The sequence below is a fragment of the Dasypus novemcinctus genome, chromosome 16, assembly GCF_030445035.2.
Source record: "Dasypus novemcinctus isolate mDasNov1 chromosome 16, mDasNov1.1.hap2, whole genome shotgun sequence".
NCBI classification, from domain to species: Eukaryota; Metazoa; Chordata; class Mammalia; order Cingulata; family Dasypodidae; genus Dasypus; species Dasypus novemcinctus.
The window spans coordinates 72,201,724-72,490,081 of NC_080688.1; positions in this window are offsets into that span (position 1 = coordinate 72,201,724).

Sequence of the window (288,358 nt, forward strand, 5' to 3'; positions counted from 1 at the left end):
AAATTTAGTGTATAATGCAAGGTTCATTCTGAGATAGGCTAAAAATGTCAATAATAGAAATCCATAAAATACATACTCTGAAATTATTGTGCAATTACTATACATTACAGAAATTCTTGACTCTGTTTGGAACATTACAATGTATCTCAAACACTGAATTTTAATCTGCTTAAATGTATTAAATAAATGACTGCCTTTTGTTTTTGAATGATGTAGCCACAAAGAAAACCTTGAGTATAGTAAATAATCCTTCACAACTCAAAATAATATTAACACCCATTACTGTATATGCAGGGTACCATGATGTCCCTATTTGGGTAATTATGAAGTATATGCATCTGTTAAATACATTCTTATTCATCTATACAAACATTTTTACAGTTTTATTTTATTATATGGTATGCAAAGCACTACCACTCATTTGATTCTTTTCTTTTTAAAAGATTTATTTTTTATTTATTTCTCTCCCCTTTCCCCCTTCCCCACCCTAGTTGTCTGCTCTCTGTGTCTATTCGCTGTGTGTTCTTCTGTGTCCACTCGCTTGCATTCTCGGTGGCACTGGGAAGCTGTGACTGTTTTTGCTGTGTCATCTTGCTGCATCAGCTTTGCATGTGTGCGGCATCACTCCTGGACAGGCTGCACTTTTTTCGAGCAGGGTGGCTCTCCTTGGGCACACTCCTTGTGCATGGGGCTCCCCTACACAGGGACACTCTTGCATGGCATGGCACTCTTTGTGTGCATCAGCACTGCCCTTGGGCCAGCTCATCACATGGGCCAGGAGGCCCTGGGTTTGAACCCTGGACCTCCTATGTGGTAGGCAGATACTCTATCCATTGAGCCAAATCTGCTTCCCTCATTTGACTCTTAAAAAGTAAAAAAAGCATGTCTCCCCCATTTTAAATAGTTGAAAACAGGGTCAGTCAACAGTCTCAATTTCCCATTCTTGTCATTCCTCCTTCATGGGATTTATTAGTCTAATCATAACCTTTGGAGACTGCACTGTCCCCCAAATCTTTCTTGTGGTCAATTGGACTTTATACCCTTATTCTCCGTCTCATCACACGATGTTGATTTGCTCCCTACCCCTGGAGTTTAGCTGATTTAGGAGCACAGCCCCCTTGCAGTCCCCTTTCCCTAACCTTTGTATCACACATCCTCTTTCCCCAAGTCCTTTAATTTCTCTGTCCAGTGGATATCCTCTTTGTAGTGTTGAACTTAGAGGCTGTCTATTGGATCAGCTCCTTAAATCTATTCATTCATGCTCTTATCAGCACATTTTTGAGCACCCATCCTATTCAAGCTACCCTGTGAAGTACTGAGCAGGAAGATATAGCACAAGATAAGATTCTTATCCCCCAGAAGTGAAAGTCCTGCAGGGAGATGGGATGTGGGTAAAAATTACGTCTTAAGGTTGGGTATGATAAAAGTTACAGGGGTAGTCTAGGCAATACAATAAAGGAGGCTTTGTGCATTTCCAGATGAGAAGAAGAGGAAATGCATCAAAGAGATGGTGGCATTTGAACTAGGCTTTGAGGCACAGAGAGGATTTTGATAGGTGCAAATAGTGGGGGTGAGGGATAACCAGAAGTTTCGAGATGGATGAGAATGGCAAGGAAATAAGGCAACAACGGGGTGAGAAGCTGGAAAGACAGTGGCAAGATTGGAGAACGCTTGAAGACCAGACAAGAGTTCAGGGAGCACAGTGAGAAGGGGATGGGATTTAGAATAAAAAGTTCTAGGCTTTAACTACGATTCAGCCCCTAAGCAGCTGTGTGAGCTTCATCTCATCTATAAAGGAAGTTGTGAGGGCAAAATGAGAATAAGGTTTGTGAAAATATCTGGGAAGTAGTTGGCACAAGGTAAACATTCAATAAAAATCAGTAAAATGCAGGAGAAGAGTGAGAAATTAGGTAGGAAAGACAGGCTGAGATTATGTTTTGGAGAACCTCGCTTATCAGGCTAAGGAGTCTTAGTGGGGAACTGCTGATAAAGAGACTTTATGACCATGGCAATGTCAGAGGCATGCAAGATAATTAGCAGGAGTAGAATTTGGAAGGAGGACTGTTACCTGGATGATGATAATTGACCACCTTTTTTTTTTTTTTTTTTTTTTTAATTTTTTTATTTTTTATTGACTTTGTAATAATATTACATTAAAAATATATATGTGAGGTCCCATTCAACCCCACCCCCCCACCCCCCTTCTCCCCCCCCCCCAACAACACTCGTTCCCATCATCATGACACATCCATTGGATTTGGTAAGTACATCTTTGGGCACCTCTGCACCTCATATACATTGGTTCACATCATGGCCCATACTCTCCTCTATTGCATCAAGTAGGCCCTGTGAGGATTTACAATATCCGGTGATTACCTCTGAAGCACCATCCAGGGCAGCTCCATGTCCCGAAGACGCCTCCACCTCTCATCTCTTCCTGCCTTTCCCCATACCCTTTGTCCATTATGTCCACTTTTCCCAATCCAATGCCACCTCTTCTATGTGGACACTGGATTGGTTGTGTCCATTGCACCTTTATGTCAAGAGGAGGCTCAGATTCCACCTGGATGCTGGATGCAATCCTCCCATTTTCAGTTGTAATCACTCTAGGCTCCATGGTGTGGTGGTTGTCCTTCTTCACCTCCATCTTAGCTGAGTGTGGTAAGTCCAATAAATCAGATTGTAGGTGCTGGAGTCTGTTGAGGCTCAGGATCTGGCTATCACATTGTCAGTCCAGAGATTCAAATCCCCTAAATATATCTTAAACCCCAACATTAACTGCACCTCCAGCACATTAGCATGAAAGTCTTATGAAGGGAGATCCCATCTGAGTCCAGATTCATCACACATAAACACCATTTCCAAAGAGGGGCCATCTGCCCTGGTAGTTAACCCCATCGGCCATGACCATAACTCCCATGGGTCTCTTTAGCCCTCAAAGGAGCCAATATCTGGGGGTTGTATCTGCTTTATCTGTCTCTCTGACTCTGCTCAGTTGTGCATGAGGGCAAACCTTCTGCCAGCCTCCAGACTCTTTTTTAGAAACTCGTAGCCATATAAACTCATTTCTCCTTTCCATTTCCCCCTTACTTTAGGTCAAACAGCATTTTAAAGTCATGGTATTTTATGTAGACATGGATATTCTGCTGATCCGCATTGAACCTTCCGTATAAGGTATTGACCACCTTTGAAAGTATAAAGACCTGAATGGTTTTGGTGAAAGTGGGAATGGAAAGAAGGGACAGATACCTAAAGAGACTATAATAGAAGAGTCAAGAAAACTTGGTGAGTGTCAGGATTCTTCCTAGATCTGCTTTTGTCTGTGGCTGAGGGTGGGAAGTTGAAGGGGTCTGGTGATAAGAACTGAACCCATGACAAACATTTGTTGAGGAGCAACTATGTGCCAGGGATAGTCCTAAGCACCTCTGGTGTACTCTCTCATTGAATCCTCCCAACAGTCCAAGGAGATGGCTACTAGTATGGTTCCCATTTACAGACGAGGACACAGGGGCTTACAGAGGTTAAGGATGCTGTCCAAGTTTACAAAGAGAGCTATTGGCAGAGTTGGATTTAAACCTGTGTTTGCCTGAATTTAAAGGCCATGCTTTTGAAGCAGGCTGGTAAGATAGGGAATCAATAGATGGGTCTGGAATCTGGAAAGAAGTCCATGTGGACATCAATAACCCCCAAGATGGCTGCTGGAAGACCCTCCCCAAGATTCTGCCACTCAGAAGAAGACTTCCTCCAGAAGCCAGAAGAAGCCCTGGATATTCCCCAAAGACTTTATCATTTGACCCTCACGAGGAATTGATGGGTGGGGTAATCAATCAAAACAGCAAACAGCTGGAACTGCTCCCCTGCCTTTAGCAAAGCAGGCACAAGGCCTGAATTCTCTCCTGCCTTTTACCCCTGTCCCTGCCCTCTGCACCCTGCTTTCACTGTTTTTCCTCTGCCGTGATGGCCACGGAAGTAAAGCCTGGGCGTTTATAATCTATAATGGGGACTTGCGGAGTGTAAAGCAGCCTGCTTTATCACTTTTCAGCCTGTCCTCTCTACCTGGGGCCCACGATCTGTTATTTTCTCCCATTTCTCTTCCCTCACTACCTTAATAAATTAATGGCCTAACTCACCCGATGTGCTCTTGAAATGCATTTCTGCAGCATAGTCAAGAACCTAGACAAAATCCGGTAATGCTCTTAACCATTACACTACTTCCAACTTCAAAACCAAGGTAATGGCATTAAATAATGACACTTGGGGAAGCGGATGTGGCTCAACTGATAGAGCTTCTGCCCACCATACAGGAGGACCTGGGTTCGATCCCTGAGGCCTCCTGGTGAAAAAGAAGAAGACAGGGCGAGCCCATGTGGCAAGCCAGTGCCCGCGTGGTGAGCCAGTGCCTGCGTGGTGAGCCAGTGCCCCACGCAAGTGAGTCATGCACAAAAATGATGACATATCCAAAGGGAGACAAGGGGAGAGTCAAGGTGAGGTGCAGCGGAAACCAGGAAGTGAGGTGGCACAGCCGACAGGGAACCTCTCTCCACATCAGAGGTCTCCAGGATCAAATCCCTGTGAATCCTAGAGGAGAGAGAATGAGAAGAGAGGACACATGGACAGCGGGAACAGCAGGGAGGGAGAAGGGGAAAAGGGGAAAATCAATCAATCAATCAATCTTTAAATGATAACACTTGCATTTGCTGACTATAGACCATGTCATGCTTTATAAATTTGGGGGGCTAAAGGTCACCCTTCCTCTACTTCCAGAGTTCAGGATGAGAAAGAACACATCTGAGAACTATTATCAAAAAGTGGGCCAATGATATTGACTTTTTAATGTACCAAGTAACACCCATAATACAGTAAATGCAGGCCTATCTCCCACACCAAATCTAAACTTTGAGGTCTGCCCTGATTCATGGGTCAGCAAGAAAAGAAAGCTTTCTTCCAAAGCCCACTTTCATGCTGGGGGAATGAAGTGGGGAGTCATTTTCTCTGCTCCTCCTGGAGGGGTCAACTGGGCAGTCCTGAGTGAATGGGCTGAGACATTTCTCCCTACAGGAAAAACCCAGGCAGACCTCAAAGGAAGGAACGCTGTCCGTTTTTGAAGAACATTCAGGAGCTCAGTAAGTGGGTTCAGCCTCCAGTGGAAGATTGTTATAGGTCAATCTGCAGGGGCCCGGGTGGGGTGGGGCAGGGTGGTGAAGTCTTTTTTTTTTTTTTTTTAAGATAAATAGATCACACAAAACGCTGTGTTAAAAAACATAAGAGGTTCCCATATACCCCTCCCCCCTCACATCAGCATCCCCTTTCATCAGTGAGGCACATTCATTGCATTTGGTGAATACACACTGGAGCACTGACACACCACATGGACCATAGTTTACATTGTAGTCCACACTATGCCCCAGTCCATCCAGTGGGTTATGGTAGGATAAACAATGTTCTGCATCTGTCTCTGCATTATCGTTCAGGACAACTCCAAGTCCCAAATATGCCCCATATCACATCTCTTCCTCCCTCTCCCTGCCCTCAGCAACTCCCGTGGCCACCGTCTCCACATCAATGATACAATTTCTTCCATTGCTAGAGTCACAACAGTTCTATAGTAGATATCAGCAAAACCACTCCAATCCATATTATATTCCTCCATCTTGTGGACCCTGGGATGGTGATGTCCACTCCACCTCTAAATCGAGAGGGGGCTTAGATTCCACATGGCTGATGGATGCGATTTTCCTGCTTGCAGTTGTAGACACTCTTGGTTCCCTGGTGTGGTGGTTGACCATTCTCACCTCCCTGTCAGCTGATCTGGGTAAGTCCAATGAACCGGAGAGTAGGTGCTGCAACACCGCTGAGGCTCAGGGCCCAGCTGGCACATGGACAGTCCAGGGATTCAAGTCTTCTGAGCATATACAAACCCCAGCGCCAATCAGTTTCAGTAAAAGTGACAGAAGAGACATGTATAGAGAGGTCACATCTGAGTCCAACTCCATCACAATCAGGAGCACAAATTCCAAAGTAGGGCCCACTGGGAAGGCACTGGACTCCAGAGCCATCTGGATTTGTATTGAAACTCAACCTGATGAGTACCTTATCCCCTTATCTCCTTCTAGAACACAGGACTGGCTTACCCTGCCAGGATCAGAGCCATACCCCCTCCTGTGAAAAGGAATGAAACACTGGAAATGTTTATTCTTCAACTGCCCCTCAGCAACATGTCCCATGGACCCTTCCTCTCTGAGACTTGAGAAAGGGACAAGTGTTCTTCTAACATATATATAGTATGACAACTCCTTCAACAACCCTGCCAGGAAGGTATTTTATAATCATTTTCCCTTAAACTGATAGAGAAATTGAAGTTCAAAGAATTTAAGTCATTTGCCCAAGGTACGGAGAAAGCAGGAAATCCAAACTGGGTGTGTATGGTGCCAAGCTCACATGCTTTCCCTAACCCTGTTGTGTCTGTGTTTGCTCTAACCTTCACAACAACCTGGAAGACATTGTTATTCCCATTTTACAGATGAAGAAACATGTTCATTCAGGGTATATAATTTACTCAAGGACAGGCCAGTAATGAAGAATAAAGCCAGAGTTTCAAAGTGAATCTGTTGTACTTCAGGCCTGTGGATTTTCCACTTACACAATGCTTTTTTTTGTTACATTGATAATAACGTCTTGGACATATTTAAAATAACCCAATAGTTTAAAGTGTTTGTTTATATATTATATACATATAATCTCCCATTTTAAATGATATTAACTTTTATTATGTGACTTTTTTAGTGGTTATTTGAGAAAAAATATGGACTGTTTACTTTGCACAAACAATTTAGAAAGGATGCTAGCCTTCTACTTTAATTTTATAAGCTCCATTGCCATAGAATCATATTATTGGTAGGAGCCTTGGGAATGATTCTTTGGTTTGCCTTGCTGAACTTAAATGAAATGTATTCAAACTAGTTCACATAATTGCCCTTTTCTTGACAGATATGGTTTAAGTTGCTGCAATGAGGACATATGTTTCATAAAGTAAGATCTATAGTTGAGAGCAGGCTACTTTTATATAGGCTAGTGCTACAGCAACTTTTACAAAAGATAGAGCTAAATAACTAAAATGATCTCTGTGAGTAATTAAACCCCTCTGAATACACCTGGTGCTCAGTTTTAATAACCAATTCACCCACCATCCTGATTGTGAAGTCCTGGTGAAGGGAAATATTTAGGTAAGTTCTGTCAGAGGCTCCTTATACTCATTTTCCTCCACGTGTCATATTTTTATGGCATCACAGCCTTATTCTAACCATAACTTTTTGACTCTCAAGACATTTCCTTTCAGCAAGGGGGAATTACCATTTACTGAAGATTAAGTTAACTGAAAATTAAATTAACTTTAGATGAAGTAAAGTAACTTACGCATGATAATGTAGAATAAGCACAAGAAGTCAGAGGTTTTTCAACACACAGGGAGATAAAAATTTCTTCTTGGTATGTTTTATTTTATATGGTATTCATGCTAAAAAGTCTGCACTGACATGAAGAAAGTTCATATAATGTAAGGGAAAAAACAGTCATTATTACATGATGTATTCCCAAGGAAAAATGCCAGATAATTTCATTCTTTGTAGTATCAAAAATTTTCCACGAGACAATTCATTGATTGAAGCGATTGTCTTTGTAAACGTGGGCTTAAGGAGGAAAAGTACTCTGTTGGCTCCCTGACAAAAATTTCTTAGTAGAAATGAAGACTTTCTCTGTCTCTCTCTGATAAATTACCTATGTTCATATGCTAATGGCCAAGGCCAAGGTGACAAGGTTAGAGATGCCAAGAAGAAAAGTGTGGAATAAAGACAAGAATCCAATTTCCCGTGGCATGGCAGGGGACTCCCTGGGGCATAGTATGTAGAGGGTCTTGTGATATGTGGGCATCCACAGTCAGGCCTCTGCTTTCACATCTTTTCCTCTGAAAAGGAAGGACTGCTTTCTTTTCCACTAGCACTAAGAATCTATCTCCTATTAGGGACAGAGAATTTGGCACATAAATTAGACTAAAACCTGTAGGATCTGTCAGTGGTCACATCATGACTGTAAACTTGGAGTCTTCTTCACCTGAATGACAACTTTTCTGACAAAACAAGGAGAAACTTATAACACTGTATCAGTTTCAGGAGAGCCCAAGGTCAAGTGCCTGTTGGCTTATGGGCTGGTTCTGCCTCCACTGCCATTGAACAGCTGTGTGTCCTCAGGGAAGTCACTTAACCTGCCCAAGCTTAATTTTCCTCACATGTATAAAGACAAACTTAGAGACTAACTGATTTCTAAAATCCCTTTTTTTCCCAACAGACCTATATTTCCAACTGTAAATCCCCGAGTGGGAGAAGATATAAGAAATCATGGGTCAGATAATGTAAAGGAATCTGAATAAATAAGGGAATTAGAGAGTAATATGAGGAATTCTGCTTTCATTCAATACGAAGTAATGGGGACCAGGCTTACCCTCCCACACAAAAGAACTAAAAAATAGGCAAAATAAATGAAATAATGACTTTCAAGACATGTAGATATCAGGCAATGGCCAGGGAGGCCTCTGAGATGCAGACACAGACCAGGTGAGCCCTATAATTGCTCAAGGTTATTGCCTTGAGAAAGTTGCCAGGGCACAGTGCAGGCCAATGCAGTAGAAGAGTTCATTAGTAAATGTGGGAGCCTGGGGAAGCCAGTGTGGTTGGAATTTACAGGACAGAATACAGGAGAAGAGAGAGTTGCACAGAGAGACAGAACTCTGAGGATCCACAAAAGACCTCTTGAATCTTGGGCTGAGTTCTGATCCGTGCATGCATGTGAGGAAACTACCTGAGGTTAGGGGAAAACCTGGAAGAGATGAAAGGGAACTAGCCTCAGGCTTGACGAAGTGTGGTTTAGTTACTGTTCCCAAGGACCAGACTGGAAAACCTCATAACTCCTAGGGCACTTGGTGAGTAATGAGACAAAAATCAGCCTGAAAACAAATGCCTCTATGATTCCACCTAACAAAGCTGGCAAGTAAGACTCAAAGATCAAACTGTTTTCAAGCAACTAAACTGTGTACCAAAACAAAGCTCAAGAATTTTTATAGGAATCAAATAATATTCAGCACCCAATAACATAGAATTTGCAATGAATAGCATGTAATAAAAATTTACAAAGAAGCAAAAGAAAAAAAGACACCATCATGAAGAGAAAAATCAATCACTTGAAACTGAACAAGAAATGACACCAATGATAAAATTAGTAGACAAGAACTTTAAACACATCCATGCTGTGTAGCAATGCTCCAAAATGTACTTATCAAATGCAATGAATATACCACACTAATGCAAGAAGTTGTCAATGTGGGAGGAGTGGGGAGTGTGGGGAGTGGGGTATATGGGAAACTCTTATATTTTTTAATGTAAAATTTTGTGTGATCTATGTATCATTAAAAAAAAGATAATAAAAAATGAAAAAACCAAACACCCAACTCTATTCCATATGTTTTAAAAGCTGAAGAGACACTGAAGATATTAAATAGAGGCATTGAGGACTTTTTTTTAAAAAGACCTGAATCAACAGAGATGAAAACTAGAATGTCTAAATGAAAAATTCACTGGTTGTGATAATAGCAGGCTAAATAGCAGAGAAAATATTAATTTGAAGATGTAGCAATAGAAACTGTCCAAAATTAAACACAGAGACCAAAAGATAAGGGGGGGTGTGGGGCTAAAAAATGAAAAAAGCATCAGGAAGTTTCAGCTGGAGGGAGACACAACTTAATTGGAGACAGGGAGGAAGAAAAATTATTTGAATAATGAAAGGCTGAAACTTTTCCATATTTGATGAAAACTACAAGATTCACAGGTCCAAAAATTTCAATGAAGCCCAATCAGAAGAAACATGAAAAAATGATACCAAGGCACAGCATAATCAAATGGTTTCTACCAGTGATAACAAGATACTTTTAAAAACAGTCTTAGGAAAAAGCAAAGTTATGTAAAGAGAAATAAAGATTAGGATGATGATAGATTTCACATCAGAAATAATTTGTCCGAGAAGACAGGGGAGCAACATCTTTAAAGTACTAAAGAAAAAACAACTGTCAACCTAGAATTCTATATCCAGCAAGAATATTTTTCAAAAATGAGGGCAAAATAAATATTTTTTTCCAGATACACAAAGGCTGAAATAATTCATCTGCAGCAGGCACACACTATAAGAAATATTAAAGGATGTCCTTCAGGCAGAAGGGAAATGATACCAGATGGAAATCTGGCTCAACATAAAGAATAAAGATGACTGGAAATGTTAACTATGTAATTAATTATAAAATGCCTTTTTTCTTATTATTTAAATCTCTTTTTAAAAGAGAATTAACTGATTAAAGGAAAAATATTAGCAATTTTAATTAATTTAATAAAAAAGGCATAATTAGTATTATGAGTTTTATAACATAAATATAAATAAAAGGCATGACCATAATAGCACAAAGACCTGAAAGAGAGAAGTAGAAGTATATTGCTGTGAATTTCTTTTACTGTATGGTAGAAGACAGATTTTGATAAGATAAAGATGTATTCTAAAACTAATGCAAGTAGCAAAGAGTTATAGCTTAGAAGCTAACAAATGAGATTTCAAAAATCACAAAAAAATGTTCAGTTAATTCAGAAGAAGATGGCTGAAGTGGAAAAAAGAGCAAATGAGAATACTATACAATTAGCCCAACATTTGAACATTATCATATAAAAATTCACAGGTAAATATAAATGGTCTAGACATCACAATTAAAAGATATTTTCAGATTAGATTAAGAAGCAAAACTCAATTATATGTTGCCCATGAGAAACCCATTTTAAAAATATAGACATAAATAGGTTAAAAGTAAGAGGACGAGGGAAGCAGACGTGGCTCAACTGCTAGAGCATCTGTCTACCTTATGGAGGGTCAGGGCTCCATCCCCAGGGCCTCCTGACCCGTGTGGTGAGCTGGCCCACCCACAGTGCTGATTTGGGCAAGGAGTGCCATGCTACGCAGCAGCGCCCTCGCATAAGGGTGCCCCATCTGCAAGGAGTGTACCCTGGAAGGGGAGCTGCCCTGCGTGAAAAAAGCACAGCCTGCCCAGAAGTGGCGCTGCACACATGGAGAGCTGATGGAGCAAAATGATGCAACAGAAAAAGTGATGCATTTTCCCAGTGCCATCAGATAATGCAAGCGGATGCAGAAGAACACACAGCAAATGGACACAGAGAGCAGACAATGGGGGGGGGGAGGGTGAGAAATAAATTAATCTTTAAAAAAAGTAAAAGGATCATAAGAAATATACTAGACTAACACTAATTAATAGAAGAATGGAATGTCTATATTAGTGTCTAAGAAAGCAGATTTCAGAGCAAAGATATTATGGCTAAAAGTGTCATTTCATAGTGATAAAGGGGTTAATTCATAAAGAAAATATAATGATTCATACATTTATGCTCTTAATAAAAGAGTTTGAAGTTAAATGAAGCTAAAGCTGATAAGTTTTAACTGCAAGGAGAAATAGACAAATTCACAATTAGAGTAGAAGTTTACAACCCTTGCCTCTCAACAATTGTCAGGACAAGCAAACATAAAATCAGTAAGATTTACAGACGTCTTAGCCAACTTGACCTAATTGACCTTTATAGAACACTTCAGCCAACAACATTAGAATACACATTCTTTTCAAATACACACAGGGAATTTAACAAGATAGATCATATGCTGGACTATTTTTAAAACTCTCCCTACATACGCAGGGGTGTCCCCTGCCCTGCGTAGGGGAGCCCCATGCACAAGGAGTGTACCCTGTAAGGAGAGCTGCCCAGCGGGAAAGAAAGTGCAGCCTGCCCAGGAATGGCGCCGCACACACGGAGAGCTGACACAAGATGACGCAACAAAAAGAAACACAGATTCCTGGCACTGCTGATAAGGATAGAAGCGGTCACAGAAGAACACCACAAATGGACACAGAGAGCAGACACCTGGGGAGTGGGGTGGGGCGGGGGGGGGGGGGGGGCGGGGAGGGAAGAGAAAGAAATAAAAAAAAATCTTTAAAAAAAAAAAGGACTCAAGTCATGCAAAATATGTTCTTTGACCACAACAGAAATGAACTAGAAACCAATATAATATCCAAGACAATTCTAAAAAATTACCAAATATTTGGAAACTAAATAACATGCTTCTACAGAACCTATGGGTTGAAGAAGAAATCAAAGGGAAATTAGAAAGTATTTTGAAGTGAATGAAAATGAAAGCACTACTTAGCAAATTTGGTGTAATGTTTCTAAAGCAGTATGAAGAAATTTTTGACACTAAATGCCTATGTTAGAAAGGAGGAAAGGTAACAAATCAATGACTTTAGCTTCCAACTTAAAGTGGAAGAAGAAGAGCAAATTAAACCCAGAGTAGACAGAAGAAAGGAATAATAAACAGCAGAATAGAAATCAATGAAATAGAAAGCAGAAGAGCAATTGACAAAATCATTGAAACCAGAAACTGGCTGTATGAGAAGACCAATAAAATGGGTAAACTTCTAGCCAGAATAATCAGGAAAAAAAAAAAAAGACATAAGTTATCAATATTAGGAAAGAGGGAGGCGACATAACTCTAAGTCTAACAGAGATTAAAATGATTCTGGGGTCATTGACTCTGACCACAGCCACCAACAGAAACAGCTTCAGGGAGGTAGAACGTTTTGAGTTGGGTCTTGAACAGCAAGCAAAATGCCGACAGGAGAAAGTGGGGTTGGGCTGGAATACCACCTGCTGGAAGATCAGCGAGCTCAAAGACAAGGAGCTCAAAGAAAAACGACTTGTTAGAGTAAGAGGAATGTCCCACGTGACCCAGGGAAGGAGATAAATGTGGTTTTTATTCAGGGTTTTTAATTAATACAATAGAGGATTGCCTTATAGTTCATGAACAAATCTCAAATTAGGATACAATAAAGCACATCAGTCAGGGTTCGATTGCAAAATATGAACCGCTCCAGATAACTTACACAGAAAGGGCATCAGGGTACTTTGAAAGCTGTTGGGAGGAGAATCTGGAAGAACTAGTCTACTAGTTCAAGGTGGGAATTGGGAGGTAAGACAGCTTAAGTGCATATTCATTTTAAGATTCAGAAGGAACTCTAGAAGTTTTCGATGCCTCCGTTTTCCCAGGACTGATACATAGTAGGCATTCATTCATGAATAAATGAATAAACATACATGAAGGTCAATATTTTCTAAAAGTGCTGATATACCAGTTAATAACAATTTCTTTTTTAAATCTCTCAAGAGCTTTGTACAGTGATTCACATATAGTAGGCAACTCAGGAATATTTGTTGAATGAATGTCATGAGAAAGCAAATTATTCGGATATTTGTTACAGTAATTTCAAATAAATCAGATCAAACGCTGCTTTTTAAAAAAGGATGATTTGTATCTAACTGTGCAGACCTGCCAAGTGTATTCATTGACAGGATGCTGTTTATATAATAGTATTTCATGATAAAAGTGGAACTCCTTGCTTTTTTTTTTTCAGGGAAAAAGTCTTTTAAATCATTGAATGTTGATGTCTGCTTGTTTAAGAAATGTGCCTGAACACATTTGATCTTTTTATCTTTTTCAGGTTGGGTTGCTGCCTCAACATAGACACAGAAATGGAGGAAAACACTTGGCTAATAACATCCTAACTCCCCTTAATGTTTTTGTTTACTCCAGCCTTGCATGACCAGCAGCAGGATAATTGTGTTAAGTTTGGATAAAATAGTTCTCATCACACAGACCCCCAGCAGGGCACAGGAAGTTAGTTTAACTAAACTGTATCTATTTCAGAATAGAAATACACTTGCCAAAATAAAAAGAGAGAGAATCTTTTTCACATGTAAGAATCTGGCTGGGATAAGGGGCAAGAGGACATGGCTGATGGCTCAGTTGATAGAAGGAGGATGTAGTAACTTGAAATTCCTTATTATTCAGGGATTTTGAGAGTCCTTTTAATTGTCAGATGAAAATGTTCCTTTAGAAGCAGTATATAAATACATGTGTGTACATATATTTAACCAGTAATTGAAAATTGATTTTTAACATTTATTTTTTTCATAACTTAACAGTCACCCTTTAAAAAATTTTTTCTCTCTTTTCCCCCTCCTTGTTGTTTGAACTTGCTGTCTGCTCTCTGTTCATCGTCTTCTTCTTCTTCTTTTTTTTAGGAGGCACTAGGAACAGAAACCAGGTCCTCCTGTGTGGCGGGGAGACACCCAATCACTTGAGCCACCTCAGCTCCCTGCTTGTTGTGTGTCTCATTGTGTTTCCTCACTGTTTCTCTTTGTTGTGTCTTCTCTCTGTGTCATCTCCCTGTGTCATCTTGGTTTGTTGTCTTGTTGTGTCAGTTTGCTATCTTGCTTGTCTTCTTTAGGAGGCACCAGAAACTGAACGTGGGACCTCCCAGGTGGTAGGCAGGTGTGCAGCTGCTTGAACCATATCTGCTTCCCTAAATATTTATTTTTGAAGTGATTTTTTTGTGGTGTCAGGAAAAAAATTTCAATGTCCATTTGGAGGAGCTTAATCTCTAAATACCCTAGAATGGCATCAAAAACAGTCATTAAACTAGGGATCAAAGTGAAACTATATCAAATGATGTATTCTGGCTTTCCCCCACTTTCCCAGAGGGATTCTCAAAATAGTATAAAATGAGGTTGGCTTGATGTGCTTCCACCTCCCCCATATGTCCCAATCTTCTCCATCATTGAATTAAAAAATATCTACTTGCAGATGAATCATTAATTCCATAAGGAGTTTTCTTCTGTTTGCCTGCACAGGTAACATTTTGTTTTGCAAGTGTCAGAGCCACTTAGTATTTTGGGCTTGGCTTTTCTTAGAATAAACTATATAGCTCATAAACATGAGCAACACTTCGGTTGTTTGTTCCAATTTGTTTTCCTTTTTTGAATCTATGCCATTCAATCTTTGCTGCATCTTTCACCCTGACAAGCTGGGCCAATTAGGTACCTCTGAAGGTACAGATTCGATACCCCAGTCTGATTGTGGGTTGGTATTTAGCTTCTAATCTAGCTCTGAACATAACTTCTTTATTAAACAATTTGATAAATTGGGATCAGACATGAAGGCTACGGAACCGAGTTTCTAATTAAGGAATTTTAAATGCTGTATGTCCTCCTCTCTTCCCTAGAACCATGAATTCATGCAGGGAACTGACCAATGTGCCAACTTTTCAGTCAACTTTGGGGCTTCTGTGTCACTCATCTTTCATAAAGGAAAGCCGCTATTATCTGTGTGCTATTTTCATTAGGAATACAGTGAGAACATCTTCATTAGAAACGGAGAGTGCGCTTGATGTGCTCTGTTGTGATAATGAGGGGAAGAGTGTGAACGAGAAGATAAGAGGAGCAAGTATTTAACTGGAAGCATTCCACCTGGCTTCTGCTTCATTTTATTTAATTGGATGAGGAACATTTTCTGCCTGTGAAAACAGCCAAATATCCCAGATTGGGAATCAAGAAGCCAGGATTTGAGGACATCGTCGAGAGCAATATTTCATGTGCCTCTTTCTCCTCATCATTGGTGGCTCGGTGACCTCAACTTCTAAAAGTGCACAGGGATTACACTTAGGACATTGAGAAATTGCAAGAAAGATGCCTTTTAGGTGGAAAAGGTACTATTTTGAACAAAATTGTGGACTAGAGAAATTCTATTTCCAAGCCTTTTCAGGTTGCATCCCTGTATTTTTCTTCTACTTCAGCACCTCGAGGCTTTATATCTATGTCCTATCTATAAACTTAACTATCCTGTATCCTATCCCTTCCAATCTGTGCTAAGTAATGTTATAAATTAGTTGGCTTGTTAGATTTAGCAGGTAAAAAGGTAGGATGTCCACTTCAATTGGAATATCAGACAAAACGCACTGTCAGTTTAAGTGTGTCCAGTGCAATATTTGGGACATACTTATACTAAAAATGTATATGTAGTTTGCCTGTGACTCAAATTTAACTGGAGGGTGTCCTGTATTTTATCTGACAATCCTGTAAATTTGTGGTGTGTAAATTTAATTTTTAAGCATCTTAGAGTTCAGCAAAGGTGACTTTGGTGGGTGGAGGAGGTGGGGGAACGTGTAGGAGGGGTAAGAAGAGGATGCAGCACTTGTCCTCCCCCCACTGGACTAGAGGAGCCTGCTCTCATCTTCTTTATGCACTGGCATTAGGTATTTGAGTTCATTTGATACAGTGTTTTGTCGTTAACAAAAGAAGCCTGCAAACCAGTGTTGTTCGAGTTAACCTCTGTTTGCCTCTCCAGATCAACGCTCTATCTTTGTCCATCCTGCTTTGGCCCCTTGGAGACTGATTATACATCCATGAGCTCGCTTGCCCTCTGGCTTCTGGAGAACTGGCAGGAGATTGACGGCAAGTCGTAAAGTGCGGCTGAGGTATTTACTCCCTTTGGAAAATTAAGGCATTTGACATTTTTTTTTGGTCAAAAAGGAATTCTTTCAGCTGCATGTAATGGGAAACCCAACCAACTGTGGCTTTTGCAAACAAAAATGTCTTTTTCCTACATACTAAAAGTCTGGAAATAGGCATCTGTTAGCAGTGTGTTTCAATGGCTCAGTGATACGAGACCAGTGTCTCTGATATTGCTTTGCTAATTCCCTCATGGTTATAAGATGGCTGCCAAAGTTCCAGGCGTTATGTTCATGTTCAAGGAAGAAAGTAGTAAGGAACGGGTGCAGGCTGAAATGTCTCTGACCCTTTATCAGGAAAACCCAAGATTTCCTCAAAGGGTCCCTGTAGACTTCACTTATGCTTCATTAGTTAGAAGTTTGTTATATACACTAGTTATATAGCCTGGTTGTAAAGGATGCTGAGAATACAAATATTTATCTTTTCCAGGCTCTTTAGAGTGCAACAGAAAAGGTAGCTGGGAATGATGCTGGTTTAACCAACTTACAGTGTCCTAGGGGAATTTTTTTTGACAAGGGAATTTCAAAGAAATCAATGCCTAAATCCAAAGAAATAGCTTTTAGTAGAATAACTTATGGATGCTCTAACCAGCTTGTGAAGAAGTGTGTAAGATGAGAGCAGCTCATCATTGTCTCTTAATTTATATTGTCTGTCTCCATCTACTTTTTAACTTTGGCCAGAATTTGAAAGGCAGAACAATCTCACTGGATTAAGGCCCTGGTCAAATTGTATTGTAAACTCTTCCATATGCCCTTTACAATTCCACTCTTTTTTTCTTTTGTATATATTTCCTGAATACAGAGGCAAAATCTGACTAGAAAGAGCATAAGAACATGGAAAAGAACATGGGCCTAGAAAATGACTCATCTTTTTTTTTTTTGGCATTGCCATAAAGAAGCTGTGTTTTGAGATAGTTTTGCTTTTCTGAGCCTCTCTTTCTTATCTGTAAAAGCAGTGCTATATCCGGCTAGATGATCGTTTTGTTCAACAAATATTTATTGAGCATCTACTATGAACCATACCCTGTTCCAGGCACCAGGTGATGATACAGACATGGAGCTTATATTCTTCTGGGCAAAATAACAAAATAAACAAATGATAAAAGATATCAACCAGTGATCAGTTCTATATATTTAAAAAAAAAATACAGTGATGTGAGATTAAGTGCCCAAGTGCCTATTTCAGATACTGTGGTCCAGGCAGGTTTCTCTGAGGAGGCAACTTTAAACTGAGATCTGAATGTCAAGAAGGAGCCAGTCCTTCTTTAAGGGTGGTATTCTCTGTATGGGGTTTGTATCATTTTTGTAAGTTTGAGAGTATTTAAAAACAAAAAAGCTAAGAAAAAGAAAGCAAGGGAAGGTATTGGCTTTGACCATCGCTCTGTTTTGCATGACTATATTTCCCATTATCTAGAAATGCAAATTTTCACTAATGTTATTACAGTGGGTGTTATATAAAAATTAAAATATAAATACCATCATGTTCTGGGATAATTGGGATCGCTTCTCTGCACAGGCTTAATGTAAAGGGGGCCCCTTGTGCCTTTGGTGGCGATGAAGTGAGCGTGACAGGTTGAGAATTTGCCCTGGATGAGCGCTAGCGGTGGGTGCCGTACCCCTGATGGGGTTACAGAGAGTCCCTGGCTGCTCCCACCCCTCCCAGATCTAGCAGCCATGGCACAGTTATTGTGCTGATAACCCTCCAGAGAAACTGGAATCCATGCGCTCCCACTCATCGTGGTACTAGTTGGCTTACTACCCGCTGCTCAGCTGTTCCTGTGTCCCCCCTCCTTTTAAAACCCTGGGATGATCCCAGCCATGGGTTCCCTGATGTCAGTTTGTAAGTTAGCACTTGTCTGTGCCTGGCACAGGTTTCTGAGGATGTGTGCACCAGCCTGCAGCAAAACAGGAAACTGAGGCCAGGGAAATCGTTTTTTATAAAGCTAAATTTATGCAATTTAAAATATCTTTTTTCTTCTTTCAAGTGAATGCCTTTCCTAATTTTTGAAGTCAAATGAACTTTTAGTGTTATGATGCAACACAAATGGTATTTTGTTTGGGAAAAATATATTATAGGTAATTTTATATGAGAAGTACCATTTTTCCAGTGGAATTTTACAGGGCCCTGAAATCTAAGGGCCTGGGAGCCGTGGACTTGATTGAATCCCACGTCATTCCTGGCTTGCAAGGCCTTGTCTTATGTCTCCTCTTGGGAACCCCACAAAGACTAACACATACTCTTATGACCTGCGTGTTAATGGGATGGAAAATATGTATGTGGGAGGAGAATTGTTTTTGATGTTTCAGGAAGCTCTGCTACCTGTTCAGTTGGCAGAAAAGGCAACACCATTTCTAATTCCTGCTTGGATATATTTTTGAGCATTTTCTCTTTGTATCTTCTACTTTCCTTAACTTCTGAAAGTTTATTTAATATGGAAATGAAGTATAGAAGTAGCTTAGACGTAGGTTTTGCTGTAATGAAGAACATGTGAGGCTCCTGCCCCCCACCCCCCATTTTTCTTGACAGTATTTCATAAGAGAGTGGGTGGATGAATGGATGTGGTCTTACCTAGGCTTTCTTGACAAATAAGCTAAGAGATATTTTCCCCCATTGCTTTCTTTCTCCTGTATTCATCCCTTTACTAAGCACTAACTGAATACTGAATCCTGCCTTGAGGGCCTTGAAGACATAGTGAGAGATGCACATAAATAATCAAATGATCTAAGGACACTGCCTTAGAGGAGAGATGTGGACAAGGTGCAGAGTGGGGAGGTCCATTACTTCTGCCTGGAAAAGTCAGAGAGAAGATAAAAGGGAAATCTAGTGAATTTCCCCTTCTTTATGACCATTATTAGAGAGCTAGAACTCTCCCACTGCCCAAATGTCTCTGGCATCAGGATTTGGGATTAATATCATGGAAGTATGGGTCAGAGAACTTGGGTTTGAAGCTAGATCCACAGAGCTCCAATTGTGTGGCTTCTAAGGGCAGGCTGTTTAAGTTTTCTGTGCTCATTTATAAACCAGAGATTTACACTTTTATCTCTTTCTTCCTTCCGTCTTCATTTCTTTTACTGATGGCCTTCAGAAAACCTTGTATCACACAGTTTTAGGCAAAGAACGTGCATAGTTGAATGAGATCTAGCTTACCATGCAAATGAGATATATGTTGAAAAATAGATAAATTACAATACAGCCTATGGATGCTATTTTAGAGGAATGCCTGTTTCACGACTTTACTGGAAGACAGCAAGGAAATCCTTGTGAAAGTATTTTTGAAAAGGCACAAAGCAAGGGATGAGGTAGTGGCTGTAAGAAAGGAGCTGGGTCAAGGCAGACATGGGGGCTTGAGGACCAGGATGTTGACCTTCTGGAGTCCCACTGAGAGTATGCAAGTACTTTAAGAAAATCAGGGTCATTGAGAAGCCATTTCAGTACTTACAGAAGGCTTCTGACATTTTCAAATTTTTTTGATAAATTTAAGTTGGTGCAGAGGAAAATTAGCTTTAGCATTTAGAAGGATGTATTTTGCTTATTATTATCAAACCTACAAAGTCCAAAGAATTGTCAACAGTAAAGTTATTTTCACATTTTCCCTGGAAAGCTATGCTCTTTCTTCAATTCACAAAGATGTAATGCAGCCATAGCTGTGTTCCCCATATGCCAATCCATCTTCTCTGTGCTGACTTTTGATTGAACACATCTTTAAACAAATACCATCACTGATGCTATGAAATTCTCTCCAAGAGCTGTTGCCATTCACAACTAAAAATAATATGGTCTGGTGATGGTGATATTTTCTCCTACAGACACAAGTGGGGCTAAATTCTAGGCCCTAAATTCTCAGGTTTAAGGTTTTAGGCAGAGTTGGCTTTATATTCCCACAAACAGGAAAAAGGCGAGTTTGAAAGTAGACAAAGCATGGTTCACTTCTTGTAGTGTGCTCCCTTTGAGGATATCCTACCTCTTTTTAGTTCTTTGCACACCTTGAGGACTCACTGGAACATATCAGGGACCAAGGTGTTCACTCGTTTTGTCCAACCGATGATTTATCTATCACCTGTCTTTTCAGACTCTCAGCTCTCAGCCTCGTTAGGAGGTCTGAGGAAATGTCTGGACAGGGAGGGAGTCTGAAAGCCTTGGGTAGAGTTGTGCCCCTCATTTCATTTTCTGATTTAATCTAAGCCACTTTTTGAACTGTCTAAGCCTCACTTTCTTTCATTATCAGCAGACATAGTCTTACGTCTTGCTCATGCACAGGCTTTTTGTAAAGCCCAAAATGAGATAATTTGTGGAGCAACATGTTTGAAAAGTATATAAAGTATTACACAAATTTTCACTTTATAAATAGAATGTTTAGTCATACTCCTTTCATGATTATACCCCATAATGCAGATGCACACGTGGACATGCAGATGCTCGTCATATCTACCCTGCCCCATCTGAATATAAAATGGTAAGAGACCTGGAGAACAAGCATGCCAAGGGTGTGTTCATAATGCAATAAGATTTCCTAACCTTCTAGGTAGGAAACTGGGTTCTCTATTGAGTGATCCATGTCCCCATTTGGATGGGAAATGGGAAAAATGCTTGATCTGCTATTCCATGTTATACTAGATGGTTGCTCAGTGTTAACCCCAGATTTTGTGGACTAGTCTAGTCAAATAAGGAAGAGTTCAGAACAGCCAGTAGAGACATTAACCTTTTCTTTCCTGGGGCTCTTCCCATCACCCTCAGCCTTGATGTACCCAGATACATAAACTTTGAAAACCCAAGCCCGATACAAACAAATAAATTTCTAGTACCTTTCCTTTCTAGTGTATGCACTCTATATTGCTCCAAGAAGGCTCTTTCTAAATGTCCATCTGACATGACACTCCCTCACTGGTAATCTCTGTAGTTCACCAAAGCTTTTGCTGTAAATTGCAAATCCCTGAGCTTGGTGCATGAAACTCCTTGTTCTCTGGGGTTACCACCTTCCTATACTTGGGGTCTTCAATTCCTCTGCACCCTAGGCCTCAACCAGGCAGAGCCACCTGCTAAAATTAAAATGAACAACCAGTTTCATGCAGCAACACCTCTGGAATGCCTCCTTCTGTTTTGCATATCCTTCCCCCAATGAAATGGCAATTTTTCTTGGAATCTCAGCACAAGTCACTTGTGTTAATACTTTGAGAAGACTTCCCTGACTCAAAATAATATAAATGTTCCTCTTTTGTGCTTCCATAATGATCTAGACATAACATTTATTTAATATCTATTACTTTACACTCCAAGTTTTAAAAATCTGATGGGCCTACTTGACTGGCCTTCTTGAAGGCAAGGTCTGTGAGTGTTTTGTATTTGTTTGTATGCCCCACACCTTGACTGATACCTAGGAGGTTTCCTGTCATTGATTGGATGATGAATGAATAAATGTAAACTTTTCGAATGAGCGTTCAACATCTTCATATTTTTCCATTACGTGGCTTTCCCATGTTTTCTCTGCCCCAACTAACAGTGAAGTGCACCAAACAGGCCTCAGCAAATGGTTTTTAAATAACAAATGAGTAAGACTCTTTTGCAGCTTTTGGTAACAGTGCACAGTGTCGTAGTCATCTGGCCTGTCTCCTACCACATCTGTCTTCATTGGGAATTAGTTCCCTTCCCTGTTGACTACCCCAAAGAGCTCCATTTGCACCTTGAGTGGCTGGTGGTCCCTTAACTTGAGAGTCTAGAGAACGTGGCTCTGTTTTCAGCCATGACATTGACTTGGGCCTTGGCCTTAAGCAACTCCTACCACCTCTTCTAAACGAGGGTAGAGATGGTTTCTTATAGATGTTATGATGATTAATGAGGTAATGTCTGCAAAGCACCCTGGAAGAAAGTACTATTCTAAAAACTGTTGTGATAAAATTGTTCTCATCAGCCTTACCCATCAAGATCCAGGCAAGATGGGAAAGTAGGAGAGCTGCTGGAACAGTTGAATTTGAGGAACCTGAGGTTCTGTTCTGAGCACCACTGATTACTGATCCTGTGCCATGGGTTCTCCCTCTGCTTCCATCTCTTCCTTCTTCAAAAGGTTTCAATAAAAGGCTCCTTACCGAGAATCAGAATGGAATGTGGAAAATTAATGAATTCGTTTTTGTAAAGTGGATGAGTCTTTGGATAAAAAGCTTTGTAAAGCTGCAAGACATTATTTCAATCCCAGGTTGCCATCTTTTTCTTTCTTTCAAAAGAATATTCACTGAGCTTATCACTTTCTCAGGATTTAAAAAAAATTATCCTTAACTCATTCTTTTTTATATACAGTTGTACACTTCAATTGAACTGCTTTGGTTCCCTCCTGAGAAGTTACTGTTTGAAATTTCTCACTGTCATTTTTTTTTTCTGTTTGTTTGCTTATAAACCAGTAATTCAACTGCCTTTGGACAACAGTCAGTCTAAATTTTTTTTAATGAGGCATTATTTTTATAAGCCATAGTCCTTTTGAAATATGTTTATTTATTAATTTATAAATGGCTCCCACTACACATTGCACCTGTGTGACATATATTAATTAGAATAATAAGGCAATGAGAAGTGAATAGGCTGTTTGTACCTTTGATTTCAGTGTAGCTCCAAGTAAACATAATGCTTAGTGTTTGAGAATTGGATTGTCGATCACAACTTAGAAGGACATGGTGGATTAATAACCATCCATATTAGAAATGAGTTTATATGGCTACGAGTTTCTAAAAAAGAGTCTGGAGGCTGGCAGAAGGTTTGCCCTCATGCACAACTGAGCAGAGTCAGAGAGACAGATAAAGCAGATACAACCCCCAGATATTGGTTCCTTTGAGGGCTAAAGAGACCCATGGGAGTTATGGCCATGGCCGATGGGGTTAACTACCAGGGCAGATGGCCCCTCTTTGGAAATGGTGTTTATGTGTGATGAATCTGGACTCAGATGGGATCTCCCTTCATAAGACTTCCATGCTAATGTGCTGGAGGTGCAGTTAATGTTGGGGTTTAAGATATATTTAGGGGATTTGAATCTCTGGACTGACAATGTGATAGCCAGATCCTGAGCCTCAACAGACTCCAGCACCTACAATCTGATTTATTGGACTTACCACACTCAGCTAAGATGGAGGTGAAGAAGGACAACCACCACACCATGGAGCCTAGAGTGATTACAACTGAAAATGGGAGGATTGCATCCAGCATCCAGGTGGAATCTGAGCCTCCTCTTGACATAAAGGTGCAATGGACACAACCAATCCAGTGTCCACATAGAAGAGGTGGCATTGGATTGGGAAAAGGGGACATAATGGACAAAGGGTATGGGGAAAGGCAGGAAGAGATGAGAGGTGGAGGCGTCTTCGGGACATGGAGCTGCCCTGGATGGTGCTTCAGAGGTAATCACCGGACATTGTAAATCCTCACAGGGCCTACTTGATGGAATAGAGGAGAGTATGGGCCATGATGTGAACCAATGTATATGAGGTGCAGAGGTGCCCAAAGATGTACTTACCAAATCCAATGGATATGTCATGATGATGGGAACGAGTGTTGTTGGGGGGGGGGAGAGGGGGGGTGGGGGGGTGGGGTTGAATGGGACCTCACATATATATTTTTAATGTAATATTATTACAAAGTCAATAAAAAATAAAAAAATTAAAAAAAAAAAATAACCATCCATATTAACTTGTGCCTAGGAAGATTTTATAATTTTATTGGCTAAATATCATTCAGAGTTTATATCATTAGTTTTAAAAGAAATAATATTAAATCAATTATAATAAATAATATATATAAATAGTATATAATCCTGAGTACCAAATTTTTTCCTTGTAATTGAAGCATTCAAAAGACAAGATCTGGCCATATAACAGCAAGCATATTTACTAATTCAGAATTTTGAGGATTTTAGCAAACAGAAATAATTGAGTGCTTATTTTGTGTCTGGCACTATAGGATTAGGCTATGCACTAGAAGTTTGCCAGATAATTCCTGCATCTAGACTTCAGCATTGCAATGGAAAGATGAGGACAATAAAGGCAGCATTTTGTACCATGCTGACAATGGGCTCTACATCAGCTTGAAAGACAAGGAAAGGATTAATTGTCCTGAAATTGCCTAATGAAATGTCGTCATTGTTTGAAGGTAAACACCACTTCATTCCAGTAGACACAGACTTCTAAATTTACAAGAAAAAGATTGCTATTTTTAAAGATAAAATTATATCTCTAACTCTGAATATAATCAATGTACTATTGTTTATCTCCCCTGAACCCATCATTTTCCAGAAGACAAAACTGAAATATTGAAATATTGGGAGGTCAAGTGATTCTGCTAGGTCACATGACTAGTTAGTAATAGAACTAGGACCCAAATATCCTAGTCTATTATACTATTGGTATAGTAATACCAATAATAATAAGTTTCAGATGGAAATAGCCAGCCAATAGCTCATACTCATGAGATAATGGTGTTATGCAGTGGAGAGATAGAGACCAGACACTGGATTAAGAGCAGATAAGCTGGTTCCATTAGGAAATAATTATTTGTTCCTAGCAATGGTATCTACCTTTTCAGTTTTCTCTATTTTTTTTTTTCAAGAATTTTACTGGTTAACCTCTGTCTTACTTCTTAGCTCTGGGATGCTCTGATTTTATGAATGAAATTAAGCCAGAAAATCGATATCACATAAGGTCACATGTAATTCTTGTCTACTATCTACTATTAATACATATTTTTAAAAATACAGTAGTAGTAAAGCCTGATAGAAGCCAAAGAGTTTAATGTCCCTGGAGCTGAGTTCTCCTTTCCAGAAGCACACAGTATTTTATTATAGAATTTGGTTATAAGCATGTTATCAGAAATCACACTCATGATTTGTAGGAGTTTCCAGAAGTACTAACTAATACCCAGTAACTTTTAGGTGCAAGATACCATGCTGGAGACTGGACTCCAAAGGAAAACTATTATGTTTACCCAATTTGAGCATATCCAATAACATTAACAGCACGTTCATGATGATCCCATCTTGGATGTTCTCACATCATCAAGCCCTTGTATTTTAGAACTGGAAGGGACTTTCATGGTCTCCCACTCTACATCATTCCTTTTACAGTGGAAGAAACTGAAGCCTTTTATCTGATAACTCATCTTTACTCCTAGCAGAATGTATATAATATGCATAATATATAAGAAATATATTTCACAGTGACAATATTAAAAAAGGGAGATAAAGTGTTTTCTCCCTAGTCCACTCAACTGTAGCTCATGTTCGATACAGGTCTTTGTTTTTGGTGTCTTTTTTCAGATGGTGTCTTATCTCCTTGTAGCTGCCATTATGATGAAAATCATGGCTAACCGAGGAAAATACGTAGAGGTTACTAATCTGTTTTGTTGCAAGAAATCAAGGAAAATTGTTTTTTAGAGGTGTCATCAAATACCTTCCTTAAAAGAAATAACATTAAAAAATGCTGGTGGTCTTAACATACATATTGGCTGAAAAGGGTTCTGTTTGGAATATTTATTTAGTGTAATTGGGCCACCGATGTGCTCAAACTGCACTCTTAAGTGCAAAGAAGGTATAATGTCTGCATTTTCCATAAAGTGAATTGCTTTCTCCTTAAGAACCCATACCCCAGTGGGGTCTCAGGAAACATGGACTTGGAAAATAACAGTAGCCTGGTGTCTTCTGGTTTTAGGCCATTCAAAGTTCAACGCCTCTATTCCTCTTTAAAATACTCTCTAAACTTGATCTCTCTGAGAAATGGACAGACTTTCAGAGGTCTGCCCCTCTCATTCATCTCTTCTCAAAGATAGCATTGGTAGAGAGGTACCAGGGCAAGGGAGGGGCAGGCGCTTTCCCTTTCTTGTTTTGGAGTGGCTGGCCTACGGACAAGTTTGGAGTGGCCTGAACTGGTTTGAGCTGACTCCTTGGGATTGGGTGGGCACCTGATGCTGGAGATAGTGGCCTCAGTCGTTTGCATCTGGTTTTTGCATTCCCTGCAGCATCTGGGCTCTGAGGCCAAGCACAGGCAGGTTGTCTACCATTTTCTGTCCCTCTGCGCTGCTTCATTGCAACAAAGGAGCTTCTGTTTTTCACACAATCTGCCTCAGGGACATCTAGCCAAGCCTCCTCCTGCCATCATCTCTGTGTTTAATGAATTGCCAGTCCAAAGCTGAAATGCTTCCAGAAGACTCCAAACTGTATCCACCAGTCCTGATATTTTCAGGCTCCTTCTTACCTGTTTTCATGTGTCTATAGCCATCTCCCCACCTCAAGGCTTGACCTTGAGTGATGTGGGACATCACTTCTTTTACTTCTTCTTTCTGTCATTTGACTTCTTAAGCCATAGCCATCGCCTTCCGATTTTATTCTTATGGCTAAACCCTAATGGTAAACTAGTGTGCAGGGAGACAAACCAAGCCTCCAACCAAGGAACACCAATTACATACAGGGTACTTCCAAGCCAATATGCTTCCTTTGCCCTTTTATAGAACCATACATAGCTCCTTTCTTTTCTCTCTTCCCCCCACCCATCTCATTCCCCACCCCCCTTTTCTAGTAACTTTCCTCTCCCTTTCCCCCTCCTTTCTACCTCTTCCTTTTCCTTCTCCTTCCTTTCCTCCTCCTCCTCCTTCTTGCTGTCTCTCTGTCTGCTCAGAATATATGCGCAAATCAGTTTACATTTTTAATCTCAGTTTCTCTACCTTATAAGGAGGGAAAGTAAAAATTCAATCCTTTTTTATATTACTCTGGAATCATAGGAATAAATAGTGCTTATAGATGATCTTGAACAGCTTAGATAAAATTAATCATACAAGTATTGTTACTATTGCTGAAAGTATCTGACTTTGAAAAAGTTGAGGGTCAGTGGATGACCATCATATAAAGTATACATCTAGAAGACAGATGAGTTGTGTTCTGACCTGAAATTCTAAGACCAAGAGGGAAAAGAAGAGCCAAGTACATGTGCAAAATTATTCTTTAGGGAATGTACAAAGATAAATTTATGTTCAATATCTGAAAAGTTTATCAATCAGTTCATGAGATCTTCTCTCAAATATATCTTAAAACTTTTTATTACTATAAAACATACATATAGAAATGTGCCCTAATGAATTTTCTTAATTGATATCCATGTAACCAGCACTGAAATCAGGAAATCATTATTAGTATCTCAGAGGCTACTGCCTGACTCCCTTGTAAGTGCCACTCCCCAAAGAAAACATTACCCTTCTTTATAACAAACATTTGTTTTGTCTGTTTTTGAACTTCACATGAATAGAACCATTCAATATGTGTTCTTCTGTGCCTGTCTTTTGCTCATTATCTTGTTTGTGAGCAAAGCAAGTAGACTTGCTATGAGTAGCTATAACTCATTCATTCTCATTGCTGTGTAGTTTGAGTTGTCCAAGTTTTGGGTTCCTATGAATAATGCTGCTATAAACACTCATGTATTCTTTTGGGGAATGCATGTACTCATTTCCAAAGATACTTCTATGGTTTTGGAAGCCAAGGAAGAAGTTTGCACTAGGAATATAAAAGTGGTATGTGTCATTGGAAAAGAGATTGGTAAGGAGATAGTGCAAAGGATTTAGGTCAAAGCCATGGCAAAATTTGAAAGTCAAGCCTCTGAGAAAATAGTTACCAGTAGATACAATTCCTTATTGCATTTAAAGTAACAGGGTGACAGCAGTCCTCTGAAGTCCATTCTTCCTTTCCGTTTACCCTAGTGACTTACCTTCAGCTTTCGCCTTAGGAACTGTCTGGTTTCACCTTTCTTCATCTCTGATATTTGCTCCCACAGAGCCATATCTTTGCCCAGTGATCTCCTCAGACTCTGTTACTCAGTATCTTTCAAGGAAGTGAAGAATAATTTTTTTATTAGTGAAATTTTAGGCAGGATCTTGCCTAAAATGCATGGATGTGGAACATTTGTTATAATTCGTAAAGGCACATTTTTATAGTTGCACTATTAGCTATAGTCCATGGTTTAATTTAGGGTTCACTGTGTAGTACAGTTCCATGGATTTAAAAAAAATTATTCTAGTACCATGCTTGCAACCTAAAATTTCTTCCTTTTTAAAAACTACTTTCAAATATATAATTCAATGCTGTTAATTAAGTTCACAATGTTGTGCTTCCATCACAATAATTCATTACCAAAACTCTTCCAACATCCCAAATAGAAACTTTATTTTAAGCCTTAGTTCCCTATACCCTACCCTCACCCACCCCATCCCCTGGTAACTTATATTCTAGATTCTGACTCTATGAATTTGCTTATTCTAATTATGTCATACTAATGAAAGCATATAATCTTTGTCTCTTTGTGTCTGGCTTATTTCACTCAGCATGATGTCTTAAAGGTTTATCCATGTGTCACATATATCTGAACTTCATTCCTTTTTACAGCTGTACAATATTCCATTGTATATATATCATTTTGTTTACGCATTCATTGATTGATGGACACTTGGGCTGTTTTCATCTTTTGGCAATTGTGAATAATGCTACAGTGGACATATATGTGCAAATATCTGAGTCCCTACTTTCAATTCTTTTGGGTATATACCTAGAAGTGGATTTGCTGGGTCATATGGTAATTCTATACTTAACTTTCTGAGGAAGTGCCAACCTGTCTTCCACAGTGGCTGCACCATTTTATATTCCCACTAGTAACAAATGAGTGTTCCTATTTCTCCATATCTTCCCCAACACTTGTAATTTTCCATTTTTAAATAATAGCTATTCCAGTGGATGTGAAATGGTATTTCATTGTGCTTTTGATTTATGTTTCTCTAATGATATAGAGCATCTTTTTATGTGCTTTCTGTCCAATTGTATGTCTTCTTTGGAGAAATATCTACTTAAGGCTTTTGCTCATTTTAAAATTGGGTTGTTGGTTTTTCTGCTGTTGAGTTGAAGGACCTCTTTACTCTGGATATTAAATCCTTATTGAATATGTGGTTTTCAGATGTTTTCTCCTAGAGTATACGTTGTCGATTTGCTCTTATGATAAAGTCCTTTGATGAGGTCCCATCTATCTAATTTTTTCTTTTGCTGCTTGTGCTTTGAATAAAAAGTCTAAGACACCATTGCCTAACACAAGGTCCTGAAGATGTTTCCCTATGTTTTCTTCAAGGAATTTTATAGTTCTCATTGTTATACTTAGATGTTTGATCCATTGTGGGTTGATTTTTATGGACGGTGTGAGGTCGGGGGTCCACCTTCATTCTTTTAGTAAATAGAGGTCACTTTTCCAGCTACAGTTGTTGAAGAAACTATTCTTTCTCAATTGAGTGGTCATTGTTCCTTTGTCAAAAATGAGTTGGTCATAAATTTGAGAGTTGATTTCTGAGCTCTCAAATCCAGAGTCTACATATCTGTCCTTGTGCTAGGACAATGCTGTTTTAATTACTGTGGCTTTGTAATAAGTGTTAAGATGGGGAAATGTAAGCTTGTAAGTAGCTGATGATATGACAGATTTTCTTGAATGTCAGCCCTCATTTCAGGAAGGGCCGCCCAAGGTGGATGCAGAGAGTAGGTTTTCCCAGGTTTTTCTAGGACCGGGCTTGTGCTTGCTTAGGAGTTCCCTTGTTTACAGAGTTTGAATCCCAGGAGACAGACACCCCTCTCCCAGAGGTTCTGCTGAGAGACTTAAAGCAAGTCAGTCTTTGTGTCAGGTCATCTGCTTCAACTGTTTCTTACACTGCTTTGTAGTCTCAAGCGTCTTTTACCTGGTGGGCACATTCTGGGAGGGGTTGGGAGTTTCCCGAGTCCTCCATGGATTTTTATGTCCCTTTCTGGAACCACCAAGATACACAAAGGGCCAGAGCCCACTAAAGCCTGCCATAAGAGCAGGGTACTAGTAACTGCTGTGCAGAGAGCGCAGTAAATGTACTGGTATTTACTATAATCTATCAGTCTCTTTCTCCTGCTCTTACTTGACGTGGATGCTATGGTGTTCTACTGGACTCTGGAGTTTTGAAATAGTTGATTCAGATGTTTCCTGCAGATTTAATAGCTGTTCTTGTGAAGGGACTGATTCCAGGAACTTCCTACTCTGTCATCTTCCCACCGTCCCCTGCACATGTGATCATGTGCCTCTTCAGGTCCAAAGTGTTGTTGAAGTCCTTGCAGCAGAAAGTGCATGGTGCCTCTTTACCTGGCTATGGCACTTGACAAAGTGCTAAAGGCAGAAGCCCTTGCTGCTGAGGTGACAGCTGTGAACATCCGAGGTCACTGCATGTACCTGTGGTGAACTTGATTTTCAACCTGGAGATGGGTTGCCACTTTGCTGCCTGGTGACACCAGTGCCCTTGGCACCGCTGTGTTCAGGGGCTTTGCACTTGGGCTGCACAGAGACAAGCTGCTCTCAGCCTGGCAGGACTGCTCTCTGCACTGCTGCTGCTCCCGCCCACACCACAGCAGTCCTTGGAGGACTACAAGAGCAGGTGACCCAGGTGACCCAGGTCCACTGCAGGGGGAGGGGCCGCAAAGAACACTTCTGAAACTAATCCCTGCTCACAAGCGATGGTGGGAAACCAACCCTACAGGGGTGCTTCTCAGGTAACACTGGAGCATTTAAAATATATGTATATATAAATTTTGATTAACTTTTAAATTCTATAAGTATTTTTTTCTTTTTTTATTCCTTACCAAAGTAATCAATGCTGATTATAAAAATTCAAACAGTACAGAAACATATAAGGTAAAAAATAAGGTTCCATGTAATTTCCATGATACACCTACATCCCCTGATGTGTACTGTATCAGATTATTTTCTATGTGGGTTCTAACTTTTTGTTATTACTATTTGAGCAAAACGGTTATATACTACATAGGTACTGTTCTGTAACTTGTTTTGTTTGCTATCTTTCCCATGTAACTGCTATCTTTCCCATGTAAATAAATCTTTAATGATCATTTAAGAATCATGCTTTGATATGCTGATCTTTATTATCTAATTCTAAATGGCAGAAATTTTGGAATAAGTAGCAGGGTAGCATAGCAACATGTTTCTTTTTCTACTTTGGTAGTCAATTTGCTGACAGAACCAAACTAGTGATTAGTGCTTACTCTGGAGCCAGAAGACTTAGGGTTGATTCACAGCTCCATTATATCTTAGCGCTATGACCTTGGGTAAGTGACTTAATGTCTTTGGCCTCAGTTTCCTGGCCTATAAAGTAGACATAATGCATAATAATATTTACCCCAGAAGGTGGTTGTTATGAAAAGAGCTACAAAATGAAGGCTGTTATCATTGTCTATTAACTTCTCACAGTGATCTTTATCATTTTCAGATTCTCTTGCTGGCCAGGAATGCGGCTCTGTTAGCAACACAGTATATTGCATGAGAGGCAGGACATGATAATGCTAAGGAAGTCAGACGCTGAAATAAGATTGGAAACTTCTTGATTCTTCCTTCTCACATCTTTGTGACCTTGAGAAAGTTACTTATTCTACTTGTCCTCCCATTTTCTCACCAGTAAAATGGGATAATGGTTTCTGTATCAGAAAATTATTGAGAGAATAGGACATAATCATTTAGAACTGTGCTGTTCAATATGGAAGCCACTAGCACAATGCTGCTATGAGCACTGGAAACGGGGCTAGTCTAAACTGACATCTGCTCTAAGTGTAAAATACACATCAGATTTTGAAGACTTAGTAAGAGAAAGGTATGTAAAAACCTCATTAATAATTTTTATTGATTACTTGCTGAAAAGATATGTTGGATACTTTGTGTTAAATAAAATACAGTATTAGATTTAATTTCTTTATTTCTTTTTTTAAAAAATGTGGCTACTAGTAGATTTTTAATTTCTTATGTGACTCCCATTTGTGGGTTGCATTATATTACTATTGCACAGTGACAATCTAGCAAGCACTCAGAATTGGTCAGCTATTATTTTAGGGCACCTCTCTCTTCCAGGTAAACAAAAAAAAAAAATTACTGTTTTTACATACTTCTTTATGGCTCAGGTGTCACTCTGATGACATAAGAAAAAATCATGGTATCATAACTGTATTAGAGGTGAGAGCTCTGTTCATTTCGAGGGGAAGAATTGTCCTGAATTTTCTCATTGATAGAAATGCTTTTGGTGTGAGAAATCAAGGTTTTTCTCCAACAGTGGACTGAGTAATGGTTGCAAACTAATTACAGCAAGCATATTGCACTTTGCTTTGCAGTAACAGCTTTCTACCAGCTGTTTCCTTTAGCAGTTGTTCTTTTCAAGTAGGTACCAATGCTGCTGGAAGTGTGGGCTGCCAGAAAGCAATTTCAATTCTTTGCTTCAAATTGAAATCTGTATTTATATATATATATATATTTTATTTTTTTCTTAAGGGCCTTTCAAAATCTATATAGCTCTAAGGCAAATTTCACACACCCTTTCTGGTCCTTTTTTCAGAAAAATATCTTTTGAAAATTATACACCAAATGATACAAAATCTCAAGTTTAATTAAGCTTTAGCAAAAATATCCTTTAACCATTACATTTGTTTCTTGTTTATTCCCTCATAGCCTGCAACTCTTCTGAAGTACACTTTCAATGAGAGATTCAATAGAGCCATTTAGAGTAGTCATTACTGTAGATTAAATAACTATTCCCATCTGGCTCATGAAATATAGAATCTGTATTTCTCCCTGGATAATAAATACAGTAAGTAACTACTTACCATCCCTTAGACCATCATTTTTGTCTGGGCTGGAAGATTTTTCTTTATTAGTTATCAATGAAGTCTTTCCATTAAAGCTTTTCTTGCAAAGAAACATGTCCTGCAAGCTCATGTCTATAGAGAAAAACATTTTGCTGGTGCCTGTGACCACAGCAGGGCTTCAAATGTGTGATGGTGATTATCGACAAAGGTGGCATTTACTGAGCACTTACTTCCTGGTAGGCGTAAAAGCATAGGGATGATGTCAAATGACTTGAACATGTCATCTCCTGTAAATCTTTTTCCAAAACACTTTGAAAGGCATTACCCCTTAGAATCTAGGAAAGTGAGATTCAGAGTACCATACTTTAGTAACAGGCTAAACCAAGATTCTAATCTAGTATTTTCTGATTGCAGGTCCCGTGATCCTTACTCTAAACCAGGAGCTCTAAAAAGATGTGAGCACTTCAGGGGCTGTGCCTGATGACAAACTGGGGTGCGGGAATGTTAAAACTTTTACTTAGATATGCTTTTCTTATCTTTTAGAAATTTCTATGTGTCTGTTTTACAATGTATATGATCAATAAAACAGTACATTACAAAATATCTGTAAAAATATACAGGTATTGGGAAATCCATGCTCAAAAATTAATTTTTCTGGTAAGTTTTTCACTATTAAAAAATTGCCCCATATTTTACCACAGCGTTGGAGAAACTAGTGTGTATTGCCATTGCCACTCAAAAGCTCGAACATGAGAGATGTATGATGACAAAGCATATTATTCAATATTAAAAACTTTTTAATTGCCAGAAGAGTATTCCCTTAAAGCATTCTTCATCCTTATCTTTACTACAACTGAAGCAAAGCTCCACATTCAAGTGCTCCTTTCCCTGGGTGTGAAGGGATTTTTTTCTCCCCTTTATTCTTCAGTGAAAAGTTGCTGTGGCCACTTCACCACTGTGGTCTGTTTCAGCTACCTATTCTCAGCTTGCTTCATTGCTATCCTCATTTCAGGAACTCTGAGGTAAATAGCAGCCCATGACACACTGTTTCCACAGCCATGCTGGCGCCAACTAATGCAGAGAAGGTTGAGGTGTCTCACTGCAGGGCTCTAATTACCCCTATGCAGCTAACACAAAGCTCTTTCTCCTGGACAAACAGTCTTCCCTGAAAGTTGGTAGCTGCTGAGAGGAATAACTAGAGGGAACTGTAATGTAGAAAAGCCTGGATTCTCAGTATGACTATCCCAAGAAACCAAGGGAAAAGTTAAGTTTTCCTGTCTTAAGATTCTCATGATTTTCTGAGGGCAAGAGGAGAGGAGAGAGAGGGCTCTGTCTTCATTCCTTCCCAGTGCGCCCATCCACACTTCTTTAGGAAAAACCCATCTCAGGCCATGGGCATGGTCTCACCTCTTCTCACTTCAGATAAATGTAAGCCACAGTGGTGCAAGTCCACAAGTCCTAAAATAAGGGCTCGAATAGAACATGCACAGGGGAATTAACATGAGAGTGGTTCCTTAAACATCCTTCTGTGAAAACGAGGCAAACATCTGTGCCTGCCCTTCTTCCTGTGTCATTTTGATCTCCCATAAGGAACCTTGTGCAGAGCACAGTTGTGCCCGCACACATGCTCCTCCAAAAGACAGACAAGAATTCTCCAAGATGGTGGCACTTCAATTCATATTAAGGAAGAAAAGCATTGTTACAAAGATTGTCCTTGCTACCAGAAATAGCATTTTACATTGTTTTACAAAAAGAGTTTTGGTCCTCATTTTTTCTTCCTACGCTGCTTGATAACAGTGACTGTACCATTCATTTGGAATTTTTCCTATTCCACCTAGTCTTAAAGTTATTACGCACTTATATATCCATCATCTCCCCAAGAGAGAGATTATACAGAGACGTGCAAGCCGATGTATATTGGCAAAGAGTTCCCTGGAACCGCAGGGCCTAGCCCAGGGATTTGCATGAGATGGGCATTCAAAAGAGGTTTCTGGGTTACAGTAAAGTCCGGTTCTCAGTTTGCATAGAGCTCATCCAGAGGAAGAGAGCTCCGAGGGTGGTGTCATATTTGGAAGAAAATGCAAAATAACAGAAGAGAGTAGCATAAGACAAAACATTATTTCCAGCGAATGCTTATCCTAAGTCCTCTTCTCCTCTGGGCTTCTGCAGGAAACACGCTGCAGGCTTTCATTTCATGTCAGTAATGATGGATGCTGCTGCTTCCTCCGCCCTAAAGATTTTGTCGTGGGTTTTTTAGGGACCACTGGGAACAGGGCACAGGAGCTGGCTCACAGGAAACTAGCATTAGGGACTAAGGCCCAGACCTGGACCAGAGGGTAAGAGCAAAGACTAGAGCACTTGGTGGGTTATTTATTTATTTTTAAGATTAAAAAAAAAATTATTTCTCTCCCCTCCCTCCATTGTTTGCTCTCTGTGTCCATTTACTGTGTATTCTTCTGTGTCTGTTTGTATTCTCATTAGGCGGCTCCAGAAACCGATCCTGGGACCTTCCGGAGTGGGAGAGAGATGATCATTCTTTTGTGCTACCTCAGCTCCCTGGTCTGCTGTGTCTCTTATTCTCTCTCCTCTGTGTCTTTTTTTGTTGGGTAATCTTGCTGTGCCAGCTCTCCACATGGGCCAGCACTCCTGCGTGGGGCAGCACTCCGTGTTGGCCAGCACTCCGCGTGGGCCAGCTGCCACACAGGCCAGCTGCCACACAGGCCAGCTTACCTTCACCAGTAGGCCCTGTGCATCGAACTCTGGACCTCCTATATGGTAGATGGGAGCCCAATTGCTTGAGCCACATCTGTTTTCCTTGGTGGATTATTACAGGGACTCCATCTGTGCCAGAATTTGCTATTCAGGGTATTTATGATAGACATTGGGCATGTGGCCAATGGCTCTAAACACTGGTTAACTGTCAAACCAGGTGAAATGAGGTTTCCAAACCTTTTCAAGATTCTCATCTGGAAGAGGTAGAAGATGGACTGTGGTTAATAGGGTAGATATGTGAATGCTCTTGCATGCACTATAACAAATGTAAAAAACTAAGACAGGGTGTTAATAATCAGGTGGGTTGGGGGAAAATATGCCAAATGTAAGATGTGAGCCATAGTTAGTAATATCTTGATGATCCTCTTTCACAGTTGGTAACAATTGTTTCACAACAATGCAAGGTGTTGGTGGCGAGGTGATGAATGGGAGCCCTGTATGATGATACATGTTTGTTTTTGCAAGTTCACAACTTTTACTCTACATTTTTTGTTTATGTAGGTTCATGTATGAATGTTATAGTTTAATAAAGTTTTATTTATTTTTTTAAGATTCTCATCTGGAATAGGTGCAAGTCAATCAAAGTTTTGCCCGAATTCACCTGCTGGAGAAGCGGATGTGAGGCTGGGTGCAGGAGTGGGCACTGCTGACCTTGATTACAGGTGTGGAGGAGCGGCAGTATGAGGGCATTGCGCCAGCAGCTTCAGGGCATGGGAAGCCAAGACATGGGCGAAAGCATCAAGGTCCCTAAAGGGCTGAGGGAGGCAGGGAGGTTATTCCTGTGAAGAGGGGGCATCTGGCATCAAACAGGTTGGGAGGCAGAGCCAGAGGAGAGGCACTGAGGCTGGGGGGGGGGGCGGTTATCAGAGAACTTTTCGCAGGCCACGAAGGACTGCTTCTGCAGGGGGTCCACGTTGCTGAGCCGGATCAGGTGACCTGACAGACTCAGACCCTTCCTGAGGAGATGAGTGGATACAACGCTAATTATTCTCAAGGCCTTTCAGCTCCTTTTTAAAGCCAGGAGGTCTGCTTAAGAGAAGATGTGGATGCGGCTAACGATTTGAGCCGGTGAAGGGTATCAGCCAGGGTGGAAGCAGAGGATTTTAGAACTGGAAAACATGTTTGTTTGTTTTTTTTTTTTTGGCAGTGGTTCTCAATCCCCTGGAGGGTTTGTAAGACACAGATTCCTGGGCTCCACCCTTAGAGTTTTTAATTTAGTACGTCTTTCTAACAAGCTGCCAGGTGATGCTGATGATACTGGTCCAGGAAACACTCTTTGAGAACTACTACTTTAGAGGAATTTCTTTTCAAGCCTGTTGCACACTAGAATCACCTGGGAAGCTTAAAAAACAACAACAACAACAAAAAAAACCCACGCCAAAGCTGCATTCCAGACAAATTAATCCTGAATGATGGGGGGTGGGACCCTGGCATCAGAATTTTTTAAAGCTTCCCAGGTAATTCCAACACAGCCCGGTTGAGATCAAGTTGTTCAGATTTCTTCATCTGTGTCTTGGTTCAGTGGGAAATGATTGTCGTGTCTGCTCTAGGGATGGGGACTATTAGACTGTATATTACTTATTGCCATCCCTTATCTACATTCTCATTTTATAGTTGAGGAAATTGAGACATGATTTTACAATAATAATTTCTCTATGATGGGGGTAAGACTTAAGGGCTCTTTAATGGTCTGGGGAGGCTAAACACGCTGGAGCTAAGACTTGTCAGAAGTTTGGCTAAGAAATGTTAAGGCTGACTGGGGCACCAATAATGATGGAATGGCTAATCCTGCCTCTTTCAAGTGTAAAAGGTGAAATGGTGAGAATTGGTTCCAGGTATTAATTCAAACTACAATTGGATAGAAACATTTGTTAATACTATGTGATGCAACTTCATTTAAGGGCAGGAATTCTGTGCATGTTTAACTTCTCTGTGGGTTTGTGTGTGGGCATGTGTGTATGCAGGTGTGTGTGTGTCTGTGTGGGAGTGATGTCACAGCGGGGATGAGCTATTGCCTTGTGGAGGAGTAATATGTGAAAGAACAATAACAACCAGTCTTGGTTGTTAATCAAATAAGGACTAGTTGAATATTGGCAAGTAGCATGTATTGTAAAGAGGAAATATCACGAAGTTTAGTATCAATATCATAAAGTTGTTGTCTCTGTGTGAGGTAGAAACAGATACCATCCCTACACACCATAATTATTAAAGGTGAGGAGAAAACCCTCACCATTTACCAGCATTGCAGGGTCATGTAATAGGCTTTACCAAGTACGATCACTCCCAATTATAGTGGGTGCAGGGGGTGGGGGTGGGTGGGAGTTATTTGGGATACTTGCTTTTGCTGCTGGTGTTTTTCAATTTTATTTTCCTTTACTGGAAGCAAAAAGCTCAAGAGTTAGGTAGTCATGCAAAACAAACCCAAACAAACAAACAAAAACACAGAAGGAAAAATTAATAGAGCATAGGAACAAAATGTATTTTCTTAAGAGGTGTAATATGGGGTCATTTTCGTGACTTGGAACTGTCCTGAATGACATTACGATGACAGATACAGGCCATTATATATCCTGCCATAATCTACAGAATTGTGTGGGAGAGAGTGTAAACGACAGTGTACATTATAATCCATGCTGTGCGGCAATGCTGCAAATGTGTTCATCAATTGCAATGAATGTACCACACTATTTCTTTTTTTAAATTTAATTCCCCCCCCCCCCCCCCAGTTGTCTGTTCTCGGTGTCTATTTGCTGCATCTTGTTTCTTTGTCCGCTTCTGTTGTCGTCAGCGCACGGGAAGTGTGGGCGGCGCCATTCCTGGGCAGGCTGCACTTTGTTTTGCGCTGGGCGGCTCTCCTTACCGGGCGCACTCCTTGCGCGTGGGGCTCCCCCACGCGGGGGACACCCCTGTGTGGCAGGGCACTCCTTGCGCGCATCAGCACTGCGCATGGGCCAGCTCCACACGGGTCAAGGAGGCCCGGGGCTTGAACCGCGGACCTCCCATATGGTAGACGGACGCCCTAACCACTGGGCCAAGTCTGTTTCCCTGTACCACACTATTGAAAGTAGTTATTAATGTGGGAAAGGGTGGGAGGTGTGGGGAGTTGGAAATCCCTTTTTTCTGTGTAACATTTTATGTAATCTAAGTATCTTTCAAAAAAATAAAAAATACATTAAAAGAAAAAAAAAGTATTTTCTTCTTGAATGGGTGCCACATTCATACTTGACTCCCCCCACCCCCGAGCATTCCGCCACCCCCTTCCTTCCCAAGAGCACCCACTTTCTTCCAGCTGTCCGTGCTCCTGCCCCACCTGGTTCTGAGAGCCCATCTGGGTCACTGCCCCCCCTTTCGCCCCCCCGCTAGTGGCGTATGTAGGCGTGGGTGTATGATGAAAGGCTGGGAAAGATTTCTTCAGGATTTACAAGAGCCGGACAGGAAGCCGTGCCCCCCTCTTCCCTGGCTGTGGTCTCGGTTCTGCAGTCAGCTTCTTGCGCCTCTGAGTGGTGCTTCTTTGAGGACAAATGCAGAAGGGAAAGTTGCTGCTGCTGCGCCACCCAATTAACTGCCCCTCGATGCCTCTTGTACAGACAACGAATGTCCTTGTCTAAATCAGTCCAATTAGGGCTTCTCGTTCCTTGCTGCTGAAGGCGCATCACCAGACACATTTGGTTTCCTGAGCATGCTTGTGAGAGGCAAGCCCTTTTAAACATTTTCCAAGATGGAAAGATATCACAGAAAAGCCAATCTATCAAATCGCCATGCTGCTTTATAATTCTTTATAGAACCTGCTCTTCAAATTAAAAATAGCTTCCCATTGCACATTTTATTTTTATTTTTATTTCCATTTAGCGTAATCTTAGCAATTATCTTGACAGATTTAAGGTAAAGTACTTCATTCATGTAATAAAACTTGATTGACAGTTTTAATGTGTGGAAGAGGTTAAGATGTGACTTTAGCATTAATAGGCTTTTAAGCTCTACATAATACAAGCCAAACATATATTTAGAAAAATGGATCCAAATCCATGAAACTCTCCCTTAATATTATTAATAAAAATGTCTCCAAATTTAGACTTAGTTGCTGTTATTTCTTTTTAAATAAACTTTGAGATGTCATTTATATGCCAAAAAAATGCACTCATTGTAAATGTACGGTTTGATAAGTTTGGACAAATATATACATATGTATTTGTGTAACCACAAACCCCAATTAATCACGTCAGAAAATTCCTTTTTGCTCTTTTGAGGTCAATGTATTAGTTTGATTGGTACTATAAAGTCATATAATAAAACAGAAGGACTCTGCTGCATCTGGCTTATTTCACTCATAAGTTTTTTGAGATTTATCCATGTTGGTGAGTGTATCATTCATTTGTCCCTCTCTCTTGCTGAATAATATATGAATATATTACAGTTAACTTATTTATTCTGTTGAAATACATGGGTTGTTTCTACTGCTTGACTATTATGGACAAAATTGCTGTATATTGATGTACAAGTCTTTTGGGGACATATTTTTTTTCTCTTTTGTGGAATATCTAGGTCATATGCTAAGACTGTTCAACTTTTTAAGAAACTGCCAAACTCTTTTCCAAAGGGATCACATTGCTTTATGTTCCCATCAGCAGCGTATGAGTTCTGATTTTATCATATTGCCATCAGCATTTGGTCAGCCTTTTGGATTTTAGCCATTCTAGTGTGTGTGACATGATATCTCACTGTATTTTTTTTAAATTTTTTTAAAAAAATATTTTTAATTTTAAAGTATTCATAACACAAAAATAATTTTAACCATTTTAAATGGACAATTCTTTGACATTAAATACTTTGACAATACCGTGTAACTTTCACCATCATCAGTTTCAGACTATTTTCATCACCCCAAACAAAAACTCATACTCATTTAGTAATGACACCCCCTACCTCACCCTACTCCTATTAACCACTATTTTGCTTCCTACCTCTATGAATTTACTTATTCGATGTATTTCATGTAAGACATAATATTTGTCCTTTTATGCCTGGCATATTTCATTCTACATGATGTCTTCAAGGCTCATTCATGTTACAGCATGAATGGGGTACAGTATATCCCATTGTATGGATATACCACATTTTGTTTTTCTATTTATTCACCTGTTGATGAACACATGGGTTTCTTCTGCCTTTGGGCTATTGTGAAAAATGCTGCAATGAACATTGGTCTACAAATATCTGAATGAGTCCCTGGTTTCAATTTTGGGGGGTATATACTTAGGAGTAGAATTGCCAGGTCCTCACTGTGGTTTTAATTTCTCTTTCTCTGATGACCAATGATATTGTGCATCTTTATCTTTAATTTTCTTATTCACCATTCAAATACCATCTTTTAAAAGTCTTTGTTCAACTACTTTGCCTTCTAGAAAATAGAAATGTTTTCTTAACACTGAGTTGTAACAGTTTTTTCATGAATTTTGGATACAAATCCCTTGTCAGTTATATGGATTCAAATATTTTCTCCCAATCTGTGTCTTTTGTTTTATTTCTTTTCTTTTTTTTTTCCTTCACTTTAAAAAAATTTTTTAAAAGATACTTTGATTACATAAATGTTACAGAGAATATATAGGGGATTCCCACATGCCCCACTCCCCACACCTCCCACATTTTCCCACATTAGCAACATCTTTCATCAGTATGGTACATTCATTGCAATTGATAAACACATTTTGGAGCATTGCCACTAAGCATGGATTATAATTTACATTGTAGTTTAACTCTTTCCCATTCGACTCTGTAGGTTATGGCCAGATATATAATGGTCTTTATCGTTGTTGTAATGTCATTCAGGATGATTCCCAAGTCCCAAAAATGCCCCCCTGTTTCACCTATTTTTCCCTCTCCCTAATTCCAGAACATTCATGGGTCACTGCCTCCACAACAATGGTATTTCTTCCATTGCTAGAATCACAAGAAGTCTATAGTTGAATATTGGTAAGTTTATTTTAGTCCATAGCTCATTTCCCAATCCTCAGGATTCTAGGATGGTGATGCCCACTCCACCATTAATTGAGGGGGGGCTTCCATCACATACATCCGATGGATAGGACTCTCTTGCTTGCAGTTGTAGACACTCGCGGTTTCTTGGTATGTTGTTTGTCCATCCTCTCCTCCCTGTTAGTTGTCCTGGGTGAGTCTATGGTATTTATTTTCTTCATGGTGTCTTTTTTTTTTTTAATATATTTTTTATTTTTAAAAGATACTTAGATCACATAAAAAGTTACATAAAAAAATATAAGGGATTCCCATATGCCCCACTCCCTACAACTCCCACACTTCCCCACTTTAGCAGCTTCTTTCATTACTGTGGTGCATTCATTGCAATTGATGAACACATTTTAGAACATTGACACTAGTCATGGACTAATTTCCATTGTGGTTTATATTCTCTCCCACTCAAGTCTGTAGGTTATGGCTCTCTATATAATGGCCCATATCTGTTGTTGCAGTGCCACTCAGGATAATTCCAAGTCCTAAAATTGCCCCCTTATTACACCTCTTTGTCCCTCTCCTTGAGTTCAGGGTCTTTATGGTGATTTCTGAAGAGCAGAAAGTTTACATTTTGATGAGCCCAATGTATCAATTTTTTAAAACAATAGTGCCATTTGTGTTTTGTCTAAGAAATCTTTACCTACTACAAAGTCATCAAAAATTTTTCCTAGAGGTTTTCTAGTTTAATTTTTATGCCTAGGTCTATAATCCATTTCAGATTAAATTTTGCATGTGCGATAAGGCAAGGTTGTAGGTTCATTGTTTTCTCTAAGAATTGTTTCATCCTTATTTGTTGAAAATTCTATCCTTTATCGATTGACTTATGTTGCCATCTTTGTCAAAAACAAATTGACAATTGATGTGTGTGTCTCTTTCTGATCTCTCTATTTGATTTCACTTATATTGCCATGATTAGACTTAGTACTTATGGTAAATTCTTTTTTTTTTTTTTTTTAAAGATTTATTTATTTATTTTAATTCCTCCCCCTCCCCTGGTTGTCTGTTCTTGGTGTCTATTTGCTGCGTCTTGTTTCTTTGTCCACTTCTGTTGTCGTCAGTGGCACGGGAAGTGTGGGCGGCGCCATTCCTGGGCAGGCTGCACTTTCTTTTCACGCTGGGCGGCTCTCCTCACGGGCGCACTCCTTGCGCGTGGGGCTCCCCCACGCGGGGGACACCCTTGCGTGGCACGGCACTCCTTGCGCGCATCAGCACTGCGCATGGCCAGCTCCACACGGGTCGAGGAGGCCCGGGGTTTGAACCGCGGACCTCCCATATGGTAGACGGACGCCCTAACCACTGGGCCAAAGTCCGTTTCCCTATGGTAAATTCTTCAATCAGATAATTCAAGTTGTTCAAATTTTGTTTTGCTTTTTCAAAATCATTTTGGCTATTCTAGGCTGCGGTCACCCCTCGGGCTGAAGTGTGGTTTGCTGGCCTGGTGAGGGGCGGCGGCCACGGTAGGCCTATTCCAAACCGCTGCCCCCATAATAGGGTGGTTGGTCGGGCCCACCGCCACCCCTGAAGGAAGCTCGGCATGGGCGCAGAGTGCCCTCGGGTCTCCCCTTCTTGGCAGCCATGCTTCCGCGGCCGCCCCTCCTCCCGGATGGCGCCACACGATGCCTTGTGGGGTGGCACCCTTCTTCTTCTTTCTCCCTGCGCAGGCGCAGGGCGGAAAAATCCAGTCTGCCCTTTTCCCTCCCCCCAACAGCAGCAACAGCCAGGCGTGGGCGGAAAAATCCAGTCTGCCCTTTTCCCTCCCCCCACAGCAGCAACAGCCAGGCGTGGGCGGGAAACTCCAGTCTGCCCTCTACCCCAGCAACAGCAGCCACCAATCACTAAACCCTGCCACTTCCCCCAGCAACAGCAACAGCCAATCCCTAATCACCACCCCTCCCCCGTCCAGTACCGCCCACTGACCTTTCGCCGGCAACCAATCAGAACAGGGCGTGGCTTCGACCAATCAGCCTTCCCCAGCCCCTATAAAACTGTTGCCTCTCCCTCAATAAAGTGGACTTGCGTGTTTACCTTGTCTCCGCGGTAGTTCTTCTGCCGTGCACCCTCCAGTCCTGAGAGCCCCCGACAAGGGCCTGGCCTCCCTTGTCCCCAGTTCGTCGCCTGCTTCTCCGGGCGACCCCCTTGTCGCCGGCTTCGCTGGGCATCCCCGTCAGCCGAACCGTGCAACCCCTGTGAGACCGACCCCTCGTCTGCTGCCGGACCGACCCCTCATCCCAAGTGGGACCAACCCCTCGTCCCAAGTGGGACCGACCCCTCGTCCCAAGCTGGACCGACCCCTTGTCCGCAGCCAGACCCCACCTCTACCGACCGAGCAAACCGTCGCACTAGGCTCTAAGCATTTCTACTTAAGTCATAGAAGCATCTTGTCAAGATTTTAATAAATGCCTGCTGAAAATTTGCTGGGGAATTCATTAATTCATTAAATCTACACAATGTGGAAGGAACTGACATCTTAACAATACTGAGTCTTCTAATCAATAGACAGTGTATTTCTCCATTTATTTAAACCCTCTTTTAATTTCTCTCATCAATATTTTTGTACTTTGCAATGTATAGATTTATATATCTTTCATTAAATTTATTCCTAAGTACATTATGGGTTTTGATGCTATTGTAAGAATATTTTCTAATTATTTTTCCTTTTGTATCCTATAACCTTGCTAAACTGACATTTTAATATGAAAATCTTTAAACAAAAAGAAAAGTCAAAATCAAGCTATAGTAATACCCACGTTCCTACCACCTATATGCTATAATTAGTATTTTGCTATATTTTATTTATCACATATCTATTCTTCTATCAGTCTTATTTGTCTCAATTTTTTATGTTATTCAAGTAGATTGCAGACATCAATATAATTCACTTCAAACAATTAAGCATGTATATCATTAACTGAAATTAAATAACTCTTCATGGTTTCTTTGTTTTAGGTAAATCTATCTACAGTGAGGTACAAAACTCTTAAGTGAACCATTTGATGCCTTTTGACAAAGGCATAATACCTGTCTTTTCTCATATCCCTTTAAAGTTAATCTCAGACCCCTAGAGGCAACTTCATTTCTCCACCCCTCCCCCTTTTTTTGCTATAGAGTAGGTTGGTCTGTTTTAGAACTTTATATAGATAGACTCTCGTAGTATGTACTTTTTGGGGGAAGATTTCTTTCAATCAGTATAAATATAATGCTTTTGAATTTCATCCTTGTTGCTGCATATATCCTTTTTTAAAAAATTGCCAATAGGGAAGAAGCTGTGGCTCAATCAGTTGGGCTCCCGTCTACCAAGTGGGAGTCGCTGGGTTCATGTCCCAGGGCCTCCTTGTGAGGGCAAGCTGGTCCGTGCACCACAGAGAGCTGAAGCAGCAAAATGACACAACAAAGGGAGACAAGCAGACACAGAAAAATGCACAGCGAATGGACACAGAGAATAGACAGCAAAAAACAAGCTGCCATGGGGGAGGGAATAAAAAAAAAAAGATAAATCTTTAAAAAAAAATTGCTATGGGAAGCAATATGGGACTTGGCCCAATGGTTAGGGCGTCCGTCTACCCCATGGGAGGTCTGCAGTTCAAACTCCGGGCCTCCTTGACCCGTGTGGAGCTGGCCTATGAGCAGTGCTGATGCGCGCAAGGAGTGCCCTGCCACGCAGGGGTGTCCCCCGCGTAGGGGAGCCCCACGCACAAGGAGTGCGCCCCGTAAGGAGAGCCGCCCAGTGCGAAAGAAAGTGCAGCCTGCCCAAGAATGGCACCGCACACATGGAGAGCTGACACAACAAGATGACGCAACAAAAAGAAACACAGATTCCGGTGCTGCTGACAACAACAGAAGCAGACAAAGAAGACGCAGCAAATAGACACAGAAACAGACAACCGGGGCAGGGGGTGGGGGGGAAGGGGAGAGAAAAAAATAAAAAAAATTGCTAGTAGTATTCTATTATGTGAATGTACTACAGTTCATTTACCCATTCTCCTATTAATGGACATTTATACTATTTGAAACTTTTGTAGCTTCTGAATAAAACTATGAACATTCTTTGACAAATCTTTTGTGGAATATGCTCTCACATCTTTTGGGCAAATACCTAGGCCTGAAATTGCTGGAATAGGTATACGCTCAGTTGTCTGAGAAATGGCCAGGCCCATTTACCAAAGTGGTTTTAAAATATTCTGTACTTTCACCAATAGTGCACAGAATTAGAGGTTGTTCCATATCCTTGCCAGCATTTGGTGTTGTCATTCTTCAGTTTCAGTGATTTCAGTGAGTGTATATTAGTAAACACTTTAATTTCATTTCCCCAATGGCTCTTGATGTTAAGTACCTTCATGTGCATTTTTTCTTCTTTGTGAAATGTCCGTTCAAACCTTTCACTAATTTTTAAACAATTGTTTGTTGTCTTCTGTTATTGCATTGTGAAAATTCTTATATACCCTGGATACTGATATTTTGGCAGAAATATGTTTTTCAAATAGTTTTCTCTCAGTTTTTGGCTTGCCTATTCTTTTCTTTTCTTTTTCTTTTTTTAAATTATGTCTTCAAAAAAGTTTTAGGCCACAGTAAAGTCACGTATAGAATACAGGAAAATCCCATATACCCAACATCAAACCCTTTTCCCCCTTGATCTTTTTACATGTGGATGTTACATTTGCTGCAGCTGATGTACAGATATTGAAACATAGCTACCAACCATGGTTTCATTATGGTTTACATTTTAGTCTGTACACTTTTATTTTTGGTTACATTATGGTTTACATTTTAGAGTATTCACCTTTATAAATTTTTGGTGATATTTAACATGGCCTGTATCCATCAGTTCAGGATTATGCAGAACACTTTCATTGTCGCCCAGTTACCCCCTTCCAAGCTATTCTAATCCTCTCTCCCCCTTCCCTGAGGGCCCACAGTGACAACCAAGCTTCACTGCTTGAAGGACAAGATTTATAGATACTTGCAACAACGGTGAGGGCTTGACACCCTAGTCTGTCCTCCGCCATTGGGAGCTACCCGTGCTCTCTAGAGATACCCTCCCCTCTGAGAACATCAGGCCTCCCCAGGATGGGGGCATAACACCTTCCCACTCATTGTATGGCTCTCCATGGACTGATACAACACACTATGTCATGATGAGCACTCACACACTCCCTATAAGCTGGCCCAGGTGCACCCTGTACCAGATGCCCCCTTCCCCCATCACACACCTTAAACCAGTAACCCTTCCTTATTAAATTTTCTAAAGAGTTTTCTCAACATTATAATTTCAGCCATACACTTGACAATCTCCTGTGTTCACTTGTTCCCCCAAACCCTCCCCCTCAGTTCCTTGAACCATCTGACCCATCTCCCCAACCCAGGCACCCCCAAACCTGCAAAGCCCAACCCAATAATATCGCTATGCCTGTTATTTTCTTAATGACATTTTTTGATAAGTAGAATTTAAAGATTTTTGATGGGGAAGAGGAGATGGCTCAACCAATAGAGCATCCGCCTACCACATAGGAGGTCCAGGGTTCAAACCAAGGCCTCCCGACCCGTGTGATGAGCTGGCCCTTGCACAGTGCTGATGTGCGCAAGGAGTGCCCTGCCATGCAGGGGTGTCCCCCGTGTAGGGGAGCCTGATGCGCAAGGAGTGTGCCCTGTAAGGAGAGCTGACCCATCTGAAAAAAGTGTAGCCTGCCCAGGAGTGGCACCTCACACATGGAGAAATGACGCAGCAAGATGACGTAATAAAAAGAGACACAGATTCCTGGTTCTGCTGACAAGAATCCAGACGGACACAGAAGAACACACACAGTGAATGGGCACAGAGAGCAGACAAGGAGATGGGGAGAAATAAATAAAAAATAAATCTTAAAAAAAAATAAAGATTTTTGATGGCCTGATTTATCAATTTTTTTGTGTCATATATTTTTAAAATTTAATTAATTAATTAATTAATTTCTCTCCCCTTCCTCCGCACACCGGTTGTCTGTTCTCTGTGTCTATTTGCTGCATCTTCTTCTTTGTCCACTTCTGTTGTCAGCGGCATGGGAATCTGTGTTTCTTTTTGTTGCATCATCTTGCTGCATCAGCTCTCCATGTGTGCAGTGCCATTCCTGGTCAGGCTGCACTTTCTTTCGTGCTGGGCGGCTCTCCTTACGGGGCGCACTCCTTGCACGTGGGGCTCCCCTATGCAGGAGACACCCTTGTATGGCACGGCACTCCTTGCGTGCATCAGCACTGCGCATGGGCCAGCTCTACACGGGTCAAGGAGGCCCGGGGTTTGAACCACAGACCTCTCATGTGGTAGACGGACACCCTAACCACTGGGCCAAGTCCACTTCCCCATATTTCTTATTATTAGTGTTTTTTTCTGAAGAACCTTTGTCAATTTCACACAAAAAAATTCTGTGTTTTCTTCTGGAAGTTTATAACTTTAGTTTTTATGTTTAGGTTTATGACACATCTCTAATTAATTTTTGTATCAAGTATGAGATAGGGGTTGAATTTTTTCCCATATAGATATACATTTATTTGAGCATCATTATTGAAAAGTCTTCCATGTCCCCACTGATATTTTTTGTCCACCTTTTTCCTCAATTACTGAGAGAGAGAGGTGTTAAGGTCTCAACTATGATGGTACTTTCATTTATATTCCACTTTAATTCTGTCTACTTTTGCATCATCAATTTTGAAGTTCTATAAAGTGCATGCAAATTTAGGAGTTTTATAAATGTCTGATGATTTTTCCCATTTTTCCTTATGTGTCACCTTTACTTTTAGATTGTTTGGCTTGCAATATATTATCTAATGTTAATATAGCCACACTGGCTTCCTTATGGTTACTGTTGGCACATATACCTTTTCATCCTTTGCTTTCAACCCATTTGTCATTTGTGACTTTGTATTTAAAGGGTGTCTCTTGTAGACAGCTAGAGCTGGGTCCTGCATTTTTATTCAGTCTGAAAATCTCTTTCAGTTGGATTTTTAAAATAGTTAATTATTTGTTTGCCATCTTGTTTACTTTCCTTATTCCTTCTTTTTGTTCTTCTCTTGCTTCTTCTGTTTTCTTTTGGGCTAATACAATTTTTGCATCCTATTTTTATTTTCTCTATTGGATTCTTAGCTATGTGTTTAAAAGTTTAGTTAGTACTGTGAAGCAAACAATATACATCCTTACATTACAAAATCTATTTACCATCAATATTGTCCCACTTTCTCCTTCCCACTACACAGCTGACACTTCTACTTCCCAATCCTTGTTTCTCACTTCTCTTTTTCCACTTGCTTCTACTTACTTCACATCTCAACTTCATACTACCCACTTCTCAAAAGAAATAATGTTAACACATTATGATTCCATTTACCTGTCTTTCTTATCTTTTGTATTCTTGTTAACATATATTACTTCAACTTCTAAACCTCACCATATAACATTATTAGTTTTGCTTTAGTCGGTTGTCTTTTAAGGAAATTGCTAGAAGAAAATAAGACTTTTGTATTTATCTACTTAGTTGCAATTTCTAATGCTCTTTTTCCCTTCCTATATATCCATATTTCCATCAGCTATTATTTCCATTCAGCTGGAAAAATATCTTATAGAATTTCTTATAGAGCAGTTCTGCTGGCAACAAATTCTTAGTTTGCATTTATCTGAGACTATACCTATTTCACCATTATTTTTTTTTGTAGGTACTGGAGATTGAACCCAGGACCTCATACATGTGACCACTCTCATTTTTGAAGAATATTTTCACTTGCTATACAATTCCAGATTGTGACTTTTTTTTTTTAAGCTCTTTCAAGATGTCATTGTTTTTGATGAAGTGTTCTCATCATTCTTACACATATTCCTCTGTATGTAGTGTGTCTTTTTTCCCTCCGACTTCTTTCATAACTGTCCTTTTATTTTTGATATTCATAAATTTTCCATTATATAGCTATACGTGCTTTTCATTGTACATGTAAAGCTTAGAATTGACTTCTTGAATCAACAATTTAATGTTCATCAATTTTGAGAAAATATTTGCCATTATTTCTTCAAATATTCTTTCTACCGCATTCTCATTCTCCTCTCCTTCTGGGATTCCTATTGAGTGCATTTTAGACTGTTTGGTATTACCCCACAGGTCTCAAAGACTCTGTTCGTGTTTCCTTTAACTTTTGTCTCTCTCTTCTTAAGACTGAATAATTTCTATTAGTATCTTCAAGTTCACCTAGTCTTCTATCACTTCCAGTCTTCTGTTAAGGCCATCCAGTGAATTTTATCACTCCACTTATTGCATCTTTTTGGATTTAGAATTCCATTTATTTATCTTTTTATATATAATTTACATAGAGACACACTCAGATATTAAGTACATCATAAGATCAGTTTTCATGAATGTACCTCAAGGTTCAGAATATTTCCAAATTCCAGATTTATCTCCATATCCCAATCAATCCCCTTCCTCTTCCTCCAGAGTAGTATCCATAAATCATTTTGGCTTATTCTAGATCATATAAATGGGATCATGCAACACAGATTTTTGTGTCTAGATCTTTTCACTCAACCTAACATTTTTGAAATATATCTCTATTGTTGCATGTTATTTCATCTCTTTTTATTGTTGAATTTATTTGTTGAATTTATTGTTGAATTTTCCTCCTTAGGAATATTTCAGTTTGTTTATCTATTCTCCTGTTGAGAGACACCTGGGTTGTTTCTTTCTCTTTTTTTCCCTATGAATAAAGCCTCTACCATTTTTGTACAAGTCTTCTTGTGGATGTATATCTTAAGTTAGACTTTCTGAACTATATGGTAGAATAATGTTTAATTATTAAATTAAGATCTTTTTTAGATAATTGTAGTTTTGAAAAATAATATTTAGGATTCTATGTGATCTTTATTGAGTTTCCCCAGTGATAACATCTTTTAAAACTACAGTATGGCATCACAGCTAGAATATTGACATTAATACCATTAAGATACAAACAGTCCATCAACAAAAGGACCTCTCAGTAGCTCTTTTATTGTCACACCGACCCTCCTTCCTGCCCAACCCCTATCTCTAACTCCTGGCAATCACTAATCTGTTCTCCATTTCTGTATGTTATATAAATTTCAAGATTGTTGTATAAATTGAATCACATTTCCTAGAGATTCATCCAAGTTGTTGAATGCATCAATAGTTGGCTCCTTTTTAAGTGCTCAGTAGTCTTCTATATGTTTAACATTTTTTTAAACAAATCAATTTTATTGATACATATTAATAAAGCATACAAATCATCCAAAGTATATAATCAATGGTATTTGGTATAATCACATAGTTGTACATTCATCACTTCAGTCATTATTAGAGCATTTTCATAGTTTCAATAATAATAATAAACAAAAAACAGACAAACAAGAAAAATTCCTCACCTCTCAATCTCTCTATGCTTCCCCCACTGTACATAGCTGCTGTTTCTGTCTATTCTGTACAAAGTGTACAATCAATGACCTCTAGCACAAACATGATGTTGTACACCCATCATCCCCAAAATTCTAGAACAATTTCACTGCTCCAAAAAGAAAGACTCCACAACCCCCAGCATTTCTTCCTCAGACCTACATAACTACTAATCTAATTTCATCTTTATAAATTGATTTATATTTATATTTTATATAAATGGAATCATGCAATATGTGGTACTCTGTATCTGGTCTCCTTCCCTTAGTATAATGTGTGTGTGTGTGTTTTTTTTTTTGGTCTGATATTAACATTTAAAAAAAAATTTATTTCATTTCTTAAAAGATTTATTTATTTATATCTCTCCCCTTCCCCCCTCACCCTGGTTGTCTGTTCTCTGTGTCTATTTGCTGCGTCTTCTTTGTCCGCTTCTGTTGTTGTCAGTGGCACAGGAGTCTGTGTTTCTTTTTGTTGTGTCATCTTGTTGTGTCAGTTCTCCATGTGTGCGGCGCCAGTCCTGGGCAAGCTGCACTTTCTTTTGTGCTGGGTGGCTCTTCTTACGGGGTGCACTCCTTGTGCGTGGGGCTCCCCTATGAGGGGGACACCCCTGCATGGCATGGCACTCTTTGCAGGCATCAGTGCTGCACATGGGCCAGCTCTACACGGGTCAAGGAGGCCCGGGGTTTGAACCGTGGACCTCCTATGTGGTAGACGGACGCCCTAACCACTGGGCCAAGTCCGCCGCCTGATATTAACATTTCGTAGTATAATATTAACTTATATTTATTCAGTTTCAAAGAAAAAGTTATTATATGTTTAACTTTTAAAAGAAACTAACAGTTTTCTAAAGCAGTTGTACCATTTTACATTTTCATCATCCATTGCTGCTTTTCCATAGTTTCTATTTCTTCAGAGATATTCCTTTTTCATTCACTCTTTAAAATCACATTTTTCTTTAAATGTTGGGACATATTTTATTTTCATTCTTTGAACATATTTATAATAGCTGCTTTAACATGTTTATCTGATAGGGCAAAAATCGGTCACATCAGGTTTGGTTTCTGTGGATAAATTTTCTTGTCTTAACTGTGGGTCACATGTTCCTGTGCCTTTGAATATCTAGTGTTTTTGATTGTATTCCGGACATTGTACGTGATAGTTGAAATACTGATTTCTGTTTTCTACTTCTGAAAAGTGATGGTTTTTGTTCTAGTATCAATATCAATTACTGATTGATCACTCTGCATTTGCCTAATCTTAGTTTTACATTTTGGTAGTTTTGAGCTTGGGAAGTCCAAGATGTTTTCCAAGCTCCTATTGCTTGGTGAGGCACTCTTTCTTTTGTGGATTTTTTAGGACCTATTTTGCAGGGGTGGAGGGGTACCTACTTAGCAGATAGTATTTACTCCTGTGGTTCAAAGCTTTTTGGTATGCAATTCGATGCCAAAGTAGATAACATGATGTTAAAGAGATCTTTCCTCTCTGAGTGGGCAGTAAATCCAAATTCCCTGGTACTTTTCCAGTTCTAATGTGTCTGTTCTGTTCTGAGCTCTACAGCAGCTGCTCTCTGGTAAGCCTTGAGTAGCTGCACCCTATAGTCAGGGCCAAGGACTTGTCGGGGACCTAAACAGACTTCTGGAGCCCTCACTTGGCCCATTGCCCTTCTTTCTGGTGCTGTTACCTTGCAAATTTCAGCCACTTAAGCTGTGCCACACTCTGATCGCCGCCCCCTCATTTCAGAGGGAACCCTAGGCCTTTCTGTCCACCAACTCTCTGGAAATTGTTCCCTCACAGAGGACAGTATCCGTTGTGGGGCTCACCTTGTCAGTTGCCCAACTCTGAAGGATCAAAACGTTGCCTGTTTTCTATTGCCTTGTATATTTGTCTAGTTTTGTGGTGATTGGCTGTGGGAGGGCTAGTACGGCACCAGTTATTTCAATATGACTGGAAGTGAATGCTTAGAGTTCACATTTTTAAGTAGTCTAGTTAATATCTATGAGTGCATCGATTTTTTTTTGACAGAATCCAAATTGCATGTTGAAGGACAGCCCTTAGCATGCAATTTTGATTCATAGACTTTAAAATTTAAGAGTTAAAATGAAACTTAACAATCATTGATTCAAACTTACTCCTATAATGAATGAAGAAACAGGTCCAGAGAGATTAAGTGATTTACTCAAGGCTGCACAGGTTGCTTGAGATTTAAAGTGCCTGCTCACAGAGGCAATAAATACCATAAAACTGTATTGTGGTAATGAGTTGAAGTTGCCTTCTCTGTACTATTTAGGAAAAAATGAAAGGATTCCACCACTAAGCATATTAAGAGTATAAAGACTGTAAAAGGAGTATGTATCCTGGCTAAAGTGTTTTTGAAATCTCTTTAGTTACACCCATTTAAATAAAACATCAACTATACTAATTACAAAATATTCAGATGGACCAATCAAAAAGTCCCTAATGGGAAAAGCTGTAAGAAATAAAACAAGCTTCTTCAAATGTGGAATTCTGCTTTTGTCCATTGCCTTCCCTCCAAAAAGGAGTAAATACTATATTTGACACCTTCTGAGTTTGACATAAACTAAAATCTATATCTTTATATAAATTTGTATTTCAATTTTAGCCATCTGTTTAAAAAAGCACATTGGTGTTAACACAAAATTTACTTTTTAAACTAGTATATATGTCTAAAACTTAGTGTCCTGGTTCCCATTTTGATGCTTGTTTTATTAAACAGTCTTGTAGAAGACTGCTGAATCTATCAGTAGGCCCTACTTTAGATGTGCTTTTAGTAGCATGGTATCTACTGTGGCATATACGTGCTCTGCAGCATAATGTAAAAAGAAAAGAATGTGAATTTGAACATTTTCTTAAAAGGTCACCCATAGTTTACCTGCCATAATTTTAAAAGTCTTGAGAAATTGAGAATTGCACAGCAAGCCATTGTGTGCAAAGGACTAGATGTTCTTTCAAGAAATGAAGAATCTAATAATAAACAGAGTGAGCATGGCAAAAATAATTAGAAAATGCAATGGAAAACAAATTCTATTTGATAATAATAAAACATTATTAGTCTAGGAAAATGGAAATATATAGACCCTTTATGAAGAAGGCAACTTTACTGAAGGACATTTATTAAAAAAAAAGAAAAGAGAAAAGAAAAAAGAACAAATATTCATAGATGAGAAGGTTTAGTACTGTAACAATGCTAGTTCCTTGACAGTCAATTTTTAGGTTTAATATAACTCAGAAAAAATTAAAATGGAATTTTTTGAACTTTAACATTGTCCAAAATTAAAAGACAATTGACATTATTAAAATAAGTTAAAAATTTGGAGAAAAATTGTACATTATATTTGACAAACAACTAAAGTTTTAAAAATCCAATCTTTGCAAATCTTGAAGGAAAATATGAATAATACAATTTAAAAAATTGTCAAAGAGCATGTATAAGCAATTAACAAAGTGACTAATAAAAATATTTAAATATCTTCTGCCTCACAAACCAAAATAGACCAATTAAATAATAATGCAATTTCAAATTTCAAATACCAATTTAGTAAAGATGAAAACAAACAAAAGATAATACTCAATGTTGGCAAAGGGTTGAGTAAATGAGTACTTTCATTCTTTTTGCCAGGAGTGAAATTCAGTTTGACAAAGTGCCAGTAAACCAGCTTATTCCCTTCAATGCAATAATGAAACTTTAGAAGTTTATGTTAAATAAATAATCAGAAATATTTGCAAAGATTTCAACACAAGTGTGTTCACAACAGACTTATTTATGATAATGAAACTTTGAGAATTTTAAAATAAGGTAATTTCTTTATACAACTGGATATAGTTATACAGTGGAATACTGGAGAGCCCTTAAAGTCATTTAAAAATATTTAATGGAATTAGAAAATGAGACTGATAAAATTCTTTAATCAGTATTGCAAATTTTATTTAAAAAATATAAAAATTATAGGGCAGTGGGTATAGCTCAGTGTTTGAGTGCCTTCTTACCATATATGAGGTCCTGGGTTCAATTCCCAGTGCTTCCTAAAAAACAAACAAACAAAAAAGAACAAAAAACTAAGTATGCAATAGACATACGCTCCAAAGAAAAATACCAAAATATTAACTGATTTTAACTGTAGTTAATCTTAAAAGCATGTTTACGGGTTTCTTTTTTGTTGCTGGTTATAATTGTTCGTACTTTCCAAATTTTCCACAAAGATCATATTAATTTTGTAATCATTACTTTTTGTGGAAAGAAGAGTGAATTGATAAAAATATGTATATATAACACAAATAACCCAACTTGCCCCATGCTTTCCATTGTCAGCTTGGAGTATTTTGAAATTATAGGAAGATAATTTCTTTCCTATTCATATATACAGATCTCATTTTTTCCCTTCTCATTCTAAAAACTATAAGCTCTCTTTGAAACTGAAAACTTTTATCACTTTTTATGTGGATGTAGCTAGATTTTTTAAAAAGGACTTTTGTGATTAAGTTATATAGAAATACTAGATCTGAAAGTTTAGCTATGATGTATTATGCATTCAATAACTCCATCTAATAAATTATTTACTGTCCATTTAAACAATCGAGACAATAATACTTACCTCATGGTTATAAAGATTAAATCCAGTAGCACAAATAGAGTGTGTAGGACAGAGCAGAATGTAGAGCTAGCTCTTACTGGCTTCCTGTTGCCTTTGGATCAGATCTCAAATTTTAGCGCAACCCTGAATAATCTGATCTCTTTCAGCCCACTTTCCTAAAGGAGCCACTCTGTCCTTCTTACTAGGCATATTCCTACTTGTTCTTCAGATATCACCTGAGATAATTTTCTTGATCCTCAGGGTTATGTTAGGCTCCGGTTACATACAACCATAGCATCCTGAACTTCCCAACATCCATTACTTTTATAATTACTTATTTGTTCAATGTTTGTCTTTCTTTCCTGCCTTTCCTGACGGTAAGCCAAGGTGGAGGAAGTGGGATCAATTATGCCTTATTCATTGCTTTATACCTGGTCCTGGGAACCCTGCTTTTTGCATAATAGGTGCTCAGTAAATACTGAGTTGAATGAATCAATGCGTGATATCCTTCTAACTCAGAAAAGTAATACATGAAGGCTGATTTCCTCTAATTAAATGAGGTATTTAATTAGGAAACAGCTTTGTGGCACATGTAACAACCTGCTGTTGTATTGGAGAGAATGTAGACAGAAGTTGCCCTGACGGTGAGGGTGGGACCTAGGGCCAGAAGAGAGGACAGGATGGCGAGGCCAGAGGCAGGGGAGGCACAGTGGCCTCTGCAGGTAACCAGGACTCAACCCATTGGGCTCTCCTGCCCTGCTGGTTTCTGGCCAGCAGAGTTTGTGTCTGGGGAGGTCCTGCGGCTGAAGCCGCCACCCCTGCCTGGATTTGGGAACCTGTTTCCATCACTTGGGGGACATTAGCAAATTACTTGATACCACTAGAAAAAATAAATTCTGGAAAACTTTTCAGATGATTTCCTGAAATAACAGTTTGTTGAAGGAAAGCCACCTAAATCATTTTGATTAGAAATTGACATTGAGTATCTAATCAGAGAAGGTGATTAAATATCTTTTCCCCCTTTCCAACTATATATTCATATAATTTGGGATTCTTAGTGCTGGATAACATTAAATCTAAGAAAAAGAATTGAACTGTGATGTAGAACCTCATCTTTGTTGTAAACCATAAGTCATAAAGCCAAATAACTTATTTTTCTTTATTATTTTTTTCCTAAATATTTATTTATTTATTTCTATCCCCCTGCCCCAGTTGTCTGCTCTCTGTGTCCATCGCTGTGTGTTCTTCTGTGACCGCTTCTATCCTTATCAGCAGCACTGGGAATCTGTGTTTCTTTCTGTTGCATCATCCTGTTGTGTCAACTCTCTGTGTGTGCGGCGCCATTCTTGGGCAGGCTGTACTTTCTTTTGTGCTGGGCATCTCTCCTTACGGGGCACACTCCTTGCGTGTGGGGCTCCCCTACGCGGGGGACACCCCTGCATGGCAGGGCACTCCTTGCACACATCAGCACTGCACACGGGCCAGCTCCACATGGGTCAAGGATGTCTGGGGTTTGAACCGCGGACCTCCCATGTGGTAGGCGGACACCCTATCCATTGGCCAAGTCCGTTTCCCTCTATAATATATTAACTGATCCTACACCATTCCATTTGCACACTGAGGAACTTAATTTCCGAATACACATTTTTAGAGTTGACTGCATTTTAAGAAAAATTTTTATTTTATAATTTATTTTTATGTTTCAGTTTAAAAGCTAGACAAGAATGTTTTAATTGTATTTATGTATGTCCAAAAATAAATACAAATTACACTTCTACTTATAGCATGTAATACTGGCTTTCAATTTACAAAACTGTTAAAAATTTCCTTTTAAAATAAAAGTACTTAAGTAAAGCAAATGAATAAGAAAATATTAGGTGGAGATGGTACGCTGATAAAATTTTGAAGTTGGTATATAATTAAATATTTTAGAAAACTTGGATTACTGTAAAGTACTATACAACAGGATTTAGGAAAATAGTGTGACTAGTTCTTCATAGCACAAAAGGCTTCCTCTTGGCTTGTGAAAGTGTATGAGGATAGTTTATAACTCAAGAGCACATAATTACTATGGTGGCTTGGAGCTATGTACCCCACAAAAACATGTTCTTAAATTTAATTCATTCCTGTGGCTGTGATTAAGGATCCTTGATGAAGTTAGTTCAGTTGGGGTGTGGCCCAGCTGACTCAGGATGGCTCTTAATCCTATTACTGAAGGTCTTGAAGGGGAGGCCACAGACAGAGGAAGCCACAGGGAGCAGCCAGAAGCTGGAGGTCAACAGTCCTGGGAAGAGAAAGGAGGAGCCTGGAGAGGCCGCCCTGTGCATTGCCATGCCACAGAAAAGCCAAGAACCAAGGCTCGCCAGCAGCCAGCCCCAGAACGCCACCGTCCTTTGGGGGAAAGCATCACCTTGATGATGCCTTGGTTTTGAATTTCTCCTAACCTCAAAACTGTAAGCCAACAAATTCCCATTTTTAAGCCAGCTGCTTGTATTGTATCTGTTTCAGAAGCCAGGAAAATAAAACATAAACTTCTTATGTATATCATGGGCAAGTGCCTCTTCCAACTGTAAGATCTGATACTACAGAGGCAGGGGAGTAAAATGTACCCTCTCTCCCCCCAACAAACCCAGACACTTAAATATAGAGACTATCCTATGTTCCCACCTAATTGTTTAATTTGTTATATTAACATTGTTAGAGAATTTAAGGTATCACAAAGCAATTGTATACGTAACAACTGGGCAGGTACTGAAGAGTTGTAGATGGTCATTTTGATAAAATGTTATCTTTAAGTGTCAGGCTCTTGAATCTTTATTCAAATATTGACCTTACCATCTAATAGCTCTGTGACTTGGGGCAAAGGACTTAAACTTTTAAAGTTAAATTTCTTAATTTATAAAATGGGGATAATAGTAGTTACTGTGAGAGTAAGCTAGATAGCATCTTGGTGATTACTATTAATAACAATGCAAAAACTATGTATTTTATAAAATAGAAATAGACACATATAGATTCTGGCCACCTTTCCTTTTTTCTTTCTGCTTAATCCCAACTTCCCTAAACCCTCCCTGGTTTCTGTGTTCCTCTTGGTATTTTATTCCTGTTTCTTTCCTTAGTTTAGGATAGTATTTTATCAGTAAAAGAAATCTCATGGTAAATTTCAAATGCAAAAATCCTCTTTAAAAGTGAACTTATATCCACCAAATTTATCTTTTATGCAAACCTGTTTTTCATAAACTATTTTCCCTAAAACATGATCTGTGTATAACTCCAAATGTTTTATTTGTAATAAATACTATATATATATATATATATAATTTTTTCCTTTGAGGAAAAATGATTTTAATAATCATGTACATTAGACTCCTTTTCCCCATCAATTTCATAACCTTATATCTGATGCTAGTGTTTGAAAATCCTAAAATTTCTTCTGTATTTATATTCTTCATTTGAATCAAGCAAGGTGTGATTTTTTTCCTTCTTTATTTTTTTTTAAAATGTTACATTAAAAAAATATGAGGTCCCCATATACCTCCCACTCCCCTCACCCCACTCCTCCCACATCAACAACCTCTTTCATCATCATGGCACATTCATTGCATTTGGTGAATACATTTTGGAGCACTGCTGCACCACATGGATAGTGGTTTACATCGTAGTTTACACTCTCCCCTAATCCACCCAGTGAGCCATGGCAGGACATACAATGTCCAGCATCTGTCCCTGCAGTACCACCCAGGACAACTCCAAGTCTTGAAAATGCACCCACATCATATCTCTTCTTCCTTCTCCCTACCTTCAGCAGCTACCGTGGCCACTTTCTCCAAATCAATGCTACAATTTCTTCTATTACTAATCACATTAGTTCTGTAGTAGAATATCAGTAAGTCCACTCTAATCCATACTCTATTCCTCAAGCCTGTGGACCCTGGGATGGTTATGTCCACTCCCCCTCTATATCAAGAGAGGGCTTAGATTCCACATGGATGGTGGATGCAATTCTCCTGCTTGCAGTCATAGGCACTCTTGGCTCCCTGGTGTGGTGGCTGACCTTCTTCACCTCCTTATTAGCTGGCCAGGGTAAGTCCAATAAACCAGACAGTAGGATTTGCAAGTCTGTTGAAGCTCAGGGCCTTGTTGTCACATGGACAGTCCAGATATTCAGGTCTCCTGAGTATATACCAACCCCAGGGCCAACCACAGATTGGTAAAAGTGACAGAAGAGGTATGTGTAGGTCATATCTGAGTCCAACTCCATCATACTCAGGAACACAAATTCCAAAGTAGGACCAACTGACATGGCACTGAACTCCAGAGCCATCTGCCATGACCATAGAACCTGTGGGTCTCTGTAACCCTCAGGAGAACCAGTACCTGGGCTTCTATCTACTTTGACTGTCTCTGAGACCCTGCTGAGGCATGTGTAAGCATTACCCCTCTGATGACCTCCTGACTCTTTTTTGGAGATTCTTAGCCATATAAACTCATTTGTTCTTTCCATTTCCCCCTTTTATCTAAAATCATAAAGCAGTTTTTAACACCTGATATTACATGCAGGCTGAGATATACTGCTGGTCTGAGTTGACCCTTTTATTCAAGGTCTTTTTCTAGTTACATCATCAGCTGTGCTTGGTAGTAATCCCTTGGCACCAGGGAGGCTCATCCCTGGGAGTTATGTCCCATGCTGAGGGGGAAGTAATGCATTTACATGCTGAGTTTGGCTTAGAGAGTGGCCACATTTTAGCAACATGGAGGCTCTGAGGAAGTAACTTGTAGGTACCCTGCAGCTCTAGGTCTAGTTCATATTTCAGGTGCACAGGCTCATAATCATAGCCATCAGTATCAAGGGCTCATTGTTGGACCATCTGTCTTTATTGGTCTTTGCCATTGCACTTGGGGGATTGTTGCTATTCCATTGGGGAAAACTTTTGTGAAGACAAACTTAGTAAGTTGAAAAAAAAAAAAAAGAAAGGATGTAGACAATGAGGAAGAAATGGAAGAAATTGCCTTGCCACTGTACATACAGGGCAACACCTATAGCAATGATGAAAGGCAAAAACGTCAAAAACAAAGCTTTTTCATTTTTTCATTTTTTGATACCCCAATTTATTTTTACTTTATTTAATTTTTCTAAATTAGTTTGCATTCTATATCTAACCTTTAAACCCATCACTATATTCCATTTTACTATTAATGGAAAATGGCAATATATTAGGCTTCATTTTTAAAGAAGTTTCAGACCACAGAGAGGGTCAAATATGGCAGGGGAGGAACACTGGTGTGGGGTGTTATTGATAGGGGGCACATGGTTGGGAGGGAGTTCTCCAGGGCATGTATACAGGGTACATAAAAATGTTTGGATATTTTTATAGTGATTTCAGTTAAAAATGACAACTGATGCAGTGCTGAGCTCTTAGCCAGGGGAGCTCTATCACATTCTGCAAGGTGTGATTTTAAGAAGTGCTGACTCTTGGTGTGGCCCTTTCTTTAAGAAAGGCAGCGTTAAGATTATCCACAGATTGTATTTTTTCCCTTCCCCTCCCAGGTCATTTTCCAGTGGAATAAGGGAGTCATCATGGAAAACTCCCATACAGCAACAGTGAACAACGTCAAAGACAACCACCAATGGTGACCAAGCCACCAGTGACTAGGTGACTTTCCATTTATGATAAGGACGAGTAGTATCCTCAGGTATAAGCAGTACATGTTGTAACATATGAACCAGGAGCTCGGTTTTAAATCCAAGGCAATTTTGACTCACTTAAAGTGCAAAATCTGAATAGTAATCCTCACAGCCTGATGACAGATGACACACATCCAGTTATACTTCTATATGAAATTCTCATGTGAGGAATCTTTAAAAAATCACTAGAATTTCCCTACAATTTCCAGGTATTTTCTTTTCCATGGAGCACACAGATGCTATTTTGTTTTTCTTGGACAAAAAGGATATGCAGTGAGAATGTGCATGCTCCCTTTGTTTCTATGCCCTGGCTATTTTAATGATTGGAAGTTTAGTCAGAATTGTTAAGGATATGTTTGTTCTGAAAATCTGCAGGAATAAAAGGGAGAGGTGTTACACACAAAGCTAGAGGAGTTGGTAAAATACATCCAACCCCAAATTTTAAAAAGTATTACCTTCCTTCCATGCTCGCTGCCCCCCCCACCTCCATCTCAAATAAACAGCCTCCAAAATTGACAACCCTTATCTACGCTCTCAAGGGACTGTAGGAGTTTGAAAACTCAGGTCATCTAAAAGAAAACACATCTTAAAGAACAAGCTGTTTCTTTCAATTGAACAACAACGCAGTAGCAAACAATAACTCGCAATTATAGCAAAGGTAATGCCAGGAGCATATGACCTCACCCTCATTGTGATTTTCCCTCAGGACTTTCTGGAAGGGTCCAGAAAAGAGATTTCCTGAACAGCTGCACTGTGTTCTTCAGAAAATCCCATCATATTGCTACCGTCCCCTTCCTTCATGGAGGGACCAGTATCGGAAGGGGAACAATCCTGTGAGTGTGTCCTCTCCAGCAATCACAAAACTGTGACTGCAGATTTCAGAGGAATGTATTCCAACCACAGCAAACCCCAACTGTGAGGACTGAGAAAAATCTTTGGATTTTTAAAAGGGAAGCTTCAGTTCATAAAAGCAGCAACGCTATCTGCTTACAAAGTAGGCCAGCTTTCCAGTGTTTTCAGTTCCTGGCATGTTACTTACTCTCCCCTGTAGCAGTTACCTACTGGTCACCTGGTTGCTCTGGTTTCAGTGGTAGGTCTGTGCTGATTTGGATGGTCTAGGAGTGTAGTTTGAGAAAGGACAATTTTTAGCTCCTGAAAAGCTGTAACCATTACTAGGAATCAGATCAATTCCTTCCTTTTTCTGAGGTGATTGTTCATTGGGGCAATTGTGGCTGAGAAATGGAAGATGGTTATTTCTGATCAGCCCTGGGAATCTGAGAAACATCTGGACTCTTGGGTAGTCTTGAGCTTCCTGCTCCAGGGCTTTTGATACTGTGATGGACAAGGTGAGGATGTCTACCCTTCTGGGAGTGGCCCACAGGCAGGTTTTACAATTGGTCCCAGTCTTTCTAAATAGGGGGTTCCTGTGAATACTCTTTCAGGAAATAGATACACATATTTCCTAGGACAATGATAACCCTTCTTGCAGGGAAATCAAGCCTCATCACCCTCAATAGCTCCATTTCACAATGTGTGACTGTATGAACTGGCCTGGGGGCTGTAGTTTAGTTTCCCAAGAGAGCAGACACTGAGATGAAAATTACTGCACAGGAATTTATCAGAGACTGCTTTTGTGATCAACTCGTAGACAGAAGAGGAAGGAAGTAGGATTTAGAAGGAGAAGTTGAGTTGTGAGGCAATCTCTAGTATAGGCCCTAGCTGATCCTATGGGGAGTTCTGAGAATAGGAAGTCTTTTCAGAGTTTCCCACACTGGGGCAAAGGGCCAGGTGTTCATACCCCATGTCAATTGGTCCTTCAGTGTGGGCTTCCCTTGGATGAGGTATAAGCTTGGGCTAGGCAATTTTCTTCAGCAGATGCTTATGTATAAGAACTGAGAGTTGAGAGATATAGACTGGAGGCACTCTCAGCATCTGGGGTACTAAATACTTCATTCCTGAAGGGATGTCTGAGTGGAATATTATAGTGCCTACCATAATGCCTTGTATCTTGAAGGCCATTTCCACACACGGTTCTTTCTGGACTGAGTGAACATATAGAGCAGTGCTGTCCCCAGAAATTTCAGAGATGATGGAAATGTGTGCTGTACTGTGCAATACGTAGCCAGGAGCCAGGTAGTTATTCTACACTTGAAATGTGGCTATTGCTGGCAAGGAACTGAAAATTTTATTTTATTTAATTTCAAGTAATTTAATTTTAAAATATTTACATATAGTTCATATATCACAAAATTTACCCCTTTGAAGTATACAGGTCAATGGTTATTAGTATAGTCACCAAATTGTACCAAATTGTGTACCCATTATTACAGTCTAATTCCAGAACATTTTCATCACTTAAAAAGAAACTGCAGACCTATTATCAGTGAATCTCTATTCTCCACTCCCTTTAGTACTGAGCAGCCACTAATTTACTCTACCTCTATGGGTTTGACTGGCCTCATAGAATGAGTTGAGAAGTGTTCCCTCCTCTTCTATTTTTAAAGAAGAGTTTGTAAAGGATTGGTTTTAATTCTTCAAATGCTTGATGGAATTCACCAGTGAAGAAATCTAGCCCTGGGATTTTCTTTATGGTAAATTTTTTGATTACTAGTGCAATCAAGTTATAGGTCTATTCAAATTTTCTTATTGGGTCAGTTTTAGTAATTTGTGTTTTTCTAGGAATTTGTCCATTTCTTCTTTTTTTTTTATTTTAAAGATTTATTTATTTATTTCTCTCCCTTCCTTCCTCCTCACCCCTCCTCCCCCAGTTGTCTGCTCTCTGTGTCCATTCGCTGTATGTTCTTCTGTGACCGCTTCTATCCTTATCAGCGACAGCAGGAATCTGTGTTTCTTTTTGTTGCATCAGCTCTCCGTGTGTGTGGCACCATTTTTGGGCAGGCTACACTTTCTTTCACGCTGGGCAGTTCTCCTTACAGGACGCACTCCTTGTGCGTGGGGCTCCCCTACGCGGGGGACACCCCTGCGTGGCAGGGCACTCCTTATGCACATCAGCACTGTGCATGGGCCAGCTCCACACGGGTCAAGGAGGCCCAGGGTTTGAACCGTGGACTTCCCATGTGGTAGGCAGACACCCTATTCATTGGGCCAAGTCTGCTTCCCTGTCCATTTCTTCTTGATTATCTCATTTGTTGACATCCAGTTGTTCATAGTTTTTCCTTATAATCGTTTTATTTCTGTGAGGTTGATAATACATTCCTTCTTTCATTCCTGATTTGAGTATTTTGAGTCTTTTCTATTTTTCTTGGTCAGTTTAAAAGTTTGTCAAACCTGTTGTTCTTTTTAAGGAATCAACAGATGGCTTCATTGATTTTCTCTCTTTTTAAACTCTCTGTTTCATTAATTTTTTTCTCTAGCCTTTATTATTTCTTTCTTCCTGCTTCTTGGGCTTAGTTTGATCATATAGTTTCCTGAGTTGGAAGGTTAAGTATTGATTTGCTATCTTTCTTCTTTTTTAATATAGGCATTTACAGCAACACATTTCTCTCTGAGCTGTGCTTCAGCTGTATTCCATATGATTTCATATGTTGAATCTTTATTTTCATTTGTCAAAATATTTTCTGATTTCCCTTTTGATTATTTTTTGACACATTGCTTATTTAGGAGTGCATGATTTAATTTCTACATATTTCTGTATTTCCAAAATTGTCTTCTGTTATTGTACTCAAATTCCATTTTATTGTGATCTAAGAGCATACTTTGTAAGATTTCAATCTTTTACATATATTGAAACTTGTTTTGTGCCCTAAAATGTGGTCTAAATCAGAGAATGTTCCATGTGCATTTGAGAAGAATGTGTTTTCTGCAGTTGTTGGGTGGTGTGTTCTATAGTTGTTCCTTAGGTCTAGTTGTTTTTTTTTGTTTGTTTGTTTAAAGATTGATTGATTTTTCTCCCCTTCCCCCCTCCCCCCCCCCCAGTTGTCTGTTCTCTGTGTCTATCTGCTGCGTGTTCTTCTTTGTCTGCTTCTGTTGTTGTCTGCGGCACAGGAATCTGTGTTTCTTCTTGTTGCATCATCTTGTTGTGTCAGCTCTCTGTGTGTGCAGCACCATTTCAGGGCAGGCTGAACATTCTTTCATGCTGGGTGGCTCTCCTTATGGGGCGCACTCCTTGCGCATGGGGCTCCTCTATGCTGGGGACACCCCTTGTGTGGCACAGCACTCCTTGCGCGCATCAGCACTGCGCATGGGCCAGCTCCACACGGGTCAAGGAGGCCTGGGGTTTGAACCGCAGACCTCCCATGTGGTAGATGGACACACTAACTGCTGGGCCAAGTCCGCTTCCTCTAGTTGTTTTACAGTGTCATTCAAGTCTTCTATTTCCTTGATGATCTTCTAATTGTTTTATCTATAGTCAAAAGTCAGATATTAAAGTCTCAAATTATATTTAGTGAAATGTCAGTTTCTCCCTTCCATTCTGTCTGTTTTGACTTTATATAGTGTGGGGTTCTGTTGTTTGGTACATATATGTTTATAATTATAATTTCTTCTGGTCATTATAAAATGCCATTTGTCTGCAGTAGAAAATTTTGTCTGATGTTACTATAGCCACTCCAGCTCTTTTTTGTTACTGTTTTCTTGGGTATCATTTTCCATCATTGTACTTTTAATCTATTTATGTCTTTGAATTTAGGGCATGTCTTTTTTAGATAACATATAATTGGATTATGTTTTTATCCATTCTGTAGAGTGTTTAATCCATTTATATTTGGTACATTTGGTGCAATTGATAACAAGTTAGGATTTATGTCTTCCATTTTGCCATTTCTTCTCTATGGGCTTATATATTTTTTGTTTTTCTATTCCTTCATTACTGCCTTTTTTGTGTGTTAAGTAGATATATTGTAGTATACCATTTTAATTTCCTTGTCATTTCTTTAACTACAATTTAAGAAATTATTTTCTTAGTAGTTTCCATGGGGATTACAATTAACATCTTAATTGATAACAATCTGGATTAATAGCTACTTAATGACAATAATATACAAAAATTTTGCTTCTATATAGCTCTGTTCTCTCCTCCTCCTTTGTGTTATTATTGTCATTCAAATTGCACCTTTAGCACCTACTCTCCAGTTCATTGGACTCATGCAAGACAGCTAACAAGGAGGTGAGGAAGGACAACCACCACACCAAGGAACCAAGAGAGTCTACAACTGCAAGCAGTAGAGTCCCATCCATCAGCCATGTGTGATTGAAGCCCCCTCTCAGTTACAAGGTGGAGTGGGCATCTCCATCCCAGAGTCCTCAGGATTGGGGAATAAAATATGGACTAGTGTGGACTTACTGGTATTCTACTATAGAACTGTTGTGACTCTACCAGTGGAAGAAATTATATCATTGATGTGAAGACAGTGGCCATGGGAGTTGCTGAAGGCAGGGAGAGGGAAAAAGAGGTATAATATGGGGACATTTTCGGGACTTGGAGTTGTCCTGAGTGATATTGCAGGGACAGATATAGGACAATATATATCTTGCCATAACCTACTGAATGGGCTGGGAGAGAGTGTAAACTACAACCCATGTTGTGTACCAGTGCTCCAAAATGTATTCATCAATTGCAATGAATGTGCCACACTAATGAAAGAAGTTGTTGATATGGGAAAAGTGGAAGGTGTGGGGAGTGGGACATACGGGAATTCCCTGTATTTTTTTAATGTAACATTTTGTGTGATCTATGTATCTTTTTAAAATAAATAAAAAATGCATTAAAAAATCAAATAAAGTGTACCTTTACACATTACATGTCCATCAGTATAGATTTATGATTACTGCTTTATGTAACTGTCTTTTAAATCAGATAGGAGAAGAAAGATTTACAAGCAAAAAATACATTAATACTGGGAAGTGGCTGTGGCTCAATTATCTACCATGTGGGAGGCCCTGGGTGTGCATCCCGGGCCTCCTTGTGAAGGCAGGCTCTCCACATACTGTGGAGTGCTACCTGGCCCGCAGGCGCCATGGAGAGCCAACTCAGCAAGGTGACGCAACAAAAAAGGGAGACAAGCAAAACATGGAGGAATGCACAGCGAATGGACACAGAGAGCAGACAGCAAGCAAGCTGCAAGGGGGGAGGGGAAATAAATAAATACAGACATGGAGGAACGCATAGTGAATGGACACAGAGAGCAGACAGCACACAAAAGAAGCCACAAGGGGGGCAGGATTAAAAAAAATAGGCTGTGTATCTTCAGGCATAACTACTGATAAAGTCATTTAATATTTCATAACATACATTTGAAAAATACATACATTATATATATTAATACTGTCTTTTACATTTACATATGTAGTTACTTTTACTCCAGAACTTCTTTTTATCCTTGTGGATTTAACTTACTGTGTAGTGTCTTTACATTTTGCCCCAAGGACTCCCTTTAGTATTTCTTGTAGGGAAGTTCTGCTAACAAAGAATGTTTCAGTTTTTGTTTGTCTGGAAATGCCTTTCTCCTTCATTTTTGAAGGCTAGTGTCTCTGACTATGAAATTCATAGTTGGTGGTCTTTTTCTTCCAGCACTTTAAATATGTCTGTACATGTCTCATAATATTTTGTTGAAAATGACATTTAAAATAATATGATATGGCAATTCTGGAAGTCAGATATCCCCCCTTTCCAGGGTTTGATTTTACTGTTTGTTGTTGTTGCTCTTTATTTAATGATTTTTCTGAAATAGTTCTTTATTTTTTGTTGCTGTGGCCACTGATTCTGCTCTGTTAGCTTAGTGGACAGCTAATGCTTGTACAGAGAATCCATACATGCCTGGGGACAGGAAGTCTCCTGGTCTCTTTACATGGGCCCTATAAACAGGTTGAGACATGCCTTCTCACACGCAGGCAGACAGTTTACAATTCTGCCTTAACCTGTATTTCCTGATTATATAGAACCTCAAGGTCAGCAAGTGGTGAGAGGTGAGGGTTTTCTCAAGTCTTTCCTGGGTTTGCACACAGTCCTGGACATGCGTATTACTTCTAGATTACCAGGAATATATCAGAGCTTTGCAAAGCATTGTATGAGCATCTTATTCCTCAGTTTTTCCTTTTGCATTTTTGGTCAGCTTCTTGTTTGCCCCCACTGTTACTTCTATCTTAGGCGGCTGCAATACTAAACAGTCACTGCTGATTATTTCCAATGTTCCCTGCAAGTTCTGAGTCAAAGGTCAAATAAAGAGCTTGACAAATAAAGACAAGTCCTGCAAGACAGGTCAAAAGATGAAAATGCTCTGGCAATAGTGTTTTCAGAGAGTTCCAAATGTTTTCTTCCCCCTACAGTTGCAACAATGTTGGTCGTTTCAAAGCTACTATAGTTGTGAAGATGCTGGTTTTCAGAGTTGCTTCACGGCTAAGGATAGAGGGATGGGAACAGGACAAGATAAAATGCTGCAGAGCTAGTTGTTCTAACCAAGAGTCAGCATTTTTCTTGATAAATGCCCATCAGATTATTGCAAGTATTTGGCTACTTTCTACACTTCTGAAAATGTTGGTTTTGAAAGTATTTTCCAGTGTTCTTAGTGTTTTTAAGGAGGAGTAGATGTTCAGAGGTCCTTACTCTGTCATTCCTGTGATGTCAATCCATGTGACTAATAGCTACCATATAGTCCAGTGCAGATTTAGATCCTTTGATGAAGTCTTGGCCTCTAGAGTTGGCTTAAGTGGATAGGACTTAAAGAGAGAGCTATCAAACCTCAAAAGTATTCAAGTTAAATTTCCATTGATCTCCACATTACAGAGCACCTCATTCTTCCTCCCAAAGAATAGCAGGAGCACTAAGCAGGTAATGGAGGGACTAATGGCCTTTGGCTATAAGTTGGTGTCTACAGACTAGCAGAGAACGTCAGCTTTGGCTCACAGAGCAAACACCCTTGCTAGTTGGGGTGTGGTCTCTGGCCATTGATCTGGGCTTTCTCATACCCAGGAAACCAGAAAGGCTGCCCTAATCATGGTCTAAATCACCTCTTTGTTAATGAACTACATGTTTGGGATTACTAAGGGAGATAGAGTGGAGACCTGTGGAGTGTGCAGGCTATGGAATTGGTAGAAGCTGTGAGTGCTATTGGTGGAGGCACCAAACGAAGTACAGGATATGGATTTTCCAGACAATAGAAGCATCATGGATTGAGAACAAGTAGAGGACCTATGAGCAAGAGTCACTGGTAAAGCCAACTCCTTAATTTAACTCAATGTGAGGTGGTTTCATCTTCCCACCAGAGTAGGTAACCAGGACCATGTTTACTCACTTGAGAATATACTGGGGTTGGATGGGCTTCCACCATTGGGCTTTCAGGGCCTGGTGCACAATGTTGCCATAATTGATTATGGTTTGATACATACGCAAGTGCTCACTCTCCTCATTTCCACATGAAAAAGCATGACTCTTGGTAGATGGGCATGGGGTACTTTGGGGGGACAATGCAAGGTAAGGTTAGCCTGTTTCTCTAATACTAGTGGGACAAGGGTATTTCTAGACTGGCTGTGGTACTCTAGGCCTGGTCCCCATGCCCTAAATAGCCACTTCTCCAAGGTGCAAAGGATTCTGCAAAGGATGAGGAATCTGCTCTGGGAGCAACAGCAGGAGGTGGTCTAGAGAAACTGGCTGCTTGTGTTTCTTTACCCCACTCAGTCTCTGAGTTTATATCCCAGGGCACTGGGTTGTGTGGCCACTGGGAGAAAGGCTGTAGGACCCCAGGCCTCCAGGATGATTCCCTGTCCTGGTTGAGGCCTGGACAACTTATAGATCTGTGGCTGCACAACTTATAGATCTGTGGCTGCAGCTGGAATTGGGTTGGTGTGTAAAGTTGAAAGTTAGATAGTAATTGAAGGTGAATTTGATCAGCTCAAGCAGGGCATCCAGAGATGCTTTCAAAATGAAGCCAGAAGCAGAAAGCTGAGTATGAGAGCCAGGGACATAAAGTAGAACCTTGATTTATCCTTGGCATGGTTGACATTTACTGAGCTTGGCTACTGTGTTAGGCAATGTTCTATGTTCTACACAGATATTAACTCGTTCAAGTCTCACAACAACTTTACGATGTAGGTAGAATTGTTCTCAGTTTTATAGATGGGGAAACTGAGGCAGAGCTGGTAGATGGTGAAGCCAGGATACTAACCAGTCTAGGTCCATAGTCTGATCTCCTTTTCTCTCTTTTAAAACTTGCCGGATTAACCATTTTTGAGTGTATAATTCAGTGACATTAATACATTAATTAATACAATTAATACAATATTGTGCAACCTACAATCACTACCAGCCATTACCAAAACTTTTCTATCACCCCAAGCAGAAACTTTGTACCCATTAAGCAATATCTGCCCATTCCCCTCCAGCTGGCCCCTGGTAATCGCTAATCTACTATCTGTCTCTAGAATTTGCTTGTTCTAGATATTCCATATAAATTGAATCATACAGTATTTGTCCTATTGTGTCTGGCTTATTTCACTCTACCTAATGTTCTCAAGGTTCATCCATGTTGTAGCATGTATCAGAATTTTGTTCTTTTCATGGCTGAATAGTATACCATTATTTGCATACACCACATTTTGTTTATCCGTTAATATTTTGATGGACACTTGGGTAGTTTCCATCTTTTTGGCTCTGTGAATGATGCTACTGTGAACAGTCACATGCAAGTATCTGTTTGTCTCCTGCTTTCAGTTCTTTTGGGTATATACATAAGAGTGGAATTGCTATTAGTTGTATGTTTAACTTTTTGAGGGACCTCCAGAATGCTTTCCATAGAGGCTGCATCATTTTACATAACCTATTCTCATGGCCTCTGACCTATATATTGCCCCTCCTGGTAAAGGGAATCTTGTCCATGGCTTTCATGCACTCTAATCAGGGTAATAATGGATGGACTCAGTCAGGGATGGAGAGGGTTGACAGTACCTGCAAAAAACAATGTGCAGAAATAGAACAGCTGGGGTGGGACTAGGGCAGGATGGGGTGATTGGGTACTAGAAGAAATAGGATCTCATGGTCCTAGGAAGGAGGAGAACCAGGGTGTAAGTGAAGGGATTAACTGTAGTAAGGAGGTGAAGGGACAGGAACTTCAATGAGAGGGAATGAAAATGAGTCTTGATGTCTCTTAAGGACTCATATTATATGTTTCTTTCACTTAAGTATCAATCACTTCCATCTGTTTAGCTCTTCTTGATAAATTCTGGAGTCAGGCATGCCTGGGTTTGGACAGGGTTCTAGCAAAACTTAACAAGATTCAGTGTCTTCATCTGTAAAATGTGATGAATATTGAATGGAATATTTTCTTTAAAATGTCCAGCACTGTACCCAGATCTTCTGAGACCTGGAATGAATGTCCATTTCCTCTCTTCAGTTCTCCCTCTGCCATCCCCTGTCCTACTACCTGCATATAATAGATATCTGATAAATATTTAATTATTGACTAAATTAAATCTAATCCTATATAAACATGCACAGTCCTGAAGGCTCTATTAAGGAAACTAAGCAAATTAATCTATTCACAAGTGTCCCATCATCACCTTCCATCCTGGAGCAACTGGTAAGTAGTGCATCAGAGACCAAATTAAGCCTTGTGTTGACAGACACACTGTCTGCACAAACTTCAGCAGCAGTGTCAGCACCAAACACCCAAGATGGCAATTAGCATGGAGAACAAACAATTCCAAGAAAAGGTGTCCTTAAAAGTGGTGAAGAGCCAAGTAAACAAGTAAATGGATATAAACGAATCAATCACTCAATCACCACTGATACCTTGCACTGTCCTGGGGATATTATCTGCTGGATGCAGCTGTGGAAAGGCGATGTCAAGACCTGCTTTGGATTCGTTGGCCTGTCTCAGATCCTTTCTCTAGTCTTAAGAAAAATCATTTCACCTCCTTTTTGCCCTCAGTTCCATAAATAACAGCTCACCCTTATTGAACACATAAGATGTGTCAGATATTGTTTGATTTTAACAATAGCCCTACAAGGTAGGTCCTCCTAATTATTCCATTAGCTTATGGGAGGAAACTGAGTCGAAGAGAGGTTAAGTAACTTGCCCAAAGCTGGGACTCAAATCAGGAAAACTTGACTCCAGAGTTCCTGTATATATACACTGAGCTTTCCTCTTTCATCCTACAAGAAGGATGATGAAAGATTTCACAAAATGAGTGAAGCAAATGTGTTATTGAATATTTGGAAATATGTTCAGATTCTTTACTTTTCCAGGTTAACCAGTGTTACAGTTGTAATATGTTAGGTGAAGAATAACTTCAAATGCCTATAACTGAAAGCAAGGTCTTGGTGTATTTCAGTCTGTTAGATGAAGTGACTTAGTATTTCCTCAATGCTGTCTTGAAAATTATGAGTCAGGGGTTCATTATGACCATGCATTGCTCATCTCGGGTTGGCAGGCACCCAGAACAGTTTTATATAGTCTCACAAGGCGAGACACTAATGGAGCCAGTCCTCCAACCACCCAGGAGAACACGAAAGCTCCAAGACTAGGTACAGCACCCCTGCACACCTGCATGCCATCAGTGAAGTCATTAAGTGAGCAGACAAGAACAGCCTGCCATCATGTCTGCTTATTGTCACTGCTGAAGAGGTACTGACAGTGTTGAGACAGGCTGTCACTGGAGGAAGCTGGGCCCGAATCAACAACCAACAGAACATCCACCCGATGAAACCTGTACCTCCAGGCACTACTCAAAACAAAATATATGGAGGACATATGTGCATGGACAGTTCACCTCCCTTCCTACTCAGACACAGGGATCTGGGGTATGTGCAAACATATAAAATATTTCATGGTTGCATTGGTGAAGAAATGACTACTGAACGGAATTAAAGCTCGGAATGTAAGTGGATTCTGTCACTATTTCCCAGCCTAATAATTGACTCCTACCCCTCTCCTACCCACACATCAAACAGGAAACACAAAGAAACCACATTATAGCCTTGTTGGAAGAGCAGCCAATCTCTTGTCATTAAGAATATATTAAGAATTCACAGCATTTTTGGAGGAGGCCAAGTCTTACTCTCAGAAAGATTACATTAATTATGTGGACATATTTTTTTTTTTAAGAATTAATCCTAAATGGAACACCAAGATTTTAGAATGAACACTCTTAGTGACATAAGCAACATAGTAGATCATGGAATTGTAATGAGAAATATGAGTTTACACCATCTGAGAATTCAAGTGATGTGGAAGAAATAAGGAAAATATATAATTCATTTCAATAGCTGGGCAAAGTGAGAGAAGTGGAGACTCTGTGTGTGTGTGCATGCATATGGTGTGCCTAAAATTTGTTCCAAGTTTGCTTGGAGTCCCAATTGCTTAACGGGATCCAGATTGGGTCAGGCTGTTCCAGGTCTCATGGAAAACGGGTACCTCCTCCATTGTTTGGAGTTAGACTCTGCCAGTGGTGGTGGGAAAATTTTAAACATAATTGCACTATCGAGATGCACAGTGAGTGAGTCATAGACCTGGACCAGCATGGCTTGAGATGATAGAATCAGAGAGGTAGGTCATAAATCACCAGCTGGGTTAGAGTGTTAGCTGTGATGCAGAATGAGCCGGTGGCCCTGGATACGACAATAACCCTGCAGGGGTGATGGATGAGCCAGACTGACATCAGAACAGGTGGGAATATTACAGGGGAATATTAAGAAGCTTGCTGAAAGATCTTCAGCAATTAAAGTCCATGGAAAAGGTTTAATCCAAATCAAAAAAGACATTGTGGACGGGAGATATATTTCCATTTGATCAATTTAAAAAGGCAGGCTGTACTTGTACTGATAACCTCAAACTCTACCTAATAGATGCATGAGATGTAGTGTATTATTAGAATTAAAACATGAGCTTTGCTTTTCCCCAAATAATTGGATGACTAGGAGACTACTCTCTAAATTCTAGTCAATTGCTCTATATCACTGCCATTCATAGAGCTGTTATTGATCTTAATCTTTTAGAGAAGAACAAGGATTAATTATGTTGATATAATCTCTTTAATGTCTAGGGTTGGGTGAGTCAAAATGTGAGGGTAAATGGAACCTGAGGCCACAGAGGGTGGTATCCTGTAACTTCATCCTGATTAACCTCCTCGCTCCCTTCCCCTCCCTTCCTCCCTCTTTTCCTCTCTCCTTTCCTTCTGTTCCCTCCTCTCTGCAGTTTCCTCTCAATTTTATTCAGTCTTCTACTCCTTTTCCTTCCATGCTGTCCCCTCTTCCCCTAACTTCTGGCAGCCTGACTGGCTCCCATAGGCATCAATTTGTGTCTCTGGTATCACTCAAGGCTGCAGTTACAGCTGAGCTGCTTATGGTCCTGAATCTCCTCATGTAGAGACTCACCTGCCTCTGAGACTAGAAAGTTGTACTTTCAGCATTGCTGATCATCAGAGATGAGTTTAAGGAAGGATGTGAGTTTACCAAATCCAGACCATAGAGGAGCTCACATGCAGTGGTGGTGAAATATTAAAATAGTAAAAAGCTGAGCTGCAAAGTTAAGAAAAATGTTTAATAGATTCACACAGGGTATGTCCCGGGGCTGATGATTTTCTTCCTGTAATACAAAATCTACTTCCTGCACAAACTGAGTCTGAAAGTGACTTTTTCCCACAAAAATAAAAACAGAATATAAGAGAGCCTTCTTATCTCTTCTGTGGTTGTCAGGGCATCTTAAAGAAGGGGAAAGCACAGAAGCAGATGACTACACCAATAAGAACTCCAATCAGAAAGGGAGAGGTAGAAAAAAGCTGCAATATCTTCAAACAGGAGAATTATGAAGAACTGATGTCAGACTTAGAGCAGAGTAGGTATTGGAAGAAGTCAACTCTTTCAATGCTCTTGATAAAGGTGGTACTTGTATGTAAACATTGGGCAATTGTATAGCAGAGAATACAATGCAATGTAATACACTCCAGTGAAAAAGAATCTGATAGTGGAAATAACATCCTAGCATGGACCAGTGGATGACACAAAAGAATGTGGGGCACATAGAAGAACCCAACTGAGACAGAGGAAGAGAAATCCAGGTTCTGAACAGGACAGTACTGATTCTCTAGTAGTTGTTGCTAACTCCTGGATTATATGAAATTAGAAATTGATATTAAAATCCCAATCTGGGTCTTTAGTGGTTTTCTGTTCATAATTATGCTAAGATAATTCCAGAACAGATCTTCTCAAACTTGGCTATACTTTAGAAATATGCAAGGAACTTTAAAAAAAAAAAAACTGGGTGCTTGGAATCAGGCATCTAAAATGTGGGAGTGTGACCTGGCCTTCAATATTTTTTAAAATTTCCCAGGTGAGTGACAATCCGCAAGATGGTGGCAGAGTAAGGAGCTTCTAGACTAGGTTCACACTATAGGGTGGTTAGTAATCACCCAGAGCTATCTAAAGCACCTGTTTGGGGGCTCAGGAGACCAAGAGAGCATCCTGCAAAATCTTTGAAGGAATGGAAGGAGGAGACTGCCCATCTGCAGAGAAGATTCATTAGTAGAGCTCTCCATGCCATGGAGGCTGGTGCCCATCCTCCATTGGAGGCACGAGTTGATTCAGGAGCTATTCTGTGGCTGGAATTTGCAGCTCCACTTCCCAAAAATGGGAGTAAATTCAGTGGGCTAAAGTATAACCCTGAGAATAGCTAAAGTTTGTACCTGTCCCAGTCAGAAAGAGACCAGTAGCCACCATTTTTACTCTGCCCCTGGCACAAGGGAAGCTGGGAAGATTGAAAATCACAGTGCAGGTAGGGACTGGCTTCTTTCCATCCAGATCAGATGCAGCTCTAGCCTAAGCCCCGGCCCCCCTCTAGCAGGGAAGAATCTGATGGGCCCTGCCCCAGCCTCTCTGGGTAACTGCAGGTACATATAGCTAGCACAGACTGAATAGTCAGAAGTCTACCTGGGCAACTGTGGTCATTTTGTATCTGCATGGCATAAATTGCTGCCCATACCCACAGCTCCATCCCTGCCCAGGGAGGGAAGAAAGGGACATGAAGCTTCATCAGTCTCTCTGCACAACTACAGTCTAGGCCTGCCCAACTTGGATTATTTAAACACAGCTGTGGCTCTGTCCCTACCCCTGGCAAAACAGAAAGTTGGGAGAAGCTTCATTGGTGCCTGGGGCAATGAGGGAAGCTTGAGACTCCACAGTTTATAGCACCAACTACATCCTTGGCTCCTACTACACAACCAGCAAGGGAAAAAGGGCAAGAAATCCTTAAAGAAAGAAACTGCACCCAGAATAAATACTCTAGTAAGCCAGATGCCAAGACAGCAACAAAAAATTACAAGCCAACCAAGAAACAGGAAGATATGGCCCAGTTAAAAGAACAAGATAAGCCTCCAGATAACATAAAGGAGTTAAGATAACCAATCATAGATGTTCAAACAAATCTCCTTAATGAATTCAATGAAATGGCTAAAGAGATTAAGGATATTAAGAAACATTGGAGGTGGAGGACTTGGCCCAGTGGTTAGGGCATCTGTCTACCACATGGGAGGTCTGCCGTTCAAGCTCCGGGCCTCCTTGACCAGTGTGCAGCTGGCCTATGCGCAGTGCTAATGCATGCAAGGAGTGCTGTGCCACGTAAGGGTGTCCCCTGCATAGGGGAGCCCCACACACAAGGAGGGCGCACCGTAAAGAGAGTTGCCCAGCATGAAAGAAAGTGCAGCCTGCCCAGGAATGGCACTGCACACATGGAGAGCTGACGCAGCAAGGTGACACAACAAAAAGAAACACAGATTCCCATGCCTCTCGCAACAAGAGAAGTGGACAAAGAAGACAAAGCAAATAGATACAGAGAACAGACAACCAGGGTAGGGGGGGAAAGGGGAGAGAAATAAATGAATAAATAAATCTTAAAAAAAAAAAAAAGAAACATTAGGATGAGCACAAAAAAAATTTGAAAGCATGCATAGAAAAATAGCAGATCTTATGGGAATGAAAGGTACAATAAATGAAATAAAAAATACACTGAAATCATAAAATAGCAGATTTGAGAAGACAGAGAAAAAGATTGGTGAGCTTGAAGAAATGACCTCTGAAAGTGAATATTCAAATGGCCTTTGAAAGCGAACATCCTTCAGATGAAGGAAAGAATGAAAAAAATTGAACAAGATCTCAGGGAACTAAACGACAGCAAGAGATGTGCACACATATGTGTCATGGGTGTCCCAGAAGGAGAAGAGAAGGGAAAAGGGGCAGAAGGAATATTTGAAGAAATAATGGTAGAAAATTTCCCAACCCTATTGAAGGACATAGATATCCATGGCCAAGAAGCACAGCATACTCCCATCTGAAAAAATCTGAGAAGACCTGATTTTTGTCAAGTGTCAAAGACAAAGAGAGAATTTTGAGAGCAGCAAGAGAAAAACAATGCATAACATATAAAGGATACCCAATAAGATTAAGTTCTGATTTCTCATCAGAAACCATGGAGGCAAGAAGACAGTGGTATGATATATTTAAGATACTGCAAGAGAAAAACTTGTAGCCGAGAATCTTATATCTGGCAAGATTGTCTTTAAAAAAACTGAGAGAGTTTGTAACAAAGAGACTGGCTTTGCAGGACATACTAAGTGGTATGTAACAGCCTGAAAAGAAAAGACAGAAGAGAGAGTTCTGAAAGAGAGACTAGAAATAAAGATAATATCAAAAAAGTAACTACAAGTGTAAAAGTGTGGTGAAAACAAAATATGAAAGGTAAAACCCAAATATTCAGGAATAAATCAAAGCTGTAAAGCACCTGTATTTTTAAAAAACTACAATTCACTGTTAAAAGAAATTTTAAAAAGACATAAATAATTGGAAGAACATTCCATGCTCACAGATTGGAAGACTGAATTTCATTAATACACCAATTATACTCAAATTGATATACAGATTCAATGTAATCCCAATAAAAATTGCTCCAGCATTTTTTAAATACATGGAAAACATGATTATCAAATTTATTTGTAAGGGTAAGTGGTCCTAAATAGCCAGAAACAATTTAAAAATGGAGGACTCTCACTTCTGGAATTTAAATCATATTACTAACTACAGTGGTAAAAACAGCATGGTGCTGGCATAAAGGCAGACACATTAACCAATGGAACCATAATGATGATTCAGAAACTGACCTTCATTTCTATGGTCAAGTGAATTTTGACTTCCCTGTCAAATGCACCACGCTCGAGCCAAACAGTCCATTCAACAAATGGTGCTGAGAAAACTGGATATCCATAGCCAAAAGAAATCAAGAGGACCACTATCTCACACTTTATACAAAAATAAACTCAAAATGGATCAAAAACCTAAATAAAAAAGCAAGACCATAAAGCTTCTAGACAAAAAGGTAGGAAAATATCTTCAAGACCTGGTGGTAGGTGGTGGACTCTTAAAGGAGATAAGGGGAGGACTGAGATGGACTACTGATTTTTAATTTACATAGAAGTTTTAATTAGCTTTACTGTAAAAGTGTGGAAATGTACAGAGTTAATGGTAACACATTATAGTGCGTAACAGCTGGTTTATAAATGGGAATGTGGCTGAAAAGGGTAGTCGATTCATGTAAATGCCAACTGACAGAAAGCTAGAGAATAATCTAGGGACTGAATAGCACAGTTAACCCAGAGGTGAATGACAATTGTGGTTGATGGTACAGATACAAGAATGTCCTTTGTGAGCTAGAGCAGATATGTGTCATTGCAGGGTGGTGAGAATGTGGAGAAGCATGGGAAAAATACAATTGGAGTGATCTATGGACTGTATTTAACAGTAATTATGTAATATTCATGCATCTATGCATGTACCATGTTGATAATGGGGAAGTATGGAAAAGGTGTGCCAAATGTACGCTATGGACCTGGTAATAATCTGATGATATTATCTCACACTCTGTTACAAATATTCCACCTCGGTGTGATGTGTTGACAGAGGGGTGTTGTTTGTGAATTCTGCACATGTGCATGATGGTTTTGTAAATTTACAACTTCTGTCATAAAAATGTATTTTAAAAATAATAATAGGGTGGGTTGGGAGGAAAATATACCAAACGTAAGATAAGGACTATAGTTAGTAGTAAGATTTTGACAATATTCTTTCATAATTTGTAACAAATGTCTCACAGCAATGCACAGTGTTGGTGGAGGGTTGATGGATGGGACCTCTGTATAATGTTACGCATGCTTGCTTTTTAAGTTCACAACTTTATTATATGCTTATTGTTTATGCACATTTGTGTATAAATGATATAAAAATTAATAATAATAGGGTGGGTTGGGGGAAAAATATTTTGGTTAGTAGTAAAATTTGAGGATGCTCTTTAATCATTAGTTAAAAATGTTTCATAACAATGCAAGTTATTGGTGGTAGGATGAGGTCTGAGAGCCCTGTATGATGTTATGTATGTTTGTTTTGTAAGTTCACAACTATTCCTAAAAACTTTTTGTTTATGTGTGTTTATGTATGAGCGATATACTTCAATAAATTAAAAAAAAATTCCCAGGTGAATATGTCAGGCTTGAGAACACTGCTCTAGAATAAAGAGTATTTCTTTTTTATTCCAAATGTGGGTTCAGACATTTTCGACCAAATTCTCTTGTTTTCATGAAGTAACGAGTTGAATAAACTGGTCATTTGAGATACTGAAGAAAAATAAGGATATGCTGGGAAGTCTGGGAAATATGTATACTCTAGTTTACTCTTGGTAATTCACATTAAGGGTTCTGAGAATTCCTGCAACAAAAGTAATTCTACCTAATTGAGTACTTCTCAACTCTTTCCCCCCCTTTTTGAGTAATATATGTTAATGTCATGTAGAATTAGTATTTCTTGAAAATTACTTATGGAAAATCTACTTTAAAGGGTGTATGTAAGTACAGAAAGGATGGACTCCACTGAGTATTGCAATCAAGATTCTGGGTTCCAGAATGGGCAGGCCAGAGAAACCCTATAGCTTAAAAACACTTGCTCAGCTGGTTTGTTCATATGGTGATTTAGTTTGGGCTGTTAGGGGTTGAATCCTAGCTCCGTCACTTATTAGATGTGTGTTCTTGGACAATTTACAAAAATCTCAATATGTTTCAGTTCCCTCATCTGTAAAATGGAGGAAATAAGGTTTTAAGTATTGAATTTTTAGAAAAACATAAAAAGTATTCAATGAACATTCACCAGTATTAAAACTTGTAAAGCACTCTAAAATATTATTATAATATTTCCAATTTCCTGTTAGATACTATTATGCCAATTATGTCGCACTGACACCTCAATTGCAACAAGATTAAGAAACTTTCTGTTTGTCATTGATTTTCTTATTTTTTCCTCTAGTACCATCATTCTCATGGTCACTTAATATGAAAACCTCCCTGCCATTTTTAAATTCTTCTCATTACTTGCAGTTCAGATTTAATCTGATTTTTGCCTTCTTGATTTTGTCGAAATTTCTTTAAACATGGAGTATTGGGATAGTCTAGTTGATTTTTTCCCGCCACCAAGATGTACAGCAAATAAATCTAAGAAACATATCTTTTTGAAGATATTATTTTCCCCTAATGTTTTCTTATTGTCAACCTGAGTAATTAATTATGCTAAGGTTGGTTGAGTATCCAATGTGTTCCAAGTTCCAAACCAGGCATTGAGGGTACAAGGGCAATAAGACAAGCTTTGGTCCTCAATGACTTTCCAGAGCTGTGAGTAGATAAGTAAATGATTGTGATACATTGTACGATGGTGAAATTTTGAAACATGCTATGGGAATGTGGGTAAAGATGGATGAGAAAGTGTGTGTGTGCACACACATAATAAATTTTCCCTGGGGAAGGAAGACTTCACAGAGACATCATTTAGTTGAATGTTTACCTACTAGATCTGGTCCGGGTGAATGGGAGTGATCGGTAAACCTGGATTTGTTTCTCCTTTCCATTTGATTCCCAACCTATCCTGTTTAACTTAGCTCTCAGTGCTTTCCCCACATGAATCCAGCACTGTTTGACTCTCTATTTTCCAAACATGCCATGCTTGCATCAAACATTGCTCAGTCTCTTCCCTGCTGATAATGCCCCTTTCCTTCAACTGCATCTCTGCCTTTCATTTTATTCAAATCACATTTGTTGAGCCCCCACTAGCATTTGTATACATGTTTTGTGTATTGAGATGCTCCTCAAGGTAGGATTAATGGTAATGAAGGCTGGCAATACCTGACAAACTCCTACCCATCTATGCCAATGAAGCGTTGTGTTTGGTCATCAGACTAAAAAATTATGGCTGAAAGAAGACGTCATTTTTTTCCTCTCGAATAAAAAGAAATCCAAAAGTTGACATTCTCCCATAGAGATGGTAGCCCCACAATGTCAACAGCACCTTGGCTCATTCTAGTTCTTTATCTTCAGTCCTAAAGGAAACACTTTCTTATCATGCTTACAAGATGCCTGCCATAGTTTCAGCCATCTTGCCTGAGTTTCCATGTATAAAGAAAGGAGAAGGGAAAAAGGGCAAAAGGAGCCCACCAGCTGAGACAATTCCCTTTAAAGGACTTCATGAGAAGCTTTATTTTATTTTATTTTATTTTATTTTATCATGGCACATTCATTGCATTTGGTGAATACATCTCTGAGCATCTCTGCACCTCATGGTCAATGGTCTACATCGTAGCCCACACTCTCCCATGTTCCATCCAGCGGGCCATGGGAGGACCTACAATGTCTGGTAATTGTCCCTGCAGCACCACCCAGGACAACTCCAAGTCCCGAAAATGCCTCCACATCTCATCTCTTCCTCCCATTCCCCACACCCAGCAGCCACCATGGCCACTTTTTCCACACCAATGCCACATTTTCTTTGATTACTAACCACAATAGTTCATGAATAGAATATCAGTAAGTCCACTCTAATCCATATTCTATTCCTCCATCTTGTGGACCTTGGATTGGTTGTGTCCATTCCACATCTATATCAAGAGGGGGCTTAGATTCCACATGGATGCTGGATGCAATCCTCCTGCTTTCAGTTGTAAGCACTCTTGGCTCCATGGTGTGGTGGTTGACATTTTTCAACTCCATGTTAGCTGAGTGGGGTAAGTCCAATAAACCAGAGTGTAGGAGCTGAAGTCTGTTGAGGCTCAGGACCTGGCTATCATATGGTCAGTCCAGAGATTCAGATCCCCTGGGTATATCTTAAACCCCAGCACCAACTACAATTCTGGTAAAGTAACAGGAAAGGCTTATAAAAAGAGATCACATCTGAGTCCAGCTCCATCACACAGAAACACCAACTCCAAAGAAGGGCCAACTGACATGGCACTGAACTCCATCTGCCATGACCATAGAACCTATGGGTCTCTGTAGCCCTCAGAAGAACCAGTACCTGGGGTTGTATCTACTTTATCTGTCTCTGGGACTCTGCTCAGGTGTGCATAAGGGCAACCCCTCTGATAACCTCCCAGCTCTTTTTTAGAGACTCACAGCCATATAAACTCATTTGTCTTTTCCATTTCCCCCTTGATTTAGGTCAAAAAGCATTTTTAACTGCTGTTATTATATGTAGACAGAGATATTCTGCTGGTCCAAGTTGAAACTTTTATTCAGGTCATTTTCTAGTTACATCATCAGCTGGTACTTGGTATTGATCCCTCGGCACCAGGGAGGCTCATCCCTAGGGGTCATGTCCCACGCTGGGGGGAAGGCAACATATTTACATGCTGAGTTTGGCTTTGAGACTGGCCACATTTGAGCAACACAGAGGCTCTCAGGAGGTAACTCTTAGGCACACTGCTGCTCTAGGCCTTGTTCTTATTTCAGGTGCACAGGCTCACAAGCATAGCCATTAGTATCAGGGGTTCATTGTTGGATCTTCATTCTTTTTTGGTCTTTGCCATTGTACTTGGGGGATTGTTGCTGTTCCTTTAGGGACTGTGATAGAGCTCCCCTGGCTAGAATCTCAGCACTCCCTCAGTTGTTGTTTTTAACTGTTTCCACTATGAAAATATCCAAACATTTTTATGTACCCTGGATATATGCCCTGTAGAACTCCCTGCCAACCATGTGTCCTCTGTTAATAACATCCCACACTAGTATTCCTCCACTGCCCTTGTTGAACCTCTCCGTGATCCAAAGCTTCCTGAAAAGTGAAGCCCAATATATTGCCAGGTTCCCTTAACAGTAAAATGGAATATAGCAATGAGCTTAAAGTTTAGATAGAGAATACATATTAATTTGGAAAAATTCTACATCCTATCTTTTTCTTTTCTTTTTTCTAATTATTAAGCTTATCTTCACAAGAGTCTTAGATCACAGTAATTCATATATACAATATACAGTACTCCCACATATCCAACATAAAACCTTTTCCCTTCCACAGCAATAATCTTTTAACATATTCATATCATATTTACTGAAACTGAGGTACAGATACTGAGACAATAGCTTTCAAACAAGGTAACATTTGTGTTTATATTGTAGTTTATATTTTAGACGATACAATTTTCTAAATTTTTAGTTATCTTATGTTTTACATTATGATTTACATTTTAGCCTATCAGCCCCTATATATTTTTGGTATAATTTTACATGTCTTATATCCATCCTTGCATACTCTTGTGAAACACTTCTATTGCCCACACAGTTACATTGGTTCCATCTATTCAATACTTATTTCCCCCTCCCCTTAGGGCACACAGTGACAGTCAATCTTCATTTCTTGAAGAGCCATGTTCAGGGATACTTGCAACAGTGTTGAGGGCTTGACACGCTCAACTGCCCTAATGCCCTGGGAGCCATCATTTCTCTTGAGAGATACAGTTCCCTCTATTTGATGGCCTCAGTCCTCCCCAGGATGTGGGTATACCTTCACTCTCATTATATGGGTTGCTACCCAATGATATAACCCACTCTGGCACAATGAGCATTCACATATTCCCTAGGAGTCTGTCCTATGTCAGATTATCCCCTTTAAGTATCTTAAACAGGTAACTTTCCTTATTGTATTTTTGAGGTTTTCTCAGCATTATACCCTCAACAAACACCTGACAATCTCCTATGTTCGTATGTTGCCCCACTCTCCCCCCAATTTCTTGGGTAATATTACCCGTCCTTCCATCCCTAGCCCCCTTCAAGCCCGCAAAGCCCCACCCAAAGGTAACCCTATGCCCCCATTTTATCCCTTCTATGTACACATACTTACCTCCAGCTTATCATAGATTTCACCCTTCATGAGAAGCTTTAAGCCAAGTATCAGAATTGGTGTTAGGCCCAGGCTTCACAGGACCTGTTCTGGCTTTCCTCTGCCTGAGCCTTCCCCACTGAGAATTCTTTAATCCACTGGGAAAAAAAACAACTACCTATCAAAAACCTGCCCATTTCTTCTAGACAAAGCTCCAGGTGCCCTGGAATTCTTGCCCAAGTAGCCCCAAGGCTGTTTCTAAGTCTGTGTAGATCTCTTTCATGGGTCTGTTCTCCTGTGGGCAGAATGTGGCACTGGTGTGCTTACCCAAAGTCTTAAGAGTTGGCCAAGGCAAGGCTGTATGTAGCAGGAGGGTGGGCAGGCACGTGGATGAGTTTAGATGTGAGGGCTGGAATGTCCATGTGCATGTGCTTGAGTCCCCTGGCTGTGTGAGTTGGAGCAGAGGCTAGAAAGAGAAAGGAAGCAGACCACCTGAACTGACTGTCTCTCTGGTTTGGGACTTGGAAAGAGACCAGGTATTCTAGGCCTGCCAGATGTTATGAATGCATATTGGTCAAGGTAGGAGTACAGAAGCTATTTTGCTAACCTGACTTATAAACTTTATATATTTAAACATGTAAGTATATGGGCTACAATTTGTAGCCTTGTGCCTGACCCCCAAATGTTAGGGGCAAGCTTGCACATACTCATTTCCATTTACAACTCCTTGTCCACCACATTTGTAGGTGTGTGTGTGTGGGGGGGTTAGGAAATGTAATTAATTTTCTCTCCCTCATATCTCTCTTTTGAAGCTAGAAGATGGGCAGAATGGTAGTGGATAGACAGCCAGCAGTCTCTGCCACATGTGTTTATAAGCGAGTTTGGATGAACAGATCTCCTAGTAATATCCAGAAAGGATTGGTATTTCCCTATCATAATAAATGACAAATATGGAAATGGAGACTTGATTGATCAAATGGGTAGATAATTCTTAGCATACAGGGCTTTTGCAGCAGACCTTGCATTAAGAATAAAGGCAGTATCCTTTGGAAAAAAGTAATATCCTTAAAAAATTTTCTGTAGAAGGTGTGAGGTTATGTGGAAAGCAGAAGGGACTGATGGCATTGTGTCCTTTGGCGGGCTAGCCCAGAACACTCCAGCAACCACACTTAAAGTGCTCTGATGGCAGTCTCCAAGTGATCAAGAAAGGAATTCAGGATGAGAAAAACAAATTGTGGATTAGGAAGATGCAGCACAGGCAGGAAACCCGATCTAAAATGGAGCTTTGATAACTTAGCTGAGAAGGTACTTGGATGTCAAAAATTCTTGTTTCATCGGTACAAGTTAGTCATGAGCAAAGTATTTTAAAAATAAAGGCTATAATGATCCAAGAGGGAGTATTTAATCTGGTTTTGGATAGTTAGCATGTAATAATTTTCCTCCTGTCTGTTGATCCCTTGGGTAATGGATGTTAACAAAAACAACCCCAAAAGATATATAATCTGCAAACATCAGTAATTAATGTTTGTGATCTGTGAACACAGTGTTAGGATTGACTGAAAAGAACACATTTTTAAAAGACGCTTCCTGTGCATGTGATTCTTTAATAGTAATGTTCGACGTAAGAAAGACAATCTCTCTTTGTTCTTCTCTGGTGAGAAAAACAGAAATGCAAAGTGTCAGTAGAGGCACGGGTATTGGATAAGCAGAAAAGCTGAATGTCTGGAGTAAAGATGTGTTTCTTGCATGAATAACTTCCTAAAAATCTGCTGAAGAAGTGATTTTTGCATCAAGCTGAAACCCCAAACCAGTATCATTTTAATTTGCCAAGCACCTGTGAAGGAATACAGCTGCAAGGCCATGGGAAAACAATAGGAACTGTGACAGTTCATTAATATAAACCAGCAACTAGATTTATTTGGAAAAGTCATTGATATAGAATTACCCTGGAGGACGCAATGGCATTCCTGAAGCAGGCCAGCAAGCAGCTAACTAAGGTTATAGATGTGTGCACATCATTGGACACTGAACAGTAATTTGGTAACTATTACAATTTATTGTGTATGTCAACCAGAATAACAAATGTGTAAAGAGCCATGATTGCTTCAGGAAAGTTTAGGTTTGTGTTTTATTCAGTTCTTTGGCTTTTCGCTTGCAAGTTTATTTTGCTCTAGAAAATCAAGATAACAGTGTGGGTTCTGTGATGATTTTTCATGTGTATATGCATAGAAGAAAATATGAAAGTACATATTCATGTCTAACAACTCTGAGCTTTAACATAATGCTGACAAAAAGCTAAAGAAGTTGTTTATTGCAATCAAATCATCACGTCCTGTGTTGGCAGTGACCACAAATATTTCAGGTATGGTAACTCATAAGCAATCTGGCTTGTATAAAATGAAAGGTATCAACAGAGCTGAAGAGAAATGGATCAGCTAACCCCTCACTTTTATTGCAAACAGTAAAATGTAACCCTAGAAAATTGGAGGAAAGCAAGACTCTTCTTTCATATACATAAGCATCTGGGAAAATCTCAGTGCCTGGCACAAATGCAATAAGCCTGTCCACTGAAACTTGTTCCCAGCTATGAGACAGGCAACCTTACTTGAGTGGGGCAAAGGAAAAAAAGGTCCTCCTCTTTAAATGCAAAAGAAAACTCAACAATCCTCCAGCTGATTTTCTTAGTTGGTTTTCTTAATCCTTTCACTAGCAGTAGTTAGAATCCCTGGTACTGTTATCATCATTGGAAATTAACCTGAACTACTGATTGTAAAGAGTTTAATTTTATAGTAGTTGCTATAAAAGTCATTGATATAGATTTTTATAACAGCTGGTTTGGTAGGGGGATTCTATCCAGGACATCATAGCAATGTGGTCAACTACTGGGACCATTTTTACTAACCTCATGTAAAAGTGGTCATGGTACAGTGAGGCTGGAAAAGTATATGGGGATTGACAATAATCTATAGCTGAGATGTAGGAGTTTATAGATGAATAGCATCTCCCTAAGCTTCTAAAGTATTTTCTTCATTTTTAAAAGATACTAAAGTCTTTTTTTGCTTTGAGGGAGTAAAAAATTTCAGGAAAGATCTGATTTGAAATGGTAAAACCTGATATTTGGGGGGAATCCATTAAGAATCTATTTAAATGTACAAATGTAAAGGATGGCTTATTTGAAATTTCAGGAATTGAAGACATATCAAATTATTTGTGCTACATGGTTCTTAATTTTAGCATGACTTTCATCCCTTTTTCAAATCCTCTGATTCTAAAAGAATTTCTGAGTTGTTTGACGCTGCAAAGTACATTCTATGATGGGAGAATGTCCAAGGACTGCTTCTCATTTTGTTATATTCTCTAATGGCACTGCTCGAAAACACAACCTTCCAAACAAAAGCTGGAATTTTTGTTTGTTTGGTGGGTTTTCATATCATGTTTGAAAAGCTTTCTGAAAATATGAAGTAATTATAAAATTCTCCAGGTTCCCCTGTAACAATTGTGCTAAAACACTCAAAAGAGAGGCAAAAAGCATAATAAATAAGTGAAAGATGTTGAATTTTCAATAAGGCTGCAGCTACCAAATCATTTCTGGGTCTTCAAAACAACTAGACACGGCTCAGATGTGAAATGTAGCAACTGCCATAGTTTTTGCTAGCTCAGTTTCATACCTTTTGCTTGGGGCAAAGAACATGCTCGCCTCAAGTGTGAAAATGCAAGTCCAGTACAACAAATTCCTCCTCAGAGTAGTTGCAGACAAGTATTTTGAGGGAAGAAAACAGAGGTTGAAACCTAGAAACCAAATTTGGTGTACGGACATTTTCTATTTAGATTTTACCTATACTTATACATGAGTTGGCAACATTTAACAAGTTGGGATTTTCACTTAACAAATTGAATTTCCAGCTTTTCTTGGAAAATTAGAAGACAGGATGCCTGAGCTCAACATCCCCTGTTGCAATGATCAAGTGGAGGGGTGCCTCGGGTAGGAACACAGCTCTTCATCCCTCCAAGTGATACTCCAAGTGATTCTAGGTATTTGCACATGCTACAGAGACAGGGATAATCAGCAGGGTCTATTCCAAACCTCACGTCTGCAAAGATGACCCAGAGCCCTGAGCAAGAACAGCTACATAATTTGTGGGGCCCAGTGCAAAAGGAAGATGGAGATCCCCTTGCTCAAAAATTATTAAGAATTTCAAGATGGCAACAACAGCATGAAACCAAGTGCAGGGCCCTTCTCAGCATGGGTTCCTGTGTGACTGCAGGAGTCCCAGGCTTGTGAAGCTGCTGTGGCCTCAGGAATAGCTCTGATTCAGGGGCTGATTACCTGGGGATTCACGCTGACAACTCAAGAAACTGGGGCGAGTGGTTTTCCTGAAAGATAAATAATTGTAAACGAAAGTGAATTCTGGAAGGACTCATAGCCAAGATGACATGACAATGAGCAAATAAATTGTCACAGCATTAAAGTGAAAAAAAGAGATATTTTAAGGCTTTTTCTTGTGTGTGTAGAATGTCTTAAAAATTAATTAAAAATAGAAGTTTTTAAAATTGTAAAAGTAGTACATATGTATGGTGAAAATTAAAACAACATGAAACATACAATACCTCTGTGTTTTAGAGCTTCAGATTCACTTCCCAGGAGCAATCACAGTTCCTTCTTAGATAGAGACATCCATGTCGCATATCATTTCTCACATATCCTTCTAGAAATTTTCTCTAGAAAAATGTATTTAACACAAATGGAACCATTCCATATTTAGCACCTGAACCTTAAAAAAAATAATTTAATGTAAATAAATTTAATGTAACTTGGAGAGTACATAAAATTACCTTTCTCAGAACCACTGCAAACTATTCCATTTCTTGGATACATAAATTTCTTGAACCAAATCTGAGAAGATGAACATTTTATTGTTTCCATTATTTTGTTTGTTGGTTTGCTATTCTACCTACCTACTGTTAAAATAAATATGTCCCTGCCTCATCTTGCTGTCCCCTTAGATCTTCTCATGGCCTTCTTTTCCCATGCTCAGGGCCCTGTTTAAATGCCACCTCCTCAGAGTAAATCAACCTCTGTCTTTTTTCTTCTTTATTCATTTCATAGCAGTTTTCACTATCAGAAATGATTCGACATTGTTTGTTTAAGTTACATGAGGGCAAGGTTTTGTCTGCCATGGTCACCACTGCACCGATAATGGTGGCACTTGTGGTTTGTCACACACAGGGATGTAGGACATACTTGTTTAATAAATGAGTAAATCCTTACATACACTTTTTCCTGTAGGATAGAGTCATAAAAGTGGAAAGATAACATCAAAGGCTATGTGCATTTAAGTTTTTGCTAGATAGTGGACAATTTCTTGATCAAAGCTTGTACTCGTTTTATCCTTGCGTTGACATTTCTGTTTTCCTCTCACTCAAGCCAACATTGTTTTTAGAAATACTTTTAATTCCCTTTCTTTGCATTTCTTTGAGTATGGCATACATTAACGTGCAGTGCTGGTTTTCTGTTGTTTGGGAGGAGAGGCAAAAGAAGGATACAGAAAAGCCCGGTAAAATGACCTGCTTCCTTGCTACAAAATCCTCCATGAGCAGCGGCCCCTGCCTCGGTTTCAGGGCCTTCCACCTCTGCTGTGGTGCCCCCCATGCTGGAGGGTTCATGCCCCTTCTCTGCACATCAACCCCCTTCCTTCCTTCAAGAACCCACTCAGAGGCCACTTTCCCCAAGTCTCCCTTTCTCCCCCCAACCCACTCCCCACCTCACCCAGTCAAAAATCACCGCCCTGGCTCAGGGCTCCCACGGATTATTGCCAGTGACCTTTTCACACGGCCATCCCTCCTGTGTGTAGGGAGAATGTCGTATCTGTAATTCCTCCACACTTGCAATGTGTCTTCAAAGGAGGATTTAATATGGCATTTTCCAGGCCAAGGAATACTTTCTCCCTTCAGAGTCTGGCAAACTACCACGTCCCAACTCCTCACTCCCCAGGGAGTGCTGCCCTCCTGAGCAGACCCTTTGATTGCTCCAAGCCTTTGAGCCTTAGAGATAAGCACGAACCAATACAGTAGCAGGGTCAGCCCTGCGGAGCGGGGGCCCTCCAGCCCTCCCAGGAATGAGGAGTCAGTTGTAAACCCACCTGGGGTTTCTCCAGTACTTTATCTGTATCACCCATAACTCCTCAACCTATGCGCAAACGAAACCACAGGGCCTTTATCAGGAGTTGTAATTCCTTACATCTTTCTTATCACCTAAGATTACTCAATTCTACCAGAGCTTTCAGGAATCTGTGTGGAGGATAAGAAGACCCTGGTAGCAAGTGGTCTTATCACTCTCACAGCCCTTGAGCGCTGGGGGGGCCCCTTCCTTCTATCCCAGTTTTCTTCCTGATCCTCTTACAATCTTTCAGAACGGCCTGGTTTTTAACCTGGCTTAGACTTTGGGAAACATCTCGCCCCAAATTTCTAAGCCATTATGCCTGAAGCAAGGACATAGTAACAACTGAGATTCAGTAAATATTTCCTTTGTTGCAGATTTTGAGAAAGATGCTACTACCATTTCATAAATGAGGAAGATGAGGTTCAAAGCAGAGAAACAGTTCTTCCAAAGTCACTCAGCTATTAAGTGTTAGAGTAGAATTTGAAGCCCAGTCTACAATAGACTCAGAAGTCTAACATAAGAAACAGTAGAGTCTAGTGGTTAGGATGCTGAAACTGGGCTACCAGAGCCTGAATCTTGACCCTGCTTTTTACTATTAATAGCTGTGTGACCTTGGGCAAGTTACTTAACTTCTCTGTACCTCAGTTCCTCATCTGTAAAATGGGATTAATGAAACCTATTTCATGGAAATGGGAAAGTAAAATAAGAATACATATAATTTTTATATTATATACGTATTTGTATATATACATATACATATGCATGTATAAAAAACAACAACAACAATTCCACATTTGGATCAGTGCCTGGCCTAAAAACTACTCTATAAAAAAAGCTATTACTAATTTTCTTTCCTTTATAATTGCTGTCCCTCTGAAACAAAGTAAGAGTAGTTGAAGCAATCATCCAGATGATTCAAAAAAGTAAACACATAGAGGAGAGAGGTATAAGACAAGAGAACAGTGTTCGGTTGGTGGGTTGCCTTATTGTTTGCTATCTCTTTTCTCCTTCCCTTTCCTGAAAGTATATCTATTTCCATTTTTGCTGGATAATAGAGGACTATCCTTTGATTTTCCACCCTAAACTGCTCTTGTACATTGAACATTATAACACACATCATTGTAATTGCTTAGTTGTTCATGGACTTTGTACCTCCCTCTCACATGTGTGTATGTACACACGCATAGAGGCATACATAGACACACTCATACTTAAACACACACACACCTTTTGTTGGCTTCTGAGTCCAGGCTGTTCCATTCCCATGAAAGAATTTTTTTTTTTTGGTGAGAGGAATCAAGTCCTCATTTGTTATCGCAGGTGCAGTAGCTTACCTTTCATGAAGTTAAATATTTGTCTCACTCACAAACTCCTACACTCAGGTTTGGAAAGGATCATAAAAGTCACCTGGTCCAACCACCCTTCTGATGATTGAATGGCCTCTTACGATTTCTTGGCTAGATGGTGGCACACGCCTATATTTGAACATTCCCAGTGACACTAGCTCTCAAGGTAGCCAATTCCCTTCTTGTCATCTTGTTAGAGTATAGTCAAAGGCTACACTGATGCTAATTCTTCCAAGCTAATAGGGAATCCTTTTTATATTCTGCTTTAAGACCATTTTGATGACAAAAGCCATTTGTAGCATGTTTGATAGAGTTCCTATCTCTAGAAAAAGCACTTAAAAATTATAAGAATATAACAAACATTCCACTAGGGAAAATTAGCATGATCTATACATAAGTCATTTATATAAGAAGAAATACCAAAGGCTAAAAAGTATGTTTAAGATATTCACCATCATAGTAATCAAAGAGTTGCTAAAAAAAAGCAACAATAATAAATCTTTTGTTCACTCAGCAACAATAAGTCTTTTGTTAGCTCTCAGACTGGTAAAGATAAAAAGCTCTGACAATACCCAGTATTGATGATGAAGGTGTGAATGGGGCAAAGGGCACAGAGCTGGGGATTGTGTAAACTGGTAAAAAAAAAAAAAATGCAAAAAGAGACAATGTAGCAAAATGGATCAATGTTAAAATTGTTCCCACTTGTAGGAATTTATCTAGGGGTATTTTATTTTCAGTTGTTCCTGTATCAAAATCCTGGAAACAATCTAAATAGTTTACTAATCATGGTAGAATTATACAAAGGTATACTGTAAAGCTGTTTAAAAGGATTATGTGTATATATATTTATTAACAAGGAAAAATATCCAAGATATATATTTGAACAAAAAGTCACATTATAAAATAGAATGAATAGTAGGGTTTCATTTACATAAAATGTTCATATGTAAATATATCTTAATTCCTAAACTCAAGTCTGAAAGTAATAATCATTTCTTTATATGTATCTGTGTATATCTATTTTAAATGAGCTTTATTGAGATATAATTCACATATCATAAAATTTACCTTTTTAAAATGTCCAATTCATTGATTTCTTAATAATTCACAGAGTTGTGCAATCAGCACTACCATTGCTACCATCTAACATTAGAACATTTTCTAAATCATCCCCCAAAGAAAGCCTGGAACCATTAGCAGTAACTGTTCACCCCACTATCCCCAGTTCCTGGCTATCACTATTCTACTTTCTGACTCTGGAGTTATCTATTTTGGACATTTCATATCAATGAAGTCTTATAATATGTGTCCTCTTGTGACAGCCTTTTATCACTTAGCAGAGTGTTTTCTAGTTTCCTCCATGTTGTAACACGTTAGCAGAACTTTCTTTCAGTGCCGAAAAACATTCCATTATATGGATATACAACATTTTGCTTATCCATTCATCTGTCGATGGGCATTTGTATTGTTTCCCATTTTGGAGTGCCATTACTAATAATGCTGCTGTGAAAAATAACATACAAATTTTTGCATGGATTTATGTTTACATTTCTCTTGAGTATATATTTAAAAGTGAAAAAGTTGGGTCCAATAGAAACTCTATGCTTGACAATTTGAGGGACTGTCAAGCTGCTTTCCAAAGTGGCTTGCTATTTTACATTCTCACCAGCAATGACTGAGGGTACCAAGTTCTCCACTTCCCCACCAACACATCTTTTTGATGACAAGATTAAAATTATAGCACTATATATATTAAAATGAACACAAGTCCAACTCTAAGCCTCTATCCCTGCATGGGAATGAAATTCAAATTTTGTAATTCTTGGGCCCCCTTTTCCACAGAGTTGTGCCAAGATGACAGCATCAGAGAGGTTGGTTTAGGAGAGAGTTGACAAAGGAGAGAAGGCTGGAAACACGTTAGAGGGGACTAGAGAAGAAGGCCCAAGGTTTCCCTTTTGATTGTAGGTCAAAATGCCCCAAATCAATTTGCTTAAATGATCAAATTGCTTGTTTCTGTATGCAAGGCCACTGAAACAAATACCTTGCAATGGGTTGGCTTAACAGGAATTTATTGGCTCACAATTTTCCCAGACTAGCAGGTGGACTTCCTCCTGAAATCTGTTTTGGCTAGCTGGCAATCCTTGGGTTACTTGGCTTTCCTGTCAATATAAATTCACTTTAAAAATGAAAACAACAGGTAAACATTCAAAACAGCATCTCCTAGTACCTTTCCTTGAGGAGACTGAGTAGGAGAAATTAGAAAATAGTAAGAGTGACAGAAGAGCTGGGAGCATCAGCTTCCTGCCCTTTCCTAGACTTGACCCAGGAGGTGGCAATGGATGAGACCTCCTGTGGGCTCGCTTGTGAAGGGTTTAGGAAATCAGCAAACTTCAGTCCACCCCTGCCCCTCCCTCCCAATACCCCTAAGTCTCGAGTAGGAGTGTTGTGGTCAGAACACTGCAGTCCTGTTGTCGGCTCACGGTGTCCCAGCTGCAGGGCCCAGTCCTCTGGGAAGTGCCAGTAGTGTTGTGAAGCAGTTCGGGCCCAGCATCACTGCTTTACGTCTTGTCTCTGTGATGTTGTCCAGCACGGCCATACCCAGTGGTCCCCTTCCAACCCAGCTTCTATATGCCATCTCCTCTCTGAACTTCTTCCACCGAATACCGTGGCTCTCCTCTTGCTTCCTCGTGGCCCAGACTGCTCCCAGGAAACCTTCCATCAGCTCCAACCCCCTGCGCAGCGCCTTACCTTACCTCCTCCACAAGGCTGTCACTTTTCATTAATACTTATCTGTCCTTAGATGCTGGCCTTGTAAAAAAAAATTAGATTAACATGAACAATCAATCACAAAAGATTGAGGATTGTTGCTGATATCGTATATATAAAAAGCAGCTCTTATGCCTCCTTTACTCATGCTCTTTGCCCCTTCATCAAGAGTTTAAGAGAAAATGCCTTCACTGAAGAAGTGAACCTCTAACAGCAGGAATCACAGGGTTGAGACAGTTGATCTGGAAAGAAATTTTCATGTAAGGGTGATGTTAAAAGATCTGTTTTATCTAAAATGTATCCCCAAGTCTCCTACAGTATCAGGAACTCTATAATCTGGCAAATAGTTCCTTTAATGAGAAGGGATATTGGGTGATATTGGTCCTGGAACCAGGATCAGAATCAAAGGGATGGCTGCTTAAACAGAGTTCTGGAGGACGCCTCTAGACTTTCTGAGGCAGGAGATCTAGGATGGGAACCCAGAATGTGCTTTTTGGACAATTTCCCAGTTGATGCTGATACTACTGGTCAGGGAACCCGTTCTGCAGTGGAAAGAACAGTGGCCTGGCCACTAGGAGACAGGGGTCTAGTCCTGGCGTGGTCTCACAAATACATTGTGAGATCGTGAGCAAGTTTCTTAATTTCCTGGGAATCTGTCTTCTTATCTGTTTAAAAAAAAAAAAAAAAAAAAAGTTGCCTGGACCGTCTCCGTCTCTCCAGTTCAGATTCCTTCCAATGCAAATTCGAATGGGATCCCACCACGGCCGTCCCTCCCGCCCTGGGCAGGCTGGGGCCGGGGGTGGGGGCTGGCGTCCCGGCCGCCCGTCGCCGGCCACGTCTCGTCTCTGCGGTGACCCTCGCGTCCTTCAGAGGCCGCTGCCGCCCTGGCTGCGGGGCGCCCGCGGCCTGCTCCCGGGGCCGGCGGGCGGTGGCAGGCCGAGGCGAGCCCCGCGCCGTGCGCTCCCCGCTCGCCAGCCCGCCGCGCGCACGCAGTGGCTCGCGGGCGACGCGGGCCGAGACCCGCAGCGGGGGCCGCGGGGCGCGTGGGGACCCCGCGGGCCTGCCCTTCGGCTGGGAGCCGCGGCATTCGCGCCCCGCGGAGCCTCTGTCCGGAGGCGGAGAGGAACAGGGAGCGGGCAACTTGGAAACAGAGATCTGAAAAACGACAAAACCCGAAGGGGACAGAGAACGCCCTCCTGACCAAGAAGTTGCTGCTGCGTATTGTCCATCGGGTTGAAATGCCCGCGGAGACAACTCTTACCTTAGAAACGGCACTTGAGAATATTTTGTTTTGGATTTATGGTCTTCATTCTGAGGTTTACATTAATGGGGGGGAGACCCTTCTTTAAGGAAAAAATAAGACAAAAATAACAAATCTAGTGGCAGGTATTGGACCTTGGAAAGGACCCCAGCAAGGGAGAGACTTGGCAGCTCAAGTTCCATGCGCTTCGGGGTCAATCCACCTCGGCACCCACATATTGGTTCCTTTTGTTCATTCAGCCTCAGACGTTTATTGAGCATCTACCAGATGCCAGACTCTGCTGCTGCAGATCCAGGTATCCTTGCCACCTGGAACGGCCAGGCCCCTAGGAAAGAGAAGGCTGCAGGACTGGCGTGAAAGTGGCGGAAAGGAGAGAATTTTGAACTAAAGAAGGCGGTGGAGGCGGAGCGAAGAAGGAGGAAGAGGAAGGGCAAATTGGAGAACAGAATAGGATTAAAAAGTGTTTCTCAAGCACTCTTGCCTGGGATCTATGCTAAGAAGTGTATTTCTGCACAGTGACACCGTTAATACACATCCCACAGCCCACATGTAAATAAGTGAAACACAAGTTTCATCAGCAATACTCACCTTTTGTGATGCTCTCTGTATTTTCTTTGTAATATCGATTCATTTATATTACACCTTTAAAAACCATTTTCATTTAAGGAAACGCTGGTTGGGGCCAGCTGAATTGATCCCCCTCCCCACCCCACCCCCGCTCCCACTCCCGCTTAACACCAGCAGGAACAGGGTTATTCGCACTTGCGAAAGGACTGCCTGGTACTGAAGCGGTACCGCTACCGTCAGGGAAGAGCACGTAAGGGATGCCAAGGCAGGAATTCACGTTCGCAGAGGGCAAGCGATGTGCCGAGGGCAAGAGCTGAGGCACAGGGTGGACACATGGTTCTAAGAGCCCGCAGGTTTGCTATTGTGTACAGAAAACATACAGGTAATTGGTGGAACATTTTACTTTCTAGCCACATATTTTAGGATTGCGAAGAAAAAGCCAAAAGGTGTAAGGAGCAGATCAGGATCAGAAACACCAGCAGGACTAGGTGATAAGAAAGTGACATGCAGAGGAGTAAAGTGTGCCAAGAAATACGTTTTTAAAAGGGCTTTCTTCAAGTTCAGGAAAAAAGTGAGGGAAGGAAAAATGATTGTTTCTTAAAAAGAAAACGGGAATGTAAAAGATATGATGGAAATCATGAGAGAGAGAGAGAAAGAGGAAGAAAGCGGAGTCCAAAGCAGAGAAGTTAAGTATTGTTGCAGGAAGACATTGGTTCTAATTCCAAATTTCTGCCAACTACTGATAATTGGCATAGGTCAGTCACCCTCTGTGCAGTGTTTTCTTTTATTGACTAAATGGTGGCTTTATGTAGAGTAACTTGGGGGAGAGTCTCGGTTCCTGAGCAGCAGGCTAGTGTGCTTCCAGAGGAGCATAAAAAAGATCGGAGAACTTATGGATGAGGGTGAAGAATGAAAACAAAAAATAACCCAATATGCAAAAACGTAGAAAGTTTACAAATTCAAGGAAAAAATTAAAGAAAGCATTAAAATCATTCAGAAAGGAAGGCTAAGGGAAGATTCCCATTTCCTTTCTTTTCTTCTCTCTCCTTCATTTTTCTTCCCCCCTTCTTCCCTCTCTCCGTTTTACTCCGTCCTTTTTCTTTTTCCCTGTCTGCCTCCCTTCCTTTTATCCACACAAAGCCCCCCTCATCTGCCAGCCAAAACGCCCACACTTAGAGTTCAGGAGCCCAGTGTTGACCTGAAGAGGGGGGCACATTTGCCCAGTGACAATGAGTGACACAAACTGAGGGGCACAGGTTTCTAGAAGGTGGAAGCCCTCCTTGCTGATAACTGAAAGATAGGCTGGCTATGGATAGCCGAAAAAGCATGGACAGAAAATCTAACTGAAAAGGAAGGAGAAAGGGTGAGGAAGCAATTCAGTTTTGAAGGTTGGTGATGACCCAGCTTGACATAACACATCATCTAAGATGGGAAGTAGTAGTTTACACCAAAAGAAAAACTGCAGCCAGTTCTTGTTTGCATTGGCTTCAGAATGTAGTGAAGAGACTTTGAGGAATTTTGAGCAGGGTCTTGAAAGCTTTGCCTTCCCTTAAGGAGTTGAATTTGAAAGGGAGCAGAGTGTATAATGGACTGGAGAAGCACAAAACAGTCTGGGAGCTCACAGAGTAAGGTAATAAACTGCACTAATGGTCTTAAGAGCAAAGGACTTACCTCTGAAAAATTCTAGATTGAAGAGGTGATGGGATTGAGGACAAAACAGAAGATAATAAAACTTTAAAAATTATGACCTTTCCCAAACTGAGAGAAATTTCCCTTAAAATGTAATAAGCTTGGTATGACTAGGTATGCAAACTAGAGTGGTTATGGTTTTCAACTTGCTTTCTAGAAATATCCTTAATAGCTCTTTTGCTAGTTTTCCTCCTAAAATTTTCAATATCATGTTGTTTTTCCTGTTGGTTGAATTATTTTTTCCTTACTATTTTAACATTAAGTCAGAACAACTTCCCAGAGTTTATTAACTGAGCTAAGTACTATGAAGGTTAACTTAAATGAAGCCTGGACTCTTTATTTCTTACATAATTGAGTAAAAGAAAATACAACCAAGGACAAAACCCTCTTGTTTCATCAGATTAGTTGTAGTCTTTAAGTTAAAGTATCTTCTTAGTTTGCATTTTTTTTAATCTTACTCAAGTCCACAAATATATCCTAAAATATGTGACCATGCCAAAATGACATCCCCATGAACTTTCATTCCATTGTTCCTTTGATTAATTACCGTTCTTTAAATATGAGCTTTGGATTTACTTGCTTTTTTCTTCTTTTTATTTAATTAATTAATTAAAAATTAATTAAAAATTAATTAATTTAATTATCAATGTTACAAGTTACTCTGTTAACACAAAGTAATAACTACAATAATGAGTCTGCTTTATACAGTGGTTAAACTCTCTTATTTTTTGTTCATTCCTCAATCTTGAGGGATTTGGGGTATTGTCCACTCTTCTTCAGCCTGAGAAGGGACTTTTAGATATAATGGGACAGAGGAAAGGAACTGTTTTGCTTGCAGTTGAAGTTACTTCTTGCTTTGGGGATGGGACTGGTCCATCATCATCATTTAGTTAGTTGTCCAGGGCAAGCCTGAAGAACTGGAGAGTAGGAGCTGGCTGCAACTATGCTGGATTTCAGAGCTCAACCCGAACAATCTGAAGATTTAAGTCTCTGAGAAATGTATTTAAGAGGTAAATTGAAAATTATACATTTGGGAAGCAGACTTGGCCCAGTGGTTAGGACGTCCGTCTACCACATGGGAGGTCTGCGGTTCAAACCCCGGGCCTCCTTGACCCGTGTGGAGCTGGCCCATGCGCTGTGTTGATGCGCGCAAGGAGTGCCCTGCCACGCAGGGGTGTCCCCCGCGTAGGGGAGCCCCACGCTCAAGGAGTGCACCCCGTAAGGAGAGCCGCCCAGCATGAAATGAAAGTGCAGCCTGCCCAGGAATGGTGCCGCCCATACTTCCTGTGCCGCTAATGACAGCAGAAGTGGACAAAGAAACAAGACGCAGCAAATAGACACAGAGAACAGACAATCGGGGGAGGGGGGAAAATTAAAAAAATAAATCTTTAAAAAAATTATACATTCAATTAAAAGGAGTAGAATAATCATGATTAGAGGAATTATAAATAACTATGTTCTTTTGGGGAAATAGATTTTCTTTATCAGGCCTACCAAGGTAGTGTTGATTTCATGAGGAATGCCCATGGTGTCTGGCTGTCCTTAGCCTTGGGAACCTTTGTTTGGGGCTTTATTTACTGTGGCAGTTTGTGAAATATGCCTGAGATCTGCATAAGCATAACCTCTGGAATGACCTCCTGACTTTGATATCTCTTAGCCATAAAAACTCTTTTTCATTTAATATTTCCCCCTTTTGGTGAAAATCTTTTTCCAAATGGGTTGCTGATTAGCACTTGGTAATAATCCCTTGGTGCCAGGAGGCTCATTCCCAGGAGTCGTGTTCCACATTGGGGGGAAGGTCATGAGTTTATTTGCAGAGTTTGGCTTAGAGAGAGGCCACATTTAAGTAACAAGGGGTATTGCAGGAGGTAACTTTTAGGCATTGATTATAATTAGGCTTAGTTTCATTATTACAGGAATAAGGTTCATAAGTACAAGCATTAAGATTGAGGCGTATTGACCTGGTTTCTTTTATTAGGCAACACTTATATATTCCAGAGGGTTAAATAAATTTTTTTTCATCTTATTTGAGGAAGAAGCAGGATTTCCCCAGGAGTGACATTTAATATTGTGTTAGCTATTGTGTAGGCCTCTATCTATCCAGAAAACATACCTATGACAACAAAAATACATTTATATCCCATAGAAATATGCTTCAGGTACGTTTTTCCCTCATATACACCCCACTATCAGTACCCAGTACTAGTGTTTTAACTTTGTTGTAGCTCCTGAAAGAACTTTCTTGTACTTGTAGATTTACTGGCTTTTAGTGAACCTATGTTAGCTCCCAGTGATCACTTCTTCTTTTCTAAGTTCATTCACGTTGTCTAATCATAATTCATTATAAAATCTTAATGAAGATAAGCATTAAACTCACTGTTCTGTAATTCCTGAAATGTGTCTTTTTTCTTTCCCCCTTCTTTTTTGGAAAGACAGTGTTTCCTTACATTTTTCTATTCCCTCTCCCCCTATCCATTATTTTTTAAAGACTGTTGATATTGGTTTTGTGACCATACCTGCAAGTGCTTTGAGCATCCAGGGATGTAATTTGTTTGGGCTTAGAGATCAGAATACACTCAACATGGTTAGCTGCTATCATTACTCCCAGCTTTTGTATTCCTCTTCTTTCTTAATAAAATTTATTCTGTCTTTTGAAGGTTGGTGATGATTACCCTGTGGTGAACAGATAGTAAAGTCGAAGTTAGGCAGTATTGCTCTTATTATACCCTTTTATCCAGTGATAGTATTTAAGCTAACAACTGTATGGCAGAGGAATGAGCAATCAGAATGGATGCTGATGGAAAGCTTTTGGGAGGCCTACAAAGGTGCTTATTACAGGAAATCATAGTTTCTAATTCCAAATGACTGTCAAGCATTGATGATGGGGGTACTTTTATCCCATTGGGAATCTCAGGGGCCTTAAGCCTTTCTTGTGCACCTACCTACCATTGTGATATTGCCCTGTAATGAATTCCACAATAAGAAGGGGAAACTATTTGGGCTCTGACTTATCTTTTACTATATTTACTTTGATTCTACAACTAGAATGTTAACTCCTTGAAAACAGGCACTTTCTTGTACGAGTTATCATCTTAACTTATAGAAAGTGGTGTTTATTACTTATGAGGAACATGCCCATAAAATTTTGACTAAATTATCCCTTAAAGAAAAAAAAATACATATATATATATATAAAAGGGCGCTGGGGTTCTTTTGCCTAAATATTTTCTTCATATAGGAGTAGGTTTTAATCATTACCTTTCCTTCCATTTCCCCAATACAAACAAATTCCCCCAAACCATCTCTCAGTTTCTCCTTGGCCAAACACTGCTCTGAGTTCAAGTGGAAGGCCAGTATCATATCTCTATTATTTCTCTGGAAACTTGGGTAGGGGAGAAGTCTGGATTTCAAAGCCACAATTAATAATCTTTGGTGGACATTTAATTCTTAGGAAGGTTTACAAATACGTTCAGATGCAAGCATAAAACTGGAGCTTGACTGAAAGATATGGGATCAGAGAAGCCAAGTGGAAGTGGGAAAACCCCTCCAAATGAGAGGCTTTGGTGGGTGTGTCTTTACATTTGTCTTGAAGAGAGGAAGGTTTTAATGGGCCCTGCATCTCAGGTCGGCAGGCTCAGTGGACTGATGAGGCTCTGAATGGTGTACATTGTGCCAGCAGTAAGACACCTGCTAGTTAAAGTTCCAGCGATGTCCCAAGTCACATTACAAATACATTCCTGGGGAATTTCATTGAACTGCTTTTAAAGCAGTTTATGTTCACTGCTGTAATGGGTAAACTAGGTATTTTGACACATTGCAAAAGAATGTTTTAGAAAAGAGAAACATGCCTAGTGAAAACAGACAAATGATTGAGGGGCATTTCATTGTAGCCGAACTCAGTGTTGATGTAGGTGTTTAAACAGCCAGTTCCCAGCTCGCTATTTAAATATCTACATACTGAATTAGTTATTCACCAGGGGGAGATGTAGAAGAGAAGCAAAAATGATACAATTAAGTTACAAATATAGGAGATACAGTCCAAAATATCCCAACTGTCCTCTTTTTCTTCTTTAACGAGTGTCATTATATTTTGATGTGTTTAATAATACAGCAGAGGTTAAATGAAACATGAAAAAGGGATGTACATTAAAATTGAGATAACTCTTCCTTCAGTGAAGTGGAACCCAGCAGATGTAGCAGCACACTGTAATTGCTGCCTGTTTCCTGTCAGTCTGATTAAGTTGCATTGTCCCAGCTCCAAGTGTAAGAATCAGTGGCTTCCCATAGGGCACAGCATGGGATGGCGGCTGAAGCAGTGGCATAACTACGTGCACCTCCTGCTTCTCCTGGTAATAGTGTAGACATACAATATACATTGATGACATATAAAATCAATAGGCTGTGTAGTGTTTTAGGAACACACTATAATCCATCTTCTCAAAGTTATATCCCAGGAAAGCAAAATAAACAATAATGCCCTGAAATTTGCGACTCAGTGGACCAATCCGCTACCTCCAGAGCCAACCACTGGAATGTTTACATTTAAAGAAACACACAGGTTTAAATTTAATATAAACTTGACCAGATCTGAGCTCTTCCTACTACTTCTATTTCTTTCCTCACCCCAATTGTATACTGTGGTTTCTGAACTGATCACTCAATTGACAACTATTTATTGGGCACAAATTGGAAGTCCACCATTGTGCTTGGATTTGTAGGGGATAGATACCAGACAGTTTATGATCCACTTGGGGAGGAAAAACCAACATAACATGAAACAATTAGAGAACTATTAAGAGATACACTGTGTGAGCAAGAGTTCAGGAAAGGGACAGCTGGGTGTAGCCTGGAGTAGCAGGAAAAGGTTTTCATGTGGATGGAACATGAAATAGACCTTGAAAGAGAGGTAGGGTTTAAATAAATGGAGGGGAAGTGGGAATGCATCATAAGCCGTGAAATCATGGTGACCAAAAATATCACGGTAGAAATGAGCTTGGGAGACCTTGACAAGCAGGAGTGGGTAATATGGGAATAGTGATTTATTTTGTGGGTATCCCCAGGAAAGGCACTAGCCTGCAGTGATCTTCCATGTTCTATAAATACAAATAAAATAATGATAGTTATCTACAGGAGCTCTCACACTGAGTATCAGTGAGAAAGTCTTCGATGTGCATTTTCTTTAACTTAACAAAAGTTAAGGTGATTATAGACATGGTTGAAGAGTGGGAAAAAAATCATCAGTTGATTTGGATATTTGGTCTACATGAAATGATTTGATTAATTTTTTTTCTGACTATGTTAGAGAGATGTGTAGCTCTCACGTGAAAATAGCCAAGACAGATATATGGGAAGTAAATCAAAATATGCTGTAGTATGTTGGGTGTAAACAATCTGGACTCCTTGCCTAAAAGGGGCTATAAGGACATTGTCTAGCCCTCAAGGCGCTTACTTAATAATCTTTAAGAGAGATGAGAACTACATATAAATAATTCTAATACCATGTCCATAAAACTAAGGGGACTATGTCTAAGGAAACTCAGAGGAGAAAGAGATGACTTACAGCTGCTGGCAGCCAGCGCGTATCATTTCTTATATTAAGTTTGACTCAAGTTTGACTTCAAGTTCATGACCTTAGGCATTAAGTTTCAGTTAAGGGCCCTATAACCAATTCCTGAATGTCAACAGAGATTTGATTTAATAACTCAAAATCTGTTGAGACAATTTCTAAACCTGCAAAAAAAAAAAAAAGAAAGAAAAAAGTATCAGTTATTCAATCAATTGTTTGATACATATAAACCCTTGCAATAAACTTTGGACTAATAATGGTCCTTTATTTGTCCAAAAGGGGAACACTTCCTTTGACCTGTTATAGGTATAAGTTGACTGAATTAAGATTGAATTAACTGGATTCAGTCTATTTGTAGACTATTTGCATAGCAGCTATTTGTATAACAGCTCAGATAGAAAGCAAGCAAGCTCTTTCAGATATTCTTAAAGACTGTAACTTGTTTCCCTGGTCTCATTGTTTCCCCAGTTCCTCCTCCACCTGTGTGACTGGAGAAATCATGAGGCTCCTTCAATAATTTCCAACCATTGTTTATTCCAACCAATAATTTCCAACTCTCAGGAGAATTCACTTGTACTTATGAATGTACTACCACCGGCTTCCAGGTGGCATCTGTGTTTTTCCCCCTTCGTAGGCTTTTGGGCCTGGTCTTGGGGATTCTCTGTCTTCAGCATGCTGCTCAGAAGTGAGCCCAGGTGGCATTGGCCAGCATCTCCTGCTACAAGGAGTTCATCCCTGGGGCATTGTCTGCCCCGTCTTGTGCAGTTCAGTTCTCCCATTGAAGACCAACATTTTCCTCCCCTCCAAAACACCAGCTCTGCACAAGGCTGATTTAGAATTTTCGTTAGCTGTGTGATTCCTCAGGCGTGTGGCATAAATCCTTGATGGGAATGGTGGAACAAAGGACAACACCATCAACTATTTTTGAAATAGTTCTTCCCCTCAGATAACAACCCTATTCTTTGGACCAAGGTGGTGTGGCTCCATGCTTTATTCTGTCGGATGTGTTTTCCTCAGTGATACCTTGATCCTTCTTAAAAATAGACATATGGAATAGCATACTCTACTGCCCATACAAATCATACCTACTGTTTTCCACACAATGCTAGCATCTTACATTAAGTAGAGAACATTTATTAGGCAAGTCTTCCTATTTGGCAGTCAATTTACTTGCCAAAGAGGAAAACATAAAAGCACAATAAGAGGTAATGATGCTCATTTTAGATGCATATTTTAGAAAATGTGGTGTTTCATATAAATGAATGCTGCTGATAAACAGAAACATTTCGCCATTTAAAATATGTGGTGGGAACTTTTATCTAGCTTCACACATCTTTTCATTACCCATTAAAATACATTGAACATTATTTTATTCGTTATGGATAATTTTATATTATTTTTGTGACTATCTTACAACAAGGTACACTCCATTGTACCACTTAAAAGGCTTGGATGATGTGGGGGTATTGGAAACATTGAATAAAAAATGATTGTAATAGATTGGGAACATAATCTTGAAGAACTTAGATATCTTAGACTCTGGAAAACAAATTTTAAAAATGTAAACAAAGATGATCTCTTGGTCAAACTTTCTACTAGAAGGAGCATTACTGAGTGGGGAAAAGGGGAGGGAACTCAAAAGAAAAATTATGATTTTAAGATCAAAAGTGTTTCAAATGATGAAAAGTTGAGATCATTCAAAGACAGACCTGGGGTTATTCCAAGTTCAGCCTTTGGAGTCCTAAACAATGGGATTACAACCTGGCTTTGACAGCTCCTTGTGAGGTAACCTTAGTGCAGGGCTCCTCACTGTTCGGCACTGTTGACATTTTGCACCAGATACTGGCTCTGGGGAAACTGTATTTCATGCTTGGGCTCTATCCACTAGAGGCCAGTAACGCCTGCCCCTGAGTTTGACAATCGTTGACTGCCTCCTGACATTGCCAAATGTCTCTTTTGGGACAAAATGACTTGGTTGAGAACCACTGATTTAGGCAGATTATTAAATATTAGAAAAAAAAATAAAAAAGAAATGGAATTCTTCTACAACAATCATGCTCTCAACATGAGCAAACATTGTTGTCAGGGAAATAACACTGAGAATTTGTAGAGTCACCCAAACAGTTTAAATCATTTCAGGTTTTCTTACAAATTAAGGAAATTCACAAGAAATCTCCAAACCATCTAGGAATCTTTGAGAAATGACAAAGAATGTGAAAGGGGAATTCTGCGAACTGTGGAATGGCAGAATTGATGAATTTTCCTGGCAAAATTACATAGCATATCATTAAACAGACGGCTAAATTTAGAAAAGAAGGTATGATTGTAGGATATAGGATGGGCATGCAAGAACTCAGCAAGGCATACAAACTAGTTTCCTCTTTCTTTCTCTTTCTTTCTTTTCTCTCCCCCCTTCCCTCCCTCCCCTTCTCTCTCTCTTCCTTCCCTCCCTTCTTTCCTTCCTTCCTTCTCTCTTTCTTTCTCTTTCTCTCTCTTTTGGATATATTACCAGTTTGGGTAGATCAGGAGACTTTAACAAATCTAGTTTGTTTTTACTTTAGCAAGACATTTGGTAGATTGTCTTCTGAGAACGTTGGTGGAAAATATATAAAAAAATAAAATGGTATGTTTAGGAGAATTCAGTTAGTTGATTAATTACGTCCAGTAGGTCTTAATTAATGAGCTAACATGGAAGAATAAAAATTAAATTGGGCCAAAGAAGGCATGCCTATCAAATTTCCATATGGGATAAAATTATGAGGGATAGCTATTCTTTAGAAAATTAAATAAAAATTCTAAAGCGTTTCACATGTAAAAGAATTACAAAGACATGCATCTCCACAGCCATCAAGGACCCAGGCTCCTTAAACCTTTCTTCTCGGCCATCTTTTCCTTCCATTCTCAAATTGTTTCATGGTCCAAGATGGCTGCTGGAGCTTCAACAAAACGTTCTAGGCAGAGGGAAGAGAGACAGAAAAAGGAAAAATGGGTTCACTTCCCAGCTTCTAAAATGTCCTTTAAAACCCTTCCTAGACATTCCCACAAACGTCCACTTGTAACTTTTGCACTTGAGCTTCATCATTTAGCTGCAGAAAAGCTGGAAAATGTAATTTTTTAAAAACTATGCACTTTGCTCTCATTACCAAAAATATACGGACAGATAAACAATAAACATCAACATCTTGAATGGCTAAAATACAACAGAACTAACAAAGTGAAATTTAACAAGATCAATAAATCATCTTGATTTTATAGTAAAATTAGAGAATTACAACAAATCTCACTTTTAATATTGGTATAAAAGTTTGCTATATAAAATACTAGCAAATTTAATCCACTAATATAATAAAGGATTATTATGTGTTAGAGTAGGGATTCTTTTGAAAAATGCAAAGGTGGCTTAACAATCTAAGTACAAGTTACCACTCCCCCACTCAAGGCCCTGATGCGTTGGTTCCCATTCTTCAAAATTATAAGCAATGCTGCAATGAACCTGCAGTTAATATTGTGATCAACTTCTTTATGCATCTTTTGGGACAATTCATAGTTATAATTCCTGAAGATGGAATTGGTAGGTCAAAGTGCAGGCACCTTTTACATTTTATAAAATCTGCCCATTTGCCTGCCAAAAAGACAGTGTTGATTCACAGGCTTGCAGCAGGGTGTGTGAGTGCCTGCTTCTCCGAAACTTTGCCTGGTATGGCTGTTAACGTGATTTTTTAAAAAAACTTTGATGAAAAGGTAGTGAAAGAAAGTAATAGTTTGCTGTGGTTTTAGTTGGTATTTCTTTATAAGGAAGGTTATCATCTTTTCAAATGCCTCTTGGCTATTTTTCCTTCTTTCATATATTGCATTGTTTTGCCCTCCCTCCTTTTTCATCTTCCTCTTGTTGATTTGGAAAAATACTTTATATATTGGGTATATTATCCCAAATTTATTCATCTTTTAGCATTGATTTTAGTGTCTTTTTATATATGGAAGTTTAAAAAATTTTAAATTTATTCCATTTTTTTTTCTTTTCTTTATGGCTTCTAACCTTAGAGTGATGCTTTGAAAAAGTCTTCCCTGCGATCAAATTAGAATATCTTTTCATATTTTTCTTCTATTATCATTTTTCCTTTTTAAAGAGATTTAAATGCTTAATCAACTTGAGTTTTGACTTTACAAGTATATAAGGTAGGTATATAATATTTCCCCCCATTTCGATATTCAGGTATTGTCCTCAGATTTTTCTGAAGTGCTATCTTATTATTAAGATTTAATTGTTAAGATTTAATAATCTTATTATTAGGATTCTATAATAAACTAGTAGGACCTTTATGAAGAAAATTATAAAACTTAACTGAAAGACAAAAGTAAAACTTTGATAAATGCAGAGTTATACCATATTTCTAAATTGGAAGGATCACTGTTACAAAGGTTGCCATTCCTCCCAAATTAATGTATAGATTTAATGCCACTCCAAAGCCCCAAGAGAACATTTTTTGAACTTGACAAAATGATTTGAAAGAGGTACCTTGAAAAGAGACTGAAAGGGGTAACCAACCACAGAGAATTGGGAAAAGAAATATTATGAAGGGCGCTTTTATCTACGGGATACTGAAATGCATTATAAAGGTAGAATAAACAAAATAGCAAGGTGATCTGTGTAAGAAGACACAGTTAAATTAGACAGAATAAACTGGACACAATAAAAAGCTAAGAATTGGATTCTTATAATTAGTGATTAATAAAAGAGCAATTCAAACCAGTGAGGAAAATACACATTATTTTAAATAAATGGTTAAATAGTATAAACAAGTTATCTGGGTAAAAAAAATAGTTACATCTTTATGCCATACTCATGGGTTACATAGAGAACTAAATAATATCACAATCCAGCTTAAGAAATAAATCTTTATCTTCCATTTATATGAAATGCCCAGAACAGGAAAATCTATAGGGACAGAAAGTAGATTAGTGCTTGCCACGGGCTGGGGGGAAGGGGACTGCTATTGGCTATGGGTTTCCATTTGGGATGATGAAAAAATGTTCTGGAATTAGCTAGTGGTGGTGGTTGTACAACTATTGTGAACCCACTAAAAACCACTGAATCCTTCACTTTAAAATGGTGAACTTTGTCATATGAATTGTACTTCAATAAAAGAAATTTTTAAAAAGTAAAAGAAACAATAATTCATACAGTTGAAACCCTTTGTTCCTACCTCACCTAATGCCTTCACCTTCCTCATATCCAGAGGTAATAGTGATATCTGTAATTATATAAATGGGGCATTATTTAATTACAGACTTCCAAGATCTCCAAGATTGAGACAATTGGTTAAATAAATTATTAGCAAAGTAAGTATTGACATCTGAAATACTGAATAGTGAAATATCATTTATTAATGAATTAAAATATTATTTTTATTATTATACATATAATACATACTCATTATTTGACATTTAGAAAGAGTCTCTAAACTATAAAATTACCGATAATCCCACCAACCCAGTGTAATCATTATTGCTTTTTTTGTAGTGGCTGTTCTGCTTCCAATCTTTTTGTAGAGATAAAATTACATATTACTTCGAAAAACAAAATCATCCTGTTTTATAATTTGCTTTTTCTCTTAGCAATTCATCAATAAAGCTTTCTCTCTTATGAAATATTTTTTAAAAAGTTTAACAGTTACTTACTATTCCACCATATGAATGAATATTTACTCTATTTTTTGATGTTTTATCTTATTCCAATTTTTCATTAGTATAAATGAAGCTGTAATTAACTTCTTTGCAACTAAATCTTTGCTACACAACAATAATTATTTATTAGGATAAATTCCTAGTAGTTGTATTGTTCCATTTACAATTCTGAACAAAAGCAATCTTTCTTTAGGAGACTATTTAGTGACCTAATATATTGCTAAAATAAAAAGCAGACTACAAAATAGTATATATCGTATGTTCATAAATGTTAAAAGATGTATACAAAGTGAAAGGGCTGGAAAGAAATGCAGATTATCAAAATGTTCACAGAGAGTATCTCTGGGAAGATAGTGGGTTACTTTTATTTTCTTCTTTATGCTTTTATCAGTTGTTCAGATTTTTTATAATAAACATATTTCCTACATTAATCGTATCTCAGTAATCGGAATCAAAATAATCATTTTTAAATAAATGAATAAATATTGAATAAAATTGCACAAATACAGATTTGGGGAATGATAGCTTAACTATTTTTGTGTCAGTGAACCACAAACTTAAGGTCAGTAAGATATTGAAGATGTTTAAAAATAAAATGTGCCATTATGTTGTCTAGATCAAAGTGAAATAACAGTCCTTCCACAGTCTAAGTCTGTAGGACTACAAATGACACACTGTATTCTGCAGAGGTAATATGGTGTGTTCAGATAAGTGGTGCCAGGTTGTTGAAGGGGGTTGGAAGCTGGTACAAATTATTGAGCCAAGCCATTCAGAACAGCACCAGGGACTGATTATGTTATATAGCAATACAAATCCACCATTGCTGAGAATGCCTGAAATAACGTGCGGTGGTGTTTTGGTTTTGTTTTTAAATTAGGGCTCTAACCCCTTCTTGGCAGTTTTCTCTTTTGAGAACTCTGAACTCCTGTTGAAGGAAGAATGGTAAACGCACGCTGAATCGAGGCCAGCATCTAATTCTGAGGGAATCAGGGAATGGAGCTTGCAGACTTTCAAGGGGATGACTAGAAAAAGGCAGGTGTCTATACCATGGTTGCATTTGACATGCTCTTTTGGAACAGGCACTGGGAGAGGGCTCAAGGCCTGGAAAGATCAGGTATGTTTTCAGGGCAAAGCAGGAGTCCCTTCCTATAGTCACACCAGGAAACTCTAAGGTTTCCATGCCACAAAAGATACTGATACTCATGGCCCTGCCTAATGTCATTGTTATAACTAGAATGAGCAAGAAATGTAAATTATCTGTGTATATTTTTACTAAATTTGTATTTTGGGTTGCCATTCTGCCTAGTGACAGAAAACTTAATCTGGTTAGTTCTCTGTTAATTGGATCACTTCAGTATTTTTTCACCCACTTGGGGTCGATTCTCAGACACTTTGGGGCTCTGTTCTCTTCTCCCCTGCCCTGTGGTAAGGACCTGCCTGGTTCGGCCAGGTCTTCTTCCTGGGACAGAGTCCTGCCCTGTTGGCAGCCTCGCAATTGGTATCTTGCTCTTGTTTATTTTTCAGGCTCTGGAGCCAGAGTTATCCCCGGAATCCCTCACTCCTTGTTCCACCTGCTGGATTAGATACCCAGGCGATTATTCTGCTCTGGTTGCTCATCCAAAATCAGACAGTTGGCCAAATCCCCCAGCAAGCACCTCATCCCAGATGGCAGATCCTGGCTGCATCATGATGCCCTGGCCCTCCTGCCTTTTCTGGGTGGGCTTGAGAGAATTAGGTCTTTCTTTAAAGCAACAATTGGCCTTGTGCTGTCTTACACAAGAGGAAAGCATTGGTGTTTTGTATTATACTGGTTAAAACCATAAAATCTGATTTCCTTCCTTCCTAGAAAGTAGAACGACAGAATTGCATGAAGAATTTGATAGAAGTAACATTTCTTTATCAGCTTCTCCTGAAGTGAATTAAATTACTTTAAAGCAAAGGAAAGGTAGACTGTAAAAGTGGGACATCCCTCTGGTATTGTTATCGTGTAAAAAAAAATCCAGAAATATTAATACATGCAAAACAGAGTTGCTTCAAAAGTGTAGCAAATACCAGATTTTTAAAGGAGTAGACAAACTATGGGAACAGATATATGAACCAAAGACTTACTAAGTTTATCAACTTTTCAAATAAGCTGAAAAAAAAAAAAAGACTGGTAGATGTGGTTGTGTCATATTAAGAAAGGGTGAGCTGACCAGAACTGTATCTCAAAGAACAGTGACAAAAGGAAAACAAAGGAAATCAATAATACTATTTAATATGAATTTAAGTGCATTCAGTAGCATTTGATAACAGAATATTAGAGAGAGAAAGAGAGAGAGATTCTGAAAAAGCTCCTGCCCATAATAAAGGCATAACTAATGTTTGTTAAATGAACGCAGAGGGATTAGTTTAAATTCCAAGTGTTCCAATCGGAACTTTCAGACAAGTCCCCCCTTAAGCAGGTCAAGTTCAAGCAAACAGATCTTTCTTTGAAAAGGAGGCCCTTCTTTGTGGATAGGAACCTCTTAGGTTGCATCTACGAGGCTAGTCCTCAGCTGGGATGCACTTACCTGGCCAAACCTGATGTTTCGACCAGCATCTTGTCTGATTGGCTGGTTCCAATGTGTGTCCTGGCTGTTGCATCCATGTGTGTACTATGAGTAGCAAACCTACATCTTTATCTACCAAAAGATGTCTCTGATGTAGGAAATACCAAAAATCCATGGGGAAGGGATGGGATGTTGAACTGATGGTATTGGAAAAATTATCTAGCTATGTGGCGTGATGCAAAACAAATTAAATTTCAGAAGCACTAAAGAGTTAAATGTAAAAAAAGAAAAAAAATCCATTCTAAAAATGCAAGAAGAAAATGTAAGTGAATATCTGATTTTTTGCAGAACATTAAGGAAGACATCATCAAGAAATGCTCAAGAAACTCATCTAAATACAAATTTTAAATTGTGTATGTCAAAAAGCATGAACAAAACTAAAAAGCAGAGAGTACAATGGAAAAATACATTTGCCACAATTATGACAAAGGGCTTATGGAAAGAGTTTATATGAATAGATTAAAAAAGCATACAGATCCCAATAGAAGCATGGGCAGAGGGCATTAATAGATAATTCACAAAAGAGGTAATGGCTAATGAACATATGAAAAACAGTATTCCCAAATAAATACAAACAACACAACCAAGCTTTTTTTTAAGCTTTTGAATTAGAAAAGGTGTTTTTTTTCTTTTTTTTTTGGTGCAGCGATATTAGTCGCTGATAGACTATATGAGAACAGCACTCTTCATACATTTGCTAGGACTGAAATTTGCTATAGCTTCCAACACTTAATTTGGCATTATATTTCAAATCTTAGAAAAAGATTTATATGTATGGCTCTATTAGTTCTAATGATTGAAGTCTATCTTACGGAATAATCTTGAACTCAAGGAGTTTTGAACACTGAATTTCTTTTTTAGCATAATTTACAATAGCTAAAATTGGAACCCACAACTATTAAACAAAATAGAGAATTACGAACCACTGGTATCATGTAAAATTAGACAATCATTAAAAGTGATGTTAGAAGTAATTTTTAATGACATGGGGAAAAGTATAAAAAGCTGAATGCAAAACTTTATACATAATAGACTCATATCAAGGTTAAAAAAGGAATGCAAGGAAATCACTAAAATACTAAAAGTAGTTAACTTTGATTGTGGGCAAAAGTATATTCTCATTTTCTCCTTGATAGTTTATTCTTTATTTGATTCTTATACCAAGTTGTCTACAATGGGCATGTTTTGCTTTTGTAGTCAGAAAAAAACATTATTTTAAAAGAAAATCTCTAGAATTAATCTTGCTAATCTTGCTTACCCTGGTAAAAAGCACCACAGGAAAACATTTTGATAAAGTGTTTTGTAGGACTTTTTAGAGGCAGAATTCCATAATTCTATTCAATCACAAGGTCAAGATTAACTATTTTTTGGAAGTAGTAAATAATAATTAGGAAAAAATTGGGTGTATTTAGTTTTAAAAAATGTTTAAAATACCTCTTTTTAAAAAAATACTCTGAAGGAAAATAAAAACTCACAAGCAGCTCATAGTTTAAGAAAGAACACAAACATCTTATTTTACCCCATCAGTAATAGTTTAAAAATTACACAGGGGCATTTTGCTTCAGCTCTTTATTTCTCACAGTTTCTGAAAATATTCTTGTTTTATCTAAAGATCAAGAAAATTTATGACATGGTAACAACTTGCCCTGTGCCTTCCATCATCATTCTTCTCCACCTTCCCAGACCCTCACTACTTGTTTTTATAGTTGTCTGCCCTTGCAAGCGAGTTGTATTAGATTCACCCACTAGCGAGAACCTATCTTTCCCTAGATTCAGCCCCAGGCAAAATTGGAACTAAAGTTTGTAGCTATTCTCTTCTCTAGTCCAGCTTCTGGTGCATCCCACTTCTCAAAATCTGTTCTCACATGCTTTAATTACTCAAGCTAACACTACTGTTTTTGAGCTCCTACTGTACACCAGACATTGTGCTTCACCCAAATGATTTTATTTTGTCCTCACATTAACCTGCAAAGGTTAATTTGCCTAGTTTCATAGATGAGGATGTTGAAGCCCAGAGAGGTTAAGAAAATTGCTTGTGGTCACACAGGTACCCACTGGCACAATTCAAATTCACAGCCTGGTCAGTCTGATTCGAAAGCTATTTTGTGCCTATTAAACAATATCATATGGATGGTTTGCCTATTTTCCAACTAAAATTCAAATTGTCCTCAAATTTGAAACAGTCTGAAGCTTTTCAGATTTCTTTAAAAAAATCTCCCTAAGAATACGGACATCTGCATAATTATATCGAGTATCCACCAATTTAAACAGTACATTACTAAATGAATTTGGGCGCCATTCACTTTTCTCAAATTGTCACACCTTTCTCAAAACCACACAATCGGTAACAAGAAAATTCACCTCTTTCTGTGGGCTTAACGTTATTTCTCCACTAATCTAAGGATCCTCCCAGAAGGTAATTAATTTCCAAGCTTCCCTCTGTAACTAATCGAGATTTTAAAACATTAATTCTCAAGGACTTGCTTTTTTTCTACCACCTAATCAATTCTAATTCTGCTTCTAACTAGCTATATGCCCTCTGACAATTTACCTTGGGCGCGAGCTACAGATTTCTCATCTGTAAAAGGTGGATTAAAAACAGCACCCACCCCCTGGGTGATGGGAGGGATTAAATGAGATATTCAAATAAAGTTGTTGATTCCTGGCGGAGGGGAACTCAGTAGCTCCTTATTCCACTCCTCCCCTCCCTTTCCTTTCCAGATTGGCACTTTTTCTATTTAAAGGTCCCCGTGTCCTCCCTATGGTTTTCTTTTTCTTGTCCTCCAGAACAATGATTGATTCCTGTTCCTTCATTCTTTTGTAGGAACAGACCTTGCTGTCTGATCACGGACCTGTGGCGACTTCTCAGTTCCTTCTCACGTTAGTGAAAAGGCCTAACAGGGTTTGGGTAAAAGCAGTAACAGATCCCCTTTCTGTCTCTCTTTCTGCTTACTTTCTCCTCCCCCTCCCCCCAAACCCCAGGCAGACAAACAATACCCCAAAAGATATCAACTAAACGATCCCCCTTCAGTGGTCAAAGAAAGAATATTTGTGAAGAGGGTAGTTTGAAAGTAAGTAAGAAAGATAAAGGCTGTCCCTAACCAAGTTCCTATCACCCTTCTTGGCCAGCAGGCTTTCTGTCGCAAGGCCCTTCTCTGCACTCGGCGGCGACCCGAGGGCCTGGAGCACCTGGCCCAGGCACCTGTGAAAACGTGGCCAATGCGTAACATCTTCTTTAACTCACGGAAATCTTCAGTGTGAACATGATATGCGCTGAGGAATGGACCATTTCCCACCCAGTAATAATGGAATCTTGGTTATAAGAAAATCTTTTTGATGGTTAAAACCAAAGAATTTGTAGGTTACAATCCTACAGCTGGAAAGACCCGAAGAACCCACTCGATACCCTAGAGCATCAGGAATAAGAATTCGGTGTTCAGGAAACTTCGCACACTCTCCTGCTACTACAGCCGCTGATTTAGGAACTGCCAGGAGCCCTGCAAGTGTGATCATTTGTGTGTGTGTGTGTTTAATTGCTCACGGCCCCAGACAGTTGGTGCTTAAGTGTCTGCGATTTAAAGTTGGCCATATCTTCCTCGGGCTGTCTTCCGTCTACCGACGCCCCCCAGGACATCTCCCTAAATAATCCCGCCGTGCAGACTGACGGCCCCCTCCTCGGGGATTTAACCCGGGATGAACGCGAGCAGCGCCGCCGCCGCGCCGCGGCTCGCCTGTCGCTCTGCGCAGGTCAGATGGCGCAGTCGGGGCGGCCGGCGCGCGGGGCACAGTCCTGCTAAGCGCCAGCGGGCACAGGGGCCGTTGCCTGCCGCCAGCGTCGCGGGGCTCGGCCCCTGCGCTCACGTGTGCGTCCCAGGCATTTTCAACTGGGACGCGCGCGCCCTGTGCGCAGTAAGTGCACCTCTTGTCCCGGTGCGCCCGGACCGCGGCGGCGGCGGCGGCGGGCTCTGCGCTTGGCCCCGCGCGGGCCCCCAGGCCCCCGGGCCCCGGCCCCTGTGCGCCGCGTGCGTCCCGAGCGCCCCGCGGTCTCCTCCAGCGACGCTTCCTCCGCGCGGGGCCCAGCGAGGCGGGCTCCCCCGCGCGCCCCGCCGCTGTCGAGCTCGCCGCGCCGCGCGGGCTTCCTGCGGTGCCGCCGCCCGGGCCCGCAGCTGCCTCTCCCGCCGGCTCGCAGCCGCGGGAGCAGAGAAGGCTCCTCGGCTGGCCCCGAGGCTCTCCCGTGGGTTCGGCCGCCTCCCGCCCCTGGAGGAATCCGCCTTCGACGAGACGAGATCCTGTACCCAGCCTTGCATGTCCCCGGGGTGGTTACCTCCATTTTCATTTATTCTCCATTCCCTTAGGTCCTTCTCATTTCGCTACAGATTTGCCGGGGATTCCAAGTTGAAATTTGGAAGAGAGAGGGGAAAAAAAAAGAAAAAGGTTACGCCTGTTCTTAAAAGGAGGGCAAGGTGGAGATGGCAAACCGGGTAATGCTTGTGTTTTTAACCGGAGAGCAGTCATTTAACTGTGTGACTCAGGCTTTTTCTCTTTGAACTTGAACTACTTTGTCTATAAAATGATATTTTTAAAAAATTATATCCCGTCTCCCTTTAGATAGGAAGTTGGTCGGATGGCTTTGTGAAGTATTCTCCGGAGCTAGGGCCTATGATTTTGTGATCTGTAGATTTGAACTTTCAAAGATATTTTGTCTTTAAAGGAGTGAGGGGAGAGCATTATTTGTGACTCAAGCCTCAGGCACAGGAGCTTTTGTCTCTCCCTCTCACCAGCTGGGGCAAGCGTGGGGTCTCCACACTCTGCATGTCAGTCAGACACACAATCACAAATATGTGGATTATCCAGTGGATTAGGATTCTTTGTGTCACTGGCCTCACTGATATTGATAATATAGAGTTAATTATATATTTTGAGTATCTTCTCCTTGCCCCAGATTTTTAGTCTTGTACAGAGAAAATAAAAGCAACTAGTGCTCTTTATTAAAATACAGAAAAATCAATCCCACCAATAAATGTGGAAAACCAAGGACCCATTCCTTCCCCGGGACAACAACTCTCCATTACCCTTCATGGTCAAAATTGGAGTACTCAAAATATTCTGTTTCAAATTCAAGGGAGGTGGAAACTCTCTTTTCTTTTTGAGAGTGATAGGGGACATCTCAAGGACACCCGCTCATGTCCTTTCAGTCTAGGCCTTTTATCCGGCAGCGTCTTCAAGCCAGCTGAGTTGGCTGGGTGCTGGCTTTCGGTGCCCAATGTGAGGACCGTCGTGCAGAGTCTTCAAAAAAGAATCCAGAGTATTTTTACAGAATGAATCACCTTTGTTTACATTAGTGAGTCATTTCATGTATATTGCTGTTTTTGACCCACCCTTTCTGGAGGAGACAGAGCCAACCTTCTAAGCGAGGGGGAGAAAAAGAAGGGAAATGTGTGAGCTCCCCCTGCTGCTCTTCTGTATTCAGGCCGACAAGAGGAGCTGCGAGGAGAGCGTGTCTACACAAGCTTCAGTAAAAAGGAATGAGGAGTGGGGGATGGGGAGTGGGGTATATGGGAACCTCTTATATTTTTTTAATGTAACATTTTGTGAGCTCTGTGTATCTTTTTAAAAAAAGGTAATAAAAAATAAAATGAAAAGAAATGATCTGAATTTCTTCCTTTAAAAAGACCAGTTTCCTTGCTGGTGGGCAGATCGTTTCGGATGGTGATCTCCAGGCTCTTGGCTTGACTTCTTTATGTCACCTTACCAGGGTCGACCAGATTTGTTGGTGAACGTCATTTCTGTCCGGAGTCGGAGGAGGCGTTCTTCCCGTGTCAGGCCATGTGGTTACAAAGCAAAATTTGAAGTGGGGATTTGGCAGCTGCGCGGTGGATGGGATTACCCTTGGAATTAAACTGGATTTTTTTTTTTTTTCGGTCCAGAATCATTCTCTTTGTTAACCTAGTTATTCATTTGACTGGGTAATTTTCACAGACTTTCCTTTGTGTAGATATTACAAAGATATCATGAGGCCCTAAAATAAGCCAGCTTGACCACTGTTACAGACCATCTCGCCTATCCCAGTAATAGCCTCTATTCATAATGGGCTCTTTAACATTAGGGATCCGGGACCTCTGCTGGTTCTGGACATCTCTGAAGGCTGTGGGGGAAAGCCCATGCCGCCGCCCAGGTATATCCAGTACAGGGGCTTCAGCGATCAATCTACATGCATCGATTAGCCCTGCCCTTGGTCCACGCTGTAGGGGAAATGAAAGATGGGTGACACCGAATCCCTTCCTAGACCTGGTCAAATCAGTTATGAGCCAAACCCTAGGGCTCCTTATGAGAGTTTAAATGAATGGGTCAACATCGTCATTGTTCTTTCACCTTCCAAGTTAATGCAAAACTTTTGTTTCATTGCTTTTTGTGTCCTTGGTTGCCAAGGAATCACAGGAAGTCAGCAGTGGAACAGAAGAGCTCTGTCTTCCTGTGGCTGCTGGTATACTCCTTCCATGCTGAACTTAACACGAAAAGCTGAAGTCCTCTCATGAGACTACCGGTTTTATGAATCTAGTTCATAATTTCTGTTTTTTGTTTCTCCCAACGCACCAGGCTCCTTCCCTGTACCTGCTGGGCCATGCCATTCCCCCAGCCTTCTCGGCATGGGCAGGACGCCCCTCTTTCCTGACAGTTCTTGCCTGCCTGCACAGATCGCTCCCATCTCGAATGCTTTTTGCACTTCTTATCGTTTATACTATGCAAGGAGCTCTTCTTACAGAAAGCCCCACACTCTTATTTGTGGGTTATGTGTGGCTGTGTTTCCTCTCTCTGAACTGGACGCTCCATGAAGAAAGGTTAATGGCTTTTGTTTCTTCTATATCTTCACGTTACCGAAGTGTGCTAATATCTTCATGTAATTCTCTGTTTAATGAGTAAATTGAAATAATAATCCTGAGGGATATTTTCATCTCAAAATTTTAATAAATCACTTCTCCTCAATGAAAAATTATCAAATTAAGAAGCAATTTCCAGGATTTGTATTTATGTATTACGTGTGCTTTGCCTCTCCCCAGATATTTTAAGTTGGGCCTAAAATACTATAAGGACTAGACAAGGCTATTAATTCTCCCCCCCCCCCCCCAGACTCTAAAATTGTATAGTTGCTAGGCTGGATTTTCAACAATGGGGAGGTTTTTTTGTTGTTTTTGTTTGTTTGTTTGTTTGAAGACAAAAGGTGTACTTAACATTATATTGTTAAGGAAAAAACTGAACAACTACATCACAGATTAAAAATTTCAGAAATATTTTTGCATCTTCTTTTCATCTCACATACACATATAAACACACACATACACATGCACTCACACACGCACGAGAACTGTACTGGCAGTGAACATGGGTTGTTTAATGTATAGCTATTCAACTGTCATATAAAGTGAAATCTATATTTTCTCTCCCTATATGACTATATATTTAACATCTCTATGCATATGTGTGTGCATACATATGTATATGTTATACAGACACACTCCACATTATTATTTCAAAGGGGATTTTGCTCCTTCTGGCTACCAGCAATAACTAGTCAATATTTACACTCTTGAGTATCGATGATGTCGTGCATACACAGGAAAGCTGTGGAAAACATCTCCATTTTCAAACAGAGTTTTAATTATTTGTAAAGACTTCAATTGTTCACTATCTAATGCCATGGATTGGTCCTCACAGTGTGAAGTGCAACTGTCCAGAACACCCACGGTATTATAAATAGGCTTCTAAAGCCGGGTTGATTGATGTTTGGCATAAAATGCTATTCCTCTGAGCACATATATTCCTTCTGTTCACCATTTTCATATGAAAATACTAGGGCTGATTTTTTATTTAAATCTCCAATTTACGCAGGGTTTAGACTGCTAAATGCTTAAAGCCTTTTTCAGACCTTTTTTCCGTCTTCTGTTAGGTAGGTAACTAAATCTTTTGCTTCAACACAAATAAGAATTAGAGAGTTAGCAGATTCCTGTGGGGGAGAGAAAGAGTTTATTAATTATATTGAGAATCAAATAATATGCTTCTTTGACACTAATGTTCCATCCTTCTCCACCCCAGCTATCCTATGGGACAACTTTAAAGCCTTTATCAGGGTCTAGATTACAGCATTTATGGTACCTTAGAAGAAGGAATTTAATGAATGGCATTTTGAGCTGAAAAGACTATCTGAGATGTTTAAAGATTTACGCTGCAACATTGAAACAAGTTTTTTTCAAAGTACATCCCAGGGATTGTAATATAAAACATCAAAACAAAATAAGCACAATAATGTACCTTTTCATGAGTTTTAATAAATTGTTAATACTGATGAAATGTAAATTTTTCCTTCACAACCCTTATCTGCCTTTGACAGAGTCACACAGAAAACTTTGAGTACCTGTTTAAAGCAATTTGCAAGATATTGTAGAGATTCTCAGCAATAAAGAATGAAAAGTGATCTTAAAAATTTTATATAGACAGTGTTAAACCCAAGGGCCTTATCTGGGTTCAACTGGTTTTGGTGAGTGTTTATATTGGTGCCTTTATCAAGAGTCCATATTTATTTTATAAGTTCTGTATTAGAAACAAATTCTACTTAAATGTGATTCTGAAACTACCATTACCTGGTAGGTGGATAGCAGTAATTGCTTTATTTCCTGAGTAGTCATTATATACAGACACTGTGGTAGGCATATTTCATATATTATTGCATTGGGCCCATATAACTGCTCTATTGAGGAGGTTATGATATTACCACATTTTAAAGATGAGAAATTTGAATCATAGCTAAAGTAATTTACCCAAAGTTATTTGACTAGTAAATAGTGAAGGTTGGACATGAACCCCAGCAGTTTGCCTCTACTATCCACTAACCCAGGAGTCAGCAAACGTTTTCTGTAAAGGCCCAGATAGCAAATATTTTAGGCTTTACAGGCCATAGTCTCTGTTTTAACTATTTGACTGCTTTATTTTACAAAAACAACCATAGATAATAGGAAAATGAATTTCATGGCTCTGTTCTAATAAAACTTTATTTTAATAAAAAGCAGGTGAAGGGCCTGATTTGCCCTGTGCACCATAGTTTCCTGATCCCTGCACTGTCTTACTCTGTCTACCTCATCAGTGCAAAGAAAACCTACTAAATGAAGGCCTCAGAGATTATCTCCTACCTTGGCACTTGTCCCTGCATACCTCAAAATACTTGAATCACTGCTGTGGGAGGCCAGGAGGCTCCACTTAAAATGCACTTTAGGGCTGGGGTTTGCATGGACTCATAGTCTTCATTATTATTGCACTGTGCATTACAAGTACTATGGTTGAGTTGGCTTCCAACTCTGCCTGAATTTCTGGTGGCCTGAAGGCCAATTAACCCCATCCATGAGACAACCTAACCTCATTCTCTAAGGATTGTTAGATCCCTGATTTTCTCTTACTATAGATCCTGTTATATTTAATTAGACTTTTAACCAATTCTCTTGGATCTGTGTTGCTGTTCTGGTAAGTTGCTGGTTTTCCAGTCCCCTTAAGCCTGAAGATGTGTCTTACCTTTCAACTCTCTAGACCAGATAACCTAAGGACAAGGTTCTACCCACCATTGGCAGACTTCTCTGGTGCCTGCTGCTCTTCCAGAATTCTATGTTCATCTGCTCCTTGATTCTCCATTACTATGAGTTTGTTTGTGACCATGTGTTAGAAGTTAGTTACAATCTCTCCTTTGCCAGTGCCAGACCCATTGCCCTCCCCTTTACGTGCTGTATTCACCAGGACAAATAGGACCTCTTAGCCACTGAAACTTACCACTTGCTGCCTGCCCACTCCAGTGGGCAGATGTAGGTGTATTCCTCCTTAGATGGCTGTCCAATGGCAGATAATTGACCCATGCTTGGCCATGGGGCCAGGGATAGTAACATGGGATGCGGAACAGAAAATAAACTCTTCTACTCTACAACTTTGCCTAAAGTAAGACTTTTAGTTGCTTTCATACTCAAAAACTAAGTAATATGACCATAAGAGTATAGTTATTGTGAAAAAAGATGATCACGATTGTTTCTTTTATTCTTCTGAATAGCTAGATAATGGAAATACAATCTTGGCCTGATTGGCAAAATTATAGATGCAATTGGGTGAAAGAAAACCCAAAATGATAGTTTATAATTTAGAAGAACCAAGATTCAATCTCATATGTCATATGGCTAGCAATGTTTCCTTTTCTTGTCCCATTAAAACATTTTTTTAAACTCAAGTACTTAAATCTCAGTGATGATTTTTGGATTAAAGAGCAAAGTGGAATTTTTAACCAGGAGGAAAATTCTCTGGTATTGGATTTAATCCTTGAAATCCATCAAATTTTTTTTTTAAAAAGTCCTTTAAACCATCCTGAGATAAAAGGGCTCTTTGAGTTCAAAGCCAAAGAAGTAATCCTCTGTCTTGTGTATAACCAAAAAGAATAGTTGTAAGCAGGGATCTCTGCTCCTAAGCGGAATATCATTGCAATGTGAACATAAAGCTAACACATAAGAGACAATTAGAAAATCTAAACTGTATGGTACACATAGTTTATCAGAGTAGAGAATGATGACTGTGCACTGGTCATCAGAGGAATTTTTAAAGTAATTTACCCAAAGTTGGATTTGAATCTGTTGATATCAAAAAGCCACCGATGGTTTTGAGTGGAGAACAACCTGACTGTGAGTTCTTTGAGTATAGATACATCTTAATCTTTTCAGTAGCTCAAGCACTAGGTGCACATCCAGGCACACAGTAGATGCTAAAGAAAAACATCTTTAGTGCATATATGGAGTTTTAGGAAGATTAGTGCATGCTATAGACTACGTGTTGGAGAGCTAGGAATCAGGAAAAAGAGATGGTAATCCCTTTAATGACCAGATTTGTGTCTAGGTTTCTGTTGCCATGCAGGACTGATAACAGCTATGAGAACTAGATAAGCCCTTGGGATATATTCCATTAATTCAACAAATTAGTCCTGGACATCAATTAGTTATTCGAACTCTTTCAATACTCCGAATACATGGACTCCAAACTTAATGCAAAGAGAGAGATATCCTTTCTTGAGTGAAACGAAGGAATTATTGTAAGGCCTGCTTTCCAGGGAAGCAGCATAGCGGAAAAACTCGTGGGCTTGGGAGTCAGACAGATCACAATGAGCAATTTGGCCACACAAATTGTTTGTATGCTACAAACTGGGCGACCTCTGTTAATGGCATTGTTCTGTGCCTCAGTTCTGTAACTTGAAATATAGGGAAAATGATGTCTGTCCAGATGGACTGTGGTGAGGATTAGCATCAATAAAACATAGTACAGATTTTGGCACAGGATAGACCATTCATAGATTGCCTATTTCATTTTCCTTTCTTCCCCTGTAGAGTTAATTGAATGATGGCCTGGGTGTGGATAAAACTGGGGGGTCCTGGAGGCCCAGGGCTGTTGGGTACTATGCACTGGTGATGTGGCCGCCGTCAGTGTGGAGGTCAAATTGGTAGCCCTGAGCCTGAAGGGACTGTGGGGGTGAATGCAGAGAGAAAAGCTGCGAGCACTGAATTAACCTTGTGGAATACCCATAGTGAGGGCTCAAGAGGAAAAAGAAAGCCAGTGAAGAAGTCAGTGTTAACAGGAAAATCAGACATTTTAAGTGCAATAAAAGGAAAAGAGAGTTTCATAATTGTTGGGCAATAAAATAATATAAATAATATATATATATATGTGCTTTAGATTTTACAAAATTATATCATTGTACACTGGTATGTTAACCAGTAAAAAACGGATCCTCATGCAAAGCTTAAAGTGAGTCAGCTGTGTTCAACTAAAGAAGGAGTTCCTTTTCTTCCTCATGCAAGCAAGAGGGGTGAGCTGCTTTAATCAAGGAGAAACATATTGGTGAAAAGGAGGGCAGGTTTTTCTTTTTTCTCTTTTTTTCCTGCAGTGGTGGGAACACACGTACCAAAGAATCGAAAGCTAATGCCTCCATATGGTAAGGAGGGATTTCTGAAGCCCTAGTCTTTTCTGTAGGAGCTTCCATTCAATGGCCAAGAGTCTGTTCTCCTAGGCACAGGAGATGGAAGATTTCCCCAAAGTTTAAGTAGAAGCTGGAGCCCACAGTCTCCCTTCATACTGCTGGCTTCTCCCTTTATTTTCTCTTCTAACATGCTTCACCAGAGAACTTTGCCCTGGGGTGCAGTAGTTGTACTGAGAAATGTTGTTGCAGCAGCTCTCAGGGTCCTTGGGTACACTATACATTGGTTCATCCTTGGTTGGTGTGGCTTCACCCTGGAGACACTTGGGTAGGCTCCTTTCAGCCCAGGGGCTCTAGTATAGCACACTGGGGCATCTGCTGTGTTTGCCACTGCCCACATGTGATCCATCTGTTCTCCACTGTGAGTAACCGTGTGACCCAGAAACCAGTGCTTCAGAGACACAAAGGAAAGTGAGGATTGAGAGAAGTACCCTGGAGTTGCCAGGGGGAAAGCAGTTGGTAACCTCTAAGAGCCTCTTTTCAGTCCAGTAGTGAGAATGGAAGCCAGGTTACAATATTATGAAAAGAATGTGTAAGGAGAAAGTGTTGACTGTGCAGGAAACTCAGAAATGAAAGTATGGAAAGAAACCGAAGTAGAACCTTTAGCGGCATCACGGCTCTGTCTCCTGGCAGACTGGGCCAGGGGCCCTGACACACTAGCATTTCCTCTGTCTCTCATTTAATACAGTGTGTTACTTAGCACTTTATGGTAAAAAGGTTGAGAGATTATGTTTCAAAGTATATTAATTAACTTGCTTTTCTGCCCCTGAGGTAACTGAATTTCTTTCCATGTCTCCTGAAGACATTTTCCTGCTCTCTGCAACCCTCTTCCCTCCCCACAGCCTCCATCCCAGGACTTAACAGCTAGCTGTGAATCACCCAAAACAAGGGCTGAAAATATTTGAAAATCCCCTGGTTTTAGTGTAGGACAGAAGGATTTGCACTCATGTTTGTTGAACAAGTTTTTCTGCCTTCAGAGAGGAATCTAATTCAGACACTAGAGTAAAGATTCCCATGGGCAGGTTTAGAGAAGGAGAAAGTACCACAAAGAATGAAGAGCAGAAGATGAGTAACTGCAGGTCTCCTCCAGGGAAGGCACTCTCTGTGCCCCATGCCAGTGAGCTATATGGAAGCTCATTAGCACCCAGTTGTCCTCATTGCCAAATGGGGAGCATCATCTTCGGGCAGCACTCACTATGTTGCTCTGGAGCTAGGTTTGAGTATTCCCCAAGACCCTACCCAGGCCTCATCATACCTAAAACAGGTGGTGGGACCCAAGGTGGTGACAGGAAGAGAAGGAAGCCTCTGCTCCTTTCCAATGTGTCCTTAGGTAGAACTAGATTGAAGTTTTCCATGGAACAAGGAAAGTGGTGGAATATACTATCTTGTTATGTAAGTATGTCTTCCCCACTATAATGGGATGTCCTTGAGGGCAAGAATCATCTCTCTTTTACCTTTGCACACATAAGCCCTATATTTGGCCAAAGGGGTGCTGATGCAAAGTACCAGAAATCTCTTGTCTTTTATAAAGGGTATTTATTTGGGGTAGAAGCTTACAGTTACAAGGCCCTAAAGAGCCCAACTCAAGGTACTATAAGAGGTACTTGCTCACCCAAAGTCATTTGCCATGTGTTGGAGCAAGATGTTGGGCGATGTCGTGCGGATTCAGCTTTCCTTCTTCCTTCCAGGGCTCCATGGTCCCAGCTTCCTCTGATCTCAGCTGCAGGCTGGCATAGGGCTCATCTCTATCCCCAGAGCTCATTTCTTTTTGGGCTCTGCTCTCTTCACAAGGTCGATAGACTATCAGGCTTATCTTTCTTCCCGGGGCCTCTACTGTGTCAAATGGAGCCTTCTCTTTTCTCACATGTCTGCTTCTCTGTGTGTCTACCTCTACGTGAGAGTGTTTTATCAGCCCACCAAGGGGATGGGGACTCATCCCTGCATGCCCTATTGATGTGGTTGAATCAAAGCCCTAATCTTAACATAATTTAATCAAACACATCTTAGCTGAATCTAATACAGTCAAAGGGTATCACTCCCAGAGGAACAGACCAGTTTACCAACATAATCAAATACCTTTTTTGGAATTCATAAATAATATCAAACTGCCACAACCGCTGAACAGTACCTGGCATAGTGTTTAATTAATGTTTGTTGAATAAATAAATGAGTGAAAGGTTGATTGATGAATAAATAAAAGTGAAAATGTTTATTGGTAGAAAGCAGAAGAAGCCAAAGAGAGAGAGAGAGAAAGACTGAGAATGTTAGAGGAGGAGAGGATGATTATTTGAACAGAGCAGAGATGCGCCTGGGGAAGGACAGTGGTTCGTATACAGGTTGAGGAATAGATCCAAGCTCTTCTGGAGCCTGAAGAAAAAGATGAGATATAGGTGCCAAATCTCTGATATGCTGGAGTGAGGAAAAAAGTCCTTTAATTGCCGTAGTTAGCACTAAATTTATCTTCTTCATAGTTTCACTTCTGATCACAACACATGTCTAGGAGAGTTGACAGGTAAAGAAATAATCCAGATAGTTTGAGAGTCTATAACTGATAAAGGCACAGGGTTCTATTTTTAGTCTTTCTGGTACTCATATTTAGAAAAGCATGTCACTGTCATCATCAGAGGATTCTCTTTATGACCGAGGACAGAATTCTCCTGTCAGAGTATGTTTCAAGTGCCAGATATAATTGTGTGATCTTATACTTCCAGTTTCACGTTTATTCGCTGATTTTCCACTTTGGTTCATTTCTTCCCTCATTTAGAGACATGTCCTGAGCTCCTGTTATGTGGAGGCGCTATGTGGGCACTGAAGATAAAAAGATGGACACTGAGTGGCTCCTCTCAAAGGAGTTCTCAGTCTCGGGGGAGACAGACATTTCAATGTCAATTCAATTGATGAATCAATGGTTGATTTTTTAAAAAAAGATTTATTTATTTATTTAATCCCTCCCCTCCCCCGGTTGTCTGTTCTCTGTGTCTATTTGCTGTGTCTTGTTTCTTTGTCCGCTTCTGTTGTCGTCAGCAGCACGGAAAGTGTGGGCGGCGCCATTCCTGGGCAGGCTGCACTTTCTTTCGCGCTGGGCGCCTCTCCTTATGGGGTGCACTCCTTGCGCGTGGGGCTCCCCTATGCGGGGGCACTCCTGCGTGGCAGGGCACTCCTTGTGCGCATCAGCACTGCGCATGGGCCAGCTCCACACGGGTCAAGGAGGCCCGGGATTTGAACCGCGGACCTCCCATGTGGTAGACGGACGCCCTAACCACTGGGCCAAGTCTGTTTCCCTGAGTCGTAGCATTTCTGATGCCTCCTTCCCTGTCCTAGCACATCTCAACCCAAACCAGAGGACTGACTGCCTGCTCCCCACCCAGGTTGCTCCCAGCCTGGAACCTGTATCCAGAAAGCAGGACTCTAACAAGGATTGGAGCCCTCAAGCTCTGCTTGGTTCTTCCCAGCCCCATTCCCAGGAGCTTAGGTCTTGCCTTCTCCTCAGCTTATTAGAACTTCCAGGTCCACACTGTGGTTGCTCTCCTTCATCTGCTAGCATGCTCAGACCTTGTTTTTTGATTTGGCCTCTACCTCAATACCACTTTGTTCCAAATGTTGCCCAATCCAAGTATGATCTTGCCATGACCTTTGGATATTGGCTCTGGACTACCTGACTATGCTCATTTAGGATTGCTCTTGGCATTGAGGCCAGGTTCTCCCCTCCCTTCTCATTGCAGCTCTCTCCTCCTTCATGCAATCCCTTTTTTTGGGGTGAAACAGCTTGCCTCAGGCCAAGGTCTGTCCAAGCTATCCCCTTCTCTGTCCTGTCACTATTTCTTGTGAGTACCTCTTTTGCCAGATCAGCTTCCTTTGGAGGGCATTTCAACTTCTGTGGTCCTGATCCAGGCACTGGGGAAGGCTGGGCCTATACCAGGGGCCCATGAACAGATTTCACTGTGGAGACTAGAGGAAAGCTGCTGAGATAAGGAGGGACGTATTACCCATTGTTCTAGCTTGATTGTGTCACCCCAAAAGATATGTTCAAGTCCTATACCCCTGTACCTGTGAATGGAGCCTTATTTGGAAACAGGTTTTTTGCAGATGTAATTAGTTAAGGTGAGTTCATATGGGATTAGGACAAGCCCTAATCCTAGATGACTGGGGTTCATATAAGAAGAAGGAAGTTTGGGCACAGAGAAACAGACACTCAGCTGGGATGATCAAGTGAAGGTGGAGGCAGAACTTGGATGCTGCTGCTACAAAGCCAGGCCTGTGAGAGCATACATTTCTGCTGTTCTAAGCTACCCAAGCCTGGTGCCTGAAGCCTCAGCAGCCCTAGGAATTAGTTAGCCCATCTATGAGCTCTACCATGTGGAAGTCAAGTGCTCTCATGTACACGTCAAGTGAAACTGTGAAACTGTGGATTAGATCGCTTGATGATATAGCTCTAGATTGATGTATAGTTAGTGGGAGGACTAGAAACCAAAATCAGTGTTTCTCAGCCTCTTATTTGAATCCCTAAGTCATGTCAGTAAACGTTGACATAAACTTTTTGGTGTGAGAGGACATTTCATTTGGAATATGATGAGGTTTAAGAAAAATTATTCTTTACCTAAGAATTATTCTTACTCCTCCCTAATGTAAGTAAGCTTTGGAATTACGTTTGTTCTTAAACTAATTTGCCAATTTGCCTCACAATACTGTAGTTCTGTATACAAGAATAACTGTTTAAAATATGTAAAGACAACACTACAACAAAAACCAACTTCAAACTGTTATATTTTGGAGGCAAGTGAGCTGTTTCAAAATGAGTCCTGCGATCTTAATTTCAAGCCTTCCAGCCTGTTAAAAAGTAAGTATATTTTTAAAAAGTAGGCAAAAATAACTTCTTTATTGTAAACAGAATATCAGTGAAAATTCAAAATTTGGAGTTGATGGAAAAAAATAATTGTGAATCACCAGTTTGTCAGACGTCAACATCAACTCAAAACAAATTTGGGTGAGCTTCTCCATAGGTTTCGGGGAGCTGGAGTAGTGGAAATGGTGCAATCAGAGGACGAGTGGGGAACAGCAGGCGTGGATGTGGCCGCAGTTTGGAAAAAATGGCATCTCGCGACTAAAACAAGCTTCCCACGTGAGCCCGCAAGCATTAGGTTGGTGACTTTCCTGATACCCAGGAGATGCTTGCACTAGGAATAAATTTCTATGTTGAAGCATTTGACAAGCCTCAGTTCCTGATGTCTCACACTCAAGCCTTACTTTATAGTCACATCTGTTAGTTTAAAGCATTTTTAGTTTATTGAAGAAGGCTTCACAAAGAAAAAACAGATGATGAAAATCTCATCTGTCAAAACTGTTATTAAAACCAGTAACAGTGTGAAATTTTGTTTAAATTGAAAGCATCATTTATTTTTATCAAACATTTTATAAACAATCACATTTGAGAAAGATTTGGGGGACCTGGAGAGCCCTCAACAAAATGCAACTCATTATGTTGCTTTGTTTAATGTGCGCCTCAGAGAGAGGCTGGGGCTGCTTCCCTCCTACTTGGTGTGAGACCCGGGCTCCCCGACCTTCGGGAGCCTGAGTGCGTGTGAGACAGGAGGAACCCAGGAAAGGAGGCAGTTTTGTGGTGGCAGACAAGGCAGGCGCCTTACTTGCCCTTTTCTGATGGATTAGCTGGGGCCACACGGCCTGCACCTTGAAGTCCCTGAGAGGGCCTGGAAAAAAGAAAGGAAAGGAAGAAAGGGCATTCGTGGAAAGATGGAACAAGGCTTGCCTTCTTTCCATCAGTGCAGACAGTTGATTTCATGCTCAGAGCTGCTACCTATATCAAAGGATGTTTCACAGCCAGAAGGAGTAAAAGACACCCTTTTACTCCGCGCCGAGAAACAAGATGAACATCAAGTCCATTTAGGCAGGACTTCATTCAGTCCAGATGTTTGGCAATGCGGAGACAAAACATCCGACACTTGGCCGTTGTATAGACTCAACCTTGGAACATAGAAAAGATCCAGTTTCACATTCCTAACTGTGTCTCATGCTCCTTTGACTGTCTGGTATTAGCAGTTTTGAAAAAGAAAACGTGTGGAAGGAAAGAACAATGTAAATCTGAAGTATGTGTCCGAAGAGTGACTTTCCTTTCTCCAGGCGACTCTGTACTTAATTTTGTTGCGTATGGAGATCTTCCCCTGGGAGCTGGCAAACGCGTCCCCCAGGGTAGGGGATCGGGGACTGGAACAGGGATACCTAGTGTTAAGGGACTTTCCAGTCCCCAGCTTCCACCTGCAGTCTAGCGGCCTAAGCACGGGCCTCCTTCTCTCTTCCTACCTCCGCATTCTCAATCCCCCCTTCTCCCATTTGTATAAGGAAAACTAAGTCTTACTCAGCCCGGACCTCGCTTTGGAGTGTTGTCAGGGTTCAAGAAACTCCAGCACACCAAGCGAATAGGCTTCGAAGCCTATTAAAATCCAGGCCTCCAACTGGGTCGCCTCACCTCTGTTTTGCATGATTTCAAAGAGGAGAAGGTGGAAATTCCAGGTTTACTTAAAAAATATTAAAATTACATTTTATAGAAGAAAGACCATATTTTAGTGTTAAATTAGCATTTATATTTTCTTCAAATTTATTCAGGGTCATGGGAAAAAAGCATTTTCATTAAATTTTGCCAAATGATTATATACTATAAACCTCTATTTTATTTTTTAACATAAGCACAAATTATCTGCTCGCTATTAACCTCTACTCTTTTCATTATTTATTTTTGCCATGTGCTTATTATAGAAATGTCTTGTAGATGCCACTCTTAAAAATTCATTTAGCAATACTAATTAATGTACCTTTTGTAACCCTTGAACTTCCTGTGGCCCAATCTTCTTTTTTCCCTATTGATTCACTTTGAATCCCACATCATTCTAGCAATAAGTTATATTCATCCATCGAAATATAAACTAATTGGAAGACAAAGCCCTTTCTTTCTCATTAAAAGATTCCTTTCCAATAAAAATTTATTTGTTATATTCATATGGATTAACAACTATGATACTTCAATCCAGAAGAAAATTTTGATAATAGAGTCTATCACGGAAGTCACATGAAATAAAAGCAATTCAAACTTTTCAATTTATATGCATATTTTTGTTACAATGAAATATGACCAAGTGATCAGTAAAAGACTTTCTAACATAAAGTATACTTTATTAAGATAAAATTCCATGGGAATGATAGAATGGAAATAAACGATAAAGGGAAAAATGAAATATAATTTCTAGCCATTAAATAAGCATTTGTTCATGTAATTGTAAATGTATAATGCAGATATTAAATTACTATATTATCAGTTGTGGTTCTAGTGAGAATCAGATGGTACACTCTAGTGAGAGAAACTGACCAGAGTTTGATAAAAGACAATTTATAAAGGTGTGGGGAATGTTAATTGAAATCTACTTAGGAGTCGAGGGGGCAGCAAAGCACTGAGTATAAGGGGAGTGAACAGTCCCCAGGTCCTGGATAAGGTAGCTTGGAGTTGTGGCCTTTGGTAGGGGAAGCAACCAACCCTTGTTCAAGAAGGAAAGAATCCAGGAGGACTAATACCTTGATCTTATTCTCCTTCTGTCCTCAAGTGTGCGGTCTGTGCATCCCATTGGTCAAACCCAACTTGTAGAAATGGAGGCAAACTTCAACAATGCCCTTCAGATAGCGTTCAACATGTGTGCATCATATACAAAAATTGAATTTAAAAATACTGAGATTTTATTGACTATTACCTGCTTCAAGTTAGAAAATAGCATTAGACTCTTATCTAATATGTGCAGTGTATATCTGATACTTTAGTTTTAGCATCTCAAATTATAAGGATTCAATTATTTTCTCAGAAAATTCTCATGATTCTCTCAATCTCATTATGAAAAACACTTTCCACACACTTTGCCTAAAATTACCTTTTCTTCATTTTAATTATGCAACTCCAAATCACTTTTCCTCATTAGTATTTGATAATTATAAGAAGCAAATATAAAAGGAGGAAATTCATGAGAACTCCAGTCACCCATTTCCCTTTTTTTATTTTGTAGAATTGACTTCATTGAGATGAAGTGTATTTAATTTCAATTCCTTGAATGACCACATTCATGATTTGTGTTCATTTTTATTTCAGGCTAATTTATTTCAAATTTGATTCAATATACATAATTATTCCTAAAGCATACATTCGATGACTACATTCCTAGGGAAGGAGAGAGAAAGGACTTAACGTTCATTTTGTGTTTACTTTTGACTCTACTGGTTTTTGGCACTTGACATATGTTAAATTCAATTCTTACTACAATCCTAAGAAGCCAGAATTGTTATTCCCAGAATTACTGTTCTCATTCCCCATCCCCCTCCAAGATGGCTCCCTCATCTGGTCTACTCATTGTCTGCTCATTGTGTCTGCTCGTTGTCTCTGCTTGTCTTCTTTAGGAGGCACTAGGACCTGAACCTGGGACCTCCCATGTGGGAGGTGGGTGCCTAATTACTTGAGCCACATCTACTCTCTGCTTGTTATGTCTGCTTATTCACCAGCTCATTGTGTCAGCTTGTTGTGTAGATTCACCTTCTTTAGGAGGCACCAGGAATTGAACACAGGACCTCCCACATGGGAGGTGGGCACTCAACTGCTTGAGCCACATCTGCTCCTCTCTTCTCATTTTTAAAGATTAAAAACTCATGTCTATGCAACTGGAAAAAGACATTGAATAAAAGGGGGAAATGGTAAAGACAAATGAGTTTATATGGTTAAGAGACTTCAAAATGAGCTGGGAGGTCATCAGAGAGGTAATGCTTATGCATATCTCAGCAGGATCTCATAGACAGCCAAAGTAGATACTACTCCCAAATAGTGGGAGCTCCTGAGGGCTCCGGAGACACCCAGGTCCTATGGTCATGGCAGATAGCTCTGGAGTTTTGTGCTTTGCCAGCAGGCCCTACTTTGGAGTTTGTGTTCCCAAGCATGAGAGAGTTGGACTCAGATGTGACTTCTCTACATAAAGCTCTTCTTTTTTTTTTTAAAGATTTATTTTTTAAATTTATTTCTCTCCCCTTCCCCCCACCCAGTTGTCTGCTCTCTGTGTCCATTCACTGTGTGTTCTTCTGTGACCACTTCTATCCTGATTAGCGGCACCAGGAATCTGTGTTTTGTTTTGTTTCGTCATCTTGTGTCAGCTCTCTGTGTGTGCAGTGCCATTCTCGGGCAGGCTGCACTTTCTTTCACACTGGGTGGCTCTCCTTACAGGGTGCACTTCTTGCGAGTGGGGCTCCCCTACATGGGGGACACCCCTGCATGGCATGGCACTCCTTGCATGCATCAGCACTACGCATGAGCCATCTTCACACGGGTCAAGGAGGCCCAGGATTTGAACTGAGGACCTCCCATGTGGTAGGCGGACGCCCTATCCATTGGGCTAAGTCTGCTTCCCTACATGCCTCTTCTGTCCCTTTTATTGAACCTGTAGTTGTGCTGGAGCTGGTAGGTTTATGGCCAAGAGACTTGAATCTCTGGGCTGTCCATATGCCAGCTGGGCCCTGAACCTCAGCAGAGTTGTAAGGCCTGCTCTCTAGTTCATTGGGCTCACCCAGGACAGATAACAAGAAGGTGAGGATGGATAACCACCACACCAAAGAACCAAGAGAGTCTACAACTGCAAGCAAGAGAGTCCCATCCATCAGCCAAATGGGATCAAAGTCCCCTCTCAATTAGAGGTGGAGTGGGCATCACCATACCAGAATCCTCAGGATTGGGGAATAAAATATGGATTAGAGGGGACTTAACTGGTATTCTATTATAGACTTATTGTGATTCTAGCAATGGAAGAAATTAGATCATTGATGGGGAGACAGTGCCCCTGGAGTTACTGAAGGCAGGGAGAGGAAAAAAGAGGTGTAATATGCAGGCATTTTCAGGACTTGGAATTGTCCTAAATGACATTGCAAAGGCCATTACAGGACATTATATATCCTGCCATAACTGACAGAATGGAGTGGGAGAGAGTGTAAACTATAATGCAAACTATAATCCATGCTGTGTAGCAATGCTCCAAAATGTGTTCATCAATTGCAATGGATGTACCACACTAATGAAAGAAGTTGATGTGGGGGAAAGTGGGAGGTGTGGGGAGTGGGGCATATGGGAATCTATGTAACATTTTATATAATCTAGGTATCTTTTAAAAATAAACAAATATTTATTTTAAAAAGAACATAGTATCTAATAAAAGAAAACAGAGCAATAAAAAACAAACAAACAAACAAAAAACCTCATGGCTAGAGACCAACCTGTCAAAATTAATTAGGAAAAGGTAGAGCCAGAATTTAAACAAAACCATCCTTTAATTTTTTAAAAAAGATACTATATGAAATATTGTCACGCAAAAATTTTGCAAAAATCTCACAAGAGGTTAGAAAGTTATTTTTTACAAAATATATTGGTTTATCTGTGGCATGGGTGACAAATGCTCTCCTTTGTCACACATGCCACATGTCCTCTCCCTGTTCCTGTCCCTGTCCCTCTCCCTCTCTCCAAGACAGTGATAAAGAAATCTTAAATGCGTGGTGAGGTTAAAGTAAGTAAAATCCATCTGTGCATTTCCCATCACCCACAAGTGTCCTGGGTGACAATAATGGAGAATGTGATCATGTTCATTTCCACTCCTAGCGGTTTGGTTTCATCTAACATGCCACAGGTTTCCCCAGGAGTCTTGCTTAATTGAGTTGTAAGTTGTCCCTTTTGGAATTATTAAAACTCAAAGTATCCCAATGAGAGACTGTAAATTGTGTGTGATGAAATTAAGTTTGGTATTGTTGCTACTTTAAGAAGGATGCTGTTACAAATATGAGAGTGTGTAGAACACATTGGAAACTGCTCTGGAAACTCAAGTTAATTATGTGGACTTGGTCAAGTCACCTAACCAGTTCTTGGTCTTTGTTTTTTCAGGTATAAAATAAAGTTGTTGAGCAACAACATCATTAGTGGAACATTTTGTAACTTTTTTACCCTAAAGGGAAAAAGTAATGGAAAAAAATATAAATGATACAAAAGGAAATACAATAAAAAAACAATTCTCCCATTCCAGCCTCCTAGACCTGCTTCTTAGATGCAGCTTCTATTAGTAGATTTTGTGCATGTTGACACGTTTTTCTAGGTGTATCCAGTCAGGTATGTGGGTACATATGTGTGTATATGCAGTTTTTACTTTTTAAATCCAAATGGGAGTATACTATACTCGCTGTTTAGCTGCAATTTTAAAAATGACATGAATTTTGGAGATTTTTCCATAAATTGATATAGAAATCTGTCTCGTTATTTTTAATCATTGCATAATAGTTCATTGCATGGATATGACATAATTTATTTGATCAATTTTCTATTGATGGATATTTAACTTTATCATCATGAACATACTGTACATATGATATTCACTGTACCTATATATGCAAATACATTTTCAGAATGAATTATTAGAATAAATTACTGGTCCCAGTTAATTTTAAAAATAATTTTAGGATACTGCAAAACTGAATTTTTAGTGTAAAGATCTCTTTTGGGAAAATTATACATATTTATAACTTCAAGCAATAAAGATGAATAAAGAGGAAAAAACAAAAATAATTCCAATTCACCACCATCTAGAAATCACCAATTAAAAAATTAAGTAAAGATTATAATAGACATTGTTGCAGTTTGATATGGTTATGAGTTCCAAAAATAGATATTAGATTATGTTTGTAATCTGGTCTGTACCTGGGTGTGATTTAGTTATGAATGGGGCTTTGATTGGGCCACATCTTTAGGGCATTAAGTCTCCACCCCTTAGTGGGTGGGGACTCACAGATAAAAGGCATGGCAAAGGACAGAGTTGAGGGTTTTTGATGTTAGAGTTTGATGCTGAAGCCTTAAACTGGATTCCAGGAAGAGAGGAACCCTGAAACCAGAGAGAAGCAAGACCCTGGAAGAGAGGAACCCAGGAAGCCTGAACCCAGGCAGACGTCAGCAACCATCTTGCTCCAACACGTGAAAATAGACTTTGGTGAGGGAAGTAACTTATGCTTTATGGCCTGGTATCTGTAAAGTTCCTACCCTTGATAAAAACCAACCAGTTTCTGGTATTTTGCATCAGCACCCCTTTGGCTGACTAATACAGACATCTATTAATACTTACGTAGAAAGAAGACCACATAGATAAAATAATTTCATAAAAAGGAGACATGTATATAGGCTGATTTCAAAAGTATATTACTTTTATTTTTTACTTGACTTAACAGAATAAAAAGAAACCAAACTAAAAGTGAAGGAATCTCTGAATCTGGGTAAATATTTTATCGCCAGAGAAGATACTAGTTTCTTACGTTCCCTCTAAAATTAAAAGGGAAGGTTTCAAAAATTTTGAGGGTGGAATCAGTACGCATGTATTAAACTATGTGTTCCACATTTGGGAAGGATTATGAATTGACTTCTTGTGATTCAAAATGAAGAAATCGTCATTCTTACACAATATTCCACTTTGCATCCCCCCATCTCCAGTGTGTCATTAATTTTTATTTTTTCTTTTATCAACATCTATAACTTTACAGTCTAGTCTGCAATACTTATTCCCTCAGTTTTTGAGTTGCATTTCTCTATTTTATGGATTCAGGACTCATTACATATTTTATAGCCATGGTTTTTCTGTTTTTGAGTCCTTTATTTTGATTTATTTCTTGGTTACTTGGATTTAATTGATATTACTTGTTTTCTTCAAGGAGGCAGATTGCCATTTTTCTGGGTGCTTGAATGCTTGAGAATATGATTCAGATTTTGTACTGAAGGGATAAATTGGCCAGGTATAATATGCTTGGGTCCCAATTTCTCTTAGAAGTTTTTAGTAACTTCTCCCTCTTCTAGAGAGAGTTGCTTATGGAAATTGTCCCTTTCACCCCACATTTGTGCTATGTGGATGTCTAAAGATTAATTTTTCACCCTAAACTTTCAAAATGCATTTGAATATGTCTTGATGTAATTTTTTTCTACATAAAAATTTCCTGGAATATTTTACTTATTTATGATCTGGGAGTTTATTTCTTCCTGCATTTCAAGGAATTTTTTCTTATATTCTATTTTAGAATACTTTTTTCTGATTTATTTTTCTAGCCCAATATTAATTAGTTCATGTTGAATGTTTTTTTTTCTATCTTTAATATCTACTTTTAATCTTTGCCTTTTCCTCTGCTGTTTATCTGCTATTTTCCCTATCAGCAATTTAATTTTCGGCATGTATATTCCTTCTCTTGCTGTTTCTAATATTTCTATTAAACCTGTAATAATGTGTTTTGGTTCTCAATTTATTTTCTCAACATGGTAAGCTGTCTTTACATTTTATTTTGGACATTTTATCAACTTTTATTTCTGAGCCCTTACTTAAATGAATGCATATTATTATTATTAGGTTCTCTTCTTCCTTTCATTTTTTTATTTTCCCCCTGCATGGGATTTTTAAAAAATTCCCCCCCACCCCCAACGGTTCCCTTGTCTGTTTGCTTGTTGTTTTTTGCTCGTTGCCTGTTTGTTTTTTCTTTAGGAGTCATCAGGAACCGAATCTGGGACCTCCCATATGGGAGGTGGGTGCTCAACTGCTGTAGCCACATCTGCTACCCCCATGTGGGGTTTTAAATCTCTCTTTTATTAAATTTAAATAACCAATTCATAACCACTTAATAGAGAGGGTGGCTGCTTCTTCCACTGCTGAGGTTTTGCAGGGGAGTGTTGGGGTCTCTCTTTTCAAGGATTTGTTGCTACCGCTTTCCCAGGCTGCTTTCCCACCCCTCGTACGCTTTTGTCTATATTGAGGCATGTTCATGGCATTTTTAAAGAATTTGTCTTCTTTTTTCGCCAGCTCCATTTCTGGGCAGTAAAATTATGGCGCTGAGCCATGATGAGCAGCATCAACTTCTTTTATTTCTATAATTGACCATAATACTTTGAAAATAATGGTGTTGAGTGGATACTCCTTTCCTTGAATATTTGTTGCTGATACATTCTTTTTTTTAAACTTTGTTTTGAGGGTGGTTGTTGCTCAGCCTATTAGAAATGTCAGATGTGGGATGATGCTTTCATCTGGTACCACTTTTTACATCCATCTTGTGTTGGAAGATATTCCCCAAAAGTAGACCGGACAGTCCACCAATAGAGACAGTGTAAAATCAAACTGCCAAACTTTTTGATCTTTGCCAAATAGACATGTAAAAAATGTTATTTGATATTTTAATGCAAAGTTCCTTACTTATGAGTGAGTTCAGGTGGAATCTCATTTACTTAATGATTTGTAACAGTTCTTTGTCATTCATGGGTAAAAGCTTTTGCAAGTATTTTTCCCAGTTTGTCATTATTTTTTGGCTTTGATTGTGATGTTTTCATTTGTGTTAATTGCTATTCTTATGCATTCAAATAACACTTTCCCTCGTATTTCTGCATTTCTAGTGATTTGCTTAGAAAGGCCTTCCTCACTCCTGGATTTAAAAAAAAAGTTTGCTACAGCTGAAAAAAATATCTTGGTCCTTTGCATACACCACACCTACCAAATCTGAATCCAAGGGCAAGGGGCTTAGCATGTGTATTAAAGCTTTCCCTGGTTGAGAATTACTGGACCTGAATGCCTTTATCATCCCTTCCAAATATGACATGCTTATGACTTTAAATGAGCCTTCACATGCTGCCCTGGATGGTGCTTCAGAGGTAATCACCGGACATTGTAAATCCTCACAGGGCCTACATGATGGAATAGAGGAGAGTATGGGCCATGATGTGAACCAATGTATATGAGGTGCAGAGGTGCCCAAAGATGTACTTACCAAATCCAATGGATGTGTCATGATGATGGGAACGAGTGTTGTTGGGGGGGGGGAGAGGGGGGGTGGGGGGGTGGGGTTGAATGGGACCTCACATATATATTTTTAATGTAATATTATTACAAAGTCAATAAAAAAAAAAAATAAATGAGCCTTCACAAATAAGAAAGTGACAAATATTTTGTGAGGATAAAAAACACACCAAAGAAATTAATTTTTTAAAAAGTCATGTTCGGGAGCAGGTGTAGCTCAGTGGTTGAGCAACTGCTTCTCATGAATGAGGTCCCGAGTTCAATCCCTGGTACCTCCTCAACTTAAATTAAAAAGAAAAAACTTTATGCTCCCAGTTCAGGACTTCAAAACATATAGAAATTTATGAAGTACAATTTATTCCTATCATTTAGAGAAAAATGGTGAAATAGAAAGATCTTTCTTGGTGGAGGACTTTATTGAATTTAGAAAAAGGAGAGGATAGTCACTCTTTTAACCGAAGAACAAATACTCTTTCATGATATTAATAAACAATTGGAGAATAGCATGAAGCAAGAAGGGGTTATTGCAGGACTGATCAAAGGAACTAGAAAGGGTAGAAGGACAAAAATGAATACTTAGTATAGCATTATTGTCAGTTATTTCAGAAACACATTTTTCAAAGAAAAAATTTAACTTGTTTAAATTGTTACAGAAATTGTGCCATTCCATAAATCTGAAGTGTTTCCATTAGCATCTCCCTTCATTATCAAGGATGCTTCATAAACAGAATATCTTTTCTGTTCAAAGTGATAAGGTAGAGAGCATGTAGCTGAATGAAGTTATCCAAGTGGCAGAACATTCGCATATAAAATAATTTATAGTTTGCCATAAATGTTGTTAACTCTGGGACCTGTACAATGCTGAGTTATGAATTCAGTCCTTGTTAATGTTTCCTTTGCAATATGTGGTGGGAAACAGCTATTAAAAATACTAGCGTCACTATTTATTCAAAGGTTCCACATCACCAGAATAAATTGCCTGAGAGGAAACATCTTGTTCATAATGATTTGGAATACAGAGCTTAAAGTTTCATGCACTAAATGTTTTGCTTTATAATAAGGAAGCATTCATAATATATGTGTGATATTTCTTCGTGCTAAAGATATAGCTGAATGTTTCATGAATGAGCTATTGTGCATTTGATTTTGTAATAAACAGTTAACACTCGTGTAGTCGACTTGATGCAAGCAGAATGTTTGCTTAGTTTTAGCAAAGAGAACTACTGTAAATAATTCATTAGGTGTAATTTGACTTGGTATTTTGCCTGGCCTCTGAGGTATGTGGACCTACTGTTTTATGTTTTTTGTTTGTTTGTTTGTTTTTCTGTGGGACTTTGCTCTCTTCTTCAAGCAGCAGTTCCTTTTGGTTTGACTCGGGGGTTAATTTGAAGTTCAGAAGATCACCTGATGAAAATGTATGTGACAGATCAGAGAGAATCTTGTGCCTCCTTTTTAACATGCTCTCTAAGGCCTTCAGAGGTGCCACCTGCCACCTCCTTTGAGAATGACAATGAGAAGGGAGACAGGTAGGGGGGTTGAATTCAAATATCACCCATTGGTTTCTCTTCTTCAGTGGCAAAGATCTTTGCCTCTGACTTTCCCCTCCAGCAATACAAACGTAATCAGGCGAGAGGGTTAAAGCAAGATAAAAAATGCAAAGATCTAGTGACTTGGGGACGTTGGAACGTGGCATAAGATTAGGTGTGCATTGCTAATTTGGATTATGACACCTAGGGCCATCCCTAGGAGGTGTGTAGTGCTCTATTTTAGTTTCCCAGGTGCTAAAAAATATCATGCAATTGGTTGACTTAAACCAGGGGTTCTTAACCTTTTTTTGTTCCACGGGCCCCTTTGACAGGTGAAAACCACGGACCCGTTACCATGTCCACACAATACTGTGTATTATTTAATAAATAGATCATACCTGAACCAACATATCCCCACAAGAATAATGTTTTTTGTTTTTTTAATTTATACTCAAGCTCACGGACCCCTTGTTAAGAACCCCTGGTAAACAGTGGGAACTTAATGGCTCCATTTTGAGGCTAGAAGTCCAAAACTGAGGCGTCAGCAAGGCCATGCTTTCTCCCTGAAGGTGGTGGTACTATGTATGGGGCTAGCTACCAGCCACCCTCGGGTCCTTGGCTTTTCTATCCAGCTCGTGGCAATGCGCCTTGGCTCATCTTCTCCTTTCCTCTTCTGGGTCCCGCGGACTTCGAACCTCTTGTGTGGTTTTCTGTCCATCTGAATTCCATTCTGCTGAAAAAGGACTCCAGTAACAGGGATTAGAGCCCGACCTGACTGTCTTTAATCCTGCCGATCAGCCACTTGAGTTAAAGTGTTGACTACACCGTAACTAAAACACCATCTTCAAAAGGCCCTATTTTTAATGGGTTCACACCTGCAGGAATAGATAAAGATTCAGAACATGATTTTCTCTGGGGTACATAATTTAGCCTACTGCTAAATTATGCCCCTTTTCCCAGCAATCATTGTGAAGGCAATATCAGAGGCCAAAGAATATCAGGACCAGTTTGAAGGGAAAGTGGAGGGCAAGGTGAGGGGAAAGTCCAACCATCTTTCTAAGAGATGTTGGGGGCTTTTAAGAATGTAAGTAAACGTATTTCCATTTTTAGTGATTGGGCAAACTATAGTTAGATTCTTGGTTATTTTTTTTCATTAATTTGTTATTGATATTTCTTTAAAATGCAGCAAAACAAACTTTTATTTTAAAATTGACTAGAGATAGAGATATCCCGTTCACTCATTGTAGTTTGAGTCAACAGAATTTTTTTTTACTTCAAGGATGAGATGTGTGAAAAAGTTTTTTGACAGAGTGATTACCTTGCCCTATTCTTCCTCCCCTTACCCCCACCCCACCCCATCCACACTACCAAGAAGGAAAAATAGTCCCCAAGGCTGCAAGAAGGAAACTGAGTCATATATACTCTTAACTCAAAGAAGGAAAACCAGTTGTTTAGAAAGGCATCTATATCGAGATCAGTAAAACTTTAAAATTTTAAGGGAAGGGTGCATAAACCCTTCCTTATCCGCCTTTGTGTGTCTGAGGTACAGCAGGGGTATTAAAAAATGTTTCCTCAATGGGCACCCTGTAGATATGATTGAATTTAAAAAAAAAAAAACCTCTGTACTGGAAGAAGGATTTGTGCGTTCTGGCCTTGGCTGTACACCAATTAGCTGATGAACTTGGACCCTTTCCCCTTCAGTTTCCTCATGTACAAGTGGATGGAGCTGGTTAGGAGTGATCCTAAATTCCTTTCCAGCTGTAATCTCCTGTTGCTCAGGCTGAGGATGTCCTCAGTTGCATCCTGAGCCTATCAGGAATGGGCGAGAGTGGAGCCATAAGAATCTGGTGGAAGAAAGCTGTGCTCCTTGCAACGTGAACAAAGAAGCCTTCTCTCCACCTGGGGGTGAGCCTGCTGAGGAGCAAGCATTCTGAAGGGGTGGGGGAAGTCTGGAGAAAGGGCTAGTTCATCAGCTCTGGCTTTTCCATCATCAGTTAGTAGGTCATCTCTGGTGTCTGCTAAGTTGCAGACTTTAGGGAGCACAGGGCTTTGATGCACCCTGGAAGGTAAATGGTTATCTCAGTTACACCCACAGACTCTGTATGAGCTTCAATATGAGCATCAAAACACTATCATGGTGATGTTCCAGCATGTATGTCATATCACATTATAGCACACCGCAAAGGTTTCATAGAGTGATCCCTGGGAGCTTTTACTCTCTTTCATTGCCTTGGAGATATGGATTTCAAGCATGTCCATCTGTAGACCACTTCAGCTTGCACCCTTTTTCTCTTCCCCACACCATAAATGGCAAAATCATATACCACCCCTCACTCTTGATTCCTAATTACTAGAACAAGAGCCAAACCAACCAGTCAGACCAAGCTCAAATTCATTGGGTAAACAGGAAGAAAAGGATGTTTTAGATGAGAGACCAAAGAAGAATGCAACAGGTAAATCATCACTTTATATCAGGAACCAAAATCTAGGCCCTGGCATATTACAAACACCAAGAGTTCAACAGTTCCTGAGTTATGTGGAGGCCCCCTTGGGATCACACTTTTGAGAACTTGCTCCTCTAGGCATGCTATTTCCAGACAGGGTCATCCGCAGCTCTGTATTTTTTTTTTCCTCTTCCAGTAGCCAGGAACTTGGGTTCTGAACCAGTTCAGAGGTTCACACACCTCTTTCTGAGTCACTGCTTTCTAAGACAACACTCGGATTTTCCTTGGACCATGTCCATTCAGGCATTGACCAGGATTGAACCTTTTTAGCTTGTAAGACCTGACAGTTTCATAGCCAAAGGTGGGTGGAGAGGCAGTTCATCAAAGTTCAAATCATGATAAGAGATCCGGCATGAAATGGGAGGCTGGATTTACCATAAAGGGAGGTATTATTTTGGGAAAGGTTGGCATGTTTATGATTCTTGAGGTTATGTGAGCTCAGTTTTTCCCCTTAAACATCTGCCACAGGTGCTGGGGAAACACTGCTTGTATTTTTGTATGAACATGGTGTAAATAATGTACACTTTCAATAAACCTTTAAAACTGAAACAGATGCCATTCGGGGCTTAAAAACAACTTGTGACTTCCCGTCAGGCAAGGCCGAGACGACCTTATCACGATTCTCCATTTTAAAATGTTGCCCCTCCTCCTCCCTTCCCCTTTTGTCCGCAGTCCTGTAAAGTTCATAGCTCTTGGCTCTGGTTTTCACAAATGCATGGCAATAGTTTTAAGAAATAAATAAGCCGCTCGTCTTAGATTCTGGGAGGAGGTGCTGAAGCTGGAGCATGTTACCACCGTCCCGCTAAAATACTCCTTTGTTGTATGAGTTTTAAATCTTTTTAAATTCTGGTACTCAGAGGGCCTTTTAAAAATGTGTTTGATGGTCTGTCTTGTTATTATGTGTTGTAAACCATAACAGCTAGGAGTTTATCTTCTAAATTCTTCTATGATTCCTGAAGATTTGACCTTGGGTGAGGAAACAATCTGAAAAGCCTATGCAGGTAATAACTATTAAGTTTGGGTTTTTCGACATTTACACAGGTTTTCTTTCTTAACTGCACAGGGTTTTCTTTTGACAATCCGCATAGACTTGAGGCTGAGCAAGGGTTTCTTTTCATGTAGCAGCAGGCGCTTCTCACATCCTGGGAGCAGCTTGATGGCATCCAAGAGATCTGTTCTTTCTTTTAATAAAAAAGAATGTGGTTTACCTCTTTAAAGATTTTATTTCTAAAGATAAAGTGTGAAATGATGGAAAGAAATAATCCAGAAAACCAGGAACACTTTGGCACATCGTGAATTTTTTGTGTAGAGGACCTTAATAGGTGTGAGATTAAGTAATTGAGTCAAAGCTAATTTACTCAGATCCCCAGTTCACTCTGATCAAGCTCTCTGGTCCTAAATGTTGTATAAGTCCACTTAGATGTATTATCAAGAACATGCCAATTCATAGAGACAAAAAGTAGATCAGAAGTTACCAGGGGCTGACAGGTGTTAGGGAGGGGGGATTTGTTGCTTAATGGGTCTAGACTTTCTGCTTGGGTTGTTGAAAAAATTTTGGTAATGGATGGTGCTAACAGTAGTGCAGCAGTGCAAATGTAATTAATGAACTGTACACTTGCAAGTGTTTAAAATGGGAAATTTTATGTTATGTATATGTTACTATCGTAATTTTTTTTTTTTTTTGAGGGAAAATGTGGTACTTAAAAAAAAATGTTCTGGTTCTCATGATTGGGCACAGTGGTTCTCAACTGGGGTGATTTTTTTTCCCCTGGAGAACATTTGGCAATGTCTGGAGATATTTTTGCTATTACAACTGGGAGGGTGGGGGAGAGGCATGTGCTACTGGCATCTAGTGGGTGGAGGCCAGGCACGCTGCTAAAATTCAGCAATACACAGGACAGCCCCCCACAACAAAGAATTATCTTGCCAAAATGTCAGGAGTGCCAAGACTGATAAACAGTGGGGAAAACAGTGACCGTGGAGTCAACATAGAATTGAGGGCAAGGGCTAAAGAGGACTTAAGAGATCAACTTGAAGACTGCAATCTTCACATGACCATCCTGGCTCATCAATGTGGTAGACCAGGAGACCTGGTCCAGAGAGTACCAGACCCCGGAGGCATCTCTCCCACTTGCCAAGCAATCTCAACTAGGCAGGACCTGACATCTGTGAAGGATATTTGTATAAGTCTCTGGGCATTTTTACTACCTCCCTTCCTTAATCAGTTTTTTGTTCTTGCTGTTATTTATGTTATAAGAAGATACAAGCTAATGGTAATGATTTAAATAACACAGAAGTGTCAAAATAAGAGTCTCCTCTCCCTCTTCAACCCTATCCGTACTTTGCCAATATAATATTATTCAAGTGTCTGTTCACAAGAGTGTTTTACTTCCCACTGCTCCCAACTGCATTGCATTACTCTGATTTTTTTTTATATTTAAAAATCCTACTTTTCTAGCATAAATCATATAATTATAATTTTTGAAGGTTGTATGTATTATTATAATTTACTCAATCATTCCTCTCTTCTATGGACCAATATGCCTGTAGTTTCTAGCTTTTTGCTATTACAAACAGTGCAGCAATAACTCTCTTGATTCATACAGTTTCAAGACTTTGTTTTGTTTTTTCTGCCATGTTCCTAAATGGGAAGATTGAAACAAAGGTTATGCGTTTTTTATTTTTTTATTTTTTTATTTTTTTATTTTTTATTGACTTTGTAATAATATTACATTAAAAATATATATGTGAGGTCCCATTCAACCCCACCCCCCCACCCCCCCCACTCCCCCCCCCCCCAACAACACTCGTTCCCATCATCATGACACATCCACTGGATTTGGTAAGTACATCTTTGGGCACCTCTGCACCTCATATACATTGGTTCACATCATGGCCCATACTCTCCTCTATTCCATCAAGTGGGCCCTGTGAGGATTTACAATGTCCGGTGATTACCTCTGAAGCACCATCCAGGGCAGCTCCATGTCCCGAAGACGCCTCCACCTCTCATCTCTTCCTGCCTTTCCCCATACCCTTTGTCCATTATGTCCACTTTTCCCAATCCAATGCCACCTCTTCTATGTGGACATTGGATTGGTTGTGTCCATTGCACCTCTATGTCAAGAGGAGGCTCAGATTCCACCTGGATGCTGGATGCAATTCTCCCATTTTCAGTTGTAATCACTCTAGGCTCCATGGTGTGGTGGTTGTCCTTCTTCACCTCCATCTTAGCTGAGTGTGGTAAGTCCAATAAATCAGATTGTAGGTGCTGGAGTCTGTTGAGGCTCAGGATCTGGCTATCACATTGTCAGTCCAGAGATTCAAATCCCCTAAATATATCTTAAACCCCAACATTAACTGCACCTCCAGCACATTAGCATGAAAGTCTTATGAAGGGAGATCCCATCTGAGTCCAGATTCATCACACATAAACACCATTTCCAAAGAGAGGCCATCTGCCCTGGTAGTTAACCCCATCGGCCATGACCATAACTCCCATGGGTCTTTTTAGCCCTCAAAGGAACCAATATCTGGGGGTTGTATCTACTTTATCTGTCTCTCTGACTCTGCTCAGTTGTGCATGAGGGCAAACCTTCTGCCAGCCTCCAGACTCTTTTTTAGAAACTCGTAGCCATATAAACTCATTTCTCCTTTCCATTTCCCCCTTACTTTAGGTCAAACAGCATTTTAAAGTCATGGTATTTTATGTAGACATGGATATTCTGCTGATCCGCATTGAACCTTCCGTATAAGGTCATTTTCCAGTTGCATCATCAGTTGGTAGTTGATAGTGGTCCCTCGTTGCCAGGGAGGCTCATCCCCGGGTGTCATGTCCCGCGCTGGGGGGAAGAGGTTATGCGTTTTTAAACTCTAAAAATTAATGCTCTATTTCTTTAGCAGTTGTAGTGATGGAACACCAATAGGATATAGTGCCCATTTCCTCATAATTTTGCAGTTAAAATTGATAGAAATAGCATCTAATATATATTTTCATATAATATTCTTCTCTTTAGTAGTTGTCTTGGCATTTCTTTTTCATTAAGTTGACAATTGATGTTTTCTCCAGTTTTTATAATTTAGTGAATTTTCTTTTCCCTACTGATCTGTAAGAGTTCTTTTTATATCAGTGATACTAATGCTATATCTGTTATATACTTCACGCATATTTTCCTCAGCCTGTTGCTTTAACTTTTAACTTCACCTATTATGCCTTTTATTTGAAAGTTAATATCTGTGCCTCTTTTCTTTCATAGTGTCTAAGTTTTGTGTCCAATTTTAAAAGCCCAATCCATCCTAACATTATAAAATTGCCAACTATAGTTTCTTATATTATTTGTGCATACATGTGTGTTTATCTGTATAGTAAAACAGGTATCACTTTAATCCAGACTTTATTTTTTAGATATGAAATGAAGGCCTAATTCCATTTTCTTTGAAAAAACAGAATGTGATTTTTATCAGGTACTAAATTCCCATAATCCTGGTGTTTGTTTTCTGTGTACTCAATTCTGTTATGTTGCTTATTTTTCACCTGTGCCACTGCCATACTGTTTTGACTCTTGTAGCTTTATAAGTTTTGATAGCTAATAAGGCAAATTGTTCTTATTTTAAAAATTGTGTGTTCTTTCCCCCAAATTTCATGCATTCTGCTGGTGTTTAAGTGGGATTTTTTTTTGCCATAACCTTTTCTAACTTATTGTTGGTGTTCAGAAAAGATGGTTCATTTTAAAATTTTGATCTTTTATTTGATAGTCTAATTGAACTTTCTTATTTGTTTTAATATTTTTCTATTCCTTCTCTTGGATTTTTCAGATATCTTTGATACCATATTGTCCACAAATAATAAAAATTTGTCTTTTCAATTCCATATTTATATAATTTATCTTATTATCTTATTGTATTGACTAATGCTTAATTGAACAAGGTTCCATGATAGGTAATGATAGTAGGCGTTTTTATTTTTTTCTGGAGCTGGAATGTGTCTGAAGTTTACTATAAAGCATATTGGTAGCTAAAATTTCTGACAGATAACCTTCTTCAAGTCAAGGAAGTTTTCTTCTACTCTAGAAAAAATATCAAAATTTTCGGGTAATACATCAGCATAGGTAGAGATAATTTATTTTTATCTTCAATTTATTAAGGTGCTAAATTGCATTTTAATTTTCTTACTTTTGAACATCCTCAGGTTCCTGAAATAAACCTTATGTAGCCATGTTGTTTTGTGTTTTATTATCTTAACTGGATTCAGTTTAATAATATGCTTTCAGGACTTTTTACATTTATATTCATGACAGAGATTGATGCAGAGTTTCCTTTCCTGTGCTCTAATTTTGGTATTTGGGTTCTGCTGCCCTTATCATCATATGAGTTAGAAAACTGATTTTTTTCTTTGTTAATATCTTAAGTAATAGAAATTATGTGCTTCCTGAAGAATCAATAAAGCTTACCACAGGGAAGAATTGATCTTCGACCAAATTTTCAATATCTTTTTGGTTATTGATCTTGCCAAGTTTTTGTTAACTTTTCTTGACTTGATCTTGAGTATTTGCTTTGTTTTAGAAAATGATCCATTTCAACTACATTTACAAGTATACTGGTAAGCCATATATACTGTTCTCTTGGTTGTAAATTTTTCATATATATAGCTAAATCCTCCCAATTTCTAATGTTATTTGTTTTTTCTTTTTTTTCTTGAACATATTTGCCATAAGTTAGTCTCTCTTTAAGTAATAAACTTTTGCTTTTATTGACCAATTAAACTGTTTTCTATTTTATATCTATTAAATATATCCACATGGGGTTCTACTTAATTTTGTGGGAATGCTCTTTCATTGTCTTTAGCTTTTAAAATTATGTGCTTAGCTCCCTTGTTTTCAATCTTTACTTTCTTTCTGTGAAATCCCAAATCAGTAGCACATTGGTAATACTCCTAAATTTTGATATGTAGTGCTCTTAGTGTTATTACTTTATAAGTAGTCTGTAATAATCATTTATGAATTTCCTTTTAATTCAAAACCAATTTAGAAGGTATTTTAAAATTTCCAGTGGATAGATTCTCCTTTGGTCATTTTTTGTTGTTAATGTTTAGTTTTATAGCATTGTGGCTGTAGAATAAGGTTTGCATGATTTCTACCACTAAAAAATCTTTTGAGAATATTTTGTGATCTAATATGTCACCAATGCCAATGACGTAATGCTTTGTGGACATTTGAAAAGAATGTTTATTTTGCTGCTTTTGTTATAAATTTCTTCTCAGATATTTATTGAACCAAGCATGTTAATTACACTATCCAAATACTCATTATTTGAATCTAATTCTATCAATTCTGAGAATAGTAGCAGAATTTCCCATTATGATAGAAGATCCGTCAATTTCTTTTTTTTGAAGATTTATTTATTTATTTTTCTCCCCTTCCCCTCCCCCCCGCCCATTTGTCTGCTCTCTGTGTCCATTCGCTGTGTGTTCTTCTGTGACTGCTTATATCCTTATCAGTGGCACCAGGAATCTGTGTTTTTTTTTGTTGTGTCATCTTGCTATGTCAGCTCTCCATGTGTGCGGCACCATTCCTGGGCGCTGCACTTTCTTTCGCGCTGGGCAGCTCTCCTAATGGGGTGCACTCCTTGCATGTGGGGTTCCCCTATGCAGGGGACACCCCTGCGTGGCAGGGCACTCCTTGCGCGAATGAGCACTGCGCATGGTCCAGCTCCACACAGGTCAGGGAGGTTTGAACCATTGACCTCCCATGTAGTAGGTGGATGCCCTATCCATTGGGCCAAGTCCGCTTCCCTGTCAATTTCTTTTGGGATTTTAAGCAGCTTTATTTTCCTCCGGCCCCTGCCCTGCTGGGGTTTTTTTTCCTTCTTTTTTTGCTGTCTTTGTCCTTTTGCTGTGTGATCCTCTGTATCTATTTCTCTTTTTTGTTTTCTCTTCTCATCTTTCTCCTCTAGGATTCACCAGGATTTGATCCTCTGATGTAGAGAGAGTTTCCCTATCAATTGTGCCACCTCAGTTCCTGGTCTCTGCTGAGCTTCGCTTTGACTCTCACGTTCGTCTCTCTTTTGTTACATCATCTTGCTGCATGACTCACTTGTGCAGGCACTGGACACTATGTGGGCACTCGGCTCACCAGTCAGGCATTCGCATGGGCACTCGGCTTACTGCGTGGGCACTGGCTCACCATGCAGGCATGCTTTCTCTTCTTTTTCGCCAAGAGGTCCCAGGTATTGAACCTGGGTCCTCCTATATGGTAGGCAGAGGCCTTATCACTTGATCCACATCTGCTTCCCTCAAGCAGTTTTTTAAAAACATAGTTTGAGAGTTGCATGTTAGATGCACTCAGTTTATATCTTCTTTATCCCCTTTTTGTCTTATTTAATGTTTCTTGACTTGGCTATATTATATTGCCACTCCTGGTTTATTTTATTAACTTTTGTCTACTGTACCTTTGTCCATCTCTTTATATTTGATCTTCCTGTATCATTTTGTTTTAGATATATCTTTTGATAACAGTCACACCTGGCATTTGTGTCAAGAAAAACCTAGTCTGGGAAGCAGATGTAGCTCAAGTGATTGGGCTCCCATCTACCATATGGAAATTCTAGTCTTCGATTCCCTAGCCTCCTGGTGAAGGCAAGCTGGCCCGCGTGGTGAGCTGGCTCACAGAGTGCTGGCCTGAGTGGAGAGCTGACCTGAGCAGAAAGCTGACACAGCAAGATGATGCAACAAAAAGAGACACAGAGGAGAAACAATAAGAGACATAGCCGACCAGGAGCTGAGCAAGAGATTGAGTGCCTCTCTCCCACTCCAGAAGGTCCTAGGATAGTTCCTGGTACTGCCTAAAGAGAAGACAGGCAGACACAAAAAACATACAGCAAATGGGCACAGAGAACAGGCAACGAGGGGAAGGGAGAAATAAATAAAATAAATCAATAAATCTTAAAAAAAAAAGAAAAACCTAATCTGAAATTCTAGGTCCGCAAATTGGGAAATTTCTCATTTGCCATTTACTGGAAAACTGAAACATTTAGCCTCTTCTGACATCCCTGTTTGGTTTCCTGTTTGTGTGTAAATTATCTTTTCTGCATTACCTAGAGTGCATTTCTTTATTTTTAATTTTTGTTTACTAGTTTGAAATTTATGTATACTATTACTATTCATCCAAGGTTTATGCTTATTTTTTGTAACATTGGAATATGTCCTCTCTTATTGATTTTTAAAATTAAATAGTGTCCCTTACCTCCTCCTTAAAGAAGACAAAACTTGTGACACTTTCCCTCTTTTCTACTCCATTACCTCCTTTGTGTTGACATAGAAATTTTATTTCAATGCTGTGATTGATTTTTTCTACATTTTGTCTCTATTTTATAAGGAATTATTAATAATTGGGTTACGATGAAAGCACATTTATGAGTGACAAATGTAAGTTTTACGATACACTTACTTCTTGAATTTTATGTCTCTATTTGGATTCATTTTCAATTTTGTTGGCACATCCTCGAGTAATTTTTTAGAGAAATTTTGGGGCTGGGATCATTTTCTGAGACCTTGAATGTCTGTAAATTACTTTATTTTGTTTCCTCCTATGTGGTTGTTAGGCTTAGAAATCAAGATTCCAATTTTTTCCCTTCTAAATTTTGAAGGGATATTTCTCCACTGAATTTTAGGATTTCAATTTTGATTATTTTTGGGAAGGAAAAATTAAATGCAGTCCAGTAATTCGTTCAGTTGTCTAGTTACTATTTTAGGCACAATGTTGTGCTACAGAAATTCAGAGAAGATAACATTGATCTAGAAACGAATGTCTTTGGAAGGAGAAGCAAGTGATGAATTGGTTTGGAGGTAGTTTCCTTTGCAAAGGAAACATTTAAGCTAGACAGTGAAAAAAAAAAGCAGAAATTTATATATATATATGTTTATAATCTTATCTGCTTCATATGCTGGTTCTTACATTAAGGTATTAGATAGAATTTAAAAATACATTTTTCCTCTGATATTCCTCTGAATATCATTAAATTTATTCCTTTATAGTATCCTATTCCCCTTATATTCTCTAGGGCAGGGATTGGCAAATGAATGCCTGCCACCTGTTATTATAAATAAAGGTTTATTGGAACAACGATGCTCATTCATTTGGTACTGTCTGTGGCTGCTTTTGTGCTGCAAGAGCTAAGTTGAGTAATTGTGCCAGAGACTGCAAAGCTGGCAGCCTAAAATACCTGCAATCTGGCTTTTTACAGAAAACGTTTGCTGACCCCTGCTCAGGCCATAAATGACAAGGCCTTCCTTAAGGGTTCCCACAAGTCAACAAGGGCAGGAAACAGCAGCAAATCTTGCCTTCCTTATGGCATCCGGTAACTGTATTGATTCACGTTCAGAAACCCAGTGCACTCTTATTTTATATTGGAAGAAATTGTAGCGAATCTCTTAATCACATACAATTGTTAAGAATAACTTGCATTTATATTCTTTCCTTCTTTCGGTCTTGCTTCTTTCTCCTTGTGTTCTAGGAGTTGTGCGGTTCAGCATTGCTGCTTTCTCTTCTTTGCCTGATGCAAGGGAAGCTGGCACATTTTCTAACATGGTGTTCTCTTGATTGCTTTTGGCCTGGGCGCTGTGTGGAGCTCTGAGGTTAGGCTTTGTCAATGCAGCCTGGCAAAACGGAAACTTTTGTGAAATTTCACGAATGTCATGCACATACTCACACACATTGTAAATTGCAAAATTCTCCCCTTGGTACCCCAATTTCTCCCTGGTTTTTGTTCTCCACAGTAAACCATTCACCCTCTTTGGTCCTATAGAAGCATCATGCGTTTGCTTTGTTTAATAAAATTTTCCCTGAAAAAGCCTGGTTTTCAGTGTGTCTTTATTGTTTTCCCTTCCTCAAAAATTTAATATGATGTTATTCCAAAGAGAAAGCAGATTTATTGCAGGCTCAACTCTTCCCTAAGACAAAGATCCCTAATTTGATTTCTCACCGCAATCTGTTTTTCAAGATGGGACCTAAGGAAACTGACCTCTTTGCTTAAGTCTACTGAGCCCAGAGTGAACTACAAGGGAGCTGAATTCAGGGGGAACCGGCCACATTAAAATATTTCCTTCTGTGTCTGAGTTAAAGCATCTAAGAAAATATAGCAAGAGTGCTTATTCTCAGTAAAAAGCCTTCTCTTTATATTATGGTACATTTTCCTTCATAGGTAGGTAAGGGCACTTTGTGGACAGATCATCAAGGACCTTAGAAGGAGGGACTGATATCTTCCCCTCTGGGTCATGGATGACATTAAACCACAGAGAAGGAGGCTTTTGCTTGAGGTCAACCGAGGTGTCGGGGGGACCAGAAAGGCTTAGTTTCATGTTTGGGGTCCCTGTTCTGAGCAGTTTGCCAATCTCAAACTATGCCCCTGTCTTAAGAAAAGTCTTCCAATTTGACTCCCCAAATTTGCATGTCTCTCCCAGTTTCCGGCACTGCTTTTGATTTTCTGCCACTCTGGTTACTCAGACCTTACTTCTGACATGACCCCTCCATGTTCACCCCTGCTTCAGTGTGACCCCAGGGTCTTTGCCCCTGTGAGCTGCCATCCCTGGCAGCCTGAATGAGGCAGTGCCCTTCCAGGGTTGAGACCTCTCAGAGTAACAGTTATTGGGGGGCCCTCTGGTCCAGGGCGTGTAAGAGCAACCAGGCCAAATGGGACAGGCTTCGCCAGGCTGTGTGAAGCACATCTCCTGGAGAGCAGGGAGCACAGTGGAGAGATTCTGAGGAAGAAATGGAGTGTCTTTATTTTGTCAGTTACAGATCTGGCTTTTCTCACAAGCCACCAACTGTTGGGGGAAAAAGAAATTGAATATTCAATTCAGTGATTTGAACAGTACCTTGAGGTGATGCTGGGTGTTCTGGGATAATTGCTCAGGACGTCTCGGTAGAGTGTTAAAGTTATATTGCTCAGGAGCCAGACTGCCGTGGCTTTGCCACTGAGTAGTTCTGTGACCCTGGACAAGTTATATGGTCATTCTGAGCCTCAGTTTCCTTACATGTAAACAGGAAAAATAATCTACCTCTGTGCTGTTCAATATGGGAGCCACTATCCATGTACAGCTGCTTAAATTTAAATTTAAAGTAATTAAAATTAAGTGAGGTTAAGCATTCTAGTCCTCAGTTGCATTAGCTACATTTCCAGTACTCAGTAGATGCAAGTGGCCGGTGTTTACCATAATGGTGAGCACAGAATAGAACATTTTCATCATAAAGTTTTATTGGACAGTACTAGTCTACACAACAGGGCTAAAATGAGGAGTAAATGTGTAACATATCTAAAGTGCTTAGAAAATGCCTGGCACATGGAAAGTGTTTAGGGTTTATTATTATTTTTATTAATTATTTTATTTTATTTTTTTTAAAGATTTATTTTTATTTATTTAATTCCCCTCCCCTCCCCCGGTTGTCTGTTTTCTGTGTCTATTCGCTGCGTCTTGTTTCTTTGTCCGCTTCTGTTGTCGTCAGCGGCACGGGAAGTGTGGGCGGCGCCATTCCTGGGCAGGCTGCTCCCTCCTTCGCGCTGGGCGGCTCTCCTTACGGGCGCACTCCTTGCGCGTGGGGCTCCCCTACGCGGGGGACACCCCTGCGTGGCACGGCACTCCTTGCGCGCATCAGCACTGCGCATGGGCCAGCTCCCACATGGGTCAAGGAGGCCCGGGGCTTGAACCGCAGGCCTCCCATGTGGTAGACGGATGCCCTAACCACTGGGCCAAAGTCCGTTTCCCATTTTTATTAATTATTATACCGTCTTCATCCTCATCCTCGTTTCTTTCCCCACCTTTCAACCTCCACTTTTCAAAATGGTGACTGGTTCTACTGGGGAACTAGTTCTTCCTGGTAAGTAGTATTTGTTCTAATGTTTTATTTTCTGTGCCACATTGTGAGGGATGTCTTTTTTAGAGAAAGACACCCTAGAAAAATGGCTATCAGTAAGGGCTTTAGAGTCAGACTACCTGTTTTTGAATCCCAGATGTATGACCATAGGCAAATCATTCATTTTCTCTGTCTCAGTTTCTATATATGTGAAATGGGGATAATGATAATATATACCTCAAAGATGGTTGGGAGAATTAAATGTGTTAACATAAGTAATGTACTTAGAATGGGACCTGGCACTGTAAATTCTCAAAAGTAATACTCCTCATTAATACTCTTAATTCTGCCCTGTCCTCTTCTTCAGACTAGCCTTGTCTACTGAGGAAGTGTATGACTCATTCTACCTTCTGGTGAGCAGAAAATTAGAGTCTGCCAGTTCATCTGGTCCTTGGGGTGTTGCCCTTTGTCCATCAGTGACCTCTGTGAGTCAGACTGAAGGTTGATTTGACCTGCGGTTCAGTGGGTTTCAGCTTGGCTGGGCCCTCTAGCCTTTTCTGACTGACTTGGTATGTCCTTTGCTCTTGCAGGTGTTAGAGACCCATTGCTTTTCTGCCATTAATTCATGCTGGTCTCTAACTGGGCAGTTCATTCCCTGCCTCCACTGCAAGATCTTTCTCCATCTCATCATGTCAGATCCTGGCATTCTACCCTTTTCCTCTAAGCTTTCAATCCCATTTTGGGAGTTTCAGGACTTTTGAGTTCCTTCTATGCTGGGCCTATAGGTTGATTTTGAGATGGCTATACTACAAATATATCTTAATACTTCTGGAAGCAGGTCAAAAGTCCCCAGCCCTTGGTGTCCTTTTTAAATGACCTAACATATCATCCCATTCCTCCAGTGACCACAAGTGGAAATTACCCTAGTCCCATCCTAGCAGTCGGTCCCACCCCATGTAGATCCCCTTATGGGATGAGGTCATCCAAGGCAGGTCACAGGAGAAATGAGACTTTTTATCCTCACTTCCTTAAGACTGTCAGTTGTTCCAGAGTACCCTTAGGAGCTTTCAGATCATCATCTCCTCTCTGAGCCTAGAGATTCCTTGGTAGTGACTCCATTATCCATCACTTAGTTATGCCTTGTGGTTAGAGCTGAGGTTTGGGTATGTGTGTCCAGACGTATCAAGTGACCTTAAGCCCATGGATTCCATCCTCAATTGGTAACTGGATTCTGAACTAGGGTAGTGGAAATGCCAGTGAAGGAGGGCCAGAGATGAATGCGGCAGGTGTTGTGGAAGTAGAATTAATTGGTGTAGCCATTGATTGGATGTGGGAAGCAAGGAGGAGAAGATACAAGTCTGCCTTCAAAGTGTTGAACCTGGTGATGAAGAAAACCAGAAGGAATTTCTATGTTGTCTTCTCAGCTGGATCAGAAATTCTTGAAGGTTTGATCCCAAATTTTAGTGATATAATGTACCTTTACTGATGATATATTGATGGGGTTGTTTTCATATGTTCTAAGAAGTCAAGTCCAAGGACAATCATAATCTCAAAACGATGTTGACATTTATGAGACTGTATATGGAATTTAAAAATACCTGGATTGAAAATTATAATATTTAGGTAGTAATTTGGACATTTTATCTATAATATCAATAGTTGAGTTGTTAAAATGAAGTCATAAATAATTGAAATACAAAATAAAAGTGATTCTCCTCAGGAATAATATATACTCATTTTTCTCTAATGACTTGAGAATGTGAATAAGGTGCCACATCACTGGTTTAGAGTCCAGTGTATATCCCAAGAAAGGAAAGACCCCATTTAAAATTGAGACTGTGCATGGTACTTAAGATTTGGGGCACTGCCACAGAAGACTTATATATTCCCAGGTGCATTGAGGATATTATGAATATTATTTGATGATGACAAGCGCTTGATGAATAATTTTCAGAAGTGTTTATAATTACACTGGTAATAGTAATTATAGATCCAAAAGCAAAAAAAAAAAAATCCTATCAGATTTAAGAATAAAAGGTTAAACCTCATAGAAAAGTGATCATTTTTAGTGGTTCTGGAGAAAATGTTAAAATGACTAAAGGAACATATGGGGAACTACCAGCAGACCAATTCATGTGTTGCAGTGATTTAACTGAATTACACATGCAAAAGGCATTCTTTTTCCAGTTTCATTCCATTTAAACCCAAATGGCTATGTGAAATGGTGTCATACACCTGGTGAAAAGCTTTGCTTTTAAAAAATCTTATCACTTCACCAAAACGCCTGGTGTTGAACCAATAATAGCATTCTTTCTGCATTTTTTAAATGAGTTGAACCACTTTTCAGACTGTACACTTCTCTTCCCATGGAAAAACTAAGCACCAAAAGAATTTTAATTTAAGCTTTTTTTTTTCCCCCTCATGGTTCTATTGATAGCAATGATGATAGTTATTGTTAGGAAAGCAAATTAGGAGGATCCCCCACCCCTTTTTAAATACCTGGGAAAAACAAGGACTGAAAAATAAGTGTTCGGTATTACAAATGGAAAACTGTATTGTAAAATAGTAAGAAGCACTTTTCCAAACTGCTAAGAGAATGCAACCAAGAATGGTGGATTAAACCTCACAAATTAAAAACTGAAATATTTTTCAGAGTACAAAATGAAGAAAAATAGAAATGACTTTTATCTGAGGCATAAAAAATTGACCTCCCATATAAAAACACATTTAAAATAACATTTCATGTATTTGGGGACATTGGCTATATTTAGTTATGGTGTATTATATGAACTGGACATTGCAAACTGTTGGCCCTTGAGCTATATCTGGTACCCAGTGGTATTTTGTTTAGCCTCTTTACAAGAAAATTACTATTGGCCACTGTAGCAGTTTGATAAGGTTATGAATTCCAAAAATAGATATTGGATTATGTTTGTAATCTAGTCTGTACCTGGGTATGATTATGTTATGATTAGGACTTTGATTGGGCCATGTCATTAGGGCATTGAGTCCCCACCCCTTGGTGGGTGGGAACACAGATAAAAAGCATGGCAAAGGACAGAGTTGAGGGTTTCTGATGTTGGAGTCTTGATGTTGGAGTTTGATGCTGAAGTCTTAGCTGGAGCCTCAGGAAAGAGAAGCAAGCCCCAGGAAGAGAGAACCTGAGCCAGGAGAAGAATACAGAGTAGTAGAGACGTGGCAGAAACCCCAGGGAGAGAGACAGAGCCATTCACCTGATACTCTACAACTGACCTTGTGGAAGAGAGGCAAAGTCTAGAGAGCTTCATAGTCTACACGTGACCTTGTAGAGAAAAGAGAGGAGCTGAGCCCAGAGGAACTCAGGAAGCCTGACCTGGCAGCCATCAGCAGCCATCTTGCTCCAACACACGAAAATAGACTTTGGTAAGGGAAGTAAATTATGCTTTATGACCTGGTATATGTAAGCTCCTACCCCAAATAAATACCCTTTATAAAAACCACCAATTTCTGGTATTTTGCATCGGCACCCCTTTGGCTGATTAATAAAGCCACCAGTATTTAAAGATTGTAAGCATTCACATACAAATCCGGATTTTCAGTCCTCTTGAAAAAAAGGATGTGTCAGCACTTGGACTGTATTTCTGCAAGGTGTCAGCTGGCTGGAACTAAGACCATCAGTCTCCTTTAGAAGGGACATGTGTTCTCCAGTTTTCACAGTCTCCACTATTCCTTATTGCCTTATGATGGGTCAACTTCTCTTATATGTTACCTGGCTGGTCTCTTTGGTCTTCTGTGCTGGTGTCCCTGACAGAGTAGTACATCAATCATCTTGCAATAATGTGTGTGGTAGGTAGGTTGAACTATGAACCTGGGGTGGGGGTGGGGGTGGGACCCAAATCATGTTCTTAGTCTTAATCCATTCTAGTATTAGTCTTAATCCAATAGGGTGTGAACCTATTTTAAATGACTTTTTGAAAGTGTTACTTTCAGTTAAGGTGTGGCCATCTGAATCAGGTTGGGCTTTAATCCAGATTACTGGAGTCCTTTATTTTATTTTTTATTTTTTATTATTATTACTTTTTCATTCATGTATTTATTTATTTTAAGATTTATTTCTTCCCCCTTACCACAGTTGTCTGTTCTCTGTGTCTATTTGCTGCATCTTCTTTGTCCGCTTCTGTTGTCGTCAGCCACACGGGAATCTGTTTCTTTCTTTTTTTTTTTTTTCCTGCGTCATCTTGTGTCATCTCTCTGTGTGTGCGGCGCCATTCTTAGGCAGGCTGCACTTTCTTTGGCGCTGGGCGGCGCTCCTTACGGGGCACACTCCTTGAGCATGGGACTTCCTTATGCGGGGGACACCCCTGCGTGGCAGGGCTCTCCTTGTGCGCATCAGCACTGCGCATGGGCCAGCTCCACACGGGTCAAGGAGGCCCAGGGTTTGAAATGCGGACCTCCCATGTGGTAGACGGACGCCCTAACCACTGGGCCAAGTCCGCCACCTGGAGTCCTTTATGAGTAGAATGGAATTGAAACAGAGAGGGAGAAAGCCAGGGGAAGAAGCTGGAAGTCCACTGAACCCAGAGAAGAAAGGAGAAGACATTGCCACATGCATTGCCATGTGATGGAAAAGCCCAGGACCCAAGGATCTCTGGCAGCCAGCCCCAGAATGCCAGTCTTCAGGAAGGAAGCATTGCCTTGCTGATATCCAGATTTTGGATTTCTCTTAGCATTAAAACCATGAACCAATAAATTTCTGTTGTTATGCCAACCCACTGTATGGTACTTAGCCAGGAAATGAAGAAAATGTAATCATCCATTTGTGGAAAATGTAGGACCATGCCTGTGAGATCAGGACAATGATGGGCTAGCTACAACCAGGCTGCAGGGAGTGTTTAGGTGGTTTAGGGCTGTGATCCTCCATGTTCTGCTGTGATTTGGTGCATTTGGTGGCTGTTGTCTGCCCTGACTTATATATCAGCAGAATTGATTTTGGCTTTCTGTGATGCACCAGGACTTTCAAGATAAAGGCAGTGATTCCAGAAATATCCTGGTTCTTTGGTGCCCATTGTTTGACCTGATCTGAGGAGTTTGGTCTAGAAAATACTAGTCTACTCTCCACTTCCCTTCCAGAAGGTAAGGACTTAAGCTTGTTCCTTGTTGAGAATGGGGGCACAGAAGAGGATAGAGTCAGCTATCATTGGTTTATTTCCAAGGATTCCAAATTATCCAAGTTTTGTAGGCAGCATTATGAAAGCCTTTAAGTACAGAAAGACTCAATCCATATAAACTATGAAAGAATGGGTTAATAAGCTGCCAGACATGTTTTAAACCATGGTCAAGACATTGTGGGATATAAAAAAGTAAATTTGCCTACCTGACTTTTTAAGTATCTTCCAAATAGGAACCAATCTCATGATTCCTGCCTTCAGGATAATTGTGATTTAGTTGAGGAGGTAGGATGTCTGGATTAATGATCAATAATAATACAAGGCAGCACATATGTGCTAAATAAATGTTATAGACAGCAAGTGGTATAGGAATTCAGAGGAGAGAGAGTATTCTGGGCTACAAAGTTTGGGCAGAACCTTTTAAAATGTAGGTTGGCTTTGAAGTGTATTCAGGAACATTTCTGATTATAGCTTTTGCTCAGAATAACCATTAAGTCTACATGCAAGGAGTTGGTACTAGAACAACAAAGTCTCTAGCAGCAGACAAATAATTTAATTTCTTCAACCAGTGTCAAAATTATTTAAAGTCATGGGCTTCTCAATCAAATGAAATCAATATATATTTTTTATAATGGAAAAGAAAAGAAGAAACACAATGGTCAAACATCAAACAAGCATTCAATCCAATTCTCTGATATGAGAATCCAAAGTTTTTAACTATAGACTGCAGGTACCTCAGGGGCTTCGGTCTTCTTCCATCGGCCTCATTTTACAGATGAGGAAACTGGAGGCCTCAAAGTGTAAGTCTGCAGTCACAGAGCTTACTTCTGTTGGGAAGCCCTCTGAGGAAGTGTGTGCGGGTGGGAGAATTTATCTTCCCCCCTGAAGAAGATGGGCATAGAGATTCAACTACCTCCCCAGCTGCTCAGCTCCTCCCATGCTACCTAAAGCTAGGAGTGAGCAATCTTGATTGTTAAGCTTTAAAGTCAAATACAAGTTACTATATATCAAGATTTACAATATGTAAACCTATTCTCATACCTCTGTACAAAGATTTTTCTCATTGTTGTTACCTTTAGCAATTTATATTTTAAGTCGTTTCTGGTAGAATTAAGCAAACCAATAATGACATGGAACGGCTCTATTCATAATTTACTCTGGACCCCATGAAGCCCTCAGGTGGCCTTTTAAGCCAAAGCACTTAATTACTTCCTACAACCTAAGGGAATGTGAAATTACAAATACAGTTAGATTACTAAAGCACATGTTTGCCTCATGATTTGTATCTTCTGCTCATTTCCCCATGCAATGGAATATTTAGGGTAGGGAAGGACAGAGAGCAAAGGAACAATTAAACAAAGTCATTTGAGTAAAATTTAAATAAGATTTATTAATTTATTCTTACCATAGAAAATTTGGAAAGTGATGAAATACATTGTGGAGTTCAATTTTATAGTGAAGCTTCATTATTTACTCAGAATTATTAATTTCCAGAATGTATGACACTTTGATATCAGGCATACATTACTGTGGAATTGTGCAATATGTATTTTAAGTGTATCCCTAGCTAATAACTAAGAGATGATAATTTATTTAAATAAATTAATTGGTATATAATCAGAGAATAAAGAATGACACGTCAACATTTCTAAGTGTCATTCTTTCAAGTACAGCTTATGACTATTCTGTTATGGGAATCCAAGGATATAAAAGTTTGGTTTGATTTTAAAAAAGGGATTTTTGAATGGAGTGAATTCCAAAATCTGAATAACTTTTTAAAAACCATAGTCAGAAATATTGCATTTTCGTGACCTTTTCCTTCATGAGTAACTCAGAAAATTTGATTCAAACTTTCCAAAATAAATTCTTCTTTGGCCTGAGTCTGAAACATAATAATTTTCAGTTCAAAAGGAGCTGTTAGAGGACATTTTTTGACAACATGAGAAAGGAAAGAAATTAGGGCCCCAAATGGAATACAAGTTGCTGGCTTAATTAGGGAGCAGGGCTGTGGCTCCATAATTACTGTAAATGAGGCACCCACATCCTCCATGTTATTCAGCTGGTAAATTTCTTATTCTGTTCCCAGAAAAACAGAAATGTGCGTTCTTAAATGAAAACTTGTGGTCCATACTGTTCCTTCATCCCTTATGTTTTAGTTTCCAAGGCTACTCAAGCAAATACCATGAAATGGGCCGGAATAAACAATAGGGATTTATTTCTTACAGTTTTGAGGCTAAAAGAAAATCCAAATCAAGGTATTATCAAGGGTATGCGTTCTTCCTGAAGAATGTGGCATTCTGGCTGTGGGAGAATCTTGGTCCTTACCTTGTCACATGGCAATGCACATGGCGGCTTATCCTGGCCTCTCCATTCTCTTTGGGATTTCATTGATTTCTAGCTTCTTACTTCCTATACCTTTCTCTCTCTCTGTCTGAATTTCACTCTGCTAACAAAGGTCTCCAGTAATAGTTTTGAGACTGAAGTAACGTCATCAAAAGGCTCTACTTACAATGAGTTTACACCCACAGGAATAGATTAAAGAATATGTTTTGTTCCTGTGGTACATATAGCTTCAAACCCTACATATTTCCTATTGATGTCATGCCATTCATCTATGATTTGTCCATGGGACAGAAAGTGACTGGGGTGAGTGCAATAGAGTACTTTAAATCATAATGACATGGGAGTACAGATGGAAAGGTTTGAAGGATATGGGGAGTCTATAGGAGGTAAGGGGGAAAGGGCCAAAGACTTATGCAATTGTGGTCACTTTATTGACACTTCCCAACAGACCCTAACTCCAAAAGCAAACAAGACTCCTGAGATTTCTGAGGGATGAGAATATAAAGGGAAGAAAAAGGAGGCAGTTTTCTGGAAGCTCTTTGAAGAAGAGGGGAAAAAAAAGATTGGAAACTGTTAGAAGCATTCTGTTCATGTTATATCACTTAGTGCAGTCTTGTCTCCCCAGCCCACTAGTCTGGAACAAAAGTTAGTCTCAAACATAACAACAGACACTGGTGAGCTCTCCAACAAAGGATCACCTCCCAAAGAACAGGATTGTGCTGATGAATGAATGCCAACCTGAGAACAGAAATACTATAGAGGAGTACCAGGGCCCACGTTGTCTTCTTCCCACCTCTGAATGAGCTGCTAAAAGACCAACTGTACTGAGAGATAAGACCTGAGAACTGTGCTGCAGAAGGGGTCTGGGTGGTCCTAGCTACCTCTTCAGCCACCTGGGGCTGGTACAGGCAGAAGATAGGGAATAGGAGAAAAAGAAGGATGTGACTGAGATTTATAAACAGATGGTAAGACTATGATTTTCTCCTGGAGGTAGAGCAAATCCAGAGGGCTCGCTTGAGAGAAAGCAAAAGTAATTCATTATCTCTTCAACTTTATACCATTTCTCAGAAACTGCCCCCAAAAGACAGACCCTGGAAAGTTGGTCCGACCTCTGTTGACCACACAGTACGAGTTGCAACGAAGATTGTCACCATTCCGTTGCATGGTCCTTACCACACAGCCCTCTCGATTTACATGGACATAGTCTACTGAGCACCTGACCATTGCAGGGCATTTTGTCAGACATTGATAGCAGATGAATAACATGGGGTCCTTGACCTTGAGAGGCTCACAGCCTAGGAGCAAATGATTTCAGTATAAAGAATTAACTAGAAAATGAAAACAAGAACAAAAAAATAACCAAGTGTTGGCAAAGATGTGGAGGAAATTGATCTTTCATACTCTCCTGGTGGGAATGTAAAAGGGTACAACCACTTTGGAAAACAGTTGGCAGTTTTGTAATAAAGTTAAACATATATTTACCATATAATCATCCTTTCCACTCCAGGTCTTTACCTAAAAGAAATGAGAGCATGTGTTCAGAAAAAGACTTATACACAGATGTTCATAAAACCTTTGTTCATAATAACTTAAGACTGGAAACACCTAAATGTCCATCAGTAAGTGAATGGATAAGCAGATGTTTGGATATTCACATAATGAAATAGTATCAAGAATAAAAAAAAAGAACAAACTGATACACACTGCAATGTCATTATACTGAGTAAAAGAAGCCAGACAAAAAAAATAGTACATACAGTATGATTCCATTTATATAAAATTCTAGAAAATGCAAGTAGAACTATGGGGATAGAAAGCAGATCAGTGGTTGCTTGGGAATGGTGGAGGGTTAGAAAATGCAAGTAGAACTATGGGGATAGAAAGCAGATCAGTGGTTGCTTGGGAATGGTGGAGGGTGTGAGATGTGGTCAGGGATGTGCAGGAGAGAGGGAATAATAGGTTGCGCAAGAAAACTTTTGAAGGCAATGGATATGTTAATGATTTTGTTTGCGTTGATGATTTCATATATGCACACATATATCAAACGTATTGCATTGTATACTTTAAATATGGGCAAGATCAGTTGAAGTCAATTATACCTCAATACAGCTGTTTTTTTTTTAAAGCCCTTTATGCTCTTATCTTTGCATCCCTCTCCAGTTTTGGGTCCAACTGCTCCTTTATAGGCACAGTGCACAGTAGCTACACCTAATTTCTTGCATTTACATGAATATTGCAAACTTTCTCATGCTGCCCTTTACAAATGCTGTTTATGCTGCCTGGAATGCCCTTCTTCCTTCTTTGCTTATGAATACAACTTGAATATTGTTTCCCAGCTAGTAACCATCTCCAGGCCTAGTTAATTGTTATTCCCTCTGCTTCCCTAGCTTTGTTCAGCATGCACAATATAGTCTTTTGATTATTTTTTTATTTGTATCTCCATTAGGTCATTAGGTTAAAAGCATTTTTTTTTTTTTTGAGCTTAGGGATTTTTGTCTTGATATCCTTTTTTAAAGTAAGGTTTTTATTTTGGGGTAGTTAAAGATTTACAGAAAAACTACCAAACTGCCAACATAGTACAGAGTTCCTGTATTAGTCAGCCAAAGGGGGCTGATGCAAAGTACCAGAAGTCTGTTGGTTTTTATAAAGGGTATTTATTTGGGGTACAAGCTTACAGTTACAAGGCCATAAAGAGTCCAACTCAGGGTTACTTTTCTCACCAAAGTCTGTTGCCACATGTTGAAGCAAGATGGCAGGAAATGGCAGGCAATGTCTGGGATGGGTTCAGCCTTCCTCTCTCTGTTAAGGCTCTGTGGGCCCAGCTTCTTCCAATCTCAGCTGTTGGCTGGAGGGCTCGTTTCTTTCCAGGCCTTCTTAGCCACTCAGGGCTCTGGTCTCTTCACCTGCAAACTCTTAGGCTAATGGCTCATCTCTTTTCCCATGGCTACAGGATCCTCTTCCGTGTCTATGGAGCTCCCTTCCTTTGCATCTTCTTCTGTCAGTGTGTCCATTTATGTAGCTCACCAAGGGGGTGGGGACTCAAACTAAGTTATACCCTACTAAATCAAAGCCCTAATATTCATTTAATCAAGTAAACATAAAACCTTTGAATTTAATACAGTCAAAGAGTATGCCCAGAGAGAAGACCAGTTTACAAACATAACCTGTATCTCTTTTTGGAATTTATAAGTAATATCAAACTGCTACAGTTCCTATATCCCTTTATGCAGTTTGCCTTACTAAGGTAAAAATTTTACATTACTGTGTCAAAGCTAAGAAGCCAACATTGGTACATGACTATTAATTAAACTCCAGACTTTATTGGCTTTCACTAGTCTTTCCACTCAAGTTCTTTTTCTGTGGATACATTACATTTAGTCATTAGATCTCCTCAGTTTCCTCTAGTCCGGGATAACTCCTTGGTCTTTCATTATTTCTTTTTTTTTTTTTTAAAGAAACAGTTTTTTGTTATTTTGTGGTCTGCTGTCTGTGTCCATTCGCTGTGTGCTCTTCTGTGTCCATTTGCATTCTTGTCAGCAGTACCAGGAATCTGTATCTCTTTTTGTTGCATCATCTTGCTGCATCAGCTCTCTGTGTGTGCGGCCCCATTCCTGGGCAGGATGCACTTTTTTCATGCAGGGTGGCTCTTTTAACAGGGTGCACTCCTTGTGGGCGGGGATCCATTATGTGGGGGACACCCCTGCATGGCACGGCATTCCTTGCGCACATCAGCACTGCATGTGGGCGAGCTCACTACACTGGTCAGGAGGCCCTGGTTTTGAACCTTGGACTCCCATGTGGTAGGTGGATGCTCTATCAGTTGAGCCAAATCTGCTTCCCTTTCCTTATTTCTTGATATCTTCTTGTCTTCAGAGCTACGTAATGCCTGGGCCCTAGAAATAAAAGCAAAAGCAAGTCAAAACAATATTTATGACACTTACCATGTATATTAGTTTGCCAAAGGGCTGCCAATGGAAAGTACCAGGAATGAGTTGGCTTTATAAAGGGAATTTATTTGGGATAAAAGCTTGCAGTTCCAAGGCCATGAAAAGTCCAACACGAGGCATCATAAAAGATGATTTCTCCCCAAAGTCAACTGTCACATGTTGAAGCAAGGTGGCAGATGATCTCTGCCTAAGTCTCTGCCTTCCTCTCTGGGCTGTGTCGTCCTGCAGAGCTCAGCTGTGGGCAACTAGGCACATGGCTTGCCTCTTACCACACGTGTTCTCTCAGGTTCAGCTGCTCCGCTTTCTTTCTGATTTCAGCTGCAAACTATCGGGCATATGGCTTATCTCTCCTTGGGCCTCAGCTCTTTGAGCCTCTCTTTTCTCTCAGATGGCAGGATCGAATATGGCAGAGCTCCCTTTTCCTGTGTGTCTCCATTCCTCTCAGACACAGCAAGAGGGCAGAGACTCAACCTGAGTGACACCTCACAGGCATAGTCCAACTTGAAAGGGTCTCATAAACCACCAGGAATAGCTTTAGCTCTCAGACAAAATCTTTCTCTTTTGGGCATTCATAAAATAATTTTAAACAAGCATACTGCTTGTGACTTTTTGTGTACCATCTCATTTAACTCTGACAATAATCCAGAGGTAATTGCTATTATCACCAATTTAGCAGATGCAGAAATTAATGCTCAAATAATGTAAGCTAGCTTGGCTCATAACCACTATTCCGTAGGCAACTAATAAATGTTTGTTAGATAAATGTGTTAGTTCATAACTGCCTTTCTCTATTGATTTAATTGTTCGGAGAGTTGAAAATGCAGAACTTGCACAAAACCAGATCTGCTTAAGCAAACAGGATGCATTAAATTATGGGAGAACTTTCTGAGGAAGGATGAGGCCTGTAGCCCTGGTTTGGCAGAAATACAGGCTCTTTGCCTGATTTTCCCATCCCTACTACATATACCAGCCAGAGCTATGCCAATGTGGTGTTGGCCTCATTCACCAAGGAGCAAGAGCTGCTAGAAAAGACTATGTGCTTACCTAAACAGAATGCCGAAGTCCAAGACACAGGTCTTTATGATGAAGAAATAATCTGTAATTCTCAACGATTTTACAGGGGTCGTGGAAAGAGCACATGTCTGTGAAGACTGGAAATTGGCTGAAATGCCACTGAGAAAACAAACTCAGTGTGTGCACAATATTGTTGAAAGGCATGCTTTAAATAAGAAAACAGGCAAGACAACCTCACTGCCTTTTTTCTGGAAATCCTTGTGGATTCCTTAAAACAAAGTATGCTTCACACCGTTGTCTTTTGACAGTACTTCAGTATGTCCTCAAGGTGTGGAGATCTCAGGAAAAATCCTTTCAATCTGGGTGGGCAGTGGATCAAGTCAGCTTGCTGCTTGCCTTCTAGGGCATGGAAGGATATCCTTTACAGCTGTCCTGTTCCTTCTCATCCAGGGGCCTTGGGGTGAGGCTTGCTAGGAAGCTGAGATTAGCCTTAACCACAACCATTTATAAATGAAGGGGTGAGAGTTGAAGAGCAAGCTAAGAGTTCACGAATAGAACAGTCGTTTGTACTTAGTTTCCCCCTAGAGGGTTCTCGTTAATGGGTTTTCACTGTAGCAACAATAAACCCCTACCTTGTATTTTCAAAGCCTGGAACAAAGTTTAATCAGGGAACTTGAGTGCTTGGACTGTTCTTTGATTTTCCTGGGCTAACCCCTGTGGGTGGAAGGAGGGAGTGATGATATAGAACAGGTTTTAGGCAACTGAAAAGCAATTCTCTGCTAAAAGCCCCTTTTCTTGCATCTTCTCTGATAGGAGTGCTTGCCACCCTATGCAAACATATCTCTCCGGACTCACAGTCATCTTCTGTTGCCAGTGCCTGTCTCTGGAGACTGTGGAGTTATTACAGCCTCTTTCTCACCACTGCTCAATAGAAGTGCGACTGCAGAGGGCAAGAGGCCAAGGTAGTTGCCTACAGAAGTCTAGTTTTCCTGTCTTAAGGAAGTCCCATAGCATTCCACCACATATGCACAGGGGATAATCGAACTCTCAGTTTTCTCCTTTTTGATCTATTTTGCTTAAAGAGTCCATTGTGTCCCTTGGACTTTTTACCGTAGATTGGGGATTGGCAAACTTTTTCTGTAAAGGGTCAGGTAATAAATATTTGAGGCTTTGTGAGTCACATGGTCTCTCTTGCAACTACTTGACTCTGGTGTCGGGTTTTCACTGTAATAGTAATAAATATGAAAACAGCCACATGCAATACATAAATGAATAAGTGTGGTTGTGTTCCATTAAGGCCTTATTTATGAAAGCAGGTGGGTCCACCGATAACCCCCGATTCCTCTTCACTGATCTCTTCCCCTTCACAGCCAATTTAAGATAATGTCTTAGAAGTGTTGTCTACATTCTTATCTTCCTTCTTACATTTATTATCACCTTTCATTTTCATTTCAATTCACTTGTATTGGGCTCACCCCCCTAGTGAGACCACTCCTGTCAGCATTATTAGTGACCTCTGTCTTGCCAAATCCAATAGTCCCTTCTCAGGTTTTCTCTTCCTTTGCTTCTCGGAAACTTAGTTTGCTAAATGCTGCCAATGCAAAATACCAGAAATGGGTTGGATTTATAGTTGAATTTATTAGGTGGAAGCTTATAGTTTCATGGTTGTGAAAATGCCCAAATCAAGGTATCATCAAGAGAAGCCATCTCACCAAGTTGCAGCTGAGGGTCAACAGCCACCTGGTGGCATCATCTAAGGATGCTTTCTCTCAGAGCACAGCTGTGGGCCATCAAACACAGGGCAGGGCATAAAGGTGGCTGGCTGCTAGTCTCTCCCCTGTCCTCCCGGCCTGTTTCAACTTTGAGTTGCTCCATGGGCCTAGCTTCTTGGGAGCTTCTTTTTGTGCCTCTGTGCTCTGCTGATTCCAGCCTCCAGTGTCCAGGACCTCTCCTGTCTCTTGAAGCTTTTTTCCTGTGTGTCTCTGCTTTTAGTCCTCTGATAAAATAGGACTCCAGCAAGAGGATTAGGACCTACCCTGGGTCCTGCAATTGAATCAAAGGCCCTTAACAGAAGCCATCTAACCAAAAGATCCCTTACCTGAGTCTAACCAAAGGCTTCACATACAATAGGTTGATATGCACAGGAATGGTTTAGCTTAGGAACATAATTTTCTGGGGTCCACAAAAGATTCAAACCAGGGCAGAAACACATATGCAGTCACTTCCTCCTCCTTGAAACTGATGCTGGAGACTCCAAATTTTTATTTTTGGGCCTATCTTAGTTTGTCAGGACAGCTGTATCAAATACCATAGACTGGTTGGCTTAAACAACAGGAGTTTATTGTCTTACAGTTTTGGAGGCCAGAAGTCCAGACTCAAGGTGTTTGCAGGCCCATGCTTTCTCTGATGTCTGTTGCATCTGGTGGTACCTGGCCAGCCATCTGTAACTATCCCTTCCTGTTTCTCACAGTCATCACTCTTCCCATCTGTCTCCTCTGTCTCTCGCTATTACTATGCCCAAATTTCCTCTGCTCATAAAGACTCTAGTCATACTGGATTAAGGCCAACCCTGATTCAGTTTGGCCTCACTTTAACTAATAATTTCCTCAAAGATCCTATTTACAAATGGGTACATTTCTTTAGGACCAGAGGTTGGGATTTGAACATGATTTTGGGGGGGACATGATGCAGTTCATTACAAAGCCCAACTTCCCTCCTGAGGTTTAGACCCATGTATCCAACTGCCTCCCTAACATGTTCACTTGCTGTCTGGAAGACTTTCCAAATTTAATATGGTCAAAATAGATCTTTAGCTCACCCCTCCAACCTGCAAAAAAAAAAGAAAAGAAAAGAAAAGAAAAAAAGTGTTGCCCTGTTCCAAGTCTTCCTAGTTCATTAAATGTCTCTACCATCCCTTCTGGCCAAAAATTTATGAGTTAGCAGCAATTCTTCTCAGTCTTTCACCACACCCCTTTCATTCTACACACCAGCAAGTTCTGTCAGCTCTCCCTCTAAAACATACAGTAAAATTCATCTACTTCTGTCTATTTCAAGTAATATTAATGACTCATGTACTTCCCAACCCACTGTATACTCAGTACTGTTCTACATGCTTCACACAACTTGAAGGCAACCCCAGGAGGCATCATTATTCCTATTTTACAGATGAGGGAACTGGCATTCAGAGTTGAGTCTGAATGAAATTGGAAGAGCTGTGTTTTGAACCCAGGTAGCCTGGTTTCAGTCTATGTACTTAAGCACTGTGCAGTGTTGCCTCTCTAGAGTTAGGATCCTGATCTAAACTCCCTATATGCTGCAAAACTGATCTAGCTCAGGCTGTGCCCATTCTCCACACAGCAGCTAGAGTGAACTTTAAGAAGTATAAATCAGAGTACCTCACTCGCCTATGCCATTCACCACTCAAAACTCACCATTCTGTAGCATAACATGCAAACTTCTTACCAAGGTTTCCAGGGCTCCGGTGTCAGCCAGCTTCTCCGACCTCCTTTTCCTCACCACTCACCCTCTTGCTCAGTAAACTCCAACCCCATGTCTCTTCTTTCTATCTTTACAACATGCTTCATCCTTTCCTGCTTGGGTCCTTTTCACTTGCTATTTCTGCTGCTTGGAAGGTCCTGGAATGTCCTTACTCCTCTTTGTATAATTGACTCCCTCTTTCAGCTCTCAGTTTAAATGTCACTTCCATCAAGTCTAAAGTAGTTGCCACTCACCCCTAACTAGAATCATGTTATCCTTTTGAAAATCTCTATATCCAAATGTTCACAAACTGATATTTTTCTTTATTTGCTTGAATACTGTTGTCTTCCTTTTAGGAAAGTCAACTCTAGGAGGACAAAAAAAACTTGTCTGTTTACCTCTCCATCCTTGTACCTTATAACAGCATTTGACACATAGTAGGTCCATATGGATATTTAGAAAATGAGTTGGGTAAGTACAAATGAGCTCTAGGAAAGGCTACTAGGAAATAGAGGTATCTGACAGGATGTAGAAGGGTTGGGAATGGAGACAAATTCAATATACTTTACAGTTAGCCATGGTTGGAACCTGGCTGCCATCACTGAAAATCATATTTCTAAAATGAATCACAAATACATTCTTCTTATCTACCTTAAATTACTAGCCATTATTAAACCACCATTTTTCTTTTGTGATTAAATGTTTTGGAAAGTTTGTGAATTTAAATATATCCATAGACCTAGGGAGAGATGGTTTAAGTTATATAACCTACTCTTTTTTCAATTAATCATTCATTCCTTTGCTGGTAGAAGCATTTAAAATTGCATTGTTGTATTAGTCAGCCAAAGGGGTGCTGCTTCAAAATACCAGATATCTGCTGGATTTTATAAAGGGTATTTATTTGGGGTAGAAGGTTACAGTTACCAGGCCATAAAGCATAAGTTACTTCCTTCACCAAAGTCTGTTGCCACGTGTTGATGGCTCCCAACGTTCAGCCTTCCTCTTCCTCTTAAGGCCCTGTGGTCCCAGCTTCTTCCAATATCAGCTGTAAGCTGGATAAGTCTCATCCCTCTTCCTAGGCTCATTTCTTTCAGGGCTCAACTGCTCTGTTTTCTCCACAAGATCAGTTGTAGACTATGAGGCTCTCTAGGCTTAGCCTCTCTCCCTAGGGTTGATTCTCTCTGGGCTCAGCTGCTCTGCTCCCTCCATAAGGTCAGCTGTGAACTATCAGGTGAATGGCTCATCTCTCTTCCTGTGGCCTCTGCTGTGGCTATGGAGCTGTCTCTATTCCTCTTGTTCTTCTCCTGAGTATTTACTTTTCAGGACTCCAGTTCAAAACACCAACAAACTCCTGTCCTACTGATGTGGTCCAATCAAGCCCTAATCATAATTTAATCAAGTAAAAGGGAAACTTCCCACAGACCAGTTTACAAACATAATCCAATATCTACTTTTGAAACTCATACATAAAACAAAACTTTTAAAATTATCTTGACGTATTACATTAAAAAAAAATAATTTTCTTGATGGGGGCTCTCAGGCTAAATTCCAGCCTCCATGAACTTATGAGTAGGTAAAGCTAACTAATAAAATGGAAGTAGAATACAAAGTGTGTAGGAAATATTAATTTGCTTGTTTAGACTTGAAATACAATAAGAGCTGAAGGAGAGCAGACACCAAATACTGGAGCAAGAAATTTACAGAGAGATGATGGGTATTATTGTGGACTGAATCCTTGAAAAGCCATGATATGTTGCATCATGTATTATATATGGATATTGGCCTACAATTGAGTCTTCCACGCATATTCTGAATGCCTTGTCACTGTGCAAATGAAGGATAATTAGACCTTGGTTACTGGACTGTTTTTAGGAAGCTCTTTTGCCAAGTAAGTCCACTTAAAAAAATTCTCTCATGTTGAAGGAATTTCACAGGATCTTCCAACCTTTTTCTTTTCCACTAACAACTTTTACCTATTGCCCTTCAACCTTTTTTGGGGGAAGGAGGTATTCTGCATCCCACATAGTGCCCATCTTGATGGGCCAAATGAGGAGGTAATCTGACAGGAGGAGCCATACTCTGGTAGTTTGAGGCTTTTATGGACCCCAGAAAATCATGTCCTTTGGGCTAATCTATTCCTGTGGGCATAAACCTATTATATGTAGGTACGACTTTCTTTTGATTAGGTTACTCCAGTAGGGTGCAACTCAGGGTGCATCTTAATCCTTTTACTAGAGTCTTTGTCTTTTATAAATGGATGAATACGGAGAAACAGAGACAGAGACCCACAGAAGCACAAAGTGAAAACCAGAGGAACCCAGGAGTAGAAAACAATGAAACCCCAAAGAGAAGAGAGAGACCCGCAGACACCACCATGTTGGCTTGCTGTGTGAGAGAGGAGTGCATGGTCACTGGCAGCTGAGGAGGAGAAAGGCGTCACCTGAAGAAGACTTGACTTGGCTATTTTCATGGTCTCAAAACCGTAAGCTTACAACCTAGTAAATCCCCACTTAACAGCCAAGCCATTTCTGGTATATTGCATTTTGGCAGCCCAGCAGACCAAAATGCCCACTTTTAACAGAAATGGGCATCTGAGTCTTCAGCTGACAGATCTCCCAGTGGGTGACCACCGTGATAAGAAGAAAAGTGGAAACACCGCACCAGGGAACCGAGAGTGCCTGCAACTGCAAGCAGGAGAATCCCACCCATCAACCATGTGGGATCTATGCCCCTCTTGATATAGAGGTGGAGTGGACATCACCAACCCAGGGTCCACAGGATGGAGGAATAAAATATGGGTTAGAGTGGACTTACTGGTATTCTACTATATACCTATTGTGGCTAGTAATGGAAGAAATTGTAGCACTGATGTGGAGAAAGTGGCTACAGTAGATGCTGAGGGGAGGGAAAGGGAAGAAGGGATGTGATGTGGGGGCATTTTCGGGACTTGGAGTTGTCCTAAATGATATTGCAGGGACAGATGCTGGGCATTATATATCCTGCCATAATCCACTGAATGAACTGGGGGAGAGTGTAAACTACAATGTAAACAATAATCCATGCGGTGCAGCAGTGCTTCAAAATGTATTCACCAAATATAATGAATGTGCCACAATTATGAAAGAGGTTCTTGATGTGGGAGGAGTGGGGGGATGTGGGGTGGGATGTGGGGTATATGAGAACCTTCTATATTTTTCAATGTAACATTTTTGTGATCTATGTATCTTCAAAAAAATATTCAATTAAAAAATAAAACTAAATAATAAAAAAAGAGCAGTGGAAAGGACAGCAGGCATCTGACACTTTATGTAATAATCAGGAGGATGACACTTTGCTAGCTGGACAGAGCAAGAAATGCCAAGAGAGAGAAAAAATTAAAGGGTAAAAATAATCTCACCATGAAAAGACACAGAAAAGGCTCCTCTGTTGGAACGTTTCCTTAGAACATGGCTCTTTGGGTTACATCTCCACACAAAAGGAGTCCCCCTTGGCCACTGTCCAGTTACAAAGTAAACTGAGGAATAGAAGGCGATTCAGAAGAGGAGTCCCAGCTGGCTTTTGTCACCGCACCTATTCTTACTGTTTAGCATATATTTTTAAAGTGCCAGTAGACCCAGGAGAAATTTAATTTACTATTTTGTGAGCTAGTGGAATTTAACCATTTTGACAGGTTAGGCTGTGGTTTTAAAAGTTGTTACAAAAAAGAGATCCATTTAGTACAGATGTCAGAGGGCACTGGGAAGATGCTGGTGCCCAGTCCTTGGAACTGCAAAGCTCAAGGTGGCACACTGTGCCAGATCCCCCACCTTATTTTGCTGCTAATCATTTTCTGGCATTCTTCCACTAATGGCTTTCTTTAGAAAAAGGGAAATGAGTTGGATTCAGAAGCATAAATGACAGCCCAGATTGTCATTGCTTTTCACAGCCCACAATAACATTCTATGATTCTATATATTCTGGGTGCTGAGAATTATTATCATGGTTGAGCTCAGCTCCCAGTTTAGGCATTCAGTTCTTTCACCTTTTTTCCAAAAACCTAGGTTCGTATGGGTTCATTTTTAAATGTTTATTATGTTTAATTATTCCCTCACAATCTCTGGAATGTCAAGGTTATAAAGATAAAATGAGATAATAGAATGGAAACTAGCTTGTGTCATAGCCCCTTTATGATGCCTTTTCTCTCTACTTTGGCACATATTCACAGTTTGGTATGTGAAATACAAAACATCATAAAGAATAAATTTAAAAATTTCCCATCGTCCCTCTACCTAATGAAAATTACTGGTGACCTGTTTGATGGATGTACAATATAGTATTAGATCCTGTGGATAGTTTATAGATCATCTTGATGATAAATTTCATTCTATTCTTTTTTAAGTTGTGCATATATCTTATTTCAATTAAATTGAAGCTTCTTGAAAGAAAGAGCCATGTCCTACAACTACCACTGTATTTTTATTAAGCTAATTTATATATGTGACATAAATTGTTTTTACTACTAAATATCCTGTTTCCTCAACAAAAAATATTGTTGGGAGACAGCATTAAGTCCAATTTTTTAAAAAAAGCCCTACATTCCCTAGGCGTCATTGCAGATGGGACAGCCATTAAAAAGTATGTAGAAGTTATTGGGTAGAGCTTATGAGGAAAGATCCTGAAAGAGGACTAACTCAGGTGGTAAGAATCTATATATTGATTCCCCTTGTTTTTCTTTCCTGCCTGGAATTCGAATGTGTTGGCTGGAGCTCCAGCAGCTAATTTGGTATCATGAGAGAAAGGCCAAGGAAATTAGAGTCTCTTGGCCCTGATATTCTGAGCCAGATGCTGAAATATCAACAATTGTTGACCCAGTAACAGGAGAAAAAATAAAGCCCTTGTGTGTCTACTACATTGTATTACAGTCAATTGCCAGCAGGTAAACACAATTCTGAACTCACACCATCATGTCTCTTTATTTAAAAGGATTTGAGGGGATAATCAACTCCTTTTTATACTTCATTGTACTTTTAAAAGCAGCTGACATGTTTGTCTTCCTTGTGGTAGGTATTCCATAAATGTTAGCTGAATGAACCCTTAAGAGATTAAGTGCAACACCATCAATACACCATCTTCCTTCAGTGCCTTACCTTTATCATTTTCTTGAACTCAAGTAGCCACACCTTTTTTTTTTGGTTCAATTTTTATTTGTTCAAACCTACAAAAGACATTCATTCTGGGACATGTCAAACTAGGCTCTTTATTTATTTCAGGATAACCTCCCCTTTTGTTGCTTTTGCTATTTTATTTCTCACATTTTTACGTTCATTAAATGCCTACACCATAAAAATAATACTTTACAATTGTTCAGCATGTTTAACTTATCGGGAGCTCATTAACTCTTTTGTTCTCATTTTATCTATACACTGGCAAGGGATAAAATTGTAATTATACCTACTTTATAGAGGAAATAACTGAGATATAAATAGTGTAAGTGATTTAGTTAGCTTCTAAAAATAACATTGAGATGAGAAACCAAATTTCTTGCCTTCCACTGTTAAGCAGTCTCTTTTCTCAAGAGATGTCAAAAGATTTCATTTCGTGTCCCAGCTCTGCTCAGTCAGTATGGTTATTTGGAGCACTGTGCAAAGTAGGATTCTGAAGCTATATTCAGGCTCATCCAGCCAAAGGGCAGGAGTAGGTTTAGCAATGTCTGCCATAAACGTGAGGCCAGAGTAGGGAGTTGTCTGTGGCAACCCACGTACCTTGGATTTGCGATCTCCACATATATACCAAAATGAATTATACCTACCCCCTCATCCCTGAAAAGGCATCCTATCTTTAGCAAGATTAGCTTGATCCCAATCTTCCTCTGCCAATCTTGTTCTGCTCATGTAGATTTATTCTAAGTATAATTTATGTATTCATGCCTTGTAATTTATACACTATGTATCTATCCATCTATCTATATGAATCTATCTTTGTGTTACTGTCTATTTTTCTGTGTCCCAATTTAGATGAGTTTCCCTAGGGTAAATCCTGCATCTATTCTAAGTCTGTTTTTCAAGTATTACAACATGATCACTCTATGCCAAGGTAAACTTTTTGAAGACAGCATGCTTCTGAATTAGTTGGAGTTTGATCAGTATGGTATGGTTTATATTTTATTCTGCTTGGGAAGGAGGAGATGCTAAATGGCATCTTAAGATCCTTTTCTGGGACATAAGTGTACAAAGGCATAGGCCAGGGGTCAGCAAACTTTCTCTTTAAAGAGCTGGATTGTAAATAGTTTAGCCTTTATAGGCCATGTGCAACTATTCAACTGCAGCACTGTAGCTCTAAAGCAGCCTTAGACAATCTGTAAACGAATGGGGCTGGCTGCATTTCAATAACAAAATTGCGGTAGGGGAGCAAATTTGTCTCTCAGGCTCTAGATTGCTGACCCTTGGCATAGGGTCTGTTCCCTGCAGAGAATGTTAGAAGATTAGGATGATTTTGTACACATTACTTGTACAAGGTGGTTGGGAGGCTTAAATGACTTGATTATATAAGTGCTTCTAAATGGTACCATACCTACCTGAAAAGTCAAGTCCTCGGATAATCATTCTGTGTGTTAGCTCCAGCAGGGCTCTCAACTTCATCCACCTGCAGGGCTTCTCTCTGGGCAGAACACGTGAGTGAAGCAGGCCTGGTGGAGAGCGCTCATCCCATTGAAAGAAGTGGATGCTGCTCAGCTCCAGGCCACTGCTGTCACGTGGGAATGGGGTTTCCTTATTGCTGGGTCTTCTGAGTTTTCTCAAGAAGGCAGAAATCCACATTGTAAGAAAAATTTTCCAATTTTTAATTTTTGGCAAACATTTAAACTTTAATTACCAAATAAGGACTCAATCAAGAGGCACTGTTGTTTGACCTCAGGTAGATGGTAAGAAGCAAATGGTGGAAGTCAGGGTCATGTAAATGGGGTAATCTCTAGCCAGGCCTCACGCTGTTTCTTGCTATGTGCTAAGCACAGTAACACTGCAGTTTATTATTGTGACAACACGATCCATTTACTCAGTGTATACTAAATGAGTGTGTACTCTGTTCTACATGCAGGCATCTCGGGGTATGTCTTGGTTAGACAGAAAAAGTGTCCTGCCCTCATGAACCTTTGATTCTATGACATTGGTAGGTTTATAATAATAATATATGTGGAGGAAGAGATGAATGGCATTTGGAGAAAATGATGGAAGGAAGGGAATCATTTATTGCCAAAGCTGAAAAGTGACAAAATTAGCTACAAACCTATGAAGGGTGATAACAGGAAGACTACATATTAATTACACAAAAAGACACTGACTGACGCTGAGTATAAATAGGATGAAATCTAGTACATTTCTTTTGGGGGAGCACAATTCAAACCATAGCAGTAAAATATGGGAAAGGACTTCCCAACAGTAAAGTTAAACAGAAACAGGTGGCTGAAGACAATGGAGAAATCTCTCTGGAGAACTTTAGGAATGGGCTAGACATGTAGCCTCTCTTTGAGTCAAGGAGCTGGGCTGGAACTAGGCCGAGTACTTCAGTGAAAAGAGATTAAATCCCTAAATTTCTTACTTCTGCTTACAGAGTTATTATGTTTAAAAAAAGTTTGCACTTAGAAAGGTCCCTTCTTCCATAGATCAAGATACATAGATGAGCTCACACTGGAATGTATTTTTTAATTTTAGCACTTTCTATAAATGGGTTTTCTAAACCCTAAGCCGAGGTTGTTACCACGACAGGGAACATGGAGATAATTTTTCATTCTTTCATGCTATGCTGAATGTCAGCAGCAGAAGCTCCTAAAAATAATCATACCTTGTATTTATATAGCACCTTTCCCGGAGGTTCTCAAACTGCTTTGCAGACATCATGTAATTAATCCCTATAAAGCATCCTGAAGACAGTGCTATAATATCAAGTTAATATTGTTCTTGTACATAAAGGTTATATATTTTATACTTACATATTATCTTTATATTGTTTTCTGTGAACTCTATATCAAGCATAGAGTTTGCTACTAAAAACAATTTCTGATTATTTTATTGCAAGATACGACAAACAGGAGAGAGAGAGAGAGAGAGAGAGAGAGAGAGAGAGAGAGAGAGAGAGAGAGAGAGAGAGAGAGAGAGAGAGAGAGCACCTGAGCTGCAGTGTACTAGAAAGACAAGTGCTAGGAGGTAAAGGGGAACTCATGTCGGGCTGCTGAAAGTTCATGAAAGTTCAATTCATTTCTAGGGTTAGAGAAGTATGAGAAGGAGACATGCAAAGGGGATCATAACATCTCAGAAAAACAATGTGTATGACTTATTTGAGCAAGTGGATGTAAATGACAGTGAGAAGGTCTGGAATGAGGTAGGTCGTACTGACAATTCACCAATGATTATGTGCCAAACCTCCCATTTCTCAGTCCTCTTCTCCCCACTGTGGCTCACCATTTCTCCTTCAGACACTTTTTTCTTCATCTCTCTTAACTCATCTCTTCTGTAAGTTTATAAAAGGTTATAACAAGAATGGACCTGAAGTTAGCCATAGACACCATAGTATGAATTCAAGGATTCAACCACAGTTAAACCTTTTTTTTTTTTGTTTATGCAACAGATATTTACTGAGTACCTCAAATGTCCAACAGACACTGTTGTAGGCACTTGGCATATATCACTGAACAAAATAGAATCTATATTCTCTTAGGGAGTGAGAGACAGTAAATATAATAAAAGTGTTACTACTACTACGTGACTAAACTAGGTAGGATGTTAGGTGATAATGAGTGCTGTAGAAATAAAAGAGGGCAGAGTGAAGGGGATCAGGAACACTGGGGGTGAGGAGTTAGTAGACAAGCCAAGCCTTCAAGAGGAGGGTTAGCCACATGGATATCTGTGGGATGAGAAGAGGGAGCAGCAAATGCAAAAGTCCTAAGGTAAGGTAGTACTTGGCATGTTCCAGAAAGAGCCATGAGGCCAGTTGGTGGAAGTGGAATGAGCAAGTAGAGTAGGAGAAAGTCAGGTCTGAATGAAATGGCATCCCAGATTATGTGGGGTCTTGTAGGCCCTTGGAAAGACTCTGGTTCTTGGCTGAGTGAAATGAGGATCCAGTGCAAGGTTTTGAGAAAAAAATAATAAAGTGGCATGATTTGACGGTCGTTTTAAAAGTATCACCCTTGTTGATGTGTTGAGACTAGCCTATAAAGAGGAAGTGGTTGAGGTCAGGTGACCAGTTAGGAAGTATGGTAAGCTGAAAAATGGGACCCCACAAGATGTCCATGTCCTAATGCATGTAGTTTGTGAATATGCTACTTTATACAGCAAAAAGATAAAAAAAAAAAAAGTCTGCTGATGTGATTATATTAAAGTGCTGCCAATGGGGAGATTGTCCTGGATTATCTGTGTGGGCCCTAAGAAGGAAACAGTGGGAGATTTGACACAGAATAATAGAAGACCATGTGATAAAAGCTGGCATTGAGGATGGAGGAAGGAGTCATGAGCCAAGGAATGTAGCTCTACATGTTGGGAAAAGGAAGAAAACAGGTTCTCCCCTATGGCCTCCAGAAACCTGACTTCTACTCAATGAGAGCGATTTCATACCAGAAGTACGAAAGAATAAATTTCTGTTGTGTTAAGGCACTGGAGTAGCTTGAATTATGTACGTCAAATTTAGGCATGTTCTTGGTCCAGGTCTGCATTCTTGGGGGTTTGGACCCATTGCATTAGGACCACTTGAAGACGTTTTCTCTAGTTGAGGCTGGTTCTTCATCCAGATCATTGGAGTCCTTTATAAGCAGAGGAAATTAAAAAACAGTGGCAGAAAGCCATAGGAAGGAGCCAGAAGTCAATGGGACTCAAAATAGGAAGGAAAGGATATTGCCATGTGACAGGAAAGCCAGGAAACCCAAGGACTGCCCAGAGCCAGAAGGCTATTGACCCTGAGAGAAAAGAAGTCTTCTAGCCTCTCAAAAGTGTGAGCCAATAAATTCCTATTGTTTAAGCCAGCCTACTGTGTGGTATTTATCCTATCACTTGGGAAAGTAAGACACCAAGTTTGTGGTAATTTTTTACGCAGTCTTAGGAAATGAATTCAGGAAGCTATGGCAGTTATCCAGGGAAGAGATGATGGTAGTTCAGACTAGGATGATAAAAACGGAGATGGTAAGAATTGTATTCTGAGTAGGTTCTAAATGTAGAATAAATAGGATCTTTAGTCAGATAAGAAATGAGATGTAAAATAACGAAAGGAGTCAGGATAACTTTAAAAGTTTTGGCTGAGCAGTTACAAGGGTGAATTTCCTATCAGCTGAGATCAAGAAAGTTGCATGTGGAGCAGGTTTTTCAAGGAGCAATCAGGAGTTCTGTTTGGGACAGAATGGGTTTGAGATTATTTTAGATATCTAAATGGAGATTTGTGTAGGCAGTAGGATATAAGAGTGTGGAGTTTGGGAGAGAAATCTTTGACTGGTAATGCAAATTTAGGAAATACTGGCACATATTTGGCATTTAAAGCTCGGAGAGGAAATGAGATCATCAAGGAAGTAAATGTAAGTAGAGATCGGGAAGTGGACTTGGCCCAGTAGATAGGGCGTCCGTCTACCACATGGGAGGTCCACGGTTCAAACCCCGGGCCTCCTTGACCCGTGTGGAGCTAGCCCATGCGCAGTGCTGATGCATGCAAGGAGTGCTGTGCCACGCAGGGGTGTCCCCTGCATAGGGGAGCCCCACAGGCAAGGAGTGCGCCCCATAAGGAGAGCCGCCCAGCGGGAAGGAAAGGGCAGCCTGCCCAGGAATGGTGCCGCACACACAGAGAGCTGATGCAGTAAGATGACGCAACAACAAAAGAAACACAGATTCCCATGCCGCTGACAACAACAGAAGCAGACAAAAAAAAGAACACCCAGCAAATGGACACAGAGAACAGACAACGGGGCCGGGGGCGGGGGGAGAGAAATAAATAAAATAAATCTTTAAAAAAAAAAGAATTTGTGAAATGATTTTTAAAAAAATGTAAGTAGAGATGAGAAGAGAACTAAAGACCCATCCACTTGGGTACTCCAACATTAAAAGCTTTGGGAGAAGTTCTGTGTATGAAAAAAACCATACAATAATATTTATAAAACTTTCTGGATAATATTTATGCACAACAATAGAGCATTGCTTATGTCAACCCTGGTATATCAATTCAACGGATTTATCCATTTGCTAAAACTGAGGATTATGATGACAATGGAAGTAATTATAACCAAATATTAAGCAAAAGAAAGCAGAATTAAAAATAAATATATTTAAAATTGTAATCTTAGATGACATATATGAGAATAAACATGAAAAGGCATCATATAAATTAAAATGATTGTGTAAAAGGCATTGAAAGAATACCAGCAAGATGGCAGCAGAGTTAAGGAGCTACTAGACTCACCTCGTGCTACAGGGCAGTTAGTAATCACCCAGAGCTATCTAAAGTACCTATTTGGAGGCTCCAGAAGACCAGAAGAGCAGCCTGCAACATCTTTGAAAGCATGGAAGGAGGAGACTGCCCATCTGCCAAGAACTCCATGCTGCAGAAGTCACTGACCATACTCCACTGGTGGTGCAAGCTGCCTTGGGAGATATTCCATGGCCAAAATTTTGAAGCTTCATTTCCCAAAAACTGGGGAGGAAGAGATGGTTGTGCACCAACTTCAGCTACTGATTAGTAAATTAGGCTGGCTAAAGTATAATCCTAAGAACACCTAAAGTTTGAACCTGTGCAAGTCAGAAACAGGCCAGTAGCCAACATTTTAACTCTGTTCCCAGCACGAGGGGAACAGAGAGGACTGAAAATCACAGTGCTGGTAGAGACTGGTTTCTTTCCATCCAGGTCAGACTGCAGCTCTAATCCAAGCCCCAGCCCCATGGCTGGCAGGGAGGAAGCCTGGAGGACCTGCAGCAGCCTCTCTGGGTAATTGCAGGTACATTCTGCTGGCACAGACTGAATAGCTAGAAGTCTCCCTGGACAATTGTGGTCATTTTGGACCTGCACAGCATAGATTACTGCCCACACCTGCAGGGCAATCCCCACCCCAGGCAGGGGTATGAAGCTTCCTCAGTCTCTCAGGATGATTACAGATGGTCTTGGCCTGCATGACTTGGATTATTACACATGGCTATAGCTCTGTCCCTACCCCTGGCAAAGGAGAAAGGTGGGAGAAGCTTCATTGGCCCCTAGGGCAATGTGGGCAGCTTGACCCTCCACAGCTTATAGCCCCAATACATCCCTGGTGCCTACTACACAACCAGCAAAGGAGAAAGGGCAAGAAACCCCTCAACTAAAGAGCAAAACTGTACCCAGAATAAATACATCTAGTAAGCCAGCTGCCAAGACACCAACAAAAAATTACAATCCATACAAAGAAACAGGAATATATGGCCCCAGTTACAGGAACAAGATAAGCCTCCAGATGACATAAAGGAATTGAGACAACTGATCATAGATATTCAAACAAATCTCCTTAATAACCTCAATGAAATGGCTAAAGAGATTAAGGATATTAAGAAGATATTGTATAAGCACAAAGAAGAGTTTGAAAGCATACATAGAAAAATAGCAGATCTTAGGGTCATGAAAGTGAAATAAATGAAATTTAAATGCACCAGAGTCATATAACAGTGGATTTGAGGAGGCAGAAGAAAGGATTGGTGAGCTTGAAGACATGGCCTCCAAAAGTAAGTACACAAAAGAACAGATGAAGAAAGGCATGGAAAAAATGAACAAGGTCTCTGGGAACTAAATGACAGCCAAAGATGTGCAAACATACATGTCATGGGTGTCCCAGAAGGAGAAAAGAAGGGAAAAGGGACAGAATGAATATTTATTTGAAGAAATAATGGTAGAAAATTTCCCAACCCTATTGAAGGACATAGGTATCCATGTCCAAGAAATACAACATACTCCATGAGAATAAATCCAAAAAGACCAACTCTGAGACACATACTAATCAAAATGTAAATGCCAAAGATGAAGAGAATTCTGAGACCAGCAAGAGAAAAGCAATGCATAACATATAAGGGGTACACAATAAGATTAAGTATCTATTTCTCATCAGAAACCATGGAGGCAAGACTGCAGTGGTATGATGTATTTAAGATACTGCAAGAGAAAAACTTCCAGCCAAGAATCTTATATCCAGCAAGATGTCTTTAAAAAATGAGGGCAAGTTTAAAATATTCACAGATAAACAGAAACTGAGAGAGTTTATAACAAAGAGACAGGCCTTGCAGGACATACTAAAGGTTGTGCTACAATATGAAACGTAAAGACAGGAGACAGAGACTTGGAAGAGAGTCTAGAAATGAAGATTATATCAGTAAAAGTAACTAAAAATCTCAAGAGTGGTAGAAATAAAATATGACGAATAAAACCTAAAGGTCAAAATGGATGAAATAAGAACTGCCTTTATAGTAATAACATTGAATGTTAGTGGATTAAACTCCCCAATCAAAAGACCCAGAATGGCAGAATGGATAAGAGAATATGAGCCATCTATACATTGTCTGCAAGATACCCACCTTAGACCCAAGAATATGAATAGACTGAGAATGAAAAGATATTCCACACATTCAGTAAATTAAAAAAAAAAAGCTATAGTTATATCAGATGAAATAGACTTTAAAAGACACTAGTAATGCACAATCTGAGGAGAAAGTCAGAAAAAAAAATTCTACTTACAGTAGTGACTAAAGAATCAAATATTTAGGATTAAACTTAACCAAGTATATAAAACACTTGTATTCAGAAAACTGAAAGCATTGTTAAAAGAAAATTTAAAAGACCTAAATAATTGAAAGAACATTCCATGCTCAAGCATTGGAAGACTAGATATTATTAAACTGTCAATTCTACCCAAGTTGATATACAGATTCAATGTAAACCTTCCCACTCCCCCCAGATTCCACCAGCATTTTTTAAACAAATGGAAAATACAATTATCAAATTTATTTGGAGGGGTAAGTGGTTCCAAATAGCCAGAAATGTTTTAAAAAAGAAAAGCAAAATTGTTGGACTCTCACTTCTGGTCTTTAAATTATATCACCTAGCTACAGCAGTAGAAACAGCATGGCAGTGGCATAAAGATAGACACATATACCAATGGAACAGAACTGATGGTACAGAACAGACCCTCACATCTATAGTCAATTGATTTTTGACAAGCCTATCAAACCCACTCAGCTCAAGCAGAACAGTCCACTCAACAAATGGTGCTGGGAGAACTGGATATTCATAGCCAAAAGAAAGAAAGAAGACCCCTATCTCACACCTTAATCAAAAATTAACTAAAAATGGATCAAAGACCTAAATATAAAAGCAAGAACCATAAGACTTCTAGAAGAAAATGTAGGAAAACATTTTCAAGACCTGGTGGTAGGTGGTGGATTCTTAAAGGAGATAAGAGGAAGGCTGAGAAGGACTACTGATGCTTAACATATATAGAAGTTTTAATTAACTTGACTGTAAAAGTGGAAATCTATGGAATTGTTGGTAACACATTATAATGAGTAACAGCTGGTTTTTAAATGGGAATGTGGCTGGAAAGGGTAGTCTAGGGATATAAAGGTCAATTGAAAGAAAGCTAGAGAATAATCTAGGGACTGAATAACACAGCAAACCCAGAGGTAGATGAAAATTGTGGTTGATGGAACAGATACAAGAGTGACCTTTTGTGAGCTAGAGCAGATGGACATCACTACTGCAGGGTGGAATGTGGAGAAGCACAAGAAAAATACAACTGGAGTGACCCGTGGACTGTGATTAACAGCAATACTTTAACATTCATGCATCTATGCCAAAGATGTACTGTGGTGATAATGGGGGAGTATGGAAAAAGTGTGCCAAATGTATGCTATGTATACTGTTATGTATAGTAACAGTCTGATGATATTATCCCATAATATGTAACAAATGTTCCACCGCAGTGTGGTATGTTGATGAAGGGGTATTGTATGGGAATTCTACACATGTGCATGATTGTTTTGTAAGTTCACAACTTCTGTAATAAAAATATATTTAAAAAAATAATAGGGTGTGTTGGGGAAAAATATACCAAATGTATGATACACACTATAGTTAATAGTAATATTTTGACAATATTCTTTCATAATTTGTAACAAATGTCTCACAACAATACAAGGTGGTGGTGGGTTGATGTATGGGACCCCTGTATGATGTTATGCATGTTTGTTTGGTAAGTTCACAACTTTTACTATACACTTATTGTTTGTAAATTTATGTATGACTGATAAACTTCAATAAATTTTTCAATGAAAAAATTGTGTAAAATTTTGGTTTCTGACACTGAGTAGGTTTCAATTTATATTTTCCATAATGCAGAAAATTCTTCTGAGAATCTTTATTCTCATAACATTGAGTCATTCCATGGTCTTTGTTTAGCAATAATATAACACTTTGTTTAGCAATAATAAAATGGAAAACACATTGAATATGAATTAAGTGAAATAATTTTAAATCATATTTTTTTTGAATCACAGTCATTTTAAAAGCATTTTGAAACATGTTAAATTTAGCAAAATTGTATTCTAGATACCAAATATTTTTATAGATGAAGCAATAGAGAGAAGAGTGAGTCAACTAACTGATGGTCACTTGGAATTAGAACTAGTCTTTTGTTTTACTGTCTCAGGGAATCTGATTGTATGCTAGACTTAGAAGAACTACTTGTTGGTTCTACTTTATGATAGTCCTTGGTGAAAAATTAAACTGGTAGACTAGACTCTTTCTGCCTTGTGAGTATATTGTTTGTTTGTATTGTAGAACTTGACCCTGATATGCATGCTCTTATTTCCTTTGGGGTCGCACTAGCATAGAGGTCTACCAAAATTTTGGCACTGTAAACCTCATCTTTAGTTTTGCGATAAAAACATTAAATGAGTTAATATACACACAGCTTTTAGAATAGTGCCAAGCACATAATATGTGTTTATGTAAGTCATTATTATTATTAATTGTGAAAATGTCAGGTAGTATATTGGGTACTATAGCAATTTGATATTATTTATGAGTTCCAAAAAGATGTATAGCTCATAACTGTAAACTCGTCTATTTCTGTGGGTGTATTAGATTGTATTTGATTCAGAGATTTTACTGTTACTTGATTAAATTAAGATTGGGACTTTGATGCAGCCACATCAGTAGGATGTTGAGTCCCTGCCCTATTGGTGAGTGGATACTCACACAGAAAAGGACACAGCAGAGAAGAGAACTTAGTTTTGGATGCTGAAGCCCTGGGGAGAGAGAGCTAAGTCATTCACTTGATAGTTTGCAGCTGCAGAGACTAGAGCCCTGAGCAGCTGAGCCTGGGAAGGAGAGGAGCACTCAAATCTACAGGTGAGATCAGAAGAGGCTGGGCCCACGGAGTCTTAAGAGAAAAAAGGAAGGCTGAAACTTTGTGGATACTGTCTGCCACCTTGCTCCAACATGTGGCCAATGACTTTGGGTCATTGAAAGTACATCTTATAGTAACTTGAGTTGGACTCTTTAGGGCCTTGTGACTGTAAGGTTGTACCCCAAATAAATACCCTTTATAAAAACCAACAGATTTCTGATACTTTGCATCAGCACCCCTTTGGCTGACTAATATATGTATCCACGACTATTCACTTCATCCTTGAAATTCAGCCTCATGAGTAACCTTCCACTCCATCTATGCATAAAACTGGTCCTGGCAGTGAACACAGCCAAGAAACTGCTACCATGGTCCCAGCAGGTGGCTGGAGAATTGGCAGAGGAGATAGGGTAGTAGGTCTCAAATCTGTGGAGATTTGTCAGAGTGTGATGATAGATAGGAAAGAAAGAGCAAAAGGTGAGCAAAACTGCAGAGAAGATCCTAGGGCCCAGCTTGGAGGGGTGGACATTCAGCTGCTGTTGATCACAGTGTGCACATTTGGAAATGGAAAATGTTTACATAGGCTCCAGCTTGTGCTCAGCCCGGCAGGATGCCTGCAGGTTTACAGCTGAACATTACAATCATGGTGCCCTCTTTTCTAGAGTGGCCAATAGGAAGGAGTGGCTAGGGACATTATTGCCAGCCCAGAGGTTCTGGAACTGCCCTTAAGTGCTTTTGTACTGGCAATTGTAGTCTGGTGATTTTCCACCAGCCAAGTCAATCTTCCATGCTCATGGGCCCAAAATTTAGCATTTGTACTGGCTCCAAAACTTTTCTCAGTGACTCTGATAATCCCTTTCAAACAAGCTGAAGACTCAGTACCAAATCCACTTTCAAGGATGGACTATGGAAGTATATTGTCTGCTTTCAATTTATTCTACTTAAGGCACCTAACTTAGTCTTGGCTCACCCTGAAAAGAAGACATTCTTGATCAAAGGCCCAAGGCTATGGAATTCTGCCCTTGGCACTAAAGCAGAACCTTTAAATGAGGCATTCAGAACAACCTTAGATGCATTAATTCTGCAATGCTGTAGCCACGTACGATGCAAGGCCAAAAAACAGTACAATGGATAAGGCTCTTTCATGCATATTAACTGCCAGACATTATTTTCTTTTGAAAATTTAATGTATTTTTTTTGTCAAGGAGAACTATCTTGAACATTTCATAGAAAAATGATATTTCAAAGACTTAAAAAACATGAAGGTTAGCCTGTGAAGTGATGAAGATTAGCTTGTCAATGTTAGTGTCCAAAACAAAATATCTACCAAAAATGAATGAAGCAAAGTTGAATACATTTCGTTTTGCTGAGAAAGCAAAATTCTATCATATTTCTGGAAATTTATCTTTCCTGGATCAATAATGGAAAAGAAAGACCTGGCTCTATGTGGAATTAGTCAAAGCTTAATAATTTGTGTTTTCTACTTCTACTAGAACAAGGATTTCTTGTCAGCTGTATTAATCAGGTATGTTCTGAGTGCAAGTGACAGAAACACAACTTAAATGAACTTGCACACACACACACACAAAGGGACTTTATTGGTTCAAGTGGGACAGGGTAATCTCTGAGCTTTCCTGAAATCCAGGGAGCAAACAATCCTTTCTAGGCTCAGACTCCCTCATTCCATTTCTGAAATCTGTTTTCTTCTGTGTTGGGTTTTCTTAGGTGGGCTCTTCTCCACATTTTGGCAAAGATGGCCCTCAGCAACTTCATGCCTCCATTACTCATTGCTTAGTTTTGAGGCATGGACTAGTTTGTTAGCCAAGGATATGGGAGAAATGATGAGACTGGGGCTGAAGTATAGAGGGTGAGCTGATAATTTTTGCTGACAGTCAAGATGTCAAGAGGTGGGGAGAAGGGAAGGGCGGAGGTGACGTGACTCAAAACTCAAAAAGACTAATCCAGTAACAAACTTAGATTTTCAGGGACTGATACCAAACTTTGTTGACATGGTTCATCCTTAAAATCATTCCCTTTACTTTCCCAACTCCATTATCTCTCTTCCTCTCTCCCTATTACTGGGTCATTGTCCCCTATGTTATGCTGGACAAAGATTTATATTTGAGAGGCAAGACTCCACACAGACGAAGGGAATAGCAAGTCCCAGGAATAAACAAGAACCCTGTTTCCATAAGGAGCAGGAGGGCTACTGGGCAGAAGCTGTACATTATTATATTCTTCCTAACACATGCCCCCTGTGAATGGAAGCCTGATCTTTGTATATTCAATGTGAGTCACTGAGAATCTTCTATTCCTTAAATGCCTAGATTCTTCAGTGATCTCAGGTTCAGCCCTATGTGAAGTGAGAAAGAGAATCGGGTGACTTTTTCTAGGAAGTCACCATCCCAGTGGCTTATCCCATTCCTAGACACATTTTGATATGATAGTAGGTGACTGTTCTGAAACATGATTCCAACAATTTAACAAACCTTTCAAACTTAAAGAATGAGTCAGAAACTACATTTACTACATTCTCTGTTTTGGGTCCAGTTAGGGCTTTTAAAATGTTTTTTCTATTTTCCTTTTTGGCTAGGCACATGGCCATTCAGAATAAAAATTCTATTCAAGGTGTCTTTGAAGCTAGGTGTGGCCTTGTAAGTTCGGTCTATGGGATGTGAGTGAAACTCATGTGGGCACATTTCCCTGTCCCTGTTCCACAGGCTAGAACATGGAGACCATGGTAATGCCCTGTCTTGGATTATGCAGATGAGGGCAAAGCCTTAAGAATGGCCAAGCAACAAGATCGAAGGAGTCTGGGGCCCTGACTCCATGAAGCATCGTAACTGCTGCCAGTTTTAAAGACTTCCTGCAATAGAGCCACCTCTTAGCATGGATAACAATATCATAGAAATAAATGTGAAAGAAAAAGAAACTTTTATCTTGCTTAAGCCACTGTTATTTTGAGTTTCTATCACATGCTTCTGAGCCTATATCCTAACTAAAACAGTGAACTGAAAGCTTTTATAGGAACATTTGGATCAAGCAATCCAGAAGGCGCAACATGAGAAATGGGCTAAAATCTGAAAAGAACGTAGATTATCTTAAATAATTACTTTCTTGACATTCAGAAGAAAAAAAAAACATAGCTGAAAAAAAATTGAAAGTGATAAAAACAATTAATTGAACAGCCTGAGAGCATGGCATTTATAGTGTATTATGGAAATCAGAGACATGAAATATTTGAGCTGGAAGGAACGGGAAAGATCACCTGGCCCTATCACTTGGTCTAGTCACCTTATTTTAGAACAGTTTCTCAATGTCAACACTATTGATATTTCTGGCTGGATAATTCTTTGAGGTGGGGAGGGTGGGGTGGGAGGTGTCCTGTGCATTGTACAATGATTAGCAGCATCCCTGGGTTCTATGCACTAGAACCCAGTAGCACACACCCATTCACTGACTATCAAAAATGTCTCTGGGCATTGCAAGATGTCCTGGGGAAAGAGGGTTTGCAAAAATGTCTCCTATTGAGAAGCACTGTTTAACATATAAGGAAATTGAGACCCTGCCAGTTTAGAGAGGTGGATTCTTTCTCTATGCTGCTCAAATACTAAGTTTGAAACATGCAAGTCATTTTTAGTACTTATTTAGACCTTGGGAAAACATTCAAAGGGAAATGTTTTAAAATAAATAAAAATAAAATAACAATCGCTGATATTTATGAAAGTTAAGCTTCTTAGGCATCTTCTCACTTCATCTTTACTATAACTCTATGGACTAGGGTCCCCCATTTTAAAGCTGAGGAAATTGACCATCATAAAGGTCAAATAAACATACACAAGGTCACACATCTAAGAAGTGGTAGAAGTAGAATCTGGGCCTAAATCTATGTTATTATTATTATTTTTCTATCTGATTGCATCATCGTCTTTTTGGTGCATCTCTTTGCTGCATGGGGACCTGTACCTCTCTGCGCCACCCAGCTCTGAGATGCCATTTTTCTTTTTTTACCAGGAGGTCCTGGGGTCCTCCATATGGTAAATGGGAGCTCAATTGCTTGAGCCACAGCCGCTTCCCTAAATCTATGTTCTTAATCACCACTTTATACAAGCAAAGACCATCTTGCCATGTTGAATCAAGTTATCAAGTCAAGGAAAGTCAGCTGAATATTATGTTTGGAAAAATTCACATTTTAATTAATCAACTTATATATTCCCTCATCAATGAATATTTCTTGAATGCCAACCTTATGCCTAGAATTAAGGATAAAATATGAAGAGATAAAATAAATAGTTTATATTTATTGCCAGACCTGGGTATAAATGCTTTACATGTATTGATTCATTGATTCCTGACAACAATGCTAGGATATTGGTTCTATTATTACAAAATTATTATAGATGAGGAAATGGAGGCATGGGGTATTTAAGTAACTTGCTGAAGGGCTTACAGCCAGTGATCTGTGAACATGGTTTCAAATTCAGGCAAATTAACTCTTAAATACCACAGTGCTGCTCTGTAAGTAAGATGGATTCTTTGTTGCTGGGGAGCTCAAAGAGGCTCAAGAAATGCAGTATGTGCACAAATAATAACCTCAATACAAATGCTAGAATCATTTGTCCAGTGTCACAAGAGTGGTAAAAAGAATCTATGGAAGTTCAGAGAAAGTGGAGGAACTTCACAGAGCACATGGAAGGGGTCAGCAGTGGGTAGACTTTTGCCAGAAGGAATCAGGAGAGAGGTCAGGGGATCTATAAGGAGAGAGAGAACTGCATTAAAAGATGCATGGAGGTAGGAAAAGTCAGGGGCAGGTCCTAGTATAGGTAGCTCACCATTAATGTATAGAGTCTACACACAGTGAAAGTGGTGGTCATAAAATCATCGCTTTTCAAGATCAGAACTTCGTGAGATCAACTGGGGTACTGAAGCCGAGAGAGGTTAAATGACCCACCCTTGTTAGCCTAAGCATTTAGTGATGGAGAATGGTGAACTGGGACAATCTTCTAGTGCAGCTGTCTGTTTTTCTCTATCATAAAGTTAGAAAAATAGATTGGAAAGGTATCATGAAGTACTGAATGCCAGCCCAAGAGTCATTAAACAGAGTTGCAGAGTAACAAGGTTTGAACATGATGAAGAAGTCATCTCCAAAGCTCTGTGGGTATATTAGGTACTGAGCGAGAGAGGTAAGCAGCAAGAAAAGGGAGTCTGCTCAGGACAGACAGAATGGGGCTGGAAGTGGGACCAGTTAGTGTGAATAGAAAGAAAGTAAAGAAAAGAGAGTCTTCAGATACAAAACAGACAGAAACTCGTGAGGGGTCAGTGGGCTAAGATGACTTTGAGACTTGGAGCCCCAGATATAAAGGCAATGTCACTAATAGAAATGGGAAATTCAGGGGACTATGTAAGGTCCCCTGATATAAATCATCCTGGATTTCCTGAGCTGGAGGACTTTTCTGGAATGCAGCAGTTGAAGGGCTAAAACCATGAAAAATCCAGGTCAGTGATGAGTTGTATCCTGAGAGAACAGATTTTTGCTTTTATTTTATTTTAATGGTGCTAATGAATACTGGATTTATACTTATAAAAGTTAAGAGTAGGACAGGAATTTTATTTTATTTAAAAATTTTTTAAAGATGTATTTTTATTTATTTCTCTCTCCTTCCCCCCACCCCAGTTGTCTCTTCTCTGTATCCATTCACTGCGTGCTCTTTTGTCAGCTTCTGTTTTTGTCAGCGGCATGGGAATCTGTGTTTGTTGCATCATCTTGCTGCGTCAGCTCTCTGTGTGTGGCACCACTCCTGGGCAGGCTGCATTTTTTTTTACACTGGGTGACTCTGCACTGGGTGGCTCTCCTTACGGGGCACACTCCTTGTGCGTGGGGCTCCCCTATGCGGGGGACACCCCTGCATGGCATGGCACTCCTCGCGTACATCAGCACTGTGCATGGGCCAGCTCCACACGGGTCAAGGAGGCCCGGGGTTTGAACCGCGGACCTCCCATGTGGTAGGTGGACGCCCTATCTACTGGGCCAAGTCCGCTTCCTAAGAGTAGGACAGGAATTTTAAAGGTCTCTTTCAGCTCAGAAAGTCTAGGGATCTATGAATACAACTAAGATTATCATAATCCACTAGGCTGAACAGTAGTTAAAGTAACAAAGAGTTTTAAGGTCAGCGGATTGCAAGCTCCCTGCCTTAGTCAATTAACTATTCAGACTGAAACCTCCCAGTGCTGACTTTACCTGCACTTTGATTTACGGTGTATTTCTCAATTAGAAGTTTCTGTGAAATCACTGTTTTCCTTTTGCTGGGGAGTAAAGAATTGGAAGGTTTTGGCAACAGTTTTCTTCCTTTGTTGCCATTAGGTTCTTGATCCCCGAGTTACTCACATCAAATCCACTCTGAGGGTATCCACTAACAATGCCCTCAGTATTTGTCTGCTAAGTGACATCTCCTCAGCTCCTATTCACATTGGGACTGCAGAGGTATACTGATAGTGCTCCAGACTTCCCAGGCTCTTCCTGAATCTTATTTTAGATAGTAAGAAGTAATTTTTCAGTGCAGTGCACATGAAATTAAGTATGTAACAGCTATTATTAATGGCAGCTGTGTATCTCATTCCCAACCCTCACTGCCACATACAGTAACATATACACATGTGGGAGGCTGAACTTGTACTATAGTTGTACTATCAGAATTATAAAATTCTGATATAAAAAATATCTCTAATCTGTCCCTTGAGATAAATGCACAATTCATTTTCTTATGGAAGGAAATCGAGGCTTGGTCTCTGTCATCTCAAAGGGTTAGCTATAATAGCTCAAAAGAATCTCTTTCTGTTGGCCAGTGCTTGAGTCTTAAACGTTCTGATTTTAAAATATGGCCATTTCACCAGAACATGCTTTAAAAAAATACCCACAGCAGTTTCTTTTGTAATTTTGTGAATTCATATTGACAAAACTCTGCACCTCACCTCAACAGAGGAGGAATTAATATGCCGTGTTTATTTATAAATTGCCATGACAAGAAATCCTTCCAGGATGCTTGACTTACGTGCCTTAATTACAGAGGGTAATATCTCCTCTAGAGGCGAACAGTTTTGGTCTTTGGTGCCTGAATTTTGCCTAGAAAAAGTTTTTTTTAACGTTTTGATTTCTTAAACCCAGACTGGAAATCATTAGTACCTAGTAAATATTTCTAGTGACCTTGTCTGTTCTCACTCCTATCTTGGTTGACCCAGATTTGGGCAGTTTACAGTTTTAGTAGAGGAAATCTGGATCAGTTCTGGTGAAACAATGACATGGAATAAAGAAGAATCAAGAAATGAGAGCTCTTAAGGGCAAGCGGCCCGGGGAGTGATCTGGCATAAAAGAACATCATTTCAAGGCAGGAAAGGTGCCACCTGGGAGTTAGAAAGGGTCTTGACATATTCCACTGAGCACTTTCGTGGGTTTCTTTTGGCAAAATTATTGATCACGGCTGCAAGTCTACAGGTGAAAGCTGTTACTTAAACCATGGACTTCAGCAACTCCTCCAGCTTCATTGTCTAGGCAGGAATAGCTACCGGATATTTTTGCTGGGAGCAGACCCACCACCCAGAGGCCAGTACTGCTATTAATGCTGCTCACAGCAAAGTTGTTTTGTTTTGTTTCCTGACAGTAAAAACCACTGACATAGGCTTAGTAAACAGGGAAAAAAGCAAAAGCAAAAAAAAAAAAAAAAAGATGTGGGACATAATCCAAACGGGCTGTAAGAACTCCTTAATGTGCTAGGTTGTCAGGTTGTCATTACATTTTTTTCTCATAAAAATATTTGTTTCAATCTTCTCATCTTCCTTTTGTTAAGAATTTAAACTTTGAAATATATTTTACCTCGGAGTAAAAGGCACCGAACAAGTCTCTCCCGCTGCTTTTAATGATTCTGAAACCACTTGTCTCTTCCAGCCTTGGAAAACTGCTTAATTTGGGGTTGGGTTTTATGCGCCACCCTATTTTGTATTTTCAATGCCACTTTTAACTGGCACGAGGACGATGGCAGAATTGCAAACTGGGTGCCCAGCGTAACACCGCTATTCTCTATGCATGTAACCCTTATCTTTTGTGGCGTAAAGTATGACTGCCCTGCTGCCAGAGCCAAAGCTAGGAGGGGCTGAACCACCTGCCACACTGTCCCTGTAACTTTTCCAGCATGTTTACAACACCATGGTCTTTAAAAGCCCTCAGTATAGAATGCCATTTGTTTCTTGTAAATGCATGCTTAGAGGTAGGAGAAAGTAACACCTATCTAAAAACAATATCTGAGCAGAATATTCTGTGTAGCCTTAACACGCATGCAGACAGCTACGGGAAAATAGAATATTTAAAAGAAGTTAGCAAAACAACTGTCTCCTGGGGGTTTTTGCACAGCCTTAAGTATGAGAAACAAAGAACCCTAAAGGCTTAGTTTTATATGCATATAAATTTATTTAATTCCCAAGGACACTGTTCTCAAATGGAGAGTGCGTGCACGTGTGGGTTTTTTGTTGTTGTTGTTGTTTGAGAACTTTCTTTATTGAAGGTTTGTGCAATGGTTCAGCGGAAATTATGCAGCATCTTTCCTCAAAGAGAGATACATTAATGTGCCAATGCCCTTTATTTAATGCCCTTTAAAATTCTGACGCGTCTTTTAAAAAGTATGAGTTGTGTTGGGAAAGTCTGTCTAATCACGGTTCTGCATGAACGGAAAGGTGCTATTTTTGGAAGGGTAGCGCTCGAGTGGCGTTTTAGCATAACCGGGTCTCTATAGTACAGATGTCCGAAGACATTGGTTCGTTTCAGTGCCCAAAGCAACTACCTAGAAATGTTACTTCTGCCGAAATTAGCCAGGGGGACTTCAACTAATCATCATTTAAACAATTTGGGACTGAAAACTCTTAAGACTGTAGGGAATATTTAGAATTAGTTCTGCAGAAACGCAGCTCTGAGGGCAAACTTTCTTTGCACTCTGGAGTGTGTTTCCACCCCACAAGATGAATACTGTGTGCCTGTAATGACTTCATACAGATTTTTTAGAAGTCTCTTGGGATACTGTAGTCTTGGTTTACTGATCTAATCCATTTCCCTTTCTTCTCCATCACGCTCTCATCCTTCTCTCTCTGGATGCCTCCCGTTGGATCTCTTCCCATTCCAATCAGTGTTGTCCTTTAAAGTGTTTCATTAAGGTTGAAGTTCCAAGGACATCACTTTGCCTCTTTGAATAAAATGTGCCTCCCCTTTTGAATGCAAACTGCCTGTGCCCTGAGTAGACAATCAAAACAACAGGAAATACACCCAGTGCACTCAGGCAAAATTGGTGTGTGAGCTTGGAAATATCCAGTTAACAGGTGCAGCCTATTTGACAGATAGACTGGCAAAGCCTTCTGGTTTCATAACAACTACTAATAAGAAAATAAATGTTAGGTACACATTATTAAAATATTTGTTTTTTTTTTTCAGGAAAAAAAAAGACACCCATACAGTAACTGATTATATATTCTTCAAATCCGTAATTTTAAAACAACCTCCCTCCATCTCTACCAGTTTAAGCACTTCTCTGTCTATTTTGATAAAATTTGTATATAGATGTTTGCTTTTGTTGAGAAAAATATATACAAATTTTACCCAAATCTTTGAAAATCTGTGTTATCCATCAAGTCAGTAGGAGATTCTTCTATCTGCAGCTTTTGACTGTACAATCAAATCTATTACTTGCATTCCATATCCTAAAGGGATTTCAATTCAGAAAACCAACAAACCAACAAACCAATAGTAGCCAGGCATACATTTCCCCTTTTTAATAAAAGGAAATATTTACCAGTTATTTAGAGTGTTTTTATGTTGATGCTGTTGTTTCTGTGAATAAGGATTCTAAACAGCGTTAGGATCGGCTTAAATACACTTTGGTAAGGAAAGCTGCTTTGCAATCTTTGGAGAGTTTGAAAGCATCTATTAGGAATATCCAATTTTTAATTTGCCTTCATGTAGTCTGAAACATAGAAATTTGATCATTTAATTTTATTTGCTAGCTTTGTGCTATTTTGGGTAGAATGTAAAAAGAAAAGGAAATATTTTATTTTTATAACCAAAAGAAGAATATATTGTATTTTAGAATCTAATAACTTTTTTGCTAGGCTTGGTTTTTTACATGTGGATTTGGTATACAATTTTTTTGCTGCATCAAAAGCCAAAAAATGTCAGGTTTTATATAAAAGAGGGGATAGCTGTGTTATAGAGATATTTATAAATTGAAACCAATAGAAATATTTTTGTGGAGGGCAGAGGATAAGTACTTGAAATATAACAGGAAAATGGGGTGGGAGGGAAGAAACAGGGAAGAGCATGGAAGCAGGGGGTAAGGAGAAAATCTATATACTTCAGTGAAAATGTTTGAGAGACTTAAATTCTAATGAATGCACTGAATTTGCTGCATGGAAACGTGAAGGTGCGTTTGCTGGGATGGAGTTCTAATTTGATATTCGCGACAGGATTTCCAGAGATTAAGGCTGAGAGAACCTGAAAACGACAGGGGTCCAGATACCATCAATGCATTAAAATAGGAAAATGACCACAGGTGAGAGGAAACAATCAATTCTGATCCTACTTTGAAAGAAAAAAAAAAGTCCAAACAATTGCTTCAATTCTTTCCATTCATTAGAGCTCTCATCACTCCCTGCTTTACTCCTAGATGTTCACATTCGCTTTAAATTCAGAGCCATGGTGAGCCCGCAACATTAAGCTTGGGGCTCCAGTTAGGGGGTGGGGGGCAGGCAAACTCCCTTTAGGCCAGTCGCCTGCTAAGTTTGGAATAAAACAGAATTTGAAAATGTAGTCTCCTCTCAGTACATTTTAGTGGCTCCAAAGTATTGATGAGTAAAACTGCTGCAGAGAAAGTGTGCGTGTGTGTATGTGAGTGTGTGTGTGCGTGGGAGAGACAGAGAGAGAGACACCAGTGGAACAGACGACCAAGCAGAGGGAAGAGAGGAAAGAGGGTTGTCAACAGGAATGCAATAGAAGAAAGATTTCCCCAAGGAGCATATATATTCCATATTAAAGAACGTATGTGAACCTATATAAATGGAGCTTAAGTATTTCCAGGCATGGGATTAAAAGCACATACACAGACATTGCGTGCATGTGTGTGTGTATTTTTTGTTGTTAGCAGTAGTTTTTTGGAAGGCAAAAGGAAACAAGTGCCATTCTGCCAGTTATGTCATCATATCACGACCATAGCCCCCAAGTCTCCTGGTGCCATGAAGTAGCCTTGTTTAGTTCTTCATTTCCCACATTGCTCGACCTGCTTCTGTGCATGACAGGGTTAGTCATAATGAAGTGAAATCTTTTGATTTTATTAATTTCTTACACAGTATGTCTTCCAGAATTTTCACCAATGCTGGGACAGTTCGTGTGCTAATTTTTGCTCCCTCTGCTGGTTGTCTCTGAGGGAACGGTAAATACCGGGCCACATAGGAACATGGACGATTGGGACTATTTGGGAAAACAAACACACACATGCACATACAAACATACAGGCACACACATTTGTCATTAAGGAAACTGTATCATTGTATTGAGAATTAACACTGTACTCTTCTGACATTGGCACCAGAAGCGCCACAAATACAACATTTTTTTATCCAGAATGCCATCATCAGTCTCTGAAGGAAAAGAAAATTCCAGGAGTGGGGACTGGAGAAAAAGATGTGAATTGTAGTATATATATGGCTTTTTAAGCAGTTTTCCGTACCCCATGAACGTATTTTATTTCATTGCCTGCTGCTTTCTGGTGTGTTCGTATAGGAGGGTGGGAGAGCTTTATCCTGAGAATCTTAACTAACTTGAAAGCAATTCAGTATGAATAAATGTACCAAATATGCATTAACCATAGGACTAACTGGATTTGAGACAAAGTCATGGAATTAGTTAAAGTCCATGTATCCCTTTTAGGACCTCTAGATTCATGCAAATATAAGCATATTTTCACAAAAGATATAAAGTTAAAAGAGGCAAGAAGAATTTTCAAAATGAGTTAGAAAATTTGAAAAACAATAGGGAAAAATTCTGGAAATGTAGTTTCAAGACATATGTAAATTTTCATTTAAAAAGACTTTCTATTTTGTAATGAAATGAGCTTAGATATTTCATACCCTAAATATATTTTATCCATAAATCTAGACTTTAGGAAGAATTAAACAATGGTGGTGAGATTTTAATAAGAGGATAGTTTAAGTTAACCTATCCTAAAATGAGTTTTTGTCTTGAAGTTAGAAAAAAAACTTTCTCTGAGGGACTCATAATTATTCCTTGGCTTTTGTGAAAAGAGTAAGGGAGCTAAATCTTAGCTTTAGATTAGGAACCATTATGAGATTCAAAAATAGGAAAAAAGAAAGCATGGAAAAGAAAAAAACTGCCTAATGTATAAATCAATTTGAATTCTTGAATAAAATGTCTTAATACACTTGATCATAGGACATAAAATTTTCCTTTCCCCCTTTTACTCAATGACTTTCTTAAAAAAAAAGCCACAATCAAAAAAGATAAAGAGAATAATAAAAGAGAGTCTATAAAAATCAAAATAAATGCAAATTTATACTTTATTTAACGTGAATCTGCTTAAATTTTTATGTTTGTTATGTATACCATATAAATGCCTGATACGGGCACTTAATGAATTGTTTTTTGTATCGAAATATGCTCTCTTGCCTTTCAAATTCATACAGCACCTTACTTGTCCCTCAAAAAGGAAAACATCCTGTTTTGGTTAATGGGCTTAAAAAACAAAACAAAACAAAAAACAAAAGTAAATTGTGGTAGCAATTAAGCTTCTCAGTGAGCATGCTCAGTGGGTCTCTCATGGTTGCTAGGCAACCAGCTGAAGGTGTGTGGCAAAAGAGGGCCCCAAACGTGAAAATATAAGCACCTTTGGCATACGTTTCACCTAGTCTAGAAACCCATGTTCATTTACTTAATTCTTTGCAACGTATCGTTGGGTGACTTCTTTTCCACATTTGTGGAGAGGTTTTGGGGGTAGGAAGGAAGACAGAATTGGGGATCTAGGAGGATGGTTTCAAGAACCATAGTAAATAGTTCCAGGAACACTATGTTTGAACCAGGTTGCTGTTTTATGGTGTGTGCGTGTGACGATTTCTATTTCATTTTGGGAGTCGTAGGTCTTAACCACTGCACTCGGGCTGCTCAATATGTCACAGCACAATTCTAATCCCACCCTGCATCAATATAACAGCATATATTGGAAATTTAAGCCTTTCGAATAAATCCATTTTCACATACTTGAGTCATATAATAGAAAATTTCCAGTTTTAAAGCACATTGTTAAATTAAAGGTTGTGGCCCATATTCAAAAGCCCATTTGCACACTCTGGGGTTGGGTTGAAGAAGCACTTACAGCAGTTCTGAGAACGATGAGGTGGAGTAAAAACGAATCAACTTTTAGAAACCACGCAAAAGACTTCATCTTTGGTGAGTGCAGTGCCATCTCCATCAGCACCTCTAAGTAGCAACCGACCAAACACCTGGTTCGGTCCACAGTGACAGCTCACTGTCTCTCCAGTGGTAACAATTTAGAGGCAGGATGCTAAACAAGATATATACATGATGTCAAATATTGGCTGCACACATCTAAGCCAATCACTTCTAAATAAATTAACCATGGCACTGCCTAATACGATCCACCTGCTTTCCTCCTAGCGTTGTTCCAGACCCTACCTGAACCCCCCTTTGATTAAATGTCAAAAGCTTGCCTTGTGCCTGCAGATTTCACTGAAGGCGGATAACAGAAAGGTTCCTCCTGTGACTCCATAAAACTGAAATAAATTCCACTGGCATCTTGTAAATTTTTATTTTCTACAATGACTGCAGGCCCCATCTGCGGCCCAGCTGTTATTAGAACGGAAAGCGTTGGCCCTTCTGCATTACAAAACAGCATAGAACAGTAATTGCCAGTGGAAGAGATTAAGTGTAGACACTAAAAATGTTTACTCGCAATGAATATGCATAACGATGGGTAGGAAACAGCACTGGAAGATTAAAAAGAGAGAAGGGTTTGTTTACAAGGCTGGGAAAAAAAAAAAGAGTGGAATGTCAGTTGGCCCCGAGCCTGAAATAGGAACGAAAAACCTTTGGGCAAGGCATTAGGGAGAAAAACAGATGGTTTGTGAACCTTTTATTAGATAGAAAAATCATTAATCAAGCCCAGGCTGGAAATGGCAGGGTTTTTGGTAGTTCATATTTTAGTTTATTTTTTTTAAAGTGACAGTATACTTTTTTTGTCTTTTTGGGACAGTCATCTATGGATCTTTTGTCGCTAGGCACTGCTTTAGTACAGTGTTCCACATTAAAGCCAGCTTAACTGTAGGTTAGTGTTAGCACTGATTTGTTCTACCGAGAAAATTCCTCCAAACGGTTTCACATTTCAGCACCTGTTTTGCCTGTATAGCAATTTCTTTTTTCTTTTCTTTTTTCTTTTTTTTCCATTCATGTGCCATTCCTTTGCTTTTGAAACTTGGGGAAGAAAATGGAGAGGAGGAAACTTTTCCATGTAAGACCTTGCTGACTATCTTGATTCATAGCAAATTAAGCAAAAACATGCCATAACAATAATTACAAATTAATTCAGCTCCTGAGAGGGAATCCGTGCCATTTCATTGGAAAAAGCCATCAGAAGGGTGGAAGGGTCCCCTCTGAAACTGTACCTTCCATAAATCTAATCTGTGACATTTGAGCTTGAAATGTTTTACATTTTGCTTATAATTGTAGTGAAAATCTTAGGGAAATAAATGTCCTAGAGATTAACAAAATCCTGGAATTAATGGTGCAAAGCCCATCATCTGCTACTAGCCAGTCATCAAACCCTAGGAAATGCCCTATGCCAGGGGCTTTATGGTTTAAATGAAACACATGTAACATTCAGACACTCTCATACATACACACTGTGTTTGTGTGCATATATACATAAAAATATACATACAGGTGTACATTCCTACACACACATATACCTATATATTCAAGATGTTAAACATGATAGCCAAATCACAACTGTGCCAACCTCAAGGGTGGTAAGGCAGGATGGGGGAATATCAGGATAAAATTGCCAAACCCAGATTTAGCACTGACACCACAGTCCTGGAGTACTGTTGTAGTCTGTCCCGTACGTGAGGCTAGTAGATCATTTCTACTTTGGGTAGTCACCATTGAGCTTAATTGTAAAATGTTCCTGTTCCTGCTTGGTGTATTTAGCATTGAGATGGGGGATTGCCTTCATCTGGGCTGTTACTCCTAGAAGCAAAGCTTTGTTTGTGCAGGACTACTATGAAGATGAAGTGGGACAATTGCTTTTTAAGGAATGAGAAGGTACTTTGATAGTATATCATTCATGTTTTCACTCTTCTAGAGGAAATTTTGGTGTGCTTTTCTTACTAATGCTTAACTTAATACACTAATAAATGGCAGCAATTCTTAAGGTAAGTTATTCTTTAGAAAAAAAGAAATGCTCCTAGAGAACTTACTGGCTTCATTTCCTTATTTCCCGTGAAAGGAATTGTGGAAGTCAAGGGCAGAAAACACCCACTACATCATCTGAGAGTTCCCTTGGTCATTATATTTATCTTGCATTTTAAGGGAATGAGACCCATTGGAATGGCCACCATTAAAATAAGAAGAAGAAAAACAAACCAAAAAGAAAAAGGACAAAGAAAAACAAAAATAAAATAAGAAGAAGGAGGAGAAGGTTTTCTAAGTACAGGTGTTGCTCTCATGTCATTTCCACCTCCCTCTGATGATCGTTCTCCTGGAAATCTATCTGTGCTTCATCCCTTCCCTTCCCTTCTCCCATAATTTTATCACGGACTTATTTATCCTTATACAGCTTGTTTGGAATTAATGTCATTGTCAATCAAAGAGTGCCAAAGAGGAGCAAGATCAGCAGTGACCTTTGCCCAGATTCCAAAACTTAACTTACCTCGAATAACCATCCTGGTCTGACTTATTGCAGAAACAGTTCAAAGACAAGGCTGATATGCCCCTTTAAAAACCGTTTTACAGCACAGTTAACGTTTCTGTTTTCTGACATTCTTTTTCTAAAGAGATGCTTTAAGCAAAAAGGTTTCCTGCCACGAAAATGACATTAATATTTCGTAAATCAAGAACTAAGATAATGTTTTGGCTGCTACAGAGACGTTTACCTTATGTCGTTTATCTAAATGCTTTTCGATTAAAACATGACACAATTTTTGGACTGGCTTTACCGGAAAAAAACAATTCCAAGAACTTTCTTATTTCAGAGCCTGAAATTCCTTAGTATATTCCTCACCAGAATTCACTGTGGAATATACAGCCTTTCAGCTCATTGACAAAGACTTCCCAAATAATAACTCTTTTCCAATGATCATGTGAGTGTACTAAATCAAATAATTTACTAAAAGTCATGAAGAAACCTTCAAATGAAAATCATATTTGTTTATAAACTTTTGAGCAAATGCAATGTCAATTGCTCTGATTCCAAAGATAAAATAATTTTCCCAGATTGACCTATTTAAAAACTTCATCTGTTGAAAGAACAGATATTTTATATCAAAAGAAAGAAGAAAAACCCTTCATAATGTAATAAAGTCCTCTTGAATGAGCATCTGCTGGAGGAAGTATTAAATTCACAAAAATGGTTATGAATTTCAAAGCTTTTTACCTATTTAAAAAATTGGGCAAGAAAAGAAGTGTTAAAGGCTGTGCTGGAAGAGGGAAATATGATTCTCTAGTATTATATACAAACACCATACATTTTTTTCCTTATCAAGTTGCTTATAGCCTAAGCATTTATTTTTGACCCTCATTTATCTCATTTTATCTATGGCTGATACGTTATTCCCCCTTTGGAACCTTAAGGACTTTACCAATTGAATTTGACACATTAGATTTTGGAAGAAAACACACTTGTGGAGCAGTTATTTCAAAACATTGAGGAGAATAACAGCTACAAAAAAAAAAAAAAGCATTAAGATTCTGCCATAAACCATTCAAGCAAACGGAAGACTAAAATTAAGGCCAAGCTGCTTCCCTGGGGAATAGCAAAGAACAATTTCTTTTCCGACTGTGTATACCACAGAAGAACTGCCCACATAGTTCCTACGTCTTGGACTAATAACTCTGAAATGAACTTCCTGCAGCAGATGCGCCCCTCAAAGGTTGTGAGGGGCTGAAGCTAGCTGTGTCTGGGAGAATGGGGGCCATCAGCTGAAGCTGGAAAGAGAAAGCACAATGGTTGGTGTTAAGAAAGAGTAGCAAGGATATGTTATGGCACATCTTTAATAACAATGATCAAAAGAAAGCGGGTGTCTTAACAGCTGCATTAAATTATTATGGAAATTGGCATTTTCAAATGAATTCAGGGTGAGACAATAACAAAAAAGCAGCTACGTATACAATGGGTCATGATGTCAGACCAGAGAATAATTCACTAAGGAGAGGAGCTGTGATCCAAGCAGAGATTCTTCTTTCTTTCATTTATTTTTCCTTACATTTATAGAATTCTTAGAGCAATGCTCTTCACCGCGGTACTTGAATGAAGTAAGATGCTTTTACAAAATTGTGTTCTCTGGGAGACATGGGAAATCTACTGCAGTAAAAGTCCTGTGAGAAAAGCTGGGTGAAAGACACAACAGTCTCTATTTCCAATTTAACAATAATTTAAATATTATTGAACTCCAATTTTAAAAAAAGAAAATTTTGGTCATGGAAGGACATAACTTTGAGACAATGTGACTTTGACTCAAACATTTTGTATTAATAAAAAAAACAAGCACAAAATGAGGAACTGCTTTGAAAAGCTTAAAAATACTTCAGAGTTGTGCAACATTGGAATCTTTGATTTTCAAGATGATTTCTATGTCAATAATTATTATCCGGCAATTATCAATCCATTAATCATTTTTCTGTGGAATGAAAGTCCCAAATTGTGATTTTGCTAAAGTTATACAATAGATGTTTTTATAAATTGTCAGATTGTCTGGTGAAAAGTGGAAAAAAAAATCAGACAATGATGTGGAGTTTGTCTCTGACAAACAGACAGCTGATGATGGACTGAATGTGTAGTACTAGAAAAACCCAGTATAGCCTAAATATTAAGGCATTGTACTGAACCTTACAATGTTAGAGAAATTCAAAGTGACTCTTTCTCACTTGACAGGAGGCACACAGAGCTAACCAGATTTAGTTCCATCAAAGATGTATAACTATGCACGTCCTCATCTTTGCTGGCATCTGGTCATTATCTGTGTCTTCACATCCATGGTTATCTATAATTTCACATCTGTACCACCCCCCATCCTTATCCCCAAGATTACCCAACCCCAGGTACCATGCATATTCCAAGATTAATTTTTCTGGATCCTCCCCAGGAATGTCACCGTGATAACTAACTTTCTTTGTTTCAACTGGTATAAAAGTTGTAGGAAAAGCCCTTAAGAGGGAGGGTGATTGAGATTGTATATCTCTGGTCTTCTGCCGGTGAATAAAGACTCTTTTTCCTAGCCTAGTTCAGTGTGTCTATCTATTCTGCTGCGCCAAGCGAAGAAACCCAGCCAAGGACCACCCTGGCCCTTCTTCAATTGCTTTTCTTTCAGTATGAACGTTTTGGTCCCTAAGAAGTTGTGAAAGGTCTTGTCTTCAATACTTCAAAATGGGAGTCAAATGATTCATGATTGGTTACCAGTACCAAATAAAAAGAAAAATCCTCCTTGAAAACACTTAAAACTGAAATCTTCTACATGAAGAACATTAGAAAGATAAGTTGAACTTTTACCCTTGAGGTCAGTCAAGTCCTGTGTGGGTTCTTTTGGTCCTTGACATATATTTGAAAGGGACATCAGTTGACTAAAGGCAAGTAGTATTTTCAGTTTGGATGACCCTGACTTTATGATCATTTTGGAAAGAAAAGACTTATCTAATTCAATTTTATCAATAATTATATCTATTTTGGATCCACCCATGTTCTATGGCTTTGTTGAGTGCTATCTCCCAGTCATTGCTAGAAGTGTTAGAAATATGCTTTTGGATCATTAAAGGAAAAACCTTCCCAGGAATATTCCTGAGAACCAGCGGCCATCATCGTCACTGCTGGCTATCACACTTAATATCTGTGGGGTAGGAAAAGGCCATTGACACAATTGAACTTGAGAAGTCATCCCTACACTGCCTCTCTCCTATATCCCCTTACTCTTGGTTCTTCCCAATTCCTGCACAGCTTTAATATACAAGCAACAAGGACCTGAAGTAGCTAAAATGTGCTAGATTTTCTTGCATTTTTATGGGTTTGTAAGTTTAACTTTGAAAGTGTGTAAGAGCAGTTTTGAAAAACACTTAGCCCTTCATCAGTATTTTTAAACCTAAGATCTATATATCTATCTCTATATCTGTATATCTATCTCTATAAATCAATATCTATATGTTCTTATATCTGTATCTGTGGATTTACCATTTTCAAAAATATTCAGATGTAGGAGCTTCTGACCAACTGAATGGACATCTATGGTGGAGCCAGACTTTTGCATTTTAATAAAGCACTATTGGTCATTCCAATGTACAGACAGGTCTGAGAATTATTATTTCATATAGTCTCATGAACCTGAATGTAAACACAACCTTAAAATATGGGAGGGATAGGTTTTTTGGTGCATTTACTTCCCAGTTGAGCATGGAACACTCATGCATTGACAGCATGTCATTAATCTGAAAAAAAATTAATACACTTCTAGGAATGTTCAGTTAATGCTCTGAGAATAACTTAAAGACCCAATAATTTTAAGCTCCTGGAACAAAGGCATAGTTGTTAAAGAATAGATAAATATTTAACATATAAAGTGGGAATATCCAAAATGACTTTGCAATATGTCAAAACAGCTTTGCCCTGTTGACACCATTTGCTATTTTTTGGCCCTGGTTTACAGATTTAGCAGGTGCTTTCTACACCTCACCTTCCTCATCACCAATGGTGCTTTAGTCCCTGAGGAATCATATAAATCCAGAGAACTGCTGGGCTGTGGAATGAACAACCATGTAGCCCCTTAAAAATACTATAAGCACCTACAGGTCAAAATGTCCTTCATTCACATTCTGCAAGAGGCTGCATTTCCATTCCAAGAATGACCTTTGATATTTTTAAAGTATGTTTTCAGTGGAAAAAATGTGGAAAGATAAAGTCTTCTGGGGGAGTAGATCATCCCTGGGAATGACTTGGAATGAGTTTTCCTGATGAGTTATGGGAGCATGAACACATATCCTGTTTTCCTTCTCAATTTAGAGAGGTTTCCCATAGATGCCTTTTTGCTCCAAGTCAGTCATTCTGTTTTCACTCCTTTTTCAAAGACATCTGAAAGGAAATATTGGCTCAAAGGTTCCATCCCAGGTGTGATGAGGATTTCTGGAAGGACAGTTCTTGTTGAATAATATTATTGTCTGCATTTCATTTTTCCTTTCTAAGGAATTCCAGAATGAGTGATCCACTCTCCACATCCCAGATGTTGTTGTAAACCAGAATTTTGGAACATTTGAATTAAAAGTCAAACCCCTAAAGTTCAGCTGAGTCCCAGCTCTCAAAGCAAACCCTGACAAAAATGTATTTGTGCAACGTTTCACATGACTTCCTTGATGCACTGCGTCCTGGGCTGCCTGACTCAGTCCCAAATGATCTGACACACCGTACTGTAAATTTTATAACTACCAAGCTCCAGGATGCTGAAATGAGTCCCTGCTTCATGTTTTTAGAGAGACTAAGGTTCTGGAAACATCCTTTAATGTTGATTTTATGAGATCCTTAAGCTGTGCTGTTTAAAAAAAAAACGCCTAAAAAGTTCAAGTTTGTTAAAAAGGTTTCTATGTGGAACTGGCAATCTTTTCAGTAAGACTTGTATTTTGAAGAACATGTGTCTTAGGGGATGAGGATTAGTCATTATTATCTCATCCAAATTTAAGTAGATCATTTTGGGAAATGTACATATTCATAATTTAATTTAAGAATGCTTTTGAATGCTTAGATGCAATCTCCAGTATGAGGTTTTATTGTGTACAAATCTCAGTTTCCCATTCCACCTTCTGCCCACCATTCACCTGTCTATGGATAATGGGAACCAGTTTCTACAGCTCTGGTTACACATCTGTTTCATGCATGTGCAATCACAAGCCATTTTAACAACTAGTAAAACTACAGGTGTCTGAGTTTTAATGTAACCATTTTAAAAGAGCAATTCGTGGGCCTTTGATTGTTATTTTTTTATAGCTGGCAATGCTCCTGCCATAGACTGCCAGCTCAAGGGTTAAATGGAAGTCCATGGCACTTCCATCTGGTCAAACCCCTGAAAAACCATTTATAGATTAATTTTTAAAAATTTGAATCCATCCTGCCACATACAGTTATCACTGTATTCTGCACAGACAGCTTGTACTGCTGCTTCCACATGGCTCCAGTAACAAACAAACTATTAAGTGGATTTTCAGTGCTAGATGCTAAAGTCATTAAGAATGTACTTCTATTTGGCTTGCTTGCTCCTATTCCATAATAGAGGCCACAATTTTCATCACATCACTTTGATAAATAACGTTGACATATGGTTCCATAACAGCTGTGAATGTCCATGGATGCCTTTACAATCAGAAGTTCAGTTCTGAAAAATGAAAATTTGACTTGGAGATTTCTTCATTCTTACCTCTCATCACTTAAACGTAACTGGGAAGATGTAAGAGTTCCAAGAACTATTTTAACAACTACTGAAATCCAATATTTAGGAATAAAGTACTCTAAGAACACATTCATCTGTTCCTAAAAGAGGAAGATAGGAGTGTACATTACACATAAATGTGGTGAACACTGATTTACAGATTAGTCGCATTAGACTCTATTTGTTGCAGGTGAAATCCTCATTTTTAAAACTGCTGCCTAGTGCCACTGAACTTAGCACACACAGTCTGAGGTACAAGTCAAAATCAATTATAACTTTGACTTTGCTGCACAGAAATGGAAAAGGGTCGTGCTGCTATATTTAAGGCTCTGGTGACATTTCTATTACAAATATAAGCATCTTTTCCTAGGAATTTATTACTTAGCCACAACAATTTTTAGACAGGATCATTTATGAAACTCTAGGGCTTGGCTCCCAAACAGCTATATTTATTTACTTCTTTTAACTTAAGAAACAGAGTTTAAATGTTCTGGATGAATGGGAACAAATTAATAGGGAGAATTGTGAGTTCCCTTTGTTAAATAAAATTTGGCCATTTCATGAAGGTGTTAGAGACTGTAGTTCATTTATTGATATTTATATTTTCATTTGCCTTTTATCCATAACAGCATGATGATGTTCTATGGCTGAGGTGGAACCTAGAATTGATAATGACCCAACCATTTTAATCCTCCGTACACTAATTCAATGTTTAAATTGGAGAGGGTAATTTTCCTTATATTTATGCAAAAAACAAATAAATAAATGAAGACAAACTTTCTGGGATATGTGAAGAATTTGACTCTAGCCTTATGTTGAATATTTGAAACATGTCAAACCCTTGACTAAGGTCCCCACTGATGGCCATTGTTTTCTAGAAAAAGTCCTAATTTCTAAGGTGCTCCAAAATCTGTTCCCAGCTTACTTTTCATACCTGAGCTTTCACTACTTGTCTTCATGAATTCTGCTTTCCAAGCAACCTACACACCCAGCTATTTCTCAGACATACTATGATTTTCCTGATGCTGGCCTTTTCTCACAATCCATCCGCCTTTATTTAAATCCTTCCCATTCAAATATCACTGCCTCAAAAATGTTGTCTTGATCCTCCTTACAGAAACAATTTCTTCCTCTTGAACACAGAAAATATTTCATTTTTCCAATAGTTTTTATGTCTTTCTTATTTCTCTATCAAATCTACATACTCTGAACAGGGACCATGTCCTTTATATCAAATAGGATGATCAGTGAAATTGTGTTGAGCACATACATCATGAATAAATGCCTGCCATTGAAGACACATCTATGTTGCGATTTCTGCTAACAGGGTCAGGCCATAGGTAAATAAAAGAATATAACATAAATATGTTAATGTAGATACATGACAAATATGCTAAAAATATATCCTTAGGAAATCTTAGCACAGAAAAAAGAAAATAACATTTCAAATGAAAGCCTAACAGAAGCAAAACTGATTTGCTTTAATAGGTCAGACTCCTCTCATTCACCAAGGCTAGACTTACTAGCCTTGTGTTCTGTCTCAAAGCCCTTGCCATGGTGATGTCTCTGAAATATCATGCCTACCTGTGCCCTGTCCCCTCCACCCCACATCAGGCTTGCATCATCTCTTGACAACAAAATATTTTCTCAACAGTTCTCTTTGATTCCAAGTTTATCCATCCTTCATGGGCCTTCGGAATGAATGTCCCTGTTCTCAGATGAAGGTTTGTAAATCCCTGTTTAAAAATCTTTGATGACTCACAAAGTAAACTTCTGATGATCTACAAATCAAGTTCAAATCCCTTAAATTGTGATTCAGCACTCTCAATCATCTGCTTCCAATGTGCCTCCCCAGCTCCATATCCTCCCATCTCCCACCACACACCTTATGCTCAGCCTCAGGTAGATGTCACCTCCCCTTGACCATGCCATTATACACCCTTCCCATGGACAGGAGAAGCCATCCTTGCCCAATGCCTCCTCTTATTCTAGGTTCAACAACGATGCTGCATTCTCTGCAAAGTCTGCACTGATCCTTCTAGTCAGAATTTATTGCGTTCCATTTGTATCTTTGTAATAGCAAATGTGTTTCTCTGTACCTAGACTTATGGTTAGTAGTTTGTATTTTCAACCCTACCAAATTTTATATACATATGTATCTTGAAAATAGGAACCATGTGGGCATAATGTTTGAATCTGTTTGCCTTGGGATGAATTCAACTGCATTTTTTAGGTTTATAAAATACTTTAATGAGAATTGTATAAATAAATAGATAACCTCAGAAAATGCTGACTAACCATCAGAAGTTAATAACATGTTTATAATTGATGAAGCATTTTGGATTTGAGTGACTTATATCTGTGTCAATTTCTTTTCCTGAATGAAGTATATAGGTTAATAAGTGTGATGGTTAATTTCATGTGTTATCTTGGGCTAGATATGGTGTCCAATTGTTTGGCCGAACACTGGTCTGATTGTTACTGTGAAGGTGTTTCCTAGATGAGATTTGCATCTTTTATCACTTGAGTGCATTTATGATCAACAAAGGACATTGCCTTCAGCAATTTGGGAAGTTTCCTTGTCAAGTTGGAGATCTTAAAAGCCAGAACTGAGGATTTCAGCAGTCAGAAGAAAATTTTTGCCTCCACTTCAACATTGGCTCTTGCCAGAATTTCCAGGCAGCCAGATTCCCCTGAGATAATTAAAGGGAATAAGAACTAAGGACTTCAACATCACCTTTATTGGAGTTCCCAGCTTAGGTGCTGCTTTAAAGGAGTGCCAGCACCCCAGACTTGTGAGCCAATTCCTAATAGCACACCTAGCTATCATCTATCTCTATCAGTCTATCAAGCTATTGGTCCATCAATTGATTGATCCATCATCTATATATCTTATCTATATCCCATTGGTTCTGTTTCTTTGGAGAAACCTGACTAAGGAAAAAAAATAAAGTTTTGATTTTTAACCTCTAAGATTTCTTTTGGAAGTTAAGATAGTATGGAATTGAATGGCCTCTGTATTGTAAGTATAATAATATCATTAGTGTTGGTACTTAAGTTGGAAACTCAGGTGATGTAAAATACCTTTGGGAGAGATGATTACCTCATTCTCCACAGTAATAATCTCCTGTTCAGTAAGGGTCAAACTCCTTTATTTATTTTTTTATTGACCTTTTTATTTTGAAACAAGCTCCTTTTGTAAAGAACAAAATTAGGCTTGAACTTAACATTACTGGTTGTCTGGACTGTAAAAATGAAAGTATAAACCCAGCCACCAAATGAAAAGAAACAGGGGATCCCTTTCATTTGGAAGAGAAATTGTTAAACACTGCCAATGTTGGGCATTTCTTCATTTTGATATTTCACATATTTTGAGAGATGCTATTACAACTATAGTTTTTAAATGCTTAATTATTAAAATAAAATAACTAAGGCTAAGAATTGGAATTATGGAATGGGTAGTTCCTCCTCAAGATGCTAAAGCTTAAAGCATTTAGACTATAGACTCTCACTTATTTTTACATTTCCCTAAGGAGTGTTCTAGCTCATGTCTAATGTCATATTTCTATTATACAAAGGGCAACAGATCATTGTCTAATGGCCTGTTGTATGTAGAATAGAACTCTTTGATGACACTGGAGGTGGAAGTGGAGGATTATCATAGCCTGAAAATTGTGAAATTTCTTAGGCCATGGCATTATGGAAATGTGCTCAATTTATCTTACAAATAAGAATACAATATCCAGAGAATGGAAGTAACTTCTTTAGACAAGGGCTGATCTGGGCCAAGAATTGCAATTTTCTCAACTCTTTGGTATTTTATTGCCAGCCCAGTCTTCTCCCTGTTGTAGATTTGGGGGGTTTCTTCCTTGGCAAACAATGTGATCTATCTCTTTAATTGATTTTGTTCCCCTCTGAGCCTGGCAGCAAGTTGGAGGTAAGCACAGCTGCATGACTGCTGAGCATGCTTCCAGATGCTTTCAGATGGAGACAGAAACTCTTTTATCCTATAAGCTCCAGCTGAATCAGAAGGCCAGAGGTCAGGACTACCTGTATACATTTTCTTTAATATCACCAGCCAGGTTTGCTGACAAAATTGTATGGCTCCACATGTCCCAATTCAAAGCAAACTTATTTAGCTAGGGATTCTTGGTGAGGCCTAGCATATTGATAGTATCTCAAAGCTCTATAAATGAGTGAACTAGACTTCTTTGGAAAAAAGTTGTTACTTTTCATATTCTTCATAACTGTGCTGTCCAGTAGACTTTCTGCAATGATGGAAAACTACTATATTGGGGACATCCAAAATGGTAGCCATTAGCTCAGCCCTTGAAAGGGGACTAAGTGACAGAAGAACTAAATTTTCAATTTTATGTAATTTAAATTTAGTCACATATGATTAGTGGCTCCCATACTAGACAATGCAGCTCTCTAATAAATATATAGTTGAGATGTTAGAGGGATAGAATCTTTGGAAATTATTTATAGTTATGTATTGCCCATTTTTCTTATATTCAGAAATTGTCTTGTATTGCCTTCTCTCATTTTACCAGTCTACCATGAAAAATACCACATAGAATTTATTGGCTTGTGGTTTTGAGGCTAGAAAAAAAATCTCCAAATCAAAATGTCTAGCCTTGCTTTCCCCTGGAGTCTGTAGTGTTCTGGTGCTCACTGCTGGCAATCCTTGGGGTTCCTTGGCTTCTATCTCTCTCCGCTTCTGCCCGCTCTTCCAGTGTCCACTGACTTCCATCTTCTTCCTGTGTGGCCTTCAACTTCTGACTTCCCATTTCTTTTCTTTATAAGGCCTCCAGGAATATGGAGCAAAACCCACCTTCATTTGATTGGGCCACACAATAATTAAAAATAACATGTTCAAGGGAGGGGGAGGGGGTGGGGATATGGGAATCCCCTATATTTTCAATGTAACATTTATGTAGTCTAAAGCTTCTTTAATTAAAAACAGTAACAACAAACAAACAATTTTCAAGAGGTCGTATTTACATAGGGCTCACAACCACAGGAACGTGGATTAAGATTAAGAAAGTGGGAAGTGGATTTGGTCCAACTGATGGAGCATCCGCCTACCATATGGGAGGTCCAGGGTTCAAACCCAGGGCCTCCTGGCCCATGTGATGAGCTGACCCACACGCACTGCTGATGTGTGCAAGGAGTGCAATGCCACTCAGGGGTGTCCCCCACGTAGGGGAGCTCCATGTGCAAGGAGTGCGCCCCACGAGGAGAGCTGCCCCGTGCGGAAAAAGTGCAGCCTGCCCAGGAATGGCGCCGCACACATGGAGCGCTGATGCAGCAAGATGATGCAACAAAAAGAGACACAGATTCCCAGTGCCACTGACAAGAATGCAAGCTGTATGTTCTTATACAGCGAATAGACACAGAGAGCAGACAATGCCGGGCAGGGGAGGGGGAGAGAAAAAAAAGATTAAGAAAAGTGTCTGTTGGCATACCTCATTCAACTGACTACAGCTGAATGATAAAATGATCAGTAATGATAAAACCATTACTGGTAAAGTAATAGTGATCCATGTGATTATATGGCTAGGAGAATTAGTCCTTGGAATTCTTTAATCTGTAATTAAAGAGTGAAACTGTTTGTAACATTTCTATTAGTATAGAGTCAATGTGTGTTTTAGGGAAGCCAGAGGATCTGGAAGGAGAGGCCTTAGATTTGATTTTTACTTTACTTTTTTGAGTGACCTAGGTAAATTAAAAATATTTCTTTATTTCCTTCTTCCTTTTTTTTTTTTAATGGTCAGTTTGCTTTTCATTTCCCTTTCCTATTTCTGTTAGTTAGCTATTACCAAAATAATGCTACCTAGGAAACTGTTCCAAAACCTGATGGCTCAGAACAGCAATCATTCTCATTCAAGCACCTACAGTTTTGCCAAAGTGCAGGTGTTTAGCAGATCTAGGCACCTTCATTTCCTACGACTGCTGTAACAAAGTACAGCAAACTGAGTGGCTTAAATCTAGAAATTTATTGTCTCACAATTCTGGTGGCTGAAAGTCTGCATTCAAGATGTCGACAGGGCCAAGCTTTCTCTGAAAATGGTAGAGGAGACTCTTCCTGGCCTGCTCTAGCTCCTGGTGGTTTGCTGGCAACCCTTGGTGGTCCTTGGCTTGCAGTGGCAGTGCTTCAGTCTCGTCTCCATAGTCTACCCTCCTGAGTGTGTCTCTTCTCTTCTTATAAGAGCACCAGTCATATTGGATTAGCGCCCACCCTAATCCAGTATGGCCTCAAATAAATTTAATTACATCTGCAGATTTACGTCCAAATAAGCTCCCATTCACAGGTGCTAGGGGTTAGGACTTCAACATACATTTTTGGGGTGGACACAATTCAACCTATTTCACCGGTCTTAACACCAAACTGCAGGCTAGTCCAGGACTGCTCCATGTTTCTTTCATGCTCCTGATACCTATAGAAGAGCTTGGGCATGTTTTTTCCTTGGTGGTGGCCAAAGTGCAAAAGGGCAAGGTGAATTCCACAAGCATATTTCAAGCCTCTGTTTGTGTCCATCTTGGACAAACCAAATTACATGGCCAAGCCCAACATCAATGGAATCAGGTATTATACTCCTCCCATGGAGGAATGAGAGGAGATTTTTGCCAAACAATGATCTAATGGATAGAGCACACTTTTCCTTAACCTTATCTTCCCTAAATATGTTGGCTAGTAGTGATAATTTCTGACTCCTAGGACTCTTTTGAGGAGTCCTTAAACTCTTTGAAAATGAGCTTTTTAAAATGTAAAATAAGTCAAGTGAATAAAACAATTTCAATGATATTAAAGAATATACTTCCTCATTTAAATGACCATTGTACAAAAAGGCCAGTCTAGCTTGAATAAAGTAATTTTACTTAAACCTATAATCTCTTCCATATCCATTCAAATAACTCACCCACTGCCTTTAAAAGAGAACAAGTCAGTTATCTGCTAGAGTGAATATTATGGTCGATACTTCAGTATCCATTCTCAGAAAAAGGCAGTAATATGTTTAGAGGAGTTGACCCAGTTTAAGGATGAGCTGGTTGGTCTAAACATAATCTTATTTCTCTTGATAGGCATTTGCTTAGGAATCCATGTATAATGAGGCTCTATCCAATGACACCCACCTGCAGGATTATTGAAGGCATGTAACAAATTTTTTTCAACTCTTGAGAAAATTGTGGGAAGCCGTTCTCTCTTTTTCTCACTACATATGAAGGAAGAAACAAGTTGCTTCAGTTGTTCCTAACAGGTATTCTACAATTTAGGGTCAATACACAGAGGAAAGTTGAGCTAAGAGAATAACAAAAAAATCAGACTGCAGTTCTGATGGGAACTTGCCTTAAACTTCTTATACCTGTGAACTTTGAATCAGGTGATTTATTAATTGTTCTAATTCTTTAGGACCCTTTGAGTAAGCATCCTATAGTCTTCATTCTCTTTTAATTATTCATGCTATTTCATTTTCTCCTTCCTCATTCATTCATTCTTTTCATTAATTCATTTGTTCATCATGATCGCATGAGGGCCCATAGAGTGTATAGCTCTCACCAACTATTCAGAAAGAGGCAAAATTAATTTATGAAACAAATTTTCAGTGATTTTGTGTTAAGTTGATAAGCAAATTTACATATATAACATTTATAAACTTATGTATAGATTTATATTTATGAAATGGCAGATCTGCTGGGCTCCAATTCTGGAAGCAGGCAATGGCAACTTGGAGTCCACTCCATCAAGACTGAGGGCAGACCTAGTCAAGCTCACAGCTTGAATCCAGTGCTCACTGCCTGAAGCGAGGGCTTCACAGGGTGCTGTGGCCTAGACGGATATGAGAACAAAAACCTCCTAACAAAAAACTGCGCCAACCGTCTGATGACTGAATTTGTGATGACTCTCAAATCATGGAGGAACAGGAGAAAAAATACACTCTTTTATGACCTGGATAAGGTCAGGGTATCAAGCTCAACTACTACAGACTGAGAAGGGTGAGTCCAGGAAGACAGATTAAAAAGAGAAAGGAAGGCAGGATCAGAGAGAGAAAAAAAATGTCTGTGGATTTTTCCAAAACAATCCAATGCAGGCAAAAAAAATCCAAGGCTAAAGAAAATAATCAATATATCAACAACCAGAATAGGATTAATTTAATGGCACAGTCAGAAAAAGACTAAAATGAGAAAATTTACAATATTTAAAGAGAAATGAAAAGATTACATTAATTTAAAATAATGGATTCACTGACTACTAATGGCCGAGGCTAGAAGGAGCCTTAATAAGCAATGAATTCTATTCCTTATAAGTGTGCAGAAACTGAGGCCTAGAGAAGACAGGGCTTATCAGGTTCTTGTCTATAATAAACAAATTGATTCTGGTCGACTAAGCCATAAATAAATAAATAGTTAGATAAATAGGTGAATAAATACAGATGAAGAAACAAAGGCAGGCAGAATTGAAACAGGAATAGGTAGATATGAAAAAATAGGACTCGGAAATAAAAATATAGAGTGAAATAAATAAATGTAAATCTCAATAAATAAGATAATATCTGGAAATGGTTAATTGGTTTTTTTAGACAATAATACTAAAAATAACCCAGGTCCCAGCACAAAAACTTTAAGAAATAGTGTATCATACCTTTCCAGGTAGATTAAATATCCAGATGTTAAAGAAAATGGATAACTTAAAAAAAAAAAACAAGGAAAAATCTTTGTGAGCACAATAGAGGGAATTATTCCTTTTAAAAGATGCAAAAAGGATTAAGTATAAAGGAAAAGATTTTTTACTTTCACTATACTAAAATTTCAAGTTATAAACACAAACTCCAAAAGAAACTTAAAACAATAATTCAGCAACTCCCCAGCTAACAAAGGACATAAAACAGTCCTACAAATCAATACAAAAGGACAATCCAATATAAAAATGGGCAAAGGATATGAACAAGAGTTTCACAGAAAAAGTAATCCACATGGCCAATATCCATATGACCACATACTAACCATACTAGTAATTAGTGATATACAAATTTAAACTAAGATTAATGAAAAAGAGTTTGGCAAATAAGGGAAGTAATAGGAATTTTCTGGACTTGTCAAACCCCTTTTGGAGAGAAATTTGTTACTAATCAAGTTGAAGAGAATGACCTACCTGGTCCATTTTTACATATGTAGATCAATAAAACCCTTACACTTTTGCATGAGGAAGTAAATACGGGATGTTAGTGTACCATTTATGATATTAAGAGTTTGCCACCAGGAGAATGAGTTTTAAATTGTGGCATATTTATACAAAATAAGGTTTTATAACTCTTAAAATGAATGTACTAGAGTGACATATATCTAATAATTACATTTCAAAAACACTTTAAACAACAAAAGAAACAAGTGTTGGATAATATATACAGTAGGCTACCATGCTGTATATAAAGTTTGACGCCATGCAAAAAAAGTGCTATATATTGTTTGTTAATGAACAAATATATAAGGAAATAATATACATTAGATTGGGGATATTAAGGTTATTCAGATTCAGATTAGTGGTTACCACTGTGGAAGGAAATAAGAAAATGGGATAGGAAGGCAGTATCTCAGTAGGAGTCAACATTTTATAATTTTTTATTTATATTATTTCTTAAAAAATTTGAAGCAACAATGCAAACGTTGATATTTGACAAAGCTGGTGGGAGGAAGGAATACATGAGAGTTTCTTATGTTAATTCTGCATTTTTCCCTCAGACATATTTCATAATAAAAGCCTTATATTAGTGGAGTAGAGAGGACAAGAGTGATATTCTCAAGGAGTGATGATTATGGATTTTTGAATGTTGAAGAAAACTTTGGCATTTGAAAACAATCTCACAGATTTAACAAAGCTTCTGATGCAGTTGTCCCATTTCATGAAGAATTCTTTTCATCATCTCTTCCTGCCATCACCTCCAAGCACTTCCAGCTTAATATACACTTTTGGGTTCAGATAAGTGGAGAAAGAGAAAACCAGTATTTTCAGGCACACTCTTTTTAGGATGTGTGTGACTAGAATTCATTTGTCAAGATTACAGACACAAAAAAACATTTTTCAGATTGGAACTTGTTGGGAACTTAGGAGGTCATGGAGTTCTGTGATTCCCAATTGTAGGGCCACAAAGAGGGTGTAATGAATGGGCATTTCCCTCCAATATTTCCAGAAACCCAAGAGAATAATTACTGAAGATAGGACTACCAAAGCTAAATAAATTCCCTTTCTTTCTTAACCTTTGCATGGTGTTATGGATTCTATTCTGTCCCCTCAGAAAGACAGGATCAAGACCTAACCCCCAGTCTGTGAACTTATTTATAAATAGGGTCTTTTTTTTTTTTTTTGGTCTTTATTTTTTTAATGTTACATTAAAAAAAATTAGGTCCCCATACACCCCCATCCCCCTTCTCCCATAACCACAACCTCCTCCATCATCATGGGACATGCATTGCACTTGGTGAATACGTCTCTGAGCACTGCTGCACCTCATGGTCAGTGGTCCACATTATAGTTTACACTCTCCCACAGTCCACCCAGTGGGCCATGGGAGGGCATACAATGCCTGGTAACTGTCCCTGCAGCATCACCCAGGACAACTCCAAGTTATAAATAGGGTCTTTGAAGATGGTAAGGTGAGGCCAAATTGGAGGAAGGTAGGCCCTAATTCAATATGACTGGTGTACTTACAAGGACAGGAAATTTGGACACAGAGGTGCAGAACTAGAGAGAGACGGTCGGCAGCGGAAGCAGAGACTGATTTGTGCCTCCGCGAGGCAAGGAGTGGCATGGATTGCCAGCAACTCACCAGAAGTCTGCCTCCTCGCCAGGGCCTGCGTCCTTGTGTCTAGGTGGGGCCACGTGACCAGTTCTAGCCTTAGAATATTAGCAGGTTATGTCCATCACCACTGGACCAAAAAGCTTAAACACGTGAACAGACCTCCACTCTCCTTCTCCAGCTGCTTGCTGAACGCAGAGAGTCGAAGACTAGAGGAAGGTGGAGCCACAGACGGAGAGATCCGCATCCGCGCGTTGCCTCCGCGCGATCCGGTCAGAAACGCCTGTACAGCGCTGGAACAGAGTCAGGAAGTCTGACTTCTTGTATTCTGACTTCTTGTATTTAGCTGCTGAACTTTTGGCAATTGTCTGTCACAGTTGCTAATATAACTCTTACTGGCGTGCAGGTTCTATGGCTTTTAATGTGTCACTCACTCATCCGTGCTTCATGGTCTTTATCTGAAGAGAGAAAAATAATCCGTAGGTTCAAATGGAATTGTTGTGGGACTCCAATGAGACGTAGGAAGATGCGTTATAAACCATAAGGTGGTGTTATTATTATCTCTGAAGCAAATTGAGGGCAGCTACTCAGGGCTCCACAATTTAAATATCTTCATAGCAATTATGGAGGCAGATGAGGAATTTTCTGCAGCTCCCACCAACATAGAATCAAGTTTAGCGTTTAAACTGCACTCTCTCTCTCTATCTCCTTAAGCAGCTTGTGTGCCTTTAGTGACACCTTTCTAATCAATCAATCAATCAATCAAAGAAATAACTAATCTACAGTTATTCAGTATCTACCATGTTCAGAGCGTGGAGTTAAACTGTTTCCAATTTTTATGCTTTTAGTGCCAATGATTAATGTTGGCCTTGATATCTATTACCTCCATTATGGAGAAACATAAAAAAGGCAGATAAAAGAAAGTAAGGTTGACCATAATCCCACTTCAGTGATAATTACATAGGGGTGAATATTTTTCTAGCCTTTGTTTTCTATACATATGGGAATTTTTAATAAAAAAATGAGGATTATTCTATATAGCTTTGTAAATATTCTCTTTTCTGCTGAAAATATCATGGAGATGTTTTCCAAGTCAATTAATACAGAGCTACATAATCATTTTCAGTGGTTATGGGATTCTATTGTTTGGATGATTGGTGATTTAGTCAATCAATTCTCTATTGATAAACATTTAGGTTATTTAAAAATTTTTCAATACTGTAAATAACATTGCAGCATTATTTTATTGTTCATGGACAGATCTTTGGCTAACATATTTGCTTGATTATTTTCCCAGGAAGAAATCCTAACATTTGCATTTTTTACATTTTTAAAGTTTATCATTCGGAGTATTCAGTTACCTCCAGAAACATTTTTACCTTTGTATTTTGCAGTGAGGCTAAATATTTACCTTTCTATTTAAAAGTCCCCTGAATATGAAAAAATGCAAGGGAGATTAGTGCCTTGTACAGTGCTATTTGTTCTGGTCTTTACATCTTAGAACATATCCCAAGACGTCCTCTATTCCCTCCTCCTACTTCTCACTTTTCACTCCGGCTCTCCTCCTTCTTCAGGCACTGAATCTTCATGTTACTCCAGCTCGGTGGCTTCTATAAAACCTGTGATCCCAGAACCCCCTCCATACTCAAAATTATTCTTTGACCTTTTCCCTCTCTATCTTTTTCCCTGTCAAAGCTTTAATAGGGAGGGTGAAGGTTCATGTCATTTAATATTTGGGACATCATTCTTGAATTTACATAATTCACACTAAACTGTGAATGTCAGATAACTCACAAGGGGTTAACTCTTCCAGCAGGCTAAAAACCTGGTTAAAGGGTCATTTCAGTGCAGACTCGTTTTGGTGAAAGATTTCTAACTCTCAGGTCTGGATACCAAGTACTAGTTATATAATAAGTCTGTTAGAATTTAAATGTGTGCCATTAATTTGTCTCCCAAACTACCAAAAAATATACTTTGGTGACTAGTGCAATGGAAGAAATTGTATCACTGGTGTGCAGACAGTGGCCATGGGAGCTGCTGCGGGCAGGAGTGGGAAGAAGAGGTGTGATGTGGGGGTATTTTCGGGACTTGGAGCTGTCCTCAATGATATTGCAGGGACAGATGTAGGACATTATATATCCTGCCATAACCCACTGAATGGACTGGGGGAGAGTGTAAAACACAATGTAAACTATAATCCATGCAGTGCAGCAGTGCTCCAAAATGTATTCACCAAATGCAATGAATGTGCCACACTGATGAAAGAGTTTGGTGATGTGGAAGGAGTGGGGGTGTGGGGTGTGGGGTATATGATAAACTGTTATATTTCTTAAAGTAACATTTTTTGTGATCTATGTATATCTTTTTTTTTTAAAAATACAATTAAATTTTTAAAATGCTAACAGTTTCTTTACTGAGTGGCTACTTGGTCTGCTTTATAGGCTAGGACATCCCCAATATGTAAATAGTACATTGACAAGTTGAAGCAATTTTCGTGATGTAAAGGTTACCATCAAGATTATCATTGGTAATGAACGTCAGGCTCCTAATGTGGGTGTAATAGGTTCTTTTTCAACAAAACAAAGAAAATGTAACCTAGCATTCATGAAGTTCACAATGCAAATAAAACAACACAGATGACAAGTGCAGAAAACATGTAGGACTAGGTTATGTATATTCAAAATTAACATACACTAAACATCCCAATTGCCATGTTTCAGTGACTAAACTGAATATCGACTGTTTCTAGGTGTGAAAATACACTCCAGTGCAATTTACTGAGTTACATCATGCTTACTCCCTAGAATGCAAAAATGAATGGAAGAATCTCTTAGTATTTATGTTCAACAGTCTCTAGGTAAGTACAATTAAATAAGGATATTGAAGGAGGGAGTTGTTGTCTTGTTTATATTCTGAATATAAATAAGGTCCTTAGTATAATGTGGACATTTGTCAGATACACTGACATGCCTTTGCAAAGACATTTAAAAAGCCCTTTTCTTAATTGTCAAAGAATACTTTAGGGGACTTATCTATAGATTTTATACAGAATATTTGTTATTTAAAATGATGAGGTCTGGACACTACAGGTGAGGCACACATCCCCAGGAAATCAGCACCCCTTCAGTGGGCCTTACTTGGAATATATGATAACCTATTTCTCCACTGTAACAGAGGTAGACTCATTTATAATTTCCCTACACATGATTCTTCTACCCCTTTTATTTGAACCTATAATTAGCTTTTATATATTTTTAGCTATACCTGTTAAATACATGTCCCAGAAACTTAAATCTTCAGACTGTTCACATGCTGGTTGAGCCCTGAATCTCAGCAGAGTTGCAACACCTGCTCTCCAGTTCATCAGACTCTTCCAGGACAACTAACAAAATGATGATGACGGACAATGTCCATCCCAAAAAAGCAAAGAGTATCAATAACTGAAAGCAAAACAGTTCCTTCTGTCTGCCCCTTAAGATCTAAGTCCCCTCTCAATCTGAAGCAAGCAGGCATCACCATTCCAAAATCCTCAAGATTAAGAAATGAACAAACATAAGGGGAGAAATTCAACCATGGACCAAAATGGACTTATTATTGATGTAAGGAAGAACTTGTGACAGTGGTCTCCAGAGGTTCTGAGGGGAGAGGGAGGGAAGAATAGGTGGAACATGGGGCATTTTTAGGGAATTGGAATTGTTCTGCATGATATTGCAGATGGATACAGGCCTTTATACATTTTGTCAAAACCCTATATAATTGTATGGTACAAAATGTAAACTAAAATGTAAACTATAGATGATGGTTAGTAGCAATATTTCAATATTTGTTCATCAATTGTAACAAATGTACCACACTAATATAAGATGTTATTAATAGGGGAAAATAAGAGAGGTAGAGGGGATGGAGAATAGGGGCATTCCCTGTATTTTTCTTTTAATATATTTGTATTAGAGAGGTTGTGAACTTACAAAACAGTCTTGCACATATGTGGAATTCCCATACAACAACCCTCCAGCAACACACTACATTGCTGTGAAACACTTGCTACAGATTATGAGATAGTACCATCAGATTATTACCACTAACTATGGTCTACAGCATACATTTGGTATATTTTTTCCTTACTCCCCTATTATTAACACAGTACATCTTTGGCATTTGTTTTTGAGTTGTCCTGTTTTGACATTTCTAGGCAAGGGTTTTTGAAGAAAAAGAAGAATATTACACAAGTCGTTTGAGGTTGGTAGATGTTTGGGGTACTCAGATTGTCTTTCAGATTATATAGTTAACTGAGTTCTTTATCTCATGATTTGTTTATGGTGTCCAGATGTCCTTAGGATTTTCAGGAACATAGTTGCTTGAGACGTTGCATACTGTGGCAGTTTATGACATCAGCCTGAGATTTGCCTAAGAGTATCTGCCAGAATGATTTCCAGACTCCATTTGAAAACTCTATTATGTTTTATTTCTTTTAACAAGCTGAAGAATTTTGCTGCAGATCTTGGTATCTACCTGGAAGTAGGGTGCTGCTGTAACATACCCAAAAATGTGGATGTGGCTTTGGAATTGGTCAATAGGCCAAGCAGGGCAAATGTTGAGGTGCATAATAGAAAGAGCCAATGATGCCTTGAAAGGAGCATTAGTAGAAATATGGATGTTAATGACTTTGTTCGCGAGGACTCAGAAGAAAGGGAGGCGCACAGTAAAGAAACATACATCACCTTAGAGAATACCTAAACCACCATGAACAGACTGTTGGTAGAAATACAGACATTAAAGGTGCTGCTGGCAAGCAGTGAGAAGGAAATGAGACACATGCTATTGGAAAGTGGAGGAAAGGGATATATAGTGTCAGAAAGCTTAGCAGAATCATTTCCTGAGGTTGTGTGGCCAGCAGTCATTTTAAATGACCAACTTACTGATATTTTTTAGCAAAATGTTGAAGGTGTGGCCTCTTACTGCTGTTGGTAGTAAAATGTGAGAGGAAGGAGACAAATTGAGGAAGACTGTTAAACAAAAAGAAACCAGGACTTGATACTGTGGGAAATTCTCAGACAATTTAGATCGCAAAAGACACTAAAATTAATACATTCACCATCAGGAAAGCATGCACCTGAGAAAAAACTAAGAGTGTTGCTGGAAAGCCTTTTGCTAATGCCTCAAAGACATCAAAAGTTCAGAGTATTCAGTCTCACAAAAGGCTCTTTGAAAATATCAAGAGTTGGGAAGCAGATTTGGCCCAAAGGATAGGGCTTCTGTCTACCACATGGGAGGTCCACAGTTCAAACCCTGGACCTCCTTGACCCGTGTGGAGCTGGCCCATGCACAGTGCTGATGCGCACAAGGAGTGCCTGCCACGCAGGGGTGTCCCCTGCGTAGGGGAACCCCATGCGCAAGGAGCGTGCCCTGTAAAGAGAGCTGCCCAGTGTGAAAGAAAGTGCAGCCTGCCCAGGAATGGCGCCACACACACGGAGAGCTGATGCAGCAAGATGACACAACAAAAAGAGACACAGATTCCCGTGTCGCTGACAACAACAGAAGCGGACAAAGACGAACATGCAGCAAATGGACACAGAGAACAGACAACTGGGGTGGGGGGTGGGGGGCGGAAAGGGAGAGAAATACATAAAATAAATCTTTAAAAAAAAAAAAAGAAAATATCAAGTGTGTTACTCCTATATGTCCTCAGCCATCTCAGCAGAAGCCAAAAATAGAGATAGGAAAGACCTAGAGGCTCTTGTCTAATGGAGTGAATCCTTATGATATACATAGAAGACCCACAAATTTTCTGAGAATTTCATATTGGCATAAACACTGCCAGCTTGTGCTGAAAGGGACAGAGAAAGTACAAGATGAGGAAAGGCTATTAGATCCCCAAAAGTTTGCAGGCATGAAGCAGGTTGATAAAACTGCTTAGCAACAAACATGCTACCTTTCATAAAAAAGAAAGCATGGCTCAGGGGACAAAGCAGTAAGCACAGAAGTCAGAGTCTCGAGTCACAGAGGATTATTCCCAGGCCTTGAAATCAAATGGAGTGTGTTCCGCTGAATTGCAATATTACTTAGGTTTTGATTCCTTTTTTTTCTTTCATTTTCTCTGCTTTTGAACCAGAATGTCCATAGTTGGAACTCTATGCTTCTCTAATTTTTGCATTTTGGAAACAGATAACTTGTTTCTTGAGTTTCACAGGTCCACACCTGGAAAGTAATTGTGCTCCAGGATGGAGTATACCCAGAGTCTCACTCACATATGATTTTGATGATGGCATTTGGAACTTTTGAGCTGAAGAGACTTGGAAGAAATTTTGGACTTGAATTGATGCTGTAATTGGTTGAGACTTTGGAGCATCTGTGATAGGGTGAATGTGCTTTTTGCATGTAGGATGAACATGAATCTTTGTGGATCACAGGGCAGATTGTGGTAAGCATAATACTCCCCCTTCCAAAGATGACCACATCATAACCTCCAGAGTCTGTGAATATGTTAGGTTATAGCAAAGGGGTATTAAGGTTGCACATAGAATTAAGGTTGCTAATTAGCTGACCTTGAGATGAGTATCCTAGATAATCCAGGTGGGTCCAATATAAACACAAGGACCTTAAAAGTGGAGGAGAAAGGCAGAAGAGAGAGAACAGAGACATGGTCATGTGAGAAAGATTCAGTCCAACATTACTGGCACTGAAGATGGAATATTGGGACCATGAGCCAAGAAATACAGCTAGCCTCTGGAACAGGGGTATTTAACCAGGGATTTGGGGTCTGTGGAAAGATTTCAGGGGGTCAGTGAGCTTGAATTGAAAAAAAAAATCAACTTATTATCTTTATTTTCTCTTACCTCTAACTGGAATCTAGCATTTCCTTCATTTATGAATGTACACAATAAATTATAGTAGTATTCATTTCACATCACATTATAGTTGTTGCATATCTCAAAAAATCGCTTATACTCATCCATACATTGAAATTATGGTAGTTGTTAGACCTGATGCTAGTTGAGTGTCATAAACCTATCTGCTGCTACATTTTGAGAAGGGGGTCATGGTTTTCACCTGACTGGCAAAGGGGTCTGTGGAACAAAAAAAATGTTTAAGAACCCCTACTCTAGATGCTTGAAAATGCCAGGAAATGGATACTTCCTTAGAAACTCTAGAAGGAATGCAGCTTGGCCAACACCTTGGTTTTAGCCCAGTGGGACTCATTTTGGATTTTTGACCCCAAGAACTGAAAATAGTAAACTTTTCTTGTTTTAAGCCACTGAAATTGTGGTAATTTGTTACACCAGTAATAGGAAACTAATGTACAGATTAATCAGGTTGCATTTACCCTCTGCTAAGTTTAAGGCCAGAATCCTAGATTCTTTGATGCTATTATCAATTAAAAATGAAATAATTGTACTCATGAGAAATGAAGTCAAACGGTACCCTGGTTTTAAAGAATTTTTTTCAGCAAAGAAATCTTTCCAGGTATAAATTGGGAAGAATTTCACAATATTGAAATGAGCGGATCTTTTGGAGGTACGACTGGATCAGAAGAAGTACATTGTGAGCAATGGGCTCAATCAGAGATCTGAATCTTAGCTTACTCTTAATCACCCAAAAGCCTGCCACTTGCTGGTTGAGCCCAGTACTGTCATGAAGCAATGATAATTTGGGATGGCAGCCCATTGGCAGGTCTCTCTCCTTAATCAGTAGATATAGGAAATACTAAGTTGCGTGAGCCCTAGACTACAGATTCTCCTTCCAGGTTCCACAGTATTAGGTTACTTTGCCAGATTGGTTTTTTAAAAAATATATATTTTTATTACAGAAGTTGTGAACTTACAAAACAATTATGCACATATGTAGAATTCCCATACAGCAACACTTCATGAACACACCACACCATTGTGAAACATTTGTTACAGATGATGAGATAATATCGTCACACTATTACCACTAACTATGGTCCATAGCACACATTTGGCATACTTTTTCCATATCTCCCTATTATTAATACAGTACATCTTTGGCATTGATGCAAGAATATTACAGTATTGCTATTAACTATAGTACATAGGTTACATTAATTTTATTTTTCCCATGCTTCTCCACATTCCCACTACCCTGCAATAGTGATGTACAACCTTTCTAGCTCACAGAAGGACATTCTTGCATTTGTACTATTAACCACAATTCTCATTCACTTCCAGGTTCACTGTGTTATTCAGTCCCTAGATTATTATACAGCTTTCTTTCAGTTGACCTTTACATCCCTAGACTATCCTTTTCAACCACAATCCCAGGCCAGATTGGTTTTTTCCTTGTGAGTTCCCATTTTAGTTCTCTGTTGGGAGTAATGTCTAGTTTCAAGCCATAGGATGGTTCCCTGGATCCTCTCCTTGCCCAAATCAAGTTAGATTATTTCCTTGGCTTGAGTCTTATTTCTGAATCCTGTTTCTAGCATCCTTGCAACAACAAAGGTGAATCTTCAGGATTTAGTGCACAATTTGGTTCAAATTATCCTTACCTAGAATTGCCTTTCCTTTCCCCCATGGACTAACTTTATAGGTAGATTCCTATACCTATACCTGTACCTTCAACCTCCTCTTCATTCAGTTTTTCTTGGTTTACTTCATCACCCTGGAGGTAACTCACAGCATGCACTAAGGCTACAACCGACCAGTTAGGTAGCTAATCACTAAGTATTTGACCTTTCTTGGGGACCAATTTTCTAGGTTAGTGCATCGAGGGGGCTGAGTAAGATGATCTTATGACCTTTCCTGATTTTCAGTCATGATGATCATTATCTTTATGTGACTCAAAATAAAAGCCAACTTCCTTCCAAGTGATCTAAACAGCAATAACTCTCTGACCATACCATCTCTTAATCTTCCTTACTCTTTCAGGCACACAGGCCTCTTTGCTATTCCTCAGACACTTCAGGTATGCGCCTACCACAGGCCTTGCAGTAATGCCTAGTCTGTGTGAAATGAAAAGCCCCTAAGCCCTTTTTAAGGCTTTACTTAAAAGTCATCTTCTTAGTTAAGCCCACACTGACTCTTATATCTAAAACCCTTCTCCCTTAACTAGCTCTAATTTTTATAGTACTCTCTAACTCTTAATATACAGTTTTATATAATCAAATTAGTTGATTGCTTACTGCTAGTGTCCTCTCAAAAGAACATAAGCTCCACAAGTTAAGGATTTTTAACTTGGTTCGTTGATGTGCTTCAAGGCACCTAAAATAGTGTCTGCCACTTAGTAGGCACACAATAAATACTTGCCAAATATATAAAAAAGAGAATAATATTTCTGTTGTTACCCAATAGATCAAGCGAGTTCTTCAATTGGTATATGTCAGGCCGATGGATGATTTTATGGGGTGAAAATTCTGAGAAGAGCAACATCCAGGATTCATTCATTTACTCCACAGACATTCACTGACTGCCTACTATGTGCCAGGCAGAGTTCCAGGTGCTTGGGATACACTGTGAATAAGATAAATTTCATTAGCACACAAAACATGTATTTTTAGTTATAGGCACATAGAATAAGCCAATAAAAGTATAATATTATATCTGAAAGTGCTAAATATCATAAAGAAAAATAAAGCAGGATAAGGGATTAGACAATAAAGTGGATAGAGAAGGTTTCTCTGAAGATAAAACATTGGAATAGAGACTTAAATAAAGTAAGGGGAAAGTGCTGTCCCAGCAGAGGAAAGTACAAGTGGCTATCACACAGCGAATAGAGAGAAGAATGGCAGAAGGTGAAATTTGTTAAACAGCCTGTAAGGTGTTGTGAGAAAGTAGTTTTTCCTTTGGAAAAAAACTTTACATATTCCTCTGATAGAATGAGTAGACCTGCTCTTAGAGTTTTGTATTGTTTTTCTGGGCTGAAAAATATGTGAATCTGTTTCTGACATATCTTCTAACATATCTTCAATGTCTTGAGATTTTAACTTTTGGAGAGGATGTGGAAAAATCCATCTATTAAAGAATTCTTTATTTCTTTGTACACACACACATACACATACTAGCAGAAGGAAAAATTATTTCTTTAGAGAATGAACACATAAATATCCGTTGTTTTAAAAAAAAATGTATCTGGCTTGAATCTAAATCTTTAAGTAGCTTACATTTGGACCTCTATTGATAGATTTCATTTCACTGGGGTTTTTCAGTAAATACTCATTCTTTGTTTCCTGAGAACTTTTATAACTTGGTTTTCCTGTAATTCCTGTAAGACCAGAAATAAAGCTCTGAAAGTTGGAGAGTAAATTGTATCAATAGCCTAAAGCTCTGGTGATGTACTCCAGGGAGTGCAGCTATTTTTTTTATCAGAAGGCATGAGTTTTCTAAAAACAGTCTCTGTCTGCATATGCATCTATGCATGTAACATATGGCACTTATGAATATATAGGGTTACCTTATTACCATGGGTTACTGGTGCCAGCGTGTGCATTGAGCTAAATTCTTCTAGGATTTTAATATTCTGTGGGAGATGAGGAGATAGTGAAAATGGACTAGTCCAGCACAGATTATATGTTATTTTTAATGGTCATTTTTTATGTATGTGTAATACAACCAGTGGAAAAAATTTTAAAAGCATCATATATATCTGAATTGAAAAAGGAAAAAGAAATTAGTGAGTTCAGCTTCTCCTTGTATCCTCCTTTCCATTGGACATGCCTTTGGTTTCTCTTGGTGACCATATATTGAACAATGTTCTTCCAAGTTTCTGCAGATAGGAGCCTAGTAAGTGACAATGAACAAAGGCTGTGGGTAGACAAGAGTGTGTCTCCTCCAGATAATGAGAATTTTAATTTAAGGAAAGTACCCTGCAAGGTTGATTGTTTCACTTAAAGAAAACTTTCCCATTGTTCATTCACATGTGTATTGATAGAATACAAACATTTTACCTTCTTGGTCTGGGGATAGAACCCTTTCTGAATGGAGTAGAGAGGACTAAGGACAATCTCATTGAAAATATGAATCACTTCTCCTGGCAACTCGTGTGCACCCTAGTTCTCCATTATTCATGAGCGCCTTCTTTAGTTTCGAATGATCAGTGTCTTTGCTGTTCTTTCCTCTCCCTTCTGTTTCCACCATGTTGGCATTTCACTGCCTACATTAAGAAAAAAGAGACTACATTAATTCATGATTGTATCAATCAATATTCAGGTTGTGAATGATATAGAAGTCCTGCTGGCCTCTTTAGAAAGGTGGATACTAATGGCTGAAATACCAATAGGAGGTGGGGAGTGGATTTGGGATTATTCTTTCTCATCAGTAGAGAATGGTCATCTGGCTTTCATGAGGCATAATCAATACCCCAAATGAACATGTGTATGAAATAGAAATCATACATCTTCAAATTTTCCATTTTGAAAAGAGGCATTAGAAATCATTCGTTTTTGTGGGACAGAACAGAATTGAGTTTTTTGGGTCTATGTTTTAGGTTTGGCTCCACTATCAGTACTGTGTGTAAACAGAGGTGCCACAGTTTAATGGCAGGATAGAATTAAATAAGGCACCACCTCAGCAAAATATTTGTTACAAGCTGTTCTGTTTTACCATAATCTAAGATGCTTTTTCATATGGAGCTTATCATATAGACAGAGTCATCAATAGGAGCAGATCCCTAACCATTTAAAGGGATGATTTGGTTGCATTTAGGAACATTCCCACCCATTCTTTGAACACCATATGCTTCTGCCCTCACACAACAGCAAGTACCTGTTAAAAAAAAAAAAAGTACAGGTCACATTATGTGCTAGAGATACCAAGGTGAATAAAATTCTAGGAAGAGGTTATTATCTAGAGTAAAATGCCAACAATACTAAGAAAACTCAATTACAAGCAAGATAACATCAAATGCCCCGTGAAAGGTGCAGATTTTAAATGTTATCGGAATTTAGAAGAAAGAGAAAAGTTCTGGAGAATGCTGGAGTGTTCGGTGAAGGTCTCAGAGGAAGACACGGATTTTGAGTTAGACTTGATAGTAGACTAATGGAAAAGAAAGGGAAGTATTCCAGGCGTGGAGAATGGCAGGTACAACAACCCAGATGTGGGAAGGGGCATGGCAGAGAGTTTACATAAGTGATCGACAGAAAGTAGGCAGGGAGTGGAAGAACTTGAAAACCAAGCACAGGTACTGGGCTCTGTCCTAAGGGCAGTGAATATCTTTAAGTGTTTAAAACTCACTCTGAAGTTGGTCCTTCCTTTTTCCTTTTCTGTCTTTCTGTCTTTCTCTGTCTCTCTTTTTCTCTTTCTTTTTTTCTTTCTGTTATCAGCAAAAGAGATCCTTCAGGTCAAAGAATGAGACAGTGGCTTATGACCATGCACTATACTAGAGCTTAAAGCAGATTTGCAGAGCAGCCACCGTCTATCAGTCTGTCAAGTGCTAACAGGCAGAGCCATAATTCACACCTGGTCTCTTACTTCCAGAACCCATACTAAACCACTGCATTGTACCATCAGGACATGACACATAGAGAGTCTTGAGTGGAAGGAACTATCCAGCAGAGATTACTTTATAAGACAAATTGCATCTTCATCTTTTCCATATTATTGTTAGCTATGGTGATTGTCTTGCTACCTTCCTTGCGCTTTATGGTCTTCAACATGTGTTCAAGCACATTGTACCTCTTGCTCCTCACAACAGCTCTGTGAAGTAGGCAAGAATTTTAAATTATAAAGTTATTTCTGGGTTCCCAATTATCTGCACAATTAATGCTGGTTACATATGTGGTGCTCTCATTTGTATTGTAAAAATTATAATGAACAGTTTGCCCTTCTTTTCCTCCAAAATAGTTTAAAATTCAGGACAGGTTGTTGAAATTCTCTCCAAAAGAGTGGGCTTATTTTAGCATTGCATTTTTCTCAGACTAAGAACCTTGGTTCTGCATCAAAATAAAAGCTTGGATGGCTTGAAGAATCATGTAGAACAAGGCACTAACGTCTTTACCGCTCCTTAATTACAGCTGAATAAGGGGACACACTTCGAAATCCCAGGGGACTAGGCAGGTGATCTGCTACATGTGTTTGTTTATCTAAAACAATTTAGCAATTTACAACCGTATCAATTCTGGTTTGGCTGTCAGGGGATATTTTCCAGGACTCTTTGATTTGGTCTACACCGTATTTTCTTTTCACATCAACTTATCCTCCAAGCAGTATACTTTTGTCGTTCTTGCTATAGAGCTAAAAGTTGCCCATACCCCTGACTAAATTAAAGATAAATGCTGTGAAATAAGTGTTTAAAATTCTGGTCTGCCTCAGACTAACTTCATTGGTATGAAATTCAGACCTCTTTTATTAAACACTGTTAAATGTTCTCTTCATTTTCAAGACAAATATGAACAGAAACACAACCAAACATGTACTGTATTAAAATCATTGATTCACAATATTTAAATTTTCAGCTAGCCTCCAATTAGCAGGCTTTCCAATATTTGAACAGAAGACCATTTTAATGTAATTACAAACACATTTTAGGCATCTAAATTTTTTGCATAATTAGTTCCCTATTAAACTATTTATGTAGCCCTTTTTCCATCAGAAACAGAGAAAGCAGAACAATTTTATTCCTTACTGTTACAATAATTAACTATGCAAGTAGAACAGCATATTAATAGAGTATAATTTGTTTACATTTAAAAGAAAATTGTGTTAGATTAGCATAGCAAAAGACTATTTCCATATCTAGGCAGTAATATGCAGGCCTAATAGCAATTTACAGTGTAGTTAAAGAATATTATTAATAAAGTAATACAGTGTAATTCTGTTTGCCCCCACCATATTTCACAATGTCCTTAATTACAGCTAATTCCATCGAGACTAATTTGGGTGTTATTAAGCAGTAGACACAGGAATCTTAAATACAACCTTTGCTAATAATGAATTTAGAAGTTACCACAGAACTGGTTCTTATAAAGCATAGGTACAAGATGAATATTTGTATTTTCTCCCTGGGGTGAAATCTAGAAACATACACATATGTAATTGATATCTAAAAACAAGCTCCTCTGTATCTATGCATTGTTAACCACTCAGTGAGAGGTTTCCTATAAATAAATACAGCTATGGGAGAGGAGATGGAGGATGGCAGTTAGGTGACAATTTGGATTAGTAATCTAGAACTCTCCTAGATAAACTTTTCCACTTATTTATGGCTTTCTCTTTTCAACTGTTGCAGTGATGAAATTGGCTAAACTATAAGGCATGTTGGTGTTTTGTTCCCCCTTGAGGGAAATTAAGAGTAATACCTACTTATTAAATATCCACATTTGACCAGGGATTGTGGTTCTGGCTGCTATACCTTACATTATCATCAGTTCTCAAGACAACACTATAAGGCAAGTAACATCGTACCCATTTTCCAGATGGGGAGCCAAATATCAGAGAGTTTAAGGATTCACTGGAAACTGCTAGAACCATGCAGGAGCCAGTGAAGACTCTAATCAAGGCCTAGTATAGCTTCAAAGACCAGGCTTTATAAAAAATTGTGCTGTTTCTTTTTTAGAAGATCTAAATGCTTTCATCAATTCAAAAGTAAGTTGAAAAAAAAATTCCCAGGCTTTGTTGCTGCTCTTTTGGCAGTACTTTCTTCTATCAGTTTTTATTTAAGTATCGTTATGGAATTAGATAATAGCTTGTCTCTCAATAACCACTGTGTAAAAATCAGCACAAGTAAAAGTATGATTTCTCCTATACTCTATTAGTTTTGTTTTTTTTTTAAGAAAAAGTGGGTTGATGAATGTGGGTGAAATAGCTCTAGCTAGAAATCTAAATCATGTTATTTCCAGTCTAACTTTGGCCTTTTTTTTTGCTGACTCAAAATTCAGAATTGGTCATTGAAAATCTTTAGAAAGTAGAGGCCTGACATTGATATTTGAAATTCTTTGGTTTAATAGGCACAGAACAAAAAATACTTGATTTTCAGATGACTGGTAATGCTTGAGAGTTGGACTTTGCTGTGTGCTCTATCCGCCTGACAGTCCAGTACATTCTGTAAACTAGGATGGTGTTACCTTATTATGTGCCCCTTAAAGTGATATTAAAATCGGTTTGCATTTCTTTAGTGGCCATAACTTAGGGAACTATATGCAGGGTACATGGAGGGAAGAAGCTGCCTTGAGACTGATAGACTTGGAGTCAGAAGACCCAGCCCCTGGCTCTGCCAGTTTCTATCTGTGTTAAGGTTGACAAGTCACAATCTTGTGTGGATGTCTAACAGAATGTTCTGTCATGGCGGGAAGGCTTTTTGTATCTGAGCTCTCCAGCAGTATAGCCACTACCCATATGTGGCTACTGAGCACTTAAAATGTGGCTAGTGCAACCAAGGAATGGCATTTTCAGTTTTAATTTTAATTAATTTAAATTTAAATAACCACACATGGCTACGAGCTATCTTAAACCATCAGTTGCCTGTTCATGAAGGAGTGGTAAAAACAACCTCTTTAAATACATCCAGGTATATTGCAAACTTAAATGAGATTATATATGTAATGTGCTTTGTAAGCTCTAAGGTGTCTCTCAAATATAAATCATTAATAATAGTACTAATAATGATGCCAATAATAGTAACTGCTTGCATGTGTCCCACAAAGTAAAAAATCCTTCTGCAGATTACCAAGCTTGGAGGTTATAATTGTCTTTTACTTTTCTATCTACCATAGTTGTGTTGATCTGTGAGTTGTTGTTTCCTAGGGCAGATGGCAGTCATCACAAGCTTAATTATGCATACATGGAGGCGCAAAACTAGATAAAAATGCAGGGAGTCAAAAGAATTATACTCAGATTGTAACTTGGCCTTTGACTAACTGTGTAATCCTGGCTTCTGGTAAAGTTCCAAGAGCCAGTTTTCTGTAAGCGTTGACTGAGGAAGCTCTCCTAATAGTTTACATGCTCATAAAATGTCAGTGACAAAAGGGACCTCAGAAGTCATCTCAACCACCCCCTTTCCTTTTCTAGATGAGGATGCTGTGGCCTGGAGATGGTAAATGACTTGTTCAGGATCGTTCCTCTAGTTGGTGGCTGAGCTAGTCCTAGAAGACCGTTCTCCTTCCCTCTGTATTTTATATTGCCACTATGTGATAAATCAAGTGGTGGGGGGTGGGGGAGAGGACGTTTAGTGCCACTGAAGATGGATAGCCAACTGGTGATCATGGATCCCCACAGGACCTTAATCACAATTCTATAAGAGCTATATAAACCCTACTGTAATTAACTTACCACCATGAGGTAGATTCGTTCACAGAGCACACATTCCATTAACTAGCTGCGTGCAGCACAGTTTTCACATTTGTAAAAGAATGGGGTTGTATGAGTGGATCTCCAAGGTCCTCTCCATTCTGAAATTCTGTAATGCTAAGTCTCAGGAATTGAATTTTTAAAACTTGCTCATGAATTCCTACTTTTTTTTTAATGATAGTAGTTTCTACATGTATTTGAAGAGCAACAATACCTACAGGTGTGAGCCATGTTCTTCTGCCGCAGATACTACTCGGTGTATGTAGGGACCTGTGGCCTTCTTGTAGTAACTTCACAGCTCCTGAAGGGCCTGGAGTCCCTGGCTTAGTACTACTGTTTAAGGGAATCATTTCTCTTGAGACTAAGAAGGAACCAATCAAGGTTTTGTTTGGATTATCACTGTGGTAGAGTTCTGTCTTCTTTTTCCTAGTAGATTGTTAGAGCTCCCTGTCCTCAGTTTTATTGTTTTTAATTAAAAGTTTTTGAAAAATTTTGAATACAAATATAGGTATAAAAGTTAGAGTTACAAAAGGATACACAATGGAAAGAAATGGATCCCATGTATCCTGTTAACAGTAGGATGAACGACCATCGGATTTGCCCAGGATAGAGGGGTTTACTGGGACACGGCGATTTTAGTGCTAAAACTGGGAAAGTCCTAGTAAACCAGAACACATTTGTCACTCTGCTGGCTTTCTTGGTGCACCCAATTCCTGATGACTTAGCACCAGCCTTTAGAGTTGCCACTGACATGGAATTCCAATGAAAACGAGGCATTAACATTTTTCTCCAGATGACATCTTGAAGTAAATAATACTCATCACACAGAAGATGAGCATCTCAAGGCCTTGGAATAGTTCTTCTTTAGTTTCTAAAGCAAAAAGGATAGGGGTTGAAAACCAGACCAATTTATCCAAGGGAATCAGAATCAAAGTGGCAACCACCACTGAGCTAACAGCGATCACTAACGAGTTGGGAAGATTTTATTCACAAGCAGAATGAATTACTGTTGATAAACCCAACCTCCAAAGAAAATAATTTAAGTCATTTAAACTAGGTTTTCAAAAGGCATGAAAATATACCTAAGCTGATTCCTGCTTTCGGTCATGATGACAACCATAAAGGTCTTGAATTGGCAGGGAGAAAAACAAGATGATCTAATAGTTCTTTTCCACCTTTAATTCCTATAATTTTATGTTTAGGAATCATGGTAGTGTCTTCTTTTTCTGATGGGTGAGTGGCTCATTCTAGAATGTGGATGATATACATTCATTAAGATTTGCCCCTAAAATGGGTTTTTTTACCTACTTTTTTTGAATGTATGAACTATTGTGGAACATAATGCCTTTCAAAATTCTCTTATTGAAAGTATGCAAAATTATATTTTCCTTTGTAGTATCTCATTCAAATCAGCATACATTTATAGAGTATGTATTATTTCTAAATCACTATTCAGAGTGCTTTAGGGAATACCAAAAATGGGTAAGTGATTCCCTACCCTCTAGTAACTTAAGCTTGGTGCAAAGTGATAAGTATACAAACAACTATAGAAGCAAGCAGCATAAAGTAAGGAAGGGGATAGTACATCTAATTGGTAAATAGGAACAACTTCATAAATTGGAAATAACGTTTGAAACGGGTCTTATTAACAAGTAGGATTTCAACAGTTGGAAGCAGTACACTCTAAGTTTAGGGAACTTAATAAATATTATTAGACTGGAGTATCTTGTATAGTGTGGTCTCAAATCTGAGCTGTATTGTCCAGACCTATGCAAGCAATAATGAAAAGCTAGCAGTTTAATTCGTTAGGCATTGGGAAGTCATTACAGATTTTAAAGCAGGGGCATGTTGAACTCAGAGCAGTGTGTTAGAAAGGTTACCTTGGCAATGGTCTGTCATACAAACTGGAATGAAAACAGAAAATAAATGGGAGAGAAGGAGACAGGGTTAAGAGGTGAAAGCCTCAACAGAAGTAGTAAGAACAAAGAGGAGACACCTTAAGAGGAATGTGGTTAAAAAACTTTTCATGCCTTGGAGAGCATGAGTTACAAGAAGTCAGAGGTGACTCTGAAGTTGAACCTTGATATGGGAACATAAAATGGTTCCAGAAAGCAGAGGTGTTTGGAAGAGAAGAATAAAGAATTGAATCCCTTAAAAAATTATTTACATTTGTAATTGTTCACGTTGATATTTTCCTTCACACTTTTGCTATCTGTTATTTCACTTTTAATTTTCTAAAGATTTTTAAAAATTCCCAACAGCTTCTCAGCTCCTTGAAGTTTACTGGGACTCCTTCTTTTAGCACCCTGTGCTGCACTGGCACTCGATACAAAGCTAAGCAGAGGGTTAGGATTTGCACAGTACTTGATTATACTGATTTGTGAACTTGTGCTTAATAAATTTTTCTTTTACCTCATGCAAAATACCAAATAGCCTCTCAGAATATAAATGGAGTAGTCCTGGGAAGGACAGCAATCATAGATTTTAGTATTACACAATTTCATTATACTCCCTACTTTGTTTCAGCTAAAAGAACAGCTACTTAATGGTGCTTTGGGTTGGGCTAGCCTTGCCTTCTTGAAACTGTGCTATCCATTGAGGTATGGATGCTGCAGGCCCCTTAGTTCAAGTCAAAATGTTTAGGCTTTCCATGATTCTTAAAGCTCAATTAATTTTATTTCCCTCCCTCTCTTAGACTGATAAAATATTCTATCAGATTGGTAGCAAAAGTGTTGTCCTAAAAAAAGCAGGAGCTACTCCCTGACTGCAGCTATTAAGCTGAAATCTTATCAGTCACAACGTTGCAGGAGACCCACCAGCTCTCACCCTAAGTTAATCAAATTAGAAGGTGTTTGTCATTCTTGCCCTAGCTAGCAGGAAATTAAGTTTCACTGAAGCATCTGGGTCACACCCTTCATATCTAAGAATGATCTCCTTGTAAGATAAGTTTACAGTATTCAGTTGCTTTGGGGCATAGTCTTTTGATCGCTTTTTTTTTTTTAATAATGAGGACATATTTAAGGTAGCTTTAATATTTTACACAGCTCTTCCAATTTCAGCATCAGCATTGGGAGTTACAAGGTAACCCTGGCAAAATCCCCCAGAATGTCAGAGGAAACCCTGCAAAAAATCTTTTGAATGTGTTCTCAAAAATAATCCATTTTATTTGTTTCAAGTTGTTATTTATTGTTTTAACTGTAAAATGGCATCCAGCTCTGAGAGGCCTAAGTAGAAGTGGCAGCCTAATAGTAAATTGAAGGAACAGATGAATCTGTTTCCAAAACTATTGCTCTCTACAAATGTGTTTTTTTTTCTCATTCACTTTTTCTTTCCTTTCCCCAGTTACTTTCCAGTTGTTAGTCAGGTCTGGAGTCTTCTCGCCTGGCTTTCTTACTTGCTGTTGAGTCTCTGGTTCATACCTCCTGATGGCATCTTCCTAAAACAAATTAGACACTCATTTGGTATGTTCTCTGATATTTCAACATATAAAGAAAAGCATTCTACTGTTTCCATGTGGGGTAGACTTGGATTGTTATATTCTGGAGTTATGCTATCTCTAGTAAGAGAAATGATTTTAGAAAAATTTGAATAGAGTAAAAGTCATAGATTGATTGAAGACCAAGCAATTCATTTAACGGCTTCTTTTTAAATTTATGTTGCCTTTCTCGCACCTGAACTCCCCATGGTTTTCATGATCATTTGATAAAATTTGGGAATATTTTGCTCCTTCCCATCAAACAAACAAACAACTCCAGAAGAGAAAATCAGTAGCCCTCCTTCCCATTCATCCACTTAGTCCCTCTTTTGTTGAATCTATAAAAAAGAAACAACCTAAATGTTAGCTTTGATCTTAAATTAAAATTCAGAAGATGATGAAATTACCTATCTTGTATTAATGCACATCTGATTACCCAAATTTGACAGTTGCAATCAATGCCAGAAATACTAGAAGTATTTGTATGAACTGTTCCCTGTTTTGTACCCCACGCTCCTGATTCCCTGGAAAAGAAACAACCATTATAATGGAGAGCCATTTAAGGATGAGAAGCTCCTAAGCATATGGACCTCTTCCACCCTGAGGGTTGTTGCAAAGTCTATGCTTTTATTTATTTATTTTTTAATTTTTTTGTACTTTGCACTTTTCATTTCAATCCAAAGTTGCCTGGTCAAATGTAATCTTTATGCTTACAAATAAATTCAAACAGCTTGCTACTGTTTGTCACAATTTTCATTTGGGCCCTTAGAAACTTGCTTTCTTTTTGTAAAAGCCACATTTTACATTCATAAACCATTGCATGTTGCTCATTTAACCCTGTTCCCACGCTCCACTCCAAATGTATTTCTGAGTGACCCCGCATGTCAGCAGTATAGCATTGTACAGTAAATAGAGTGTTTTGCTTCATAAATCAAACATAGAACTTACAGCCAACTTCAGCATAAAAAAAGTCACTGAAATAATATGGCCCAGCTGCAGGAGATAGACATTGTATTCATAAAGCTAGCCTTAAATTACTGACATTTAAATCCAGATTTAAGACTATTTTGGATGATTCTGAGTAATCCTCATGAAATTCCAAATTTTCCTTTTCTGGTTTTTGAAGGAGATTCATTTTTGAAAGGAAAGAGGGATAGATTATTGTCCTCACCACAGTGTCTTTGATGGTATCAGAAAGGCACATGAGTGACCAGTTCACCTAATTATGCAAGTCACTTTGCAAATCATGTAGTTTTTTCTTTGGGAACCTGCTCTCTGAGGCACAGCTCTCTTATTTTATTGTGGCAATCAGCAGTAAAATGTAAGGGTGATTTGGGAAACCCAGGTTTGGATTTCTCCCCTTCTTAGTCAGATTGAACACTAATGTGCCAGTGAGGTTGTCCAAAGATAGAAACTAATTTTATTTCAAGCAGCAATTTGTATTTTTCTGCTGGGGAAAAAAAAAGTGTACAAGTGTAAAAGCCTGGCAATTGGTCACACTTCCAGCTTTCACTGTTCTCTGTTCATCTCCCTTTATGGGTAGCAATTTTAGCACTCAAAATTTAAAAATAAGCTGCAAGGAGCGTACATTTACAGTGCTTTGAAAGCATGCTTTGAAAATCACCTGTAATGGGAACACCCTGTCAATAGAGAATTGTCACGTAACAGCTAGTTTAGGGCAAAATCTCCCTAGCCAACAAAATTTACTGAAATAAATTAAAATCATTTTATTTTCTCTTGCCCCACCTCACCAAAAATCCATTTTTTAAGCATTTATAACAAATTAATTATGAGAGTGTAAGAATTAATTAGAGATGAGAAAAGCTAATGTCTGTATTTTATCTTTCAGGCAAGTGGATTGAAACACTTTACCACTTTGTTAAAAGTGGTAACTTTTAAAGCAATATCTGGTAACTGCAAAGTGAATTTGACTAGATTTAAAAAATTTTTATTTTATTTTATTTTAATGCCCTTACTTACAGGTAATTTCTTTGCTCACCCAAGACAGAAGAGTCCAACTGAATCATGTTCTGGCATAAATTGCCTTCTGGTATTCAACTACTTCTTTTGGGAAGTAGCAATATCTTCAAATTAACCTCAGTTAACACGAATGGACTAAAAAAATTGTTCAAAAATTTATGTAGTTCAAAAATTGTCAGATTTGTTGAAATGAATAATGTGTTTGGATTTTTGGAAGACCTTTACAAATTTTGAACCTCCTGCAGTTCCATTTGGTGTAAAGAATTATACTATAAACAAGGGGCTCCATCTGTACTTTTGAAATACTATTCAGTTTTCCATTTCAGTGCTCAGACAAATTGACACGACAAACTGAAAAGCAGAAGTTAGTGTTCAAAGAAGTTCAAGAGTAAACATTTAGTCAATTCATCTGCTTGGACTGAGAGAGATTCATTGCCTAAGAGTCCATAGTTCTGAAGGCAAGTTTGAGATTGGTGGACACATGGGGCTTTCCAGTAGCCTCAAATCACATGCAGATTGGGACTCTCTTTCTGTAGCCCACGGTATTTCTGGGTATTTTGTATACACATTGCTACACTTATGAATGAGGAGAAAATTTTCTATTAAATTTCGTTGAAAAATTTCATTTTTTTCCTGGTCCTTTTCACTCATTACATATGCCACACTTTGGTCTCCCTATTTTCCAAGGGAGAAAAGAATCACATTTCAAAGAAGGGGAGCAAGGTGATAATGGCTGTTGGAGTTTTATTTGATAGGGGTCAGCAACACAAATTGTCGATGCTGTTTTAGTCATAATATTTTTCAATCCAACTCAACAGGAAATTACAAAACACCTATGTGCAAGTCTTTATGATAGGTGCGCAGTGATTTGCTCATAGCAGGAGTTGTCATTTTTAAAGCAAATGTAAGGTAAAGATAAATATATAGCAAGAAATCCAGACTCACCAAGAACATTGGATGCATGTCATTCTCCTGATCTCCAATTTTTATTTTCCCAATAATTCCTAACCATGGTCTGTTGTTCAGAGATTCATGGCCTGGTTCCTGGCTCCTTCTCACTGGGTCTGAAGGGAACACCGTGCCCCAGTCAGACATATATTCCTAGAGCACCTATAGGAGACTCTGCACATCCCCACGCAGGACCCACCCTCAGGCTGCCTGGCTTTTCAGGAATGCACTTCTCCTTTCCTGTTATTTTCATGCCATCTCTCATTTTTGGCCTAATGTATGCCTCCTGTTCTCAGTGAAACCTGTACCTGCAGTGCTGCCTGAGTGTGGCTATGCTCTTCTCCAATTATGCTTTTCACTTTGACCAGTTTGCTGCTCTGTTCTGAGGAAGCTGATAAGTTCCTCTGGTTCTGTCTGATGTATCCTTAAGTCTAAGGGCATGGAACACCAAGCCAAGTATCGTTGAGAGAGTCAGATGATCACTGATGGAGCGCTTATGAGTGAAAGCAAAGCTGGTCCCAGGGATAAAATTAGTTCATATTTTATATTGAACCTCTCCATGGCTACCCATCAGACCTCTTGTGAATATATAGATCACCCTTATGGTTTCTGGTTGTTTTGATAATGCTTTGCTTTCAGAGGTCTCCCTAAAGTTAATTCATTTCTCTACTTCCTTCCCTTTTCTACTTGCTCTGATCCTTACAAAGCACCTATGTTGTTTATGTTCTAAGTTGCACTTCATTTTAGCATTTACCAGCTCTGTTGATTTCCAGTTAGCTCTGCTAGACTTGCTGTGGTAGTTTCTAAAGACGGCTGCCAAAGGACCTCCCTCCTTCTATGACTATTCTGCTTCTCTCATCAAAAGGTGGGGCCTACCTCCCTTATCCTTGAACCTGGGATGGCCTGTGACTTGCTCCTACTGAGAGTGCCTACATTTCCAAGCAGGAGAATCACATCCATCCACCATGGGTCAAGCCCCTTCTCGATATAGAGGTGGAATGGACATCACCAACCCAGGGGCCACAGGACGGAGGAATAAAATATGGATTAGAGTGAACTTACTGGTATTCTGCTATAGAACTATTGTGACTAGTAATAGAAGAAATTGTAGCATTGATGTGGAGAAAGTGGCCATGGTAGTTGCTGAGGTCAGGAAGAGGGAAGTAGAGACGTTTTCGAGACTTGGAATTGTCCTAAACGATATTGCAGGGACAGATGCTGGATATTATATACACTGAGTATACTGGGGGAGAGTGTAAACTACAATGTAAACTGTAATCCATGCAGTGCAACAGTGCTCCAAAATGTATTCCCCAAATGCAATGACTGTGTCACAATGATGAAAGAGGTTGATGTGGGAGGATTGGGGAGGTGGGGTGTGGGGTATGTGGGAGACTCTTATATTTTTTAATGTAACATTTTTGTGATCTATGTATCTTTAAAAAATAAAACAATTAAAAATAAATAAATAATAGAATGTGGAAGAAATGATACTATGCTAGTTCTGAGACTGACCTTTAAGAGATCTGGAAACTTCTACTTTCTCTCTTGGAAGTCAGTCCCATATGAAAAGTCCAATTACTTTGAGACCTCCATGTTGTAAGAAAGTCCCTGTTGAGGTACCAGATATGTGAGTGAAGAAAATCTTGAGAGATCTTCCAGTTCCAGCAAATACTATGTGGAGCAAAACAACCATGCAGTTTAGCCTAGACCAGATTAAAAAATTGTGTTGTTTAAGCCACCAAATTTTTGGGTGGTTTGTTATGTAGCAATAGATAATGAAACACTTACTTAAAGCTTGTATCCATAATCCATGGTGATATTCTATAGCCATGTGAGCCAATATGGAATCTACTAGCCAACTGGACTTGTATAAATTTAAATTAAATTAAATTAAAAATGTGGGGTCTCAGCCTCATATATTAAGTGCTTTATAGCTGCCAGTTTTGTTTTGTTTTGTTTTTTTGACAGCACTTATAGCACATTTCCATTTTTCACAGAAAGTTCTATTGGATCCTAGTCATCTTCACCATTTCTGGGGCCTTAGGATGCTTATTTGTCAAGAAATGTGAATGGGACTGCCACAGTAAGTAATGCCTCAAATAGTGGGGCTCCTGAGGGCTCCAGAGACTTCAAGACACTATAGGCAGGGCAGACAGCTCGGGAGTTTGGCACTCTGTCAGTGGGCCTTACCTTAGAATTTGTGGTCCCCAGGGTGGCAGAGCTGGACTCATTTGTGGTTTCCCTATACATGGCTCTTCTGCCCCTTCTGTTTGAACCTATAGCTAGTACTATACTTGATGGGTGTATGTCCAAGAGACTTAAATCTTTGGTCTGTCCATATGCCAGTTGGGCCCTAAATCTCAGCAGAGTTGCAACACCTACTCTCCAGTTCATTGCACTCACCCAGGACAACTAACAAGGTGATGATGATGGACAACATTCAACCAAAGAAGAGAGAGTGTCTGCAACTGCAGGCAAGATAGTTCCATCCATCTGCCCCATGGGATCTAAGCCCCATCTCAATTAGAGGCAGAGTGGGCATAACAATCTCAAAATCCTCAGGACTGGGGAATGAACAATGGACTAAAATAGACTTACTATTATTCTACTGTACACTTATTATTATTCTAGCAATGGAAGAACTTGTATCATTGAAACAAAGGCAATGACTACCAGAGGCTCTGAGGGGAGGAAGAGGGAAAAATAGTTGCAATATGAGGACATTTTTGGGACATTGGAATTGTCCTGTATGACATTGCAATGATGGTTACAGGCTATTATATATTTTATTATAACTTACAAAATTGTGTGTGACAGAATATAAACTATAATGTAAACTATAATCCATGGTTAGAGGCAAGCTTCAATATGTTTTCATCAATTGTAACAAATGTACCACATAAATGAAGGATGCTGTTAATATGGGAAAGTGTGTGTGTGGGGGAGTGGGGCATATGGGAATCCCCTATATTTTTTATATAACATTTATGTAATTAAAGTTTCTTTAAAATTAATAAATAAACAAACAAATAAATAAATAGAATGTCAATGCTATCGAATTGACTCAGTGGAGCACAGGTTTTTTGTAGAGGTGTAGAGAGCTTTGTCCTGGCACAGGACACAGGGGCCAGAATATGTAGGGCCAAGTTGAGCATCACTCTGTGATGGTATACTCTCATCCTATGGGCAATGGAGAGCCATTGAAAGTTTTTGAGAAATTGAGGGACATGGCCAAACTGGTGCTTTACGTAGGTGAAATTCATGCAAAACAAATTTAACAGGGTTTCACATTGAAAGGACCTCTCTCAATCTTGTTAGTCATTTGTTTCTCCAGAAATCACTTGTTTTCAACTATTTTCTATTTCTTCAATTAAAATTTTAACTCAACTACCTGGAATTAGGTCAAGCATAGAATCTAGCTCATTCTTTTGCTGATGGAGCCTAGATTATTGTAATTCATTGTATCTTGACTTAAAGATCTGGCATACAAAACACCTAACATCATAATGTTGCTTATATTATTCTAAAGAATCACTGAAAATGGTACATCATGTACACTCCTTTGTAAATAGGTGGATAAAAATGCAAATATAAAAAATCTTTGTTCTACGCTTCTGACATTATTTTTAACATGAATTAAAATATATCATATCTGAGCTGAAACTAAAAATCACAAACAACCTGTTCCAATATCCAGAGAAGTAGGTAAAAAAATAATTATATTGAATATATATATAGCTATAACTATAGGAAATATTATGTTTGATTAATTCTCTTTTTTTTAGAATGATGATAATTTATAAATCTGGGTAGGAAAACATATCAGCTTAGCTCAATAAAAACTCATTAAAACTGAGCCTAAACAGTAAATTTAGTCCAATACACTTGTTACTTTTTTTTTTTAAAGTACAATAAGATAGCTGGAGAGCTTAGCATCCTTACTTGGGAGTATGCAGACCTATATCCTGGTATTGGTTTGGCCCCCAATGAGTTTGTGGCCTTGGACAGGTTGCATCACCTATTAGAGATGACTATAGACAGGTACTAGTTTCCTTTCATTTCTAACCTTCCCTGATTCCACACTTCTTTGTAACCTCTTCTAGCCAAGGCTACTGAACAAAAGGGTCTTTTGACTCAAGATATTACACCACGACTCTGCTAGTCATACTGTTAGGACCTGCTACTTAGTTCCTCAAATAAAACAAAAAGATGAAGACTTACTGTGAAGACCCACCTTAAGGTAAACTTTGCCCCACGGTGGTTAGTTATAAAGTAGTGAAAGGGAAATAAATGAGGAAATCTCTCTCTCTCTTTTTTTTTTTTAACACTTTTTAAAATTAAAGTTAATAGATCACATAGAATGTTACATTAGAAAAAAAGAGGTTCCCATATAACCCACTCCCTACCCGTCCCACCCCCACCATTTCTGTAAATTGTATTTTTTTGAAGATACATACATCACAAAAAAGGTTACATTATAAAAAACATAAGAGGTTCCCATATACCCTCCCACTCCCCCACCCCACTCCTCCCACACCAACAACCTCCCCCATCATTGTGACACAGTCATCACACTTGGCAAACACTTTGGAGCACTGCTGCACCACATGGATAATAGTTTACCCTGTAGTTCACACTCTCCCCCAGTACATTCAGTGGGTTATGGCAGGATATATAATGTCCAGCATCTGACCTTGCAATATCATTTAGGACAACTCCAAGTCCCCAAAATGCTCCCTCATCACATCTCTTCTTCCCTCTCCCTGCCCTCAGCAACTACTATGGCCACTTTCTCCATGTCAATGATACAATTTCTTCTATTACTAGTCACAATAGTTTTATAGTAGAATATCAGTAAGTCTACTCTAATCCATATTTTATTCCTCCATTCTGTGGACCCTGGGATGGTGATGTCCACTCCACCTCTATATCAAGAGGGGCTAAGATTCCATGTGGATGGTGGATGCAATTCTCCTGCTTTCAGCTGGAGGCACTCTTGGTTCCCTAGTGTGGTGGTTTACTACCTTCACCTCCCTGTGAGCTGACCTGGATAAGTCTAACGAACCAGAGAGTAGAGGTTGCAACTCTGCTGAGGCTCAGAGCCCAGCTGGCACATGGGCAGTACAGAGATTCAAGTCCCCTGAGTATACACCATCCCTAGCACCAACCACAGTTTCAGTAAAAGTGACGGAAGAGGCATGTGTAGAAAGTCACATCTGAGTCCAGCTCCATCACTCTCAGGAGCACAAATTCCAAGGTAGGGTCCATGGACATGGCACAGAACTCAAAATCCATCTGCTATTGCGGTCACCCCTCGGGCTGAAGTGTGGTTTGCTGGCCTGGCGGGGGAGCAGCCGCGGCAGGCCAAGCCGCTGCCCCCATAATAGGGTGGCTGGTCGGACTCACCGCCACCCCTGAAGGAAGCTCGGCATGGGCGCAGAGTGCCCTCGGGTCTCCCCTTCTCGGCAGCCATGCTTCCGCGGCCGCCCCTCCTCCCGGATAGCGCCACACGATGCCTTGTAGGGCGGCACCCTTCTTCTTCTTTCTCCCTGCGCAGGCGCAGGGCGGAAGATTCCAGTCTGCCCTTTTCCCTTCCCCCGACAGCAGCAACAGCCAGGCATGGGCGGAAAAATCCAGTCTGCCCTTTTCCCCTCCCCCGACAGCAGCAACAGCCAGGCGTGGGTGGGAAACTCAAGTCTGCCCTCCACCCCAGCAACAGCAGCCACCAATCCCTAAACCCTGCCCCTTCCCCCAGCAACAGCGACAGCCAATCCCTAACCACCACCCCTCCCCCGTCCAGTACCGCCCACTGACCTTTTGCCGGCAACCAATCAGAACAGGGCGTGGCTTCGACCAATCAGCCTTCCCCAGCCCCTATAAAACTGTTGCCTCTCCCTCAGTAAAGTGGACTTGCGTGTTTACCTTGTCTCCGCGGTAGTTCTTCTGCCGTGCGCCCTCCAGTCCTGAGAGCCCCCGACAAGGGCCTGGCCTCCCTTGTCCCCAGTTCGTCGCCTGCTTCTCCGGGCGACCCCTTCGTCGCCGGCTTCGCCGGGCAACCCCGTCAGCCGAACCGCGCAACCCCTGTGAGACCGACCCCTCGTCTGCTGCCGGACCGACTGCTCGTCCCAAATGGGACCGACCCCTCGTCCCAAGCGGGACCGACCCCTCGTCCAGAGCTGGACCGACCCCTCGTCCGCAGCCAGACCCCACCTCTACCGACCGAGCAAGCCGCCGCAGCTGGCGCCCAACGTGGGGCAAGGCAACCCCACCACAGCCTCACTCCATAACCTGGCGGCCCGCCCCCCTCCTTTCTTCTCACCTTGGGACTTCTCTCGTGCAACATTGCTGCTACCTGAGCCTTGGCTACCTCATACGATCCACGGCGGTCTGGGAGAATCGCTGGATGGCTTTCTCCTTCCATGTCGGGGGCTTATACCGACCCGCTATGATTAAGAGGAGCCTTGGATTTCTCAGGAGCGCGCGCTTGCACGTCTGAAGTAATCCTACCACAGCCCTACGCCCTCCTCTCTTCTCACCTTGGGACTTCTCTCGTGCAACATTGCTGCTACCTGAGCCTCGGCTACCTCATACGATCCACGGCGGTCTGGGAGAATCGCTGGATGGCTTTCTCCTTCCATGTCGGGGGCTTATACCGACCCGCTATGATTAAGAGGAGCCTTGGATTTCTCGGGAGCACGCGCTTGCACGTCTGAAGTAACCCTACCATAGCCCTACGCTCTCCTCTCTTCTCACCCCTATCTTTTCGCTCTGCATTGCTGCTCCTGAACCTTGGTGACCTCATATGATCCACGGCGGTCTGGGAGAATCGCTGGATGGCTTTCTCCTTCCATGTCGGGGGCTTATACCGACCCGCTATGATTAAGAGGCGCCAATAAAACTCTCAGGAGCGCATGCCTGAGCACCTCCACCCCTGCCTTCACCTCTGCCTCCTCCCCTCCGCGCTTGCTCCCCTTTGCCTTGCTCCACTGCTCGTCGTTCCGCCCTCCCCTCGTCGGGGCCTTCTCTTGGCCCGCGACCACCGTCGGAGCCCCACCGGCTCCGACCCCTCGTATCACCGCGCACCTCGGCTCCCATTGCCGCGCTCTCAAGGTAAGGGCCCCTTTTCTTATCGGCTCCAAAAGGCCATTAGCAATGGGTAACATCCTATCTGCTAAGCAAGCCCCACAAGTTCGGGCCCTCACCGGTCTCCTAGACACTCACCGGTGTAAGATCTCTTTCAAAGAGCTTCAAGTATATTGGGACCTTCTTCTCCCCTTTAATCCGTGGCTTACCACGTGTCAGCTTTGGGACCCGGACACCTATACTCACCTTATAGATAGGGTCACTTTTGCTGTGGAGCAGGAAGGTAAAAGATTCCCTCCTGGCTTATTACAGGCAACATGAAGTCCAGAAGAAATCTTGAAGGGTATAATCTATGATATGCCATATAAAAAAGGATTTAAAAGCAGCTATACCAAGAAAGAAAGAATTATGAGTCAACTGTAAATAAATTATATATTTCTGTTAATGTGTTGTAATTGTTCTGTGTTTGTCTGTCTGTTCATTCAATGTCAACGTATATTGTGATACCTCCGGATGGTAAATATAAATTACTAGAAATCTTTAAAAGAGCTCTATTCAAATGGCCAAAAATTAAATAAGCGCTTATATTAATACTTAAGTTTATTATATTAATACATAAGTTTAAATGTTAATAAGATATCTACAATTTAAAAAAAAATTGTAAGTCTTAATTAACAAAATTAACTGTATGTCTTCATAAAAAGTTGTTCTTGCCTAGATTAAAATGAATAACTTATTTTTCTTCACAGGATAATATAAAGAATGTAAAACTTATATGAATATTAAAAAGGTTAAAAGTTTGTAAAAATGCTAACAGAAATGTAATAAGTTTTGCAAAAAGACATATTTTGTCCTAAAGTAGGATAATAATAATAAAAGGTAATTTTATAACAGGACAGATTAACAGCAACCAAGCTCCCCTGCCAACTTGCTTTTAGGAAACGGTTTCTAATATTGCATGCTACTAAGTATTTAAAGAAAAGTTATTCTTAAGGAAACAGAAGATGATTTTGTCTTTGCAGCCATTGTCTATTTAGCAACACCCCTCGCTATCGGCCTAGCCACTGTTGCGCCGGACGATTGGAACCTTAAACAAAGACTCCTCCTCACTGTCATCTTCCTATCTATCGTTACTATATTTACTGCCCTCATTCTCCTTCGTTTATAAAGCAGTCTCCTACAAACCACAAAGCTTCTGTCTTAAACATACCATTCTCAACCCTATCCTCTAAATGATCTTCTCACTTCCCCCACAGCCTTTAATACTTTATTTCTTCCTCATAACCTTTGCTTTCTTGATAATATTTTCTGCCATCTGTCTAGCCGCTACCACACCAGAAGATTGGAACCTCGGCCAACGAATTCTACTCTCCATCGCCTTTCTGTTTATTATCCTCTTTTATGCTTTACTCCTTATCTTCCTCCCATAATGACTTCACCAAGCCTCCTCTTGTCCAAAACCATTACCCTTCTTTTCCTCACACTCCCCATTGCACTCACCAACCCCAGCCATCAGCCTTTTAATTGGACAGTAAGCCTCTGGTAGGAAAAAGTAATCCTCTCCTACAATGTCTTCGCTGCCAAGGAGAGATCAACTACCTGCAACGCGCTGTCATCCTGGACTTTTAACAACAGATGGACGTTATAGCCACCGAGATCAACGAGAATTGGACATTGGCCACCCTTGCTTGCAACGGCAAGATACCGCCCCCCAAATTGTACATTTGTATCCCCGTCATACTCACCTCCCTCTTCAGCCCCGCTTCCCTCATTGCTTACTGCCTCTTGGGCCTCAGCTACTTGTTGCTGCTGCCATCCTGGCCCTTATTTGAATAGAAGGGGGAAATGCGGTCACCCCTCGGGCTGAAGTGTGGTTTGCTGGCCTGGCGGGGGAGCAGCCGCGGCAGGCCAAGCCGCTGCCCCCATAATAGGGTGGCTGGTCGGACTCACCGCCACCCCTGAAGGAAGCTCGGCATGGGCGCAGAGTGCCCTCGGGTCTCCCCTTCTCAGCAGCCATGCTTCCGCGGCCGCCCCTCCTCCCGGATAGCGCCACACGATGCCTTGTAGGGCGGCACCCTTCTTCTTCTTTCTCCCTGCGCAGGCGCAGGGCGGAAGATTCCAGTCTGCCCTTTTCCCTTCCCCCGACAGCAGCAACAGCCAGGCGTGGGTGGAAAAATCCAGTCTGCCCTTTTCCCCTCCCCAGACAGCAGCAACAGCCAGGCGTGGGCGGAAAAATCCAGTCTGCCCTTTTCCCCTCCCCCGACAGCAGCAACAGCCAGGCGTGGGCGGGAAACTCAAGTCTGCCCTCCACCCCAGCAACAGCAGCCACCAATCCCTAAACCCTGCCCCTTCCCCCAGCAACAGCGACAGCCAATCCCTAACCACCACCCCTCCCCCGTCCAGTACCGCCCACTGACCTTTTGCCGGCAACCAATCAGAACAGGGCGTGGCTTCGACCAATCAGCCTTCCCCAGCCCCTATAAAACTGTTGCCTCTCCCTCAGTAAAGTGGACTTGCGTGTTTACCTTGTCTCCGCGGTAGTTCTTCTGCCGTGCGCCCTCCAGTCCTGAGAGCCCCCGACAAGGGCCTGGCCTCCCTTGTCCCCAGTTCGTCGCCTGCTTCTCCGGGCGACCCCTTCGTCGCCTGCTTCTCCAGGCGACCCCTTCATCGCCGGCTTCGCCAGGCGACCCCGTCAGCCAAACCGTGCAACCCCTGTGAGACCGACCCCTCGTCTGCTGCGGGACCGACCCCTCGTCCCAAGCGGGACCGACCCCTCGTCCAGAGCTGGACCGACCCCTCGTCCGCAGCCCGACCCCACCTCTACCGACCGAGCAAGCCGCCGCATGCTATGACCATATACCTTATGGGCCTCTGTAGTCTTCAGAAGAACCAGTACCTAGGGTTGTATCTACTTTAGCTGTTTCTGGGGTCCTGCTGAGGTGTGCATAAGTGTAACTCCTCTGATGACCCCTTGGATCTTTTCTGAAGACCCTTAGCTGTATAAACTCATTTCTCTTTGCCATTTCCCCCTTTTATTCAAGGTCAAAAAGCCATTTTTAACACATGATTGTACATGTAGGCTGAGATAATCTGCTGGTCTGAGTTGACCCTTTTTTCAAGGTCTCTTTCTAGCTGCATCACCAGTTCGTGATTGGTAGTAATCTCTCAGCACGAGGGAGGTTCATCCCAGGAGTCATGACATCCCATGGGACATGACATCCCAGGAGTCATGTCCCATGCTCGGGGGAAGGTAATGCATTTACATGCTGAGTTTGATCTAGAGAGTGGCCACACAACAAGGAAGCTTTCAGGAGGCAACTCTTAGACATCCTGCAGGTCTAAACCTAGCTCATATTTCAGGCACACAGCTTCATAAGCATAGTCATCAGTTCAAGGGCTCATTGTTGCACCATCCTTCCTTGTTGGTCATTGCCATTGCATTTGGGGGATTATTGCTGTTAGGAAATCTTTGTCTTGATAGACGTTTTCCTTCCTCTGAGACTCTGTCCTGGTTTTAAAGTGCTGGAAGCTAGGTAGTTTTTTGGTAGATCTTCATGGGTGTTCAGGATTGCAGGCACCATACTTATGTAGAGTATCTGCAGGGAATTCCCTCCCACAACAGCTAAGCAGAATCACTGTTGTCAACACCATTGGTAGAAGTAACCATAAGGATTCTCTCTCCTTTATCATTCTGGCCTTTGGGCTTTTTCTTACACATATCATCCTTGCTTCCCTCCTTCCTTCCCTCCACCCACCCATTAGTCCATTGAAACACACATGAATTACATACCCATTCTGTTCATGGCACAGATGTAGGGCTATGAGAAACGGAAAGTTGACCCAGAAGTAGTTGCTCTTAAAGGTCTTGGTTGAGGAGGTGAGACCCTCCTGTCCTAGAAGGGGAAAAGCCTAAGAACAGACCTTTTGGAGGCTCTCCCTCAGCTCAGCGGTAAAAGCTGGATGAGCAGTTCAGTGCCAAGAGCAGGTTAGTTCCCTGGTTGACTTCTCTTGTTTTTTGCCCCCTTATTTTCACAGGCATTTGTGTCCTTTTTGTTTCTGCCACTTTTCCTTTCATCTAACTTCATCTAGGGGTAACAGTCATCCTTCATTGTTCTCAGATGAAACACAAACAATGCATTATGTAAAAATAAAGATCTATGCTGATAAATAGGATGCTCATGAATTTACAGGAGTAAGTAGATATGATCTATTAGATTATTTTTTTTGTAGTAGCTTGTAAATCATAATGATCTCAGCTCTTCAGTGGAAAGTCCAACAAATCTGATAGTGAAGTTGGAATGTGGGGATCTCTTTTAAATTTTAAAATTGATTTTTAAGGTAATAAAATTAAATGTTGCGATTGATGCTAGATAAAAATTTATTCAGTTTAATACATGCCAGCTATTTTGCTAAAAGCTTCATAGGAATTATCTTATTTAGGTCTCCCAGCAAATCTAGGAAGTAGTTTTCATTAGTATTTACATGATTCAGATGGGGAAGCTGCTATTAAGTAACATACCCTGTTCATACAGCTAAAAGGAGGCTAAGCCTTGATTCCAATCCAGACGGTATTGCTCTAGAGTTCCCCTCCTGGTCACTGTGCCCCCTTGTTTCCTTGTTCTGTGATAGGAAAACTTCTCTGCCATCCCCTGCTCTCCACCCACAAGGATAATGCCAATGGCAATGTTAGGACTCAGGTTCATCAAGGATAAAAACCTATAATCATATCTATGTCCAAAAGAACAATCATGTTTGACAGCACAGGACATTTTTATTCTGACTAAACTCTTATAGGACACACTCTCTGCAGGCATTAGAAGAAACTTTATGACCCTCCCTGAGCTGGTGGACCAGATGGCCGTTTTGTTCTTCCTCTCCTCATCAGGCTGTGTGACTCTATACTGTTCACATTTTTCAATACATGCTTTAAAAAGTTATAAGCCTTTTCATACTCATAGATTCTTCCTGTTTATGATGACTCTAAGCTCCTTTAGATAGAGATACCTTGTGTGAGGTCTCAGCACTTAGTGTTGGATAGTTGGAGTGAATGAAATGATCTCAAGATAACAGTTATCTTTTAGTAGTGTATCCCTCAACACCTCTCTGAAACACCTCTCCCTCTTAACTTTTGATGATAAACAACACGAATTACTACTAGATCTCCATCAAGAGTTAGCAGAGCAAATTTAGAAAATAACGAAAAATAAGAGCTGTTAGGAAAGTACTGGAAAGAAAGATCAGGGTTGAGTGACTATGAGGCTGGGTGGATGCTGGGGGCCTGTGATGTGTGGTCAGGGAAGGACAAGGGTTACCCTAGAAATGGGCACAAGGGTACAGGTGTTCATGCATTTATTTAGCATACCTCATATGTCAATTACTGAGCTACAGGGATAAATAAGACCTGTGCCTGTTTTCTGAGAGCTTAGAGCTGGTAGGGAGAGAGGGAAGAGACGTAGCTAAACAAATGAAGTCAATAAAGTAAAGTGCATCCAGATTACCCTGGGGACACAAAAGGAGGGGTCATTCTTGGGGAGTAGGTCAGTAAAGCCTGCCGTGAGGAGGGGTGGGTTGAAGGTTCACTGGGATCTGGGCTGGGAAGGAGACTATAGGAAGCAGGCCAGTCAGACCCTGCAGCAGGGCTATCAGGGTCGGTTTCAGCTGGAGTGCAAGGCGCTGTTGGGGTGCAGAGGTTGCAAAGATTGGGCTGGATCTATTTATGCGCAGAGCTATTTATGAAAGACTTTGCTTAGTTTGTAGCCAGAGCTGCAGTGACCTTGGAGCTCCAGCTGTTGATTGTAGGACAACACCAGTTGGAAGGAAGGAGGGAGCTCTTCCAAATTATCCACCTAGTCCATAGTTATGCCAAAACTTGTTTGCTTATTTTTTTAAAGGCTAAGTCCTTATATATACATATTTTTTTAAAAAAATTCTCTTCCCACCCTCCTTGTCTGTTCTCTGTGTCCATTCACTGCATATTCTTCTGTGTCTATTGCAGTCTCATTAGGTGGCTCTGGGAACCCATCCTGGGACCTTCCGGAGTGGGACAGAGGCAATCATTCTCTTGTGTCACCTCAGCTCCCTAGCTCGTTGCATCTCACCTTGTCTCTTCTCTGTGTCTCTTTTTGTTGCACCAGCTGGCTGCATCAGTTCTCTGTGTGGGCGGCACCACTCCTCGACAGGCTACATTCCTGCGCGGGGCGGCACTCCTTGTGGGGGGGCCACTCCTTGAGTGGGGAGCACCCCTGTGCAGGGCGGCACTCCTTGTGCTCAGCACCACTCCATGTGAGCCAGCTTGCCACATGGGCCAGGAGGCCCTGAGTTTGAACCTTGGACCTCCTATATGGTAGGTGGAAGCTCTATCTGTTGAGCCACATTCGCTTCCCAAAACTTGTTGCTTTTTGAAGCCAGCAAGGACAGAAAGAAACATTATTTCTTAAACTCAAGGACCTGAAATTCTATATGGGGAATATAGAACACATAAGAAATAACTAGACAATACAAAAAAGTACAGAGTTAAGTGTTGGTACATTTTGAAAGTAAGAATGCAGATAAGAGTATTTTTCTTCTGCAAGAAGTCTTCGCTACTTAACAAGGTGCTACATTTTAGAAGAGTGGCCTGCTCTATGAGGCCTGAAAAGACATAGATACTGGTTTAATGAACACACTGAAGACACGGAAATCAAATGCCACTAGATTTCACGGTATTATTTTCACTCATCTTTCCTGTAGAAGCAAGAAATCACATGCTGATGCCAAGTGTTCAAGGAGTGACGAAGTCCAGAAACTGACAGGATAAAAACAGTTAACAGTCAAACCTCAGACCCACTCTGAACCTTCTGAGGCAGCCAGTAAATTGAAGGCAGCAGCGAGGAAGCAGAGCCGATTCTGCTCACCCATGGAAACAGTCAAGCTGCCACACTTTGCACAAGGTGCAAGTAACAGATCAGCCTTTCGGGGAGCCCTGCACACGCTGCACATTGCAACGGTCTCACCTCGGTCACAGAGCCTCTGCCTCACAGCTGGGCTGGAGGAATTAGCTTGCACACCAGAATATTAATGTCAGCATCTTTTAGCACATGGGCTGGGGATTTGCAACCATTTGAAAAAAAAAAAACCCAACAACTCCGCTCATGAATATCTGTGATGCCAAGAAAGGGGCAAAGTTACCATTAAAAAAACTCATTGAATGTGTGGATGACAGTCTCTGTGTAAAGAAATGTAAGTTAAAATATGTGGAATGCTTTCTTATTTATAAGCAATCATACAAACTAAAAACCAAACCTCTAGAAGGTACTTGAGAAGGAGAATATGGTCAATGAAAAGAACACTCCCCTGCTTCTATCCCACAGAAGACCCACCTTGCTATGAACTGGAACCAGCCGTAGACACTTCCTAAACATTTCTTTGGATTGTGCGCTGCTCTTTCATATATATTGCCCATCTTAGGAGTGGACCGGAGTCCAAACAGGAAGACTTAGGGAGGTGTGCTGGATTATGGGATGGGAGTGAACAGGGTAAGTTAGGACCCGGTGTGCCCTGAGGAAGGGCAGGTGGAGACAGAGCCATGTGGAGGCCAGGTAAGGGCTCAGGGCAGCAGAAGCAACAAAGTACTTCAGGGAGAAGCAAACTTTGAAATTGAGGAAAAGGCCTTCTTCAGGCATGAAACAACTCATATATTTAGAATAAGGGCCAGCAAAGATCCAGCCTCAGGTCTTTTAGGATCTTACTTTTCTGTCACCAAATCCCAAAGTCAGAGAAATTTTTCTTCCTATTTGGAAGATCCTATGAGAGGCTGTATCAAAACAACCAAAAGTGTTCTCTCCCCTTTCTAGCTGTGGCCATCCTAAGACAGCAAGAGAGTACATCTCTCAGTGAAGACAAAACTCTAAATAAAACCTATTACAACATACCTTTCACAGAATTACATATTTTTAAAAAGACCTCAAAAATGAGATTCCAGTAGAACGTGTCTCAAATGAATAATTTTCTTAAAAAGGTATTAATCTAGATAAGTCTTTTCCTTAGATATTATACAAATGTAATGTTTGGTGCTTATTATGAAATATGTCTCAATTGCATCCTTCTCTGACACCTACTGAACTGGCCCTTTGTATTCTTAGGAGTCTCTGTTGGTTCTTTCCTTCCTTATTATATTTATTCTTTAAGTGTGCATATGTGCTGCCTTACCCGGATTTCTCACAAACCCCTCAAGAGTCCCCTGCAGCCTCAAATCCCAAGCTTTGTTTCCACATGACATACATATGCTCTGCACTTCCCACTGATGTGCTCAGCTCATAGGCTATGACATGAAGGTGAGTCCTCAGGCTCCCAGTGACACAACATTGCCTTGTGGCATGGTGAAATATTTCTTTCTTTGATCTCCCACCATGTGAGACATCATTCATTCACCAGCTGTTAGCTGAGCATCTACTATGTGCTGAGAACGGAAGACTGAATAGTACTTGGTGTCTACTCTCAAAGAGCGTTAGGGAAAGGCAGGTGCAGAAGAGTTGATTGTAGTAAGTGCTGTGTGAGAAGCATGCACAGGTATTCCACGGAGCACACCATCTTCCAGTCCCTCCATCTGGTGGGAAGCAATGCTGCAGAGATGAGCAGGATCCTTCTGCCTGGCTTCCAAAAGCTTCTTGGGTCTTTGCTGCCCTTCCTCATACTCCCTTTCATCTGGCAGCGCCCACTCCCAGAATTCTCTGACCCCCAAGTTTTTCAGTCTTTAAACTCCAAAATATCACCTTCATTCTTTTTTTTTTTCTTTTCATTCTTGATGATTGACCTATTTCCTACTTTGATAAATAATTCTAAGTCTCCATACCAAGACCGCTCCTTCCCTCTTCTCCATACCCAGAAGTTTCTTGGATTACTATAGCAGGTGCTTGTTATAGCTCTGTTTTTTTAAGATTTATTTTTATTTATTTATTCCACTCCCTCCCTCAGCCCCTTGCCACTTGTGCTTGTTGTCTCCTCTCTGGTCATTCACTGAGTGCTCTTCTGTGTCTGCTTGTCTTCTCTTTAGAAGGCATCGGGAACTGATCCCAGGACCTTCCAACATGGGAGAGAGGTACTCAAACCACCTCAGCTCCCTGGTTTTTTGTGTCTCTCATTGTCTCTCCTCTGTGTCTCCTTTTTTGTTGTTGTTGCATCATCCTGTTGCACCAGGTTTTCACGTGGGCCAGCTCTCTGCACGGGCTAGCTTGCCCTCACCAGGAGGCCTGGGAATTGAACCCTGGACCTCCCATACGGTAGACAGGAGCCCAATTTCTTGAGCCACATCCACTTGCCTGTTATAGCTCTTAAAAATTCCTATATTTGTGCTGGGAGGTACATAAATTATTATTTAAAGGAAAGATGAATTGATGAATTCCATTGGTTCCTACAGCAGTTACACAGTGAATATCTAGTAGAGATATAGTAAATAGCACAAAAACTTTAGGTTCAGTACTGGTTTTCCACTTATCAGCTGAATGACCTCAGGAAAATCTCTTAAATTTTCTATGCCTCAGTTTCCTCATTAGTACAAAAGCCACAATGATACATATGTCATAGGTAGGTCCCAAGGATCAACTGAGACCATAGACTAAATTACTTGGTACAGTTTCTGTCCCAGAGTGGGTTGCCAACAAATGCCAGTCCTCTCTACTTGGATTTCAGGAAATAAAGGTTGATGTGGACTAAAACATTGGCCAATGTTTCATGCTTGCTTATGACATATTTTCAGATTAGTGCAGGATTGATGGAGAACTAAGTGATCAGTTTACACATAGGTCTATCATTTTCATATATATATTCATCAACTAATATGTTTTATAGTAAATTCTCTTGTCTAAGGATTCTTTTGTGCAAAGAGGCAGAATGAATGATTGGAGTATATTATTGTTTGGTTGAAAATATTACTTTCACCTTATACAGAACTACAGTTATGAGCTGTAGCACATTAAATCACTAGTTTCCAAACCTATAAACTCTAGGCCAGTAGAGTCATTCAAGGACATCAGATGCTTTGAAAGTCTGGATGAAGAGGAGGTATCAACCCTTATTTCCAGGACAGTGATAATATTTCAAAAATACATCCATTAGCTCTCATTTGCAAAGTCTTAATCCTTGGCATGAAAGCTGGTCCTTTCTGTGAGCATGGGTATCTGTTAAGCAAATGGAATCCTGTGCACATCAAAAGGTGGCATATTTACGACCTTAACAAAACTTTTTAAGCAAGGGGAAGTGTGCGTGTTTTCATAAAACAACATACTTGCAAGGCCAGCACAGGCAGGGACCTCCAGACCAGTCAATTCCCTTTCATTAAAGCCTTTGCCCTCTCCCTGTAGAATATGGTTAAGCACATTTCAGTAAGTATAAGCTTTTGAAACTTAAGAGCAAGAAGGCAAACAGGTAGGCAAGCTTATACAGAAATAGTCTATAAGTCAACCTTCCTTGTTTATCTTTATGCAACATCTCTCTCACCCAAACATCCAAATAATTTGTACTTTAGCCTAGGTTAGACAACAAATTTAATGAGTCCCCTTGTGAATTTGAGAAGGTCCTGACACTAGGCTATACTGAACCACAGGGTTTCTATTATTCCCTGATTTGGTCCAAAATTGGGCAACAAGAAACTCCTCATACTAGCACTGGAGTAGTTTCTGTAAAATGTGACTTCTTAAATCCATATTAACTCTCATTGCTGTAATGGTTCATACACAAATAGAGATATAAAATATCAAACCAAATGTCTGGAGGAATGTATTTAAAACAAATAAAGCTGGTCTTATTATTTGTCATATATTTCATGAACAAATCATTGCAATCAGAGAGGCAAATGATCTCTCCATCCTCGTCTGCACCTTGCTGTTCTTAGTAGAGCCTCTGTAAAGCCTTCCTTACACCAACATTTAGAATATACAGACTTCAGAGACAGATGGTACACCAACCAAGGGCTTCATTTTATGTTTCTTACCTCCTCACTTGAGGTAAGAAAAAAAATGAACTCTTCCTTCCTTTATCCATATATACTTGCCTTTCCAACTAGGTCATCAACTCTTTAGAAGACAACAGGCGATGTCTAATTTTTATTGAATTCATTTATGTCAATGACATGGTCTGCAAAGAGTCAGCACTCTGTAAAAAATGATTCTGTCTCCTGTCTTCTCTGTCTATATTGGAAAAACATAGATATTTAGTCCTCATGTCTGGAGTCAGATTAAATGTCCCTCCAAGGTGGGTCTCTAAAGGAATTGGAGGAAGATATTTCTGAGAGCACAGGAGAGAGATGGTTGTTGCATCTTGTCCCTGCTGCCTCCAGTACCAACTACCCAGTCAAGCACAATGGGACATCCCACCACTCCCGAGGGACGGAGAGTCAAAATGTATGAAGGCGAGCTATGAGACAGAATGTGAAACACGGTCATGTGCAAAATGAGCTACATACATTGTGAAACTTAAGTCACAGTCTTTTTGTTCCAAGAAAGTGGGAAAAAAAAAAAGCTAACTTTTCTTCAAGATAGAAATTACCAAAAAGGAACTGCTTACACTGTATTGCCCTCCCAGCCGTTTTAGCCATGCTATGTCTTTGTTTGGGTTGACTTTATTATGGCTAATAAGATTTTTTCAAAAATTTGCTAGTAATAAAGGGTTCCCTGCTCCCCTCCCACTCCTAGATTGAGCAGGCATTGAATAACCTGTGGAAATATTGTATCAGTAAAAGGTGACACTGAGGTAGCAAGAAGAATAAAAGAAAAGAAATTTTTTTTCTCATAATAAGTTATTGTGTCTCACTAAATCCACTAAATAGCCCCAAACACATATCAAGGCTGCTTGCTTGCTTGCCATATTATTTATTTATTATTTAATACAGCTCATAAAGATATAGAGTTGGAAGAGAATTTTTTTAAAAAGACCAGTCCAGACCTATGACCTCAGGTAACGGGACCAGAAACAGGGACAAACTTTAGGGCTGTTGTTGGGACTCCATGTTGGCTAAATGGCAAGAATGCTGTCCCCCAGCCCATCCAGCCCAGTCTACCTCACAGAGGTCTTCTCACCCCACCCCCTTAGCTATGCATATTTCAACCTAATTTGGAAGGCAATTAATTTCATTTGTCATGAATTTCTTTTGGGAGGAGGATTTTAATACATTGTTGTCTTCCAGAGAAAGGACATGTGTCTCCATAAATGGTGGGGTCTTTGCAGATGTCTGTCCTGCTTCTCTGTAGTAAGGATGCTATGTGTATTTGCACTAGTCTAGTGTGTAGTTTATTTTTTGCCTTGTTCTTCAATGAATAATTAAAAGATATTGATTTTGAAATATTACCTCTATATTTTTAAAAAAAGAATATTGTAAAGGTAATACAGTCACATTTAGAAATGTATAAAATAGGGGGAAACTATAATCTGTAAAAGCCCCCAATGCTAGTACAATCCCTGTGTGTGAGTTTTGTCACCAGTCACAGGCAAACTATTTTGATATTTTTCATATTTTTACAGATGAAAAGTTTTGCTTGTCCATAGTTATTACCAAATAATTTTTATTGCTGTTTTTCAGGCAACATTGAATCAAGAGCATTTTCCAAGTTTTTAGGTAGCCTCCATAATCATTATTTTTGAAATCATATTTCATTGAATAGGTTTACCATTCCTCTATTTTAAGACATTTAGGGTTTGCTTCTACATTTTGTGATTATAAGTAATCCTGTGATGGACATTTATGTACATATACTTAAGATTATTTCTTCAGACAACTGGGGAGGGGGGAGGGGAGGAGGGAGAGAGATATAAATAAAATAACAATAAATAAATAAATCTTTAAAAAAAGAGGCAAAATTCATAAACATTTTTGGGGATTTTGACATGTATTGTCAAATTTCTTTGTAAGAGATTTACACTGATTCAGAATACTATCAGTAATATTCAAAATTGTCAATTTCTTCTGATCTTTACCATCAATGCATATTATATATTTTTTAAAATATTAATTGAATGGACCAAAACAATCCATCATTTTAAAAAGAAAATTAGATTCCTTTTATTTCAAGATGGGAAGGACATTTTTCTTTATATCTTTTCTCCTTTGGAAATTACCTGTTCTCTTCCTTTATCCATTTACCTTTTGACTACTCAGATTAGGCTTTTAAAAATATCTGCTTCCTATTTTATTTACCTACCTAAAGTGAATGTGCTCAGTCTTTTATAACTTGAATGTTTGCTTTTTTCCATCTTCCATTCCCCCTAATTGTAGTTTTAACTCTTTGAAAATACTCTTTGTTCACAGAATGTTTTACTTGAAACTTTTTGAAAGAATTGTACCTTGTTCTTGATTTCACTTTCCTGATTTGTTCTCTTGTAGCAATTTTGTTTGTTGGCATTTTTCTTAAGAATATTGGCCTTCTTTATACTTTCTCTAGGTCTTATCCACAGGATGCCACCTGCTTGAGTCTAGCATTGCTTCCTAAACTTTTTAAGTGTGCTCTCACTTTAGAGTGCTCCATCAGCCCAGGTATTAATGAAAGGTCTATAGATGGTGGTGAATATAAAATCTGGTCTTTTAGCAGATTTTATCTTCATCCCATAACACATCACACTGACTGGTGGGCTGAGAATATAATGGTAAGAGAACAATGACGGTGGGTGTGATTTCGTTTTTTTGGCCACAGCTTTTTCATTCCCAAGGTATAATGCTAATATCTGTTAGTTAAGTTCAAGAAAGAAAGAAATGAGAAACAGGTGATAGCTTTCAAAGCAAACTGGAATCAGTTCCCTGACCAATTGACTGCACTCCAAAAAGATGCCCTGGGCATGTGGAAAGGAAACTTTTAAAAGGATAAATGCAGCAAATTGATCCAAGTCATGTCTGGAGTGAAAGATGGGTCATAGTGGGACACAGAAGAGCCATTAGTGTGGGTAACAACAGGATCTGTAATTTCAAGAACTACAAACACTATTGATGTGAGAGCCTGCCAACTTCTTACGGCAGGTCTACACTACCCTACTCTCTCCTGGGGTTCTCCTCCTCAGTCTCCTAAGAACGAGTCACTGTTTTTTATTTTCCTTAAATGTGTAAAAAAAGCAGGGACAAGGAGGGGTGTGAGCTTTGAGACTAAGCAGTTAGTCACAAGCAAATCACGCTCTCTGGTACTCGACATCCTCAACTGGGCTACCTCTCGAGATGGGACCTTGCTCTGCATCATAAATTACCCTTTGGAGAATCGAACTTGTATTCAAGTGTGTATAAGCCGTTTACTCATAACTGCAAATTTCGACCTAAGAGTGGAATAATATATACCATCCTCCCATCGGTGCTGCTTTCATTAGGAAAAGAAAATACTTTGTTTATTTTATTTTATTTTATTTGTATTACATTTTTGCTGGATAGTCTATGTTGACTATTAAGTCAATGCTTACACTATAAGTCAGTACTTACAATACTTACACTGCAAAGGAGAAAGAAGAGTTTGCAATATTACTTGCGGGATATCAAGAAGGCACAGAGATGGCTTCATTAACTTTTGTACCCCTTAGAAATAATATCATTCCTATCCATAATACTTTGTATTATCCCACAGTAGCTCTCAGCTAAAGAAAACATTTATTTATACATCTATACACTAGATCTTCCCTAAATATCAAAGCCATACTTTTAAAATTAGAAAGTAGACTTGGAAAGTCACATAAACTCATGATCAAATTGCCCTCCCCACTAGTTGGGCTAATTTTTAAAAATAATGGAAATGCACTAGAAATTTATTAAGGAAGAAAAGACACTGATCGATAGTTTTAGTCTTGTAATGCTGGCCAAAAAAAAAAGATGAAGAATGTTTAGAAATCCCTCTATCACCTCCAAAGATAAGAAGCACTGATAAAAAAATTCTAATCAACAATGGCTGAAAAGAGGTTAGTAATCATAAATTAAAATTAAGGAGTTTGAATATGATATAAAGTCATTTAATCTTGATGATTTATGCTGGTTCTCAGAGGCAATTATTTACTAACTCTTATGTTTATTGCTCTTTTGACTTTTTTAATTACAGTAAACCTGAAATTCAATTATACACTGTAGTATATATTTCAGGCAATAGTACTGTAAATAAAAGGAGAACCAATTAATAACGTGCTTAGTCTAGCAAAGCTAAATCAAGGATAATATAAAACATGGGGTAACTTAATCAAGATTTGAAAGTTGTGGAAAAGATCCTATCAGGGTAGTTTGGAAAATCTGAAGTTCAGAAATGATTATTCCATTTTCTTTTTTAGTTCTTTAATAGGTTACTGCTAACAGGTTATGTAAATTGCAATTTTCCAGAAGTTTAAAAGTAACTTAAAAATATATATTTGAAAACCGCAACTTCTCAATAATCAGAGATGTGGCTTTTAGGCAAAAATCTAAATTGTTTGGGGGTTTATCTCCTTTGTCATCTCCCACTGGTGTATGCTTTCGGAATGCTAGGCCAATCCAGCTGTGTTTTGAGTTCCTTAAACATCTCACACTATTCCTCAAATGTTTGGGGTCTAACAAAACCCCAAATGCATTTGGCCAGCCATGTTTTCCCTTGATTTTTAAACACATGTGGGTTTTATGGGAAATTTAATCCATGTGTTTTTGATTCCCTTACACTTAACTCATCAAAATGTTGTTGTGTAAGGTCTCTTTGATGTCCAAGAAGCTTTTGGAGACTTTTTTTTAATGGGATACTTTAATCCTTTTTTTCTTAGAAACAGGATGTTACATGAAGCCAAAAATAAATAAATAAATAAATAAACTCCCACACCAGGACAGTGGTATTTGATTGAACATTTTAAAACCCTAGGGTTCAATTTGGTTTAGGATTTGACTGAAATCACTCTCCTGATCAGCAATTTCTCATTAGATTTGTTGCTTCTTGGTGGTTTTTCGAATAATAAAATGTTGTCTTTTCTTTTGGGAGAAAATGCAAAGGTTGTAGAAAATAACAAAGGGCATTTAAAGCAATGATGTCTTATAGATGACATTGACATTTTAACCCATATGTACATATCCTATAAGAAGCTCTGTAAGTTAAGGATAATTATGTCTTCTGTATGCCACAAGGGAACCTAGAGAAACGGTGTCTGTTTGGTGGTTTCAGTGGAAGGGAAACACACTGACATTGTTGAGCTCAATCTTCCCAAATTGGGAAACAAGGCATGGGTTTTATTAGTATTTTGCATTTAAATATTTCACAAAGAAACTAGGAAATTACTAGGAAATGTTTCAGATGAACAAACTGCAGGACCCAGGTTAAGCAACTTGCCCAAGATTACTCTGTGGGTAAGTAGCAGGATCTGGATTGCAAAACTTTCACTTAACATGTAGGTTATTTGAAAGTCATTCATTCTATGACTTTTGTCTTATCAATAGAGCTTTTCTCATTCACACAGGTTGGCCCTCTGTAGACATATTCTACTCAGTAGCAGGCCTTTTGAGGGTAGTGTCTGTGTTTGATTCATCTTTGTGTCCCCCAATGTCTAAGCAAGTGCCTTGCCCATAGTTGTTATTCCGTATTCATTCCCCAAAATTGCTTCCCTTCATCTCAAGTGAAAATGTTCTTCTACATCTAGAAAATCTGATTTTAACATGTTTTGCTGATGGCTGCCAGGAATGTGGTATCCACAGTTTTCAGTAAGCTCTGAGAGAGTCAAAACACCTGGCCAACATAGGCCATCTTGGAGAGGAAATAAGGAAGCCTCTTCGTCTTCGGGACATGGAGCTGCCCTGGATGGTGCTTCAGAGGTAATCACCGGACATTGTAAATCCTCACAGGGCCCACTTGATGGAATAGAGGAGAGTATGGGCCATGATGTGAACCAATGTATATGAGGTGCAGAGGTGCCCAAAGATGTACTTACCAAATCCAATGGATGTGTCATGATGATGGGAACGAGTGTTGTTGGGGGGGGGGAGAGGGGGGGTGGGGGGGTGGGGTTGAATGGGACCTCACATATATATTTTTAATGTAATATTATTACAAAGTCAATAAAAAATAAAAAAATTAAAAAAAAAAAAAGACTAAAAAAAAAAAAAAAAATAAGGAAGCCTCTTAATGGCTGTGCCCAGGGGAAGCCTGGAGAACACACCATGGAAATGAACGGAGGACTTCGGGCAGTGTTTCAATACAGCACACTCACTTTTAATGGTACTTCCCAACATACCTCCACCCACAAAAAAAAAGAATGCAAACCTTCTCCTGAAGGGCTTACTATTGAAAATCAAGCTTCAGATGCACAGTGAGGAAAGAGAAAGAAAAGTAAGGCAACAGGAAGCTTCATGACAAAAACCTGTAGAAGTAGTTAGTGGTTACTTTTTTCTATCAACTTTTAAATTTTGGAATAATTTTAGATTTACAAAAAAGATAGCATAGAGAGTTCCCATATACCCTTCACCCAGCTTCCTGAAATGCTAAAATCTTACACCATCATGGTACATTTGTCAAGACTAAGAAATTAACATTGGTACAATAGTAGGAACTAAACTACAGAGTTGGATCTCACCAGCTTCCCCACTAACATGCCTTTCTGTTTTCCAGGGTATAATAGACCACGTTGCACGTCTCCTCTTTCTCCTAGGGTCTTCTTGTCTAATCTGTGACAGTTTCTCTTTCTTTCCTTGTTTTTCATTGGCAGTTAACTTTGTTTTTTTCCCATTTTTTACTGTATTTTTTTAAAGATACATACATCACAAAAAATGTTACATCAAAAAAAAATTGATATAGAAGTGGAGTGGACACAACCATTCCAAGGTCCACAGGAAGGAGGAATAGAGTATGGATTAGAGTGGACTTGCTGATATTCTATTCATGAACTATTGTGATTAGTAATTGAAGAAAATGTGGCATTGGTGTGGAGAAAGTAGCCATGGTGGCTGCTGGGGGTAGGGAATGGGAGGAAGAGATAAGATGTGGGGGCATTTTCAGGACTTGGAGTTGTCCTGGGTGGTACTGCAGGGACAGTTACCGGGCATTGTATGGCCTCCCATGGCCCACTGGGTGGGATGTGGTAGAGTGTGGCCTATGATGTGGACCATTGACCATGAGGTGCAGCGGTGCTCAGAGATGTATTCACCAAATGCAATGAATGTCTCATGATGATGGAGGAGATTGCTGTTATGCGGGGAGAAGTGGGGTGAGGGGGGATGGGAACCTCATATTTTTTTAACGTAATATTAAAAAATAAAGGCAAAAAAAGTATAAGAGGTACCCACATACCTCCCCCTTCTGCCCCCTTCCCCTCCAACTCCTCCCACATTAACAACCTGCTTTATCACTGTGGCACATCCATTGCATTTGAAGAATACATCTTGGAGCACTGCTGCATCACATGGATTATAGTTCACATTGTAGTTTTCACTCTCCCCCAGTACATTCAGTGGGTTATGGCAGGATATATAATGTCCAGAGTCTGTCCCTGAAATATCCTTTAGGGCAACTCCAAGTCCCAAAAATGCCCCCACATCACATCTCTTCTTCCTTCTCCCTACCCTCAGCAACTACCGTGGCTACTTTCTCCACATCAATGCTACAATTTCTCCCATTACTAGTCACAAGAGTTCTATAGTAGAATATCAGTAAGTCCACTCTAATCCATATTTAAAGAGGAAAGGTATAAAACCATTATAATATATATTAGTCAGGGAAGAATCTCTGGAGGTGACATTTCAGAGACTTAAGCCTACATGATGAGAAAAACCAAGCAATAGAAGAATTTAGGAGACAGGATTCCAGGGAGACAGAGTAGCAAAGGCAAAGACTCTGAGGTAGTAAGAGAGGAACAAGCAAGCTGTGTGCCCTATACAAGGAAAGCCAGTGTGGTTGGAATGGAATGGCCGTAGGGAAGTGTTGGGAAAGAGGTGGAAGGGGTCCAAGAGGTAGGCTGGGGCCAGGCCATGCATGACTTGGAGACAATGGCTGTAAAGGTAATATCTTCTCAGGAAGATTTCCTTTGTGTCTTTCAGAGCAGGAAAAAAAAAAAAAACCCTCCAAAAATCAGTTCTAGACAGAGTTAAGCTGTGACTACTTAAATCCAGACAACTTTTTCTGACTGTGAGAACGATTTCACGTTCATCCTCTGAGAACAGCCAATAATACCTGATTTTCCATGTGAGGTCCTGTCTGAACAAGCTGAAAAGGGTTGCCATCATTTTATAGCTAGATAGGTGCTTGATGATCCATTAATAATTGACTTCCTCCTGGAAACCATTGCTATTTCCTTCCTCCTGGAAACGATTAAGCTATTCTATCTCCTCCCCACTCCCCACCAATCAAAACTGTGCAACTTGCCAAATGCGACATTAAAATGAATGATGTAATTACTTTGATGGTTTGAAGGAAAGACTGTATCCATTATAAGAGGAGGATAGGAAAGTGGATATCCTCATGCTTTTTATTTTCTCTGCAAATTCCCTTCTTTAAAGTGGTTTGGGATAGTCTCTTGATTTTCTGCTACGGAGCTACATAGTTCATGTCCTGAATGCCTCTCCAGTCCTGAGCCCTTGACTTACATATGATATGTAACAAGAAAGAGAGGCTTGTGAACCATCTATGTCGCTTCTTCTGCAAAAGCTGTCATATGTGTGTGTGTGTGTGTATTTGGAGAGTTTCAAAAGCAATAAGTAAAACTTCAGCTACCTTTCTCAATAGAATTCTTCAAATCTTCTGTCATCCACAAAAATAAAGCATATAAATTGGAATTGATTTTTGTAAAACCTTCATAAAAATAAATCTGAACATTTGGAAACAGATGTTGGATGGCTCAGAAATTTTATTTTTATTATTTTTGAATGAGTCCAGCTTTGAAGATCTGGGATGAATTAAATCTGGTGATGTGCAAAATCAATCAAATACATAGATATACAGAACAGGAAGGGACCATCATAAAGGTAATTTTCTGTTGATCATATCCAATATTAACCTCCAACTGGAGAGCACAATAGACATGACCATGGGCTTTGGTCAAGGCTGGTCTGCCATTCATTAGCTCTGTGACCTTGAACAAGTTACTAAATCATCATTAATCTTCAGTTTAGAGACCATTAACAGGGGATAATTTTTTGAAGTGGGTGTAGCTCAGTGGTTGAGCACCTCTGCATGTATGAGGTCCTGGGTTCAATGCCTGGTATTTTCTTTAAAACAAAAAGAGGGGAGGGATAATTTTATACCTGGCAAATTTCTTCTATCTAGAATAAGTGTATTAAATGATATGACTTATATAAAGGGCTTAATATAATGCTGCACTTGTTTTAAATGATCAGTAAAAGTTAAATGTTATTAATAAATTTATTGTTGTTAATAAGGCCAAATATTTATTGTCCTTATTATGTGTACTGCAGTTATTTCAAGCACTGAAGGGCTCAAACAAAACTTCAATATGGTTTCTCTCTGGAAATGGGATCCATCCACATGGAAAGCTATCAATAGATGATCTAACTATAAAAATAAAAGGAATTTAGAAAGAAAGCAATGATTAATTGTCAAATGAGCCATACGCTCAAATAAAGGAAACCTCTGAAAGTAAAGATGTGCAGGATTCAAAAAGACAAGAGGAAAGGAGAAATGTTCTGTAACTGTGCTTAGAGACTACTGATTAGCAAGTTGTACATTAAAGGTTTCAACTATAGAAAATGCAGTTATTTTTAAATGACTAGTTACATTAATAAAAGTCAGATTTTGATATAAAATGACACAGAGATGACTAATAGCTCCAATTAAACATACTGCATTCATTAATGACCTTACATAGATTGGAACTCTTCTTTTCATGAGAAATTCTTGTACTGTGATAGAATGTTTTGGTTAGACTTTGATCTCTGCTTTTACTCAGCAACTGTGATCTTGTTGAGCACTTGTGATAAGGCTAGCTGCATCAGAAATGAGCATGTATCAGTATTGTAACACCTTTAGGTCTTTCACCCCTACAAAACCCTTGTCACTTTAGTTTAATTGCAAATTCCCTGGAGAGCCTCCTCTAATGACCCATTTACATTAAAGCTTTTAAATGAGATTTCAATCTTAATTTCACTTGAAATGTTACCCTGGAGTATTCATTCCATTATAAATCATTTTATTTGATTTTATGGAATTGCTCAATTACAAGAGAAGTATTGAAATAAAGTGCAGCTATATTGAGAAAAGCAGAGAGACAAAAGCAGAGTCTGTTTGACTTTGGGATAATGTTATCAGTCAAGACAAAACTTGGTCATTTATAAGCCACACAATGCCTTAACAGTACTTGAACTGTGGCATATTTTGTACCAGAGATAATTGGAGTACTGTGACAGTTTGAATGGCTATCAAGGTTTTAAACGTGGAGGGGAGCAGAGTAGAATGCCAAGACCATCCCAGATTAAGGGAGGATGCACGTTTCCCTTTTGGAGAAATGGCTGACCTTAATGACCATCTTCAATGACAGCGAGTGGCATTTCAGAAACTCCCTTCATCTTTAAGTCTCTATTTCATTTATACATATATGTACAATTAAGCGCTCACCCTGTAGCATATCTTATTTAAGCTTCATTTTCTACCTGACAAATTTCCTGTATTCTCAATATGAAAACTCTGTTTTTCAGCCTCCTTTTGAAGATAGGTCAAGATAACTTCTGTTATTTAAACACAAGCAAGACGTATTACATTCTTTGGTGAACAAATTTGGGGAGAAAGAGAAGGAAAGACAGACCTTTTATAACGAAAAGCAGTAGAGAAGTCTCAGAATTGGAAGAGACTCTTGGATATCAGTAGTCTAACCACCTTATTTTATGAGAACCCAGAAGTGCAGAGTTAAGTGACAAGCTACAACTGGGCCCAAGCAACAAGCCTAATATCTGGAAGGACTACTAAATAGAAACTTTATCACATGATCTCCGTATAATGTCAGGATTTCACTCTGATTTTTTTTTTATTTTAAATTTTTAAAAGGAATCCAGAAAAGGTTGATTTCCATTCTTTGTAAATGCCAGCTTACCAATTCTATGTCATAGGATACTGACAGCATCATTTTAAATTCTGTATGATGATACTTCTGGCAATTTTTCACACTTCTTGTGTGGCCTGGTATCTGGTAAATTTTTATGAATATACTGCATGTGCTTAAAAATCTATATTTTCTATGTGTTGGGTGAGGGTCCTATGTATGTATATATTCACGCAGGAGATATTTTGTATATACTGTGTGTCAAACACTGTTGTGTGCAAGGGGATACAGCAGTGAACAAGAAAGCAAAAACCCATAACTTAGATCAAGCTCGCTAATTGTTAATAAAACTTTCTACACTCTGACTGATTTTTGGACTGATTGAGAGTGTGGTAGTTGGAGAATATTTATGAATCCCCCCAAAATGAAGGATTATGTTTGTAAATGGGTCTGCTTCTCTGGGTGCGATACCCTTTGATTGTATTAAATGCAAAGCTTTTGAGTTTACTTGATTAAATCAATTTAGGGCCTTTGATTCGGCCATGTCAGTAAGGCGTGACTCAGGTTAAGTAAGTCCCCACCCCCTTTGTGGCCTGATATAAATGGACATTCACTCAAGAAGACACACAGAAGAAAAAATAGGAAGAGAAAGAGCTCCATAGACACGGAAGAGGAGAGAACCTTGATTCTGAGGTGCCAGGAAGAGAGATGAACCATTCGCTTGATAGCTGGCAGCTGATACAGGAAGCCCTAAGAGACAAGCCCTCTGCCAGCCTATAGCTGAGATCAGAAGAAGCTGGGTCCACAGAGCCTTAGGAGGAAGAAGGAACGAGAGACCAGGCAGAGATCGCCCGCCATCTTGCTTCAACATGTGGCAACAGACTTTGGTGAGAAAATACCTCTTATGGTAGCTTAAGTTGAACTTTTTTGGACCTTGTGACTGTAAACATTTAACACAAATAAATATCCTTTATTAAAAGCCAACAGATTTCTGGTACTTTGCATCAGCACCTCTTTGGCTGACTAATACAGAGAGAGAGTTTCTGAGAGAGGTATGTTAAAATATCCTTTATAATTGTGGCTATATCATTTTGTCACATTTCCTTCTAAGTGTATTCCTTTGTTTGTGGAACTGCCTCTTCCTGTAGATTCTTATGAATAGTCATATAGGAGGCAAGCCATTTGCCACTTTATATGTTCAAAGGTATTTTATTTTGACTTCACATTGGTGGTAGTGTGTTTGAGTATAGAAATCATTTTCCCTTTGGCTTTTCAATTGTTCCTTTGTTTTCTAGATTTCAGTGTTGTTCTTGAAAGCCTGATGCCATTCTGATTCCTAATATTTTTATTCAACTATTTATTTTTATCTTCTTAGAAGATATTACTATAGTATTGTAAAATTTCATGATGATATAAATTGGTGCATGCCATTGCCTTTTAATTCTACCTCTGGGATATATTCTTGACTTTATCTTTCATTCTTTTAATTGACAGTTTATATTTTCACCCTCCTATTTTTAATTTTCAAAGCTCTTTCATATTTTCCGTTCACTTTTGAAAAATAGTATTTGGTCATTGTTTCCTGTGTGCCATGCCCTCTTTTATCTTACCCAAGTGTATTAATAATAACTTTTGGAAGTTTTCTTCTGCTTTCTGCACTGTTTCTCTCCAAGTTCCTCTTTCCTGTTTGCTTTGGGTTCTGTATTTCATGTTGTAGGGCATGAACAATATCTTCAAATTTTGAGTTATCTTTGGCTATCATTTCACATTTAACTGGTAGCCTTCATGGTAGTGCAATTGGGGGATGGACAAGCTTTTTTGTTGGGGAATATTTCAAATGGTGGTTTATATTTATTGTTTTCCCCTCAGGCTTTTCAGCTTCTCAGAAGAAGAAACCTCCTGTCTTCTTCCTGGCAGCTGATGTCCTGGGAGAAGGGTAGGGAGACAGGACTAGAAGTCTAACCATGAGGCAAGTCAACTCTCATCTAATCTCCATGTATTTAGCCAATGTTTCATTTGCCTGTCCTGAGCCCTGGGTCTCCAGGTCTTAAACCTTCCAATCTAGGTTTGTTTTTTTCTTTAAGAGAAATAAATAAATCCCGGATGTGGCAGTGGGGTCATTGTCTGGCTCTGGGGGTAGTATGGATGTACAAATTTTCAACCTACTCTCTACTTTTTGCTCTTTGCCACTTTCCCCATCTACCGTATTTCACAGAATCATGTGTTTATACTTCTTGATGCTTTCTAGGCTTCTGCCTGACCAACAAGCTTGCTTTGCATTATATCACCCTCCTGCATTTAGTCTGTAATTTTCTCCCCTGTGTTGGCTCAATTATTGCCATCATATTTGCTTTCTATCTTCTAACATTTGTTGGCACTTTTTGTTCTCTGTTGAATCTTCTTTTACTCAGTTTTTCTTCGAAAATTTATGTCAGTTTATTCCTTTACTGGGATGGAATTTCGGGGAGGAATTCCACACTCTGTGTGAGCATGCATGTGATTGGGAGTCAGTCACAGTGAGTCCTTCCACATCATTCCAGTTTGGAATATTTATTCTTTTACCTTTATATCTTTTCAAACCCTCCAGAGTGGGTATTATAGTTTCTGTTTTACAGATGGGGTCTACTTGGAGTTATTATGTCACTAACCTGAGGCAATAAAATCATGTCAAGAAGCAGAGCCAATATCTAGTTCCAAAGTAAATGCATAATATAAACTCAATTTATGGGTAATGATTAACTATTTAAGACAATCCGTATATCTGATAGTAATAAATCAGTTTCACCCTCCCCAATGGTCTTATTTTTGAAGTGTCACTTTTATATCTTATTTATAGGCAGCTTTCCACCATCTATTAATTGGATTCCCACCCTGGACACTAAGATTTTTATAACAATCAGTCTTGCCTTTTAAAATATATACACAGTCATACATTAGAGAGGCTAATTTTTAATGAACTAGAGGAGACGGTGAGATATGATCTAGCCAGTTCACTGTGGCTTATTTTCATGAGCAATCTGTATAATGAACAATTAGATACATCTAATGGAGTAATATTGCAGTATGATAGAGAAACAGGGTGAGAGAACCACTTCCAGCCCACTTACAATTCTTAAAGGTTATTTATGGTCCAGGCTATATGATATATACATATATATTTATGTATATAATTCTAAACGCTTGAAAAAAAATACTGTATTTTTAGTTTGGTCAAGGTATCAGGTACTATAAATACATGACCCAAGAAAGAATTATGACTTTGGAGAACACTTGGACCCATGGGAACCTCGCCCAAAGATTAGACATTGAAATTCATACAGGGAGTCATCTACAAAGTGCATGACCCAGGCCCAGCATGAGTGGGCTGTCTGAACATTGTCCTATAGAAAGTTAAGCTCAGGGTTGCCAGATCTGATTTCCCAAGTGAAACCATAAGTTCAGGGTTTTTTGAGTGTGAAACCTTTAATTTTTAAAGGTTGACAATTTCATCATTTGTATGTTTTGTTGCAAACAACAGAAGTCCCTCTAACTAGGTTAAGAAGAAATGGAATTTTTGAAATAATACAGATGGACCACAGGCTCCAGGAGACCAGGAATCAAGCTTAGAGATTATACTGCCAAAGGTAACACCAAAATATCATGCAGGGCTAGCTTAGTGAAAATAATTAGATTCTACCACTAGACACAAACTATGAAACACATACCATTTATGCTGGCTGCTATGGTGGAACTACTGCCGCTGCTATTTTCACAGACAGGATTCCTCGCAATGCCCTTGAAGTTTCACTCTAGTGTGTCTGATTGGGAGAGCCCATGCTTCACTGAAGCCTTAGAGGATGAGTATCTGTCTTCTATAGTGGTGAAATAAGGACTTATAAACAGGAAAAACAAACAAACAAACAAACCAAGAAGGGTATAGAAGGGAATGGTGACCATAAAGCATGAGAAATCTCTACTAAAACAACCAATTCAAACTGAAAAAGAAAAACACCATGTCGGCCATCCAAACAAGGAGCTGTGTGAATTTGGCCAGCCAATCACTAGCTTGCAGCCTAAGGTCTAGAAGGATGTATCATTCCGTATATAAAAGTAGAGTGATATTATGAATACATAGGAAAATAATTAAATCAGTCTGCCCTTCAGAATGATATCAGAAAATAGGTTCCCACAAGCTCATTGTTCCAGCACTGAGTCATTTCTCATTCTCTCAGATCTGCCAACGGCATCATATATGGCATCATGAATTATCTTATATATGCTTTATATAGTCTTACAACTATGCTGGAAGATGAAATGAAATAACTTTCTGCCTAACTAAAGTATCTAAAAGATGTTGTATGTGGCTTAGAAAATGTTTGCTCTAGCAGAAAGCAAAGATGGAATTAATAAACTGAGAATAGATTCAAGGGCACAACCTATCCCTCTCTTCCATCTTTCCAGCACCCTTGAGTTTTGAGCTCCATGCATACTCTATAGAAATACTGAATGCACTTCTGGATACCAAGTCCTTTTGAAGAGCTCTTCCTTTGAAGTTATTGCCCCAAAAACATAAGACATTTCCATGATTACAACTTCCACACTATAAAATTAGTCCCAGGAAATTAGCGTGTAGCCATCTTGTACTTATTTATTTTCCATTATATTACTGAAACATCTTTGAGACTATGATTCAATTACTCTGTTGTGGTAACTGAGGCTTTTCCATCTAGTAGTTGAACTAGACCTATGTCTAACTCTGGAGGAAACTTAGGGTTTTGCATTTTTCAGAATTGAGGGTTTCTTCTGTGTTTCAGACACTATCCTCAGTGGGTTTTGAAAAGAGGACATTATGTCATTATTATGGTGAGGTTTCTTGGCCTCAAGACAAGAAGGCAATTACAGCCTTTGAATAGCTCTAATGGAGGACTGCTTTTGAGTGTAGGTTTGAATCCATCTTGATTTTTCTCTAGCCCTGGTCTTTTCAAATGAGAAAAATCAGATGATTTATAAATATAATAAATTATTGTGGCAATAGTAGTTGGGGTCAGCTTAGGGCAGGACATATGTTCATTTTAAGGCAGTAATCTCTTGCCTAATATAACTCATTTCTTCAACTTTCATGACACACACCCCCTTGGTCTGATTTTTTAAAATCCATTAATAAATTCTTAGTTAAAAGTCCAGTCTTCATTTCTGGTATCATACTCTTGATGAAAACCTAAGACAGTCCTGCTATATATCAACTCCCTTCCCAAAATGAAGACCTGGCTCTATATAACATTGGAACAAAAAAATGTTTCTAAATATAGCTATTATTTAAGATCTCTGTGGGTGGTTTGAAGCTGTATGTACCCCCAGTAAAACATGTTCTTAAATTTAATCCATTCATATGGATGTGAACCCAATATACATAGGACCTTTTGATGAGGCTGCTTCAGTTAGGGTGTGGCTCACCTCGGTTCGGATTGGCCTTCATGCTATTACTGGAGTCCTTTATAAGCAGAAAGGATTCAGGCATGAGAGAGAGAGAAAGCCAGAAGCTGAAACAGAACCTGGAAGAGGAGGAAGAGACCTGGAGACATCACCATGTGCCTTGCCATGTGACAGAGGAACCACGGCTCACCAGCAGCCAGCCCCAGAATGCCAGTCTTTGGGGAGAAAGCATTACCTTTATGATGCCTTGATTTGGACAATTTCCCATCCTCAAAACCATGAGCAAATAAATTGCCATTATTTAAGGTGATCCATTTCATGGTATTTGCTTGGGCAGCCTAGGGAACTAAAACAATCTCCAAGCCCACAATGTTATCATTTCCTGGTCATGGGCTCAGTGAGAAACAAAAGACAAGATTAAGAGTGTGTGAACTATGGAAGTCCCTCTAGGGATGCCTGGATGCCTTGAGCTGATAGCCAGTCTCTCAATGTTACACAAAATATGATACATTGTGTCAAAAGCACATAACTAGAGAAAGCATAGTTAGCAGATAATTAATTGCCTCCTAATATCCATTTTTTCTTCCTTTTAGAAATAGAGTTCTTAAGGTGCCTAGCTGGAGACAATACCAGCCTCTTTGCAACTGTGTGCTTATGTGACAAAAATCAATGAATGTGCAAAAGTCTTGCATAACTTCTGAGTCAATCCCATAAAAGGAATCTGCTTGCTCTTTCCTCTTAAAGTGGGCTGGAAGCGCTATTGGTGAGCTGGCTTCAACCATATGGATGTAGCAATCACCCTACATGGCACAGCAACAAGATAGCCAACAGGTCCCTGGATAGCCTTGTGGAGCAGAGTTGCCATACCTCTCCTGAACCACCTGTACTGCTCTGAACTGCTACATGAGAAAGAAATGAATGTCTATCTTATTTATACTTTAAAATTTTTCTATTATATTTGAGTTTGTTTCAGTAGCTTGGTCTGTAGCCTAATTAAAATAACAGAGTTAAAAATAAATTCCTTGTTTACTTTCCACTATTTCTTCAATTACTAGTAGAGTGGATGCTACAGTGGAGAGATAAAAGTTAGACATACCAGGGTTTGAATCCAAAGTCCTACAATTTTATTTTTAGCTGCATGATATTGTACATACTATTTAGCATCCTTAAGCCTCAGTTTCCTTATCTTTGAAGAAGGGATAATAATACCTATCTCACAGGTCTCCTGTGATATCAACAATGCCTTATAAACGTCTGTCACATTGTTGGTATATAATATATGGTAACTATTATTCTTGTATTGCCAATTAGAGTTGCCCCCCAAATGTGATAATGGCATAGTAGTTATATTACTTTAAAGGAGTTTTTATCATTTAGAGATACATAATGGAATGTTTACAGAGGAAATTAGAACAAAACAAGGATTCACCATAATTGATTTCTCAGCCTCCATTCTCTACTTCATCCATGTTTACCTTCTTCCAGCTTCTAGATCTAGTTTCCTAAAATGCTGCTTGTTAATTTAAAAAAATGTTTTGCTTGTTTTCTTGTTACTGAGTTTTGAGACTTCTTTTATATTCTGGATAAATGTCTATTATCGGAGATAAGATTTACGAATATTTTCTCCCAGTATATGGCTTGTCTTTTTATTCTCTTGATACCATTGAAAGAGCAGATGTTCTTAATTTTGATGAAGCCCAATTTGTCATTTTTTTTTCTTTTATGTTTTTCCCTTTCTTGGTGTATGTCTCAGAAACTCATACCTACTTAAGTTCACAAAGACTTCTACATTTTCTTCTAGTGGTTTTATATTTTCAAGTTTTATATTTATTTCTATGATTCATTTGAGTTCATTTTCACATATGCTGTATATACTGATCCAGGTTTTACAGTAATATTTATTGAAGAGATATTCTTTCTCCATTTAACTATCTTTACACCTTCATCAAAAATTAGTCAGTCACAAATAAATAGGTCTATTTCTGTGACATTGATCAATTTGTATATATTTCTGCCAATTCCACCCAGTCTTGAAAATGGTCTTGAAATAGTAAGCCTTGGAATGAAATAGTGTAAGTTCTAAAACTTGGTTCTTTTTAAAAGTTGTTTGGTTATTCAAGGGTGTTTGCATTTACATATAGATTATAGAGTCAGGTTTTCAATTTCCCCCCAAAAGACTGTTGTGGTTTTGATTTTGTTGAACTGAATCTATAGATGAATGTGGGGGAGAACTGAAATCTTAATTTATTGAGTCTTGCGATCCATGAAAATGGTATGTCTTTCCATTTAATTAGGTCTTTTTTTCCTTTGGAAATGTTTTGTAGTTTTAAGTGTGCAAGTCTTGTACATTATTTGCCAGATTTACCCCTAAGTAATTCATATTTCTTGATGCCATTGTAAATGATATATTTTTATTTTTATTTCTGATTGTTCATTTCTAGTTTATAGAATCTCAAGTGGTTTTTGTATATGTAAGCTTCCTTTAGTTTCTTATAGATTCTGTAACATTTTCTGTAGGGGCGCTCATATCATCTGTTAATAGACAGTTTGACTTCTTCCTTTCCAATCTGGATTCCTTTTATTTCAATATTAAATATGATGATATTCATAGTCTTGTTTTGTTTTTTTTCCATAGATACCCTTAAAAAGGCTGAGGAAGTTCCATAATATTGCTGATTTGCTGAGAGTTTTAATGAGGAATAGACACTGGATTTTTATCAAAGGCTTTTGCTGCTTCTAATGAGATGCTATGACTTTTCTTTATATTTGTTACTGTGATGACTCATATTGATTGAGGTTTGAATATTAAATCAATCTTGCATTCCTGGGATAAAATTAAAGTAGTTACAATGTATTATCCTTTTTATATATTATTGGGTTGCTCTTAGGAAAATTCAAAATAAATTTTGGGATTATTTTTATGAAGGGATATTTGTCGTTAGTTCTCTTTGCTTGGAATATTTTTGCCTGGTTTTAAACACATAAGGATAATGTGGACCTCATAGGATGAGTTGGAAAGTATTCCATCCTCCTGAATTTTCTAAAAAAAGTATAAATTGTTTTCTTTTTTCTTCCTTACATGTTTACCGAATGTTCACAAATTCAATTTCTTAAATAGATACAAGACTTTTCAGGGTATCAGTTTTTTCTTGAGTGAAATTTGGTGGTTTGTAGAAACCTACCTATTTTAAGAAACTTATCTATTTCATCTAAGTTTAAAAAAACTTTGGCATAAGTATTCCATTATTATCCATTTAATATTGTAAAATCTGCAGTGATGTCATCTCATTCATTACCAATCTTGGTAATTTGTGTTATCTCACTTTTTTTCCTGATGAATTTGAGCAGTTTTATTAATTGTATTAACCTTCTCAAAGAATAAATACTGGGTTTATTGGTATTCTCTATTATTTTCCTGTCAGTTATTTCATTGATTTGTGCTCTAATCTTTATTATTTCCTTTCTTTTGCTTATTTTGGTATCAATTTATTCTTTTTCCTAGTTTGTTGACTTAGAAACGGACATCATTGACTTAACTCCTTCTTCTCTTTTAATAAAGGTGTTTAAATGCGATCCATTTCCCTTATTTACTGTTTTCATGGCACTCCACATATCTTGATATGTTGTTTTCATTTTCAGTCAGTTCAAAATACTTTTTTTAATTCATTTTTAAAAAAATATTACATTCAAAAAATATGAAGTCCCATTCAACCCCACTGCCCCGAAATACTTTTTAATTTCCTTTTTCATTTCTTCTTGACCCATGTGTTTTTAAAACTGTTTTATTTGGTTCTCATATATTGGGGCATTTCCAGATTTCTTTCTGTTATTGATTTCTGATTTAAGTCCATTGTGGTCAGAAAATATACTTTGTATTATTTGAATCTTTCAAATTTAAAAACACTTGGGTTTGTGACTCATAATATTGTTTTTGGTAAAAAGTCTGTGTGGATTTGAAAAGTGTTTCTGCTGCTGTTGAGTGGAGTGTTTTATACATGTCTAATAAAGCAATTTAGTTGATCGCACTGTTCAAGTCTTCTATTAACTTGTATCTTCTATTTTAGTAATTTTTGTCTATATGTTCTCTTGATTACTGGAAGAAGTGTGTTCAAATCTCAAAATAATTGTGGATTTGCATGTGCCTCGTTGAAGTTCTGTCTGTTTTGCTTCATGTATTTTGAGTCTTTATTAATGGGCATGAACATTTAGGATTGTTACATTCTTTTGATGACCTGCCCTCTATTTTATTATGAACTGATGAACTTTATCTCTGCTAGTAGTCTTTGCTTTGAAATCTGCTTTGTCCAGCTTCTTTTCTTTTGGCTAGTGTTAGCATAGTATAATTTTTCATCCTTTTACTTTAAACCTATTTAAGTATTTATATTCAATGTTTGTTGCTTTTAGACAGCATATGGTTGGATCTTGCTTTTTTTTATCAAATCTGAAAACCTCTGCTTTTTTATTGATGAAGTTAGACCGTTTACATATCCTGGGTTATTGACATTATTGGGTTTAAATTTGCCATCTGGTTATTTGTTTTCTATTTGTTTCAACTGTTATTTGTTCACTTTCCCCCATTATTTTGACTTCCTATAAACTTAGTACTTTTATGATTATTTTATTTCCTCTCTCTTCTTTTTTTCGTTCTTCGTGCTTCCTTTAGGGTTTAAAGTATACATATCTAGGTGTTCATGGTCTGCCTTCAAATGGTATTATAGTACTTTGCATACAGTATAAGTAACTTAGAACAGTATATCACCATTTCTCCTTTCCCACCCTTTATACTATTGTTGTCATATTTTCTTCTTCTACATATACAATTTACAACATATCATTATTTTTACTTTAAACAATTATGTTTTTGAAAGTTTTAAAGTTACTAAATGTCTTTTTATTTACTAAGATAATTATCAATGGCAGTGCTCTTTATTTTTTGTATAGATCCAGATTTCTATCTAGTGTGATTTTCCTATGGCCTGAAGGAATTCCTTTGACTGTTTATACAATGCTGCTGTGCTGGTAATGGATTATTCCAGCATTTGTATGTTTAAAAGAATCTTTATGAGGAGCGGATGTGGCTCAAGCAGTTGAGAACCTACCTCCCACATGGGAGGTCCTGGGTTCAGTCCCTGGTACTGACTGAAGAAGACAAAAAAACAACAAGCAGACAATGAGCAAAACCAACAAGCTGACAAGGAAAAACAATGCATAGACAATAAGCAGAAAGTAAAAGTAGACAATGAGCAAGACAATTAGAAAAATAATGAGCAGACAATGAGCAAAAACAAATAAGCAGGGAGCAGATGTGGGTCAAGCAGTTCAACACCTGCCTCCTGCATGGGAGGTCCTGGGTTCAGTTTCCAGTGCCTCCTAAAGAAGACAAACAATGAGCAAAAACAGGCAAACAATGAGAAAAAACAATGAGCAGACAACAAGTAGAAACAAGTAGACAGTGAGCAAGACAATGAGCAAAACAACAAGCAGACAATGAGCACAAACAATGAGCAAAACAGATGAATCACCTTGGGGAGGGGGAGTCTTTAAACTTCATTTTTGAATCCTATCTTTGCTAAGTAAAAAATTATAGGTTGAGAGTTTTTTTCTTTCAGTACTTTAAAGATGTTGCTCCATTGTCTTGGCTTGCATATTTCTTCCAACCAGAAGTCTGCAGTTGTTCTTATCTTTGCTGCTTGGTATATAATGAGTTTTTTCTCTCTATATATAGATATACTTTTAAGATTTTTTTTTTTATCCTTGATTTTAAGTAATTGGATTGTGCTATGACTTGCTACAGTTTTCTTCCTGTTTCTTGTGCTTTGGATTAGTTGGACTTCTTGGATTTATGGGTCTATAGTTTTCATCAAATTTAGAAAACAATTGTTCATATATCTTCAAATATGTTTTTTTCTGTGCTCTTCCAACTCAACTCTCCTTTGTGGATGCTGAGTACATGTACATTAGATTGCTTAAAGTTGCCCCACAGATCACTGATGCGCTGTTCATTTTTTCCTATTTGATTTCATTTTGTATAGTTTCTTTGGCTATGTCTTCAAGTTAATTTCAAAATCACTGTTTTTCTTCTCTTGCTTAGAAAAGAGTTGATGTATATGAAAGAACATACCCCTGTCCCGAGCTGATGTTGACGTCCATCAGAGTGTGATTTGTAAGCAAAACACAACACAGGCTGGGTCTCATCCTTCTTCATCCTTCCTCCTGCAGTTTCTATGTAAAGCTAAACACCTCTTTGCAGTACACAAACCATACAACCATATATTCTCACCCTCGCATATCCCATATTCCATGAACAAAACATTGGACACAGGCAGTTTTCAGGGAAGCCTCAGAATTTTTAAGAAAAACAGATTCTCTGTAAAGGAGCTGAAAGGGCATTTAATGAAATTCAACATCTCTTCTTGATTATAACAAAACAAAATCTCAATAAAGGAGAAAAGGTAACTTTCATGGAGACAGACATAGAGTACAGGGGGCCTGGGGTGGGAGGTAGGAAGAATGGGGAGAAATGCATAGTGGGTACAGGATTTCTGTCTGGGGAGATAGGAAAGTTTTCGTAATAGAAAGTGATGAGGGTACGGCAGCATGGGGTATGTGGAAAAACTCAATAAAGTGGAATAGAGGGATAATCATGCCCTCACATACCTCAACAACAAAGCCAATGTCATTCTTAATGATGAGGCATTTCAATTAAAGTCAAGGACAAGAAAATAATTGTAACTATTTCCAATTATAGAAGAACAATAAATTAGAGTTATAACAGTTGGAAAGGAGATAAAATTATTATTTTGGGATTAAGTTATTTACCTTGAAGTCAAGTAAGTTAAACACTATTATAACAAATAAAAAGAACAAGTAAGTTAATAGCTAATAACATAAGAAAACAATAGACATTAAATATTCCTGTAAATAACAAATGGGAAATACCATGGAAGAAAATTTGATTTCTGAAAGTTGAGTCTTAAAAGTTAATTACAAAGAAGCAGATGTGGCTCAGGCAACTGGGCTCCCACCTGCCACATGGGAGGTTGCTGGTTTGTATCCCAGTACCTCCCAAAGAAGATAGTGAGCTGGCCGGCAGGCATGGCAAGCTGATGCAACAAGAGACATGGTGAGGAAAAACATAATGAGAAACACAACAAAGCAGGGAGCAGAGGTGGCTCAAGTGATTAGGTACTTCCCTCCCACACCAGATGTCCCAGGTTCAGCTCCCAGTGCCTCCTAAAGAAACAAGGAAGGTGAACCAATAAAGCAAGTGAAAAACAACAAGACGGTGGGGAGAAATAAATAAATAAAAACCAATCTTAAAAAAAGAAAGAAAAAAGTTAATTACAAAAAAAGTTTATTACAAAGAATTGTAAATTGCTTTTGCAACAGAAATGATAAAAGTTTTTAAAAATCAAATTAAAAAGGAATGAACAATAGCTATTTAAAGAAAACTTAAGAATCCTATTAAGGAACATAAAAGAAGAATAAAAAAAGAAAACTTTTTTTTCGTATAAGAAAACTCAGTATCAACAGCATATTAATTATTCACAAGTTATTCTATATATTTACCTTGATCTCAATAAATATACAAGCAGGATTTATTTCAGAACTAAACATGATAAACTAAAGTATATATGAAAAATTGAATTGGCAAGAATAATCAGAAAAATTTTGAAAAAAAAAGAGTAATCAAGGAAGACTAGCTTTATCAAATCAAATATTAAAACATATTATAAAATTACAGTGATTAAAACAGTATGGTACTGCTTGCCCCTCTTGTGGGGAAAGAAACACAAAATTTGCTAGTGAGAGTGTAAATGCCTGCAACTTTCATGGAAGGCAATGTAGCATTATCAATTAAAAATTTAAAGCATATACTCTTTGACCCAGCAACTCTACTTCTAGATATTTATCCTACAGGTATACAGGTGTGAAATAATTTATAATCAAGAATACTCAGGTAATATTTTAAATAGCAATTGATTAGAAATAGCCTGGATTTCAACAATGGGGGACTGGTTAAACAAATTATGGTTTCATGCAGTGGACTCCTAGGCAGTCATTAAAATCAACCAGGCTATTCCATATGTGAATCTATAGCTAAGAACCATTGTTAAGTGAAAAAAAGCAAGGCACTAAGCATTGTATGTAGCATGTTGTCATTTCTGAAAAACAAAAGGATACACGTAATATACTCTTGTATCTGGATGTGTACAGCTGGAGATTAATTTATCACAGGACATTCATCTGCTTCTCTTGAATTTTGCATCATGTGCTTGCATTGTTATAAAGAAAAATAAAGTAAGTATTTGAATTATTAGGCTAACGAATAATGCTCAGATTAGGCTAAATTAGAATACCTCATATTTATTGCCTATCCCATAATATAAGAAAAGGTTGTACATAAACTACTTTGAAATTCTAATGATTTATTCTTGGTACAAATGATCACTTTGTGCTCTATCCTGAATGCATGTTAACCTTCATTCTCTGAAGAGCCTCTGAGCTCTTGTTTTTGCCCTATGACTATTAGCTTTCTTGGAGCTGCTTAACAATGGGTTGTGGAAACCAGCACTTCAGCTAGTCTTCCTAAAGACAGACCTCAGACACCTGAGCCCTTATATATGCCAACCATGATTTTTTTTTTTTTTGCCAACCATGATTTGATAAAAGTATTCTCTTAATATTAAACGTGTACACTGCAGCGCAATGCAAATTGAAGTTTCCAAGTTGTTTCATGGACTTTCAACCCTTAACCCACAGTGTCTTCCTGTGGGACTGTGTCCTGGCCCCATTTGGGGGTAAGACGAGCGTGGCTGTCAGAAGCAGGCAGCCCCGAGTTGCAACACAAAACCAAGGGGAGTGATGCTTGCTGCGGAGGTTCTGGAGCCCCGCCCTCAGCATTAGACGGAGATTGATTTCCACGGTAGCAAAGTGTAAACAAAAGTCTTTGCTCTCAAGAGAGAGGCCCCGGAAAGGAAGTAATTCATGGAAAAGGTAATTACCGATTAAATGGTAAACATGCTACTTGGCCTGTAAGAAGAATTAAAACATACTCACACTTCAAAAAGAAGCAGTTAGTGGTAGTTGATTCACTAAGGAAGGTGCCAGACCAGGACAGAGGAAAGAGTGTAAATAGATAAAGATGGAGAGATTTATTATTAAATTAAAATCCCTTAATGACCGTATATGTTAAATATGCAGTTTCTGACATTTAAATGATACTTTTTACCAAAATGAAAATGAATTGTCCACCTCGGATTCCCACTTCTTAGGCAGCATGTAAATGTCAGTCCTAAATAAAAGTTAACTAGTTTTTGCTATACATTAAAAAAATAATAATTAATTAGAATCAATAAAATGGTTTTTTAAAATTGAGGCTTTTTAAGTGTCTAGTGAAAACGTACTGAAAGGAAATGATCAAAGATTCCCTCGGGTTTGGGTTTAAGAAGAGACAAGTGCCAATGGAGGTGAGGTTCAGAGAGAGAAATGCAGATCCCCAGCAGCATGGTGTGCCTTTTTAACCTGCCCCCTCTGCCCGGGTCCTTCAGTGCCCCTCGGGTGTCTGTGGAAAGCATGAGGGGTGACCTCTCGGGAAGAAGCATGAACTAGAATCACGTTTTCCTTTAGGATATAATGTAGCTAGCTTTTATGAAGCGCCAACTGTGTACCAAGGGATTGGCATATGTTTCCTTACTTCATCCTCCTAAGAGCCCTCCAAAATACATTTTAGGATCATTATTTTACACAGCCCAGATAGAGTGACTGACTTTCTCAGGGTCAAGAGGCTTTGAAAAGCTGGGATTCCAACCCAAGTCTCTCTGCCGAAACACCAGACTGCCTCTATTAAAAATAATTATTATTATATACACGAGCCTCTTATATTTTTAATGTAACATTTTGTCATCTATGTATCTTTAAAAAAGACAATAAAAATAGGATATCTAAAAAAATAAAAATAATAATTGTGAAAAAAAAAAACAGAAATGATAATAAATACTTTAGAAATCTCAAAAAATAAGCATGAAAATGTTTCCTCCCAAGTCATTTTTGTTTTTTTGACATGGAGAAAGCAATGAACAAATAGATGTCTTTTCAAGATCTGTAAGAACAGAAATAGCCGTTGATAAAACCTTCTGTTTGTGAGCAGATAAGTGGAGAGAGGTAGTGGGAAGCACCTCTGTAGGATCTTGAAATAAGATTTCTTACTCTTAAGCGGCCTTCCTCAATAACTTTAACAATGTTCCTTTCTCATGAACAGGAACAAGAAAATAAAAACACTTAAAAAATAAGGTCTTCCTTCCAAATGTGAAACCAAAGACAAATAAGAATGTGAGGGGGAAAAATGTGAAGTACATTTTCAAGATTGCCATGAAAAAGAATAAGAGAATAACCACTATTAAAGCTAATAGGACTTTATCTTTCATAATTTAAAAAACCTGCCTGCTTTAGCCCTCTCCCTTTAATCTTACCCATTTAAATATGAGACAACTGAATCTCTGAAAGAATCAGTTTCTAGGTTGCATAACCAAAATTATTGTTTGTAAGTGGTGGAAGTATATGGAAAGATATTATAAGAAAAATGGAGAGAGGGATTAACATTTAGGATTCATTTAGAATATAAAGTTGTAGATGACTAAAATATATATATTAAAAATTGTTTTCTTTGTATCGATGGAAGTTTCCATTTTAAAGCTATTACCAATTAACTTTAATTAGTTCATATTTTGTGGATACATATATGTCAAAACTATCTGAAATATTTCTAATATATAACCACAGTTTTTAAAAGCCATCAATAATAGCCATTAAAAATTATGCAAGGGGGAAGCAGATATGGCTCACCTGATCGAGCATTCACCTACCATATAGGAGGTCCAGGATTCAAACCCAGGGCCTCCTGGCCTGTGTGGTGAGCTGGCCCACGTGCAGTGCTGATGTGCTCAAGGAGTGCCCTGCCATTCATGGGTGTCCCCATGTAGGGGACCCCCATGCATAAGGAGTGTGCCCCTCAAGGAGAGCTACCCTGCGTGACAAAAGTGCAGCCCACTCAGGAATGGTGCCACATATACGGAGAGCTGACACAGCAAGATGATGCAACAAAAAGAGACACAGATTCCCGGTGCCACCGAGAATACAAGTGGGCACAGAAGAACACACAGCAAATGGACAAAAGAGAGCAAACAACTGGGGGGGGGGGCGGCGGGGGAGAGAAATAAATAAAAATAAATCTTTAAAAAAAATTATGCAAGGCGAGGAGTGGGTGTAGCTCAGTGGCTTGCGTGCCTGCTTCCCATGTACAAGGTCCTGGATTCAATCTCTCT